This window comes from Enoplosus armatus, chromosome 18, assembly GCF_043641665.1.
Source record: "Enoplosus armatus isolate fEnoArm2 chromosome 18, fEnoArm2.hap1, whole genome shotgun sequence".
NCBI classification, from domain to species: Eukaryota; Metazoa; Chordata; class Actinopteri; order Centrarchiformes; family Enoplosidae; genus Enoplosus; species Enoplosus armatus.
This window is the reverse complement of record NC_092197.1, coordinates 3,140,056-3,428,413: the sequence shown is the minus strand read 5'-3', so window position 1 is coordinate 3,428,413 and position 288,358 is coordinate 3,140,056. Positions and strand designations below refer to the sequence as shown.

Genomic DNA, 288,358 nt, shown 5'->3' with positions numbered 1-288,358 from the left:
ACTGTTTGCACAGTCATTAAGCAGACTCATCTGGGTTTACATGCAAAGTAAATTTGACTGCGAGAGTAAAGAGAAGTTTCTGAGCTCATAAAATCAGATTCCAACTAACTGTCTGCAAAGATCCAACGAATTCTGCCTTCACATGACGGAACAGATTCGGACTGTCACTTGCAAATCTTTATAATTCTGAGAATATTTCATTGTTGAGAAAACACCTACATGTATGATGAACTTTCCCACATGTATTTTTGGCACTTTGGTAATGAACTTTTCACCCAGAGAGAAGCGAAGTGAAGTGAAGCTGCACCCTGAGCAGCTGTCCCATCTGGCAGACGAACACAAAAGCAGAGCTCATGGTTTGCGTTACCGAAACGACTTAAATCTTGAACGTGTTTTAACTTTTCGCCGCTCTCATGATCGTCCAAGGGCACAAATCTAAACCAGTGAGAAATCTGGAAGTTAAGAAATGATATCTACTAACTGTTGTGAATGTTTCTCTTTGCAGAGAAAACGTGGAGGATAACTGTTGCACGGACTAAATCTTCAGCTTCAGATCTCATGAAATCAACCATAGCAGACGCTGAAAAGGAAGATGAGATGAAGGGAGAGAGCTGACTAAATCATTAGGACAGCGCTGCACCGGGCAAACCCTTGAAGCATTGTGTGATGAGAGCGGAGCTCAACACCTGACAGAGAGAGAGACAGATGATTTACTTCAGATTAAAGAACAACACACACATTGTTCTCTCATCTTTCTCCCTCTTTTCTCTCACCCCATTTATCCCCCTCAGCGAATCATTGATGCCATTCATGGCCCTGAAATGCTACGCCGTTGTGATTTTCTTCTCTCTCCTTACTCCTTTGTTTCTGCGCTCCCTTTTTCTCTCCCAACCCCAAGCGTTCCCGGGGCAGCGGAGGCTCTCCTCTTAAGTTTTTCTTTTCCGCTCAGATTAAGTGTGACAGATTGGCAAAAGGAGCACATGACAGGAGTTCAGATGGCAGACAAGAATAAGATCAGACATGTGATGCGATATTAAGAGGTCACAAGAGATGACGCACACACATGCAGACAAACCGTAGGCCTTTCTTTCCACACACACAAACTGATTTTAACCATATGATCCACAGCCACATTATCAAACAGCACACCCTCCCTATACATGCTCTCGCTGAGATCTTATCTCTGGTTTATCACAACAACAAAAAAAGGGAGCAAGAAAGTGCACGAACCGTCAGCGGCGAGGGGCTGAAATCTAAAGTGAAGGTTTGACATCTGTTATATCAGCCGTAATTTGATTAGACTTGGGTGACATTCTTTCACACAACTCAGAAGGGAGGACGGCATCTGCTACTGCCAAACGCATTAACTTCTGTGAACTCGGAGACAGGAAGAGTGAAGTATTGTTTGAATCTGCTCTCTTTCCATTTGGTCAAACAACAGGCATTTTAATGCTTTCAAGACACTCATGACAGCTCCGGAGAAGATTTATAATGCTCAAGAATTGTGAACACATGTAACTGAGGAGGGTTAGATAATATTACCCAGAGGAGATGGATAACAAGAACCTTTAATAGTGAATATGCAGGGGGGTTTTTCAGCATGCTGGGCACTAGTTTATTACATGCATGTTGGTAACAATGAAACGCTGTTCTTAATGTGAAATGATGCTCTAATTTCCTATTTTATTGTCTTTAAATGGATGAAAAAGACAAATACAATAAAGAGAAAATGCAAAGAGAGAAAGCCTGGTGACAACAGTGAAGGCTGGGGGGGAAAAAAATGGCCCCGGCAGCAGGGTCCAGCAGGAAATTCAATAAAAAACTCTTCAAAAGGCCCGGCCCTGACATTGAAAAATAGCGAAATTATAACATACAGCAGGGTAACGAAAGAGAGGAGTTATTGTATTTGGCACAGAATCTGGAAGAGAGAGCCCAGGGCCGCCACGTCAAATGAGCCGTCACTGACGGAGGGAGTTAAGCCTTGTGGTGATTAAATATAGGCCTCAAACCTGGTGGCTGCCAGGCAGGCAGACAGCAGACATGTTTGTGCACAGGCAGCAAAATGAACAGAAAACAAAGACAGAGAGAAAGAAAGAAAGAAAGAAAGAAAGAGAGGCAGCGACAGACTCATTTAAACTCCAGCAGAGAACAGACGGCTGATATCTAGACTGATATGGACGAAACGCTGCTCGGTTTAGAAAACAATGTATTAGGAGGGTTAGTAGTCACTGATAAGAGGACGTCATGGGTGTAGATGGATGAATTCAGTCAGAGTGAGCAGCCTGAGGCGTTCTCCATTTTCAGTCATCATTAATGCAACAACCGACCAAAACAGACAATAGTTTTCTGCAACATGGAGTAGTCTCCAAACCGAGGCGACGACGCGATCGAATGTGTTTCAACTTGAGAGAAAACATCGTGCTCATGCCGGAGATGATGTCATGCGTCCGTTTCCAGCTAACTTACAGCTAACATCTGTTCAGACGCCTGCAGAACACACTGGACGCTCAAATAATCTGTAAAAACCTGTCAAAACATAGTCGTTACCTTCACATCTCCCCTTATGTCCTCCTGCACAGAACTGGGAGGAACAGCTGGATTCTGTATTCTTATTTATACATTTTCTATCCTAAATGAAAACCTGAAAAATGTGACGATCATCCGGGTTTTTGTTTTGGACACCAGTTGTTTCTGAGAAATCCTGTTTTGGAACGGCGGATGAGTCAAAATACCCATGAGCCTCGGCCGGCGTTGCCATGGAGAAGGAGCAGAAGCACGAAACAGGCAACTTTTGTACTGATGATTTAACATTTAACATTTACCTTAAGTGACTCAGGTAACATCGTCTATGGGGAAAAATGAATGTGACTTTTACTTCCCACTTAATAAACCTCAGCTTCCTGGATGTGGGACTGCTGCGGCACCTTCAGCGCCCCCACTTCCTGTGGCTGCACGCCATTACATGCATACTCATGCCTTTCCATTGACCTTTTATGCAAACACACGGCCTCTAAAATTCACCTCGCATTCAAACTCGGAGACAGAGACATAACTGGGATTTAAAGTGACGTATTTAAAGCGGTGTTATGCGCTGTTCATAGTGGACGACGTCCCAACCCAGACCCCGGTTTCTGTATTGTGAAAACATCGACGGAATAACTTTCAAATCTGGCCTCCTCGGCGGCGGCAGCAGCCGGTCACACGAGACAAAAACAGCTCCAGATTGTCACGATCAATCGCCTCTCGTCTTTCAGCTTGTCTTTCTCACCGTTTCTGTCTGTCTCTCTTGCTGTTTTTTCTCTTGGCTCACACTCACCCCGGCGAGGGGTTACTGGATACTGTGTCGGAGTCTCTAAACTCTACCTGACAGGGTGTCGCTCCGAGCAACACGGCTAATGTTACAGCAAGGAGCCAGACGAGGAGGAGGAAGGAGAGGAAGGGGGTTAATGAAAGCGCACATTTGGTGTTTGACATTAAAGATGACATCTTACTTATTTTCTTTCTCCTTTCATCACTTCTCACATCTCTCGATATTAAAAGGCGGGCGGGGTGTGTCTGCTTGCTGGAGCTGGTGTTGGTCCACAGCGGGCAGACAAGGAAAGACAGCCAGATAGAAAGAGACAAGCATGCAGCGTTGTACATGAAATCTGCTACAACACCAGTTTGGGTTCATAGCTCAAAGCGAAAGTATGACACTGGCACAGCGAAATCTCGGAGAGTGACAGCGGGGACAGAAAGCAAAAGAACGGGAGAGGAGGAGCCTTTTGTGCTATGAAAGCTTCTTTCATCGCAAGCCTCTCTCTCATCAAAGCCCCTCGAATCTATTTCACCCTCCTCGTCTCTCTGATTCCTGTCTTGGAATTTCGGTTGATAACCTTTGAAGAGGAGAGCTCCGTGGTGAGGACAACAAGGAGGAACATCTCTCTGTCAGCGCCGCCGCGATGCGAAAGGCATTAAGCTATCCGGCGTTTTTTTTTTTGTTTTTTTTTCTGAGAATCCTGTAGCGTTAATTAATTCAGAGTCTTCTTATCTGCTGGAATATAAAGGCGGATAACGCAGACAGGGACAGCCCTTGATGGCATTGTCAGCGTCTCTCTGCGGCATGTCTGGGCCGACTCGTCTATCCGCCTGTCTGAGGGCACTGAACCGTGATTGTTTGGCTGATTTGAGCCAGATGATCCTCATTGTCACACCCTAAACTGTCTCCTCACATGAACATGCCCGGAGGGTGAGGGAGCAGTTTAAAGACTGTGGCCTGTCTCTCAACTCAAGAGAGGCTTCACATGATGAGCCGAGGCCTCGCTCACACCCAAAGAAGAAGGGAGAGGAAAACGTCAAAGAGTGTGTTTTGAATTTCCTCACCTCGGAAAGCTTAGCGCTTGAAGAGGGCTCTATAAATAAAATTATTATTATTATTACGATGAGCCAACACAAGCACACACTATGGATGGATTATATCCTACTGTAATGTTTAAAACACTGCAAGATCTTTACGAACCAAAACAACATCTTATTGGTCTACATTCATTACATTTTGCGCTGACATTCAGGGTGTTTTCAAACCTAATTAGTCGATGAGTTATTAACTTGTTGCGTTCGTTGGTTCGCTTTCTTTTCACTCAGAAAAAGCAAAATGCATCACTGAAAGCGCCGCAAGAATGCTTACTCCGCTCATTGGTTAGATGTGTTTCAAGTGGGAGAGAGAAAGTAAACACCTCTGGGCACTACAACCAATCAGAGCAACGCAACGAGTGATGTAGCGGTAGGCTGCTAGGCTAGGTAGCTAGTTCCAACAGATGTTTGCCATGGCATCATTTAGAAGCCAACACTAGTATGTAACGTGAACCACGGACGCGATAGCGGATTCAGAACGTTCCACATCAGCGGCAGACGTCTCGCCTCAACGGCGCTTAAATCCGCATCGTATTAGATAAACGGAGTCATGCCGGATGGAAATCTGTCTGGAGGGGAGGGGGGCCAGACGTATCTCCACGAGCTCGCAGATTCGTCTGGTTCCCAGGCTAACCTTTATGTACTGTTTCTCCGTTTCTTTTTATTTAACACGGCACACGTTCAGCAAATCGGTCAAATCCCCCCTCCGGATCATTTTATGTGTTGTTTGTAGAAGCCAAATATCAAGAAGGCGATGTACTTCATTGCTAAACACTAACACACTAAACACAGGATTGAAAACGCCCTTACCTTACCTTACCTTACCTTAGCTGGTGCCTGCAACACACATAACTTTCTCCTTGATCGTATCAAGTGAGCACACGTTCAAAAGAGTGAGCAGAATCACACAGATTAAATCCTGAATAATGAAGTTTTCAAAAAGTCCGTTGGCCCCATTATTCGGGTCTTCAAACGAAGCACTGATCTAGATATAGCAGCGGAGCTATTGTGCTGCTCAACTTTAATCAGCTTATGCTTTTCAAGGAGATCGCAATAAATTCAGTTTATAAAAGCTGCGAGTTGTAAATCACTCACGAGCGCGCAGGACGCTTTGACAAAGGAGCAGTTAACACACTTTACTACGGTTCTTTGATTTGATCGAAGGTGGGACGAACTCCAACAGACCTCACAGCCCGTCAGCAGGTGTTGCCTTTGTTCAGATGAAGCAGATGTGGGACCTTTATCTCTCACCATGTCCACTCTGAGACAGACTGAAAATGTCTCCTTTGGCCTACTACACCCGAGTTTTGACCGCCAAAAATGATACGAAAATTCGACGATACGCTTCGGAGTAGATAGTAGAAAATTCCCGTTGTGTGATTTCGAGGGTTGACCCGATGTTTGAAGTCTTCCGCACACTTTGACTTCCTCTTACTTTGTGTCACCTCAAACAACACACTACCTGATTGTCACACAATACGGCCGTTCTCTGTTTCAGCTGCAGCTCAGAGATTAGCCTTAGCCTTGGTAACCTGCAATCAAAACACATGTTGCTACTTACGTTTTTGTTCACAAGAAATCAAGAGTTCGGAAAAATCGTGGTTTTGGTTGCCACGAAAGTCGTCCTGTCTCATGCTTCAAGTCAGTGTTGTCTTTTTTTAGCGTTAAACCAAAGACCACGATCTTTCCTCAACTTTAAACCTGCAGTAACTATTTTCTGGCCAGCTGAAACAAGTTGTGAGCAGCATTGTCATTCATTAGGAGTCGTGTTTGTGTCTACTTTCACCACCATTCTCTCTCTTTTAGCTCTGCTTTTGGTCTCTCCCAACTCTCTTTAGCTGCTAAATTCTCCACTATGTTCACCAGAAAGAGTGAACCAACACAGTAAAGCTAAACAATGAGCTGAAACTCACTATAAAGCCCCGTAAAGCAGAAGGGAGCTGCAGATTCAGGTAATAATTCTCTTGTAGGTTCATCACTACGAGCGACCCCTTTCACATTGCATTTGAGACGTTGTTATTATAAAATATATATATATTACAGCCTTTAATCAAGCACTCTGCATTGGCTGAACAAAACCACAAGTTTAATCACGCTTTAGTTGCGGATATTGCAGGGAAACCTAATGAAACAAGTTGTCTGTGAGCATCTGATACGTTAATTAACAACATATTTTATCTTGATTAAGAAAAAGCACAATCCATGCAGCGCTACGTGTTTGTAGTAGTATAAAAACGAGGTGACAGGGTCGTGCAGAGAGATTCTCAGGCAACAACAGCTGGCAAACTAAGGGAAGAAGTTTAAGGGTTTTAATATTCTGGCATTTCAGATCGGCTGTAATCTAATTACAAAGTGTGGAAGGAAAACTTTCGAGACATAAACAGCGAGTTAATTTGTATCTCTCTGATCTTACCGCCAGTCCGTCAATCGAAAGAGAGCGGCCCGCGAAACAACATAGGTTTAATTCAGCATGACAGCCTTCTGTTGGCAGCCGGGGTGAAGAGTTCACTGAGAGAAACAAACGCATGACAGAGACATACAACAGCAGTTAGAATTGCTATATATCACATGCATTTATGTATAGCGGTACAACTGTAAACTATAGTAAAAGAAGCATCTGAGAGTTTGAAAATTTGCAAAACACAGGAGCGATTGTTCAGAGACTTGGGCACAGAGAGGTCAAGTAACTGTAGCACAAGCACATCTATTCAAAGCCTTGAAAAATCAAGTGTGGCTACCCAACAAAACTTCTTTTATTTAGACCCCAACCCATTACATTGAACCTACTGTCTCTTATTCTGCATACTGACACTAAGAGAATGTCTTTTGACAACGGTGAACAGGACTAAAGCGGAGGATGACCCACGGCTGGGGCAGCACAGACTGGACAGGGTGCTGGGGGGGCCCCCAGGGGCATACACTGTGGATCCATGACAGTCGACGGGGCCCGAGAAAGAACAGAGTGAAGCCGCAAAAAGAGTATGGGTGTGATAATGGATTCCCACATTAGGTCCATGAAGGTCTGATGAGAAATGGGATATGGCAGCAGCTTGGCACTGGAAGTAGAAAATCTGTTTTGAAGCGAGGCGTTGAGCGGCCCGGTGACTCTATGCTTGGTGGCAGGCGCTTGGGGCTTGTGCTGGGGATTTTGGAGACTTCCCCAGGTCACAGTGTAGAGTGGAAACACATGGTTTCAATGTGTCTCTCATCTGCTACACTCAAGAGTGCGGCGGCGTCCACAGTTTTGCATTCGTAACTCTGGAATTACTTACGGTTAGTGAGGAAATAGTAACAAACAAGAAAAAGTTTCTGTGTGAGCGTCTGAGATGGAAATCCCAAGGTTTCACAATTTGCTCCTTTTACACACCGCTCAGCCCCCCCCCCCCCAGCATCCTCCTCATGTGTGTGCTGAATTCCTGCAGAGTTCATGGGCAATGCCGGCTGAGATGCTGCAGGTTTGACAACCATAAATTACCTGAGAGGGACACGAAGACACCGGCAACTTACAGAAGCTTTACTGGAGCAGCTTCATGGAGGGGTCAGTCTTCAGTCATTCAGACTGGAGGGGACAAAACAGCAAGTACAGGAAATAATGCAATTAATGACGATGTAATTTGCAGTTTGTACTTTTAATTTATTCAACAACTTTCAAAAAATATCAACTCTGTATCAGTAGTTGAACTATTCCTATGTTGGCGCACACCAACATAAACAGCATTTTGCTGCGAATTCAGTTCATTTCAAAGGAATCTGCACAATCAGTGATGTAAATCTGTGCAATTCTTCCCGCATTTTTGTGAAAATGTGCGCCATTGACTGCGCTGACCTTTGAGCACTAGAGAGTCAAAAATGGAGGAAGCTGTCGTAGCTTAGCTGTGTTGCAGCATCCACTTTGATTTAACCTCCTCTGTGGCAGTATACGACATGGTTTTTATAGTTGTTATGAGACAGGAGTTGTTGGTACAAATACATCTCCTGAATATACTGTGTGAACTTTATCTCCCAAGCTAACTGACAGTTAACGAGTTCACTAGCTCAAAGGGCTTTTGTTCCCCCTTTAACAACTCTTTACTCGCTGAAATGATGTATAATCCATAAAATAATCCAACAAAATGCCATGAAGGGAATAAACGTCCCAGTATAGGAAACAGAAAGACCTCCTGCTGCTTTCCAAAAAACTCCAACTCCAAAAAAACCAACTGAAGGTAAATCCATTAAGAAAAATGTATCATGACAAATAGTAATAATGTACAGAAAAATCTGACGAATATCAGAATTTTCCTTTAAAATATAAATTATAGCAATTTCAGTGATTCTCAGAAGTTGCAGCTTCTTCGCCTTCTTTTGCAGCCAGTTTGTGGGACCATTTACAACCAAGACCCAGAAACACACACCCATACAAACACAAACATACACACTTCCACACAACCACACATGAGCATACAGTACTGACGAGAGCACATGTTCACCCTCACAAAGTGGAATATTAAATCCAGGTGGATGCAGGAGATTTCATTTTCTTTTGCTCCCTGCAGCGTTTGGGGAGTTGAAAAGGTGAAAAGACGACTCTCCGACACACACACACACACACAGACCTTAAGACAAGAACAAAGAAAGGGCGACCTTTGTGTTTGTTGGTCTAGACCCAGGCGTGAACCTCAACCCCCAGGGCATGCTGGGAGTTTAACCAGGGGCCAGAGGTCACTGAGATGGTCAGCAGAGCCACAGAGGGGTTAAAGTGGGGTAACAGAGACGCACAGCTCTTTAATTTGCCCCATGACGCCATTATTATCCTCTTTAAAACCAATTATGAGTCACTGTTAGTTATTTACTATTTCAAAATTTAATTTTTTTTGGCAATGTCCAATCGTGTTTCCTACAAATGACGTTACTTCGCAACCCTTTTTAATAAAATTCTGTTACTGATCCCTGAAGTCAGTCTTCACTTTGAGAAACACAAACAGCATTTCCAGTTTCCTCCCTGCCTCTTTCTGTGTTCGTCTCTTTTCACCCTCCCGTTTAAAATGGGTGCGTTTGAACTGTAGTAAGTTATGGGTGAGGAGAGAGGAAGGGAAAACCTCTTCCGGGCAGATCCACCTTAAGAAAGCCAGAAGGCCCCTCTGACACGCTGACAGCTTGCCATGAGTGACGTGTGATCTGTACAAATTTCAGGACTAATAAATCTACCTGTCAGAGGAAGGAGACTTGAAAGGGCCGCTGCCCCACGGCGCAGCTTAAATGCAACTGCCGTTGATGAAATTCTGTAGGCTGGAGAATTACAGCTGTCAAGAAAAAACGCCTACAACAGATCTGACGGCTCGCCTGGCTCCTTCTCCTAACCTGTTCTCTGTCTCACACATCCACTCACCTCTCCTCCCTCCCTTTCCACATTATTATTTTTTTTCTCCCACTTATTTCCTCTCTCTCTCTCTTTTTTTTTTTTTTTAAATTTCCAATCCAAAAATATGTGTGATGTGAACTTTTTAAAAACCGGCGTGGGAAATATTATCTCTTCGACGTGCAGCAGGAAATATTCTCTAAATGTTCTTGTTTGTTCTTTCTCACAACAAAACACACCCTGTAAGGAACAAAGCTAAATCATATCGCACACAGCTGTTTTGCTTTTCCATTACAGAGCAGCTCTATTTTCTTATTGCTTTGAAGTTCGGCTGGACTATAGCCAGTAAGAGACATATTCACTGCTGGTCTGTGACAGCTATAAACATCAGCTCACCCATTCCATCGTCTCAGAGAGGCATAAACCAGCTGAGCGTGTTGCTGTATTTATGGGTAAACGAGTGGAAAAGCCATAGCTCTCTCTAATCTGTCATAAAGGGGATTTATGGGTGTGTGATGTGAGGACCTTGTTGGGCCTGTGTATTGACTCATCTCATGCAGACAGACTCCATGAGGCATGCAGCTAGCCAGATTCCACATCAATGGACAGGGTTCAATATAGAAATGCCCAGAAAAAAACCCACTTATTTTGAGTTTAAGAAAAGACTAAGCTATGCTAGCAGTTCTGTGAGACTATACTTAGGAACGGCTGTGCTTTGAGCTAAATGCTAACATGCTGACAATGACAGTGCTAACATGATGATGTTTAGCAGGTATAATGTTTGCCAAGTTCCCCTTCATTTAGCGTGCTAATATTAGCACGGTAACTCACAATCACAGTTCACAATAAGCCCTTTTCTCTGCAGACATCTTGACTTGACGACATTAACGATGGCTCCGTTTTATTCACGTAACAGCGTGACAGTGAGTCAGCGTACCAGGACCCTAAAACTGAAGCAGCTAAATGGAATTCAGCCGTTGTTCATTTTATTATTTACTGTGTTTTTCCTTCTGTGACAGTCAAAATGTTTCCGTGAAAAATGGCAGTGACAATGCTAACATGCTGATATGTTTAGCAGGTATAATAATGGCCATGTTAGTTTAGAGTGTTAGCATGCTAACATTTGCTAATAAGCACTGAACACAAAGTACGCTGAGGCTAATGGGAATGTTATTAGTTTTGCAGGTATTTGGTCATAAACCAAAATATTGGAAGCAGCTGTACAGACTGTTTTAAGTCGACTTACAGAAATACCAACTCCTAAATTGGCATATTTCTTCAATAGTTCTTGAAATAAAAATGGCAATTCAGCTGATTATCAGGCAACTACGATAAGTACGGTCGGTCAAAGCTGAACCTAGACGTTTTCTGCAAGCCCTCATTTGCACTCTTAACCACCACATAAGTGACAATAATGTACTGAAGTGAAACTGGGGATTTATTTAAAACCTGTGTGATTATTTGTGTGGTTGGCTGGTGTGCAGCTAACAAACCCTGGTTGTTCCTATAAGGTAAAGACATTTATTTAGCGACCAAATCAAAACCAACTGTTGTGTCGATTTGCTATTTCAGTCAGTACAACATTTACATTCACCTTAAACACCCTGTCATATTATCAGCAGAATTATAGCTGAATGTTGAGAAGGCACGAAGTGAAGAAGAAGAAAAATCATGAGCAACAGTTAGAAAAAGGAACGAGGAAGATCGAGAGGGAGAGAAAGCACTCTGGGGTCCGTCTTTCAGTTCCACATCTGGCCCTGATATTTCAGAGTTAATTAGTCATGCAGGGGTTGTGTGTAGATAAATCTATCATCCCGCAGTGCACAAACCATTTGAGAAATGAAAGGAAGTGAGGAGATATACACAGTCGGAGCTCCTTCATAAATCACTGGCCCAGATTAAAAACAGGCACTGCCGTGATGAGAGGGAGGGATCAGGACGAGGCTGGCCCTGGACTTTCTCACACAAAAGCACACTTTCATGCACGCACACTTATATATTTACTATATATATATATATAGTATATATATAAACTTACCTGCAGTGATTCTCAAGTTTATATTACGCCTACTTCTGCAGTTGTCAGGAAAGAAACTGTGGCGTAGTAGTCAATTAAATTGGAAACTAAACAAAAAAACAATGTGATTTTCAAAAAACTATTCCCACGTTAAACACCTGAACACCACCTGATGCAGCTGTTAAAACTAGTTAGCAAGCAAGCAAAGAAATAAATAGAAAAATAATGCTAAAAACTGCTCAAGAAAGTTGAAATTAGCTGAAACTAATAGATAAAGTAATGGTTGAAATAATTTGCTAAAAGTAAAGGATGGATGGTTGAAATATGTAAAGATAAATTTATTATTGAAATAAATCTATACCTATTTTAGCTGTGATAAATATATTGGATAAATGTAAGTAGATAGCTTAAAAACAGCTGTTATGGACAACTAAAAGTAGCCTATTGGATGAATGGTTGAAACAGTTAGCTAAGAAAATGGATAGATAGTTAAAATAGTTTAAAGTAGTTCATGTGACAGGTCTGTGGGGTCATATCAGACGAATACGTTTGGGAATCACTGCTTTAATACATGCAGACACACAGATCTGCCTATAACTTCTCATTATTGGGTCCTTTTTACAGGCATTCAGAAATATTAAGAAATACAATACCTCTCACAGCTATTCGTTAGTGGGGTTCTTACTCCACTGACACCGTCATTAGTTAGAGGAGCTGTTGAGTGTTTGCACAGTAAAACAAACTTACTCAGCAGCCTCATAAACGTATGGCGACCACAACATCTGCTCTGTATCCCTACAGTATCTCACTCAGCGGAGGAAGGGGTGGGAGGAGAGGAGTGACAAGAAGGAAGGACAAGGAGCTGAGAGAATGACAACAAGGACATGTGTGAGTGAAAAAAAGAGAGGGGTAGGTCAAGAGGAAAAGGAAGTGGATTTGGAGCGAGAAGAAAAGTCACTCTAACAGAGTCTGTTAGTCTTTGGTTGACAGAAGCCCGAGGGCTGATTCTGACGGGGCTTCATTCAGAGCTGTCCAAGTCTCAGTACAGATGTGTGCATCTTAGGCAGTGGTGGAATGTAACTTTGCACTTTTACTCAAGTATAAATTTGAGGTACTTGTACTTAACTTGGATATTTCCATTTTATGCACCTTTATACTTTGGTTCCACGACATCTCAGAGGCGAAACCCTCAAACCAAATTTGCTGCTTTGAATTTCAAATTTTCTGATAAACCAAGTGTTCCTTTATGGGTTCGGAAAATTCTCCTACTTCTTAAATAAAACTATTTGGAAAAAAAACCTTGGATAGTGTGATTTTTACAGTGTGGTATTAGTATTTTTACTGAATCTGAATACTTCTTCCACCACTGCAAATAGGGCTGGGCGATACAGATAGAAAATTTGATTTGTTTGACTTTTTCATAATTTTTAGGACTCAAGAATTATAAAATACCTGTACCACCTGCACGACTGTCAGTTATGCATATTTTAAAAAATACAGGTTATCCCAAACAGCTGTGTACTGTCAGTACCTGAAGTATACCATTGACATCCACCTTTATAATCAGTTTGCTGAGATAATGAGACATACTCCCCTTTATCTTCACAGTCACCTACTGCAGTAAAGATAAAGATCATTTAAACTTGTGGCAATGAGATAATCATGATTTTTTCATGTAATGATTTTTATCAAGAGACTATAGTTCAGAGTTACGATATTAATTAGAAATTACGGTTAGGTTGGAGTAAGAGTTAAAAGTTAATAGCAAAATATTTTGTGAGAAAAACTACTTTCATGGGCTTTTTATTTTTATAATTTCCTTGTTGTGCTTGAGTTCAGTGTTTACACACTGCTTACTGTCAATCAGCTGACAGACACAGAAAGAAATGGGAGTCTGTCTACTCCAGGAAATTACGGCTCAACAGCATGTTGCCTTACAGATGTTACTGTCACTTACTTTACGTCTTAATTAAGGCTTTTTTAGCTGTCAGTTCATTTAAAGACAAACACCAAGCATCTATAAAAAAAACAAAACTTAATGCAGTTTTAATTGGATTAAAAGTGCACTACAAAATGATATGGCAAAATTGGAACTGGGTGACAGCTGACAGTTGATGAGCTGAACTTTAAATCACCTCAACCTTTCATTTAAGGTTTAGGATTTATAGGTTTAGAGAATTTACGCTGAGGTTGGGGTTAGGGTTAGGGTGAAGGTTAGGAGAGGGGCAAGGTCAGAGGTTAAGGCAGGGAAAGTGCTGAGTATTAACAGGAACGTTTGTGTGTCGGGGAATGCGTGTTCGAGAGGGGGGTCAGGAGGCAGTGAAACGATGGTAAGATCTCCAGACAGTGTTGAAATATTGAGAAATGCAAATAAGAAACAAACGTGGTTTAAGAAAATGACGAGTGGAAAAGTCAAGATAGCTGAAGTGAAAGATTTCAGATGAGAGAACAAACAAGCATTTTCTCTTGGAAGTATCACACACCAATCTTTATTCATTTCTTTCAATATTTAAAGGAAAATTTTACAGATCAGTTTAGATTTATTAGTGAGAAACAAGAGAAGCAACACTTTTTTTTTTATCATCCTGATACACTTAACTGAAGTGACAGTGAGAAGGAAACTAAGTTTTTGGACACTGAAATCGTGCAGCGTGTTTTATGATTCATATCTGATGATTCAAATTATCTTAGAGAACAAAGACATTTTCCAAATTACATCATTAAGGCCTTTTACTGGCAGTCGAGCCTCTACTGTCTGGTTTTGCTTTGAGAAAAAGTTTGTAATATAAACATGTAACTTGATAGAGTAAATTTCCAGTGGTACGATAACAAAATACATTTGATCAAATATTGTGCTTAAGTAAAATACTGAGGCACTTGTATGGTACTTTATAAAGACAGTCATAAACATTATTAACCCAGATTTAAACTGCATAAATGGCAATTTTATAAAACATCAGGATTTGCATACAACTTGGAGCCCCTTGTCACATGGTTCAGGTGTCTATGAGTGGTTAGCAGTTACAGTTTGGAGACATTTTCCCTTTAAACATCATTGATTTCATTTTAATAATTGTTTAAGGACAAAATAAGTCAAAACAATGAATACAGAAAAGAAAAAAACTTGTGTAGCAGAAGTATGTATTTCATCTTTTGAATCATCTCATCACAACCCCTCGGATTTATCTTGTGACCCTTTGGAGGGGACCCCACCGCTAGGGTGGGAAACACTGGACTACACTAGCTAACTATATATACAGTAGTTAAAACTAGCTAACTGTATACAAAGTAGTTAAAACTAGCTAATTGTATGTAAAGTAGTTAAACTAGCTAACTGTATACAAAGTAGTTTAAACTAGCTAACCGTACTTAAAGTAGTTAAAACTAGCTAACTGTATAGAAAAAAGTAGTTAAACTAGCTAACTGTATATGAAGTAGTTAAAACTAGCTATATATAAAGTTATTAAAACTAGCTAAGTGTATATAAAGTAGTTAAACTAGCTATATGTAAAGTAGTTAAAACTAGCTAACTGTATATAAAGTAGTTAAAACTAGCTAACTGTATATGAAGTAGTTAAAAGTAGCTCCTCTTCGAGCAGCTTCAACAGTAAAATGCTGCTCCAACGTTGATGCATCAGTATATCAACAGTCAAATAATGTCATATATAAATATATATCAGTCTCAGGGGACATTTTTCTACAGAAGGAGTACTTTACTTTTAATACTTAAAGTATGTTTGCTGATAATATTTCTATACTTTTACTACAGTAGGATTTTTAAAAGCAGGACTTGTAATGGGAGTATTTTGTTGTATTCGTACTTTTACTCTGAATACTTCTTCCACCACTGATGATTACCCTATATGAATTATTTTACATTATTACCAGAAAATAGATCAGTGTTTTGTTACGCATCTTATTTGAAAAGTTCGCCCTTATCGTGGCCTAAAGCTCTCCGGTGTCACTTTTTTTCCACCACATACTGTCCTGCAGGAACAGAGCGGACATGTAAGGCAGCCGATAGCCATCTGACCGGGAAACACTAAATCACAGATGAAACAGCGGGGGTGGGGGGGGGGGGGCTGTAAATCACACATTACAAAGAGCCTGGTGAAAGCGCAGGAACATTGCTCCGCCATGACATCGTCCCTCGTAGGCCGCCTTCAAAGCCGGCTCAGACAGGAAGCAGTCATTCCTATTTCCTGTCTGCGTCACCCAGGGGACGACAGCACAACTGAGGTGTGAAGGAAAATCACTTTTTTTTTTTTCTCTCTCTTCATGTTTGGATATATTATTTCTCCCAAGGACGTGTGAATCCATTGTGATTGTGCTCACGACTCTTTCTCCGAGCTGATGAAAAGACATTACAATGGCACAGGAATCACATTTGTATGAATGTGAACTCTGACCATGATAAAGCTGTTGTCGTGGAAACACTGATGATGGGTTTGTTGGTGTCAGGGTTGGTTTGGTTGAAAGTTAAACAAAGGAAGACAAAGGACTTTTCCAAACTATAAACACCCCTATTATCATGACGGTGTGTACTTGCTTTTGTGCGTGCACACTTATATATTGTGCATACTCAGTATTTAAAGCGGCTGTAGTCAATATTTTTATAATATCAATGGATCAAATGTGGAAATAATGTGACAACGTTAACTGGGGGAGTTTGTAGTGATAAACGTACAGAGAATTATCACCTGAATCTGCAGCTCCAATCTACTTTACAGAGCTTTATAGTGAGTTTCAGCTCGGTTTTGGCTTCTCAGCCCGCGACTTTACTGTTTTAATTTACTGTCATCACACTCATAGAGTCATTTTCAGCCTCTGTAGCCAACTGTTTTTCGCTAAAAGCCCACTGTATGCTACATTTTCAGCAGCAAACAGCAGATAAAGCTACTCTTATGCACAGCGGTGAGGGGAGCTAAGTGCTAACACATAGTTTGTTTAGCATGTTAGCATGCTGATATTTGTAAATTAGCACTAAGCATGAAATGGACCACTTTGGTCCAGACTGAACTGATCTCAACAAATATGGATTGCCATGAAATTTCTCATTACACCTTCAGGATTCATTGAAATATCTTTGGTGATCCCTTAACCTTCCTCTAGCGCCATGCCAGGTCAAAAGTTCAGTTTTTCAATTCCTTGTTTTAAAACCAAATACCTACAAAACTGACAACATTTCAGTTGTACTTGTACTATGTTTGATGCTAACACTAACAAGATGAACATGGTAACACTGTACCTGCTAGACATCAGCACGTTAGCGTTGTCATTGTGAGCATGATAGCATTTAGCTCAAAGCAGAGCTGCTAGCATGGCTGCAGACTCCTGTTAACGTCTGATAGGCAGGTGGTGAGCGTGAAGCAGGTGGCGACAGAGAGGGTCTCTGTCTGTCACTCGGCAGTTGCCATGGCGAGCAAGTTCACCTGTCACCCAAAGGCCCACAGTGACTTGTCCTGTCAATCATTCACCTCTTCTTCCTCAGAAGGTCAAAAGAAGGTAACAGGTAACGTGGCCTCAGCAGAATACACGTTCATTTTAAGTGGTATTATTTTTACTTAATTCAATCAAGCTAGTAAGGATTACTGTAGATCTTGTGACCGCGGTGATGATGACGCTCATTTGGGTGCGTTTGATTTGTCACATTGCCGGGATGCAGTTAGTGAATGTGAACCCCATTAGCCCCGGATCACCAGACTTGTTAGCAGCAGCACCTTCTGCAATAATTTACAACCCTTTCATCTCAACAGAATGTGTTTCTTGTAGAGCGTAATGGAAGTAATCCATTCTCCCTGTCAGCGCTGGGAAACACTTTGTTTTCTGTACAAATTGTGTTTGGGTGGAAGACGCTGGTTGTGGTGGAGGCGGAGGGAGGGGGAGCAGGAGATTTTGTCTCATATATGCAGGTTTTGAGGACAGGAGTGTTTCTATTTTTGTGCACAGAGGAAGTATATACAGCACAGTAAGTCTGCTCTGTATACTGCACTGTGCTTATATGAACATGAATCTTACACTGTGACTTATTTGGAGAAAACACAGCAGTTGTGAGCGTGTGTGTTCGTATCACAGTGGATATTCAAAGAGCTACGAGTAGTTGTTTGCTTCTTCCCCACTACAACACATGACGTAGTTAAAATTAGCTTAATATTGACAAACCACAGCATCAAGATGTTGTTTATACATTAATAAATCAGTGTTAATAACCCAATAATGTAATATATATAATAAAATATGTGTAGTAAAACTACTGTAAAATGAGTAGTTTTACGTTGGATACTTACAGAGGAGCTCCAGCAATTGCTACTCACGGCCAGACACTGGCCACACAAAGTCGGTATACGAGCTTGTTTTGTAAGTATTTCCTTCCTCCAGCCTGTTAACACTGACAAACACCAGCAATCCAGTGAGCATCCACTGTGTTTCTGAGTTGGTTTAACACTGAATACTGAGGGGATGAATTAGCTTTCCTTGTTCTTTGTTGCGGGACCGTAAAACCAAAACAATGAGCTGAAGGACGCTAAAGCACTCCGTAAAGCTGAGATGAACTACAGATTCTGGTGATAATTCTCTGACAGCAGCTTTCTCGCTGTTAACACTTCTGTACTTTTACTTGAGTTAACTCTGTTAACTCCATTAAACTGCCCACAGACTGAGTATTACGGCTGTGTGTACTGATATTGTGATATTTGTGAGCATATTCATTTAGCTCAAGCAATAACTGTAATGATGTTAATGCCCACAGCAGCCAGTATCTTCCTCAATAGGTCTTTTCAAAAGCTTCACACCATTTCTTCCCTCCTTTGTGACCACATTAGAGCCGTGAGTGTGGAGACAAGCCTGGGTATGTACAGTAAAATGATGCATTACTTCTTGGAAATTAAAGTGTTAGCAAAGATTATATTTCTGCTTTGAATATGATTTATAATCTCACAATTAAACAATGTTTGTTTACAAGAAGAACATTTGATTTGCAGACTCTGTAGCTATTTCTTGTATTTAAAGCTTTTTTTATTTTCAGCTAACTTTATTTTTCCCCCCAACTTTCAAGCCAAAGCGCACCCCAAAAACAACAATCCATCTTTCATCCTCTCCCATATATCTCCTCCTCTTCCTCACATCTACCCACTCTCTCCCTCATTCCTCTCCTTCTGTATCTCCCACAGCCCCCACAGTCCCCTCCATAAATCCTGGGACAGCAGCGCTTTAATGGATAATTAATTGATGCCGCTGCAGCACTGTAATAAGACAATAAATTACGACACAGGCCGGTGTGCTGTGTCAGTGTGTGTTGCTAATGGCCCTTCAGGGCTGGGGCAGGAGGCTAATAAATTAGACAGGTATTAACTGTTGTGTGCTAAGTAGCCCTCCACTGCTGACTGCCATGAGAGGAGAGGAGGAAGGAGAAAGAAGACACTGGGAAGAAAGGGAATAAAGGAAGAGAGATGCGAGACGGGAGTTAGACGATCACATTATTTTGTTAAGCTGAAAGTAAAACTGAAATTAAAAATGTTTTTTGATAATGAATCAGCATAAACATCATTGGTGCTGTGCTTTGGTCAAAATTGTAATTAAAAAAAAGAAGAAATTTCAGTTTTATTTATTTTTATGCAGCGACAGGGCCCCCAGTTTGTAATCTGTGAAGCATCTGTGTGTATGTGTGTGTGTGTGTGGGGGGGGGGGGGGGGGGTAAACAAGACAAGAGTCTACAGCAATGCTAGCAGCTAACGTCAGCATGCTAACATGCTATGACAATGTGATAACATGTTGTGTAGTAGTAGGTATAATGTTTACCACTTTCACCGTCTTAGTTTAGTATGTTAACATGCTAATTTTTGCTAATTAGCATGAACACAAAGTAGAGATGAGGCTGATGGGAATGATGTTGATTATAAAACAAAGTACTGGACAAATAAAATATTTGAAAAGTTAGGGGATCAAACCAAAGTTATTACAATTCATCCTGAGAGCAAGATGAATGGCTGCACCAAATCTCACGCCAATCCATCCAGTGGTTGTTGAGATATTTCAGTCTGGACCAAAGTGGTGAAAACATCCACCCAGAGGCTTAAATCTTAAAAACAGTCTTGCCCTCTTTTGAAAAATGGAAAAAAATAGCCGCTGTATCATTATAGTGTATATTTCCTTTCACAAAAAGTGAGGCGAATTAAAATTTCTGTTCCACTTTAGGAAACATTGAGCTAATAAACTAAACAAGAGACACTGATTGTGTTTGTATAATAGGAAGCTTTACAGTACGGCACCAAACATCTCCAGATTTAGACACAGTTCAGTGGTAAAACACTGGAGTCCCGCATGTGGTCTCAATGATCCGAAGCTCTCGTCATGTTGATTGTTAAGGATTGAGTCGCTTTCCAAAGAGGAAAAATCACAGCTTAGTAAACAAGGACAACATCTCCCGCTTGGAAATATGGAATTTCAGCAGATAGTCTCTAATCCCATTTTAATGGTTGTCTGATTAAGAGGTGAGAAGGATTAGGATGCGAGCGCACACGTGTGGTGTGGTGCACGCATGTAAAACACACCACATAGTGTATGTGCCTATTAGGAAGTCTGCTGGTGTAAAAGAAATAATATTACTAACACGGGGGTAACAAAGAAAAAGCAAAAAAAATTGCAGAGATTATAAGTGAGGAGAAGAAGAAGAAAAATGGCTGCTCCGTTATGTCGTTCCAATTAAAAATGCCGCAAATCTCTCATCTCCTAATGTTAGCGCTAACGAGCGGTGGCTTAGTGGCAGTTATGTAGATAAAAACTCTTTCTGATTGATTCCAATGGCCCACTGAAATTTGTTTCACTCCACCTTATTGATCACACCCCGCTGGTTGAAAACTGCTAATTAATAATGATAATAAAAGTGCCACAGCTCATTAAAATCAACCACAGGAGGCTGAACTCTGGTCCCTTTTACCCTCTCCACTGCTTCCACTCTATCTGCCCTGGCCTCCCGTACGCCTTAGTGTTTCTGTTCTGTGTTTTCTAGCTAACTTATTTAAAAATAATCAGATCAGTTTTCAAGCTGACATCCGAAACATCAAATGCAATAATATTAATCTTGCACTTGCTATTATACTTGTTATTGTCTTTACTAATTCACTCTGATGCCGGCAGATAAGTGTCCTCCCACACACACTCCTTCATCCATAATAATAATAATGTGTTTGCTATTTTCTGCCCACAATAATTCCACTGATTGGCATATTCATCCTTTTATCTCATTACATGTTTGGTTTTTTTTTTATTTTTATGATTGGCATTCCCTGCTCTCTGCCATTACTTTGAAAGGCTGATTCACCAAAATCAGCCCGATACATTGGAGAGTTTTCATTGGAACTACTGTCTACAGAAGAAATACCTCCATTGTATTGAGGTGGTGGAAGAAATTGTTTCATACAACTAGATGTAAATGAGAATTTCACTTTTCTTTGTAATTTGGGTGGAAGCCATGTTGATGAGAGCGGTGAGAGTGAGCCAAAACAGTAAAGTTGTGGGCCGGAAGAACAAAATCAACGAGCTAAACGACACTAAAATGCACTGTAGATCTGAGTTAGGTGGTTCAATACTACAAGTGACTCCTTTCACATTACAGATAATCATTTGAGCCCCCTGTTGATATAGAAATTTTGATTAGTGCAACTTTTCGTACGATGTCGGAAGCAGCAGTAGCAGTAAAGCAGCGGTGACAGTAACTGTGAATGGTGATAAAGCTGTTTGACTGTGCCATAGGCAGCCCTGCTACCACTTCTGCTGCAGAGAAGTGGAGCGCTTAATATATTATCAGTGGACACGACTGACACCACCAAAGACAGAGTGCCCAGTGCAGAGCTCTCGCAGCCCGGGACCTGAAACATTCCACCATATTTTTTGCCGGCTGTCAGGTCGTCTAATAAAGCGGGGCAAAATGGAGGAACGGTGTAAGAGCTGAGGGTGGATGAAGTATCTAGCACTGATGTAATATGGCTTATAAATCTAATTTAATTACCCAGTGTGGGGACAGGCTGTAGAAGCCATGACTGGATTTATTGTGTCTTAACTTGGCATCTTAACGACTTTGTGCTTTTAATATCATTACCCTGTAATTTATTCTTTTTTCGTGCACACCACACACACTCGCAGTGTATAACCACAGCAGCCCAACACCCACAGTGCAGTCATAATCTATTTAAGCAGGGAGCTTTACAGATCGTAGGACTCCTGAGCTGCGACAGCTATTGATCCATAAACTCCCGCTTTGACTCATCCCATGCCGTCCCTACTGTATATCAACAAGGTGATATCACTGACACGGGCTTCATGCAGGACTTGTAGTTAAGTGGTAAGTTCAAGGAGCTTTATATGCAGAGGGCACGTTCAAATATATATGTTAGTTCGACATCCCTGTGACCAATCCATGTGATGACCAGCTCACTGGTGATCAACTTCATCCACCCAAAAAGCTTTCAGATATGCAAATATATCTTCCACTTGGAGCAGCAGGACGTGATATTGTCTGAGGATATTACTCTTGGTGATTCTAACTTCTAATTTATTTGGATGCTTTTTTGAAAATTCAAATACTTGTACGAGCACCTTAAAGGGGAACTCTGAAGGGTCTGAAGACAGCAAGTTTCAAAATGTGAAGTTAGTAAGAAGCGAGTTTACCAGACCTCTGCAGCCCGCTCCTCAAGTCTGTTTGAGGCTAGCAGCTAGAGGCTACATTAGCTGCTACTAGCATAACACACCCGTAACTCCGATTGAACTGTCGGCAGTCGAGTTGCATTGTGGGTAATGTAGGTGCCAGGTTTTAACAAGGAAGAAGAATGCGTGCAGTAAAAAAAGACGATATCTCTGGTTCTGCAGCATTGATTTTGGTCCTTTTTTTAAAAAAACTGTCCATCGGCAGTGCAATAATGTTATAGGACTGTCATGCCAATCTTTTAAAGGCCTCTGTGTGCTGAAAACAAAGTGCTTGTCTTGATCATCTAACAGCATAACTTTCCAAAACAGACATTTGGACAATTATGCCCACTTTGCCCAGCGGCTGACCAAGTGAGCCAAGCTCTCACGACTACATTCATGACTTTTTTTTCTGTGTACAAACAAAAGCAACACCATGAATGCCTTCGAGCGGAGACTGTGCTCCATTATATTTAGTTTGAGAATAAAAACCAAAAGTAAAAGACAAGAGTTCTTCGCAGACGAGGGCGATCAGGGAGGCAGAGAGATGCAGCCAGGTGGAGGCTACGAGGGTACTTTTAATTGGTTAATCAAAGAAAACGTCATTCACACGGTCATATTCACACTTCTATCGCTACAAATCGTAATGGCATCTTTGCCACAAAACAATATTTTCATACCATCCAGCCATAAAGTTCAGTATACATGAAAAAACAAGCACTCCAACATAACAAAGGCCACGTCTTCATCTCTCCAGGAACGCAAACTGATACCGACTCACCGAAGGGAACTCCATACCTCCGTTTTACACTGTACCACTCTTTGTTTTCTCTCCTCCTCCAACCATTCTACGTTCTCGTTTCTTTCATTGCAGCTCACCCTGCTGCTCGTCTTTATCTCATTTCATCTGTCTCCTCCCTTCGTACACTGTTCTCTCATCCTTATTCCCCCACTGGCCATCCCACGCCCTCCAGTTCAGCCTGTCGGCTTAAATAAAACAGACAAAAGGTGGAAAAATAGACAGAAAGAATTAAGAAGAGATAGAAAATGAGGGATGGGAGAATGAAGGCAGCTTCACTCCTCCACACCCTCCCCCTCCCACCATGGCAAATAGTTCCCAGAGGCCCCTGTTCCACATTAGCTTAGCTTGCAGCTGAGCCATCGACTTAATGCAATCCCCTAAATGCCTGCTGTATGGCCTCGCTGACAGTGACATATTTGTTTTGCAGGCTTCTGCAATCTGATGTCTGCCGACCAAACTAAAGATTTGATTAATGCCTCTCCTTCTGAGTCCTGTAATTGGCTGCGACTGCACTGGCAAACAGTCACAAAGTCTTTCCTGCCTGCCATTGGTTGGCGAGGAAACTAATGAACCAAAAGTTTAATTTAACTGTACTCACCGAAGGCGACATTTGATGACAAACAACCAGTTCAGTCAAAGACCATTTGTTGCACATTTCAGATTTCTGCCATGTGTCCGATCATCCAAAGACTGATGACAAGAGATCACAGCATCTGTCTTTGCCTTCGTCCTCATGGCTGACGGAGAGGAGGAGGACAGAGAAGGTGGGAAGCTGAAGTTGGGGAGAAACTTGACTCGAATGACATTTGACCTCACCGCCCCAGACGTGACCCCACTGGTTCACATATGGTTGAAGGCAATGGAAGAGAGGTCAAGAAGGGAATCATTGACCCATGTTAAAGAGAGACAGAGGAGGAAGGAGAGAGAAGAGAGACAAAGAGGAAGCAAGAAAAGGGGAAACTGAGTAGCTGAAAATGACAGTAACATGACATCTGGGTCAAAGTTATTTAATTTGTCCTAATTTATAGCTTTTTATGCACTGGATACGTTTCATCTCCACATAACGCATATTTCCTTTTAAAAAATACTCCCCTGATGCTCAAATGTAGATGAAGAGCAAAGATAGATCACATGCAGCACAATTTATGAGGCTCTATCTTAAGACCCTGAGGCCGTAATAGGATTTATACATTCTGCACTTTGTTCTTTGCTCTCATGAGATTTTGTTTGTTTATTTTTAATCATATTGAAATATATCTTCAGTTTTACAGCTTTTTCTAACTCTCTAGCTCTCCGTTTCTGCCTTTATTCCCGTATATACAAAACATGTGACACTTATACAAACACATGCAGTACAATAACGTCTACTGTTAGCTGCATCGCTAATGTGAGTCACATTCACTCTCCTCGCTGCCGCCTATAGAGCTGTTGTGTTGAGGCTAAATATGACCTGGGTCACGCTAATGATTTATATCCTGTGTTTGCTGTAAACACAATGAGTGAGAGCCGCACACACACACACACACACACAGGCTCTATCATATTTTACGCCATTAAAACACCAGCTGTTACAGCACTGTTTACATTCATTACACCTAATAGGACTACTCACGGGGGGGTGCATATAGGACACACTCACAGACACACAAGCAAAGCACACATGTAAGTGCATTAACGTAAAGTAGCCAGTAATTGGACAAACATCACTCACTCCGTATTTCCGTAGAGTTGCAGCCAGTGAGCCATACGAGATATTTATTTATGGTCTTGCATATATTTTCATGCCATTATTTTCTGTACAGCGCTGCAGAATAATGCAGTATATCAAGAATGGATCAGATGACTACTTATATCAGACAGACCAAAAGTAGATGACTGAAACAAAAATGATGAATCTCACATAGATGTTATTGTGGTAATTGCTGTTTCGGTGCCTTTTTGATCATTTTTATTTACTTTTTATTGCTGCGTATTTGTGATTATTTTGTTTTCATTGTAGGCTACTATTGTTTAGTGTTTCACATTATTAATAATTTCACTTATATTTGGCTTGTTTTATTGATACTGTTTGATTTTAAATTGTTTTAAAGCTCATGGGGATCCAACTAAAGAAACTCTACGGAGCGTTTTAGCGTCTTTCAGCTCATTGTTTTGTTTTTTCAGGCCGCAACTTTACTGTTTCGTTTCACTCTCGTCGACGTTGTTTTCAGACAAAGCCAGCAGCTGTTTTTGAGCGTCAAAAATCTCACTGTGCAGACAGAAAAAGTTTGCATTTAGCAGCTAAAGAGACAGATATTTCGCCTCAAGAGTGAGTGGAGACCAAAACAAAGCTAAAAGGAGAGTGAATATCGGACTAACACAATCATCAGGTGTCCAGAAGCATGAATCCAACTGCTAACAAGTCTGCTATATCAACTTCATACGGTGATAACAGGTTATAGGCATTTACATGATCATTGGTGTTCGTATTTAGATGTTTGTAATTATAATTATATGTTATTGTATGTTTTTGCAGGAGTTAAAAGCAGAGTGGATTGTGGGTAATATTCAACTTAATAAACGTCTGCTGTGTGACATAATGAGAGGAAAGAAGCAGTACGGAGAGTGACAGATGTGTTGTTGAGCTTCACTGTGTCAGAGTGAAGACAGACATCTTTACAGGCAACTGTTTCAATCCTCAGCCAATGAGTTAACTGCCTTTTAACGGTTGTTTGTGTATTACTTGAAAAACCCACTAAAAAGTTATTTGTTTTCCATTTGGACGGTTGGACGAGTGTACGTCTTTATAGCAAGAAGGAAATAGCTCATACAGTATTTTGTGCCTCTATTAGGTGAGGTTACGTTTGCCCACATCTCACAGGATTCACTGTTACTCCAACAATTTAATCATTGGCAGTGTTGAAAAGCCTGAACCAGCACTAAATGTCTCCCTTAATATCCATGACTGAAGTAATTTAAGGTGGATTAGCTCCTTTTAAAGACGAGGACAGGGCAGGTATCTTTTGTGCCACAGAAGAAGCTGTTGAATGAATCACACCACCCTGTTTAATTAATTGTTTCAGAAAGGTCCGACCGTAATAATCACTGAAATAACAACAGCAAAAAAAAAGGACGTCCTCCAGGGAAAACAGGAGGGCAGCCGCTCCCCCGACCCGCCCGGCTGCCGTGGTCAGCGCGTGGCCCGCTGTCAAAACACGCCGTGCATGTCAGCGCAGAGGTCAGGGCTGGGCGAAGAGGAACTGGCACTCCTCACCCTCTCTGGGCGGGGGAGGAAAGTGGGAGGTTTGTGACTGACAGAGCCCACAGAGAGAGAGCGTCGATCAGCCACAGAGCGGCCGGCCTTGGCCGCAGAGAGACAGAGGGGAAGGACGGCCCAACGCCAGATAGATATTACTGGACTGTGAGCGGAAAATCCAAAGGTTACGGGAATATTTGGTTCTTTTTTCTTTTTTTTCCTCCTTCGCCACACATTCTTCTTTGCAAACTGTCTTCTTACAGAACAGAACGAGAGTGACCCAAGAAGTGTCAAGATCCTTTAGTAATATCAAAAGTGGGGTTTGGTTTCATGAAAATCTTAATGGTTATAACTTTAAAGTAACAAGTGAAAATACACACTACTAATTCAGGTGAAAAATATAAAGAATATTACATGTTTGGTCATTAAAACTGATGCAACAATGCATGAGCAGCATTTTTACTGTTTCAGCTGGTTTGAGGTGAAGCTACTTTTAACTGCTTTACACACTGTGAGTTGACGGGGTTGTCAGAAAAGACAACCGACGCCACATCTGGGGACAAGCATGTCCGAATTTTCCCCGAGTAATTCCCTGACGTGTTTCGTGACGTTGACCAGTAGGAGTGTTGTTGGTGCTGCGAGGTCGAACTGTGAAACCGTCGTCTTTACTTTCTTTCTTTAGGCTTTAACACAAGACGGTATCATAAACACTGATTCAGACGCCGTTGTTTGTTTACGTTCTTGTTCGAGTGACATCATGCAGGTCATGAAGGGCGGCAAGCTGTGATTGGTTGGGGAACAACGTGTAGACTCTATATAATCGCCCCAGTCTGACACAGTGACCATCATGTGTTGTGGTTTTATCCAGTGTTTTTTGTTAAATAAATGCAATGGAGTAATAAATCTGATAAATAGTGAAAAGTAGTAAAGTACCTCCGAACTGTATGAGCAGAATGGGAAATAAGAGACTTTAAAAAAAAGATGTGTGTTTTCTGTTCACATGTGGATTTCTGTGCGTGTGTGTGTGGTCATGTGTGTGTGTGTGTGTGTGTGTGTGTGTGTGTGCTGTGCAGTGATTTATGGGGCCTGTCTTCCTCTGCCAGCAGTTTGTCTCTTCTAGCATGGAGGATGAATGGCCCACTGTCAGCCCTGCCTCAACCTCCTCTACTGGTCTCTCTCTCAAATTACCTTTCTTCTTCCTCGTCCTCCCCTCTCTTTACGTCTGCGCTATCTTATCTCCCCACATGCTCTTCGTCTGCATGCACCTTGTCATCCTCACTTCCCATCCCCTCCTCTGCTCACTTAGTTGATTTGATCCTTATTTCCCTCCTTTTCGTCCCCCCCCCCCCGCCTCTCCATCTGTCACAGCAAAGAGCGATCTCCTCTGTGGATCTGGGATGTGCTTTGACCAAATCCTGACCTCTAATCTGAGCTCTGAATCCAGGGACACTTCATTCGAATGCTGTGCATCCATTTCAGCGAGTCTGCGTCCGTATCGCCTCTTGATATACCGTCTGATGTTTCACTTGCTAGATGTTGAGTTTGCTTTTGCTGACAGAGCTGAGAGGAAAGTGACACCTGACTCATGAAGGAGGCTTCCTCTGAAATTCAGTATCGTAGACACATTCACAGGCTCGATGTAAACACAAGTAGTTGTCAGCTAGGCAGCTTGTTAGCTCTGTTGCTAACGGGACAATAAGTTCACAGTTTATTTAAAATAGATAATTGCACCATCAACTCCTCTCACAACAGTCTGTAAACCATGTCTCTGTTGTGGAACAGTTTGTACTCGAACAGAGGAGGTGAAATAAAACGAGTAATAAAGCTACGATAGCTTCCTCCATTATGAACTTTCAGGTTCTGTCTTCCCGGCTTGCTATTGGTCAATGGCTCACCTGTACGGCAATAACTCTGCAAGGATTTCACCGGGAAATGTAGCTTTTTGTGGTTGGTGTGACCAGGCTTTAAAGAGTAAATTCCCGTATATTTCAACCTGGCATATTTCCCATGAAAGTGGCTAACGTGACTCTATGGGTCATGCTAATTTTGCACTCGCCGCTTTCCTTGTACAGATTCGGGTAAATGAGGACTCCTACAGCGTTCAAAATAAACATAATTTGTACATGAATCATTTCAAACGTTTGTCTCTGAGCCTGACAGATGAGTCACGTAAAAATAATGTTTATTTGGAAAGCTTTAGGAGTCTCCAGCAGTTAGCAGTGCAGTTAGCATGACCCATAGAGCTACAATAGCCACATTTACGGGAAATGTGCCAGGTTGAAATGACCCCTTAACACTGCAAAAATCATAATGTGAAGTTTGAGAAAGAGGTCAGACCAGTATGAAATGGCTGCAAATGGCCAGGAGGCCTTTGTTATTTTTTTCTTAACCATTTTAGACCTAATATCCACATTTGTTCATGTGTTGTTGTGACTACCTGAGGCAGGTTACTATCTATAAGAGTGCACCTGTAACAGCATCAGCTCACTGTACACCTTCCAGCAGCTGTGATATGCCGAAAGGCTGAATAATAATGTCTCCCAGTGTCATTAATAGTGCTGTCATTATCATAATTTAACATCCTGCTCACCCCTCTCCATCTTTATCACTGCCTTTGCTGTTTGGTCATTAATCAGACTGAAAGAAGAGGAAGGGAGGCAGACAAATGAAATTTTAAAAATGACCTCTCTATCAATCCCATTTCCAACACATTAGAAAGGAAGCACTTTTACTTCCACTCCTCTCCCTCCCTTCACCTTTCCACACTCAGCCTTCCTGTGCTAATGGCAGATATACAGTGACATGGTAATGATCTGGCCACGGCTGCAGAGCACAGGCTGTATTGATCAGCGGCTGATTTATTGCAGGTTACGGCTGATTATTGGGCCATTAATCAGTCTAGGATTACCCTATCAATAAAACTGCTTGCGTTTGTTTGTAAAGTGCTTGCCAGGCCACAGAGAAGGGCAGCGCATGTCCAAGCTCCAGTGACACGCACACTACAAAGATTAGCTATTTAAAGAGAGTCATTCCTTACCATATTCTCTGAATGCTTATACTGGCTAGGGAAGCTATGCTGTGAAAGCAACGAGGTGAATCACTCAGATGCATCTTTCTGCTATTTGTAAAGATGTGAAAATAGTCTATTTTTTTAAAACTAGGGCATCGTGGTGACTCGGTGGATCTGGTGCTACATGGCTGTGTCAGGAATACTTGTACCTAAATGACTTAATAGGTCATTTGTCATGACTTTGCTTTTCAGTGCCTTCCAAAACGACCCATATTCCCATTACAAAATCAGCTCAATTGAGCGTATTTACATGTATTAATCACTTTTTATTGCCAGTGTGTGAACGGATTGTAACGTAACAGCCTGTGGCCTGATTTCTATGTAACGGATATGCGCATTGCCAAGTGGCTCTCTTCAGCTCCAACACAGTGCAACACGAGCTAACGTTAGCTTAGAAATGGAGTCCGCTAACGTCAACAAACGGCCGCCAACACACGGATGAATTGCTAGCTAGCTAACATAGCGAAATACTGTCTTGAGTGGATAACGTCCGCTAATTCATCCAGACCCCCGGGGCAAGAGTAAATCTCGGAGTGGCTAGTAGTTGTTGGCTAGCCTGGCATCGCAAGACCATTTCGCTGATATGTGAACTTGTTATTCATTTGGAAATCGCATAAATGTTTATAGGGTATGTAGATAAAAAAACGAATGGCTAATGCTTAATGTATCAGTTACAACCCATTAACAAGAACACGTTTTTCTAGAATTTATTCTTCCAATTTGGTGATAATGCTGTTATAAATGTTAGTAAGTAAGTTTTAGTCCAGTGGTCAGGGAAAGGGATTTTTCCCAACCTGGCGCCCCATAAATTCCTGTTAATGGCTTATAACTGAATTATAAAGCATTAGTAAATGGTTTATTGACTATTAATGAAGTACCTTGTTACAACTTAAAATTATTAATTACAAGTCGTATTAGAAAGTGGTACCAAATAATCCAAAATATATATAAAAGTACATTTGAATGATTATTCATGGCTATTTAACCTCAGATAAAATGTTGTTTGAAAGAAAACACAGCAAATATACAACAAGAACACTGAAAAACAAGGAAGAGTGGCTCTGTATGCAGCACATGCCTCAAACCAAACCCCTTCGTCACAATCAACAAACACGAAAAGTGCCATGGATGTAATTCACAACCTTAATCTCCTTCCTTAAATTAGCAGCCGGATAAAAAAGATACTGCCGCTGTCGCAGCTTTACGGCGTGCCATAAAGCAGGAGGGTGGGGGATTCTGTGGCATTGCTTAACCCCCACCAGAACCCACAACCACTACCTGGAACACAACTTTTATAACAGCTAGCAAATTGAGAATAGTGATTTTCCTATAAAAGCCTTCAAGAACAAGGGAGCCTGGATCCAGAGAGTTTAATGAGAAGGTTTGATGACTATCCCCGTCAAACAGGCCGACTTCGCTGCCAACCGCTGTTCTCTCTCTTTTTTATTTGTGAGGGTGTTCGAGTAACTGATTAAACATCCCAGAACCTCTTGGACGCGCTGCCAGCGGTCCCCTCGTCGCCTCCGCAGTGCCGCGGTTGTAAAACCTGACTTGACAGTGGCCTCGTAAAGCAGACATAATGCTGTCGTAAACGTGTCACGACACCTGCCATAAACATTAATGACTGTTTATGAATGAGGATGATAAATTGGGGCGCTCTGGCGTTTCTGGAGGCTGTTCAGCAGGTTGCGGCTGGAGAAACACAAAAGCAGTGTTATGATCCGAACTTTGGCAGGCAACTCAAAACAACTCTGCGCTTAGCAGGATGCAGTCCAACGAAAAGTCAAAGCAAAGTCATCAAGTTCAGAACTGCAGCAGTTGATCTGATTTATATTCCAATCCATAATTAATAACAATAAAGCTCATTCGCACTAATCTCTCCTGTCACTAAATATTGAAAAACACTCAATGGAGAACGCCAAACATTTCATCATCATCATCTTTTTCTTGTGCCGTCACGTGACCAGCTGTTTTGCTAGGTCAAACACCTTTGCATAACAAAGCGGCAGACAGCATGTGTGCTGCTGATGGAAACACGTAACTGCAAAATCACTGGCTTGGCGCTCAGCACGCCGCAGAGGAACAGATAGCTGTAATCCCACTTTCCCACCAGGCGGTCCGGCATGCCTGTCTGCGGTACTTAGAGATAAACATCACCGTGCACTCTGCGTGACCCGGCACACACCTGCTGAGACGGGCTCTATCACACACAAACACACATGCAGGTGCAAAGACACCTTTATGAGCTTTTGTCAAAGTATGAATTACCGTACATGCGGTGACAGTTTGTATTTAAGTGATGTCAGCAGATCCAATAAGGCTGTGTGGAACAGATGTATGTGAGCTTTATATACTTTGTGTGCTGTGCTGTCAGACATCCCTAAGGGGACAGTGCAAGACAAATGTGTTGGTAATTTACAAGTGTGCTTAAATACCCATTATTCTTTCCTCTGCGAGCTCTCTCAGGATCTGCTGCGCTCATTTATCATCAGCTGCACACACACACACACATAAACGCAGGGAAGAAAAATGAGTTGCAGTGCCGGAGTTGTCGGTGTCGGATTGCGTCACTGCGGAAGCTTTAAAGGATCGTTTCAATTTATTATGATGGGTTTTTTTTTTTGATAGTTTTAGCTATCATTGCTATCGGTAATGATAACATCGTACTCATCCGGACAGCAATCTGGGAACACGGCGACTTTGCTATAACAAAGTTTGAAACACAAGACAAAAAGAAGCAGGTTATCTAAATCACTTTATTTGAAGTTAAAATCAAAATGTAATAATCAGTGCTAGAAGAAGTATTCATACTTATTAGTAATACCACAGAAATACTGTGTGACTTTAACATCTTACTTAAGTAAAAGTCAGAATATAATGCTTTGCAATGAGTTAAACCTTCCTCAAACCAAACAAAGAGCAGGACAGAGCTGCTAACGTTAGCCTAAACAAAGTAGTAAACTATATTTAAAGTTTCGGTCCTGAACAGGGATTTTTCTAACCTAACTTGTCGCACAAAATGATGTTGTTAGCTAATGATATGCTCCTTGGCTTTGGAAGCAACGCTAGGTAGCTACTGGACTGTAGCAGGTAGTAAGCTAGTTAGCTGAACATGCTAACGTTTACTTGCACTTATGGTGCCTTTAAATGGGGTTGTGTTTAAGAGTCCATATGAATGCCCCCCTCTTATGTTATTCACGACCTCATAAATGGAAGTTTTCTGAAAAAATAACGTGTTTGTTGACGTTTTCAGAAATGTGTCAACAAACATAATGGTAGTTCATTTTTCGGGGGATGGTAAGTTAAGATATTGTAATTTTAGTCGTATAGTTTTTCTTTGTAATCTTTTCATTATGCCTTTGTATTCCCTGCTTTATGTTACCCGCTCGCTAGCTTGCTAAATTGTCAGCCTCAGTAGACGAGGAATCTTTTGGCGTCCATGTTGCCATTGTCTAGCAGCGGTGTTCTCACGACTTACCATGTCGTAACCACGAGCTCACGAGTACCATTTGAAGGCAGCGTTAGCTTGACAGGCCTACCGTGCCTAGCTATGGTTGCTAAGCTATGATTGGACAATCACTGTTTATGGGGGGGGTTAAACAGTTAACTGTCCTTCAAATGAGACATCGTGGCTTCATTCAGTCATCTTTTCTTGCCTCACTTCAATCCCTGAAAAGTTTTATGTCTCTCACCGCTGCCAAGCAAACAATCCTCCATTGTATTCAGTGCCGTTGTCATTCTTCAGTAAGCAAACTGAAATGTATGATGCCGTGACAACGAGGCAACACAAAACTCTTGCTGGGCACATCAATCAGCGCTGCATGGAGGGATGACGCTGTTTATAGCAAGGTTACAGTAAATCACGCGGTGACGGTTTAATCCTGGGGATGGTTTTACAGGAAGAGGGGGAATTCAATTTCCTTGCAAGCCTGAGCAAAGGTATGCTAATACAATACAGGCGAGGATGCACAGACCAGATGAGGGCCGGGGAAAGAGGGAGGGAGGGAGGGGAGGGGGAGGTGTTGTTTTCTCTTGAGTCTCACACCTTTCATGCTGTTCAGAGAGATTACATTTCAAAAATGCCACAGACAAGACAGACAGGATAATCAATCACGTGAGCGCAAAACACTCACGAAAGCGCGTGCACGCTCGCTCTGTGCAGTGAAGTCTGCTGGCTGTGTCTGTCTGCAGGAGTCATAAATCAATGCTGGGTTGTCAGAGGGTCTAACATGAGCTGGAGAGCTGGAAACGGAGCGGCGGTGCAGTCTGATCCACGCTCTGCTACACTCTCTCTTTGGCTCTGGCCAAGTGACAGAGGACAGATAATGCTAGGTGATCTAGTGTGTGTGTCCTTGTAGCTGGCCACAGTTGCAGACAGCAACCTCATTAATGTAACACAGTGGAGTTGGCTCATAGCTGACCTCGTTATTCTGCTCCCCAATCTCACTGATAACAAAGTGTTGCCTGCATTTGCCCTCTATTCAAGTCTTTGTGTGTGTGTGTGTGTGTGTGTGAGCATGTATTACTCCTACTGTTTGTTGTGGGGACTCACCTTCCTTTTGGGGACAGGATGTGTCCTCATAAAGTAAAAAGTCCCCATAACGTAAATCATTAAATTTTAGGGTGAAGACTTAGGTTAGTTTAGGGTCAAGTCTCCAGGAAATCAATGTAAGTCAATGTAATGTCCTCTGAAGTGATGGAAAAACAACTGTGTGTGTGTGTGTGTGTGTGTGTGTATACATGTATTACTCCTTATGTGGACATAAATCTGTTTACACAGTCACATTGTGGGGACTCATCTTCCTTTTCAGGAAATACAAGTCCCCATAATGTGAATCATAAAATATGAGGGTTAAGATAGAGAGGTAAGTCTCCAGGAAATTAATGTAAGTCAACGTAATGTCCTCTGAAGTGGTGGAAAAAACAACTGTGTGTGTGTGTGTGTGTGTGTGTGTGTGTGTTTGTGTGTCATGAATCAGCGCTACTAACCAAAGTCACACTGTTTTCATAGCAGCTCTCCTGCTTAGCTCAGTAATTATAGCACTCGGGCTCGTATTGCTCCAGTAAATCTCTCATAAAAATTCCAGCGAACGAGCGTCACAGCTCCAGGACAAACACAGCAGCAACAGGAAGAAGATTATTACATTAATTTGTCTCATTTTGAATTTCCGGCCAATACTTTCATACTACCATAAAAACAAAACGTGTCCTTTTCTTACTTACTGCTAGTAGTATGGGACATTACACTTACCTGTACTTGAGACTTTGATAATAAACACACATATATATATATATATATATATATATATATATATATATATATATATACAACTCACAAAGAATGATCCTTAACCTTTTTACATTTTTGGCATTGTGTATATTTTGGATTTGCACCTTACTGATATTTAATATTTGCACTCTTTCCTGGTTTGTACTGTATCAGGATAAATTAAGTTCTATCTTGTGTAACAAGTAGATTGTTTTTGGTTTTAGCAGGTGAAGTGAATTTCACAGACATTTTCTCATCAAGGTCAACTGTGACTGATAGCACGAGTTGGAGAGTCCAAAATAGAAGAAGCTGTCGTAGCTTATTAGCTGTTGTAGCACCATCCACTTTTATTTAACCCTGTAAACTGCTCCACAACACTTATTTTCCCGTTAGCGAGCGAGCTCTGGGAAGCTTTTATTCCCCTTAAATCAATGAAATCAGAACAAATACCACAGGGAGTAAATAAACCAGTTAAGTACATTCACTCAAGTAGAGAGTATTATAATCTCATGCCAGTTTATTTAAGTTTTGAAGTACATTTTGTTGATAATACTGTTGGTCTTACTACAGTGTGGTACCACGACTCTTACTTAAGTAAATGCTTTGAATACGTCTTCTGCCACTTGCAGTAAGTGAGAAAATCTGTTGTCATTTGGGTGGCCCGGCCCCTGTAAGAGGATGCAGTGAAACAGCCACATGTTTTTTAATGCAAGACATACAAGTGCAGAGCTCTCTGGGTAAGTACATGTTTGGGCTGTCAGGGTTGTGATGTGGACAGCTGAGAGCTGTTGTAAGAGGATCTGCTGCTGATGACGGTGATGATAGCGCAGCTTATTGGCCTGTAACTCCGCTGTCTGCTGTAATAGCAGCGCTGACAGAAACAGACCACCCACTCTCCTCTGGCCAGAACACATTCATCATACTCTCAACTTTTTTTTTTTTTCCCACCCCAACATCTCAGGCCTGAGGCTAGAAAAAATATATATTCAGAACATGCAATCCGCACTTTCCACTTTTGAAGAGAAGGGATGTTATAGATTTGCAGGCTGGCCAGAATAATAAAGTATCGTGATTTCAAGTGTCTGGTTCGTATTGAGGAGGCGACCGCAGCGCAGCAGGCCAGAGCTGTGGTATGAAATGTGGGCAAGAGAAAGGAGTTATCATCTCACTCGTTCCTCTGGATTCCCTTTCCTCCCTCTTTCTGAACTTCTTTATAACATAAAAGTCCAAAATAAATTAAAATTTTCTGCTACAGAATACATATCTGGCCTGTAAATCACTTCTTCTTCAACTTTGAGAAAGAAAATCTGAAACTAAAAGAGAGAAATGTATAATATAATATATGTCTTATATTTATCCTAATGAATAAACTTGAATCATCATGTTTTTGGGTTCCATGATGGAGAACTTGTTTCCATACAGCCACTCAAATAATTGAATTCGAGCCCATATTTGCATAAAGCTGTAACATCAGCATCATAGGCAGCAGTGTTGCAAAATTAGATAGGCAATTTAGGCAACCGAGCAGGAAGCATTGGATACTTTAAGATTTAATCATAAAACTCCACAATTCCTTGAATTGTAATCAGAAGAAATGCATCATTTAACAAATATGGGAAACATGATGCTGTAAAAGAGGGATTTCAGCCAGGAATTGCAGAAACAAGCTAGCAGATTGGTGGGACTGGTTGACTGGTTGGTCGTTTGTCAACACATAAGGATTTAATGATAATGGAGATTTAGGAAAGTAAAACTGTCTTGTGGCTTTTATTTCCCCGTTTTCCCAAAAATGTCATTGAGTTATGTAGATTATAAACGTTATTTTTATGGCGTTTGATGACGATATTTTCAAGATATAACTGGTTCTACAGGATCTGCTAAACAGTTTTCTTGGCTAAAGTGAAATCCTTTACGTACATTATGTTACCGATCTTTTACTTAAGTAAAAATAGCAATACCACAGTGTAGAAATATTGTGTGCATTAAATATTTTACTTAAGTAAATGTCCAAAAGTATTAGCATCAAAATATACTTGACGTACCAAAAGTAAAAGTACTTATTATGCGCAATGCATTAATGTGTACACTACTTTAATGATTAATGTCCCGGGTAGCTCGTGAATTTCACCAAGAGATCAATAAAGTCTCATCTTTATCTATAATAATACATCATAACTTATTTGTTGATTATATTTGTGTTATTAATCTGACTCTGCAAAGTCACTAGTGACTAAAGTTATGGTTTTGGAAAGTAACTAAGTACATTTACTCAAGTACTGTACTTGGTCCAATTTTGAGGTACTTTACTTGAGTATTTCCATTTTCTGCTACATTATACATCGACTCTACCTGATTTCAGAGGCAAATGTACTTTTTACTCCACTATATTTATCTGACAGCTGGAGTTACTTAACAAATTAGTACTTTACGAACAAAACGTGATTTATTTATAAAATATGATTCTGTGTTATAGATTAAAGTATCCAACAGTATATAAAGTAGTTAAAAGGTGCTCTATCTCCACCAGCATCAGTAATACTATTCCAATATTATGATATATATACTAATATAACTCTCTGAAAGGGACCATTCTTCCCAACAAGTGCTTTTACTTTGGTACATTTTGCTACTTGTAGTAAAAGTACTTCTTCTAGCACTGGTACATGTCAACGTTGGGTTTGATGAGCTGACTTTCCCTCTGGAGTCTGAACATTTTCATGATTCATAACTCAGTTGTCTTCATGAGATATTCGAGGGCCTCTGGGAGCTGCTAGACTGGCAGTAATTCAATGCAAAATCCACATGCGTTTTGTCGGTCAGAGCCGCGATGCATTCACTTCCCCCCCCTTTTGACCCGGGACACTCCCGCTTCAGCGGCTCGGAGCCCTTCGGAACTGGGTCCTGAGGAGGATGCGATGTCACAGCCTCACATCAACAACAAAGCGAAGGCCGCTGAAAAAGGTTGATTCATCTCGTCTCTGGAGAGAGATTGCTGCCATGTCTGCTGCGCTCCATCTCTCGCGTCTTTCATCCTCCGTCTCTCTCTCTCCACCACGACAGTGATTAATGACCCTCAGCTGCCGTGTGCTTCCTCGCTGACACTCCCATCTTTCTTTTTCCCCTCTTTGCACTCACAAGAAGAGGGATTAAAGTGGGAGAATCCAGCCAAAAAAAGAAAGAAAACGATTGATGCCACATGTTCTTAGTGGGGGGAAAAAAAAAAAGGTGGAAAAACTCTGATATTGGTCAACATGGAGAAAGAAAGAAGGTTATATTTCCAGGCGAATGAATGAGTGTTCATACCTCGCCAGGACAACTAGAGGAATGTTGAGCTGTGTTAAGACTGTGAGAGGATCAACAGGTCAGCCTGAGCACTGCATCACTCCTGTTACTGTATGTCGCACAGGATCAGGTCATCAGGAGGGATGACATGTCAATCACTCCACTCATAGTGCAAAACCATTAGAAAACATGAAATCCTCATATTTACAAGTGTGGAAACTACTTTGTAACTTCTACATGACTTAATGTTTTAATTAACGGTTAATTAACACGTTTTTTAGATCCGTACTAAGCTGCTAGTTTTTGGTTGTTTGTCCTCTTCCAGCATAAATTGCTTGGTGTTTTTTCTTGTTCTCTTTATTGAGGATAATTCAGGATTATCACAAAGTGATTTATAAAACTTTGGTGTTTCACAATGATGCTGTTTCCGTCAGTTGGAGAAAGTCTTGTGGGCAGAATTATGGATGCTGACTTCCTGCGCAGCTTGCTAGCAAACCGCTAAACGTCACAATACAGAGAAAACAAAAAGAAGCCAGAAATATCAGAGACGAAACTTGGGATGAAAACCCAAAATGATCCATTAGGTAAACACCCTAAATAGATCGATTCACCTACTAACTTCCTGGACAAACACCTGCAAAGCATTTGGACTAAAATAAATGTATTTATCTAACAACTTATTAACATTTAGCGTCTTCCTGATCAATTAAAGAGCTACATAAAAGTCAAAACAAGCTATACTGGAGGAGGATAAACATCAGCCAAACTAGCAACTTATTAATGCCTTATTACTCATTTATAAAGCAGTAATAAATTATGTACTAACTAGTTAGTGAAGCCATTAGTTACAACTCTATAAACCTTTTAAACCAGACCCAGTGTCGGGTCATAACATATCAAGAGGTGAGCTGTGCTAGCAGCCACTAGCATCCGGATGCTAACAGCACGTCGTTACACCTCATTCAACAGAGTGACAGTCTTCATTTGGATCGTTCCCACCCGCAGCTGGTGTCTAAACCTGTTCACTCTCAAACAAGAGGTTTTCTCACAGGATGTGCAGGTGATGCGAGGCAGAGACACGTCTCTCAGCCCTCCCGTGTCACTTCCTGTTTCTCTGTCACTTCCTGTGTCTGTATTCGTCCTGATGTGTCTCTACCTCCACCTGCTCCCCATGTGTCAGACCGGAGAGCCTCCTCCTCACTCAGCGTCCTGACAGGTGACAGACAGGATGGCTCACAGTGACACAACTCTGTTTATCTCCCTCTATCCGATCTGTCTTTCCTTTCTTTTTTAAGAGTAAATACGCCCTGAAATTCTGCGAGTGTCCTCCCTCCCAACTTATTTACTAAATGCAACAGAGGATTAGGAGGTAAACGAGGATTTTACTGAACATTAGAAGCAGGCAGGAACCAAAATCGAGAGAAAAACTCTCAGAAACAGAAACTCTGGCAGGAAGCTCAGCAGCATGCTCTTTACACTGAAGCAGTGACTGATGAAGGGAAGGGTCTGTATATACACCCACAGCCTGACGAGCTGATTGAGCAGGGCTGCTTGAATGCTGATTAAAGGCAGCTGAGATGACCCAGTTCACATCCATGGAGGCAGGTAGGAACCTACAAGACGGCATAGAGTTTAATACCAGCACAGTATTCACACAGCGAAGCATGGATAGCGACGCACATTCAGAGTTAAGCTGGAATGATGTTTCCGTGACAATACATGTAAATGTCTCCTCCATGTTGACCAAAGTCTTTGTGAACCTACGCAGAAAAGGGAGTTATGGGTAACCGTAGGTGGCAGAGGCTTGAAGAGGAGCTTAAAACACATTTTGTGTACCAGTACATAGTCTTAGCCTTGCTGTTTATCCTGGTTAACTTTACTTTTCCATCACGCTCTGAGAAAAAGGATTAAATCTCTCAACAGGCAACACTTTACAGTACTTTAAGTCCTCCTATTTATGGTTTATAACACACTATAATGTAGTTGTACAGGGTTACAAGTGTTTATTAAACAAATAATGAATAGCAATATAATCTAACGCAGATGCAATGATATCAAATATGTCTTTATAAGAGAAGTTATCATTGTTGACAAATAATGAACCTTAATAAACACAAAAATGTCAATATAGCTGCGTACAACTACATTATAGTGTGTTATAAACCATTTATTAACACATTTAAGCTCAGAGTCTTCACAGTTAGAGAAGGGACGCAGAATTCAGGCACATACAAGCTAGTTTTTAGCTTCTTTTTTTTTTGCACACAATATGGTGATTTTTGGAGAAATCACCTGTGTTAACATTATGTGCAAACAAGAATCTGTGTGCAGCGCAAAAGATCTGACTGTGGCTCCTCCATCGGTCATTTTCTGGGACGTCTTCCTCGTCAGATAGATAAGAGAGCAGAGGAAAAGAGGTTAAGACTGGGCGCTAATGTCAGCACCTGCCTGTTGTCCAACGTCCACAGATAAATCATGAATAAATCATTGAGGGAACCAGAGAGATAAGACAGCTGAAACAGCCTGCGACCTCGGGATTATTCCTGTTTAAAAGCTCCCAATCAGTGTGAACAAGCAGTTCTGGTTCGGAGGAGATTAACCCCTGGTCACCTCGGTGTGTCTACTGAGATAGTATCATCAGGTTTGGTGCCACTCATGAACTGTTTAGGCTTTATATCAAACCCAACCTCTCATTTCTGTCTACCACCCACTCTTCCTGGTGCTTCATTTTCTCTCAGCTGTTCAAACATAGCTCTTCTATTTATAAGCATTAGCCTGAGAACATATTTACTCAGGTCCAATGAAGCAGTCCAGTATGAAAGAGCACCAGTTTAGCTTGTCAAATTACCCTGCGCCTGTGCTGCGCTGCCTGCTAATGACAGATAATTGAGCCTCTGGTAGGTTCGCCTGCCTGGTTTTATGTCGAGATCTGAGTGACAAATAACCGATAACTGATGTACAAATTGAGCATATATGTCATGATAAAAGCTCTATTTACAGCTGGAAATTACATTTTTGCTCAATTTGTAGGACGTGAACCAAAATGTAAAAAGTTGGAAACTTGGAAAACCAGTCAAAAATCTTTCTTATTGTGCAGCTGACAAAATATGGTTTATCCAGATGGTTAGAAGAGTCTTTGAGGATTTTGGAAATCCCTTCAGTACAGCTGTAAGTGTTGATAAATGACCTTCTGGTCACCCAGATCACCAGGTATTTATTTCTCAGAGAAACTGATGCTCTCATGACTCTCATGTGATGATGATACACGAGAGGCTCAAACTGGAAACATGCAGGATTCTGTGTATCAGTGTTTTTTTTTTGTATTTTCTGTACCATTCAGCTTTGCTGTGCACCTGCAGTCAGTTAACAAGAGTGTTCTCAGCTTTCCACCTACACCAGCGAGGGCAGCAAAGGCCAATTTATGGTTAGTTTGCTCAATACATCCAGTGTAATTTAATTCATTGCCAAGAACCTGTGAAAAAGTTTAATGGCGGTATAGAACGAAAAGAATTAGCGATACCAAAGGAGATTAGAAAGGCATTAGGATCTGGGAGGCTCGGGCCGCGGTGCTTAACGACTCCTCTGTCCTGAACAAATCAGTTTTACTAAGCAAAGCTGCTCTCAGCAGAATTATAGCCGCTGTTACCCACTCTTATTGCCTGCCCCCATTAACTGGGTCCTACCTGAAGAGGGATCGCTGGAATAACACCATCAATTCAGACCGCTGCCTAACAAGTTGGTCTCTGGGAAAAGTTACCCTGCCATAAAAAAAAAAATGGCTTCATTTTTGGGCTCTAATTTAGAGAAAGATGACTTAGCAACGCTAGCAACATCCGGTCCACCACTTGGGTCCAGACTGAAACATCTCAACAAATATCCGATGGATTCCCAACATTCATGATCCCCTGAGGATGAACCTGGCTGCCTCTGGTGATTCCATTTTATCTTGTTACACATGAGAATAAAGTGTACAAATTATTATCTTGTGTGCGTACAATTAAAAAACAAAATATCACCTAAATATATCATCTGTCGGGACCTTGAAGGCTGCACAATTTAACACTCTGACAGGAGCCATTTTGCCTAGTGAGCGCTTTTACTTTTGATACTTTAAGTACATTTGAGTATTTTTAGATTGTGGTATTGTTGCTCTGAGTAATTCTTCCACTGCACTTTAGGTTAATATTACATGACATCTAACTGCAGTAACTATACCCTCTGGTAACGGCGGACAAGTTGTTTGAGGTGCAATTTGATATAAAGTGCATTTTCACCTGCAAACGCGTCCTTTGTACACGTTGAATTACATGTCCATCATCAAAGAGGACAATCTATTGCTGTCGACACATCATTCTGGTCTTGTTCCATGTTTCAGGTGCAGCTGCGGTACCTAAAAGGGCTGACAAGCTCAGTTTTCTCACATAAACCTGGGCTGCAGAGAGCCAGACGTGAAAGAAATACAGTGTAGAATAAAGGAGGAGGAGGAGGAGGGAGGAAGAGAGGGGGGGGGGGGGGTGTTGAGAGAAAGGAGCAGAGGGGTGAGGGAGGGGCAGAGGGGAAGGGCTCGTATTGATCATCTGCCAGGTGTGATGGATAGCGCAATAAGTGGCAGCGGCCAGCGGAGGAGAGAGGAGAGAGTGATTTCTGCTTTTCAAAGTCCTGATGAATGAGAGCGTCTGAGGGAGGCCGGTGTCCAGAGCCCAGCACATGATGGACTGTGGTGTCAGGCGGAGAGAAATTGAAGGAGAAAAGAGAGGTGAGGAGAAAGGAGGGAAGACAAGAGCGCAGGCCGGGAGGAAGAGGATGAGCTGAGGGATGGAGGGGTGGGAGATAAAGGACATCAAGGAAAATGTAAGGAGGAAGGTAAGTGAGACGGTGGAGGATTTTTAGGAAGAGGGTCAATAAAGTGCAGAGGGAAAGGAGACGACTGAGAGACAGAGAGGGAGAGATGAGGGCAGGAGGCGACAGCCAGAGTGAGTTCATCTTTATTAATGGCCAAAGAGCAGAGAGGGAGTTATTAAAGAGGAGAAAGATGAATGAAAGAATGAGTGTGAAGGAGGGGAGGGGTGACGAAGGGAGATGTGATATATGCCCCCTCCCGGCTTTCTGAAATCCAATAATAACACTGAGGAATGGGCCAGCTGGTGGACTGAGGGGAGGAGGAGGAAGGACAGGAGGGAACGAACATTTATAAGAAGCAGTGAAGACCAGGAAGGGGCAGCAGTGAGACTCACACACTGAGAAACACATGGAGCAAGATGGTACTCTTTATTAAACCTGATAATGTGCAGGAAAAGCCAAATTATGACCGATCAACAGCAATGAGGAATAACAAATGATCGGCTAACACCAGGATTTGGCACCATTTACACCTCTGCGTCTTATTCCATTCATACTATGGCCAGAGTCTACAGCCATGCTAGCAGCTCTGGGAGGCTGCTTTGTGCTAAATGCTAACGTCAGCACGCTAACATGCTCACAGTGACAATGCTAACATTCTGGTTAGCAGGTACAATGTTTACCAGTTTACCGTGTTAGCGTGCTTAAATGTGCTAATCAGCACTTAACACAACAACTGAGGCTAATGGGAATGTTACTAGTTTATTTTTTATGCTAAATGCTAACATGCTCACATTGCCAATATTAACATGCTGACGATTAGCAGGTATAATGTTTACCATGTTCCGTGATTACCATGTTTACTTTGTTACCAGTTTAGCATGTTAGCATTAAAAGTGTGCTAATCAGCACAACAACTGAGGCTGATAGGAATGTCATTAGTTTTGAGTTTTGCTCCACTATGTTCACCAGCTAGTTGCTAACTGTCTGCTGTTCGGTGCTGAGCAAGTAGTGTACAGTGGGTTTTTAGAGCTTTTTTGGTATCAACAGCTGCCTGCTGTGTCTGAAAACGACACTATGAGAGCAAAACAGTAAAGTTGTGCGCCGTAAAACCAAAACAATGACGTTAAAAGTTACAAGAGCTGCACTACAAACAACTTCTTTCACATTCACATAGTTGTGAAAACACTTTATTTGTATTAACAAAGCATGTCAGACGCACAATATAACTCAACATTTAACAGTGACATTTGTCTGTGTGGTTATCTGAATGTCAGACTGGGAAAGGTTAGTGACGTTTGCAGGCAAGGACACATACCAGCCAAACATTTACTACTATTTCTTTGCAAAACAAAAATAAGACACAGTAACGTTTGTGGTAAACTACCTGCTTTAAGCTGTATACGACAACAATAACAAAACTGTTGGGGATGAGACGACATTGAAATCAAAGTACAAATTTGGCAAGATTAACACCGACTCCTTTGGCATCCACAAATGTGTTGTTGAAAACAAAGACAATGTCATCTTGGAGAGTTAGTCCCTGCCTCTAATGGTGTAAAAGTGCAGCCAAGACAGCTTCAGCTATGACTGTGTGCATGCTCGGAGTGAGGATCCAGCCTTTAGAGAGGCTAACAAAAACTTACGAGAGCAGCAGAAATAACTAAATTCCTGCAACAAGCTCCCCTTGAAAAATGGCCTCACTCTTCTCGAGGAACCAGTGAAAGATGACAGCTTGTCCTCACATTGCCAAGTAGCAACAGACAGTCCTGAATCACCTCCAATGAGATGTGACCCATACTGGCAACAAAAGAACGCTTAGTTTGGCAAAAGAAAGGTTTTTTTTGCTCATGATTTATTGAAAGAGAGACAGAGCAGTACATCACCAAAAGATGTCTTTGCATTCAGAAAGAGATAGCTCAGGATTAAGGAACTCTGGGGAGCATTCATCAAAAAGTCATTCCTTGAACGTCTGTAATGTGCTGGTTTTACACATCAATGTCTGATTACAGGTCTTTGGGAGTAGTACCACTGCATATCTGAAAAAGTTAGAAAGAAGTGAGCTTACCAGACCTCTGTAGCCTGCTCCTCATCTCTGCTTGAGGCTAGTGGCTCAACGCTACATTAGCCGCTACTAGCATGACACACCTGAATCTCAATTATTAACCGCTACCAGCATAACACATCTGAAACTCAAACATTAGCTATGACTAGCATAACACACCCGAATCGCAACCATTAGCCGCTATAAGCATAATAAATCTGAAACTCAAACATTAGCCGCTACTAGCATAACACACTTGAATCTCAAACATTAGCCACTATTAGCATAACACATCTGAATCTTGAACATTAGCCGCTACTAGCATAACACATCTGAATCTCGAACATTAGCCGCTACTAGCATAACACACCTGAAACCCGAACTGTCGGCCGTTGTGTTGCATTGATTTTGATACTTTTATTTTGTCCTTTGTGAGTCCCACAATGTTATGTGCTTTACAAGGTATTTGATGGCAGCGAGCGACCATGCAAGGTGCTGGCCCAACCATCAGGAGCAATTTGGACAACTCTACGCTCTACCTCCTGAGCTAAAGCCGCCCCAGTGGAGTACTCCTTTAATAAATAAATATTGATTGGAGCAGCCAATAGCCAACATTCTTCTAAATAAGTCAAAAAGTGTTTATTGTTTCTACCGTTGTACGAACAGGTTGTCTGCTGTTTATTATTTGGCAGCATTGCCACATTTCAGTGACAAATCTTTCCGTTTCTGCTCTGACGGTCATTATTTGCATCTGGAAAACTTGTGTGCTGGAAAGAAACAGAAGAAACATCCCTTTGTGCCAGGAGTCAAATCTCTTAAAAGTGCATTGCTGACCTGATACTCTGCACACACTGCTGCTGTTAAATGCACATTGAAAATCTGTTTATTTTAATGGTAAATATGACATCCGTTAGAATTTACTCATAGTGCATCATCAAATGCTTGGGTCACAGTCATGCCTCTTATTGCCATATGGTCAATGAAGTCTGCTATCAGTGGACAAAACAGTACAAAACAGTAAAGAGAAGCCCTTTGATTCCCAGGAACTGACAGCTGTTGATGTGTTTGGTAGCTGGAAAATGTTACCAAACTGTGCCCGAAATATCTAAATGAGACATCACTTTAGCAAAGATAAATACACCAATAAATATCAAAATGGCTCCAGGAAAACAAGTGATATCACCAATAGTCGTTTTTTCAAGAGCGATTTAAATAGTGTCTTTGGATAAATGTTCCCCTTAAGCCTTACTCCTCTGCAGTGAGAGAATTTGGCATCCTGCTCTGCCGGTCTTTATGTATCTGTATCCACAGGACATCATCCATTATAGCTGTGATTTCCAGCCTTTGATTCTCTCATATGTCTCATAAATCGCTGTTTGGAACTCATTTTGGGCTGGAATGACACCAAAGCATAAATACAACAAGCTGCGACTACCCAGCACAGTCAACATGTTCGAATCCTCAGCTAGTTTGATTCACCAGTAGCCCAACTTTCCATGAAGGAACACTGAAGTGCTGCACTGTTGAGGGAGTTGAATGAGAGTTTCATATCATAGTCCTGCTGTCTGTCAACTGCACTGACCAGTTTGTGTCTGGTTTGTCTTTGCGGTGACGCCAACGTTCTCCATGTTGACTCCATCTTTACACAGCTGCAGAGTGCAAACACACAGTGTAAAAAACACAGTTGAATCTGCTATAATCAATATTTTTGAATCAACAATGAATCAAATGACTGTGTAGGGGTTGCATTGTTTTGCTTTTTTACCTTTTTGGTTCACTCTCAACACACTCTAATTGTCGGCTGCAGCGGGAAGCTAAAAACCCAGTCAGACACAGTTAGCGACTAGCTGGTGAACATATTGGAGCATTTAGCTGCTAAGAAGCCGGATATTTCCTTCATGAGTTGGAGGAGAGTAAGCAGAGCTAAAAGGAGAGTTATTATTAGACATTTATTCAGTGGCCAGAAACTCCAAATTAATGCTAATGTTGTGTCAACTTAAAGGTGCCCTTTGGAGTAAACAAACAAAAGTTATAATTCTGCTCTGTGCTACTCACCAAAATGGATTTTTAAACATTATTCACATCTATGACCTCCGAGTATATAATTACCCACAACTTTTAAGATTTTAATAATAATAAGGCCTATTAAAGTTTTCTTACTGAGAAGTTGATGCTGATTTACAGATGTCTCTTTCTCTATGTAAGTCTATGGGAAGTTGTAGTTACACGGTTTGGCCACTATGTCAAACTGGCTTCAAAGCCTGCCGCACTTCCTGTGTGTATGTCAACATCGTGTTTACAGATCATTTGTGGAAGTACACTTACTTAAGTACTACACTCAAGTACACATTTGAGGTACTTGTACTTTATTTGGGAATTATCTTCTCATGCCACTTCTACTCACTTTTCTCATTTTAGAGGGAAATATTGTACTTTATATGTCAGCTTTAGTTACTAGTTCATTTAAATAAATCAAGATTGAAATAAAATGATTTGGCAACTATTTTGACAATTGTCTTAAGTAATTTTCATGCACTCAATTCATAGTTCCAGCATCTAAAACGTGAGGATTTTCTGCTTTTTCATTGTGATGCTTTTATTTTATTTAAAACATCATAGAGGAATTCAAGCAATCTAAGTATTATTAAAATATCTAAGTTATAAGTTAGCTTTTATTCTATTTTACCACTTCAGAACTTATAAACATGAGTTCAACTGAAGTGTTTTGATATGAAATTATGAGTTCAGGTGATTTACTTAAGCAGCAAAACCACAGTGTACCAGAAAGTACAAAATTATTAGTAGCTTAATTATATAATATTTTCTATTAGTAATCTAATGTAGTGCAGTATAAAATACAATATCTCCCTCTGAGATGTAGTGAAGTAGAAGTATAAAGTAGCATAAAATGGAATTACTCAAGTAACATACAAGTACCTCAAAATTGTACTTAAGTACAGCACACTACTTGTATCATTACCTTAACAGAGAAGAAGTCAGAGGTGGCTGACGGTGGGAGAAGAAGTGTTTCTACATGCAGGCGAGTCGAGTTAAAAGATGGAGACAGTCAGCTGAACAAGGGATGAGAAGTGAGGAAGAAAAAGAGGAGGAGCTGAAGCCAGACAAGCTCATTAAAGAGAGGGCAGCGGTGTGACAAATGATGCATGGAGCTGGCGGCATTGACCCCCCCTCTCTCTCACAAGGGGAGGGGGTGTCTGGGCAGGGAGATGCATGGAAAGTGTGTGTATGTGTGTGTGTGTGGACTGAGAAATACTCAGGTGCCAATGCCCTAATGGAGAGGCCAGAGCCTCCAGCCTGTTGACAGATGACTTGTCAGTGGAGGGGAGGAGAAAAAAAAGAGCAGAGGTAGTGATTAGATAGTTGTGCTAATGCTTGACCTCCTCTACCCCAGTGCCTGTCTTTCATCTCGCCTGAAGAAGGGAGTGGAGAAGAGGGGGGAAAGAAAAGAGAGGATAGAGTGATAAAAAAAAAAAAGTGGGAGGAGAAATGCTGAGATGGATTTTTCTTTTGTGGGGGAAAAATCTTTCTTGGCACTACATCAGCACATTGTTCAGACGGTGAAAGCTAAAATAAATGAGTTTTTGTTAAAGTGACAGCATACGCAGCTTAAAGCTGGACCAAACTGTCCATTCAGACAGATTTCCATCCGACCTGGCCCCGGTCGGGCCAATCACAAGCGTTTAGCTGACATAAGGTGGGTTTAATCCGATGACTGACAGAGGAGCGCCATTTAGGCATTTTCGTAAACAACCAAGATGGCTGCCACTGATGAGGAATGTTCTGAATCCGCTATCGCGTCAGTCATGTTACGTACAATCTAAATGCCAAACGTCTGTGTATCACGTTAAACTAGAAGCCGTATGAATTGGATGTTGGAGCTAGCTACCTAGCCTAGCAGCCTACCGCTACGTCACATGTTTCGTTGCCCGTTGATCACGCCCCTGAGATGTTTCAGACTAATTTAGTTGTTTCAGACCCTCTAGTGGCCGTATTAATTATGTCGGGAGACGACAAAGTACGTTGAGTTGGAAGGATGGGTCAACAAAACATCAGGAGACAGCTGTTGTTGACCGACAGTCAATGTTGTTGTTTTTTAAGCATGACCACGATTGTCCCCTGACCTTAATCACCTGTTTATTATTGTAACCATGACAACAAACGCCACCTTAACGAAGTGTCATTTTAATGCAAACCTCAATGTTTCCCTAACTTTAACAAAGAACTTATCTTAACCCAAACTGTAATCTTTACTTAAACCTACCCAAGTAGTTTTTGTAAACCTTGACAAACTTTCACCACATTGTTTGTTTCTAACAGTTTTGGAAAGCACAGACAAAATGGCGATGTCCCGTCGGAAGGGCCGTCAGGTCAGAAAACACAAAACCATTTTGGTGTTTAATTTGGAGGAAATGAACACTTTGAGGTTCAGAATCAGCTTTATTGTCAAGTAGGTTTTCACATACAAGGAATTTGCCTTTGTATATTGGTGCATAACAATAAACACAGTAAGTAGAAAATATAAAGAAAGATTAATCAAGTACTGCAAGCCATATAAAAGCGACACCTGTACAATGAAATGTAATCCAATACAATTACAGCCCTGCAGCAAATACTTTGCTTAGCTTAGAGGTGTTGATTAAACTCTGCAGGCCGTACTCTGTGGAGTTAATGTGTCGGGTTGCATTATGTTGTAAGGTATACCTCAAACTACAGCCCTAAAAAAATGTGTGAAGAGATGTACCAGGCGCGGTGCCACTGTGGTTGGCCAAGAGAAAAGCGGAGAAGGTTGGCAGCATGAAGTAGGCAGCTGCTGTGAGTAACATCCAATTTCTGTAGAATATCTAAATGTTATCAAAAATCTGGTTAAATGTAGTACTATAACAACAGCGGAGCTCAGCGAACACTTTACTTTAACCCCTCTAATTTAGCGTTTAAAAGCAGTATATAAACACATAATACCTGGTTTGTAACACGCATGAATGTACTTGTAAGTGGATATAAGATAAGAACACTTTTCACATGTATTAATGTTTTTGTGAGTAACGTATATAACATAATTCCTCCTGTGAAGCATCTATAACTATAAACAATTACTGAATGACTGACAATATAATAAACACTGTTGTGTTCAAGTCCTGTCATCAGAAATTGAAAGTAAATAAAACAAAACTTTTGTTCTCTTCCTGAACTCCATTGATGATGTCCTTGATGATTTCCTGTATAAAACAAAGACATTTAAATAGCTTGACCAGCAGTAAATCATTCCCTCTTTGTTGACTGCTTGTCAACAATTAACGAATGCACCAAAGAGGCTCTAATTTACCTAAATTTACTGACAACTTGCCACGTAGAAAACACGTCTGCTTGAAAGGGTTTGTCAATTTCATTATAGGTTGCAGCCATGTCATTTTCCAGGAAGACAGTTTTATGTATTTGTGTGCGTATGTGCAACGATGCAAATGCCTGCGTGCATTATTGGGAGATGAGGCGAGACAACTTCAAGGACAAAGTAAAAAGAAAACAGTTTGCAAAGGAAAGGCAGTCATGAAGGGAAGGAGGGAGGAGAGAGGAGGAGGAAGAAGAAGAAGAAGAAGAAGAAAATAAATGAGTGGGTTTGTTGCGATTCAGGCAGCCACACCGGGACTATCATTACCATACATCAGGACAATGAATGAGGCTTTCAGCAAGCGGTAATAAGAATTTGATAAATCATGAGCCGAGAATTAACTAGACGTCAAAACAATGAGAGCACCCTGATAGATGAAGAGAGGATGATGGCATAGATTAGTCAGAGCAGAGCATGGGAGAGGAGAGAGGGGAGGGGGAGAGGAGGGGACAGGCAAAATAAAGGTCCACACAAGGTCAGGCAAGGTCTGAGAGAGGGTGAGGAAGGGTAAGAAAAGTAGTGAAAGAAGCTAATGGCAGACGGGGAAAGAGACGGAGAGTGGAACCAGAGAAAAGGCTGATTGAAGAGGCGATGGAGTGGAAAATGGGTCACTGAGTCAGGGTTGGTGATACAGAGTGATACAGCGGAACAAAACCTGAGCAGGTTTCCCTTTGGACACATGACTAGATGACACAATCACACCTGTGTAGATCTGCGCTGTCCTTAAAGACAAATTAAAATCTTGCTCTTTCAGATCACCTTGTAGTGGTTAACTGTCTTAACAACCTCTGACCTGTGTGTAACAAAACAAGGTGTCTTGGGCGATCTGATCACAAGTGGACAGGTGTGAATGCACCTAAGACCACATTCAGAAGTGGTCTGGGCCACATATGGCAACATTCCTTTAGCAGTGTGTATGCAAATGTGTCCTGGGCTCTGAGAGGCTGTACTTACAGCCATGCTTTGAGCTAAATCAGCATGCTAACATGCTCACAATGACAATGCTAACATGCTCATGTTAAGCAGATGCTGTGTTTACATGTTAACCCTGTCAGTTTAGCATGCTAGGATGGTAGCATTTGCTGATTAGCACTAAACACAAGGTACAGCTGAGACAGATGGGAATGTTAGATTATAATCAAAAACACATTTTGACCTGGTGATGGCGCTGAACAATTGTCAAAAATAAATTATCAGTCAATGCAGCAGAACAAGAGATATCGTCATTTTTATTTCACACATTCTTCTTCCTGATCAAAACCTGCCGCTTACATTGCCAACAATGCAACTGAAAACTCAAGGTTTGGGTTGTCTTATGCTAGTAGCGGCTAATGTATCCTCAAGCCGCTAGCCTCAAGCAGAGATGAGGAGCAGGCTACAGAAGTCTGGTGAGCTCACTTCTTTCTCACCCCACACCAACACATTTATTTTCACTTTTAAACTGCCTCAACCAACTCAAGTGATGTCACGACCGGTAAGGATCCTTTAAGGGATCACCAAAGTTATTACAATTGATCCTGGGGGGGACCATGAACGTCAGCACCAAATTTCACTGAAATCCAACAGTTGTTGAGATATTTCAATTAACAGAAATGTCACTTATGGTGGCACAAGATGTCAGGCAACCATGAATGTCTCTAAAGAATTTGGTGCCAATCCATCTAGTAGATGTTGAGATATTCATGAATATGTGAAAGGTTTGACCTGGTGGTGGCGCTAGAGGAAAGGTCAGAGGATCATCAAAGTCACTGGAATTTATCCTCAAGGGACCTCGAATATCGGTAGCAAATTTTTATGGCAATCCATCCAATAATTGTCAAGATATTTAGCTCTGAACCACAAATGTCAGCTTCATGGAGACACTATAGGAAAAGTCAGGGGATCACCAAAGTCATTAGGATTCATCCTCTGGTGAACATGAACTTCCATACCACATTTCATGGCAATCCGTCAAATAAGTTGTTGAGATGTTTCAGTCTGGATCAAAGCGCTGGACCATTCAACACGCTGCCCAAAAGACCACCGACATCGCCATCCCTAGAGCCAATGCCGCTCGTGTCAGACGAACAGCGCCGCAAGAACGTCAATGTAAATTTTGCAATTGATTCGACTTTGATTGACAACTTTTTCATTAACATTCCACTTTATTGTCTATCTTACTCATACCTCCTCTCTCCCTTCACCCCTCCTGCCACGGCTTCTCCTCCGCTCGCAGGGTGAGGGATGTGACAGGAGGATGTTTATTTAATGAGAGCAGTCTGGAGGGGGTAATGAAATCTACCCTAACACCATTAACAACCAGCCTTATCAGCTCCGGGGACACACGTCAGCATGCTGCAGCCTTTTGTTCTCTGGCTCGAGGCTGCCACCGACCTAAAAGGACAGATTAAGGAGTCCCTGAACGTCGTTGACACCTACCTTGATGAATTAAAAACTGACCACCAATCTCTGTTTTGAAGTAACTCTATCGTTTTTCACTTAGCTCATTATAAAATGATATGGAGGGCATTAAAGAGACAGGGCAAGTGGGCACGTGTCTGACAGGTACATGTAAGGTATCTGTAGAGTGTGTGTTCGAGTGTGGGAGGTGGCTGGTTTGTTACCTGACCACACAGACACAATCAATCTCCCTCCATGTCACGGTAATTGATGCTGATGGATGGACTTGGTCTTCTCTTTCTTTAACAAACATGCACAGACAAGCCAGCACATTGACGCATACAGGAAGCATGTATGGCAACACGCAGGGGGACAATAAACCTTCTATGCCTCTTTTTCCTCCCCGTTTCTGGCGATCAGTGCCGGCCTGGTGCTGCTGTTCCACCCTTGAATTGTACAATATTCTGTGAAAGGCTCATTTGCTGAGCATTACATTAGAGCGAAGCTGCTGATGGCCACACAAAAGCCATGTAAATGAGCTGTGAGAGAGGCCCATCAGTCATGATGCCAGATGCGCTCTCCCATTATTATTTATGGCCATAATTGGCCTGTGTTTCCTCAGGCAATGACTCTACACTGATGGATCTGATGATGACTCCCGCACAGCCCAACAATCAGGAAGCAGTCAGAAAGGAAGAGAGGATGAGAGAGGAGAGAAAGTTTTGCATGTGCAGTGGAGACGGATGGACGAGCAGGAGGGCCGTGTTTACATGATGCAAAATGGTTTCCAAGGCAAGCTAGAATAAGTGTTACATAGTGGTTGAGTTGCACAAAATGGGATCCATCCAAATCCACATGGAACTTGGTTAGAGTTGGATATTATGAATTACTTTGCTGATTAAAATTGCCTTTTGAGTTCAGTTCAAAGACTCATAGTCACTGGTCAAGTTTCTATTCAAATGTAGCACAGATTTTAAACCGAATTTCCAGAAAACCAGAAAAAGAAAATGCAAATCAATGCATGTTTTCCTCCGCGCCAGTTTGGCAAATATTAGGATGAAAACACTACAGATTAAAGATTGTGATTTGGGATATTGGGTGTGTAAATAATAGTTTTTTTATTGGGTGCATCGAGATATACAGTTAATTCTCCAGTAGGCTTTTCACACTGCATATTCTTAGCCCTGGGCTAATTTAGCCCTGTTTCACACTAGCACCTGTCTGTTTAGTCGATTCTCAGGGTATAACCAGCAAGCCCTAGGCTAAAGTCGGGGTTAGCCCACTTGAAATGTTCCAGGGTTGTGTGAAAGCTTTCTTAGCTTGGGGATAACAGCTCCCTTAGCCTGAGGCTAAGTGCAGTGAAATGATGGCTGGTGGATGGAAACGCACTAATTGACGATGTAGTTGTCTTTTTTTTTTCAAAGCTAAGCGATTGCATCAACCTTCAAATGCACTTCAGTACGTACATTAGTAAGTGAAAACATCACCGCTGTGATGTTCGGCGCCGATTCTGACATCTTCAGTTCAGAAGTAAGTCCAGTCGGTTGCTGATTCACATTCAATCCAGTACAAAACTAGGCCTACACAGTTACATAAGGTGAATAGATCAGCGGCCAATTATTTGCAGCAAAGTTATCACATCATGATTGTTTCTGAGGCTTTCAGCTTTGAGCAGACAGTACTAAAATCTACTGATTAAGTCATTGAATTTGGTGATCCAGTATAGTAAGTCCAGCTTGAAGATGCAGTGTTAAAGATTCCTTCTTACATGTACTAAACACCTCTACTTGGTTGAGGGTCTGAAGGCACTGACACAATGCGAGACAACTCACTCCGCAAATTCATCCATCATTCAGGGGTGATTTAACCCTCCTAATATGAGTCAATATGGGTTGTTGTGCAGTCAGTGGCAATCAGGAGAAACAGTTTGGGAATTGAGTTATGGATTGTCAGGGGATCCATGTTGGATTTGGTCGGTTGACTCGAGGATTGACAGGCAGGGCTCGGAGGTCGTTGGGTAAGTGGTCAATCGGCTCGCTGACCTCCTCTCCTGATCACTTTCTCCATCTACGAGTTTATGACTTTCAGTTGGGGCAGGCTGAGTGGAGTTCGTATCAAGGCTGTAGAAATGCTGCATGTCTCGGTTTTGTCGTCAGTCATCACGGATGTGTTGACAAGTCCTGTCAGTGTGCCTCTACCTCTTCCAGTTGGCAGGTAGTCTACTTGTTGGCAGGTCTATTTCCCCCTTGTCTTACACCGAAGGGCACCACGTTAGATTAGTGCGTGTGTTGTTGAGTTCAGGTGCACTGAGTATGCATATCTAATATGTGTGACTCTGCCAGGCGGGCTCAGATAATGTGTTTTGCCTTGTTCATTTGGCTCAGAAAAACGCTGACCTCTGTAACTGATGATCGGCGTTTCCTCGAGGTTTTTCCCCTTTGAATGTTTTAGTTTTTGCTCAGAAAGACACAAAGCAGAGTATCTACTTATTGCGTGCAGATTGTAGTGACCTTTCTGACCTTATTATTGCACAGTTGACTCAGGCGATGAAGGACTCTGACATTTGCAGTAACTCTATGTCCAAGGACGCTGCAACAACAAACTGCCAAAGTGAAAGTAAGAATGGATTTGTACCCTCTAGGGTTTAATAGTACTGTCCAATGCAAGATGCCATAGCTATCCAAATGGAATAAAAAGACATTGTTAAGATGTATGAGAGATCCCTCAAAGGAGGAATCCATCTTGGAGACACATACAGAGAATATTCTGTATTTTCATTTTAGGAACTTGTTGGTCCTACCTCACTTCAGACCACTGAAACAATAACAAAAATAAAAGTTGTGTTTATGCAATGTAAGATGTCCTGGAGCCTTTTTTGATTTGAGTATTTAGTGCAGTTACATGAGGGAAAATGACGGTGGAGTTTATTTGTGTATGGAAAACATTTCAAGGCTTTGTTGTTTTGCTTGAGAAAGTATTTAATTTGTAACACAGATGTGATTCAGGGAAGAGACTATGACCTAAACTGATTTTGTATGACAGAGAGAGACAGGCTACAACTGACATGTTTGCACTTTATTATTTATTTACCTCAATTGTACTTTGGTCTTCAATCCAAATTCAATACGCGTGAATGTTTTTAGCCATGCTAGCGGCATGGCTCTAGCTATAGCATCATCCCCAGAGGATAAACCCTAATGACTTTGGTGATCCCCTGATTTTTACTCTAGCGCCACCATGAAGTTCACATTTGGTATTTTGAGTCTCCACAACTACTGGATGGATTGTTTGGTACGGACATTCATGTTCCCCTGAGGACGAATTGAAATCCCTTTGGTGATCCTTTGACTTTCAATTTGAGCGGTTATTGGTTTATGTCCAAACGCCTGCAAAACTAATGACATTCCCATCAGCCTCAGCTGTAATTTGTGTTTAGTGTTAATTAGCAAATATTAGCATGCTAACACGTTAAACTAAGACGGTGAACATAGTCAGCATTATAGCCCTTAGACATCAGCATTGTTGACATTAGCACACTGACATTAGCATTTAGCTGTTGTGAACTCAACACTGATATATCATCACTTTGTAAGTTTATATAGCAAACTTGTTAGCAAACAGTTGCTTATTTACACATCCAGCAGTTATGGAGCAACATTATCATTCATCTGGAGTCATGTTTGTGTCCACCTCATGAATATAAGTCAGATAATCACTCTCCTTTAGTGATTATTTTTCTCCTTTTAGCTTTGTTTTTGGTTTATACCAACTCCTGAGAAAATACATATCTTTCTAGCAGCTAAGTGCTCCAATATTATCACCAGCTGGTTGCTAACTGTGTCTGTCTGTTGTTTGGTGCTGAGCAGGTAGTGTAACAGTGGGTTGAGCTTTTCCACTGAAAACGGCTGCGTGCTGCATCTGTTAACCACACTATGAGAGTGGTGAGCGTGAAGCAACACAGTAGGGCAATAAAACCAAAATAATGAGCTAAAAAAATGCCATAAAGTTCCCTGTAAGGCTCACTGTGCAAAATCTTTAAATGTTTACTCACTGACCAACCTGTGCGTTCATAAAAATAGATATTAGCCTACCTCAAGTATTTATTATAATGTGCATTATCCTAAAACCAATATGACATTAGAGGATGATGAAAGCAATGGGCAATGTAAGCGTACAGTAGATTAATGGACATAGGCTGATTAATGTGAGGTGGGAGGAAGCGTGTCATAACTGAAATAAAACATCTGGTGGTTTGCAAATGATGTAACCTGCTCTCAATCCCAAAATATGCTATTACAAAAGACAGCAATAGGTACAGTTAGAGCACAACCTCTGTTTCAGTGAAATGCACTTTATATGATCTTGGAGAGCATTTTGTGTGCAGATAATGAGGAATGACAGCGCTAGAGGAAAGCTGTCTGCTCAGTGCGTGTCTGCTGCCTGTTGTTGACAGACATGCAGTCATAGTCGGCTGTATCTTGGCTGCTTCCACTCACTCAATCATATAATAAGAGAGACAGACCGAGTTGACTTGGCCATGAACTTCACATTCCACTTGACATGTGGTTGTGAGAACTGCTCAAACCTAAATTTTGCCTTTCTGTCTTTATTTACAAAAACTCTTTTTAGCCGTGCTAAGCGGCATGGGTCAGTCTGCCGTTCCACCACTTTGGTTCAGACTGAAATATCTCAACAACTACTGCATGGATTGCTATGAAATTTGGTACAGACACTCGTGTTCCTCTCAGGATGAATTATAACAACTTTGGTTTGAGTCCTTAACTTTCATCTAGTGCCATCATTAGGGCAAACATTTAATTTGTCTAATACTTCACCTGCAAAAGTAAAGACCAGCCTCAACTGTACTTGTTGAGTAGTAATTTGCAAATGTTAGCATGCTAATTCGCTAAACTAAGATGATGAACATGGTACACATTATACTGGCTAAACAGCAGCATGTTTAGCCAATATAATGTTAGCATTTAGCTCAAAGCAAGACTGTGCCGAACAGCCTCACAGAGCCGCTAGCTTGCTTGGCTGCACACCCTGGACACACCAGCATTTAAACCGCAAATTTGTGCCATTTACCAATAGCAAGCAATCTTTGGTTCTCATCTTTGAGGAGACTTATTAGCTTGTTAGCTGTATTGTACCATCCACTTTCATTTAATCTCCTCTGTTGAGGTATGAACTGTGAAAACTGCAGACACAGGAGTTGACAGTACAAATAAACTGTGTGAACTTTATTGACCCGTTAGCAACTGAGCTAAGCTAACGAGCGTAACGCGTTTGCTAACTAACTGTTAGCAAGCTATCTAGCTTGAAGAGGTTTTTATTGAACGAACTTGTGTACAATGGTGAACAAAATGCCACGGGGGAGTCAACAAAACAGTAGAAAGACAATAGAGAGAAGCTTGGGGAGTTATTGGGACTGATTAGTGCTAGCCCGGTTGGTTAGCGTGTTAGCTCACCGGCTACAGCAGTTCACCCTCGTCACCAACCTTCTGGAGGCAAATTTTGCGACATCGTGTAGAATAATTTCACTGTACCACTTTCTAATGTGACAAGGCCTCTAGACTTTTTAAAAAAGATTTGAATAAACATCCAACTTTTCTGCTTTCTGAACATTTTTTCCTCCCCTCTTAGGCCTTTTGCTGTCTCTGCCTGTCAGGCGATGGAGGAAGCCTCTCTTGTCACAATGTGCTCGCTATTCCTTCCAGGAGAGGATTGATGCGTCTCCCATCTCTGTGACTGACAGACTACATAAACAGCTAAATGCGTGGCTCAGAGCTGTCTGGCAGCCGGGCCCCCTGTGCAGGCAGAGGCTGTACTCACACTGATGTCCTGGGGGCCTGTGAGGGTGGAACGAGGCCGGGGGCTGGCACTGTTCTCATACGCCTACACCCCTGATGTAGATACACAGTGTGCAAGCTGCTATTCTGAGGAGTGCATATCATTTGGCGCGATGTTCTCATGGTATTAACTTGTAATCTTAATTAATTCATGAAACATTTGGACACATTTCGGAAGCATGTGTGATGTTTCCAGCGATACATCTCAACAGCAAGTGTGTAATTCCTGCTTTGTGATGCCCAGAAGGGGGGAAAGACAGATCCAGCCAAATTATGAAATGCAGTTAAATACAGAATTTTCTCCTATATCAGTTCATTTTCTACACTGATTTTCTCAAAATAAGGCAGCTTCAATAGTCCTTTCATATATTCAACCTTCTCTACTTGTGTTTGCTTGAAGAGCTTTAAAGTCCCCTGTTTGTAAAAGAGCAGGCGCGTGCCTCCATCTGCTGGTGACAATGTGTACATGCATTAACTCTTAAAAGTAGGGGAAGTAATACAACAACTGCTTTCCACAAAGTGAAGCACAAGAGGCAGATTGTGCCACCGACATTCAGCACTAACAATAACACACATCTCTTCCAAACAGCTGAATTTGACTTCTTATACAACCATTTTATGTCATTTACACCTTTTGTTTGAAGTATATAATATCAAACTTATCATTCTGCATTTTATATATTTATTGTTTCTACTGATGAACAGCCTACAGCAGCTCGGTGAGGCACAACTAACACAACTAACATGCTGATCTTTAGTAGGATCTTAACTTTTAATCTAGCACCACCATCAGGTCCAGTACTTTATGACCAAAAACCCTCAAAATGAATGACATTCCCATCAGCCTCAGCTGTACTTAAGCAAATATTAGCATGCTAACATGCTAAACTAATGGTTTGATGGTTGATGGTGAACATAATAAATATTAAACGATCACCAAACTCATCCTGAGGGAGACATGACCATCTGTGTTAAACTTCATGGTAATACATTTTCAAAATAATCCCTCGAGTCGCTAGCGTGGCTAAAAATGTAGAAGAAAAAAAAAGAGGTTTATTCATCTTTGCCAATAAAGAGACATTTTATCCACAGAATGTGTTTTATTTTATTTCTGCTTACGGAGCAAAACAAACAGGACAAAATCTGTCTTTGAAAGTTTTAACACACAAACATTTTCAGGAAAAGTTACAGGATAAAGTGAATTCCAACACATTCACCTGTTGTGAGGCAACACTGACCAATTTACATGTTTTTATTTATTTTTTTATTCTTACTGGTTGTACGAGCTGTCTCGAGTAAAAATGTTTAGGTCACCCGTTTTAAAAACCTGCAATTTTTCTAAAAATATACCTTTTATTTACACCTTTTTTCGTTGTTTCTGTGAGTCTGATATTATGAATATTTAAGGAATTAAGGAACATTAAGGAAAAGGCATCATGATGAGTGCTTCACTGCAGACTAGACTGTTTATCAACATTATACTGTGTAATTCATGTGGTCAACTGATTATCCAAACCTTGCATAATATAACATGGATACATGAGTAAGTCACATGCTGTCAATGGGTCATATTATTCAGATACGTGTCATGAAACAGTCCGAGGGTTTGCAGGTGTGAACACTGGTTACTGCATACTAACGAGGAGACTGGAGGGCCATCAGACAACCACCTGAAGGATTTCAACAGCCTTTGTGGGTTTGGATTGGCTCGAGTCCGACTTGTTACGACCTCCTTTCTCTGCCACGCTCATTTTCTCACAGTGCTCCAGCTGACCGCTCTGCTGGTGGCCGAATTCAAAGCTAATCCTGAGCTCTCCCATCTGACAGCGAGGGAGGACGTCCGGGATCCACTCTATCACAAACGGACTGGCCTCCTTCTGATCTGCTGGTCCTGCAGATATATATGTATATATATGACATGTATACAAATGCAGCCGTGTAGACTTCTTGGTGCTGTCGCGGCTGAAAATAAAACCCAACTCACCGGCTTTGAGGAAGGTGCGGAGCTCCATCGGTCGTATAGCCTGCGGCCGGTCTGTCCTGTATCCCTCTGGTAACTCTGGTTCAGGCGGAGGCTCTGGGCAGCGGAAACGTGAATAAGAGCCATCGACGTTCTTTACAAAACTCTGAGAGAGCTCCAGAGGCAACTGGTGGACAGACAGGGAGGTGGAGGGAGGTCAACAGTGTAAGTTTGGGTGTAGCTTTACACATTCTGACAAATCAAGCTTTCCATAATGATGGTACTAGAGCAAAAAAAAAAGGTACAAATTAGAAATTAACTCGACTTAAAATCATGTTTGATTTCCTTGAAAGAGACCTGATATTAGTTAATATTTCATTTGCATCTTTACTACAAAGAACATTGTCCTTTATTGCCTTATATTTCACTGATGTTCAAGTCTAGTGTGTTTTTAGAACTGTGAATAAAAATAGATTGAATGAGAGAATGGCAGTTATTAGTTTTGAGTTGTGTCTACAGTCCGTCGTGGTTTTAATGTCCACTGCAAACAGTTCAGCTCTTCAGCAGCCGCATATATAATATAGTTTATAGTTGTTTTGCCGTCATTTTTCCTGTCTTGTAAGCATAAATACAGCAGCACATCACAGCTGCTGTCGATAACCTGTGATTATGTTTATATCTTCATCATTAAATAAAGATTTTATCTGCAGCCCGGCAGCTTGGTTACGACTGCTGGTCAACGTTTTATATTTACGAGCTGCAATCAAATTTCTTACTCGTTCGGCTGTCTGACAACAGAAACAGAAAAAGGTGTAAATGAGAGTAATTATAATGTGAATTAAGCCGGACAAACAAACACCAGCTAGAATGGCAGCCGGATGCTGTGTGCATCGTCCATTACTCTCCAGTTCGGCTCCAACAACCTCCACAAATGAGGCAGGGCAGCCTGTGTGTAGCCTGAGAGGCAAAACCCAGGGATACAAAAAGCCATAAATTGCTATATCTCATTAAGCTTATTACTCTGAGCAAAAAGGAGAGAAGATGTTCAGAGAGGTTTTACTACGAAAAACTATAAATGCAAGGGTATAACTACCCTCCCCCTGAGAGAGAGAGAGAGGGAGGGAGAGAGGGAGGGAGGGGGTGTTTACCTCTGGGGTGTCAAAGATGCGTTTGACCTGCATGAGGTTGGTGATGTGCCAGGTGTATTTGGAGAAAGAGCCGAGAGGAAGTCCATCGTTTCTCACAAACGCTGACGTCCACACAAAGGAAGAGAAAGAGAGAGCGTCTATATTTGTTCATGTTTGTTTAGACAGTGCTGGAAGAAGTACTCCTTTATACTCCTTTATGCTAATATAACAATTTAAAAGTACTCTATTACAAGTAAAAGTACATTTACTTACCTGAAATTACAAAAGTATCGTCAACAAAATGTACTTAAAGTATCTAAATGAAAAGTACTGGTTGTGCAGAAATATTGTCCCTGATGCTGATATATTATTATACATGACATTATTGGATTATTAATACTGATGCAACAAAGCCTAAACAAGGTAAATCTGAGGGGTCACAAGCCAAAAAAGTTTGGGAGCCATTGGTTTAATCTTCAATGATTCATTGCACTTTATAAGAGTAAAAAATTTAATATTTCCCTCTGAATTGTAGTGGATTGGAAGTATAAAGTAGCATAAAATGGAAATGAAGTCATTAAGCAGTTAGTAGTAAGTAAATGTACTGAAGTTTATGTATCCTCTGATGTCTAATTTAAAATCCTGTTAAATTATGTTTTTTCCACCTGTTGTGAAGTTAGGCAGTCTCTTCTTCTTGGAGCCCAGCGACAGACGGTGCTGCAGAGCGTTGAAGAACTCCTGGGGAACGTGGTACACCAGAGGTTGTGGTTTCCCTGATGGAAAAAAAAAAAACAACCACAATTTATTTTTACTGTTTGCAACAAGCAACCAAAGCAGAGATTAACACGTCTCAGCTTTATAAGGTGCAACTAATGGCTTTATTAATGGTAAATGAATCATTTAATGATGTTTTCATGATCAGTATTGAGTTTATTGGTTGCCAGATTGAGAGACTAATCCAAAACCAACTTCTTAAAGGAGTAGTTCTTGCTTGCTTTCTTGCTGAGAGTTAGATGAGAAGATCAATACCACCCTTTTATCTACCCATGCAACAGAAGCTTTCAGCTAGCAGCAGGTTAGCAGCAGGTTAGCGTAGCTCCAACAGATGAAATATGACATGTTGATTAGCGAGCTTTAAATGTGCTGGTAGGTGGATTTTGTTATCATTGGACAGAGCCAGGCTAGCTGGTCCCAGTCTTTATGCTAAGCTAAGCTAACCAGCTGCTGGCTGTAGCTTCCCATTTAACCTGCAGTCCTGAGAGTGGTATCGATCTTCTCATCTAACTCTCGGCAAGAAAGCAAATAAGCGTAATTCCCAAAATGTCACTGAACAAGCTTCAGCTTTACCATCAAACTGGTAGTGCATTGTCTGGTGGATCCTCTCTGTGACGCTGGCCAGCCACTGGTGGAAGCCCATCGCCACTGTGCGCTCATCTACAACCTGGGTACTCCCTGAGACGACATGCACACACAGATTAGAGGATCAAGTAACACAACAAACACTCATTCATTCATTCATTCATTCATTCATTACACATTATCTGCTTTGTTTCTAGGTGGACCATTTAAGTCTGCAAACTTAATTGAAAATCCTGGAAATGGTTTACCAGTCACAAATTAAATGTTAAAATATGCTCCACTACAGTGCGACCCTGTTCTTTTCAATAGTGGATCAGGATTAGTGCTGCAGGATTAGACAGAGGGATGATGAAGATAGAGACAGATGTCTAAGACGATGTAAGGCTCTTTAACATAGATAGATTTAGGCAGCAGAAAGATGAAAAGGCAGAGAGGAGAGAGGCAGGGAGGCAGGCAGCACCTGGAGCCTTCAGACCACCAGCACCAGGGGCTTTCCTCTGACCGGCTTTCCTCAGGCCGGAGGCTGGCACTCCCTCTTTCCCCACCCCAGAGGGAGAGGCCACTGAGGGGGCTCCACAGAGGCAGGAAATTAAAGAACGACAGGTTGGGAAAGATACAGATAGAAAGAGAAGGGAGGACAATGGAAGATTCAGACAAACATGCTTTGGAGAATCATCCTGCATTAACGAGTGATAAATGCTTGTAATAAATCTGTCAGGAAGTGTTACGATGAAAGCACCAGAGAGAGATTCATCCAGGCGAAGTTTCTTTGTTCTGTGGTGAGAGTTGACGGGTTCGGCCTGTTGCAGAGGCTTCTCGCTGGGACTAATTACTCGACCGGAAGCGTTTTGCTGCGCACCTGACAGGAAAAACACGGAGAAAATACATGTTTACAGGAATATTTATTAAAGGAATAGTTTGACATTAGGGAATTTGCTTTCTTGCTGAAAGTAGGGGCCACGAGACAATTAGCTTAGCTTAAAGACTGGAAACAGGGGGAAACAGTTAGCCTGGCTGTGTTTTCCCTCCAACTGGAGCCTGTGGATTATTTGAATTATAGTCACTGATGTTATTAATGTTTGCTTTGGTTGTTTTTCTTTTTCATGTTTGTTAATTAATATTTGGGACCTTAATGTAAAGATAAGGACTAGGACTCTATGAGGGTGAGGTAGGTATAAATACACTCAGTATATATTATTATACATCATATGACTGTTAAAGTTGACCTATTTAATATAATTAAATTGATGCTATATTATAAACCCATTTATATCAATGAGGGTAGAAACACCTCTCTAAAACTATTTAAACAAAAATTAAACATCCCATCATGAAGGGCGGATTTACTGCAGGACTGTTGTATTAGACTGCATTAGCTCTAGCTAGGTGCATCTAATAAAGTGGTAACTGAATGTATGTGCCAACTTCATGTTTTGTCTGAAAGTGGCCTGAGTGGGGAAAAAATGAGAAAGACTGAAGAAAAATTATGGTTTTCAGGGATTATATTCTGGATAATTTCTTAGCGGGGAAATCCTGAAGGTTGTCAGGAAACCAGTGGAAACTCGAATCTCCGTGTGTGCATTTTCCAAAATGTCAAACTATTCCTTTTAAACAGGGTGAAACTGACATAAAAACCAGGCTCGGTTACTGTACCACTGGGGGTGTAGTTGATAAAAGCAGCAAACTCTGAAGCCAGTTTCTCATCGCTTGCAAAGGCACACACACAGGCGTAGAAGTGAAGGCAGGGCTGCGATGCGTCCGAGGCGGCCGGAGGATGAGAGTTAGCGGATCCTCCTGCTCCATCGACCCCCGGTTTGTTTCTCCTGCTGCTGCTGACCTGACAGGCACAGTGGAAAACGGCATGCTGCTGCTCTCTGCTCCGTCTCTCGCTCTTTAAAACCTCAGACAGTCCACCTGCACTTACAGTGAGATGCAGCAGCCCCAGAGGATGCTGGGAGTCTGTGTGGCACTTCACCACCAGGGTGTCTTTTGCAACGCGCTGCACCAGGGGCCCTGGAGACTCTGTGGCCAGCCTCCACAGCTCCTCCCTGGCTTGAATGGAGGCCTGCAAACCCTCCAAGACGGAGCTCTTCAAGGTGAGCGGCGTCGCGCGGCTCCGACACTCTATGGCTTGCTTGATGTGGATGCAGAGGCTGTCAGATGACTGTTTGGAACTGGCAACTGCTGATTCTGACTCGCTCTGATTTGACCTTTGACCCTGCCTGCAAGAAGGCAAAAAGCAGCGGCCCAGGTTGATGCGGGTGAGCAGGGTGGCCCCGTCGCCCGTTGCTATTGCAGTATCAGTGGGAACTAGTTCAACGAAGCCCAGCTGCGTAGCTGTGGCTCCTCTTCCTCTATGACACACTGAAAACACCTGCACTCCTCCACCTCCTCCTCCTCCTCCCTCACGCTCTTTCCCCCCTCTCTCCTCGCTGTCTATTATCACTTTCACCACCTCCACTGCACATTTCTTGCTGTTCCTGCCCGCTGCCGAAGCGTTCCTGAGGGAGATCCCACAGGCCTTGTTCTTGCAGCTGAGCCCGCGGGTGCCGTTGTAGACGCCACACTGTGGACACTTGCGAATGCCCCGTAAGGTGGCCCTGCCCAGGTTGGAGAGGAAGGCGGGAGTTGTGGTTGTGGTCTTTCTGCTGTCTCTCTGTTTTGAAGCCAGGTTGGCCTGGGCGGGCGAAATCTGCGGGGCGGAGGATGAGACCACGCTCGATGAGGAGGACACCGTTACTTCAGTTTCCATTTTGGGACTCTCTATCGCTAAGACTTTAGCTGGAGGTGAGGGGAGTCAAACCTTAACAAAAGAGGGGAAAAGAAACATAAATATCTGAGGTGATTACAGGAAAAGGTGTTAATTTATTGGTTTATTTAACAGTGCACATTAATAAACACTGATGTAAATGCACCACAGGAGAGCACATCTATGATGCCCAGCTCCATATATACTCTTAATATGACACAAAGAGGAGACTTCTCAAAGGGTTTTATGTTCTCAGAAAGGTTTTGTCCTTAGGCCAAATGTTCATTGTTTCCCTGGGTCAATATGTTGATTGATTTGTAAGCAAGACAGTTTTCTTCTGCATCTCCACAGTGGCAGAATGGATTTTTACCATTCAAACTGCATTGGAAAGGTCCGTTTCCCTTCGTTCTTTTGCAAATTGAACCGCAAAGATAGCCCTCTATTAATCTCTTACTGTGTTAGTGTATATCAAGAGACACAGGACCCTGAGGAACATGAGGGATGAGCCCCGCCAGAGTTAGCCAAAAGGCTATTTTTCATCTGTAGTCCCTGGACAGATGTTACAAAGTCACTCTAAAAACAGAATATAAGATTAAAATTACAAAGTTATTGAGAGTTATAAGCATGCAGAACAATAATAAAAAATAATATTGATGTTAGTAAAAAAAAACATTAATGCAACTATTCAAAAACATGCAACAGAGACACATAATACAAGACATATAAAACAATGCAATGCATCATGAATAAAAAAATATTTTTTTCTTACAAAATCAAAATAACAATATTAAACTTTATTTAATGCCTTCTGAAGTTTTGCTAACAATTTGACAACACTGTACCAGTTAAAATGCTTTGTAACTGCATCCTGCTTCAGATGTATGATGTTCTGTGTTAAACTGCGGCTCCACCTCGCTGTAGAAAACACCACCTGAGTCCCACATGATCGATCCGTGTGTGTGTGTGTGTGTTTCCTAAAGCGATTGTTTAAACTACCTGAGATCCGCTTCTGTTTGGTCACGTTCGGCTCTGCTCTGGCCTCCCAAACCGTCTCGACCGTCGCCATTCCTCCTTACATCCCGACAACCGCATTGCGCCTGTAACGACACTCCCAATTGGTCGGAGGCGATCACGTGGGTAAAAAAAGTAGGGGCGGGCTCTCTGGGCGCGCTGAATCACGGGAAGTGTAGTTCATGTATATTGGCGGGCGGATGCTTGAGTCGAGATTAGTTTTTACGCGGTTTTTCTTGTCGATTTTCGCCTTTTAAAAGAAGTAATGTAAATTTTTTTATTGGATCACACAGGAGTGGAATATAAGTACATTTACTCAGTACTGTAGGCTACTTGATTATTAATAATTTGATTATTTCCATTTTGTGCTACTTTATACTAATCCAATACCTTTTGGAAGCCAATGTGGTGCTTTTTAATCCACTACATTAATTTGCCAACATTAGTTACTAGTTATATTTAACATTAATAATTTATATTCTAATTTCTGTTATGCTGGTTTTGCACATTACCATACCACTTCCATCATTCTCACTACAACAAAGTCTTTCTATTTGCACTGCCATTTTAAATACTCTTATTACACTGAGATTAGACTACACATATTGTATATTATGTTTTTGTATGTTTTTTCATTTCTTCTTTTTATAGTTTGTTCTATTGTATTGCCTGTTTTGTTTATATTCTATTCTTATTTAAATTTCTGTGCATAGCGGATATATTTTAATGCCAATACTTTTACTTAAGATTTTGAATGCAGGACCTTTACTTATATATATACAAAAATCAATCTCAGATAATTACTAAAAATATTCACAATATTCACATATTCAGACTAAAGAAGTACTATTTAAAAGTATTAATAGCTACTATCCAGCGGCAGAAACTTTTAAAAAGATTTTGGGTTTTGAGGCTGACCTCAGTTGTTTACTAGGCAACTTTTAGAGACCTAAGAGAAAATAACAGAACAATTAAATCCGCACACTTCCGAGTGCATTACATGGTCAAGACTGTTGTGCCTCTACAGCAGCGTGCTGTAAATAAAAGTCAACCACAATAAGGGACGTTTAGACAAACCCTCCGTTCTCTACGCTACACGGTCAGCCTGGTTTTAAAGATACGATTCAAACAGTGTAAATGGGAGCTGTTTTAAGCATCAGCATTTTAATGGGACAAAGCAAAAACTCAAACCATGTTACTGAAGCATCAACAGAACTTCTCTTGCCAAAACATAGGTTGAAAACATTCTTAGGCACCGCCTACTCTTGGATGATTTTTGGTTAAATTAAAAGTAACTCACTGATAATAAGGCAACACAATGGATTTTCCCAACTATATTAAAAACGATGGTGGCCACAGTGCAAAAATCTGATCCTCATAAGGTTGTTTCTTAATCTATAAAAACAATCGTTATTTAGGTTTACAACAGAATAACTTAAATTATCTTTTACTTGTCAATCGAAAGGCTTTTGCATTGCATGGCAATGCTGCTCGTCCTCCAAGCCTCTGGAAGAATCAAATGTTGCACTGCCTCTACTGTACACGGACCAGCACTGGACAGGGATGCTACGGTCAAACAGCTGTTTCTGGAAGCCATTACCCCCCAACCAGAAGCTAGCAGGCTTCCTTAATGAACATGTTGTCTTTATACAGATTCAGTACATTTGAACAGACTGTTACATAAAACGGACTTCTAAAAGGAAATTACAAAAAAAGTGGAATGCAAAAAACATAAAAAAAAAAAAAACCCCTAGTATTTCAAATTGTGTGAAAAGATAACCTTAAGTATTTGTGCAATATTTGTCTGCCTATAAGTAAGATAAGAGTGGCAGTAATCCCTGCAATTGGTTTATTTGAGATATTGAAAATCTAATTTAAAAAATAAAGTTGACAGTTGACAGCCACTTAATGCTTTATAAACAAACATAAAAAGGTCTCACGTGTCACATGATTCGATGGTGTCACTGCAACATTTCTTTATAAGACAGTCCCGAAATTAAACACAAAAGAAAAAGGCAAAAAGCTCTTTATACAATGTCAGCATTTTAAAGTTGCTCAAAGAAAAAAAAAAAAAAAAGAAAGAAAAAGAGAGAGATGGGCGCAGTCCTTTCTGTTTCAGGGGGACGATGAACTGGACGTTGTCTTGTGTGTAAAAGCATCAGTTCATGCACACACACGCGAGCGCACACACACGTTTGTTATCCACAGACTGGATTCAGTTCGTTCCGGGAGATGACGTGAAGGAGCGCTGAAATTTGTTTTTACTTGATTTGTGGTGTCCACTTTCCCTCAACCTGCCTACTTCTTCTACTCAGTGATTTCCTACGTTTCACAGAATGACTCGACAACACCCTGAGAACTCGCTTGGACTCGTATTTCACTTCAGTAACAAGGTGGACAGAGCAGAACAGTGAGAGCAGGAGGTTTCCAACTGAGAAGAAATAAAAACCCTTTACTCAATACATTGGATTACGAGGGACTATTGAGCTGGCAGCTTCTTCTCCCTGTATGATTGTTGAACATTGGTATAAAATTCTGCCCTTGCTCTTTGGCTCTGAGGGGCTGAAAACAAACAAAACCTGGTGTTTTACTAGATATTTAATTAGCTGAACAAATCTACCTTTTAAACTAAAATGTGGCTGTGCTAGAAATATCTTGACACGGTCATATAATTTACATTTGGCCAGTTGTCTGCAGGCATTACAAAAATATACGCCAAACAATAAAATGGGCCCAGGAATGCAAGGTGCATTAGCAGTAGCTGTTTTTTTTGTTTTTGTTTTTGTTTTTTTAAGTGTTCTGGAGTGGGTTGTTTTCTTTACACTTGCAGATTTGGGCAGTGGGTGAGGTTATGGGCTGGTAAGGTTGATAAAATGGCGTTCCAGCCTCACTAACAGAATAACTTTGTGTGGTAACAGAGAGAGCACATCTAATGTGCTCCTTTCCCCCCAGCAGAGTATCATCCTTGTGGCCTCAGAGACTTAAGAGAGGGCTACTGTGGTCAGTGATCAGTGGGTGTGGTAGCCAGCAGTGCTCATGCCAGCCTGGTTGGTCAGCACCGTCCCGTTGACTCCCTGCCCAGGCTCCACCATGCCCCCGTTGCTCACAGCGCCCACACCAGTCCATCCGGCACCAGCATGTAAATGACTGAAACGGCAGACAGAAACAATGTTAGTTAGAAAAATTCAAATTAAAAGACGAAGAGACAAAGCAGAGAGGACACAAGCTAGGTTCCCATCCAAATGTAGCGCAAATGTTAACCAAAATTGAGAAAATATATATCCAGTAACGAAAAAAAGGCCAACCTTCCAACTGTTGCTGGTACTCACTTGTAGCCCTGCTGATCCCAGGTCTGTCCATAGACTCCATAGCTCGGCACCTGCCATCCATTGGGCACATACTGACCAATCTGCTGCGTGTTGCTGTACCACTGACCCCACTGACTGTAGGGCTGCGCTGCGAAGCTCACCGTGTTCTGCTGACATACAGAAGAATATTTTAGGAGGCAGAGTGTCACATTGCACCGACACCATACAGTCGAAAGACCAAGAACTGCAGCGGTCCACCACCAGGGACACCAGGTGATGATCGTAAACAAACTATATTTTGTAATGGGGATAATCCTGGAGCATACCTGTGGCATCTGTACCTGCTGAATGGGGCTAACTATGTCTGTTGTTTCTTTGCCCCAGTAACACTTAACAACATAGCCCTCTATGGATGTGCCATTGACAGAAACAATGGCATGAGCTGCTGCTTCATGGGAGTTGAACCTGCATACAGAAAAGAGCTGTTCAATATCAAGTCATCCTCCACATAACAGAGGCTCACGTGTGACAGCGAAGCCTTCGTTGCATCAAATAAATGGCCGACGGGTCGATCAGACGGTCAACTTACCTCACAAATGAGTAGCCTTTGTCTGGGAAAACACGTATTTCCATTATTTGGCCGAAAGGTGAGAAGGTCTGTCTCATAGTTTGCTCTACATAGAAATAAAAAAATAAAAAAATAAAACTGTTAATATATTCCATGTGCAAGTAGTGCTTCTAAAGCTGCACCTTCATCTTAAAGACAAGCAACGACTCACCTGTGAGACCTGTTGTGACTCCGCCGCAGTAGACGGTGCAGTTGCTGGGGCTGGACTGGTTGACCACCTCATCAAAAGATAGCTGCTTGGTGTTGGTTGCTAAAGGAAAAAGTTACAACAGTTATTGTGTGATTTGTCATATTTTCTCAGAATATTTCTCTATTAAGATTACTGTATGTGGATGTGTGGATTTTCCATGCTAGCGGGTCTGTGAGGCTGTACTTTGTGTCCAATGCTAACATGTTACATTCTTACAATGACCATGTTAGCATGCTGATGTTTACCATGTTCACCATCTTTGTTTAGTATGTTAGCATGCCAACATTTGCTAATTATCACTAAACACACAGTACAGCTGAGGCTGATGGGAGTGTCAATCCATCCGATAGATGTTGAGGTATTTCAGTCTGGACCGACGCGATGGAGCGACCAACCGACACCGCCATCATAAAAATGCAAAGATATAACTAGAAGAGACAACAGTGTGTAATAGAATTACTGTGATCTTACTTTCGTTTGTAGTTTTAGGAGCAGGCTTCCTTGTGGCCCAGTTGGTTCGGATCTGCCTGCCTCCCAACCACTGTCCCCCCATCTGCTGTATGGCGTTCTCTGCATCCTGATTACACAGAGGAAACATGCAAACTCAAAAACATCTGACTGTAAACCCTGGCTTCAAAAACAAGTCAACAATCAGGACCTACTAATGTTTTCTCAGTCCTCTAACACATGGGCGTTACTGGCACACTTACCCATTTGTTGAAGAAGGAGACAAAGCCATAGCCTTTAGATTTACCTGTGGCCATGTCTTTCACCACTCGACAATCCCTGAGGACGAATACAACAAACTGTTAGTCCAGAAATCAATTTTATTATTCATGACCATGACCGAATGCAGGGATCAGACTTTTAAGACTTTAAAGGATAATGCAACTGCCGGAAATACTCACTAGAGCACCGAATGTGGATTCATCCGCCACAAACAGCAGCCCCCAAAAAATTACTATTATTTGAGTAGTGCTTGATAAAACCTACAGTGTCCACTGTTTTAGGAAATTACAGAGTCATTTTTTTACTATGCATCTGTAAACAGTTTTTTAACATTTACGCCTTCACAGCCTTAACGCATCGCTTGTTTTGGGCGTTTTCATGGGATTTGTTGACATTTAGAAAAATGTAGAGTTACACAGACTAATAACGAGAATACACTTACGATATTTTCCCAAATGGAGCAAAAGCTGCTTTTATGTCATCTGTGGTAATTTCAGGACTTAGATCTCCAACAAAGACGTGGAAGTGACCTAAAAAAAAAATATACATACATTCACATTGTAGTTCATACAAACAATAATTCAACACAGCAAAAACAGAGATAGTATGATATAAGGGTTTCTGTTAGTAACAATTAAATGATTAAAACATTCAATACCTGACTAAGAACTTCCAACGAAGAATTCCTGTTGCCATTTTTTATGTCTTCTATTTTATTGTTGCAGTTATTCATGTTATATTTTTACTTATATTAATGAATTAATGAAATGAGGCACACCCTTACATGTGTGATGGCACTTTTCATTCATTGCACTTTACTTTTTTGTACTTTGTAGGTTTCCATCCAAATGTAGCAAAACATTGTAACCGAATTTTCAGAAAATCTGGGAAATAAATGCTAATTTATGCGCGTTTCCATCCACTGCTGTTATCCGAATATCAGGAATTAGTTCATCAAGATAAACAGTAGGTGGCGCTAATGCTCCAGTCGGGTCCCATCATACCATTGTAGAAGAGGGTGTAACGAGATGACGTGATTAAAAGAGCTCCAATCAAACCTCAAATTGTGGGGGAAATAAAGTAGAAACCATGATGAAATAAGGCATTTCTGTTTGTTTCATGTATTAATGTGAGGAAGGTTACAGCCTCCTCATCGCGCCACGCAGATCTGATGTTTTTTTTCTTTTCATGATTTATTCACGGAATCTGTTTCTATTGCACTTTTCCACTCAGGATATTTTATGCACAACATGAAAACACGCACAGGTGGATGGAAACCCACACATTTCATTCCCCTGTACACCGAGTATAACCACGTAACCTTGAGAAACTCACTGCTCGTGTCTTTCTTTTGGCTGGTTGGCGTCGTGGCCCAGTTGACCTTGACCTCCTGCAAGAGAGACAGAAGTCGAGAGCGAGGAAGAGGAGAAAGGTGAGAAGTGACGTATGCTCGCAGAAGAGAGGAAGGTGCTTTTTCTTTTATTAGAGGTTTTTGTCACACACCAGTTTTACTTTGTGATTGAGAACTTGTTTTAATAAGGTGGTCTCTGTACGCCACACTTTGGTTCTTAAACCACCACTACAAATTGATTTATCCATTGTTATTATCTAATTTTACATACCTTTGCATTAATTAATAAAAAACAGTAAAATACAGTGGAGAATATAAAGGGATATTAAGATTTCACCTTCATTAATCAGGAACATTTCAGTCTCAGTCTAGTAAAAATTTGGAGCAAAACTGTAGGAAGTAAGGTCCAAATAACAAGGGACTTACAAACAAGTGATTTTTACGAACTTGTTATACTCCTCAAATGGTCCTTCAATACCTGTTGAGGATAAAATATTTTCAACTGAATGTATTTCTCTTGAAGTTGCTCTTATGTGGATTCTATGTGGAAATAACTTTGCAAAAAGAACACATAAGCAGTAAAGACGTAGGGGCACAGAAGAGCATCAGTTAAAGATGTTACAGGTAGCATGATTACACAGCAGGGCCATGTTAAATCAATTCATACACACTTAACGAAAACCTTGATCAAAAACAGAGACAGCAATGGTGCATGAAGTGACAATAAAAAAACTCAACAGCACTTTGGTCCTTTTTTTAAGTAAAAATGGCAACAACAAAAAAAATCCAGCTTCTCCAATGTGGATATTTGCTGGTTCTATATAAAACACATTTTAATATTAAACTAAATATTCTTTGGCGTTGGTCAGACAAAACAAAACACCGGAGTATGTCAACTTGAGCTTTTTCACTATTTGACATTTTATAGACCAAACAATCAATTAATCGAGAAAATAATCAACAGATTAACTGATAATGAAAACAATCAGTTGTTGCAGCCCACTAAACGATGGCGTGAGTTGATTAAAAAACAGAAAACTATTTTGTGTGTGCACAAACTTATATTGTTGCACAGATCAGATATTATGGGATGATGCCAATATTGCCAAAATAAATACTTATGAAGTATTAATATCTTCAGTGCCTGTACATGGGTCTAAGTTAAATCATAAACAGTGTCAATATTTAATAAGCCGCATCAGTCTGAATGTTGTAAAAAAAGTCCTACACTGAATTGAAAAGGCAAAAATATACATAAATACAATCTTTTAGCCTCCTAAACCTACTACTGTGAGGTACAAAAACACATAAAAGCTAAATACTATCCACCCTGGCTTTCATGTTTTGAATCCTTGGCAATCACTTGATGGATCTACTAACTTGTGTTAATACCACGAGAAAACAAGAAACCAGGAAACAATTACAAACAAAAGCAAACGCTTTTTTTAAGATTCTGATACTTTACAGCAGTAAGGTTACAGAGATCAGTGTCTGGTGTTCCCACCCCGGTCATTGGTCAGATTGTGCACAGAAGAATAATGTGCACGTGGGAATAAAACAAATTAAGTGGAGCAGGAACAGGAACAGGGCAGGGAGATAAGATTCATCAAGATAAGAACAAGAAGAAGCTTTTCCCAGCCGCTTCACTTCGACCCTGCCCACCCAGCCTTGCCTCAGTCGACTCACCCAGGAGATATGATAGCTTACCTTACCCAGTATTTTCCGACCATTCATGGCTGCAATTGTGGCAGTGGCATGTCTATGCTCATAGAACTCCACAAAGCAGTACGGATCGTGACCTGCTGTCTGGAGTGGACAGGAAACACAAATATTAAAGTACAGCTGAAATCACATTTAGTCATTAGTTTTTTTATAATTAACAATTAAAAAACTTTTTTTTGAGGGGAAATGTCAGAAATACTCCTTTTCGTCTCAGCCGGCTGGACGGGCATGTCGGTGTTTGATTGACAGCAGCTGGCCGGCTGAACCACGGCAGGGGAACGAGAGTTAAAGTAAACAAACTTGCGCTGTAGGGTACATGTTATTGGTACCATGTAGTTAGTGGTATTGAAGAGTGAGGACCACACCAGCATCTAACCGAACTGAAATGACATTTGCTGGTAAGTTTACATACTGTTTTTAATGAGCTGCAGCTGAGCAGCTAACTAGCTAACGAGCTACAGTGTCCGGTTCAGTGTGACCATCCGTGCCGTCTATGATAGAAAAGCTGAAGTTACTGCTTTACGCAAGATTTGATTGGCTCTATCGAGTAATGTCACCATCTACGTAGACGGATAGAGGAACTGTATTCTGTCAAATTAATGCAAAACTAAAAACTTTCTGATTTTTTCTTCAAAAGGAGAAACACAGGACAAGTAATTTAAAGAGCAGATGTAGTGGACACAAATGTTATTTAATTTCAGTTGGACTTCACTGACTCCATGCCACTGTGGCTATTACACAGGTCTTAGTATATATAATGACATCATCATTTAGCATTAAAATGGGAAGCTGCAATACTACTTGACAAAGTAAAAATAGTTCAACAAGATGAATTATTGGAGGTGATGACGTCTAAATCATATCACGAGGGTGGGAAGCAACGTGTTTATGTATGAATTCTCAGTTCTCAACAGTTGTCCTTGGATATTACTGCCGAAGGGACATGTTCTCAAAGTATTTTCTCAGGAAAGAGGGAAACAACAACATAAGAAAAAGGAAGATGGCAAACGAACTCACATCTACTATCATTTTACAGCTCTTGCAGGGTCCAATCTGGCCAAACAACTCCAAGATGAGGGCCTCTGTCACGTCCCTGGACAGATTTCCCACATACCTAGATACAAATGCACAAAAGAAACAATGGACAGAAGACAGAGACAGTGCTAATTAAGATTTGACAACCTCCGTGGGTGCTGAAGCAGGGGCAAGCTTTTCCTCCATCTATTACTATGGTGACTATATGAAAATCCAGCCTGGGAGATAAACATCATCCAAAGTCTGTGACTTGTTAACACTCGATCAGTGGCTCTGGGACCGGACAGGATTTATAGATCGGTCTACATCACTAGGTATAGGGCTGGTTGCCTCCCTAGATTTATTTGGAAAGATAATAGTAGCTTGCCTCATTTTTCTTAATTGTGCTTGAATCTGTTTGCCACAACAGTGTTAAGTTGCTTCATTTTTCAGTAGTGTTTTTGGGTTGTAACATTCATCTACAATAGCATTTTAAAAATCCATATTTACACAACTGACAATTCAGCCCAGCTTTGTATTAAGCCTCCCTATAATATAACCGGATGCTGTTATAATCAAAAAAACTGATACAAGCACTCAGTAATATGTGGATTTCAAGTCAACCTTCAACATTCAAATAAATGCAAATATCTCAAGATAATTAAGTCTCAAGGCCGTTCATGGCACATGATTATGTAGCATTAAATAATCAGCTCCTCAGCCAAACCGAGTACAGCTAGGGACAACTAACATTACTGAAATCTCAGCTACTGACCTTGTCCTTACATCGCTGCTGGCTTTAAATAGAATTAAGTCAATCTTACCCTGGTAACAAAAATAACCCAAATTAACATCAGCATTAGCCTATGTCAACATTTAACAAGCTTACTGGTAACAAAACCCATACAAATATGTTCCTAGGCCTATGTAATGGTGATTCTATCGCCCGAGTAACGTTATGGAGCTGATAGCACACCAAACTCCATAGAAAAAGCTGGCAGTGTAGTGTTCTCCTGCATATCGTCAGACTAACTTGCAGTGTAACGTTAGAGCAGTCTCTAATGCATTTGACTAACATCTGCACGTCATATTCGGCACACACTAAACACACCAAACAGCTTATGTTTTCATAATAATTCAACTTTTACACCGGGTTTTCCTTGAGCAGTTTGAACCGAAGCGTCAACTGAAGATGTTTCTGGAATTAGCTAGCTAGCATTAGGGAATGTGTGCGAATGTACGGACGGTTAGCTACATCATTACGATGTGTTTAGTTTTTATTACTTCGCGTTAGGTTGTGTTATCGAAAGCCTACGCAAAAACCACATGCAATTGTCGTATTTCTAAATAAGTCTTAAGTCCAATCTCTCCATGCCAGAGAAAGGGACGTTTTGGGGCTGGAGAGCGCCCTGGATAATAAGCTGCCACTGAATGTTAGCTACGTGACGAACACAAGTGGTAAGCTAACGTTAACGCAGACACACACACTTACAGGGTTTTGGGCAGGTCATCGTCCATTCTGTTTAACTTGCTGGCCGAGAACAAGTCGCAACCCTGAGAGCAAATCCACGACTGTCGCGGGCAGCTGCCTGTGACACCGTCAAGTTATTTTATTGCGCAGTATGTACTGATTTACCAACGCTGTTAGCTCCAGAGTGAACAATGGGTAGCCGAAAAAGATGGCGGAGCGACCGGGGCCGACGCGAAACTCGCATGCGCAATAGTTCAGCCAAAGGGAACTTCGAGGCATTACAAAATACTGTTGACAGGAAATTACAATATATGACATAAGATTCATAAATGTAAATACACCAATACAATTTTTTTAAATGTTTTCTTTAAATAATGTGAGAAGTATTTGTAGGCCATTAAATTTAAAGCTTTAAATGCCTTTATTTAATTATCTCCTGTTGTTTTTGTTTTCATTTTGTGTACTTTTAACATTACTTTTTATGTATGTTACTCACTCCTGGCATTTTGTTCTCAGGATGGCAAATCATTTCATTTCGATTAAGAATTATATTGAAAATTAATAAATATATGGTCTTATATGTGTAAGACTGTTTCCACCCGTGTTTAATGGTCCCGAGGAACTGTGAACTTTCTTTTACCCCTAAAATCCATTTAATCAGCTGCCAGACAACCTGCAAAAACATAACAACTGTAACTGGTATCTGTACAGCGGGTAGAAGTATTCTATATTTATTATAATACGGACAAACAGGGCTCACTGCTGCATACAGTTGACCACATTTTTTATACACTGAAAAACAATCGGTGGTAGTAAATCAACACTTCTAAAAATATTTTATGGAAGAAAAATATTACCAGATTTCCTTAGGAGGAACCTCAAAACAGCATAGTCGGCTGAAACGTGTTTAATTATTCTTTATAGGAGATAACTTGTGTAAATCTCGTTAATTCAACCTGTAATTTGATCGTTAAACACATGACCAAGTTGAAAGTGGCACTAAATGGCTGGAGAGACCCTGTTAATCCATCATGTCTAAATATAAATTTCCCTTTACATGCCTGGTTGATACTGGTTGAGTTACAACATTAAATTTTGTGCAGATATAAATCATTGAATTCTGTTCTCAGCATATGAAATGGCAGATTGGATACTCACTAGACACCTAAAACGAAAATAAGATTATCACGTATATTTAAATGAGACGTTATGTACAGCATAGAAGACCTTATATAGTCAGCTTTCCATTAATTGCTTCATGTAATGGCTAATACAAATTCCTTGTAGGCCTCCAACTACAATAAAAAAAAACTACAGCTCACATAATCAACAATGCTGACCTCGTGTCTAGTAGTTTCATGGAATATGGGTTTTAGAGGTATTTTTATTTTGTAACATATCTGAATTAATATTCTTCTTATTGAAAAACATCAGCCCTTCCATTAGCAGCCAATCACAACAGAACCACCACAGTGTTTATAAAGTGCAGGGAGGAACAACTTAAACTGTTTTTAAAACAATGAAACCTGATTTATTGTCACACCATGACACTTAAACTACAACTTTAACTTTAACTTATTTAAAATGAATGACAAATATATAAATTACATTTACCAGCATACAGCAATTATCTATAAAAAAAAGAAAAGGAAAACTCCAAATAAGTCCAGTGGTTTCCATGTCTGAACCCTGATGCTGCCACAAGCTGCCCTGATGATACAGTCCTGTGCAGCGTAGACAGCTGTGCATAGTGAGATGAGTCGAGCTCTGTTCGTCTCCCCAGTCTCTCCCTCATCTCGGACAGATGTTGTGGTCAGTGACGAGTTTCTCCATCCTCTTTATCTTGCGTTTGTTCTTGGGCATGGGTTTGTCATACATGCCGTTCTTCAGTAGATGCTCCTTGCTGTGATGAATCTGAGCACCGTGTTGCAGCTGGAAGGAGCACAGGGCTTTCAGGGGCCTCAGCAGAACCTGGACAAATAGATGAAGAAGGGAGGAGTGATGAACAACTCAAGAAATATATTTAATTTCCATTGGAACCTCTGTTTGTTCTTGTCCGTGTGTAATTGCTAGAATTAACAATGGATCAAGTTACTACATGAATGTGAAAGGGATCGTTTGTAGTAATGAACCTACAGAGATTTACCCAAATCTGCAGTTCCTCTCAGCTCTGGGGCGCATTTTAGGGTCTTTTGGCTTATTTTTTTTCTTTTTACGGCCTGCGACTTAACTGTTTTGGTTCAGTCTAACAGCTCTCATCAGCCTCAACAGCAGACAGACTAAGTTAGTGATAAACTGGTGAACATAGCGGAGCATTTAGCAGCTAAAGAGCCCTTCAGGAGTTGGTAGAGCCCCCCCAAAAAAAGAGGCAATAGGAGATTGAATATTGGACTTCATCAGGAGGACGGACACACAACTCCAAATGAATGATAATGTTTCTCTGTAAATAGGCAACTGTTTGCCATATAAACTTAAAAGATCATAACACAGTATGTCAGTGTTGCTTCTGCTGCTCCCAAGTGGCCAAAAAGTCAGTTAATGCAAGCTTAACCGTTCATGTCTGAGGAACAAAACAGCACAGAAGACGGACACTCTCACATACAATAATCAGAATTATTTCATCACCTCTTGGATGTTGTCGTTCTGCTCCAGGGTGGACAGAGCGACAGCAGCACATTCCAGCGTGGACAGGCAGATGTTGGAGGGTTGTGTGCGGATCACATACTGACTGGACAGAGTCCTGTTGAGCTGGACCTGGTAAACCAAAGCAGAGGTGATCGGTAGTGTGGCATTATCTCTCTGTTGACATGTAAATGGATTAAAGTTATAATCCTAAAACTAAAATATTCTAATATCATTCAAATAGATGCATGAGAACAACATTAAAGCCGCCAAAGAGAAATCTGCATTGGCAGTTGCCAATAAATTGAGAGGATCTTTTCCAAAATACTCCAAAATACTTCCAAACCAAGCTGGTCTATGATTGCATTTAGCCAAAACACTAAATGCTACAAGGAAAATGAGGGGGGAGAGAAGAAATGCTGATAAGTGCACACTGTTCACTTGCCCACATTTAAGAAACATTTTTTGATTTTGCTTTGAGTTTCAATTAGTCATTTCATGTGGGCGAAGCAGCTTTCCCTCCAGTGGGCGTAAAGGGAGGATTTATACTGTCTCAGGTGGACAGGGCACTTGTGATTTAAGCTAATAAAAAAAAAAACACCTCCCTTTTCTCTTTGCATCTAACCTCATCCTCTTTTAATGTGATAACACAGGTATACACACCTGTTTAGGCAGGTGGAACAGGCTGTTTTTGAGGAACATGTTTTTGGCCTGGCTCCAGGTGCCGTCTATGATGATCACATTGTGTTTCACAGTGCCTATTTCCTGGTATTGCACTAACTCCTCCAGGTTCTGGGAGTTGGGGCCTGGGTACAGGATCAGCGTTCTGCTGTCCCGACATACTGCAGCCAGCTCTGGGTGCCTGAGGGAAGAAAAGATGGGAAACAAAACTAAATACATCTGAGATTTCAGTGACAATGGTGCTGCGATATTGGGTAATCGGTGTGTTAACAAGAAATACTGCTTACTTTTCCTCATTGAATCTTCTTCCAACTATGACATTGCATTTTCCTTGAGGCAAACAGGCAGCAAGTAGAGGCACTGTGCGAAGTACTCTGCTCTCCTGAAGAAAGAAAATACAATTGCTATATAATAATATCACATATATCACCTTTTAATCAAATTTAATGGGCCCTGAGTAGTGTCTGTAGGTTTAGGGCAACCTGTATGTGGCCTGAGAGGTGAAACCCAGGGCAAAAACAGTCCTCAACAAACTGCTCATGGAGCTTAATATTTGTGTGTACTCAAAGGAGAGTCAGATGAGTGTATTAACTATTAATCTGAGTTTTGTTTTGAGTGTTTGTATTGAGCACATGAAACTGAGACTGTGAAAGTGGGGGAACAAAAACTGTCCATGTGTACATTTACATTGCTTGCTGTAATCCTTCCTCCTGTTCATACCGGACACTACAAGATCCCACCTGGACAATGTAAGTGATGAGGGACAAAATCCATGGTCGTCTTTTTGTGCACAAAACAGTAACAAAAAGAGGAGATTTAGTGCTAAAAAGAATGCAACTTCAGAAGATATCCACTTGATTTGTCTAATTCAGACTGCTGAAACCTCATATTAACTTCATGTACACTTTTGAATGCATTGCTGCAGAGACTGTGGATTATATCCCCCATCACTTTTACATTGGAAGCTGATGGCCAGTATGAACAGTTACAATGGACATATGAGCACCTGACTACTGTTTTAAAGACCAATCCCATTGTGGAGGTAGACATCCATAATGTGACAGTCTCTGTGTCGTGTTTGGCATTTAATAACTCACCTCTGCAGGATGCTGCACTACGTACAGGCATGTGGAGACCTCCAGGGGTTGTGGTGGAAGAAAAGGACAGAGACACACCTTCTGAGGGCGACTACATGGGAGGAAAGTTGAAGACGTGAAGCTGTGATTGCCCAGTTACTTCCCAGCCTAGCCCCATGATCTCTCTCAGTTTCAGCTGGTCTTGAGCTTTTCTGTCACGACATAAATCTGTTCCCTTATAAAAGCATGCCAGTTACTCGAGGAGTAGGAGGAGGAGAGGGGGGAGGCGAAGGGTTTCTTTCCTGCCTGGTCCAACCACTCTAACTTGGCTAGCTAGCATTAGCTTCACTTTAATTCAGCTCACCGGCACCGTAAACACGTCGGTCTTCTCTCGCCAACCTCGACCGGAAGGGCAGCCAGGTCGCCAAAAGCGTCGACTAATCCATCTTCCATCGAGGAGCTGTCGGAGGTTTCTGGTCCGTTTTCTTCAGAAGTCACTGACGAGCAAAAACCGGGGACATTGTCCATCGCGTTAGCAAAAAGCTAATTTAGCCAAGTAGTCAAACACAGCGCCGACGAGCGACGTCGGGCATAGAAATAGACCAACTAGAAAGCCTGAGAAGCGGTTTACTTAGTCCAGGGGTATGTAGCTAATTAATTTAATAGAAAGTGATTTCCTTTACTAAATTTGGTTAAGTTGTTTTCTTTCTTGTTTTATAATTATCCCCAGTCATTTTGTGCTAAAGTAGCAGCTACATTCACAGCTAACGCTACAAAGATGTAGGATAGAGCTAGCTAAATGCCACTTAGCTTTAAAATCAGGCAGGCAATCTTGGAGTTATCTTAATTTGTCAAGTACTTGCATCTTAATTGTAATAGTCGTTTCCATAGCAGCAGTTTTGGGGAAATATACATGCTTATTAGCCATGTGAATTGGCATATCCGCTCTATCTGCTGTGCTTCTATGACCTGAGACTGGTTTTAGTAAGTTAATAGAAAGCTATTAACTCACAGCTGCCACCTGTCGATGTGGAGGGAAAGAAATGTGATTGTAAAACTTAGTAAATAGGAAAATCCTCATATGTGACACTACGTGTCGCCAAAGCCCATGTAACCTAATGATAACAGGTCCATAACAGGATGCACTGAATCCTGCGCCTTTACTTTGTACCACATTTATGCATGTATGAATGCATATCTGGGTTTTTTCAGTCTCCTTTTCAAGGTCATCGTGGGATCACTGCTGAGCTCCAGATCTGACCACTGGATTCAGGCCTAAAGGCAGCAGTATCTGCAAATAATGCTTGCCATAAAGCTGCTTTAATGACCACATGTGCAGGTTAAATACTGCCTGTTCCCTTTTTGACTGGCTAAAGAGCATCTCTCCACGGTCATGATCCAGTGTTTAGCCTGATATTTGGTGTGGAAAATGTAAGAACAGGTGCACACAGTTAAAATGTTTTAATTAAACAAAGGATTATAAGGTATAGGTAATCTGTCAAAAATAAAAGTGAGTGCATGAATGATATGCACATTTTCATTGCACATATTACACAATTTCTTTGACTGTTTACAAGAAAGTGCATGGTACACAGACTCCTCGTTGAGACGAGGTGTCAGGTTAGCAGCCGGGGAGGCTTATTTATAGCTGACGATCCACCCTAACATCACACAGACACCGACACATGCACTCTCACTCTAAACCTTTTTATTCACACTCGTGACCCAAACCTCTCCCTTCAAACGCGCTATGATTCATGTACTATTGCCACCTGTCTGCACCGGAGAGACTTGATTGACCTGTAGAAACAAAGGAAAATATCCTCCTCTGGATATTTGATCAATGTGAAAGTGTTTCAGACAAGATTTGGATTCGATTTTTGCATGCAGTACGAGTACAGCCAGGTATACATGGTTACAAATTATAAAAACTAGACTGAATATATATATATATATGTATATTTTGCACTCTTTATATATGAAGTTTTAAGAATTTATCTCAGTTGATTGTAGGCTAATTCTACTGTGATTTTAAGACTTTGAGTAAGGACACATCAGCAAGGCTCTGTACTGTAGCTCAGTTAAAGTATTATACACTGTGCTTTCTCTTTAGCTGGTTCAGTTGGTACAGTTGAACTATCTCCATCTTTCTCTGGATAAACCTCTGTTTTAGCCAATTCTGATGACTTAGTATCTGCCTCTTGTGGTTCAGTTTGTTTTGTAGCTGCTTCAGTCTCACTTGTTTCCTTTTCTTCTACTGTTTTAGTGTCTTTCTCCTCAGCTGCAGCTGGTTTTGCATTTCTAACAGTTATTTTGTTGTTATCTTTTAGACTTTCAGTTTGAGGGGATTCCACTGCAGCCAACACGTTCTCGGATAGAACAACATTGCAGGAGGGCTGCATTGTTTCCTCTCCATCTTCCTCGTCTGCAGTCTCTACTGGTGATGCCGTCTCTTTCTCCTCCTCCCTCTGTTCCTTTCCACAAGCCTCTTCTTTTTCCTGTATAATAGCATCTACTGGAGTCAGAGGTGTTAGATCCAGACATGATTTAGGAGAGGATGTTGCCTTTCTCCTGGGAGGGGCAACTGGATTTTGCATTTCCGAATCTTGTTTCCACAAATTCTGATCTGTATGCACACTGACATCTTTCTCGTCCAGGGCTGCAGGATGATCATCTGTACTTCCCCAGTCAGGTTCCTCTGAGGGAAACTCGAAGCTTGAGATGCTAAGTGGAGCTACAGCCACTTTTTCTACCTCGATGGAGACATTTTTGTTTGTCTTGTCTTTACTCTTTGTAGGTGACTGGGTTTCATCCTCTTCAAGTGATCGAGTGAACGGCTCTATATCACATGGAGAAGAATTAGCACTGGACCTGAAGAAGTCTGTGACTTCCTCCTCTGAATTTGGCATCTCACCCTTTTCAGGTTCAGACAGCAAATCGCCAAAATCATACAAATCTTGGGACAATACCCGAGGACCTTCCTCTGGGCATTTTCCTGTATCAGTTAATTCCACTTCCACTGCAGGAGTCTCATCTATGAGGACATATTTCTCTAAATATCCCCTGGCCTCCCGGTCTGAATGCCTGCTGTGGAAGGACTTCTCAGAGGTCAAACTTTCTGTATCCTCTTCTTTTTTCCGACTGCCGATAGCTTCCTCGTACAGGTCCGTGTAAAGGAAAGCCATGGCTTTGGGCTCCTCCAGCAAAATGGGGTCGATAATTTTGGGAGGTCCATCTGGTAGAAAGATGGGAGTCAGAATGTCCTCTTGGCTTCCAAACAAAGTCGAACCACTCGGTTTTGAAGGGAGCCTTTGAAGAAGCGCACCTTGAGCCACTCCGCCCTCTCTGTCTAGATTTTTCATGTAGTTGTCTGTGCTACCGTAGAAGACTTCATCTAGAAGCTCGCTGGTGATTTCCTCCAGACTGATTGTGTCTGACTTGTCATTGTCCACAGTTGTTGTTCTGGTGGTGATGGTTTTGTCGTCTTTAGACTGCACAGGTTTCTCTGCTTCCTGGCTCTCAGTGGCATCCTCCGCCTCTTGTTCCACCTGTCCCTGTGCGATCACAGCAGGACTTCCTGGAGCCTGGGCATCAACCAAGGTGAACGCCTCAAAGTAGTCCACGTCGCCAGCGGCTCCTCTGACCGTATGTCTTGCCACTGGAGCCCCTGGTGGATCCATTACACTTATGGAACCTATGGAAGGCGAGGGCTTGACCTTGTCACCTCCTGCTGCACCCGATCCTGCTGTTGAGAACCCCAGCTCGTAATCATGGGTATCTTCACTGGCTTTAAGAACAAGGCTCTCCTCCAGATAAGAAAGGTTGTCCACCATTTCTTTGCTCTCCTCTTCATCCACAGTAGCCAATTTTGGAGGAACAACAATGTTGAGGATTTCAGAGCCCTCAGACACTAAGCTGAAAAGCCGTTGCTCTTTATCTACCAGAGGATCATTGGGTTCCTCTTCGCCTCCTTCCCCTTCGGTTTTCACATTTGGCTGTGAGACTCCTACTAACTCCGGCCTTCCTGAGATGTTCTCAGAGCTTCCTACAAGGACTTCTCGTTGTCTGTCTGCTTTACTCTTCTGACTCCTCTCTTTAGTTTTCTTCCGTCTTGACATCAGCTCCTCATCCATGACAAATATAATCTTTCCTGCTGGAACAGACCCAGGGGTTGCAGGACGAACTGCAACCAGAGGGCTGAGATCCACAGTGGGGTTTCCAGCTTCGGATGCCCATGGCGTGGTGCAGCGACTAGGGGTCGTCTCCCATGCGATCCCGCTGTCCTCGCCTTGCATAGTCACCATGGAGAAGGAAGAGTCCATCATCAGGCACTGCATCTTGGGCCGGACGCTGTCATCGTGGACGGCCTCACGTAAACTGAGGACACAGTAACAGAGAAACAATATGGCAGTGAGAAATAAAGTCCTCAGAAGCTCATTTAAGCCATGGTTTTTCATGTGCTCTAAAATTTAACCTTTTGGCTTCATGCAAGAACATTTTTGTATTCTTATCCTCTATCCCTTTTTTTCTGTGAGGTTTTTGCTTGTACAACTTTTCCAAGTCACATTGACCAAACCCTCTTAACTGCACAAACTTGTCCTAAATTGCTCGTTTCAGCCAGATGAATGTCACCTGTTCATGAGTAAGCTAACATAATTAACATAATTGATGCCCCCAAATTCCTAGATAAGGCTGCCTGTTCTGCTCCGTTTGTGGGCAAGTTTCATCCACAAAAATGTTACCCAAGTGTAAATAAAAATTCACACAAAGTCCCCGCTGTCGTAAATTAGCAGACAAAAACATAACAAACAGTGTCGGTAGTGGTGTAAAGGGCCCCGAAACAATTAGAAAATATTATTAAGCTGCATTAAGTGTCACCATAGAGCCGAACTCTGACAGAAATTAAGAAACAATGGTTTAATATGAAGTTAGATTCTCAATATTGCCTCACTAGTTGTGCAGCTTTTGAAATGTGGCTTTAACAAATAAACTCTCACTTTGACAGAATTTGTAATTAGAAGACAATTTACAGTAATATTTCACACTATTGTATAAACATAAGTGAAAGCTACAGAGGGAATTTGGGTGAGTAATGGTGATTATCAATCTTTGTTGCCTTTTTGCTAAATTTAATTCTTTATATCCGTATGTGAAGCGAAGTGCTCATGAAAATATGTTTGAGAACAATGAGGAGTAACAATCTGGTCAAGCAAAGCAAGTCAAGTCTGCCAAAGGGGAGTAGCATCGGATAACAGCTTCAAATTACTTTAAATTATATTTTAAGATAGATTAACTGGATTGAAAAATATACTGACATTAGATTATTTAGATGTTGAGATAGCTTTGTTTTTAGTTTGTTTTCCGCGTCAAACAAAATATATATGTAAAAACAATAACTGATAGTTTACCAGTATTTCACTGATTACGTTTACCCTGTTCTTCTCTCACATTAACACACTTACACTCAGTTGCCAGTTTATTAGGTACACCTAGCTAAAACTAATGTAGTCTAACACAACAGTCCTGCAGTAAATCCTCCTGTCATGAAAGTCATAATGTTCAGTCTGTGTTGAAAGAGAGGTGTAGAGTCAACCTTATGGTCATTTTGGAGGCTGTTTGCGGTGCTGTTGGACTGAACTGAGGTGTTTCTGTTATTTAGTCTACCCTCACTGATATACTGTCAATATTAAATATGAAAATGTGGATCCGATTTATTACTGTGAAATAAACGGTTGCCTCTGAGCTATGTGGGATTTGTTGAAAATGGAAAAACTTCATCACACAGAAAACTTTGACTCTGAGCTGCAGGAATACGTCCAGAATACAATATCAAGAGTTACAGTTACTGATTTGTACCTGTTTCGAAGGTTCTCCACATCATCGCCGGCATCGAGGTTTTGTTCAGCAACATCTTCAGGTGTCAACGCCGTCATCTCGGCGTCCATATCTGACCGTGCCAAATCAAAAGAATCCATTGTTGTAATATCTTGATGAGTTTGCTTCTAGCCTCTCGCCACAACTCAGCGCTGCTCTGTTGATCACATTCTAAGCAGGCGTGCTGGAGTTGAGTTTTCATGCTCAGCGTAATCTTGAAATAGAAAACTGGTCTTCCAGTGTTTCATGTGAAGCATTTGCAACATGTAGGGAGGTTCATTTGTCATCTGTTCACACGGGCTGAACCCTTGCATTTGGCAGATACAATGAATAGGTTAGTCTGGGTTAATTAGTTGTAGCCTGTGTTGAACTTGAACTGTGAAAAAATGCATGAAGTAAATACCTCTGCTTTATTTTACTTGCCAGGTCTAAATATGTTTTGTGGGTGGCCTGTATCCGATGTCATGAGTCTCTCTGTAAGTCTGTCAAAGGCAGATATTGATGTTGTTGACTTTGGTTTTTAGTTGTGCACAACTGATAAGAGATCAAACAAATCCCATATTAAGCTTTGACAGCTAACAGTGAACTGCTGAGGAAAACAACACAGATAATCATAAAAACAACATATTTATGGGCTAATGTGCTACAAAAATTCAGCATGTTGTATTTAAAAAAAATCAGCTTTTCTTGACTATTCATCCACACTGTCAACCTCGCACCTGTTAATGTCTGTCTGGCAGTGTGACAGGGATACTACGTGGGAAGTGAAAGACTGGAGGAGTTGGGGAGGGTTTTGCTTTTAGTCAACAGGTTGTATCTGGGCAAAAGTTGTCCTCATGTGCGAACTAGTCTCCTGTAAATCATAAACTTGACAACTGTAGGGTGAAGGTGTACTGATGTTTAACACTTTCTTCTTAATGGACCTTGGTGTTACTACAAATAACATTATATATAACAGTAATTACAATAATTTACTAATACAAGGTTTTTTTTCACCAGTGATGGAATACAGTAGTACATCTACTTCACTGTACTTAAGTGCAAATTTGTAGTATTCAGATTCTTAACTGAAGTCAAAGTACTAATACCACACTGTGGAAATACTACGCTATAAATAAAAGTCCTGCATTCAAAATAAAAGTATTATCAGTGAAATTTACTTAAAGTATCAAAAGTAAAAGTGCTCATTATGGTGTTTTTCTCTTATTTGCTGTACTTTTACTGAAGTACAATTTTGAATGCAGGGCTTTTACTTACATAGTATTTTTACTCCTTGGATTGCTGCTTTAACATAAGTAAAGTATCTGTATGCTTCAGTACTGGCTATACCAATAACTGTCCACAAGATGGCAATCATCAGAAGCATATAATGTGTACCTGTATGTTCACTGTTGTTATAAACTTACTCCTTTTGCTGCTGTGATTTAGAATATTAACCCTTTTTTATGTAGCTAAATGAACTATTTATTTTTCCTGGAACTCGTGAAAACTTTACTTTTTAGAGATACGTGGTTCTCACATAAACATCTGCAGCCCATTACTACCCATTAATCCATTAATGCAGCACAAACATCATACCTAAAAGTAAAACACTGAAAGTGATCATTTTACTGCAGAATGAGTACTTTTACTGTTGATACTTTAGAATTTTCAAAGCAAGACTCTTACTTGTAGTGGAGTATTTTCACAGTGTGTATTAGTATTAGTACTTTTACTGAAGTAAAGGATCTGAATACAGAAAGACCACTACTCCTGTCTTTACCATATTTCTGTGTCTTATACTACGAAATATACAACTTTTAATACAGCCACACCGGATGTGAGGAAACACTTTATTGCCAATTACGTCAAAGGTGACGTGATGACGTCGTCAGTTTAATGCTCCCCACAGAGCAGCCGCGGAGGATGGAGCCGAGCAAATGAATGAGATGCGGGCTGAGAGAGAGAGAGGATGAACCGGCCGACGGAGCATCAGCATCATATTTTGACATGATTTGAATCCCGGTTTAACGCTTCGGCTAAATTACAAGTGAGCCGTAAGACAGGAAATCAAAGTTTAGCAGTGACTGAACATACATTATTAGCCTGTACATTTTTTTTTTGTTGTGGGTTAACATCGCTGTTGTAGTCTTGAAGGAGGATGTCAAAGCCTGGAGTATGCACCAAGTGTTTTTTGTCTTTGCTCCAAAAACAGCAGAGATGAAGCTCTCTCTTGAAAGATGTCCACCATCACCAAGCGGCGTTAAAGGTCTTATTTGCGGCATTAAAACACTTGGTTGAAGGAATTTCATGGCACATCGGACGGCGAGAAAAAGCCAGCGACTGAAACTGGGGATTTATGAACAGTCGGCTTATTGAGATTGAGGGTTTGAGTGTTGAGGGGGGGTTTTTTTTTTCGGCTGAGGATAAATTTCTCTAAAAGTACCAGTCAGTCCACCGCTGCTCATATTTCAGTGTTGTCCTCTCTCACACACCAGCCAGCAGCAGCCAACGGAGTAATCACAGCAAGCTAGCAACGGATGGATAAAGCTAGCTTATTTAGGGACTGCGCGCTAACATTATTTTACCGGTGAGACTACATTTTTGTTTGTGTCTTTCGACATTTTTCACATTGTATTTAAACAGGCAACATCCCAAGCTTAATTTGGTTTAAAGTGACACTGCTTCTCCTGTCAGTCTCGCCCCGAGTTTAACTCGATAATCCCCCCCCCCGCTTGTGTTTAAGTGAGGAGTTTTATTTAAGCTAGCTAACGGTAGCGACCAACTACTAGCGCCCGTGTTGCTGTCAGTTCTCGCTCATCATGCATGCACAGACTTGCTTAGGTGAAACCAACACCCCCACCAAAATGCACTCAAGGGCATGGCAACAACACCACGAAGCCATGTCGGACTGAACACAGCACCGTGGCTCCGCCGGCCGTCAAGTCACAACAACCAGAGCGGCTTTAGTTGGGGAGAGAGCGAGAGAGAGAGAGCGGATCAAAAGCTGAAGCTAGCCTCCAAGCCTGTTCACACCGCCCTCAAGAGACCACAGAGAGGAGGATCATTTTCTACTCAACTCAAGCCACCAAATCCAGCAAAAATGGGGTATGTAGCTAGTTAACTTGAAATGTCAAGCTCCAGCTCTCACTCGACATGTCCAGGGTATCACTGACTTTGTTATTTGTGGGTTTGAAACAGGGTACCACAAGTCTCAGCTGCCAAACACTGCTAGCTAACAACCCCATGGCTAACTGTATGAAGAACTCCTGTCATCTCTTATCACCTTGGCAGTACTTTAAAATACTAAAAAAAAAAAAGAAAGCTTGGCCCTTGCAAACTGCCCCAGAGATACAACACTAATCCATACACTGCTGATGGAAGTAGCTGTCCATCATTATATCCACTCCCAGCCTCCATACACTGACCTTTTAGATTACTGAAGCCAACAGATTAGGATGTAATGAAGCAGGCTACTGTTTCTGAACTGATGACAGGTCAAGTATCAGAGCTCAGACAGTTGCATATTTTAGTACAATGTGATTTTAAAAGGGATGAAAGTAAGATGTGCATTATTGTTTTTTTTTTCCTGTCTGTTCCATTCGAAAATGTGGATTAAAAGAGTATTTATTTTGCTGCCAAATGGAAAGCAAACCTACTTAAATCCCCACCAGACAATAATGATCTCTCCTGCACTTGGCTCTTGTAATGCATGTAGCTGAACCTGCAGATGTATGGTGATTCTCCTGATCAAGAGCGACCTAGTTCTTACTCCAGATGAAAGCAGATGATGTAGCATGGGATTGGTTTGTTGTCATATTGTGGTTGAGAGGGGGGGGGGGGGGCAGGAGGGGGGGGTGAACTGCTTACCACCTCATGCAAAGCACATCCTCTGTAATTCTCAAGGCCAATGGTTATAATCCAGTCAACAATCCAATTCCTCAGACACAGAAAGAGAGCATGTCCTGTGTGTGCACTTACCCTTTAATTAGCAAGTCAGACTTCACTGTTCCAACAAGTACTGGAGCTTCAGTTCTTGTATAATAGATGGTTGTAAACAAGCTGTCCTCCTGAAACTTGGCACTTCTGAATAAAACAATGTCCCGGCAATATTTTCCACTTTACTGGCGAGGCCGATAGGTCAGAGTTCAGATACATGTTTTGGTAGCACAGTGACTAGGGGTGGGATTCAGGCCCACCATTCAGGATTTTATTACCTTTTTTCAACTGCAAATTGGTTTTATCTAATAAGATTTCAGTCTGTTCATCTCACTTCAGTCATTTTTATTGTCAAGCAGACAGACTGACCAACATTGTCATACATGCCGCATGCACAACTATGCATTTGCAATATTAATAATTTGTAAGATCGATATTTGTCGTCCATGTAATTATACAATATTGCTTTGCAAAATATCACAAAACTATGCTGTTTTTTTCCCCACCCCTAACAGTGACTGACTTCTGTCACAGGAATGTAAATATGACGAGGTAGGAGATATTATTATGAGCACATTACATGCGATAACTTAGTCTTATTTTGACACCTGTTATGACTAGACTGCATAAGGCGACAGATAATTTCTACCAATTTATTTTTTACTTTTACTTGCTGACAGGACTAAATATAGCTGGGTAATTTACTTAACTGACATTCTATGGACCAAATGACTAATAGATTAAAAGATAAAATAAAACAGATAAATCGATAATGAAGAAATTGTTAGTTGCAGCCCTAATTTCAAATATGACACACGGTTGTCAGTTGGGTTTTCTTAGCACTATGTTTGTCTTTTCATAACGTCTTACCGTTTCTCTTTCACTTCTCTTTTTGGCCTTTATTATATTTTCCCTGGAGGTCAAGGAGAAGAGATTTGAAAAGAGAAACGAGGACAGAGTGTAACTTTTTTTTTGTTTGTTTTTACTTATTACACCCAATGTGAAGCCAGTGAAAAAGACGCAGGGCTTCAGCTGTCAGAGCATCGCTGTGTCCTGAGAAACTGCGAGGAAGTGTCAGCCAAAATCATCTTTGCACATGAACATAAACACAGTGTTTTCTGTCTGCTGCTGAAAGCTCTGAACCCGGTGGTGAACGGCATATGGGTGTTTTTAAACTGGAGGTTGTGCCTTGCCAAGCCCCTGACGCCTCCCTCTGCGAGTGGGTTAACCGACAGGGACACGGGGATCGGATTGGGCGAGGGAGCATGTGGGAAGGAGAGGGACAGTTTGGAGGATGTTCACGGCTCATGACCGGGCCCTGAGTCACATGGCTGTTGCCATGACGACGCAGCAGCTAAGTTAGTAATGCAGGGTTATTTTTCCTGCGTCTAGCGAGCACAGACTGCAGCTGTCCGTGCTCTGACACAGTGGAGTTTTCTCTTGTTTTAGTTTTCGATTATTTTGTTTGTTCCTGGTGTATTCCTTCATATACAGCATGAGCGATGAGTGTTTACTATTTTATAATGGTAACATGAATTAATATGGCTTTTAATTGTGTGAAGAGTAGTTTATAGGAAGGCACTGAAATGAGAATAAAATGAAATAAGGAGGGAATTGATTTGTCAGTTGACAGAAGATTAAACTGCAACTATTTTGATAATTGATTTAAATATTTTTTTAAAACAAAAATGTCAAAAATTAACTTGTTCCAGCTTCTCAAATGTGAATATTTGCTGGTTTCCTTTGTCTTTTATGATACTAAACTAAATATTGTTTATATTTTGGACTCTCTTACTTTTATGATATATCACTTAATCGAGAAAATGAACCGATTAAGCGATAATGAAAATAATTGTTAGTTGCAGCTGTAATTTTCAGAGCGTCATAATTTCAAAGTGACATATGTCATTGAAAATTGGGACTGAAGCATCCTAAACAAGTGTGAGGATTTACTCCTTTTATTTGTTTTATTAAATTATAAATTTAATATATTTGCCTGCTGGACTGTTGGTCAGACAAAACAAGACATTTCATGACGTCTCCTTGAGCTCTGGGAAATTGTCGTGGGCATTCTTCCCTATTTTTGGATGTTTAATACACCAAACAATTTAATCTATGAATCAGGAAGGTTATAAAAAGAAATACTAAGACAGACAGAGGACAAACTTCATAATAAATTGGGAACATTTGACTGTCACAAATAACGATATCCAGAAATCCCCTGAATCCAAGTTGGTGTGAGGATGAATGTGGCATCAATGGCCCAATGTCCTTATAAAGAACACACTGTACATAGTTAGAAGATAATCTGAACACATTACCCTTTTAGTCACAGACAGCGCACGTCTTTGTTTCCCAGTACGCAAACACTGGTGTCTGTGTGTGTCTTCTGCTGGTTGTTAAGTGGAGAATTGCTGATTTGATAACATCTGCGGCCAGATTCCTCTGTCAAAGCACTTGTCATTGAGACTCGAATGCCACAGTACGCTTCATTGTGAAAAGGGATTATGGGCTAACAATCGCCACACACTCTCATAGAGACGCACACCACAGGGCCAGATTTTGATCTAGGCCACGCTGTCAGACTAATGACACCCTGAAATATAAAATAACTGGCTAAAACTCAGTCAGTGCACCCACTTCAACACCCTTAAAAATGACAGTGTAATTGAGACTCTGACATTGTTTTGAAGAAATGAACAGTCAAATGAAAGTAGTGACTTAATTTAGTCTAGCCTCCATTTAAAATGATACAAAAACAGTATTTTGTTTTACTAAAACCATCAAAAAATACAAAGTAATTTCCAGATTGAATTACTTAGTTTCCAAGTTCATTTGCAGTTGGCTGAATTCAGTTTCTTCTTTTTCCCTTTTCAGTGTCTTCTACATACATAGGAAATATCATTTACTCATCAAATCATTTGTTTTTTGAATTTCAACCTAACAGGATCCTGTATGTGCCGCTCTGCATACAACTGGGCATCTTAATTCCTGTTTCTTGTTTCCTGAAAAGAACAGTTGGATATCTGTGAATTGATTTCCAATTCTGTGCTGTTTACTGTGCAATTTACCGAAGTCTTTAAATGTGACAAATACCTCTCGATCTCTGGATAATTGTTTTTCCTGGATGCTATCAAGAGTTTTTGGAGTAACGTACGCAGCTCTGTTCTGCTCTTTCTTGGATTTGGGGAAGTTAAGTTCCAGCAACCTGAGCCAAACTTGTTATCCAAGACAGCGTTACATTCTCCAAACACACCAGTTAGTGCTCATCCTAAAAGCCTTTTCTCTTGTAGCATTAAAAGGGAAAACACAATTGAACAACGTCTTGCTTGTCCTCGTATGCTAAGTAGCCAAACAGGGTTATGTTAGAATGAAACAAGACTCTGATCTTAAGAGTTTTCTTCAACATACTTTACTACTATAATGCTAGGACTAACTATGTCTACGCTGCAATACAAAAACTTTATTTCCATGTCTTCTACATGGATCATCAACTGGTGAGGATGCTAACTTTTTGCCTGGAACTTGCAGCTTTAGCCTCAGGCTTTTAGCACAATATCTTGTATGTAGTCATCATGTGCACGCTTGATTTAACACAAGTCAGCTGGAAACATTAGAAAGTCAGCGATTCAACCAATTGACGACGCTAACGTTAGCTTAATTACTTAGCAAGCTACGGTTGATAATAGCCGGCAAAATCAGCAGAGATGAGAAACGAATTACTCTGAATTTGAATTAAAAGTCTGCCACTGTTATCATTGTAATCTTGCCTGGCATAGCAACAGTAACTAAGGGGACGGGGCAGTTTACCAGCCTCTCCTGTCTTATTTTACATAATAGCCTGTCTCGAACATGTCCTGATAAATAACATCTGTAAGCAAATCATGTCAGAGGAAGTACAATGTCTTCATGATGATCACACGAAACCTCCACAGCAAAGGCAAATGTATTTAGTGCACTGCAAGTAAAATAAGAAGAGATAAATAGAGAAAAGTATGTAAACTAAGAATGGAAATAAAAACAGGAACTATGCAAGAGCAATTAAACTCAGCAGTATACATACACACAGTACCCACGACCTGTGTTGTAAAATAGAAATATGATGTAGTACACTATGTAATAAAACAGTATAACAAATTAACATATATATAAAATATGATACAATTTGAAATGTAGTACTATAGAATAACTTAATAGATAGTATAGTATTTGTATAGTATAATTATATATTAAAATATAAATATTTTATGTGAAACAGTCCAACAGAGAGACAGTTATGTGTCAGACACCTCATCTCCTTTCTTGGTATCAATCTACTCACCACTCTACTGTACTACATAAATACACTACATATTTAACATACATATACTATATTCTCCACCGTTGAGCCGCCAGCCTGTTGGAGCTGGTGTGAATCCCGTGCACACACCCTCCCATTACCACCACCAGCACCACCACCTCTCTGATTAACCGTGTCTATCCTTAAATAACATCTGCCGCTCTGCTGACTTAATTAACGCAGCGAGACATGACGAGAGGTTCCCGGAGAGGGGAACAATCACTGTGTCCCAGAGGAGACCTGGGACACTCGGCAGCTCCCAGCCAAGCAATCAAATCTGCTTTTCCTGGAAGACTGGCAGACAAGACATCTTACATTAAATAAGCCCAGTGTCGAGATAAAGAGACAGTTTTTTGTTACTAATGTTGAAGAGAAAGGGCGGCTGTGTGTCCTTTTTTGTTGTTGTTCATACAACCAGGAGATTGTATGGCTAGCTACACACAGATTTAAGATTTAAAATAAAATGTTTTTGTCTTACTTTAGTGGCTGATAGACTGCCTAAATGTTGCATTACAGAAGCTCTCGATTTAAGGATCAAGAGCACTCTGTTTGTTTTTGTCCGGTTGTCCAGAGTGACAGAGGTGCCTGAAAGAGGATCTCAGTTATCCGTGACTCGGTGCAGCAGATGCTTTGCATTTTAGATACCTGTTTTACATTTTGATGGCTGTTTCAGATATGTTTTTTTCAGATAAGGTAACCAAGACCTTTTATAGACGTCACTATCTGCATGACTTTTTTTAGTAATGCTATCAGCTCTAGGGATGGCACTTTGGTCCAAACTGAAGTATCTCAACATTTGTTGGTTGGATTTGCATGAAATTTAATGGCATTTCATGGTCCTCAGAAGACGAATCCTACTGACTTTACTGATCCTCTGACTTTTCCTCTTACGCCACCATGAGGTTGACGTTTGTGGAATGAAGTATAATAACTTTGGTGGTCCTCTGGCTTTTCGTCTAGACTACCATCAGGTCAAAGTGTCCAATACTTTGGTGTATGATCAAATACCTGCAAAACTAATTCCCATCATCCTCAGCTGTACTTTGTGTTTCATGCTAATCAGCGAATATTACCGTGCTAACATGCTAAATTAAGATGCTGAACATGGTAAACATTATACATTACATTACATACATTATATATTCCATTTAGCTTAAATGTGTGTTTACATGTGCAGAATCTTTGTTATTGTTATATATTGAAATTTGATTACAATTTGTTCAGTTTTTAAAGGAGCATTTAGATGAGAAAGTTGAAGCATAGTCTGTGTATATTCTTGTTTTTAAGGTAGTAACACAAATGTAATTGTCCATTTTCATAATAAACATTTTTTACAATCTGTTCCAAACAGAGTCTGTACATGTCCAGATCTGTTTCTAGTTTCTTGTGGATTTCCATGAGCGTTCAGATCAGGTACACCCAGACAGTTATGTCTTGTTTTGCTTTTAATCCAAGACCCTGGGAGCTTTAAATCCATAGCAATGTTTGGAAGCCGCCCAGAGCCTGCTGATCTCTGTATGTTGGCACAGGTGCTTCCAGGTCACCTTTTGGCGTTGTTGCCTCACTTCACTGTCTCTACATCAGTGTTCGTTCTGCTGCTCGGGTCCGGCCTGCACACACTCAAATATAACATCCTGCTGCTTTCTTCCAGCTAAATCATTCGCACATGTCACTTTGAGCTGCCTCTGTGACAGGTGAAAGTGCTGTTCAAAATTAAACGAGTGACAGCAAAACACTGGCAGTGTTTCCACAGCTGCAGCTGCCAAACAAATATGGAACCGTACCAATTCTCTCCACAGCATCGACCTGAACCCCCATGATCTTGTCAGCTGATCGACCTGCTGTGTTTTTAATGAGTCTAACCTCTGCTTTGTCATGCAAGTTGCTCTGGAGCTGGCGCAGCATTGAAGAGAGGCATGTAGAGCCTTTACTTTTACACCTTTGCCGCCAACATACAGCGTCTTGGGTCCCTCATCATCTCTGAAACTGTACAGTTGCTGTACTCACAGGGCGATGATGGTTGCCCATGTCTGTGTGGGCTCTGCGGCATTGTTCAGCTCTGTTATATTAAAAGTAGAAGCAAATTAGCATATCTGCCCTCTCTTTTGCTGCTTTAAAAAAAAAAAAAAAAGCATCATTCCTGCTTGATTTTAATCTTAACTGCCCACACAAGGCATTAGGTTTCAAGAAAGATGCTCTCTCCGTCTCATTCCTCTCCTGCATCCAGGTTATATTCTGAGTTTCTCATTCAGTGTTTCTTTTCCTTAACTTTTTACTGTTATTCTTTTCTGTTTTCCCCCATCAACTCCAGTGGTAATTATTAAAAGCCGCAGAGTCTTTCAACATACATTATATTGCGTGATGATGTCCGAAGCTTCAAACGTCACTGGTGCTTCAGACGGAGCTTCATGTAGTTTGACAGTTTTAAAAGTTTTGTAGTTAAACTATGTGATACGTCCATAAGTGGGATAAAAAGAGATGAGAATAATCGAGAAATATGGTGATGATTCACTATAGAAAGACAATATCATAAGAGCATTTCCACCCGATATCAATATATTATATATTATATAAGATATTGAATTGAATTGAATTGAAATTGAATAACATGTTTCACAATAGCATCTATATTTAATGCAGCACCTCTGAACCAAAGAATAACAGATTTAATAATAACATGCAGGCTTCTTTGACCTTTCTTTCGTCTCACACATATGAGACGAAAACCATTAAAATCAGAGCGGTGTAGTAATGCTGTGGCCACAGTCTTGAAGGGAATAGAAAGAAAGCTTCATGAGGCTTCATCACTAATTTTGTTAACACAGAAGAAACTTCAAACTTAGTGTCAGTGAGGTTTTAAACATACTGATACAACTTGAAATATCTCAGTCTTTATACAAAAGTTTTAGTAGTGACTTTGTGAGGGGGTTTTAAAGCAGAGTCTTTCCATATCGTATATATCTCTTCAACAATGTCCAGCCACTGCCTGAGAATTCCTGAACATCACTATCACTAATATCACTTTCAGCTCTACCCATACATTCCCATCTTTACATTATAAAACAGAGATATTTCCATATTTCTATTTTATATTTATGATTCTTGACTTTTGCAGTACTTTTTTTTTTCTTTTCTCATGTTTTATTGGATGTTTTGCATCACAATACCAAAGCGAATTCCTTGTATGTGAAAACCCACTTGGCAATAAACCTGTTTCTTCTTCTGATACTGATTTTCCGTCACCCCCAAAATACATGAGTGTGAAGCCACATTGTTCTAGCAGAGTAAATAGCCTTTAGGTCGCCTAAGTCTTAGCATTATGATTGTTTGTATGGCATTATTATATCAAGCTTCCATGAGGCTTTATTTTGAACATAAATCACTTTTAATGACTCTGCCTTCATCGCCCCTTCATCATGACTGCAGAGGTTCATTAACTCAAAGTAATGAAGCGATCGGGTTTATTTGTGCTTTGGCTGAAAGTCTATATTATGAAGCACGTTTTAATATTTGATTTTGCGAATATAAAGAGAATTTAAAATGTTTGATGCCTGCCCTCGTGTGCCACTTTGCCAACATGTGAAGAGGGAGACTTGTGTACACGTGTGTAACACTTGTACATTTGTACATAAACACACTTGTTCTGAGTGTGAAGTGCCTTGTGGGTGTTTTTTTTTTTCGTCCTCGTCCGGTCACTGGTAGTGCAGCAACACAGCAGACCCGTTAATTATGGATGTGCTGGGAAGCTGTTTCTCTCACCTTCCACTGATTCATCACGTTCCTCGATACTTCCACTTCCTTTCTTTGGCAGGACAGTGTTTGATATTTGATGTGGAGCTTTTTTCACACACGTGTCTTTTAGCCATGCTAGCAGCGTGGCGCTAGGAATGGCAATGTCGGTCCACCATTTTGGTCCCCACAACTATTGGATGACATTCATGTTCCTCTCAGGTTGAAGCCCACTAATTTAGGTGATCTCCCAATGTTTCCTCTAGCGCCACCATGAGGATGACATTTCTGTTTTTTAGTGAAATATCTTGGTACAGATATTCATGTTCCCCTTAGGATGAATTCTAGGTTAGCGCCATCATCAGGTCAAAATTTTAATTTGTTCAGTACAGATGGACATTTGTGTTTAATGCTAATTAGTGCATGTTAGCATGCTAACACACTGAACTAAGGTGATGAACATGGTAAACATTATCTGCTAACGTTAGCATTTAGCTCAAAGCACCACTGTGTCCAAGTACAGCCGCACTGTGTTAGCATGTTAGCATGGCTCTAAGTCTTGTTTTTTTTGTCTTTTAGTATCAGTCTATGTCTCCTTGATGTGGCAGCAGTGGTGACCAAAGCTAAAGTGTTTGTCACACACACATAAACTGTTTTATCTATTTTGGTGAAACCAAATCCTGTTTTTCGTGTTCAGTTACACACACCACATATTATAGCTTAACCTCAGAGTTGAGGCCTTTCACCAGATACTGATTATTCCATCTGTTTTTTTCCTTTCTCTGCACAGAGAGCAGCCCATCTTCAGTACACGGGCCCACGTCTTCCAGATCGACCCAAGCACCAAGAAGAATTGGGTTCCCACCAGTAAACATGCTGTCACAGTCTCCTACTTCTTCGACAATACCAGGAATGTATATCGAATCATCAGTCTGGATGGATCTAAGGTGTGTGTCGTGTATAAAGCATTCAGAGCAGTGTTTGTTTATTTATGTCTGCGTGATGTTTCTTCCCCTTAACGTAACTTTTCCGGACAGAACTAAGATTTGTTTTTGTGGTAAAATGTCACTTGCTAACCACTAGGATTTGTAGATACATTCCTAACATATAACATCATCACAACATTGTTTTTAAATATTGTATGAATACACAAATTATCACCCCCAAAATAATAATTTGCTTGAACTTCTCCTGTCTGACTTGTTTGCCTCGGCCTGGCCTCTCTGTGCTGAAGCGGTGAAGGGGCGGTCGGGCCTGTCATATCTATGTGGCAGTGATTATTTTCGTCTTGAGAGAGGTGCAGGGGTGGAGTTAGCATAGTTATGTAAGAGCCTGCTGTTGTTGAACCAGCAGGTTTTGCTGTGTTCTGCTGGAAATAGCAGAGATTGGGTGGGCTGGTGCTGGAGGACGTTATTATTCAGACAACAATAAGTTGAAGAAAAAGTAAACAAACAGAGACAGATGTCACACAAAGACAAATCTGTCTGGTTGGGTTTCTCTCCAAATTCCAGAAGTGAGAAAAAAAGTTTTTTAAAATGTGTTTTGAAATACAAAAGATGGCAGTGGATTTTCTAAACCAGTTTAAAGTTGTGAACCCCTAGACCCTCCCTTAAATATATTATGTATTTGTTTAACATAAATATGTTTTTCTTCTGTCAATTGTCTCGCAACACCTCAAATTCATCTTGTGGTGGTCCTGACCCACAGTACCCACTGTACTACACTACTGTAAATACTCAAACACCTCCATGAGAAACAAGGGTTTTTTAACTAAATGTGAATTTATTTTTGGAGGTTTACGTCTAGTTCTGGGTCCCAGAGTTGACTTCTATACAATATTACATTTACAACCTGACTTACTGTCATGAAAGTCACGTTTTTTATCTTTATGACTGCACATTAACACTTTTGCCAGTTTTCAGTTGATCCACAGTTTCGACTGCATTTTCAAGCTTTTTGTACTTTAAATTTTTTATGAAGCCTATTTCTCCCCATTTTGGTATTTGCAAATCCCTCTCTTCACTGCGAACTTCTTGTAAACAACAACATGTCTTCTCTGACACACATGGAGTCCCCACTTGCTTTGTTTCACAATAACTTTGTTAATTTGTGAGGAAATTTAGTCCAGAATTGTGATTTCCTGTCAGCTTTTTTATGACAGTTTATATATGTAATAACTGACAGAGTTGAGCTACTCACATGTTAACATAAACACCAGGCTGAAAAGCAGTGTTTCGCTGTCCATCAATCTCAACTAAAGGTCCACTTACTCGCTTGTTCTGGAGCTTTCGACCACGCTTTCAGCTGCTGTTTCCTCAAGAGTGGATGAGAAGTCCTGGAGGTGCTCACAAACATGGGAAGCTTGAACATCTACAGTTTCATGGCAAATAAGCAAAGTAAATCTGCTGATGAGAACTGTGTGATGTGGTCGAAAGCGTCAGAAAAGTGGACCTTGAGTTGAGATTTCTTTTGAACTGCTCAAGAATAAACAGTGAATATTAAAGGCTTCATGACAGTAAATTTGAATTTTTTTCTCCTAACCATCTGTGCTCGCCTCTCTCTTTCAGCCCTGCCTGCCAGGCCTCCCACACTGATCAATAACATTACAGTCAGTTGGACTCACTCCAGAACTCCTCATTGACTGCTTCCTGTTTACCAAACAGTGGGAATACAAACCCACGTCCATAGAAGACACACACACACACACACACACACACGCACGCACGCACGCACGCACGCACGCACGCACGCACGCACTCACACACATGCACTCACATCACAGAGTCCCAGTAGATATCAGGCATCCAAAGGCAGCCGTTCCCACTTACAGCTATAACTGTAACAAACAATATATATTTTCACCTCTTGAACGTTCAGTCACGTGTGTTTTGTCCTCCAGGCCATTATCAACAGCACCATCACCCCCAACATGACCTTCACCAAGACATCGCAGAAGTTTGGGCAGTGGGCCGACAGCCGGGCGAACACTGTGTACGGCCTCGGCTTCTCGTCTGAGAGCAACCTGGCCAAGGTGAGAACACCAGACTCAGGCCCACAAGAGACAAGATTTATGTTCTCTCAAAAACGGGAACTTGTTGTTGTTGTTGTTTCTGTAGTATTACTTGCTCCTGTTGTTTTTAGTTTGCAGAGAAATTTGCTGAGTTCAAGGAGGCGGCGCGGTTAGCCAAGGAGAAGTCTCAGGAGAAGATGGAGCTCACCAGCACTCCCTCTCAGGTAACGAACACTATCACCACCTTTCCAGCAGTGCACGCTTTGTACACGGTACTTTTTAGGGGTAAATTTGTACGTGGCACTCATCCCCGCACCTGTCAGCTCTAAGCCAGCTAACATGACAAATGGATTTCTAGTCAGAAATGGCAGCTAGTAGCGTTGATAATGCTAACCGAGGCTTTGCAAAGTAGTAAAAAATTACCTGTGTTTGTGTCCCAAAACATCATCAGGCAACAGGAGTTAAAAGCAAAGAACCCCCGTTAGCATACATTCCTGCTGTTTTCCTGCTTTATTAAAATCCAAGGCTCTGACCAGATCCCTAGATGCTAATAGCTAATTCTGCCTGAGCTAACAGGGAGGGTTCCTTCTTGAGATTTTCCACGTGTTACTTTCTGCACAGTTTAAGGCACAAAAACTCTTCATCTTGAGCTCCTCATAAACTCTGGTTTACTTCTGGTTTAATTTGTTTTACAGTGGAGTACGTTTTCCATTCAGAATCCATGTTAATTCAATGTTAATATGTCATTAACAAGCCCCATGCGACACCAAAGCCAACTTGTATGAATCACCGCTCATTATATATTGATGTTATCATGTACCACGTGGCAAATCTTGATGTAGCACGTTTATGTTTTATTATTAGCCGCTAAGCTAACACCTGGTGGCTTGTTTTACCTCCTCTGCTCTCCCCTGAATGATTCCTCCTCAGGGTGGCGCTGTAAAAAGGAATGTGTTGTCAGTCAAGAAACCTGTTAAAAAGAAGGTAAAAAGAAGTGGAAAGAATCATTTTCATGACTCTGATGGCCCTTTTTTTCCCCCATTTTCTCCCCCAGTTAATGATTCAAACTCCCTTCAGTAAAAAAACAGTGTGAGCGACATGATGTATTTGACCAATTTTTGCCCAGACATTGTTGTCATTGTTTTGGTTTGATAAGCCAGTCTTTCTTTTTCGGGAGAACCCTGTCATCAGTCTTTAACAACCTCGCCTATCGTCATAATGTCAGACTAACAACCAGAGGAACCCCGTCTCTCCCTCATAAACCTCCCACAGACGACCCTCCAGTGCTCTCAAAAAGTGACAGTCAGCTATAATTAGGGATGTTTGAGCGGCTGCCAATCACAAATGACAACGATTATATGTGGATAAATTAAAAGGGGACGTGGTGTATTCAGAAAAATGGAGTCAGAGTTCTGAAATCACTGAAATGTGAAATGTTTCTGAGCTCCAGAGCTTTTAAATCTGCACTGTAATGTTAAAACCCTGCAGCTCGGGCACAAGGACGTAAAAGAAATAAATAAATGGATTGATACAGAGAGACAACACCTGTGTCTGGTGTTTACTTCAGAGTAATGATCAAAAGGCTCATAATTCAGAGATTTTAGCAGAAAATCCTGTTAATTTTTGAGAGCATTGAAATCATAAACACATTTGTTGTGTCTCATAATCCAAATTTAAAGGAATAGTTCAGCCTTTTGGGAAATACGCTTGTTTGCCTTCTTGCTGAGAGTAAAATGAGAAGATCGATCGCATATCTGTACATTAAATATGTAGCTCCAGCCAGTTAGCCTAGCTTAGCATAAAGACTGGAAGCAGCTAGCCTGGCTCTGTCCAAAGATAACAGAAAGCTCACCGATTACCATGTATTGATCAGTGAGCTGGTACAGAAGGTGGATTTTGTTACCTTTTTGGAGAGAGTCAGGCTAGCTGTTTCCCCCTGTTTCCAGTTTTTATGCTAAGCTAAGCTAGCCCTATCTCGGCATGAAAGTAAATAAACTTTTATCCCCGAAATGTTGAGCTGTTGCTTTAAACAAAAACCTTTTCTGACGATATGTTTCTGTTTCTGTCCATGCAGGAGTCAGCCCCAGGTGACCTGCAGTCATCTTTGACCTCAGAGAGCATCAACGGTACAGACGACGAGAGAGTCACACCAGACCCACCTCAGCACACCGAAGCCAGAGCAGAGCTTTCCCACAATGCACTGTCCCTCTCGCACAGGTAAACCAGAGGCAGGTGACGCCTGAGGTCAGAGCGACGACTTGCTCAAATATCATTTAACACACAAACAAAAGGAGCAAAGTGTCAAATATCACCGAATATCGTCTTCCTCTAATTACTACTTTCATTCTATTTTCTTTCTATTTCTACTTGTACTTGAGTTAACGATGTGAGTACTTCCTTCAGTTCAGGGCAGTGTGAGTATTCATTACAGTAAACAGCCTCAGAGCGTGAGGGGGATTATGGGTAGACGACGACAACGACAGATCTGACGCCTGAGAGGCAGCGGCTCCTCAGGAAGCCTTTCGTTCAGTTTTAAGTTTCAGGGACTCACATCAAGACCGTTTACTAAAACTGGTTTTCTGCTGGTTCGCTTGTTGTTGGTCAACGTGAACTCGTAGTTACATGAATTCATTTGGGAGATGCTTTTGTCCAAAGTGACGTACAGATGAGGTGAAGCCACACGAGATAAAAACAAACCAATAACTTTTCCACTTAGTGTTTTTAATACTTTTTATCGATTCATACTGATAGTTTACAGAGTTCTAATAAATTAAGCTTAAATTAAGGGATAAAAGGGGTCATAGTAAACAATAAATAATACATCAAAGTATAGTGTGTTTATATAATCAATTAGAAAAGAAAAGGGAAAATGATTTCACACATTTGAATCTATATTCATGCACGTGCACACGCGCATGTACAGATACGTACATTAACACCTAAACATATACATGTATTCACACATGTGCACACTTAAATATTTATATATATAAAATGTATCTATTCTTCTATTTACCAGTAAATCTTCATTGTACATAAAGAAATTCTTCCTTACTTTAAATTTACATTTACTCAAGTACAATACTTAATTACAGTTTTGACATACTTCTACTTTATCTTGAGTATTTCTATATTTTTACTGCTACTTTATACTTCTATTCCACTGCAATACAGAAGCAAACATTGTACTTTTTACTTCATTACATTGACCTGACGGCTATAGTTACTGAAGTATCTTTAGATGATGGTATTTCTACTGGATGTGAATACTTCTTCCACCACTGTCTCTTTGTCACATCCCAGTTCAACCAGCATCAATAAGCACTGGGAGGCGGAGCTGGCGGCTCTGAAGGGGAACAACGCCAAGCTGACAGCGGCTCTGCTCGAGTCCACGGCCAACGTGAAACAGTGGAAACAGCAGCTGGCGGCCTATCAGGAGGAGGCGGAGAGGCTACACAAACGGGTACCAGCTCACAAATACAACGACCTGATTTGTTGGACGTGTTTTTTTACCACGTTGTGATGAAGTTTTTGAAGGTTTGCGGCTGTTTGTGCTCCAGGTGACGGAGCTGGAGTGTGTGAGCGGCCAAACGACGGTGATCAAATCCCAAAAGACTGAACTCAACCAAACGATAGAAGAGCTGGAGTCGGCTCTGAGGTCCAAGGAGGAGGTACGAGGAGTTCCGCTCGTCTGTGTACTGAGAAGTACTACATGTACGCAGTCTTATTTGATCTTAATATTTACACCCTCTGTGATCACCTGCAGGAGTTAGAGAGACTTAAAGCAGAGGTGGAGAGTGCCAACGAGTTCCAGTCTCAGAAAGAGTCCCTGACACAGAAACTACAGGTGAGTGACGTGTTCAGATCCTTTACTCGTGTAAAAGTACTAATACCACACTGGAAAAATACTCCTGTACAAGTCCTGCATTAAAAATGTTACTTAAAAGTATGTAAGTAGAATCAGGATAACGTACTAAAAGTATTAAAAGTACTCGTGTTTAATGTCAAAGCAGGATTTTACTGTTGTAGTTGGTTGAGGTGGAGCTCATTTTTGAACTATCAACTAATGATTATTAATCTTCCGATTATTTTCTCCATTAATCGATCGATTGTTTGGTTTATAACAATTCTGAACCCAGAGCCCAAAGTGACAAACAGTCCAAACCTCAGCATTATTAACAATTAATTAAATCAAATATATTAAAATCATTTAAAGGAAAAGCAGCAAATCGCCACGCTTGAGAAGCTGGAACGTCGTGACGTCGACTAATCGTTTCAGCGGTACTTAATTTAGGTTATTAAGGTTAGAGGCTCCAGACTACGTTAGCCGCTACTAGCATAACACACCCGAGTCTCTGACAGAACTGTCAGCTGTGGAGTTGCATTGTGGGTAATGTAGGCGCTGGGTTTTGACACGTGTGGAGTAAATTAATAAGTAATTTCAACTGCTAAATCGGTCCTTTCAGTGATCTTCATTTCAAGATGTTTGAAGAGTTTGAGAGCCGCAGTTTAAAACTAGTTTGATGCCCCAAAGTCTAGTGATTTTTTAATTTATTTCCATTTGTTTCAGGACTCGGAGTCGAGGAACCAGACGCTGGAGGCCCAGCTGAGCGACCTGGAGCAGCGTCTGGAGAGCAACCAGCAGGAGAGGGAAGCCTTCCGCAAGAGCCTGCGCTCCCTGCTGGAGCTGCTGGACGGCAAGATCTTCGAGCTGACCGAACTGAGGGACACGCTGGCCAAACTCATCGAGAGCAGCTAGAGAGACCAGGACCACCACCACCACCACCAAAACCACCGCTGACCCCAACACCGCCACCATAGCCAGCGCTCAGAGGAGAAACCACCTGCATGTCGTCGCAGACGCGTCAAACAACTTGAATTCTCGTCTTTCGTTTTTTCCACATGTATACGATACTTGTCAAAGAGTATGTTTACACACAACTTTATGCATTTAACGGTACACACACACACACACACACACACACACGTTTTGCTACGGTACACGTTTACAAACAAGCCAAGTTCACGAGGCTTTGCTTGGACCATGCCTTCCCTCCGCTCCACTCTGGAATATTCTTGACTCTCGTTTAAAAACTGAATGAATCTGTTTTTGTTTCGTCTCTTGAATGTCATTCTGTTTGAGGAGACGTTGAATTTAGTTCCTTCAATCATCAAGACTTTAATTAATTAGTTAATTAAAGACGACGTGCGCTTTTTATTTTTTTTAGCTTCGCTTTGGTGCGTCCGGCGCCGGTGATCCTTCTTTTTTTTTTTTTTTCCTCTTCCTCACGTCATCGTCAGCCAAACGAACAGAAGGACTCAGTTTGGCTTCTCCTGCGCTCTGAGGTCCATTTAAAGTTTTGTTATTTGAACTTTTGAAGGGTGACAAGAGAGACCGTCAAAACAAAATGGCCGGCGAGGACGACGTCTTATATTCTTCTACAATATATGAGCAATACAAAAAAGGGAGCACCAGAGGGTAAAACAACACTTTCCACTCTCACTTTCAGGTAACTTTACTCTCTCGGAGATGTTTAGACGACGAGCGAGGCGGGATTTTATTCTTTCTTTCTATACACTTTTTTTAAAAGAATAATTAACAAATTCATAGTGCACTTGTAAAAATGGAGTTTGTGTGTGTGAGTGAATCAGATGTTTTCTTTCTCCTTTTCTTGTTTCTGTTTCTGCGACTTGAAGTGCAATGATTGAATCCTTTTTGTTAATTTATTACTAACGTAACTCTTACTGAAGATGATTATTAAGATGAAAGTTGTACAAAAGCAAAGATCTTTTATTTACTTTCTTGTTTTCACTTAATCTTTTTTTTTTTATTATTATTGTCATTGTCTGGTTCGTGGGTGTCGAGGTGGTTTTTGTTTTTTTTTTGGAAAAACTGGCAATATTTTTGAACTATTTATCAAGAGGAAAGGAAACTCTAGCAGCCGGTCGCAGGTTGGATTTGCAGAGAATCTTTTTTTTTTTCTTTTGCCAAATGACGTTTTTTCCTGTACAGATTTGAATTTTTGCTGACGTTGCCTTTGGTACAGAGATGCATCAATGGTAGCTAACAAGCGGTACTTTTTCTTTTTGTGGGATTTACTATTGCCAAAAATTCAGCGATGTTGAGAGGGAGACACCTGAAGAACACTTTTTAAGGGCTTGTCGTTGGTTCGGGTACATTTTGGGAGACTTGAATGACTTTATCACGTTGAAAATGACGAATATTACAGCTTGAAAGGGAAAAGAAAAACATTTGAATAAGACTTTTAAATGTTGATTATACCACATGCTTAAAAACACAAATTGTAATTGTGAGTTTATAGTAAAACAAAACCAAATGAAAATCACGCCGTCGTGTTGTTCTTTCACAGTCTGGTTTCGTCAGACAGGCTCATCATGTTATGTTCTATATTTTACAGCTTATTAACATTTAATAAATGGTTTATAAAACTCTGTAGTTTTAAGCACATATAAAGACATTTTAAAGTGTTTATTAATTATAACGTCGTCCTAAAAAGACATATTTCATATTACTACAACTGTTATAGTTGTTGACAAATACATTAATAAACACTTAATGTTCTTATATTACAACTGCATTATAGTGTGTTATAATCCATTTATCATGTTTATATACTGCTTATAAATGTTAAATAGCTGCGGTTAAAGTAAAGTGTTGCGCATGTACTGCAAACAGAGGTGGAAGGAAGTATTCAGATCTTTTACTTAAGTAAAAGTACAAATACAACAATGTAAAAATACTGTTAACAAGTAAAAATCATGCACTCTAAATCATACTTAAGTATTTTACAGCCACTTGCGTATTTTTTACTTAAGTTTTTTTTTAATCCAACTAAACTGCAGTTAAACAAATGTAATTTCACTGTGATGTGTTGTGGATTAGAAGTATAAAGTATCATACACAGTAAATGCTCAAGTACCTCAATTGTACATAAGTGCAGTATTTGAGTAAATGTACTTAGTTACTTTCCACCACTGACTTGATTCAGCCTGACTGGTCTGATTTGATGAATAATGTCTTCATACACCAAGGAGCGTTCAAAGACCACATGTTGGTGCTTAATTTTATTTTGAAAGGAAAAAAAATATATATTTATAATATATAACTGGGATATAGAAAGCAGAGAGGAATGTCATGATAGGAAACAAAAAAAAAGCAACAAAAAAGAAAAACCTTATAAAGTACATTTACATTTGTACGCTTTAAAAATCATTTAAAATATGAAGTTTCAATAAATACTTCAATACATTTAGGCATGCGGATATATTTTTTTTCATGATTTACATTTCATTACAGTATTAATTCATAAAATGACTTTTTCATCTTAATTATTGCACTTACGTTGTGATGGGTTCGTCCTGAAAACCAGTCACATGCATAAGGTCGTAAAAGGTTAAAGGTCAAACTCATGTCGTGTTCAGGGTGCGAAGGAAATCTAAACATTAATTTGGATTCTACACGTTTAACAAAAAAAAAGGGCGTTTTCTTTTTTTTAAAAAAAAGCACAATGGTATCATGAGAGTTTCTGTCACTGAGCAAATATCTGCTGCCGGGATTTACACTTGACCTAAAGCAGGTTTAATATCTGTAAAGTTATCTGAGGATCAAAGAGAAGTTACAATCACACAGTCTGACGTCGTCGTGCTGCGAGCAAAATGTTCAGAGTGACAATGATTTTTGTTTTAACACTTTAGCAACAGTCTGTTTGAATGGCAGCTGTAACTCCACGTTTTCAGGAGGAGTTGGACACTTTTCGAAAATACACATATTTGCTTTCTTGCCGAGAGTTAGATGAGAAGATTGATACCACTCATGTCTGTTTGGTAAATATGAAGCTACAGCTAGCAGCTGCTTAGCTTAGCATAAAGACTACAAAGGAGAGGAGGGGACTGCCACCTCTAAAGCTAAAGTACTAATTAATGTTTTTTCTTGTTGGTCACTAAACCCATATCAGTTGTTGTAACTGTGAACACAAGACTCAGCTTTCTATGTTAGCGAACAGTTAGCTACTTACACACCCGGCAGTTACAGCGAAACATTAGCATTCATGTCTGAGGGAAATATCTGTCCCTTTAGCTGCTGAATGCTCCACTATGTTCACTAGAAAAGGGAAGCAGCCGTTCGCTGCTCTTTAGTAGAGTGGCGGTTAACCACATGTACATTTACACGTACAGTTAAGTCTTCATCCTCGAAAGTCTTTTCTCTTGTAAAACCGAAAATCAACGTTTGAAAACACTTCCAATTAAGCATAAATCTCCCCTTTGTCTTGCTTGCTCTGGTGAGTTTTCTTGTGCTTCACTGTTTTCAAACAGTATTTTCATTTTTTACTAAATCAAAGGCTGAAGAAAGGTTGTTTAGGTAAATGTAAGTGTGGTTAGCAGCACACAGTCGCTTTTCTGAGCCTTTCCACAGGACCTTCTGGGACTCTTTTACGGGACTATATGCTCACCAGCTAGCCGCTAACGTCATCTGTACAGTGAGTTTTTGGTCCTTTTTATATTCAACATCATGAGAGCGGAGAGAGTGAACCACGGGCCGGACAGCTAAACAATGACTAGACAGATAGTACAGCTAAAAATATTCAAACTAAACCTGAACCACAGACGGCAACAGTGTGGGAAAAACTATATGAAGGAAAAACAGACTTTGACACAAGACCGGCTGAGAAATAGTCCGGCAACGAGATACAACGTGTTAATTTCTAAGATTTAGAGGTCCTAGTAGCGTCTGGCTAGCTGTTCCCCCTGTTTCCAGTCTTTAAGCTAAGCTACGCTAATCGTCTGCTGGCTATAGCTTCATATTTACCGTAAAGACATGAGAGTGGGATCAATCTTCTCGTCTCAACTCTTCACAAGAAAGCAAATAAATGTATTTCCGTAAATGTAAACTGTTATGGTACTCGGTGCATGACTTGTTAAATACAGGAAAAGTAAGAGTGAGTTTTTACAGTTAAAGACAGGTTTGACACAGTTAACACGTAAGAAGAGACCGGTATAAAAATCACACTCACACACACACACAACAAATTCAAACGACGACGACTCCAGTAGGTAAATACGTTTGGAAAACAAATCTTTGAGAAGAAAAAGGCAGTGGAAAGAGAGGAGAGTCTCTCAGGTTACTAAAATGACAGTAAAAACAACAAAATAAATATAAACATATGATCCAAATGTTGTCAGATCAGCTGAACGAATCAAACAGGTTTCGACATGCTGCGTCATGTCCAAACGTTTGACATACGTGTGTGTTTAAAGCATCTTAAACACTCCCTCAGTATTTATTTTAAAAGACCCCATGGAACAATTTTCATTATCAGTTAATCTGCAGGTTATTTTATCGATTAATCGTTTAGCTGTTTGGTTTAGAAAATAGTGAAAAATGCCCAAAAGTGACGTCTTCAAATGTCTTGTTTTGTCCGTTCAGTTTACGGTGACATAAAACTGAGAAAAGCCCGAGAATAATTTGAGTTTTCGCTTTAAAATAAAAAAAATGACAAACGAAAATAGTTGCCGATTAATTTTCTGCTGAATGGTTCCAGCTCTAATTATAATGTTTTAAGACTAAAGCTCCACAAAATGTATTTTCATCATCTGTCTGAAACTGTTTCTTTCTTGTTTACTTTCCTTTTTGGTTTATTGGGTCTTAATTTAACGGTAATGTTTCACAACAGAGGTCATTATTCATCAGGGGGGGGGGATCCTCTACAGATACTAAAATATAATATCCATCCATTTCTCCATCTCACAGCGACAGCACAATCAGCCGATCACAGAAAACCACCAAAGCTAGATTCAAGTAAACCTTTATACTTCACTTGGTGCTGAAATATAAATGGTGTTTTGACGCACAAGTCAGCAGATGTCTGTTATGAATAATGATCTGAAACACGACAGTTTGTTGTGCTAATATTTCCAGTGTTGGTTCGTAACACTAAATACCAGTTCCGTTAGCGGTGGCATAGTCAATGTTTTGTGAGCAAAAGCTACGAGCCCCCTTCAAATCTTTAAAAGCTCTCAGCTCAGAGAGTAAACAGCTGTGATTGAGAAGAACACAGAATGTATGAGTTTACTTTTATATCTCGTCCTGTGTTGGCTGCAGGTAAACAGTTTATTTGGATCACATCCGAACATGAACTCTGTCACGTGTATACTGCAGATCTATCGTTGAACTAGATCAGCGTTTTTCAAAGTCTGACAGTTGATAGTGCAACACGAATACAGTACATATTAATGGATCGTGTCACTCCTATATTTAGAATCATGCTCTACGTTTTGGAAATACATTTCCCATAATGCTCTGAGTGATGTACACAGGAAGTATAATGACAGAGTCGGTGAGTTAGCGCCAGGTTACAACTTGAGCCCTGTTTTTGTTTACATTTTGGTAAACTAGCATCATTAAAAGTGTGCCGAATTAGCGATTAGCAGCTCCTGTTTGCAGTGTACTCGTGGATGTGCAGACAACTGTCGCTCGATTACTTTGATTCTGAGGAAAACTTAAAAATGTGATGATTCTCAAGCAAGTTCTGAAGTTATAAGAAGCGTCTTTCTTTCTGTGATTTCTAAGAAGTTTTATGGATGTTTATTCGCGGCGGATATTGAAGTAAGTAATAAGTATATCCTCGTGAAATGTAACTCACACTGATTTTAAAAATATGTCTATCATGTCTGCGTGTTCAGATTTGACCAAGTTATGGTTCAGAGAAGGAGTGCGATTTCTGCAAATTGTGCACCTTAACTGCCTTCATGAGCTGTGTGTGGAGGAAGGACATCAAACTCAATTTCAGTCTCCCTCTTGTTATATATCATATTTTACTTTTTATGTATATATTTCTATTTATCATTTGAAAAGTGAAAATGCCAGAACAGACATAGTTGATTTGCTAAATACACAAATCAATGCCAATTCTGACATTCTTTTCTTCCCACCAGGATGATGAAAATGACCCTAATTAGCAAATTAAAGTAAGAATTGGACATTTTGGGAGAAAGTTACATGAGAAGATCGATACCACTCTCATTCTGTATGCTAAACATGAAGCTACTTCCATCAGCTGCATTTCCCAAAATGTCAAACTATTCCTTTAAAAAGGAAGTGGGAATTGTATCCTGCATACATGTTTAGACGTTTGTATGTACAGTTACAAATGGTTGTCGTGTAGTTGAATGTAAAAGTGTACAGCACACGTATTCAGTGAAGAGTTGAGTCATTGTAAGTGAGAGAAACGTCAAAACAAAACACTCACTTCTAAAACAAACCCATCACAGCAAGCTACAGTACGACTCCGACATAATGAGAGGTTAGAGGTTGTATCCTCGCCAAGAGTGCCACAGCAATAACAACAACAAGAACAACAAGAACATTAAAAAAAAGAAAAGATTAGTGGTCCATCTTTACAAACAACACGCAGAAGTATGAAAAAACAAAAACACTTCTGAGCTGGTATAAAAAAAAATCAAGGGTTTTTGTTCAAATCGCACCGAGGCGTCTCCAGGTGATTTAACCCCGGCTTGTCCGCTTGATTCGAGCCGTTGTTTCTCTTCGTTTCGGCTCCACAAATCCATAAAAGATGAGTTTTAAAAATATTCTTCCAATAAGCCGAACTAGTTCTCCCAGTCAGTGCACGGGAGGCCTTCGTCCTCGGACTCGGACTCGGACTCGGGCGAGGCCTCTTTGATTCTCCTCAGAGCCTCGTGGATGCTGCGGGTCAGAGCGTCAGCAGAGTGCGGGAAGCTCTTGGCGTGACGCTGCTGCTCCGGCCGGGTCCGTACCTTCTTCAGCCGGACGCCCTGCCTGATCTGAGCCAGGATGTTGTTGCTGTCGTCGTCCGGGTCGGGGGCCAGGACTCGCAGCTCGGCCTTCCTCAGGTGGAAACTGCCCCGTTTGAGGGAGGCCAGCACCTCGTCCATGGGGGAGCTCGCTGCAGACACACCGACACCACAGTTAGTTTTACTTTTTAAGAACTTTTGAATACACATAGAATCTAATTTAATAAAGTGGATAAAAAGAAAGATGGATTAACCAATGAAACAGATACCTTTCATACAAATGAGTTAAAGTTATAATCCTTATTAGTTTGTAAGGATGGTTTGGCGCCTTAAGACTTACTCGTGGCCGCTGTCTTAGGTCAACGAACACAACATTAAATGTACCAACAACACAGAGAGGCAGACGTCTCTTATTAGGAGCCAAAACTGTGGAACAACCTGCACATAAACATCCACCTCAACTTTTTAATCTTGCTTCCGAGTAGTCTGCATCCTTACTGTAGACACTTACATTTTCATTTAATTTCATCGACTTTATTCTTATTATTCGACCCTGGCAGAGCTTTAAGTTACTGCTAACGCAAACGGGGTGGCTTTTATTGTGAAGCCGTCACAGGAAACGCACTTTATTTGTCACAGAGGTCAGCGCTGACCACGATCGATCATCAAAAAGGCATCTACAAAACAAGACATGGACATTTTTGTCATGTTTTTTCACTGTTAACAGTGGAATGGATCGAGAAGGAGCAGCTGGAGTGAGCTCTCGACAGGCTGCAGACCCGCACAACTCCTCAGCAAGGCGGCTAACTTCTTTTACTGAGTCCTGCTGCATCGTGGCATGACGGAGAAAGGCCAATGATTGACTGACGTCTTTATTAAAACACGACTTTGTTCTGGGACCTGTAGTATTTCCACCAGTAACCACAGGTGTCGCCAAGTAAACCAGGACTGAAATCTTAAGGACTGTAACTTTAACCAAAGACTTTTTATATTTGTTATGATGTGCGTTTCTTCCTCACCTCTCCGCCACTGTGACGAGTCCAGCGAGGCGGTCTTCCTCAGCTTCGTCCTTGCTGTCATCAGCTGACTGCTGTCGAAGAATCGAGGGGAAAACGGCGCCAGCGGCATAGAGGGAGATTCAGATTCGCATGTATGGTGCCGCACTGGGCTGTCTGTGGCATTCTTCTCCCTCCCCTCACCCTGCTGCTGCTCCTCTGAGGGAGGAGGTGGTGGAGGGGGCGGGGGAGGAGGAGGAGGTGGCGGAGGAGGCGGGGGAGGAGGACCCAGTGAAAGAATAGACGGGGAGGCTGAGAGGGGAGGCAGTGAGAGGAAAGGAGGTGAAGAGTCGAGAGTTTCGAGTTCAACTGTCGGTAAAGAGACGCTGTCGCAGCCGCAGGAGTCAGGAGGAGGAGGAGCAGAGAGTTCTGGGAGGTCTGAGATGCAGTCGGTCTGAACGCCGGCCGCCTGAGTGCTGGGCTGCTGTCCGGCTCTCCTCCGGACGTGAGTCTGGCTCAGACGCAGCCGGCTGGACTTCACAGTGACCTGGCCTGGATAACGCTGGATGGGGAGTCAACAAAAGGAGGTTAGCAAAGGGAGGGAGACGAGCATCAGTCAGAGGTCAAAGATTAGGAGTCCGTGGACATCTGAGACCTCACCTGTTTGAGGCTGCGAAGTCTGTCCAGAGTCCTCTGCCTCTCCTGCCTCACTCTGGCATTACTCTTGACTTCATCTTCTTCCTCAGCGGCTCCTCCCTTTACAGGAAACAACAAAGTAGATCAGATGTAGTGACACGTCTGATTGTTTTTAATCAACTCTTTTACTTAAAGTAGTTGATTGATTGATTGATTGGTTTATCCTAACCTGTTGGTTCAGTGCAAACAAACTCTTCAAACTTTATTTAAAACTCATGAACGTGATACTGAGCAACACTGACAATGCTCATTAACGGTGTGTGCATCCTTTCGGAAGCAGCCACAGACTGATAAATATTCCAGTCCTACCTGTTGCAGTGTCTGCAGGCAGTCGCCGTCAGCATGGCTACCTTGTCGCTGTTGTATCTTCTGGTTGTGACTGACAATACAGATTTCCTATTCAAGACAAAAAGCACATAAATGATGCACTAAACTAACCAGTGCTGCCGTTATAGAGATGTCTTCTTCAGCCTGTTGATCATCTTTATCATTTACCTTCTTGTTTTTGAGGTAGACTTTCTTGGCAGTGATGCGGCCCCTGCGGGCCTCGAGCTGACGCGTCCTCTGCTGTAGGACGCTGAGGTCTTCGTCTCTGAGGGGGGACGGCGGGGTTGCAGGATCTTCGTCACCCTTCATGGCATCAGGACTCTCAAAGGCATCGTAGTACACCACCTCATCCTGTCGCTCTGATGCAACACCAAAACAGATTCATCAAAATGCATCAAAACGTTTTGAACGCTGCCTGTGCAGGCCTTTAGTTTATACAGTTGGTATTAAACACCAGAAAAGGAACGAGCTGTGACCAAACTATTGTTCATTTAACTGTTAAGGAGCTTCAAATCTGAATTAAAGTTACTATTTATATCTTCAGTTTTTAATAAAATGTTTTGTTTTTCCTTTTTTAAGAAGGAGCGTAGTTACACTGCAAAGAAACGCCTGGTTTCAGCTGGTAGCTAAATGTGGTGCAGTATATGTCTTCTCTTTGTATGAGATTAATGTTTTTTGTACAAGGTACCTCATGAATAAATGTAATAAACTAAACTAAATAAAGACTAGACTGGGATCAAAACATTTACTGTCTTTGTATAAAAATAATTGAAAGTACGGCCTCTTGAGACTCAAAAAAGATCTCGTTCATTTAATTCAGTTTTCCAGAACTCAGCTATGACTAGATTTATTGAAGACAATGAAAAATCAATATATCGGACAATCTGTCTGTCAATCATCACAGTCTGTCACAAAAACCTTAAACAGATGTTCACCTGTCATTTGCCTCCGCAGACTCTGCAGCTGTGCAGTGAGCAGCAGCTCTTCACAGCGCAGCACCTCTGCCTGAATATCATACAGCTGCAGCTGCAACTCGTAGTACAGCGCCTCCAGCTGGTCCAGACGCAGCATGGCATCCTCCCCACCTTGCAGACTCTGCATCTAGAACCACAGCCACACAATTGTATCACTCTACCGCAGACCAAAGGGCTCATGATGCCTCCTGACCGAGCATGTGTTTTTAACATAAGTGGAAACTGAACCCGAGGCAGTGTTCCTGTTCTCTCCAAATACTTTGCAGTTTTTATGTATTTACACATGTAAGTATTTGACCCCAACAGTCACTCCAAATGAGTCATTTCCACTGTTGTACACCAGGATGTTATTCACTCCATAGCAGGATGTCTGAGCCATGAGGTCATCTTTCCGACGACCATTATCTTGCTTTTTTCCCTTCTCTCTCAACTTGTCCATAGCCAAGTGTTTATGTCTCTCACTGAGTATCATGAGATTCTTAAGACACCGGCACACACAATGATGGCTGACATCAGTTTACCTCCTCCTTCAAGCCATGTTTCCTCTGTTCCATGCAGATTTCCTTGGCCCTCATCAGCTGCAGAGTTTCTTTGGAGAAGGCGTACTGCAGCCGCTCCATGCGCTCAACTGCTGCTGCCCACGCCGACTTGCCAAACTTCCTCTGGTCAGCACGCATCCGCTCATACAAAGCTGCAACACATACAATATACAATATATAATTGTCAGAAATGGACTCAGTTCATTATGCCTGTTGTCAGCTTCTCCAATGTGATAATCTTATTTTCTCTGTTTTATATCATTCTAAACTGAATATATTTGGGTTCAGACAAAACAAGACACCTGAAGATGCCATCTGGGACTATTTTCTGATGTTTTATCGATTTAATAACTAAACCGACTAAATCAACAAATGAATCGATAAGTTGCTGCCTTAAAATTGACCCTAAAGAAGTGCAATAGTGCATGCGTGCTTTCTGCTTAAAACGGAAATCGTGTTTCCTAGCAGGTCATAGCTGAGATGATTTGGGGATTAAAATACTTTTGGAGGAAGGGGAGACTTATAGAAAACATTTATATGTGAGAGGTTGGAGATGAGGATCTGAGACGGGGAATGTTGGTTTTAAATCATCCCTACGTGGAGTGTTAACTGCACTTTGTTATTAAGTAAACATACAACACAAAAGGTTCAAAAGGTCACAGCAAAGACAAAGCCCCACAGTAAAGACAGGAAATGCCTCCTTGGTGTGTTTACCTTTCTGTGCCCGAGTCGTGGTTTCAAAGAACTTGACCGTCAGGTCCTGTATGGAAAGTACGGCGGCGTGAGCCTTCTTCTGCCACTCCTCATCCTCTCTCCTCAGGCTCTCCACGCGACGAGGACCCAGGCGCTCCGTCTCTAGTGAGATCTGATGGGGGTCAAAGCAGGTCGTTAAAACAAATGAAACATACAATATTAGCATCAGCACAGATAACAAAGTACAGAGAGTACAGAAAGGGGGTTTCAAAGTCTGACACCTTTCCCACCAACACCACATTACCACATATTATATATGTATAGAGCAACATGACACGTTTTTATGAACAGTTTTTGTCATTCTTCTATTTGGTAAATAGTCACAGCCAAAGTTTGGGGGGATGTAAACAGGAAGTATAATGTCGGATTAAGTGAGTTAGCTGTGAGCTCCAACTTTTTTAGCCTATATTTGTTTATATTTTGGCAAACTGGCACCATTAAAAGTTAGCCGAATTAGCTATTAGCAAATCCTGTTTGCAATGTACCTATGGATGTACAGAAAACTGTCACTGGATTACTTTGATACTGAACAAAACTTAAAGACGTGATGATTCTTAGGCAAGTTCTGAAGTTATAAGAAGTGTCTTGTTTTCTATAATTTCTAACCGGATTGACGGACATTAATATCAGATATCGGATATCACACTGGATCAAAGAATATGTGTATCATGTCTTTAGTGAGGGTTTTAAAGTACCTTAAATGCCTCAGTTTCAAAACCCCTAGTATAGACACTCACTACAGTGCACTGTAATACCAGCAAGCTACAGCAGGTGGTGGTAATCATGAGTGGTGACCAAAGGCATGCCTGTGCATGTTTATGTTTAGAGTGACACTAACCCAGTGTCCTACTGGGCTGGAGGAACAATAAATAAAAGACTAGATTAAAAAAGAAAACAAGAAAAATCAGAATACAGTCTGGAGGGAGTTTATATTACGTGGCACAACATCACATGTCAACCAGAGTTCACCAGCTCGTGTCAGGCCATGTGAAAAAAAAAAAAGTGAGAAACGTGAAAGAAAAAAAAAAAAAAAAAAGCAGTGCCACGTGGAGTCCTGTACTGGGTCTTCACTGAGAACTGAACCCCCCCCCCTCCAAGAAGAGACCACATGGAACAAAATGTACACAGACACATTAACTCCCTATGAGGGCCTCATGCACATACAGTCATATGTTAATATCTCAATGTAAAACAGATGTGTGTAGGTGCTCAAAAATAAACAAGAGCATAGTAATCAAACCTCAAAGGCCTTGATTTATGTTAGCCAGCATACTCAGTGCTTTGTATTGTGTGTGTGTGTGTGTGTGTGTGTGTGTGTGTGTGTGTTTGTCTGCACGTGAGGCACAAGAACAGGGAGTGGTTTTGGGGTGAAACCGGGAGCATGCAGGGGAGGAGAGATTATGTCAGAGACCAGAGAGAAAAAGTCTCAGTCTCTTCAGGAATGAGAGAAAGAAAATATTAACTGGGATCACTTAAAGCTGTGATCTCATTGTTTAAGTATCTTTAACAGAGAGGATGCAGAACCAAAGAGCTGCGCCTACATGTGAACACATCTGAAGACCAAAGCCAAAATTTAACACCCGCAGAGGAACAAATGGCAGAGAGATTTCAGACCTGGTGACATGTCACACTGCCTTTGACACTTGTGACATTCAAAAGCATCTGTGGTTTAACTTCTTTGTTGTTGTTAACTTTGTCCCTGCTGACCTGTGTGACACGTCAAACTAAAGACTAACATCTTTCCATCCAGTTGGCCCTTGATTGTCAGTCTGTTCAACTGGTTTCATGCAAAGCAGAAAGCATCCATTTGTGTTTGTTCTTGTTTTTCCAGTGAATGTTCGGTCGCCTTATCGCAACATCACATATTGGAATTAAGGATTTCTTGAAACTTGTTGTTGTTCACTTCAGACCTGCACCCCTTTATGTTATTCAGACCACAATCTTACTAGGTCGGACCTGGTAAAAATTTCTGTATCGCTTTCAACATTGAACGCAGTCAGATTAACATAAAGAGAGCAGCAGCAGCAGAATGTGATACATGCAGAGAGAAATTAAATGCAAATCTTGTACCGCCCTATAAATACACGTGTGCAAAACCAATTTAATAAACTAAAAAACACTGAAAGAGACAATTTTAAAGCGTTGAGATCAATCTTCTCATATCAGGTCAGTCTATAAAAACCTTGCCGTGCGATAAAAATCTCACCAACAGTTTTTCCATGTACTTCCTGTGTTCATTCATGCAAACTGTGAGGATGAATACATGCCAATCCACGAAAACCCTTTACATACAGCATGTAAGCAAATAGGAATTAAATGAGTGCCTACTTAACGTCCTGAAGCCTGCAATGTGACGTACTCTATGTCTGAAAAGGAGCTCTTATACCTTTATATATAATGTGGAAGTATAGGGAAATACATGTACAAAATAAAGACAAATCCAAGTTTTAGACTTCAAAAGAGAGACATAAGAAAAATGAACTACTTTAAGAACCAACAAACCCACTGTTTATTAAATCAAAGGCTGCAAATTCCAGAGACTTGGTCTTAAAACCATCCAAATTATGTATGAAGTCAAAAACAAATTATTCATCTACCTGGAAGTATCCAAAAGTTGTTTAGAATGACAGGTGGACAATATGACTTACAATTTACAGTTTAGTATTACACTACTGTAACACTGTCGGACAAAAAGTGATGAAAATCAATGCAGCAGAATCAGAGATATTGTCTTATACCATACATTCTTCTTCCTGGTCAAAACCTGCCGCCTACATTACCCACGCTGCAACTCGTCTGCCAACAGTTTTGTGAATGTGTCTTTTTTGAGTGTTTGTTTTTATATTCTTTTTACATCCCAAATTGTTTGTTGTTTTGACTTCAACATGAGGCCACCAAAACGCAGGAGAAAAAAAAGAAGAAAACAAGATCTCTTGTGCAAAAGAGTGAGCAGGTTTAACATAAACCTGAAAAGCTGCTCTGCAAACAGGCAGGGTGACATATTTGTATGGAAAAATGTACAGTACATTTGGCTGGGTGAGTAAAAACATCACACCAGACTGAATAATACAGACTTCTTCTATCAGCTCGCTTTCCCCCTCATCTGTCACCTACTGGTGTCACTCAAATCCTGACCTGACCCCTGCCTCGTGAGTAACTCCTCCATTCATTCACCACGACTCACAATCACACAGTGTGAGACAGAGAGCTCACTGCGAACTCTACTATACACCTACATGTTGATTTGGAGTCAAATATAAATCACAATTCTTTCATATGTAAGTCGTAGCTTTGAGGCACATCTGAGTGTTGTTACCTAAAATCTTGATGTTTTGTTAGTGTCGGGATGTGTGAAAGTACCAGTTTTACACCTGTATGGCATGTCTTTTTGAAGACTGTATGAATAAAAAAACAGGCAGGAAGAGGCGGGGGAGATGTAACTGTGAATGACTTCCCTTCACACCTCTGTTCAACAGCTGTCGGTGACAAAACACAGACTCGCTGGAAATAGAAGTGACGCCAGTTCTCGTGGTAAACTGCAGGGATTACAGCGTGGATGCCGTCACGGTGGTCCTTATCTCATCTGGTTAAAATAGCAAGTGAAATGCCTGTTTGTGAGTGACTCAGTTTCAGATAACTAGCCAAGTCTCTATCAGGGTGGATGTTCTCCATTTTCCTTATAACAGATCCAGCCTGATATATCTTCTTCCTCTGGGCCATAGAGCTCCGTTGTTGTCCAGTAACTATTAAAAACACATCAATGAGCCACACTTTATCACCATGAACACACACACTGTAGTTTATTTTGACTCAGTCCCACATACACTGGCCTGCTGTCCCAAATACTCACTGGAACACTAAATGTGGATTAATCCGCCACTGAAAATAGTCCACAACAAATGCACAGTTTCCTCCTGTTTGAGTGATATTTGTTAAAAACTAGTGTCCAGCTGTTTTAGGGAATTAGTTTAGCCTTTTTAAGAAATGAAACTATATATGTTCGAGAGCTGTTTTTAATCCATGAAACCTGATCAAGACTACAGCCCCTTTGTAGCAGTCCAAATTATTATTTGGTTAATCTAGAGCTGAAACATTTAATCGATTAGCCAAATTTGCTGCTTTTCTCTCATGGACTGAATACCTTTTGCTTTTGGACTGTTGGTCAGACAAAAAAAGACATTTTAAAGACATCATCTTTGGAAAATTGTGACAGAAAATGTGTAAAAGTATTTGATTAGAAAACGCTGTTGTGGTCATGTCTGTATGCGTACATCCTAATAATAATCTAGCCCAATGCAGATCAACTCTCAGGTAGACTATTTACTTCAATTCAGGTCATAGAACTAATTAATGTGCATATTATACTATGTGATATTTTAAACTCTTTAACTTTAACTTTAACTTTGGTCGACAGCTGGAGGTAAACAGAGCAGGTGTTTAAGGGACCAGGATGACAACTGTTGCCACGTAATAGTGCAGTCGATGTGAAACAGTAACTGGAGCTCACTGTGGTACAAAAGTATCTCAGACACGTTACAGAGAAACCACATTTTTAATTCATGGCTGCCCTATGACCTTCCAGTCAACAGGACACCGACACTGCACCGCTCCAACATGCAACAGGGCCATCCAACAATGCACCATTCACCAAAATACCTGACACTCTTTGTTGGTGATTCATTCATTCATTCATTCATTCATTCATTCACTGCTCCATCTGCTCCTCCTTTCACTCATTCAGCTGAGCTTAGATGTGATGAGTAGAAAGACTTCACCTCAACATCAACAGTCATCTATCAACATAAAGATGATGATTTTTTAAATAAAACTGAATATCTTTGGATTCTGGGCTGTTGGTCGGACAAATCAAGCAATTTGAAGATGTCATTTTGACATTTAGTGCCATTTTGTACACCAAACGATAACTCAGAGAGACAGTAATCGGCAGATAAGTCAATAGTTATAGCCCTAATTCACTGTAAAACTTTGTGTAGTAATACAACAACTTTGAAATATCACAGCTAAAAACTGTATATTAACTCCTCCTGACCCAACAAATCATCTAGATCAACACTCCTTCTACTGTCTCCGGTCGACAAGCTGAATCTTAATTCCAGTTCATTTCATCTTAAAGCGCTGTGGTGGCTTTACAACAACCTCACACGTGTCGTTTTCACACTTGCAGATGAAATCAGGATAGCCTGCTATTATCGCAAACTACTGATACTCAGGTGCTCGAGTCTTTTTCACCTCAACTTTGCGACATTTAGTAGGATGCAAACTGTATGTAAATGAAAGGCATCCTGTTTCCCGACTCCTTCTCCCTCCCTTTCCTCACAAAAAGGAGAGCGTCGCCATGATCCCCCTGACTCATCAGTTCAGGAGAAGCCAAGCGCCTATACCAGCATCAAGGATTCATTTGCATACAGCTTTGTTTTCAGCCGTTGGATCGCCCTGAGGGTAGCAGGTGGTAGAGCTGGAAACTTTGGCATTATACAGAGTTCAGACTCTCGGGAAGCTCCACAAAGCATGTCAGAAACAAGCAGAACGGTTAGAGGGTTGCACACCTCCAGTCGTCAGGTGAGACTCGTACCATCCAAACATTTCTTCTCCAAATGAGACACTCGTTACATTTAATCTTTAACTTTCTGTTAAAGGTTTTCTGTGTAAAGTCTCAAGCTCGAGCTAAGAAAACCCTGATAACTATATAGAAAGCTGCACAGGAAGGAGCCAGATCTCCGGGAAGGTTTTACATTTTCAACAAATTATGATCTTTTTTTAAGATATCAGCAAGATTTAATATTAATCCAAAGATCTTTGGCTTTTGGGCTGCATTTTTCTGAAGCTCTATAGCGCGAAAGATTAATTGAGAAAATAATCTGGAGATTTATTGATTTACATCAATATTTACATTTACATTTTCATCATTAGTTAAAGTCAGTTAGTGATATTCTATTTTTTTTTTATTATTATCAGCAAATCCCATGAAACACCAACAATGAATGAATCTGTCACCTTTAAAAACACAAATACAGTTAAATTCTTAAAAAAGGCTAAATGATGTCATAAAACAGCTGGGCACTGTGGTTTTTAGCAAATATATCTCAAACAGGAGTAAATAGTGTTGTTGGGGACTATTTTAAGCAGCGGATTAATCCACATTTGATGCTCTAGTGAGTATTTGGGGCAGCAGGACAGTATTTGTGGGCTTGAGTCAAAATAAACTACAGTGCGGTTTTTAATTAGTGTTTGGACAACAATGGAGCTCTATGGCACAGGGGACTAAGCTACTGTATATCAGCCTTTATATACAAGAAACAATACCAATCAATCAATTGATTGCTGTTTTTTTGTCTTTTCATGGGATCTGTTGACAATAACAAAAATATCACCAGACCAGTCCTTTAAGAAAAATGTGCTACATAAATTTTGGCGAGTCAGTGAAATTTCTTAATTTAGATCAGCACCCACCCAAAAACCCAAATACCATCGTGATACACACTCGTAAAAAAACGCACCCACACAGCCAGTCACTTGTGTTGCGTGCTGCGTGAGGAATGTAGTTCAGAGACGGGAAAGTACTCACAACACAACAGAGGGTGACTGACTGAGAGCGTCTATGAGAGAGAAGTCAGATACAGAGATGAGGAGAGAGCACGAGTCCAGTTAAACAGCACTCAGTACTGTGTAACATGATATCAAAGCCGCCACAGGTTGCACAACCCAGTCTAACACAAGCTTGATAAGGAGTCGCTGACCACTCTGGCTAAAGAGAGACAGACTTTGTTCTGCTCATGCCGTTTCTCACTGTGGGATAAGCCGGTTATTTTTGCCTCTCTTCTCTCACCACCACTGGCACACTTTTTCTCCATGAGTTACCAGATTCCTGTCTGACTGTGAGGTGAAGTTATGTGGAATGGACACACCTGTATGCGGCGGTTTCTCAGGTACAAAGGCTGCATCCGAAATCACTCCCTGTTAATTACACAGTGAATTACATTCACTGTCATCATTTTATTTGAGTGTGTAGGGCCTGTGCACTGCTTTCTGCTAACAATACCACAAAGGAAAGAGGTTTTAAAACAGTCAGGGGCAGGATGGGGGAGCTGAACAGCATGGTCATCATTAAGAGCAGCACACACAGACATGATGCACATATTTTTTTGATTCAGTGTGACTTGCACTTTGATGATTTGATACGCTGCAAATAAAAGGTCCATAAATCTGTTTCGAAATTGTAGACAAACGACACGCCGTGAAACTCCAGAACTTGCCTGAGAATCATCATGTTTTTAGGTTTTCTTCAGTATCAAAGTAATCCAGTGACAGCTGTCTGTACATCCATGGATACATTGCAAACAGGAACTACTAATAGTTAATTTGGCATACTTTTAATGGCCTATTTGCCAAAATGTAAAGAAATATTGGCTAAAAAACCCACACTGTAACTCGCTGAGTCCTTCTAGCTATCCTTTTAGCTGACATTCCTTTATCAGGACCGGGTAACATGGTGATATCGATAAATGTGGCCAAGTTAATGCATTTCCAGTATTCTGCTGTTGTATTTCAATATTAACAAATATAACGTCTTCCTGAACAAGTGCACTTGGAATGTGAAGAACCCTGACCTACTGGCTCCACCAGGCATGTGCTAAGACTCTATGAAGGCCATGAGACAGTAGAGATTAGTCTGCGGATTTAGTTCCCTTTTCAAGCCTCTAATGAAGAAAAACAACAAAGATGGAGTGGAAAACGAGTGTGGAAAACAGAAGACTGTGCTGAGGCTGCAGAATTACTGAGTGCTTTAGTGGCTGCTGTAATAATACTTATGCTGGTTGTTAAGCCGCTCTGGGCGGGGGGGAAAAAGCCTCTCTGGCTGATCCTCTGCCCTCCACAGCCCCCAGATGCAAAGCTACAGGGTACAGAGCGGCTACTACACCATCATCATCACCACACGTACCCTCAGCAACTAATGCTAATGTCATTACAGTGGGTTTAGGAGGCTAGGCTCAGTGGAGGACATTACCATGCAGTGGTTCAGGGCTCGTTTCCCAGCGCTAACCTTGGCTTTCAAAACCGCCAAACCACAAAAATAGCATTGTAACTTGTGAAGCACACTGTAGTAGAGAGGCAATCTGATACAAGTCAAAGTGTGTTCCAGGACACACCAGTTAGCCGGCTACAGTGAGGTCTAAACCTACTTATATCAAGCCCTAAAACAGATGGTATCTGTGTGTGTGTATTACCTTAATCTGCTGTCTGCGCAACATTGCCAGTTCCCTCATGTCCCTGAAAGGCTGCAGCAGGTAGTGGTAGAGCTGAGTTGTTGCCTCCAGCAGCTCTCCATACGCCTCATCCTCCTCGGGGTACACCTGCAGCAGCTCCACCATGCTGTCCATGGCTTTGTGTTTGTCCAACACCTGGGACAAAACATGAAGAGAGGAGATGTAACTGGGAAACTGGTGCATGCAGAGATGTAGGACTTTTTCTTTTTGCCAAAAAAGGACCAAAACCAACAATATGTCCAGCCGTCTCTTAATTCTGTCCAACTTCCCCAGCCAGACTGTGGCACTCAAGTCTATTGATTCCTACTGAATACATAATAAATCTTTAAACATTTGTCACAAATATATACATTTTTTTAAAGGCGAAACTCAATCAGCAACAACTTTGAAAATCGATTAATTGTTTGTCTTTGTTTCAAGCAAAAATGTCAAACATTTACTGGCACCTGCTTCTCAAATGTGACTATTCACTGGTTTTCTGAGTATTATATGATAGTAAAACAATTTTTAAGGGTTTTGGACTGTTGGTCAGACAAGACAAGACATCTGAAAACATCAACTCTGGCTTTAAGAGATTATAACAGTATTTTTCACAATTTATAAACCAAACGATTAATCGAGAAAGTAATTGACTAGGGCTGCAACTAACAATTATTTTCTAATTTTTTCATTGATTAAACATCAAAGGAAGTAAATAGTTTATTTGTTGGAGACTATTTTCAGCTTTAGTGAGTATCACCAGCAGCAGGTATGTGGGATGGAGTAAAAATAAACTAACTGTGTGTTCATGGTAAGTTGATGGAGGTCAATGGCCACACAGACAACACTTGTTAGTAGGATACATTTATTGTTGGTTGTGATCTTTTCATGGGATTTGTTGACAAAAAAAATAAAGAATGTAATCAGAACTACCTTTAAAAAACACATCCAATATAGTAAAAAACTCCATGAAAAAATGACACACTTTTGATATATTACCAGAAAATATTGTCAGGTGTACAACAAAACAGCCAATTTAATAGCATTAGTTATAAACAAACAAAAAGGACCAAGGAAGTCATGCTAGCTTTGCTAAATTCGATGGAAAAACTGGATTTTAGTGTGTAGTAAGTCTAATTCTGACTAATTCATGATTACAATGAGTCCTAAACAAAAAGCTCTTTCAAAGCTCAAGGAAACAATCCAGGCCTCATCTATAAAAGCGAGAGTAAAGAGTGTGAGAGAGTGCACGTACGAGTGCAGGCACTCGGGGGTGTGTGTGTGTGTGGTCAGGAATGATACCATAAAATACATTGTTTGAGTGTAGTACAATGAGAATAAATTGGCCCCAACTGTTGCTGATTCATACCATATGTCCTGCTATCCACAGACTGTTCATTGTTCCTGAGATAAACGCTATCAAAACAGCTATTGTACACACAAATACAATTCATCTCCCAGCTCTCAGAAACCAGTAGCTCCAATTCACACAGGGACAATACTTCTCCTTCACTTCTGCCTCAGATAATATTGAAATGTGCCACCACCCAATCTTCGTCAAAAGCAGTGAATAAAGTGCTCTTCTCTCTGCAAGGAGCCATAGATATGAATAGAGACTCTTATATTAACTCCAGGCTGCTTTTCCAAAGCCCTCCACGTTGGGGACTGGGGCAGACACTGCACGATTCAGCTCGAACACTGCTCCTACTGTTTACCTTGGGTCTGTGTCTCCCTGGTAACCACTGGCCAACCGTACAACGACTCCCTGCCCCTGCAGTCGCTGCTAGCCAGGAAAACCCCTGGGCTAAATGAGCTGACTCCTGCCTGGGCACCAGCTAGGCAAAGTATTCATGTGCTATTTAAACTTCAATAAATAAATCACTGACACTGGACTGACATTTACTACTTCCTTTGAAGACAGAGCTTCTTCTTTATACTGTAACATTCTCATTTCCTGCTGTAATTGTATTTACATGGTCAAATCTCTTTGTTGATGACGAAATGCAAGAAGCCAGAGGGCCTGCGGCTGCTTGGTGTCACTTCAAAAAGGCAGCAGGATTACCCGTCTTAATTAGAGCCCAAACAATCAGCTGACCAACAGGAAATGAATAAAGACATGCAGCTATTTTGTATTTTGTATTATGTAAGTCAACCAAAAGTGCCAAACATTCACAACTTAAATCCCAAGCTTCCCAATTGTGAGGATTTGCCGCTTTTCTTTGTTGTAAGTGAACACTGAATATCTTTGGGGTTTTGGGACTGTTGGTCAGACAAAATAAGCTATTTCAATTAGTCACTTTCGATTGATTCTGCCCCAGGTGATATTGAGTGTGTGCAGGGCCAGTGTACTGGAAACAAAGGCGATATTTTCCGATGAAAGTCATGCTATCGTTTTTACTAAATTCTGTCATTAAAATAAATGTTTCCAAGCAAAAGTGAACTAAATTAACACCTAGTTTAGTTGAGTGGAGCTCTCATGGCCGTCCACAATTCTGGTCTAGAGTCACAAGAACCATCTAGGCCCCTAAACATAGCTTCATCTTTTCACATAGCTCTTGTATCACTTGTTTAGACACCTTCATGTTTTATCCCCTTTATCATGTTGGTAACTCTCGATTTTCATTGCTGTCTGGTGACTTCATGACAATGTCTTTTATTACTGTTTCATTGAGTTGAAAGCAGCCTATGTGGTCTCATACCTCACCTTGAATTTGAATATTTTACACTTTTGTCGTGGACAACATTGCTTTGCGTTTTTTCCCCAAACAAAACTACTCACTAAACATAAGAAAAATGGCATAACATTAAAACTTATTTCTCACTGTTGAGTCTACAGAAAGCCCTTCAATGTGCCAAGAGTACACAATTACAGGACGCTCTGAGTGATATGAGCTCTAGCATAGCTGCTGCAGCCCTATCATCAGGACTAACTCTTCCAGTTTGTTGGTGCTAAATCTGCTCCGTCTTGCTGGAGTACTTTTCTCTCTGCCTTTTAATTGAAATATCTCACAGGAGGAACACGCCTTGATCTGAGCAGACACTGTGTTTAATAGCTCTTTGAATGGACTGAATGCCATTTACAGGCTATAAAATTCTAAATGAGTCTAAAAGGAAATACCAGTTATCTTTCCCACAAATAGCACTCAATGTTTTATGCAGAGCTGCCACCACGACACAACAAGTTGGCAACACGTGCATTAGTTGTAGTGCAAATAAATGTGTGTTAGTGGGTAACAAGATAAAAACTACCTGCATACCCCAATGTGAACCGTGTAATGTAAACAAACTAAAATGTCCCACAAAGCTGCAGTAATGCAGACTAATCCCACAGCGGCATCTGCGGCTAACGTGCACACTCACCATGACAAACAAAGACTGTGGGCACATACACACCAACTTCATTTATGAAGGACTCGCTATCATCTGTGACTCAGATCTTTGCATTTCTCCTGAGACGCCACACTTGGCAGAAACACACAATTCAATTTTCTACATCAGGGAAAAAGGACACGATAGATAATAATAATCTAATATTAATGTGGTGTAATGCAGGTGTTTTACATTCTCAGTGTATTCTGTGGATGGAAAAATGCAGCCACTGTTTATTTCTCATGACTGACAGGATTGATATTACACACATATTAATCAGCAACTATTTCGATAATCGATTAACTGTGATTGTTAGGGTAACATATTTGTTGGTATCAGCTTCTTAACTGTGTGTATTCTCTGCTTTCGAAGTTGAATATCTTTGGGATTTGGATTTGGAGACGTCACCTTGGGCTCTGGTGATAAGCGGTTCTCAGTTTGACATTTTATAGACAAAAAAATGAATCAATCATGAAAATAATTGTTAGCTGCAGCTCTGACGATACGTGTCCGGCCCAGGTCCAACCGGTGTTGTTTGACGTTTTCTCAGATTCATATTCTTCTATATTGTCATTCTCTTTCTTCATTTAATGTAATTTTACTTTGTTTTTTTCCGTCTACTCTGGAGATACAACATCTATTGCAAGTCTGTCCCTCCTCTGTTCCTCTACGCGACTTTCCACCCCATTAAAAAAGTTTTTTGGGGAGTTTTTTTTCTTACTCCTGCTGAGGGTCTAAGGATAGAGGGTGTCGTAACTTGTACAGATTGTAAAGGTTTGCATTACACTCTCATCTTTATGTTCGATACCAAACACTGTAATGTAAAGCATCAAGCTTCTTTAGTCACCCCTCATTACAAGTTTGGTTAATGTTTCATCGGTTTTCACTTGCTTTACATGATCATCACCCATGAACACCTGCAAAGAGCCCAGCAAAGCCATTCAAATGTAAATATTAGCTTGAAACGTGTCAGGCTTACTGTAGGAGAGCTGTTAGCCTAATTCTGTTTAACAACTGGCCACAGATAAGGAAAAACTATACGTTTCTGGTCAATGATTGACAGTGCATGCCCTACATCTGTGGAGCGTTTTCCACTAGTCAATCATTCTGCATCTTCGGCCCAGTTACCATCACAAATGGGGTTGAGATTGGGGCTGTATTTTGTAATAAACTGATTCTCCATACACACCAACAAAAACACCATCAGTAGTAGTAGAGTGCTAGACTGAGCTCCGGGCTACTACTCACAGAGCCAGTAAGCATCTTCAAGTAATGCTCTCTCCTTATACTTTCTAATCCCATAATATTTTAATCCAAGTCTGTAGTCTCTTCTTCATAGTAATTAGTGTTAGAAGAGCTGTATGAGGTACACAGCACACTGGTGCTTTCATTATCATTTTCTCAATTAATCATTTTGTCTAAACAATTAATGCAAAATGTCTGTTATATTTTCCCACAGCCCAACGTAATGTATTTAGACAACTAGTTGTATTCGATTAATAGTCCAAAAACACAAAGACATTCAGTTAACTCTCATATATGAAAGAGAAAAGCATCAAATCCTCATATTTGAGAAGCTGTAACCAGGAAATTCTGGACAGTTCTGCTTGAAAAATTAAGAAATCGACTAAATTGTTGATTAATTGCCTCTAGATTGACTAATTGAATAATAAACTAAATGCTGCAGCTCTACAGTACATTATTAAGTGAATATATTACTGTAGTCAGTCACTGTACTCATTTTACTTTAACAGAAGTAAAACGTGTGTCCTCTTTCTTCCTCTGTCATTAAGTCTAGACTACAGCCTCTTTAAGAGCTGGGACCAGGTCAGCTCTCTGCTTACTTATTATATTACCTGTAGTCAAGGCTTATCAAGAATGGACTTACTGGCTAGAAGATGGAAACACGTGCAATCCAATAAAACTGTAATAAATAAAACCTCTGTTGTTGTTGACACCATCTCAGAGTGATGATTTCTGAGGCTGCAGTTTCTGGTGTGGCTCTGGATTGCATTATATCATGGTGTGTTTCTAATTTTGTGGTCTTCCATGTATGTAAATGAGTTGGACAAAAAGATTCAAAACATTTAACAAACAACTGCATGTCACAACATATGAAGACACTGATGTCTCTGTTGTTTTCTGGGGATTATTTTCATTATCGTTTAATCTGCCCATTGTTTTCTTGATTCATCGATTTATCTTTTAGTCCAAAAAATGACAGAAAATAGTGAAAATTGTCCCATCCCCATTTTCCCAGATCCCAAGGTGACGTCTTCAAGTTGCTTTTTTTGTCTGAGCAAAAGTCCAAAACCAAAAAGATATTGAATTTACAATTATATATAAAACGTCTCTGTGCAGTTGTGTCTTGACGTCTCACCATCTCAGCCAATATGTTCTGTACCTACAGAGAATCTGGATCAGGTGTTTACATGCAACAGTATCCTGGTTTCTATCGGAGTACTCCAGGTAGCATATCCAGGTTCCTCAAAACCGGGAAAAGGACTTATCCAGGATTCTGACACCAGGATATGATGTTTACATGCACAACACTTCCCCATCAAAACCAAGATACTTGTGCACATGTAAACACACTCATTTTACCAAAATAATACAGATTAATTTCCTGTATATCTACTAATCATTTAAGCGGCAAATCATTTGACCTCCCTTATCATCCTTGTTTTGGCAAAGTTTTCCAGAAACACAGAATCAGTCATCCCTCACTTGCAGCAGAGAATCAACAACATAACAAGCCACAACGATTAGTCGATTAATCGATCGACAGGAAATTAATTGACAAGTATTTTGAGACATGATAGTAAACTTTGAGGAAATTATAGCCACCATTTTTCCCTATTTTCTGACATCTTATATATAGAATGAATAAATCGATTAGCTGCAGCCCAACTAGATTTTATACACTAAAGCAGATCATATCTATGTGATGACTTGTCATATTAATAAAATCAGGTGCAACAAAGTGATCACTATCGCCTTCAAAGAATCAAGTGAGGCGTCATTAAATAATTTCTTCCTGGTTGGGCCAAGCCCTTCACCAGCTGTTTGTGTTCTTTGTGTGTCAATCAGTTGAACAAGAACAACAGAGGAGATGAGAGACTTTGCCTCGGGCTCTGTCTCCTCTCAAAAACACAGATAGTGACTCAGTTCAGGACCATGATTTTATTTAGACACCACAGTAGAATCTAATAGTGAACAGTTGTCACTCTAACAGCTAGGTGATATTTGGCACATTTCCTACAGGCATGAATGAAAATATACGTTAGCCTCTTACATGCTCGTTGAGCTAAATACATGTCCTCAGCTGTCTGGACTTACACTGAAACAATCTCAACAGCTGTGGGGTAACTCCACCTCTAATTGTTCTCCTGTTTCTATGTAACTCCCTTTAAAAACAGTCCAGCCAACTGTGAGTGTGATGTCTGGCCGGACCAGATCATATTTCAGGCCTGTGAACGTGCAGCAACAGATGGTAGATCACAAGGGGGGGGACAAAGGAAGAGGAGGAGAATAAGCAGACCGTGAGGCACAATTATGCTCCGAAAACTACATGCTCTTTGGGATCTCATCAGTCTGCGGTTGTCCTGACCCTCCTAGAAAAGTGCCTTTCCATATAATATAGGGCTGACGTTAAATACTTCTATGAACTCACTACATCAAGTGCCAATAGTCATATCCCACGTGCATTTACAAAACATAACTTAAACTACATGAAAAGCAAATACATGTGAATTCACCTCTTGCATGCGTCGTTTGGCCCTCTCCAGAGCATCTTCATAGCCTTTCTGCCTCAGCTCACTCAGGCTCTCGTAGTACTCCTCCGTGTCGTCGCCCTCGGAGAAAAGCACCTGTGAGAGGATCTTCCAGCCGCAGGTATCCAGGGCATGACCCAGGTACACCTGCAGCTGGTAGCACAGGGCGTCCGTCTCCCGCTGCGACACCCCGGAGGCACCGAAAAGCACAGTCCACACGCCAGACTGCTCCTCGGGAAACGAGGGTAAACACGGCTCTAGGTCCGAGTTGACGGCGCACAGCTGGAGGTGGGCCGCCCTCAGGTCCTGGAAGGAGAACAGCCCGGCCCAGCTGAAGTCCTCACGCCCGCTGCCCTCACTGTCCTCTGGGTCTGCATCATCCGGAGAGAGCGGGACATCCACAGGGTCTAGGATCTCCATATCTATTACCTTCGGTGTCACAATATCCCAGGAGCCTAATGTGTGACTGACACACTCGGATGATTTTGAGCTACCGGCTTTTAAAGCCTTCTTGTCTCCAACAACTGTCTTTGTTGTGGGTTTTCCTTTGGGGACAGAGTGTGGTCTAACTTTAACCGCTTGGCAGACTTCATCTTTCTTCGTCGTGACAGGACTTTTTGTGCGTTTTTCTGCCACGGAGGCACCGGGGGCAGGAAGCAAAACGGCGGCGGCGCCGTCGAGGAGCGGGTCCAGAAAAGTGCTACGTCTCTGTACGGTTCTGTTGTGGCAGGTTATGGCGAACTTTCCCTCGATGTCGTTCCAGGCCACGATGAAGACAAATTTATGCCTTTCTTTTTCGTCGAAGACTCGGGGTCGGACGGACACCCATCCGGACTCCAAGTTATCCTCCATCGTGAATGACATCTCATCCAGCCAGTAAAAAAAGACAAGTAGATTAACGCTAGCCAGTAAAAAAAAAAAAAAAAAAAAATCTCTTCTGATGTCGAGGCTAAAGGCTACTGCTAGCTAAGGATAGCTAACGTTAGACGCCAGCTGGAAAAGTAAAATTTGGCGTAGCTGAAGCGAACAAACCGACTAGCTAAACTAGGAGGTGAAACAAAGGCTCTCCAGCTTTGTTTACCCGCTGCCAGCTGCGCGCGAGCTGGAGAAAACGCAGTTAACGTCGTTGTCCCTCCTAACGGTCGGATTTGGGGCTCAGACATGAAGAAGTTCAGCGGACGCAGCGGTGGAAACGAAGTGGGGACGTCGGCTTCATTTTGGGGCAGATAACGTCGGTTGTCATGACACCTGCCCCCGCGTACCTGCCCGATGCTCGCGCTCAGCAAACGCTGACTGTGTCGCTCTTTGTCCGCTCGGAGACAATGCGGTCGCGCGGCTCGGCTTGGCTCTCGGTGTCACGTGTGAGCTTCTGTTTACAAGCAGTCAGGTGCGTGCGTGTTGTCAAATCCGGGGAGGGATTTAACTGGTGCACCCCCTCCCCCGCTCCACCGTGTGGCGTTCGGGTTCCATGGTGGGAGTAGGAAATACGAAGCTTCTTGAAAATGTCGCGTTTTAGTCTCTTCTTCATAAATGTCAAAATGTTAGCTTGTTAATATCAGAGCCTCTGTATAAAGTGACTGTTAACATTCCTTGTTGGAGACAGTCAATCAAACTAAAACTAAAAGATATAAAAACCACTACAAAGAGACGCAAAATGGCCATCAAATGACACAAAACAGCCTCAAAGAGACACAAAACGGCCTCAAAGGGACATAAAACCATCACAAACTGACACAAAACCATCACAAAGTGAGGCGTATGTATTTATAGTGAGAAGGGGATCCATCTTTTATGGAATGCCCGTTACAAAACAGCAATGTCTTCATGCTGTGAGTCATTCCATCAAGTTATTATTTACACAGATATTTCTTTAAGATGGACGGGAGTTTGCGGCTAGTAAGAAAACGATCACGACGACCACCTTTCAAACATGAAGCGTGTGCTATATTTTTTCCTACTTCACTTGAAGGCAGCATAATAGTCCCTTTATCAGGCAGGCAGAGAAAATAAAGGAAATAAATCCACATTAATTCGTTTTCTCATTAAATAATTGAATGTTTACAATTAAATTATCTGTTGATTTTCCTCCATTCGCTCGTTGCTTTCTGTAAATCGCTCTCATTGACTGTCTCTGTCTCTGGCAAACGTGCACGAGGAGCATAAACATCTGCACGTGGGCAAATCCATGACGTAAACACGCACAGAACGTGCCGACGGCTGGGCGCTGTACGGCAAAGCGACTGGGTCAAAAAGGTTAATTTTACAAACAAATCAAGAGATGTTCGTCTTAAACTACTCAATCGATGATATCCAGCGGAAGATCATTTAAGAAGATCGTAAGAAATATATTTATACTCAAACAACCCCACACAAGTTGTTTTATATTTATTCCTTCGTCATATTTGCGAAACATTTCTGTTCGTTATTCACTAAAGGCTATGAATATTAGCTATTTGTTCTTTATGATGTCTGCGGTTCAAAACAAATATATTAGCATTTCATAAATTTTTTTTATCCACAAAAGTACATTTTGTAACATAAAACGTTCGTAAATGAAATGTAACATTACATTTAAACCACTGAGCACTGAGACTTTTAAAATATGTACATTTTTTATTAATCAATTAAATTTTCTTCTTATTCTTTGGTCTTATATTTGTGGTCTGATATCCTGATATATCTATATGTATCTATTTAGAGCTGTTTCGTTTGTTTGTTATCATATATATCATATAATTTAAAATGTTTCCAGTGGCCCCTCTTCACACCTGGATATTAGATATTATTATTATATATTGTGTGACCTTTTTTTCCCACATTTTTCCCAAAACAGGACAAATCAGAAAACTTCAAAAGACAATGTATGTTTTTCTTGTAGATAGTTTGTTAACACGCTCATCAGTCAATACATGTAATGTTAGTTCAAAAGTGTAAAACAAGATATGTGATATGTGAGGTGACATTATTTTCACTAATGTTTATGCCTGATTTCTGTCTGCCTGATAGTAGGATAGAGTAGTATTATGGCTGGTAAGTGCACTCATGGGTTTGGGTGTATTTCAATTTTGGAAAAGAAAAAAAAAAAAAGTCCTGAAACATAAACGCTAAAAAAATGCAATCATAAACATGTTTCCTGCCTTTGTATCGTGACTTCTGGTGGTCAAAAAGCATGTTGAAATGTGACTTGGAAAGATGATTAAATGTGCCAGCAGCGTAACACCACATCCTAATATTTCTTTGTCATTGTGGAGGCACTAGACCTCAACTGAATAAGCACAGGAAGTCACAATTCCCTTTGGACATCCAGTATAAAACACACACACACACACACACAATCAAAACAACTGTTGTCTGGATATAATTTGTTGACTGTAAACCATGTAATAAAATCCTTCACACTCTGACTTGATTAAACAAAAAGCCACTATAGATTCTACCTAAAGTATCAAAGGTAAAAGTACTCATTGTGTCAGTGTTTCTGGATTAATATTACTGCTGCATTAATGTGTATGTTGCATTTTACTGCTGCAGATGTTTCAGGTTGAGCTCATTTGAACTACAATGCATCATATTCTCTAGGATCATCACGTTTGTAGCGTCGCTGTCCTGTGAGACCACAAATCTCTAAAAGGCTAAAGAGCTCAGAAAAACAGCCCTGCTTTCAGCTTAGTCATGATGAATTTTCCATCTGATCCAAGGTTAATAGTTAATTTAGTTAGAAGGAGGAGGATGTTCAACACAAAGGAACACTTCATCCTTCAGTTTCTCAAACATTCAAAAAAAGTACACTACAAGTACCTCAAATTTGTACAGTAGTTGAGTAAATGTACTTAGTTACATTCCAACACTGCAAACTATCGGATTCAGTTGAAATTTAATTATATATTTTTGCACTTTTAAGTCAGTTTTAAGCCAGTTTATTTAAAAAAAAAAAAAAAAAAAAAAAAAAAAAAAAAAAAAAAAGTAGTCTGCATCTTTGGCCATTTAGTTATGTGCTTTGAACTACGACCTCCCAGCTCCTCCAAAAGGACAAAACACACACACACGTGCTGATTTTTAGAAGTTTTATTGCTACACATCATTCAACTCTTTTGTAAAGACATCAGGCAGTTTTTGGAGTGTTTATTTATTCAAAAAGGCATTACTTGTGTGCTTTCACAGCTGCCTTTGACTTTTGTAGTAACAGTAACTTTACAAGGCGCATGGTTGTGATAAACAGGCACTCGTTGGTTAAGGCCAATTTAAAGTGTCAGCATACGATACCGCACAGTAAAAGTGGTCGTGAAAAGACAGAAAAGAACTTCAGCATTTCGATCTTTTTTGGTATGTAAACTTAAAGGGACCGAGTACGTCTCGGCTTCTTCTTACGCCTCGGAGGGGAGCTCACAGGCCTTTGTTGGCCTTGTCAAAGAGAGCCTTCAGCTGCTCCTGGGAGGTGGCCTCCTTCTGCTGCATCAGGTCGGCGTGGCCTTTGGTGACACCCCAGCCATCGGGTGCAGCCATCGAGGGGCAGAAGGGACGGCCAGAGGCAGGCTTCAGCTTCTCCCAGTAGTCACGACGGGCCCTACAGAGAGGAATCAGTTCAGATTTTTTTAACTGGAGGTATTTTGAGAGAAAAAGATAAAAAATAAAAAAAGGAAAAAGAAAGAAATGTCTACCTAGCTCTGACCCAAGGCTTTGTGTGCATCTCCAGGCCACTGCCCCAGTTGCCATGCTTCTCTGAGCCGGCAGGCAGGAAACCCCTCTCAGGTGCCAGCTCCTCAGCCAGGGCCCGGACATGATAGGGTTCGAATCCGCAGCAGCCCCCGATGTAACGAATGCCAGCGTTGTACGCTTCCCGGGCGTATTTCTGCATGTCCCACCTGGTCAGGATCCTGGGCTCCAGACCTGTCAGACACGTGGTCGTACGTGAGTGTTTTACGTCAACATGTGGATTGAGGAATTAACATGTGGAGGAGCATCAGTTTGGAGCGCGTATACATACTGAAGGGGAACTCTGGCAGATCAATGAAGCCCTGACAATTGCAGTCAGGAGTGTGGTAAGCCAGCGGCTGGCTCATGTAGTGAGCCTTCAGCCCGGCTTTCTCCACTCCCTCCTTCATCAACTTCACAGTCTTCACACAGGTCTCTGGGTCAAAGTGGCAGTTAATGCCCACAATCTGAGCTCCTGCGAAGGGGAAACATGCAGACGTCACCAGAGCTAAAATAAGACAATGTTAAGGTGGAGAATTTCTTTAAGAGATAACATCTTTTAAAATTATCCTGAAGTTTGTGGTGCAGTTTTTGTTCACACTGTATTCCCAGGTCAGCCATAACTTCTTCATACTTCCACTGGATGGCGCCAAAGTCAGACATTTTGAAATCTGACACACAGACTTCAAAAAGGGGAACAGATTCAACCCTCCCCAATCACCAGTGGGGGATCTCAACTTTGACACTAGAAACTTATTGCACACAGAGCACAAAGATTTGGGCTTATCAGGCAGTGAGATTCACAAGAAAGGATATTTTATTGAAGTGCATTATGGAAAACGTAGAATCCAGCATTTCTGAAGCTTTATCCACACATGGGAATAAATGTCCGGATCTCTCTGCCTCTGCTGTTAAAATCCGTTTGTTGTCATTTCGACGCAATTTTAATATTGCCCACATTGTATGTGCATGAAGGGTGTTGCCGATATGGACATTATTTCAGTTTCTACAGTGACAGACACTCAGTTCCTGCAGTAAATCCTCCCTTCACGAAGGTTAAAAAGTTCAGATTTTGTTGAAACACTTTTAAAAAACAGGCGTCATTTCAACTGTATAATCATTTTGGATGATGTAGTTTATGGTGCTGTTGAATTCCACTGCATTATACAGACATTTAACCGACCCTAGGTTAGGGTTAAATACGGTGGACAAAGTAGAAACACCCTTCAGTATAATGCACTACAGTTCAACAGCACCATAAGCTACATCAAAATGTTCTCCACCCCCCCCCCCCCCCCCCCACCCTGATGTGACACCCATTGTGGGACAGGACGTATTGAATGAGATATTGTCCTACCAGCTTTGACGAGTCTGACAGCACAGTCTCCAGGGCTGACTCCGTTCAGATCTCCTTCAGGTCCAATACACAGAGTTGCAGCCACAGGTTTTCCGGTGGTCTTCAAAACCTGGACCGCCCACTCAGCCTCCTCCACATGCTCGAAGTACTGCAAGAAAGAAGAAGGCGATTATATGCGAATGCTGCTTTAAGCTTGTATTTGCTGCCCCCAAGTGGCCAAACTGCAGCTTTAAAGTCAATTCCACCATAATGAGCAGGTGCTGTCAATCAGGACTGAGCAGGATCGGTTCACTCATGTAGAGTATTTGAGTTTTTTAAAATGCCACACACCCTGTTCCAACATGCTGGTGCCAGTTGGCATTATGGCAGTGAATGCATGGAGTTGTTCATCAAGATTAAAAATGTGTTTAATTTCGCAGGATGCACGTTTGTTCCCACCAAATAGGAACAAACATTTGATTGTACCTCAGTCAGCAGTGGGGTTTGTGCTGGGGGGGGGGGGGGGGGGTCATTATTTGGCTTTAACAAAGAAAGATCTGTCAGTTTACTAGTCATGGGAGAAAACAGCTGTAGAATAATAATGTCTTCAGTGGCTCTGGAGGGAGTTTTCCCCAAAAACCTGAATTACAGATTGTGTTTGATACAGATAGTTGATCTTATGCTTTAATATAAAAGGGGGGGAGGGGGGCAGATGATTAGTGTTCACCACACACACACCTCTGCAATCAAGAAGTCAACATCTTTCTGGACGAAGACGTCGATCTGTTTCTTGAAGATGGCCTTGACATCGTCCTCGCTCTTGCAGCTGAGGTAAGAGGGGGTCTGAGAGACTCCCCCTGCCACCAGAGCATCCCCCTCGTTGGCCACCTCCCTGGCCAGATCACAAGCTGCTTCGTTTATCTGCTGCCCCTGAAGATCAAAGACAAAAACACAAAAAACAAACACTCAATGCAAGTTAACATTAAGCAAACATAAAGCCTCCGTTTCCTGCAGGCAGTTGGTGCCAACTCTGCTGCCAAGCTGCCACCCTGTCTCCATGACTCAACATGAGGCTTCAGAGCAGCTGCAGTCACACACACACACACACACACTAACACACACACACACACTCACAGTGAAGCGCTGCGTGTTGCCTCTGTTCTCCAGTTTATCATCGCTTGCGTAGAAAGTGAATGTCTGCATGACGTTGGAGCCAGCTCTCAGGAACTCCCGGTGCAGCTGCCGCACTGCAACGACAAGGCGGCTGGTTGAGCAGCTCATCCTCCACAGAGCTGGACTAACAGGTTGTTAAATGTTCCGAGCGAGAGGAAGGAGGGAGACGTACCTGCTTCAGGGTGCTCGGCCGCGGCCTCAGGTGTCCACGGCCCCGCTTTGACGTAGCCTCTCTTCTCAAGGGCGAAGACAAAGCCACCGTCCCCGATCACGACCTCTCCCGCATCCAGACGCTCCAAAATGCTCTGCGTGACATTAGAGCGTGCAAGAAGCAAAGAATAATAAAACAATCACCGCACAGAAACGCATGGAGTGTGTTCCATTTGACCACCTGGTGGCTGGGAGCAAAACATCTTCCTGTTTTTTGCGCACACGCAGTCGAAATTCCAACACTGGCTGCAAAAGTTGAAGCACGCAACAAGTGAAGCTCCGCGTGCTTACCTTCTTTGCTCCGGCTGGTGCCATGATGATGATGATGATGATGATGAGTATTGCAGCAGTGACCGGCCCACTCCTCTCAGCTACAGCGCGGAAAGGGCTTTGTGCACGCACCCATGCTGCATTTATAATCCAAGAGGGGTGCGGTGCTCCTGATGTCACTCCAAGATCCGCCTGCTTCTCCTACATCTCATCTTTCTTTTCTTTTCTTTTCTTTTTTTTAATCTTGGCAAGTTTGCCAAAGTCAACCTGTTGTTCACCGCAGAAACGCGAGACTCCTGCCCGCTCGGTGTTTTGTTTTAGTGCTTTGATGATTGAATAAATCGATGTGTCGATGGTGTGTTTCAGTAGCTGAGAACAGGATGATTATTAGTAGAAAAGTTCAGAGAATTTGAAGCATGCAGACCAAAGTGTGATCAGGTTTAACTGCCTTTTCTTATGCAGAACACAGGAGTTGTAGAAATGCAGATGTTTGAGAGATGAGTACATTTCATATACAATCCAATCAATCAAACTTTATTTATATAACTCAAGTCACACATCAGACGCAACTCCACGTGCTGAACATAGGCAGGGTTAAAAAGAAGAAGGATAAGATAAAGTAGAATATGATAAAACTAATAATAATAAAGGCTAAAAAGGTGTGTTGAAGTTTTGTTATGCTGGTGTGGAAACTTTAGAGGGTAGCAGCCTTAAAGCTGTGAGTAATAATGAAACTTCTGTAGATACAAATCAGCATTTTTCTTTTCTAGAAAGATTCCAAACCCAGAAAGCAGAAAGGTGGTGAGTTTTATGAGCTGGGGTCCTATAGGCCTACAGTTAGAGAACCTGATTGGTTTGGCATCATTTTAATCCTTTAACTTAAAGTCCACCTCCTTTCAAAAAATGTGTTTTGTTTATTGTTAACTTCAGCTGGACGTTTGAGCTTCACTGTGCAGAATGAAGGGAGAAAGTTTCTGCTCACCATGAATCTGGATTTACGACGTGCACGAACTGCATGAGCAGGTTTGTGGGACGTTACAGTGTCTAGTGAGAAACTTACACGAGTGTGATGTGGAAACCTGAAGCCTCCAGTGCAGCAAACACTGAGACTTTAATGGATATTCATAGATTCTGGACTTTTCAAGGAGGGACAGTAGATGTTATTAATGTTTGTGAGTTTTTAAAAAAAAAAACATAATAATTATTCCAAGCAGTGTATTTTTTAAGTGTTTTAAAACATGTCTGGAGGGGATCTTTAACCCTCTGTGGTGCCATGTGACCCTGAATGCAACGTGTCCAAAAAACACCATCAAGAGTTAATGGAGGAAGAAATGAGCCATTGATCATGTATTCATCAGCACCAGTTTAAATTCTTCTACCATCTGTCATGTAATTAAACGTGGATTTACAATTTTTTTAAAATTTTTATATGGATTAATCTTATTTATACATATTTGGAGGGAATTTCTAATGTGTTCATTTTTTAGATGCAACAAATGAATCAAAGGGATCGCTTAAGGCTGCAACTAACGATTATTTTCATTATCTATTAATCCACCAATCATTTGTTTGATCTAAAAAAAAAAATGCCTTTAATTATTTCCTACAGCCTTCAGTTAGCTTGTTTCTTCCAACCGACAGTCCAAACCCCCAAAAATATCAATTTACTGTCACATCAGACAAAGAAAAGCAGCAAATCATCACAAGTGAGAAGATGGATGCTTTAAAAATAACTTGAACGATTTATCGCTTATGAATAGCTGCCGATTCTTTTTCTGTTGGCTGACTAATCAACACTAAACCTCCTTGGTTGCACCTGACCTTTAGTTTTTCTCCTTAATAGTTGGTTTAGTTTGGAATAATAATACTTTAAACAACACATCAGAACATTTTTCAAATTCAGATATTTTTTATAAGAATGAAACCCTGTTCAGAAACATGTTCTGACCCTGCACACCCACACAGGTCTTCTTTATTCTGGCTAATTAGACTTATACACTCAGTTGCCTGTTTATTAAGTACACGTAGAGCTAATACGGTCTGATACAGCCATCCTGTTGTAAATCCTCCCTTCATGAAGGTTATGATGTCCAGTTTTTGTTGTTAGAGAAATGTTGATTCAACATAGAAACACCTGTCGATATAACGTAATACAATTAGGAAGAAGAAATTATTAAGTATGTGCTAAATTTGTAGCCTAAAAGGTACAACAAAGCTAACTGGAGCGTCATGGAGACAGTCAATTTGTACAGATACACACCAACGAGGCCAATTAAGAAAATATATTGCTTTACTTACAAAAGATACTTACATGGTGAAGAGGCGACGGGATTACAGAAGATTTCAGCCAACGCACTTCTTAATTAACAATATTAATCTTACTCACTAGATAAATTATCACTCAGCTCATTAATCAGTCTGGTATTTGGCCTAATATCTTCTACCAAAAGATCTGACCACAACAATTAATGAAAAGTAGAGAAAGTCCAGGTTGCCGTGGTGATGGCACCGTCTGGCAATCAGAGTCAAGATCAACACGACAGACTTGAGTCCAGGCAACCAGTGGTATGTTAGACCGAGGGGGGGGGGGGGGGGGGGGCAGAGGCCGTCTGTAGGGCTGCATGAAAAAGCCCACATATATATATATATATATAGATATATATATATAATGTTCATAATGTTCATAGTAAACTGTACAGATTGATTGATTACACTGACAAAGCACAGCTGAGTTTGGAACGTCACTAATATTGGATCCTCTGGAGAACATGAATGTTTTTACTAAATTTAAAGGCAACTTCAATAGACACCACAAATGTAATCCTCATCACGGTACTAGTAGAAAAGTGAGGGGCTCACCAAAGTAATTACAATTCATCCTTCATGATATTTCACCCCATATGTGAAATGTTTGACCTTGTTGGTGATGGTAGAGGTAAGTCAGGGGGTCACCAAAGTCATTAGGATTCATCCTCTGGGGATCATGAATATTTGTACCAAATTTCATGCCAATCCAGCCAATAGTTGTTGAGATATTTCAGTCTGGACCAAAGTGGCGGACCATCCAACAAACAGAGCGCCATTTCCATCCCTAGAGTCGAGCTGCTAGTGTGGCTAAACATGCTACACCAAATGTAACCTGAAAATAAAGCCATACAGTAAATTGGTCTGAACTCTCCCAGTGTAAGTACTGGAGCCAGGTATTGAAAAAGAGACTTTCTTGCCCTGGGACATGCTTAAAGCAAACAGTCCAGCATGTTGCAGTCCCACCAGAGATAGTGGCAGCCTAAATCCTCCACATGTTGTTGTGTAACCAAAGTCTAGCGCATGTTTGCAGAAACACTTACTAACTAGCTTAACTAACTTAACCTCAATTTAAAATAAAGATATTCAGAGGACAGTGTATTCATGGTGCACACTTGCCTTCCCGTTATATCTGAAGAAATTGTCAAATTCATTTTTTTTCGATGACCATCTAATCTCAATTTCATGCCACCTCTTCAGTTGAGCCTTAGATTGATCAATAGAATTTGGTCAAATGATCTGTGAAATGTGCTCAATCAAACACAAATCAGCTTAGAAATACATTTGTTTCTCCATTTCAGTGTTTGCATAAAGCAGCTATGAAGATAGGCGGCCAGTTCAAACCTGTTGCGTCTGTTCCGGGTGGGTTAGAGGCTGCGTTGCATAAAAGGCTCAAGGACCACTCAGAGATAAATGTTTCTGTGTGGACTGCCCAGACTGGATCTAACAGGTCAATTCTTTTGACTGTTTACATTTTACACAAGTTACACGATCCAGACTTTTATAACAAGTTCGAACCTTTCTTGAAAGCAATGCACTGTTGCATTAATTTGTTTCTTGCAAGCATATTAATACATGCTGCCTATTTAACAACAACAGGGTATGTGTATTTTGGCTGATTATTAGCCATGCTAACTTAACGGAGGGTAATCTTGGACTGAAATAGAACTGAAACAGCTTTTGGCTGTATTGCCATGAGACTTGGTACAGATATTCGTGATCCCTAGAGGTTGAACCCTACTGACTTTGGTGATCCCCTGACATTTCCTCTAGCGCCACCATGAGGGTGAAGTTTTGGGATTTTACCGAAATATCTCAACAACTATTGGATGGATTGGTATGACATTTGGTACACACATTTCTGTTCCCCTCAGGATGAACTGTGATAACTTTGATTATCCCTTTTCATCAAGCACCACCATCTGGTCAAAGTGTACCTGACATTCCCATCAGCCTCAGCTGTACTTTGTGTAGTGGTGATTAGCAAATGTTAGCATGCTAACACTCTCAACTACGATGGTTAAATGTGGTAAACATTATACCTACATAGCAGAAAGAAACCATTACACCTGTTAGCATGGTCACTGTGCGCATGTTAGCATGCTAATGTTAGCATTCAGCTTAACGCTCCGCCGTGCCTCACAGAGCTGCTAGCATGGCTGTAGACTCTCAGTCTTGTGTTTTTTCTGTAGTAACGAGATAATTTCATATCATCAAAATGAAAACATGTCTAATACTTTTGTCTATGACCAAATAACTGTGACTGCAAACACTGTGGATAGCGGTGATTAGCAAATGTTAGCATGTTAACACACTAAACTACTATGTAAGTGAGCGTGTTAGCACGCTAATGTTAGCATTTAGCTAAGCGCTTACAGAGCTGCTAGCATGGCTGTAGACCGTTAGTCTTGTTAATGTGGGTTTTTCATATTAATGACATATTTTATTCTATTTGTTTTGTTTTTTCGGGTGCTACGTGACCTATATTTGGAGTTATGGCACACAAAGTGTTAACTTGGCTGAGGGTTGATGTGGCTACAGCTTCTTCCCGACTTGATCCTCGACCTGTGGGCGTGTCGACGCGTCTGTCAGAGCAAAAGTGGGATATTTGTAACTACACACGGCAGTGCGGGGGTCCAGTGAGAGGGGGGCTGGTCGTGCGTTGAGCGGCACATGTAGTTAGTTTATAGTTTTTAAATATTACCTCAGTTATGTCGCGGATATTAAACCTAATCACCATTCAGCTGCGGAGAGATTTAGCCGCATGTCGAGGGATTGCTCGGCTTCCTTTGAGGACCATCTGCTGCACTTCAAGAAAACAAGCCGAACAGAGGTGAGATAGTTCAGTCTTGTTCAGAGGCAACACTCATGTCGGCCGGACGTGTCTTTAAACACGCTTCGGCCGGGCAGTTTGTTATAAATGAGGCTATAAAGTAACGTTTGGTGCGTCTCAAGTGTGCGTAAAGTTGCACAGCTGATTGATTCATGCAACAAGACTTTGATGTGACATGCAGGCTCGATGCAGAAATGTTACACTTAAAGTCAAAGTAGTTATGGTGGTTCTGCAACATGTCACACATGGTCAACATGCTGACTTCAGTATGTCCTCTCTGGTTGCTTGTATGACTACATCTTGAAGTTGTGGCACTTTGTAAACAGGCTATAGAAGTTCACTTATTCACCTGTAATCCCTTCTCTTCCCTTCTCTTTCCTTCTCTTTCCTTTCTGCAGCGATGCATCCTCAGTTTTGGGGAAGAGGTGGAAGGACACGGCGGAGACTGTCATCATCGGTGGTGGATGTGTGGGGGTCAGCTTGGCCTATCACCTGGCCAAAGGTGGCATGAAGGATGTGGTGCTGCTGGAGAAGTCTGAGCTGACGGCTGGATCCACCTGGCACGCTGTAGGTCCACCAAAGTGTACATTAATTTTATTTTTTTTAACGGTAGAAGGACCCTGCAGGTCTGTAGGGTCCCAACAAGGTTCATGTACTGTGAATGTGAAGGGGGACAAGGTTTGTGAATGGCAAAGGAAGCCTTTATTGTAGACCCAGGTGGTCTGTGTCACGTCGTATCTTCACTTCTTGCTTTTAACAACATTTTTTTTAACACATTTACATTTTCATTCAGGTTGATTAAGCGTCATTTATTTTCTGGATTCATCGTTTGCCTATAAAATGTCAGAAAATAGTGAAGTTATGTAGTCAAATTGTTTGTTTTGTCTGAGCAAGAGCCCAAAACTGATTAAAAATGAAGTGACTAATTGCTGCAGCTGAGGCTGTAATAATAGAGGTAATATTTGGCAAATTTACAAATCATCTCAGCCCTATTTCCTTTAAAATTTCACTTCTTTGTTTGACAGTTGTGAAACGCTCAGGATGTCTTTTAATAATGGGGCATTTTCTTCCTAATGAAAAAGAAAATGATTGTGTCAATCAGACATTCCCTCTGAATAATATTCCAACTGACCACTAAGCCTCTAATGCTACTCCCAATGCTAATTTAAAGCACACGTATGGAGAGCTTCTTCCTCGACAGCCTCCTTTAGCGAAGGTGTTTACTGTTCGTGCCGTTCAGTCGTAGCGTCGTGTTCATGGAGGGCAGCTGTTATAAGTTTTCACGGGATTTGAGGTCTTGACCCACTTACCCCTCACTCATTCTCTCACCAGCACTTCACTGTAATGCTATTAATACATGTTTGACATGTCAGAGGGGGGTACTTACTCTTATTCAGTTACTCCCTTCATCTGAGGGGGGGGGGGGCTATCCCAGCATGCATTGGGTGAGAGGTAGGGAACACTCTGGACAGGTTGCCATTCACATAAATAAGAATTAGAGATGATGATGTAATGTGTTTTTGACCTCTTTATGAGTTATAGTCAGTTTAAAGGGGAGTGATTGTGATGGATTTCACAGTATTGTGTTATAGAATAGTTTAGAGTTGTATTAAAGGGATTGGACATGATATTAAAGCTGCTATAATCAATATTTTTATGTTAACAATGGATCAAATGACTGTGCTCACAGAATTATCACTCTGCAGCTCTTCTGAGCAGTTTTTAGCATCTTTCAGCTCATTGTTTTGATGACTTGCCGACCATTTAACGGCAGACAGACAGACAAAGTTAGCGACGAGCTAAGTATTTAACAGCTAAAGATATTTGTCTGAGGAGTTGGTAGAGACCAAAACAGAGTTAAAAGAAGAGTAAATATTGGACTCAGGTGGACACAAACACGATTCCCAATGAAAGATAACATTGCTCTGTGTCTGCTGGATGTGTAAATAAGCATCTGCAATATGTTAATGCTTGTTTAAGTTGGAGTCTGTGAATTATTTCTTTTTGTATTTCAGGCTGGTTTGACGACATATTACCATCCAGGAATCAACCTCAAGAAAGTCCACTACGACAGCATTAAATTATACGAGAGCCTGGAGGCTGAGACTGGACAGGTGAGGTGCCTCGCTCATCTCTCGTGACTTTGAATGTGTGGAGGTGTGTTAGAGTGGTTTCTGTGTCATCCATATTGTCTTTCTCTGTAGGCCGTGGGCTTTCATCAGCCCGGCAGTGTCCGTATTGCTGCAACGGCGGCTCGGGTGGATGAGATGAAGTACCAGATGACCCGCACACACTGGCATGTGACGGAACAGTACTTGATCGGACCAGAGAAAATCCTGGAGCTTTTCCCTCTGATCAACATAGACAAGGTCTTTATGAACCATGGCAACATTACACAAACCACTACAGGGCTTTTATTCTTATATGTGCTTCTAGTGGATGAACGTTGGATTTGATTGTTGGTAAAAAGTCCCTGATTGAACAGTCAATAGTCTCTGAGATAGTGTTTCCTTTATCTTTGTCTGTTCCCACTCTCGTCTCTTCTGATCTTCTATTCTATCAACAGTGAGTAGACATGTTTGCTGCTAAAAAGTATTCTTGACAGATTTTAAGTCCGTCCATTAGTGTGTTGGTCGCTTGGCCAATCCATTTGGTCCAGAGCTGATATCTCAATAACCACGGACCAGGTTGTCAAGAAGTCTACTATGAATATTCATGATCCCCAGAAGATTATTCCACTGATGTTAGTGAGACCCTGTCCTGTAGTCTAGCACCAAAATTGTGCACAAAAAAATGTCCAAATCTAATTCCATTCTAAAAGATTTCCATCAAATTTACTAGCACATTCTCAGGTCATTCATGCTCCTCAGAGGAAGAGCCCTGTCCCTGTTGCATCAACCCCAGGCCTCAGGCTTTTCACACCCAAAAACCTCTTCAAATTCCACTTCAACTTGTGAGGCAGATTGGCATTAAAATCTATTTAGCAAAATGCTCACAAGTGGATAAACCCCTTTAGTTAAAGGTCAGTGCTGGTATTTTTAAACCTGGGACATATTTGTATATATTTTTACACATTTTGAGGAGACTTTCCACGATGTTGTCAAACACTTCTCTGAATAACAATCTGAGCCTGTCGCTGGCATAAATGAGCACTTTTAGTGGACGTACTTTTGACGGGCGCGATTGCATCCAAGATTACGTTGCAGCCTTTGCAGCCTGTTGGCGGCTGCCGACTGAGGCCATCTAATGGACCAATTCCAAAACTTTTGGTACCTGTCAGTCATTTAAATTTGTTAAAATAGGGCCCACCTTTAAAAAAAATATCCTAAATGACCCCAAGGATAGGAAATGTGTCTATGTTGTCGGTATCACCGGTATTGGTATTAATGACATTTTTTGGCTACTGACATGTTTGATCAGTTGACTAGAACCACTCGCTCATTATTAATAATGAATGAATATTAATATATATTATGATGAATATTTGTTGTTACATGAAGGTTTCTCTATACTTTCAGGTGTTGGCAGGTCTGTACACCCCAGGAGACGGCCACATTGACCCTTACTCCTTGACTATGGCTCTGGCTGCTGGTGCTCGTATGTACGGTGCCCAAATCTACAACCCAGCCCCGGTCGCCGCCCTCAACCCAACCGCTGATGGCAAGTGGGACGTCCAGACTCCTCATGGAACCATCCGCGCGAATCGCATCGTCAATGCAACAGGTTTGCGCTTCATATTCCAAATGCACATAGACCAGAGATGTTGGGAAAATGTGTCATTTGTCTGAAATATGTTGATGTTTCTGATTTGATCTTTGGCGCAGTTTTCAGATGAGAACAGGGTTTAAAAGTTCAGTTTGTGCATCAGAGTCTGCTTTAGTTTACAGTATGTTCTTCAGACATGCAACGACTAGAGTGTGTGTTCACACTGTAGCCCATACACTTTGTTTTGGGCTTGGTGGTGTTTCTCAAAGCATTTAAAAGTTAGGATACATTATCTTATCGCTCTGAATTTAACTTGGATGTCCTGTCATATTTCCTGCTAACACATAGAAAAGTGGAAAAGTGCTCAAAAGGTAACTCAGGTGCAACATTTCTCATAATTACTGCTGATTAAGACACATTCTGCTCTGTAAACCAGGTTATCTGTGGCCACTCTGCAGAAGGAGACCTTTGCCCACACAGACCACTGCTCGCAGAGTTCAGGGAAATTAGGTTTTGGCTTGAACTGGGTCATACCAGTTCTGGGGGGATTTTGTTGGCAAAGACTCCTTTCATCCCCGCTGCTGTTGCTTGTTTATGTGGCAATGTTTCAGGAATTTGCTTTGGTCTCTACCCTCAGTCTGTCCTATTCTGTAGAGGATATTGTGTAATATTATGGCAATATGTAGGGCATGCATACTTTTTCATTCGTCACCTTTTTCTCTGCAGTCACAGTCAGTTTAAACTGAACTAACAAATAAATCGCAAATTAAGTAGCAATTACAGTAAAATTCATGCATCAGAAATATGTGTGCATGTTTTAAAAAGGTGCTTTGACAGTCGCTGCAGTGCAAAAACCTGTGTGCAGAATGTGCACATTCTGTACTCCGGTTGAAGCCAGTTATGTTGTGGGCCCTGCTGGCCTTTTGCCTTCACTGTGTCTCGACAGCCAATCCAAACAGGCCAACAGTTCACATTTCATCCAATCTTGAAGCAGCAGCGCATGCACACCTCCTGACATACAGCTTTTCTTTAAAGCATTTTGCTGCCTTTTGGTATCCAGGGACTGAAATGTCAAACTGATAGATATCACACCTGTGTGTTGGTTTGCATTACTTGCTGTCTCACAGTAAGCTAAGCTAACAGTCTTCGGTCAGATCTACCTGTTTACATTATTGATAGTGCAAACTTGTACAGACTCCCTGCGGTTCATCTTTTGTTTGTGGAGTTTTTGTGATTTAAAGATTGACAACAGATGCCGCAGAAATAACCCACATGGGAAAGCAGCCACACTTGAAAACAACAGCAACCTCAGTCTTTTTTTAAACGCATTGTGCTCACGTGATTGTTTAAACCCAATCACCCTAAGTGGCTGTTTTCTTGAGCTTGCATAACACCAACCATCGTTTAAACTTTCTCTCTTCTGTCTCTAGACCTTTTTTTTCTCTTTACATATTTTATCTCTCTCGTCTGGACTGCCGCCCCCACAGAGCCTCATCCAGAACCACTTCTCTTTTCCAGCCAGTATCTTATTTTTTACAGATTCTGTTCACTGTTGACACTCAAACTATGACGCAAGCTGTACCCCCTCTTCTCAATAACCCCTCCTAAATTAAGGTCAAAGGTGGTATTCGCTGGAATGTCACCCCATAGGATCAGTTTCCAAATATCAGCCTTGTGACCTGAAGGAAGACGGCAATGTTTTGATCGTTGTGTCAACAGCAAACAACACTTTTTCAAACCTTAAAACCTATAAATGTTATTGGTTAATAGCATAATAATGGAATAGCAGAAGCTGGATGTTTCAACCATTTATCATTACTTTTAGCTGACTATTTGGGCTGTTTGTCCTGTTTTTAAGCTAACTTTTTCATCCAGATATGTCCAATATATATCCATTATTGTTAGCTAACTATTTCAGATTATGTGCCGTTTAACTAGCAAAAGCCTGTGACCTTTAAAGTCATAAATAGAGAAACAAATAGAGTTTAACAGTGTGGACGGCTGATGTGGACACGGCAGGGCTTGTTTCGAAAGGTTGTTTTATTACGGTGAGCTCCACCACTATTCCTGGGTAACCCAGTGAATCGGCCCTGTGTCCAGGCGTCTGGTAAACATGCTCCACTGCAGCCCAGCTCCTGCCTAAACTGCCTGGGACCTTATCTGGGTGTTATGTGTATGCACCCCCACCCCATCCATCACCATGGGATAAAGTTCACATATGGAGCTCATAGAGAATATAAATAGATGTTGCAATGTTAATAAGCTGCAGAATTGCATGCAATTACACAAATTTACAACATTTTAAATATGTGTTATTTGAATTTAAGTTGAATCTGTAGAACAGTGTTTGTAAGAGTCACTCTTGCAACATGCAGCTGAAGATAGCAGCAGGGATCAACAGTCCTCGGTGCTGCAGCAGGCTCTGGCCTCACACTCCAGGTCACAGCAGCTGAGTTGGCACGAGGCCCACAGTGATCTTTGTTCACATGTCCTACTTACAGACTCAAAACACAGCATATTTGTTTTGTGGCTCTCACTGTTGTCAGTGTGTTGTTTTTGTCTAAAAACCCAACGTATGCTACCTTCTCAGTACCAAACGGTGCACAGACAGGTTAGCAGCTAGCTGGTGGAGCATGTAGCAGCTAAAGAGCCAGATATTTCCCTCATGTTAGGGATTCCCTCGGGTGTCGGCATATTTCTGTCATCTGACTTCCAGTTCAGTCTGATGTCGTTTGATCTGTGTTTGCCTTGAGTCAAGACTTGAGGAAAACCAGCAGAATGTGCTGTAACTGTTTGATCAGATATACACACTGAACATGCACTCATTTAACCTTTCATTTAAACTTATCAATTATCTGATCTTTATAGGCTCCTGTTTTCTTTTTTGTTCTATATTGTAAAGGATGTTAAAACATGAGATCCTTGTGGTGGTGGAAAAAACTCCCCTCTTCAAATCATTTCTCTGGGGTTGACACCAAATCATCGCTGCACTATTTTCTTGTTCACACATGTTCTTCCATTTGTCTGAGCGCTGGGTGTCTATTTTTGAAGCTGGTTTCGTTCCTGCTTATTTCTGAATGTTTGCATGAGTTTAATCTGGGAAATGACATACATCTCAACCATAAAATCACAGGATGGTGCATGTGCCCTTCACTGTATATTTCTTAATCTACCGCTAAAGACCTTCTCATTAAATGTTCAGTTCATCCAAATTACAAAAGAAAACATATTTTCTCATTTACCCCTGGTGGTATTTAACCCTGCAGATAGTTTCAGTTGAATTTGTCCAGGTATTGAGTTATCACTCTGTTTGTGGTGCTCACAGTGTTGAACAATTACATTTTGTTTGATTTGCTTTTCTGTAATGTGGGACAACCCTTCTATTACTTAACAGTAGATAATATTCTTAGTTGCAACCAGCATAAAACTTAAATCACTGGCGAATAAATCGCTTGCTTTTCTTGGACAATAAAGTCTTGGTCAAATCAAAAAACTCACAGTCCTGCACACTGTGGATCACATGTACTCACTTTATGGGTTTTTTCTTTTCTTCTCAAATAAATTCTTAATGTAATCAACTTTCCTGTGTTTTTGTATCTCAAAAGATAACGAAAGTAATTAAAAACCTGTTGGAAAGTCTGGTCATGGTCTGGTAGGTAATGGCTGTGGCTCAGGTGGTGCAGCAGGTCCTCCGTTAATCATCAGGTTGGAAGACGCAACATTAGGTGCTGTAACAGTTCACAGGGAAAAAAATATTAACTTTTCCTACCAAATGGTGAAAGAGGGGCGTCGCAGGGGGGCGTAACTTCTTACTTACAAACAGATTCATTCATCAAACTTTGTGTGTCCACCAGGAGACATAAACTCTGTATAATAGGCCCAATAAAACATGAAGGCAATGGAGAACATACCGTAACAGCTGTGTCAGTTTTCCAAAGGACTGTCACAGTGGAAGCATGACAGTCTTAAGGAATAGTTCAACATTTTGGGAAATTAGCTTCTTTGCTTTCTTGCCAAGAGAAGATCGACACCCAGCTTGACAGACTGGAAATGGGGGAAACCGCTAGCGTGGCTCTGGTGCCTATGTCTTGTGTTTTAATCTATAAATTGTTTGCCAGCGCAGTCACATGTCATCATTGTGAGGTTGTCAGGAAACCAGTGGAGACTCCAGGAAGTCAATAATCCGGCACGTAACCGCCTGTAAAACTGGAACTTGTCGTTTTTGGGTACATTTAGTTGAAATCCATCTACTGGGAATGCTGACTTTATCTTATTAGTTGATTTAATGCCATCTCTGTTGGTTTTCAGGTTTCTGGGCCCGGGAGGTGGGCAAGATGATCGGGTTTGAACACCCCACCATCCCAGTGCATCACCAGTACGTAGTGACAGCAACGGTACCAGAAGTTAAGGCTCTGAAGAAGGAGCTGGCTGTCATCAGGGACCTGGAGGGATCTTACTACCTGCGTCAGGAAAGAGACGGCCTGCTGTTTGGACCGTATGAAAAGATGGAGAAGATGGTGCTACAGGACTCCTGGGTCAGAGATAGAGTTCCTCCAGGTCTGTTGATTCACTAAAAACATTCATCTTTTAACTGATGTATCGTTGACGAGCAGCTTTCTGCATGGTTTCACTCTTCTTGTAAGTTTACACATTATGATTCTGTCCATCTTACCGTCTGTTTGGCCGCTGCAGGTTTCGGTAAGGAGTTGTTTGAGTCGGACCTTGACAGGATCATGGAGCATATTGAGATGGCCATGGAGATGATCCCTGTGCTAAAGAAAGCGGACATCATCAACGTCGTGTCTGGACCAATCACATACACCCCGGACCTGCTGCCTATGGTCGGACCACACCAAGGAGCCCGCAACTACTGGAATGCCATTGGCTTTGGGTATGTGCGTGGGGGGGTTGGTTGGTTACCTTCGATCAGAGACGAGAGGGTTGATTCATAACGTTCAAAGCTTGGACTATTTTCAGGTATGGAGTCATCCATGCTGGTGGTATAGGTAAGTTCCTGAGCGACTGGATCAGGAATGGAGAACCTCCTTACGACCTGATTGAATGCGACCCCAACCGCTATGGCAGATGGACAGATGTGCCTTTCATGTGTGCCAAAGCTCGAGAATCCTATGGCTTCAACAATGTGGGTAAGAACATTACAAGACGATTGCACGTTCACTGGACAAAGCTTTGTCTTTTTTTTTTTTACTGTCACTAAACTCTTTGCTGTCTCTTCCTCATGCTGTCGGTCGCTCCAGTCGGTTACCCCAAGGAAGAACGTTTCGCTGGTCGACCAACCTGCCGGACGAGCGGTGTTTACGAGCTGCTGAAGGACAAAGCATCCATGGGCTTTCACGCTGGCTGGGAACAACCTCACTGGTTCTACAAACCTGGAGATGACATTGGATACAAGTAAGGCATCCAGTTAGCAGAGCCGGACTGGCTTAGTCTTTATAATTCTCTAATAATGTCTTCGCTGTTTGATTAGCAAGATGCCTGCCTTAGACCTTAGATCTTAGACCTGAGCAATAACAGGCATTTTCGAAAAGTAAACATCTGAACAAACTCTTCCCTAACTGTTGTTCTAGCTTTTGTTTCGTAATTTAATTGCTAACTGCTGTTGCAGCCCTCTAATTAGCTACACCACATCCACTTTCCTATTTTCCCTCTCATCACTGTGGAGAAAGAAGGAGAATATAGTGATGGCTCTTGAGTATTCAGCGAGTACGTACCAATGCCTAAAGAAAGAAGCTCCTGGGTGAAGATGGGAGCTATGCAGAACACTAACACATGTTCTCATACAGAGCTCCCTGCCAACCCTGTCAGTTGGTGCAGAGACGAACCCGCCACACATCCTTTAACAGTCCCTCTAACTCTAAGCAGCAGCATAAGAGAACCATTGAGATACCACACTGATGGAACAGAACAGTTGCTAACGTTCAACAACACATGCAGATAACTGTCGATCTCTAAATACGTATCACGACATTATTTAAAAACCCACACAGTCACAGATTTCTAGTGATGATCCGGCGAGTGTTTGGGAGTCTTGCCAAGACCGCGAGTGTTGAATCCAGCTGGCCCTCTCAAGAGCTGCATACTTGGCTCATATCTGTGACATGGAGGTTTCTCATTGTACAAATATAAAAGCTGCAGTCATGATCTCCTTATGCAACTTTCTCTCCACAACTTTTAGCTATATATAAGTATTTTTAGGCACACTATTGGCATGGATCTGGGGATGGCAAAGTCGGGTGGTTGGTCCACCACTTTGGTCCAGACTTGCATTGATATTTTGAACAGACATTCATGGTTTCCAGAGGATGAATTCTACTGACTTCGGTGATCCTTTAATTTGTCCAATATTTTGGTTTGTAACTAAATACCTGTAAAACTAATGACATTAGCCTTAGCCGTTTATGTTTGGTTCTAATTATCAAATGTTAGCATGCTAACATTAACATGCTAAACTAAGATGGTGGACATTATACCAAAACATTAGCATGCTAGCGCTTTTGGACCAAACAGTTCTGGCCAGTCCCTGAGAGGAACTGCCCACAGGGGAGCTCCCCCGAGAACTACATACCTTTTTAAGGGCTTTTTTTTCAGTTTACATTCGCACCGCCAATAGGAACACTGAAGTGATGTAAGCCAGGCTGGCGGTTGGCATAGCAACATCACTCTACACACAAGATTTTTGTATTTCGCTCAGTCGAAATCGCATAAAGTCGCATATATGCTCATTAAAGTCTGGACTTCACTGTCGGTCCATTTGTGCGGTTTCCGCTGCTGCATTGGCTTGTGTTCGACCAATCAATGTACAGTCAAGGTTCCTCTTGTGCTGGCAGAGTACCTAAACTGACGTAGGTCCCTCAAAACGGCGTTCTAAGAACTACGATGGTTCCCAGTTCTTGCAGTAGGAACACAATAAAACGAGGCGGGGCTTAGAACTATGAAAAGGTTCCTCCTTCGTCTGAAAATGCCTATATGTTAGCATGCTGACATTAGCATTTAGCTCAGGCCTTACAGAGGCCGCCACACATTACTGTCATGGCTGTAGACTCTTAGTCTTGTTAATAATTCTGTCCCTCTGTTAGAACAATGTTCATTATATGTTCACATCAGTTGTTCATTATGCAGTAAAGCCAGTAAAAAAGAAAACAGTCTTCATTAATAAACAACAGACCCAGATATAAAGCGATCATTGATTTTTGTGCTGTGCTCAGGCCCAGTTTCCGACGCACCAACTGGTTCGGACCGGTCGGCAGAGAGTGCAAGCTGGTGATGGAGAAGGTGGGAGTGATCGACCTGACGCCTTTTGGCAAGTTCATAGTGAAGGGGAAGGACTCGCACAAGCTGCTGGACCGCCTGTTTGCCAACACCATGCCCAAGGTAGAGCACACGTACGCTTCATTAACGTCAGTGTGAGTCGTTTGCCTGCTGGAGCTGTAAATGTGGAGTGAAAAGTGAATAGATTTGGCGTGTAGTGTTCACACTCTGACCACACGTCATCTAACAGTTCCTCTTCTTTCTTTTAAAAGTGGTTTAAGGCTTTGAACATGTCTCTCTCCAACTCTGTGTCCTTTGACCTGTGCGTCTTCAGGTGGGCCTGACGAATATCAGCCACATGTTGACGCCCACTGGGAGAGTCTTTGCCGAGGTCACCATCACCCAGCTGGCACCAGGAGAGTTCCTGCTCATCACGGGCTCGGGGTCGGAGGGACATGACCTCAGGTGAAGCTGTTTGCACATGCTTAATGAAGTTAATCAGGCTAGCAGCAGCTAATGTAGTGAAAGATGTTTTGCATGAAGGTAATTGATAATAACGGGTTGTTTTCATAACATGCGGCTATAATCTATTTTTATAATAATGTATCAACTGACAAGTCAAAGGTGTCGCTTGTAGTGATCCTACAGAGGATTATTACCTGAATCTGCAGCTCCCCTCAGCCTTACAGAGCTTTATAGTGAGTTTCGGCTTAATGTTTAGCTGTCTGGCCCAGTGTTGTGCTCACAACTTGTTTACGCTGCTCCAAAGTGGCCAAAAAAAACTTTTTATTGTAGCTTTAAGTTCTTCTGAAACTGTGGTTTCTTTGTCCACTTTTAGTTGATACCGACCAAAAAGAGTTTTCTCCACTCTGGATTCCCATTTAAGCTTCTCGATGTTGTTTAACATGGAAACACAGGAGTCTCCTGGTTGATGTAATAATCTTATGGGTTTATTATGTTTCTTTTAACTTCCTTCCTGAGAAGGAAGTGAGTCATTTTGGGATGGCGGCCGGCTGAATACTACAATACCCATGAGCCTCAGCCACCGTTGTCGTAAAGATGCTGTTCATTCTGAAAAATTGACCCAGAATCCAAAACAGGGAATATGTTTAAGCAGCAGATTGTGTTTCTTAACGGCATAATCTCCATGGGAGTCGTAGTTATCCAAACCAGATATTTATTAACACAGTAGTTCATCTTTTGTACTGATGATTCAACTGGGAGAGTTTCATGTTCATCCAACCTGTCGAAGTGCTCCAGCTGTCAGTCATGTAATATTGTCTTTGGAGAAAATGAGGGAAACTTTTACTTTACTGGTATGCAGTGTTTTCATACATCTTGCACAAAACTGCACGCACACATATATACACAACTAGACGAACATTAATATTCATTTAGCAGAGAACACATGATGTTAACAGAGAAGTCACACACACACACACACACACACACACCCAGGCCAGAGTCGAGTCTCAAGCTGTGCTGATTAAAACTCTCACAATCTGTTTTATACGGCAGAAACCTAAAACCTCTCAGCAGCTGTTAACACAACGCCCCTCCGTTTGCGCCAATCGGGACGCAGCACATTAAATCTCCCTCACAGTAACCGACTCTCTGCTCACAGGCTGAGGGAGGCGAGGACAGTTTCATGCTACGTAGCGCCCTCAAGTGGTGACAGATGAAGAATTCAAGCAGGTCATGTCGGCCTGTGATGTGGCGCTACGTGAAATATTTAGAATGATGAGTAAAAAGTATTTAAAATCCTGTTTTGTTTACATCCATGTTTACAAGCTTGCAGTCTTCTTCTTCCTCGTCTTTGTCGGTGCATCGCTGTCTATCCTGAAGTGTTACGGCCGCCAGGAGACGCCAGGAGACGCCATAATGACGCGATATTCTTGAGTCTCTGTTTTGAGACTTTTTTGTTTTTTGTTTGCTGAAAGTTTTCTCTGTGGATTTGAACTCAGGTGGATAGAGGCAGAAGCCGCGGATGGTGGATACGACGTAGACATCAGCAACGTGACAGAAGATATAGGCGTGCTGGGCATCGCGGGACCAAACTCCCGCAAAGTTCTTCAGAAACTGACTGATGAGGATTTGAGTGATGCCGGATTCAAATTTCTCCACTGCAAGTCCATCCAGTTGGCCGGCGTTCCCGTCCGGGCCATCAGAATCTCCTACACAGGTACTGCACACTTTGCGAAGTTACAACCTGTTTACTTGAACTACTTATCTGACTGAGTTTGTCAGTCATAATGAAAATGTTCACTTAAGTAGAATTGATGGGACAAAGAGTCTGTAGAAACGCTGAATAAAAGGTGTCACACTTGACTGAGACTTCTTTAATAGTTGTATTAGATGAACATATTCTTAAAGTTCACCTTTGATTGCGATTGTGTTTCTATGGTCGACCTATAGAAACATACTGTGAGGTGACACTATATATGCATGTGTGTTTAGGCGAGCTCGGCTGGGAGCTGTACATCGACCAGAAGAACATGGCAGCTGTGTACAAGGCCATGATGGAAGCAGGAAAAGACGAAGGCATCGACAACTTCGGCACCTACGCCATGTCCTCCCTCAGACTGGAAAAGGGCTTTAGAGGCTGGGGAGCTGAGGTACACACACACACACACACACACACACACACACACACACACACACACACACACACAGAAGGGATTTAAAGGAATAGTTCATCAATTTGGGAAATATGAAATTTATTTCTTACTGAGAGTTAGATGAGAAGATTGATACCACTCTCATTTCTGTCCATTAAATATAAGGCTACAGCCAGCAGTCGGTTAGCTTAGCTTAGCATAAAGACTGAAGGCAGAGGGAAATGGCTAGCCTGCTCCTGTCAGGGGCAGAGGTTGAGATGTGCTGGTAGGGGGATTTTCTTAACTTTTGACAGAGGCAGGCTAGCTGTTTCCCCCTATTTCCAGTCTTTATGCTAAGCTAAGCTAACCGAGCCATTAAAGAAAGAAAATAATGTTGAACTCTTCCTTTAAGTAGCACATTTTATAACTTTTTTGCTGATCAGCTTTTCGATCTGTGCAGATGAACTGTGACACAAATCCTCTGGAGGCTGGATTGGATTATTTCATCAAACTCAACAAGGTAACCTTCCATGTCATTAACTGTTTCTGTCAAAGTTTCCATGATTTATTCCCTCTATAACTATGAATAAGTTCTGAATAAACCCTGGTTGTTTCTGTGTTTGTCCAGCCTGCTGACTTTATTGGCAAAGCAGCCCTTCAGGAGATCAAAGCCAAGGGTTTGAAGAGGAAGCTTTCCTACATCACTCTGGATACGGATGATATCGACCCCGAAGGCAACGAGACCGTCTGGCACAACGGCAAGGTTAGCAACAGTGAAAAGCCGTACTGAAGCTGTCCAGTCATCATATCCAGTTTTATTTGGTTCTTTTGTGGTTATTCTCACTCCCTCGTGTTTCTCATCAGGTGGTCGGCAACACGACGTCCGGAGCTTACAGCTACAGCACCCAGCAGAGCCTGGCCTTCGCCTACCTGCCTCTGGACCTGTGCTCTGTGGGCCAGAAGGTGGAGGTAGAGCTGCTGGGGAGGAAATACCCCGCCATGGTCATCCAGGAGCCCTTAGTCCTCACCGAGCCCACGCGGACCCGGCTGCAGAAGAAAGCGAAGGGCAAAGCATAAGCAAGACTGTCCTCGGATCAGTTTTTCGCCAGATAATGAAGAAAGATTTTATTGTGACATATGAATGAGAGTCTTATGTGGGGGGAAAAAAAAGAAAAAGAGAAAAAGAGCCACATTCAGGAAGTTGAAAACAGATCCATCATGTGAGAGTCCTTAGTGCGTCTTATGAAGGTGTTTTTGCACCACAATGTCTTACAGTGTTTGAAGAGTAATTGAGTAATTCCATGAATGGATGATAATGTTTACTGGGTCAACAGCTGAACCTTTTCTGGTGAAGCTTGATTCTTGAAATTTCAACAAGGTGTGAAATGGAAAATGTCTTTTTTTTGCGCGTTTATTTTAAATTAAAAAAAATGATGCAGCTGTATTTTTCACAGTCATAAGAGCTTTGAGACTGTGATAAATGTAACAGAACATATAAACACCAATAACCAAAAGAAACAGAAAGCTCGCAAACTTGTACAAAGATTGTTTTATAAATCTGTTCTTTTTTTTTTTTTTACTAATATGTAATTACATTGGTGCACATTAATAACTTGGTAATTAAAGCAATACATTCAGTGTCTTGTATTAGGTGTTTGTGTGTCTCCTCATCTACTCTTCCTCAGAGCCACAGTCTTCTTCATTTTCCTTTAACTGACTCGTTTAAGCCTCAAGGACCAAATATTACACCACAAAAACATCACATGAGAATGATGATGGATGAATATACATATAAAATATAATATACACAGTAAACTGTAGGTAATATACATACACTATACAGTAATAATACAATACTATGAAGTAGATATATTAGAAGGGAACACCATGATTTAGCATATAATATATATAAAAGCACAATAATACAGTAATATTTTATAGTGTTATAATAAATATAATGCGATGTAAAGTAAAATAGTGGTAGATGTGTTAATATTTCATCATTACATCCAAATTAGGGCCACAGCGAACAATTATTTTTAATATCGATTAATCTGCTTATTATTTTCTCGATTAATCGATTGATCACTTTGTCTATAAAAGGTCAGAAAATAGTAATATATAGTAGTACATTAGTATATAATAGTCCCAGAGGCCAAGGTGATATATTCAAAATCCTCCTTTTCTTTGATCAACAGTCCAAAATACAAAGTTAATCAACTTAAAGTGATTAAAAAAAAACAGAGAAAAGCAGCAAATCCTGCATTTGAGAAGCAGATGTTTGACATTTTCGCTTGAAAAGTGGCTGAAAATAATTAATCAATCATCAAAATAGTTGCCGATTCATTTTCTCTGGATCAACTAATCGATTAACCGACTAATAGTTCACTGACGGCAACGGCATGTTTATTTATAGCATTACATTTATCACACATAGTTACTGGGCTTCCGTACATTCACGTGATTGGCTGTTTTTCCAGACATCTGATTGGCTGCTGCACCAGAGGCAGTGTTTTCAATCTGCGGAACACGGAAGTGACAGCCAGACTTCGGCTAGAACTTTATAGATAATTGAACTAATTAAATGGTGTGTTGTTGATATTATTACAGTGAGGACATGTAGTTAGGACAACCAGTTAGCTAAACTTTATATCAGCCATGTTGAACACAACCTGACGGACTTCCTTGTTTACTTTGTGAGAAACTGTAACGTTACTTGGACTAACGGGTCTCTGCTGAGTTCAGAACTAATAACTGACGATGGATAAAACACTGTCGGTTTATTCGCTCATCATAGCTGCGATCCTCCGAAGCTTTCCGGCGGTTTTAGCGGCTCAGCAGCCTCACATCGTGTTCGTCCTGGCAGATGACTTTGGTTGGTATGATGTCGGCTATCACAGCTCCGAGATCAGCACCCCGAACCTGGACAAGCTGTCGGCCGGAGGAGTCCGCCTGGAGAACTACTATGTTCAGCCTCTGTGTACCCCCTCCAGGAACCAGCTCATGACTGGGAGATACCAGGTGAGATCCACCTCCTGCTGCCATTTTCAGGGCTGTTCACAGGTACTCAAGTACTGTACTTAAATACAATTTTGAGGTACTTTACTTGAGTATTTCCATTTTCTGCTACTTTATGTTTCTACTCCTCTACAGTTCAGAGACAAATATTGTACTTTTTACTCCACTACAGTTAGTTGATAACTTAAGTTACTTTGCAGATTCAGATTAATCAATAAATAAATAAATACCCAGCAGTATGTAAAGTATAACATAAGCCCCACTTTTACCAGCTGCAACATTCAAGTAATATATTAATGCATCAGTAATTACAATTTGATAATATAATATGCATTATTCTAAAATGTGCCATCCTGCATAATTAGTACTTTTACTTTTTGTACTTGAAGGGTATTTTGCTAATACTTTTGGACTTTTACTTAAGTAGATTTTGAATGCAGGACTTTTTACACGCGCACAACAATTGCATGTACTGTGACAGAAAAGGAGCTGTGTGATCATAATTTTCATTTGATGATCGTGATTAGATTTACTTTGAATGTGAAGTTAATCAGGAACTTCATAAAGTGCATCGTGATGACAAGTAAACTCCAGGGCATGTTGTATATTTATAAGAACTTTCCAGGGGACGCTGGTGGAAAGTAGAACAAGAGGACAAAGTCGCCTCGTTTCCGGACGTTTATTTTGAACCGTTTGTTTGCGTCACCGTCACCACAGAAGCTGTTGGTTCCCCCTTTTATTCTTACATCTTTCTGCTTTGTGCCATTTCCAACGCAATGCGTTTGTTTTTTAACCTCCTCAGATCCACACAGGCATGCAGCACCAGATCATCTGGCCCTGTCAGCCGTACTGTGTTCCTCTGGAGGAGAAGCTGCTGCCCCAGCTGATGAAGGAGGCGGGCTACGCCACGCACATGGTGGGCAAGTGGCACCTGGGCATGTACAAGAAGGACTGTCTGCCCACACGGCGGGGCTTCGACACGTACTTTGGTATATTTCATCAAGAATAAAGCCTTGGATGTAACTATGTTATACTCCAGGAAAGGGTTGCAAAATTATTCAAGGTGGAAAACTTTCCCTGGGAATAAATGGGAAATAACGGGAATACAATTTTAATTTAAATGTTATTTGCTGAGGCTGTATTTACCATATCATACGCAGACACCATGGTGAATGATTTATAAAATAAATGTTTTAAAGAGTGAATGGAAATAGATGAATTAAAACCCCACATGGTAGCAGCTAGCTAGCAAAAACTAGCAGAAGCTGTGTACTTTGCTTTAGGCTACTATCTGCGGGTTAACTAAAATATAATAAACATATAAAATATATTTACTGCAGTAATATAATCAAAAGTTACCTGAAAGCGTCAGACAGTGCAGTAGTGTGGGTTGTCATTTTTAATGTGTATTTTCGCCTCAAGTAAGTTCACTAAAGGGTAAGATATTTATATTGAAGTTGTGATTAACTTCCCTGGGAAAATTTCCGAAATGTACCGACTCTTTGCATCTCTGCTCCAGGATGCAGCCTTATTCCAAACATTACACATGTATGTTTGGATTAATGTCTTTCCTCTGCCCGCTGTGGGCTCCAGGCTACCTGACAGGCAGCGAGGATTACTTCACTCATACCCGCTGTAGTCCCATCCCCGCTCTGAACCTGACTCGCTGTGCGTTGGACCTGCGGGACGGAGAGGAGGTCGCCAGCGGATACAAAGGAGTCTATTCCACCGAGCTGCTCAGCCAGAGGGCCACCAGCATCATTGAAAAACATGACTCTACCAAGGTGACGCGCACACACACTCACAGAGTTATCTCTCCTCATTGATATGCTACACACTGGTAGTATAAAGTATGTATTATTGCTCTCTTTATCTTTCAGCCGCTCTTTCTCTATGCGGCGTTGCAAGCCGTCCATTCACCCCTGCAGGTGCCAGAGCGCTACGTGGCCCCCTACAGTTTTATCAAAGACCACCAGCGCAGGCTGTATGCCGGCATGGTGTCGGCCATGGACGAGGCAGTGGGCAACATCACTCTGGCTCTGCAGCAGGGAGGACTTTGGAACAACACCATCCTGGTGTTCTCCACAGGTGTGTTTTTGTACTGAGCCGCTGGATAAACCTCATTATTTCACAAACTAACAAAAAGATGCTGCTGAAAGTAGTGATGAAGCGTTATAATCTTCTGCATTTCTATCTTATGGAGTAGAAAATAAATGTGAGATGTCTTGTGTACAAAGCAAAGAGGACATTCTGACCACAGGGTGGCACTAGAGGAAAGGTCTTAATTAATAATTCATTAATATCCATCCTCTAATGACTATTCTGAAATCAAACTGTTGTGGTTCAGAATGTCTGTACACCAAACTATAAACTCACAGTATTATTAAAATGATAAGACATCATCCTCAGGGAACACGTGTGTGCAAGTTATCACGCTAATAATCTTTTAAAGAGAAAGGACAGGTGATGTGCTGCTACTCTGGAATAACCCTTCAAAGTTATACTCTTTTACACTGCACATGAACAAAACACACACAGAATCTTAACAATGACCACCGTATCAAACACACAGGGTAAAAAGAAAAACAAAGCGACAGCAGCAACCTTGTTGTCTTGACGTTTCATATTCAGGAAACCAGAAACAGATGAGGCACCTTTCTAAATCAGCGAAGGGAAGACAGCGGAAAACGTCTGCTGAATAATGTACGAGTTGCATGAGGAGTTTTGATTTGAGTGTGCGCCTCGCTGTGTGTCAGGTCAGAACGTCTGCACAAAATCTCACGGCAGTCCATCAAACAGTTGTGGAGATCGTTCAGCCTCGTTACAGGTCAGTAGGTTAAAGCATGTTCAGTATAATATTATACCGCCTACGTGATGCAGTAATATTAATACAGTAATTAACAATTTACCATCTTACTTCAGTAGAGTTAACCTCTACCATTACATTACACACAGATAGGATAATCAGGTGAACGCCTCTGGGATAATGCTTATATATTTCCCACAGCTTTTATCTATTTTTTTTTTTTCCTGTCTGAGCTCTTTGATAGTGTGCCAGGCTGGAAACCAAATCGGTGAGTGCTAAGAAAAGAGCGATTACATTTTGCGTCCGTGGACTGCGCATCAAAGCCAGTTTTCCTGGGTTGAGAGGAGTTCAGGTGACAGTCTGGTGACGGGTTTATTGAATTAAAGCATCAGAGGGTTAGATAACACATTTTTATTACAAGGTCAAGAGCGAGGCACATGAAACCTCTGTGAAAATAGCTTTTGTAATACTCTGGATGTCCACTAGAGAGCAGTGTTTTGTTTTGTTGTGTTTGTTCTAATAGGGGGGTTTTTGGTTCTTGTCAGAATGTGGAGATTTACAGTAAGAAGTGACACTGAAGGAACACTTTCGTTGGCTCATCTCTTCATATTCACCACTGGAGTCTAAGTACTGTAGAAAAATATCCATTATATAGACGTTTGATGAGGGCGAGCAGCATCATCCAAACATGAGCCTGCTCTCGGGTTTCCACATGTGGAACTTCTAATGAATTACAGGTAGGTAACTGCTTTGAGGGTTATTTTTAGTTGTTTTTTTTAAAGGGTAATTAGAAGACAGGAACAATGCTGTGAAAGTAAAGTGCAAGGCTGTTTTATGCCCGTGGTGGTCTGCGGTAGGTGGCCCGTTTCATTGTTCTTCCACACATTTGTTTGGCTCTGACTCGAAGGACTCAGCCAGCCATATGCCGGGCAGACACTGACTCTGCTGAGTCCAAATACTTCCTGCTTCTGTGTCAATGTGATGCACCGGCGTTATGTAACAGTTGACTTTGGCTCTCTGTGATGCGACCGGGATGTAGATAACAAACGCATAAACATCACTTGGCGAAAACAGTCCGAGTAAGGTCTGTCAGGGGCTTCATTAGTCACATCTTAAAGTTTTGTCATGTTCGAGCTGTTGGCATTGACCCACGTGTGTCAGGCCTAACAGGAAAGAAATGAGCCATAACCTGGAAATTCCTTTTTGATGAAATTTTCTTCAAACTGACGGCCTCACCGGGAACTTTACTGTAAGCAAAATGAGCGGGAGAGCTTTAGGGAAACTGGGGGGGGGCTGGGAAAGAGAGAACTGGGCCTGTAGAGAGCCAAAGCAGCTTGAAAAGGCATTAAGGACCAGACGGTCTTTTCCAGAGCAGTTCGGACTACTTCCTGGACTTGCATGACACTCGCTGCTGCTGAAAGGGGAGCCCTGCCTGGATGTGATTGGTCAGGTGTGTTTATACTGGACAGACTCATTGGGATGATGACAGTCAGTCTAACTGCCTGTGTGTGCACTTGTGTAATGGTTGGATGTGATGCAGGAGCATTTGGCTAACAGGGCAGACAAATGGATGAGCTTTGGTGTATTGTTTTAATGTCTTAGATAACTTGTTTTTAGCCGCGCTCGCGGTGTGGCTCCATGGATGGCCATGTTGGTTGATCCACCGCTTTCGTCCAGACTGAAATATCTCTACATCCACCGGATGGATCGCCATGAAATTTCACGCAGACATTCATGATCCCCAGACGATGAATCTTAATGACTTTGGTGATTCTCTGACTTTTCCTCTAGCGTCACCAGAAGGTCAAAGTTTTCCCTTATCCAGTAAAATATCTTGACATCTCTCAGAAGGACTTTGTACATGTTCTCCTGCTGACTTTGGTTTTCCTCTAGCGCCACCATGAGGTTCACATTTGTGGTTTCAAGTGAAGTGAATATTTCAACAGCTATACACATTCATGTTCCCCTCAGGATGAATTGTAATAACTTTGGTGATACGCTTTCCAGGTAGCAACATGATTAAAATGAAAATTTTTTCAATACTTTGGTTTATGTCCAAATACCTGAAAGAATTTGTAGCTTCGGTTGTACTTATGTTAGCATGCTAACATATTCAGCTAAGATGGTGGAAATGGTAAATGTTATTTATGTCTTCAAATGTATTTTCATGATCTCACAGATGTCACCTTTCATCCTGGAAAGTTAAAATGTTTGCACGGGAAAAAAACAACATTAAAAACAATAGTTCCACCAACTGTGCCACTCCTCTTCTTCAGTGGAAGTACGCGACATCCACAGTCTGTGGAAATATTGCATTTAAATGTTGGTTTGGTTTCTATGTTCACTGATACCTCCCCAGATCTCACTTTTATATTTACTGATTTGAAATCTTTGTCTTTGTTGGACAGATAACGGAGGTCAGACGCTCTGCGGTGGTAGCAACTGGCCGCTGCGAGGGAGGAAGTGGTCACTGTGGGAAGGAGGGATCCGGGCAGTCGGATTTGTCGCCAGCCCGCTACTGAAGCAACCCGGGACCATCAGCCACGAACTAATCCACATCTCTGATTGGCTGCCAACACTCGTTGGCCTGGCAGGAGGGAGCACCAACGCTACAAATCCACTGGACGGATTCAACGTGTGGAACACAATCAGGTGAGCGGTTGTTCTGTCTCCGCTGATCTGGGACTTCCCAGCTGAGTGTTTCTTGGGTGGCAGGTCAGCCTTTACAGCGTGAGCACTACCAGCTCTTGAGTTTGACAGCCTGCCCTCTCTTTGTGCCTCTTTCCGATCCTTCCCCCATGCGCTCTCGCTCCAACTCCCTCTGCCTGTCTCCCTGACCCAGCGTCTTTTTCTTGTAGGAGCCCCCGCTCCTTCAATAAGCCCTTTGTTACTGTGGCAATGGGAGCTCAAAGAGAAGGAAATTCCATCAGTCATTCTCACACAAATCTGTAGTCCTTCCATCCCTGTCTTTTTCCCCCTTATCCCCACCTATGAAAGGCTGCTATTGGAGAAGCCAATTAGTTTAGCTGCAAATCCTTTTATGTGGCAACATACCTGAGATGTTGTAATTCCTTTATTTGTAATATATTGAATTATTTGTCGTTGAATGTTTGCAGCTTTGCAAAGTAAGTGTTAATGATTTAATAAGTCACATGCAGCTGTTGGCTGACCACGGATTCCCTTTGCGTGTTAGTCTGCGGGTCGTCACACACGCTGTCACTGAGTCCTGTTTGACTGACACATTATATTTGTAAACTAAATGTGGACACAGTGAAGAAGGTGAAATTGAGGGCTACAGCAGAGCCCCAGCAGAAAATCAAGGCTTAGCCTGAACCGCAAACTACTACTCACTGCCTCCACTTGACTCGATTGGCTGACGCACGTCAGCTGACCGCCGGGGCGCCGGCGTTGCCGTGTGAGCAACACAACAACGCAGCGCACAAACTGCCGTTTGTTTTCGCTGCCCTGCAGTTTCGTTTTGTTTTTAATTGGCTCGCCTGTTACAGAAAACAGCAGCCTGACAGCTCGGCCGGTGAAATTAAAACCAAATGAAGGCCCAGAACAGTAGGCAGGCAGGAGAGAGCGCGAGTTATTTTAGTTGTGTTATCAGACACTGTGGTCAGTGAGAGCAGTGTGTTTTCTCTGTGGTGGAGTGCGGTCAGAGCATATGACTGCCTGGTGAACAACGGCCAGCTGGTTTACATTTACAGATCCCAGTGGATTTTACAGTGCATGAGTCAGACGTCGTGGTGTGTGTGTGTGTGTGTGTGTGTGTGTTGGTTGTGTGTCCATATGTTTAAGAGTTGCACTGCTTTTTATCTTACAGCAAAGGGTTCGCCTCACCCAGACTGGAGCTGCTGCACAACATTGACCCTCTGTATAACGACATCGCTCCATGTAAGTTCACACTCTTCACTGTCACATAGTGTGTGTGTGTGTGTGTGTGTGTGTGTGTGTGTGTGTGTGTGTGTGTGTGTGTGTGTGTGTGTGAACTGTCGTCAGGACACATAAGATTAAGACCTGATACCTCCAGCAGGGTTCATTTGTGGGAAAAGTCAAGTTCCCACACTGTGTATGTACGTAAACTCCCAACCAGACCCGGCAAAGAGAGAATTTTGAAATACAAGCTGCAGACATCCCATCACTTTAATATTGATAGCAGCAGATCCTGCCAACAGGCTGAGATCATTTCACTCAGTCATGCTAACTTAGCGTTCAGTTCCCATCCAGTGTATTTTATACAAATGCAGCTGCATGCCTTGTGCTTCTGTGTTTGTTCGAGAAACATCCTCATCAGCCGCTTACTGAGATAAAAACTCCGATTTTAAGGTTCATATGAGATCATGGAACATTTTTGAGTATATGCTATATAATACATAAAGTAAAAAAAAAGGTTAGTAGCTGTGGGAAATGTGTTCACCGGTAGAGATTTGGCAATACCGCCCCCCCCCCCCCCCCCCCCCCCCCCCACACACTTGTGGTGACCTCTCACCAGGTCGGGAACCACTGGTTTAAACTCATGCATCGATCCTTCATCTATAAATCCTGTGCAGGGCCGTAGGGGGTGGGGGGTGGAGACTATCCCAGCTCACACTGGATTTAATCTAGAGTCACCAGTTAACCAAGCATGCTCGTCTTGGACTGGGGGAGGAAACCCGTACAGATAAGTGAAGCACATGCAAACTCTTGGCCAGTTCAGACCATTTGAACCATTATTGATCTGCCAGAGATAACAATATGATGAAGCATTCATGATACTGTTTCCTCTCTCTTCCCAGCATCACCACGAGTATCAAGGGCTCATTGCTTGAGCCGCTATTCCCAAACACCAGACGACGTGAATCCAATTAAGTCAAGTCAAAGCAGACTGGGGCCTAAGAATAGCATTGTTACGTAACATTTGACTAAACTCACGTTAGCGTATTAGGAGTCCACGTTATGTTTATTATGAGTGTTTGAAATTTGTTTGAGTGGATTAAGAGTTTATGAGGAATCTGGTCTCACATGGTGTCGGGATTATCACCGTTTTATGAACTGTGTACACGTGTTGCTTTAAATTTCATGATTCGTTATTTCTAAATGAAATGAAAATTAGATTTCTTCCACTTGAGTACGAAGGTTATCTGAGTTGTTAAAGAACATTTTATGAATTAGCTTTTATTTTCTCTCACAGTTTACTTGTGTTTTTTTGTGATTACTGTACCTCCGTAAAATGGTGTTTGTTATCCTGTTTTCATCTGAGGAATGCTGATAACACAAGGTTGGAACTGTAATCAGTGTTGAAATGTGAGATAGTTGACGTTCCAGGGTCAGGGTGTGTGTGTGCTTACAGTTTAAACTGAGATTGTAGGTTTCCAGGAAATAGGTCTTGTGACTGCTTTTTTCCCCCCTGCTGTCGGACACAGTGGAGAGATCTCATTCTTGTCTAAACCACTTAATATTAGGTGGTCCTGGTCCTGGTCTGAGGCCACTATTTCTGACTTTGTGGAGGATTCTGCTCCTCAGTTACACATTCAAAAATAGTAGAGGTGTAGGAGGAGTACATTTTTGTACTGAAATGATTCACAGATGTACCATAATGGGCACATAATGGGTCGTCGTGAGAATAGATGCGCACCATTTGATTTACCATAAAGATATAACATTTATCTCCTTGAAGTTCAGTGGTTTTCTTCTCTTCTAGCATGTAGCAGCGTTGGTAGAAGACTAATTATTACTGATCGGTACCATATGTGGCACTGTAGTATAATTTCTAAAGCTTTAAACTATTATTGGGGGTTTGCTGGAGTCTATCACCTGTACTGATTGAGCACAACAGGACCCTTAGTTAGAAGAAGGACTACCGTGGATGGGGAATTGGTCATTCCACATCGAGAGAGAAGGGGTATATTACGTAATTAACATAATGTAAAGTTACAAATGGTCAGGTTACAGAAACATAGCGACAAGCTTGTCCTACACCAGAGGGGTCGATTCTTCTTGACCTTTTTTAAGGTTTAAAGCAGCATTAATTGATTTCTTTCGTCCCGTTGCGTGCAGCGGAACGAGCCGTATAACAAAAGGCCGATGTATTATCTCCTTGTAAAGTTGATATGGTGACCATGTTAGCCAACGGTTGCCTGTATACAGTACACATGCAGCAGATAGAGTCTTTCTGGCCACCCGGTGAATTTAAGTTAAATAGCCACTCCCCTCTTAGCTCTGTTTTTACTGAGATTACTGAGAGAAATATCTGGATCTTTAGCTGCTAAAAGCTCCATTATGTTCTTTAGCTAGTTGCTAAATTTGTTGTAGCATGCGTTTTGGTCGTTCACATTCAAATTGCGGGATGTAAAAGCAAAACAATGAGCTGAAAGACGCTGAAAAGCTCCACGGAGACTGAAAACTGCAGAAGCTGCAGATAATTCTCTGTGGATTTGTCACTACGAGCGGCCTCTTTTACATCACACCCATTACACAAGTGACAATGACAAGAAATGAATGAAATGATCGCCTACTCTCTCATCTAAAAAAGTAAACAAAGAAACCAAGAACCACTTCTGTCACCGATTTATCACATTTTAGAGACATGACTGTTTATACAGCCTCAGCCAGTTTCCTATTGGTCCTTACCATCTAAATCATTTGGATGTTAAGTTGAGAACAACACTGCTTCTTTACAAGCTTTCACGTTTTTATGTTTGAGTCTTTATTGTCAGCCACCGCAGTGACAGCCGGCTCCTCCTGATGCATTCCAGCCTGAGATTCCTGCTTCCTCTCTCCTTTCTTCCCCTCTTTCCTATTAACCCAGCCTCTCTTTGAGACCCGGCTCTTTCTCCCGGTCTCTCTTCATGCTTCTTTCGGTTTCTCTATTTAGCTCATGAAAAGCCCTCGTCCCTTTTACATACTTTCTCCTTTCAAGATGCTTTTTCAAAATCCCCCGTCTTTGCTTTCACTGTGTGAGAAGAGGGATCCCGACTAAATGGGTCACAGAGAGTCCCTGAACTCCTCGCCTGTCGAGAGAGAGAGAAACCATGGACGTGGCCCAACCCTTAAATCACCCCCAAATTTCCCCTCCATACTCTTCTGCTCTCTGAGGGTCTCGTCCCACTGTTCCTCCCCCTCCTCCTCCTCCCCTCCCTCCCTTCTCTTGAGCCCGTTTGTGGATTCTCCTGCTGTGGATCCAGATGACAAAGGCCGGCTTCGAGAGCTCTTGTGTTCATGCAAAGATTAAATATAAGAAATGGACAGTGTGTGTTGGGCTTTTAGGCACTTTTTCTTAAAAAAGCACGAGCGGAAGAAGTAAATAAATCTAACCCTGATGTTCACGAAGCCCAAAAAGTCATTTATCATCCCACCTGCTTACATAACGGCGTTAACACCTGAGTCTGGTATAATGTCAAGGCCTCAGTTTGCAAGTCTGTTGTTTACTCAAATCGGTGATAAGGGATCCCTCTGCAGTGAGCAGCCCAGCTTAATGCATGTGAGAACAATTAAGATGCCCACATGTCCTTTGCGCAATGATCAGTGAAGAACTCAATGTCAAAGCTTTTATCATGTGGTTGCGGAAAACGCTGAGATCGGAAATGTTTTAATTCTCCAGTCATGTCGCTGTGGTTGAATCGACTCTATAAAAACGAGCTGCGATGGGAACGTGGGATCTGTGTGGGTGGGGATTTGTCTATATGCAAAGAATGTGAGGAAATACTTGTTTTTGACAGCGTCAGGACGATGAAATTACTTGCAAATCTGTCTAATCAGGACCATATTGTCGGGGTCAACCACGGCATGAACCTGAGAATACCCTCAAGGCCAGATCTCCTCAGAAAAGCGTGCTCACTTCTGGGAGATATTTTCCGTAAGAACTGAAATAGCCCATGGCAGGAGGCTGCAGAAATGTCTGGACACCCTCAGAACAAGGATAAATTATTTACTTTTGCCTCATGAAACTGGTAAAATGATGCCAGTCGGTAACTGTGACCCTTGTTCCTCATTTGCTTACAGTTTTTCAAATCTGCCCAACTGCAGTAATGGCAAATTATTCATTGTGCTTGGCAGAAATGAAAGAGTGGTGCTGAGTTGACCACATTACCACCATATTTGTCAAATTCCTCCAGCCCGAAAAAATTTCCATGTGTTTGAGGAAATTCATACATACAACAATTTCTGTTCTTAAAGGGGAGGATTGTTTTGAAGCACTCAATTCCTGCTGTGTCGCTGTTTTTGTGATTTTTACAGCACAAAAAGAGGTCTCTGTTATTGGTATATTTATTTTCACACCTTCACTTGATACTGTGATTTCTAGGTATGCACCGAAATTTGGTGCCAGTCTACCTACTCGTATGGTTTACATAGACATCCACAGAGGGCGTTTTGTATCCAGAGGTAGTCTAATATTATCTTAATCAGCAGTTTCTGCTTTAAAAAATAAAAAATGGATGACCTCCATGATCAGCTCTGTCCTCTGCTCTCTGCAGGTCCTGGCATGGAGCGTCGGTTAAGTTTGGCTCAGGTGGTCAGCAGAGGCTCCTGGGCCAAGTCCGGCTTCAATGTGTCCATTCACGCCGCCATTCGATCCTCGAACTGGAAGCTGCTGACTGGCTACCCAGGTCAGTATCTTCTGCCACCCGTAATGACATGTTTAGTCTAAGTGGGTCAAAATCAAGCACACTTATGCACAGTCACTTCTTATCTCTGCTAATCAGTGGTGGCACAAGATCCTTTTTACTTAAGTAAAAGCCCTGCATTCAAAATCCTATTTAAGTGAAAGTATGTATTATCAGCAAAATGTACTTTAAGTATCAAAAGTAAAAGCTACATAGAAAAATGTCATGATATTTTATTATATCTGAGCTTGTGATGGAGACAGTTTTAAGTACTTTATATACAGGTAGCCAGTTTTAACTACTTTATATACAGTTATCTAGTTTTAACTACTTTAAATACAGCTAGCTAGTTTTAACTACTTTCAATACAGCTAGCTAGTTTTAACTACTTTTTATACAGTCATCAAGTTTTAACTACTTTATATATATTTAACTAGTTTTAACTACTTCATATGCAGTTAGCCAGTTTTAACTACTTTATATACAGGTAGCCAGTTTTAACTACTTTATATACAGTTAGCCAGTTTTAACTACTTTATATACAGTTAGCCAGTTTTAACTACTTCATATACAGGTAGCCAGTTTTAACTACTTTATATACAGTTAGCCAGTTTTAACTACTTCATATACAGGTAGCCAGTTTTAACTACTTTATATACAGGTAGCCAGTTTTAACTACTTTATATACAGTTAGCCAGTTTTAACTACTTCATATACAGGTAGCCAGTTTTAACTACTTTATATACAGGTAGCCAGTTTTAACTACTTTATACAGTTAGCCAGTTTTAACTACTTTATATACAGGTAGCCAGTTTTAACTACTTTATACAGGTAGCCAGTTTTAACTACTTTATATACAGTTAGCCAGTTTTAACTACTTTATACAGTTAGCCAGTTTTAACTACTTTATACAGTTAGCCAGTTTTAACTACTTCATATACAGTTAGCCAGTTTTAACTACTTTATATACAGGTAGCACGTTTAGTCTAGTGGTTCCCAACCAAAGGGCCACAAGAGAAAACTGACAGGTCGAGAGATGATTAAGGAGGAAAGAAAGAACAACAAACAAACAAAGTTTAGAGGGGAGATGTCACTTTGGTGGAACTGTTAACAACTCGTAGACCTCTGAAACATGACAAGGAGACACAACTGGACTCAAATTCTTTTATAAGACTTCACAAGCCAAAAATGTTGAGAGCCACTGATTTAATCTTTAACAAGGCATTCTGTTTTAGAGGCTTATTATATATATTTTTAAATGTTAATCGCTGCTGTAGCTGAAATGTAGTGCCGTAGAAGCACAAAGTAGCATTAACTGGAAATACTCAAGTACAGTACAAGTACCTCAGAAGCGTACTCAAATGCAGTACTTTGTTACCTTCCACCACTACTGCTAATGTCCTTCATCTTATTTCCTCCAGGTTGTGACATTTGGTTCCCCCGGCCCGGCGACAACAGCTCTGAGTCGAGCCCCTACGAGGTGGATCCACTGAAGTCCGTAATGCTGTTCGACATAGAAAAAGATCCAGAGGAGAGGAATGAAGTATCCAATCAGTTCCCCACAGTAGTGGAGTATCTCCTCAGTAGGCTCCACCAACACCAGAAAAGTGCTTTGCCGATAAACTTCCCAGCTGATGACCCCAGATGTGACCCGGGCCCCACAGGAGCCTGGGGGCCCTGGGCTTAGATGGCAATGACATTGACGACGGTTGCAGCATTTTGTTTACTATGAATTACAAACAGCAAGAATCTCTTCTGTGGAGAAGAATTAATTTTTTAAAAATGTAATGTCTGTCAACTAAAAGACAGCTCAATCCACCACACAATCATTTCAAACACTGCCGTTATTATTGATGTCTGTGTCCCAGCTCTGAAATGCTGTCAGAGGTTTAGTTAAAGCGATAGCGTAAAGCTACACATGCTGCTGATTTGTAAAGACTATGTCCCTGCTGTTTCAGGCATTTGCACTTAATTTATCTACTGATGAGAAGCTGCAGGCTCCTTGTACGTGTCAAACACAAAGCCACACAGAAATAACGGGCTGATTTTAAACCCAAAAGAAATAATTCACTATATTCATATTCCACCAAACTGTGGTGTCTTTTTTTTGAAGGTATTTTGAGCTTTTGAAGCATTGTACTTTTACGTTTTTTGGTTTTTATCAGTTGTGCACACCACATATTCGTACGTGCCTACTGGTTGAAGCTTAAGAAGTGTCCAAAAAATTCCCAATAAAGAGGTTAAAATGTTGTGTTTTTAAAATCTTAATATTCAGCTAATTACAAGTCCTTCTTTTAGGCTACTTGTTTCCCTCCCAGTTGCCTTAAAGTTAGCGATTAGGTGCTAAATAGGTTCGCAGTGTATTTCTGTTTAGAGGTTGAAAATGTGAGGAATTTCTTGCGCACCTCAGGTATCCCTCATGTTATGGCTCCGGCAATAACTCCCACGTGCCAGTCATTCGTGAATGTACAGTTCTCACAGAGGTGATTTAGATAGAGTTGTGGTGAAATATCTTCTGGCGTGCTGTGTTGTCTCACCCGTTAATCTCCACATGAAAGAAAACAAATACACTAAAAGGTATCAGGTATTTCCAAAGGGATAATTTGCATATTGGGAATCAAAGCGGGAGAAACTAATTTCCTTAATACATACACCCTCTTTGACCTTTGCCCCCTTGGTGATTGACCTCCCGCTGGCAGCAGCATGCAGACTACCACAGGAAATGCTCCCTGCAGAGAGTGGGCGGCCCGGTCCTAATGTCGGCTGTGACCCTTAACCTGCCATGTGAAGTGATTGGCGGCTGAGCGAGGCCAACAACAATGCTGGTTACTGTGGAAAACAGTGGAGCCGTAAAGCCATTTGACATTAGCAGGTTAGTTATGTCTTATGAAATAATAAGCTCTAACTGAGGTAGTCTAGCAGCATAGGAAGAGTTGGACATTTGGGAAAACACACTTACTTGCTTTCTTGTTGAGAGTTAGATGAGAAGATTGATACCACTCTCATGTCTGTACGCTAAGTATGAAGCTACAACTAGGAGACTGCTTAGCTTAGCATAAAGACTGGAAACAGGGGGAAACAGCTAGCTTGGTTCTGTCCAAAGGTAAAAAAATGCCTGCAACCACCTCTAATGCTCACTGTTTAACACGGTGTATCTTGTTTATTTAATCTGTACAAGAAAGCCATAACTAACTCTTTTTTTTTGTCTGGATTAAACAAAAACAAGATGTAACATGTTAATTAGTGAGCTTTAGAGGTGCTGGTAGGCGAGTTTTGTTTCGTTTAGACAGATCCAGGCCAGCTGTTTCCCCCTGTTTCCACTCTTTATGCTAAGCTAAGCTAACATAGCTTCATATTTATTGTCAGATAGGAGAGTGGTAACTATATCTTCTCAAAAAGCGAATAATATTTCCCAAAATGTTGAACTATTCCTTTAAGGAAGGTTTGGAAGCTATGTTAAAAAGTCTACTCCCTATCTTTTTCTAGAGCTTTCGACTGTGTCACGTGGTCTTCATCAATGGATGGAGTTTGCCCGGTTGTCTTTGAGCTCAGTAGCTGCTAGTTTTCAGTAGCTGGGATTGTTTTTGTCAAGCTACTGTCTCCAAGGCCCAGAATGAACTTAAGCTTTCGTATTTCACTGAATTATTTATTTAGAAGCAGTCCGTCCATATGGCCTGCTCAAGGCAATGGTGCGAGGCCACTCACATGCTTAAATTTTAATTTTTGTGTGTGAAATATTTGTATATTTTCTTGATTTTTAAGGTTTCTAATTTTGAGAAAGTGTATATGTTTTAAAAAAAACCAAAAAAAAAACCAACCTTTTTCTACCAAAGTGGCTGTTAAATGGAATTTAAACTGGGATTTTTGGTGAAGGACGACTACCAGGATACCACATGATTATTTAATGTTTCTGAGAAAGCGCTCCTTTCATTGCTGAGGCTATAAATTTGTCACTCGCTTGTTCTGTTAGTTTACTCTGCAATCAAAACTCATGCATTTGGGGATGATGGGATAGTTCATTTAATTAGACGTTGCCCGTGCTTGCCATTCATCTAAAACCGAGGCCTGCGAGTTTCTCAGCTCGGCTGCAGACCGCTTTTGCACTTCTCATACCCCCTTTGTGGTGAACCACCCCTCCTGACAAGATATCAGTCCCCTCCTTGTCATTATGAACAGCCTCGGCGGTGTCACAACTCATCTCCTCCTCATACTTTTCAAAGTGGTTTCTGGTGTGTCTTTCACACTTAATCCTGCGCTTCGACTCGGCCCTGTGAAGTCTGCCTCACAGAGTGGCAAACACACTCCTGCTCTGATTTGCCTCCGCTGAATCAACACCGCGATTCGCCGGCTGTGACGTCGCCCAGATCCCTTTTACGTTTTGTTTTTTCAGCTGCGACAAAGCTGTGTGTGTGTGTGTGTGTGTCATCAGCGCGATGCCCCTGAGAGATATGACAGTATAAAGATGTGATAGCCGGCGTGAGGCTCCGATGTTTTCATGGCGAGCACATGTGGGACACAAAAGACGGCTGCCACCCTTGATGCCCCCTCTGGTATGTCCACAAGGAGACACCGAAGGCCTCATAGTGAAGTGGGGCTGGAATTCCAAACAAGTTTGTGTCTGTCTGTGCTGCCTGCCTGTGAAAACAGATTAAAATCATACTGACCGGTGCAGCCCCAGGAATGTGTTGAACCTTGAGCCTCGAAGGGGGGAAATCCGACAGCTCATCACACCTAACAAAAAAACAAAACAAAACAAAAAAAAAAGTCCCCAGCAGTCCCTCTCAGTGTCGGGAGACCACCACAGAGCAGGGGCCTGATTGAAGAATGAAGACCACATTCAGGGAGGCATTATTAGACTGGACGCTTTAAATTGTTAACAATGAAATAACGATGCTCGTCTTCTTTTGTTTCTGCTCATCTGGCAGAAGGTGCAACTTATCTCACTTGTTCCTACAATCACTTTTAAGAGTGATTACAGACAGAAAGGCTTCAGAGGATAAGATTCCTCTGTGGTTTCTAGTTATGATAAAAGGTCTTTGGCAGAGCAGTTCCTCACTATACTTTTCTTATCTTATCCTCAAACGGACTGAAAGAAATCTTCAGTAACACGCAAACATTACATATGGAACACCAACTGAATGGGAAGAAATACAAGGGATAAGTGTTTGGGTGGGACCAAGAAATAAATTACACTTTAGATACTTTTTTAATTTCCCAGTACATATTAATTACTGGGTACAAACAGGGACAGGCTTTATGTCCTTTCACAATAGCTATGCCAAATAACATGTGGCACTTTCACTCAGTAAAAAAAAAAACTGAACAGCCATGCTGGCGTCTTTGTGAGGCTGTACTTGCTAACACATCTTAGCATAGCGTGTTAGCATGCAGACATTTGCTAATTAGCACTAAACACAAGCTGAGGATGGTGGGAATGTCATTAGCTTTATTGGACAAATTAAAAGTTTGACCTAACGACGATGATAGATGAAGAGTCACAGAGGGGGGGAACATGAATATCTCCACCAAACCTCATTCAATAGTTGAGACATTTAAGTCTGGACCAACGTGGTGGACGGACGGACTGACCGACAGACTTTACCATCAAACTTTAATGTAAAATATTTCACTTTGGCTTTAGTTGTGCCCTCGCCTGAGAAGAGGAAGAGCTCGCCACACTTTTCTTTATACTGTATGTTTTCTGTTCTTGTTAATGATCTAATGATATAACAGAACATAATAGATGGTCTTTTACTACTACTACTACTATCATTGCAACAGTGTTCCCTCATTTTATCTCGTCTTTTTACCCAGTAACAATATTACGGTACCCTTTAATTATCAAGTAAGTTTAATCCCTTTAGTACTTTATTAATACCCCATATGGAGTAAACAATTACACACTCAGTTTATTTAGTGCAAAATCTAAAATCTAAATCAAAAAATCATGCAGGATTTTGGTTTAGGGTGTAAAGTCCAATCAGAGCTCAGATAGGGAAGCCGATCTTGTAGCTCAGGAATCGGTCGTGTATTACAGAAGCGTTTCTATTGTGCTTTCACTCTGACTGTCAAACCGGAGGTCAGTCAGAGTTACGGTGATCCCAGGAACTGAACTGGATGGATAACATCAGGGCTGTTATTATTGACACTAACTGCACAGTTGTTTAGCCAGAAACTCCCAGACCGAGTCATGAGACTTCCCCTGTGTTTTCACTCCATTCAAGGCTCATTCGACTGACCGAGGAGCACAAATAAGAGGGCACCGAGGTCCTGGCACCAGTTGTTCCCCTCCTAGTCACAACAGTCTCAAAATAGTCCATTCACACTCGTTCGCTGTCGTGCAAAGCAGACATGAATATACAAAAGTTGTTGTTTGGCCCCATTCCTGTTCTTCAAATGAGGCGACATATATTTCCACTGAATTAGCAGGAGACTCGGAATGGGTGTTCATGCACGGACACAAGCAAAGCGTGGCTTTCTGCCGTGCAGCATATAGACGGACATGTTGGGCCTGAATAGAATCAGAATGTGAGCAATCTGCATGGACTGGTGTTCAGCTGGGAGTCTGCGGCTCAGCTGTTAGCCTCCCAGTAAAGGTTAAGATGTGGATTTAGAGAGAATGTGACATGTAGACTACCCAAAGGTCCATGTAATACTGTGTGAGCAGAAGTAATCAGAGACGCTGAGACAACAACTGCCTCACACAGACGATCAATTATAATCCATGAGTCACTTAATACATTTAAGGAGGAAATTAGATTTTGACTGTTTTGTTGTGGAAGACGAAAACACGGGAATCAATAATGTAGTTGGTTGATTATTCGGTTCATCGTAATCTCCTAAAACCCAAAGATAGTTAGTTTATCATCACAGCTGAGAAGCTGAAACCAGAGAAGGGTTTGACATTTTTGGTTGAAAAATTACTGATATGATTAATTGATCATGAAAATAGTTGCAGATTAATTTCCTGTCGATTTCAGTCCCTCTGAGCTCATTAGCTGTAAACCTAAAGGTTGTCCAGTCCTGTCTACTGGTTGTTATCAAACATTACGTGTGAAATCTAAAATTGGGACAATTTGCAGTTTACTTAAAGCTGCAATAATCAATATTTTTATATCAACCGTGGATCAGTGAACCCACGGAGAATCATCACCTGACTCTGCAGCTCTATGGAGCCATTTAGCCTCTTTCGGCTCATTGTTTTGGACTTTACGGCCCTCTACTTTACTGTTTGAGTTCACTCTCGCTGCTCCCGTCAGCGCTGTTTCAGAGAGAAAGCTCTAGAAACTAGCCGGTGAACGTGGTGGAGCTTTTTAGCAGCTGAGATATTTCCCTCAGGGGTTCAGTGGAGGCCACAAACAGAAAGAGGAGACTGAACATTGGACTCAGATTGATCAGGTGGACAGAAACATGGCTGTGTTTGCTAACATGTTTGCCATCAGCTGTTTAAGGTGATAATATATCAGCGTTGTGTGTTTACAGCTCGTTACAAAGAACATCAGTTGATACTGAAGTACCAGCTGCTGAGTTGAGTAGCTTCGGCATCATATACTAAAACTTGTAAGGGCAAAGCAATGTCAAGTAGTCTACAAGTACCTCAAAGTAGTACTTAAGTGCAGTACTTGAGTAAATGTACTTTCCACTGCTGCATGTGGGATACTGAAGAGGTTCCTCTGCAGTCTTCTTTCTATCTCTTTCTGTTTGGTAGTAAAGGATAGGGAATCTGTCCCTGTTCTCTCCTTCCAGAGCTTTGAAATGAAAGTGTTTCCCATGAAGCCCGCATGGGAACCAGTCCCACACTTTCATTTGAGAAATACTGGTTTTATGCAGCTTTTGATTTCACACATTTCACAGCCTCCAGCGCCACAGGAGTGGCCATTCACATAGTATTTGATCACATGTAGTGACATTAAATAAATAATTCATTCTCATGAGTCCGGTGTGAGCAGCGGCGGTGATTGGTGGGCGGGGGGAGGGCGGGGGGAGGGAGGGGGCTAACGGGGCAGTCACTCCCATCCCAACAGTAGTCCGCCTGGGCGGAGGAGGACGGAGCCATTCATTCTTCAGTCTGTGGTCCCGGAGAAAACGTGGAGGATGAAGAGGAGACAGTGAGGAAAGAAAACGAAACAACCTGAAACTGCACAAACCGCAGAGAGAACACGCAAGAAGATCCTGCAGCTTGCGGGACATCAGAGGCGCCGCTTCAAACCCGCACAGCCGGCAGCTTCACACGTAAGTCGCTGCGAAAACCCTCCTTTACTTTTTCTTCCTTTTTGAAAACTTCTAGCATCACAGAGACCAGTCCTCTGTCAAACAAGTCTTCGTTGGTGAATCTCAGCTACAGATGTTTCAGGTGACTTTCAGCCCAGTTTTCTCTCGGAGCTGGGGGGGGGGGGGGGGGGACTCGTGGCAGCGAAGCCGAGCAGACTGATGCTGTGCCAGGCGATATGAGATCCAGTGTGACGCCTCAGGGAGCGTAGTTGCCATTTAAGTCCATTATTACTCATTTAATAATAATGGGTGACTGAGTGGATAAATATAAGGACGAAAACGTGCTTTTAAGTCGGACTCGTGTCATCCAGAGTTGTCAGAAACCCCCAAATATTCAATTTACTGTCATGTTAAGACAAAGAAACTGTGTCACTTAAAAAGTGACTTTAATCTATTAAGTTAGTTGCTGATTAAGTATCTGTCTATCATCCAATTAATCGGTGTTAATAGATTATTTCATTACTTGCAGCAGTTGCATGCTCGCCAACTTCAAACCATGTTTCCTTTCTTGTATTCGTCTATTTTGTCACTCCAGGTGCATTGTTGCCCAGTAAAAAGTTTTATTTAAGATGGAAAAGACACATTTATGAAACATTAAAACTCTTGTTTGGTCTATAAACTGTCAGAAAGCGGTAAACAAAGCTTAAGACAATGGGCCAAAACCCAAATATATTTAGTTTACTGTCATATAAGTCAAAGAAAAGCAACAAATCCTCACAACTGAGGAGCTGTAACTCGATATTGTTTTGTATTTTCTTGTGAGATAACTCAAATTCATCTCCTGTCATGTGTCTCAGGTCTACATACAGCCACAGTCGTGTTTCCCATGAAAGCCCTTTCAGAAGCATCATTAACCCCAAACACCTGATCCTCTTTGTGTGTGTGTGTGTGTGTGTGTGTGTGTGTGTGTGTGTGTGTGTGTCAGTATTGTTGGTCTAAGGTTGCCCTGCTATTGTAACTTCAAGAGAAAGTCTTGTCAGCAGTCTTGACAAAGTGCGACACAGATTCTTGTCTTGTTTTTCGCGTTGTGTTTCAACAGTAAACCTGAGACCGGGTCCCACCTGTAAACCAGTGTTTGTGCGTGAAAGATAAAGGACTCCTGGGGGTGCCGACCGTTTTATATAGATCTGAAGTCTCTGGACCACGTTGTAACCAAAGTCAGGAACACTTTGCCTTTTTCTGCCCTTGTCTTTCCCAACAACAAGAGATTTTTCCACGTGTGATGCTCTTTATTGCAGCGTTTTAATGGACGCAGTGTTCATGAGAGACGTAGTATTTTTCTTCCAAACCTCAGTCACTGATTCATTGTGGTAGGAAAGATCAGAACCATATGAACTGTCTTTTTCCACGTGGAGTTTGCTCTCTCTGCTAGTAGATGAACACTATAGATGTCAGCTGTACATTGAATGTGCTGTATTGTTCTTCGCTGTATTGTTGTCACTTCACGACCAGCCGTGAGGTTACAGCCGCTGCGTGGTCTCGGTCACGAGTCTATATTCTGTAATTAGCTTGAGCCATTTCTTTGTAATTTATTTATTTATTTATTTTTTTTTTACAGACATGCAACTGAGCTTCAGATGTTTAATGATGCTTAGGTCATCACCGACTGGCATTAAAGATGGCGGTTGGTTGGATTGGTCGGGGACTGCCGGTGGTTTTGAGCTCATGTGCCAGTGCACGTGGTCCCTCAGGGCTCCGTGTTTGGCCCATTAAAGAAAGCCTGGGGTTCATTCATTACGACCCTGCAGGACGCTCCTTTCCCTCCGTTAAGGCCACAAGAAAAGCAAAGTACATGCGTGTCTCTCTCTCTCTCTTTGGCAGCCTGGCAGCACAGATGCTTTGGTAAACGTCTTTTTATGTTTGTTTTTTCTTTTCCTTTCTTAAACAGAATGGTAAACTTTCAAAGCATGGAAAAGAAATATCACCAGCCTCGGTGCAGATGATACTTTCAATGCATGTTACCAAAAAAAATAAATAAAATAAAACAAAAGTTTAACTGCTAACCCATTCGTGCAGACCACAGCATCTGCCTTTCGTGCTGTCTGTCTCCAGCTTTGATGGCAGCGCTTTTGTCATTAATCCAGGATGCTGGCTGCAGTTTATGGGATTGGTCAGTACATTTCTCCTGGAATGAGGGCTACTTTTGGTGGAGGATTTGATCTACATCTTCTCCACGCATTTTGGATCCTGAACAAACTTACTTACTTTACTGCGTCTATGAGTGTAAATACCGCTGAGTGGTCTGCTGATGGAGATCGGACACTATCGGTGTGTGCTTGAAACCAAAGGCGGCACCGTAGTGTCACCGTGACCACAGTGTGAAATCCACTAATTGAACGGCTGCTCTTGTGTCAGAGGTTAAACCAGATGACTCCGGCCGGCTGGGACTAACATCTGGAATACAGTTTTTTACAGCAAAGCCCTGCTGTGGATATCCTCCAGTGTAGATGGCCCTGATAACAAGGCTGGTTTATTTGCATCGTATTTCCTCAGACTACTGTAACTGTTACACATGGACGTAGAATATTCACTTTCCCAGCAACATCTGTTTTTGACAATCAGCGTCTTTCTTTTCTTTTTTTTTTTTCTGGTCATGATTTCATCCCACGGTGTCCTTTTGTTTCTCAACGAGTGCGGCCAATAAAACGTTCAACAGGAGCATCCAGGAAGTGCTCTAATGAAACCAACACATCACAGAGTAACTTTTTAATACGCGTCTTGTTACCCCGAAGATTGTTTATTTGGCTGTAAAATTGACGTAATGCGAGGAAGACTCTTAAAATTCAGACAAATCTTAACTGGGTCACATTACGTTATAAGGTTTTCCATTCCAAGCTTCTTAAAGGAGTATTTTCTGAGTGAATTAAAAGCAGCCGTGTGTCCGAGTTTGTTTCTTTTTTTTTTTTTATGGAAAAGTCTGTGTCACAGTCTGCAAATACAGAGGAGGAGAAAGGCATCCGAGAGGCTTTGTTCTCGGACATTTTACACTGTTGTCTGTCTTGAGGTTTGTCACAAAATTAAGTTTGAACTAATTCGAACTAATGTAAATCGCTTGAATTACATTGAACGTAACCTACAAAGCCAGCCATAACCTTAACCGCATTGCAGAATTTATGTTGTTTGGTTTATTTACGGTGCCTCGGCTGCCCTGCCTTTATCCACTTATACACCTTATATCCAGTTGTGCTTGTGCATTGTTAATTTTGAATTTGAACAGATCATTAATATCAAAATAAGTCATATAACAGTTAGATTTCAATAATAGTGGTACATTTAGGGCTTGTGTTATGAAGTATATGAAGTGATCCCACACAGCGGACTCCAACTCGTTGTCTACTTTGGCCCACGCAGTTAGATGACTGAAATAAGGTCAGTTAGTGTAACTTTCCCATTAATTACCCAGCCCCGAGCCCTAGCTAGTGTCCCTCCGCTCTTCATGTGGGTGCATCTGCTTGTTGGATCGACCGTTTTCACTTTTCGTGGCACCTGCAGTGAGTTACCGTCGTTTTACAGCCCGTCGGAGCTCAGAACAAGAGCTGAAACCGTGTCGCGTCCATGTGAAATGTGACGGTGTCCAGCAGCCTTTATGTGATGACCTTTTCCCATGTGGCCTCCTGTTCTGTTAGCCCTCTGAATGGTACTTGACGAAACTTTCTACGTGCCCCCCCCCTCACCCTCCATGCTACGCTGTGGGGCAGTCATGCACACTGATTAGATTAGGCAGCGCTGGAGCTAATCACACTTCCCCCCCCCCCTGTGGGATGAGCCGCTCTTGGGTGCATCTACCTCCAGCAGCTCTAAAGCCTGCTGTTTACTGGAATACCAGCAGGGTGGGGTCCTCACAATAACAAAGCCCTCACCCTACACTTGTCTACTCTGTCAGGCTAGACTTGTGTGGAACTTAACCTCCCCTACAAAGAAAGAGACATCCAAAGACGTGAATGACTCTTTGAGGGGCAGAGATAGGGGGTAGGACCCTCCTGTCGGGTGAAATGAGGAGAAAGAATCTGCAGTGGGTTTTGTTCCTTTGTGGCGAGCTGGGGGTCAGTCTCAGGGGAATTCAGGGCAGACGGACGGTGGGTTTTGCAGCTGCATGGCCTCCAGCACTTCATATAGTCCCTGAGCAACTGCAGGCTCATTAAACTCTGCCGGTTGTGTCCAACATTCACTTCAGTTTATGTCTCTTAGACAGCATTGCATCCTGTCTTTTTTTTTTTTTTTTTTTTTACCATATCAGACATGTTTAAATATTAATTAAGCTGGAACTGGAGTCACTCACAGCTGTATGCTAATGTTGAAAGGTTATGACCGACCACAATAGGCAGTTTGTGTGTGTAATGTGCGATAAGGCAGCGTCATATGTCCAGTTTGCCTTAGGTCATGGAAAAGGCTTTAAGCTGTGTGAAGGAGATTACACTAGATTGCACATTGTGTTTGTGTCGCTGCTGAAAGTCATAATTTGCTTTCATGTTTCAGTTGGTTCATGTAAGAGAAAGAAAACAATGACTACAAAGAGATGGAGTCTATGAATGTATTTCCTGTTCAAACAAGGGTCGCAACTTATTTTCTTTATCAAACTGATGATTTTCTTTTCAGTTATATTAACAGTTCATAGTTTTATAGACATTGATAAATGATAATTATGACGCTAAAGCCAACAGGCGGTTAGCTTAGCAGCTAGCCAGGTAAAAAAAAAAAAAAGGGTACCAGCACAGCTATAGCTCACTAATTAAGACGTTTTATATTGTTTGTTAAATCTGTACACAATGTAAAAACAGCAAGGACTGGAAATCTTCGCTGTTTCCTCCAGCTTACATCTTTATGCTAAGCTAAGCTAACCGCCTGCTTGCTCTTGCTTCATATTCAGCGCACAGTAGTAGTATGTAGTAGTAGCGTTAGAGCATTAGAGTAGGTGTCAATCTTGTCATCTAACTCTCGGCAAGAAACCAAATAAGCGTGTTACCCAAAATATTGAACTATTCCGTAAATAAAAAGCCAGAATTTAGCGTAAATTGTTAGCAGGGCACAAGGTGACGTCTTTAGATCGCTCGTTTTTGTTCAGAAAGCAGTCCAAAACAATGTTTGATGAATTACTTAAATGATTAGCCTAATCCATTATCAAAAATTGATTAATCGGCTTAATGATTCTGAAAGCTGGAGCGGGCTGATAACTTTTTTTGTAATGTCTGTTGTAGTATCTGCTAGTCTAAAATCAACTGACCAACTCCATCGGCATTCTGTGGGAAATTTCCATCAAGTTTCATTTTGAGTGTAGCTCCATTAAGAAATTCCCTGACCAGCCTTGTCATACTGGTCAAGCTTTCCGACTGCGTCCTTTCACTTTTACTCTACTACTTTTAGTTTAGTAAGAAATCCTCCAGCCGATCTGAGCCCACGTCGTTCACAACTAGACTTCCCTGTGTTTGGGTCCAGGTTTCACCAGCACCATGGAAACCCTATTTTGGTTTGGACTGGCAGGAAGTCACCGGTCATTATAACCACTGGACCCTGGTAGCCAGAGCGCAGCAGCAGGACCAGCGGCTATAACACTCTCTCTGTCTTTCTCAGCGCCCTGCCTTGGCAGACCTAGTTTTAATAGAGGTGACTCATGCTAAATGTATAAGGCAGGTCACTGGTTCGGCCTAGTCCTGCTCACATTACTAACTGTATTCACAGTAGTTGACCGTTTGCCCCCGTTAGTAACTGTTTCTATGCATGTGAGGCTTCCCCTTCTCGCATGGTGTGCAGTTTACAATGATAATGTTGATTTACTTCATGAACTTCTTAGTCATTTTTGAGAAAATGGGTCCTTGATTTCAGACAGAGGTAGACAAAGGCAGGTTTCTCATTTCTAGCTGGCAACCATTGATTTTTTTCATTGAAATGGCTACTGTCTTCTGCAGGTATTAGCAGCTGTTAGTTAGCTGGCTAATTAAGCTAACGTTAGTTCCATGAGTTGGTTGAAAACACCCGCCTCTAGCTGACTTTTCCAGCTATGAAAATCTAGTAAAATGTGTTTGAAAATATGCACTTTATGGCTACATAAAGATATATATATATATATTGTGCTAAAAAGATTGAGGCTAAAGCTGCATGTCCCAGACAAAAAGTTAGCATCCTTAGCGGTTGGTGATCCACGTAGAAGACATGTTAAATAAAGAAACAGCATTGCTGCAGTGTAGAGCTTATTAGTATTATAATGTATTATAAAGCAAAAATTAATATCAGACTCATTTCCTGAATATAACCCTGTTTGGCTGCTTATTAGCTTACAAAGTGAATCTTTCATTTTATGTTTTTGGTTTTGGAAAAGCTTAAAAAGTCGCTGTTTTGGGGTTTAATGAACAACTAACATTAAACTTCTTTGCAAACTTCTGACTGATGAATGTCTTCGTTAATCTTCACTCCGTGACCGAGAGGCCGAGGTCACCGAGCAGAGGTCTGCCTAATGGTCTGTGCAGCTGTGAATTGATTTGTAGGGCGAAGGCTCTCCAGGTGAGGGTGACTACTCCACTAGACTGGGATGGGATAATGTTACAGCACCTGTGGGACCACACACACACACACACACACACACACACACACACACACACAGTACAAGCTTCAGTACAAAAATTAGCCTGTTGCAAGATCTTTTCCCATTGTTTCATGGGTAAATTAAGAGGTTTTATACCACAGTCAGGCTCGATTCTCAGCTGTGGCTTTCAAGACGAGATCAAACAATACGCCCCAAAGCTCCAGCCATTATACCAAACCGATATATGAACAGGCTTGAATTAATTTAACCGGAATTTGCCGGTTTAGCTGGTTTCCCCAGCCACAGACTTGCCAACAGATGCATCTTGTTTGATTCAGTCTCAGGTATGATCAGCACCGCCGCCGCTAAACAAACACAGCAGACAACAGTTTCAGGTTTAGCTCAACTCACCTCCAGAGTTTTTATATTTTAAAGCAAAAGTGAGTGCTACCGTTTCATATTCCTTTTCCCAGCTGTCTCCGTTTGATTGGCCTTTGCTTTCACTTCGTCCAAAGCCTGTCTCATAAGACATGCATACTTGCTTTGGAAGGAAAACAAAGAATGCAGGGAATGAGGCACTTCTTTGCTTGCTGTTGTCATTTGGGGCGGCCCTCGGCGGAGAGGGAGAGCAAACACAGGCGCAAGAAAAGTGAATCACAGAGGGAAGTAATGATAGTGTAAGCGGGCGTAAAAGGAAAACAACTTTCAGAGAGAAAAAAAGTGAAATTGAGATTAAAAGGAAGAGGGAGAAAGAAAAGGTGAGGCTTTTGTTTCACAATTAACTGGAGCGCCCCTGGGTCAGACATCTGCGATCCATCTCCCGGAGGGGGAGGCGTCTGGAGCTGCCTTTGTAGCCTCTTTTTCTCCCCCTCCTCCTCCTCCTCCTCCTTCTTCTTCGTCCATCCCTCCCTCCACCAGCAGTGACTTCCCTCTGACAACCCGGCTGCCCCAGAGATCCATCACTCTGAGGGGTACCACTTTTTTTTTTAATAGCTGCCTCTGACCTCCATCCATTATTCTGTCCAAAACCGAACGCCGGAGAGGTTCAGTCAACGTGACAACATATCCACACTTGAAAGCACCGTGTATTCCTCTGATTTGCCCTTCTTTCCACATTAACCTGACATTTTAATGTAGTTGGAGAAAATTGAGCAGACGTATGATAGACATGTGATTTGACCTGTTTTGTGTATTGGTTTAGTTAACTAGAGATCCAATGGTCCAACATTTTCCTTCCAGACACCAATTTCAGTACCTCAAGTCAGGGTATCTGTTGACACGGAGCACCAATCCAATACCAGTGCTCTCTTTCTCCCAAATTTAAAATCTGTACATCTCACATGCCCACCGTGACTGCTGAATGGTTTTCAATGGAACTACTTTCCACCAAAGAAATAGTCCCTATGAAGAAAGAGCTGTCACTTTCCATGATACATATTAATTTCACCTCTGTTATATTGGGCTGGAGGCAGAAATCTCAGGGATGGATACCACAAGAAATAAATGAGAAAATATGTTGTGTGTTTTGGGTGAGGTGACCCTTTTTAAAAAGAAAAGTGTGGACTGAAAACGTTCAACGCCTTAACGGCATGTTAAGTGTGTCTCCTTTAGCGTTGACCTCGCTCAGTTCAGGCGGTTTTATTGCAGGCAGTAACGTAAACACTTACATGATCTTATCCTTTTTTCAGGACGGTTAGGCACATTAAAGAAGCCGTTGTGACCTTGTCACTGCAGAGTCCATTAGATTCCTGGAGGCCAGTGGCCCGTGACTCTTTATCACTGGTTCAGAGCCTAGACAGGAAAGATGATGCCTCTCCGTCTTTTAGACGCGATAAACACAATTTGGCGAACATTAGCGAGGCTGCAGCACATACACAGTCCTGAAAAGGAGGTGTGTGTGTGTGTGTGTGTGTGTGTGTGTGTGAACTCACGTGAAACCCCTTTGCCCATTATGTCTGTCATCATGTCTGGGAGAGACTTGGCTCGCATCCAGTCCAGAGAAATTACCCTCCTATCCACATTAAAGAGCACTTTATACACCTGTCTTTTATCATATGGAGAGGCCTCAGTGATGACTTCACCACATCTGAACAGAGACGACTAAAAGTCACTTAAAAGTCATTATTTTTTAATCTCTTCTTCCTCTTTGGTTCAATATCTGGTCTTAAAAGCACTTTATCTTTAATAAGAGTCATAAACCAGAGTCGCTGGATGACGCAGCTGCAGCCATCTGTTGTGTTTAACGTTGAGCTAACAGACTAATCACTGCGAGGTGATGTCATGTGTGTGTGCTGCGTGGGGTCTCTGTGGTTTACAGGCAGGACTCACACACACACACACATACACATATATGCATGCATGCATGTAGACACACACACATACACGCACACACAGAGGAGGAAATTGGATAGAGTGTGGATAATCATTGCATTAGTGCAGAGTGTGCAATCAGCATGCGCCTGAGGGAGTAAAACACACCTTGTGTTTTTACTTTACAGACCGAGTCCTTTTGGAATGGCTTGTGTTTGTGTTTTTTGTGGAGGTGGAAAGGAGTGTGTGTTTGTGTCGAAGGGAATTAGGAACAAACTGAGGAGATAGAGCGGTGTGGTGACATCGAAACAGGGACATGATGTCACAGAGGATTGATTTGTACAGATAATCATTTTAAAATGAGACTCTGGAACATTGTTAGCGTTAGCGTGTCCGGCTAACTAGCTTACTACCTACAGTAACTAACGGGTGTGGGGCTCGGAGACAGAGTTGCTCTGTCACATTGGTTTTTCTCATGGACGGTATTACGTGGCTCATAGTTGGAGCACTTTTATGGCTTGGGTGGGCATGCACCTCTCCGGCTTAAATCAATACAAAAGATTAAGAACTGCGAGAGCTTAAATTTCTGTTATCTGCCGTAAAGATTACACTTGAAACACAACCTGCAGCTTGAATACATTCACTGTTAAATTCAGGGTGCATTAGGCAGCTGTGGTGCCGTGTTTTGTTCTCAACTACTCTGACTGTCTCTGACTGACTTCTCAGTAAATAAGAAAGTACATAAAGTTTATTTAGCATAGCACCTTTCACAGAGCAAGGTCACAAAGTGCTTCACAATAATAAAAAGAAGACAAAATAAAGACATAAAAACAGTAAAAAGGAAACAAAACAAAACATAAGCATCATAATTACAAACACTAGAGACCACCAGGGGAGACAAAGGCCAGTTTGAATAAGTGAGTCTTTAGCTGCTTTGGCCTCTTCTCCATGGCGACATCAGCAGAGGCTCATGGGTATTGTAGTCTTTAGACCCGTCCGCCATCCCAAAATGACGGACAGAACATGATTTCTCAGAAACAAAGTGGAAATAATGAAAGCCGGTGACCATAACGTAAACCTAGATGAGTCCTGTGTTCCCATGTTGAGTAACATTGAGGATATCATTCACGTAAACTATATCGTGGCTGTGAAACAGCATTGTTTCGGTCTCTCAGCTGCCGTCAACGGGCCGAGCTCGCACCCAAACCCAAAGCGGAAGCTGCACAGGCACCAGAAACCCGACGGTTATCCCTCTTCCCCTTTGAAGAGCTCCTGGCAAGGCTTTCAAAGCCCCTCTGTCTCAGCGCTGGCTCCTAAAATAATGTGTGGTAAATGTAATACAGCTGCCCAGCTGAGCGGGAACAGACAATGCTTATTATTCTCAAGAACAATAATTGCTTTTGTTTATGCTTTTTTTTAAAAAGATTTTTTATGTCTCACCATTTTTTTTTGCACATTCCACACATTTTATCACGATCAACTGCCACTTGTTTTTAATTTAACAGTACTGAATAATATTAGTCCTCTTGTCCCACATGTATGATACTGAATCCACTGCGCTGCCACCGAGCGGTTTCTGTGGTGCTGATGCAGCAACAGTTTGCTAGTCCTATAAAAATGTTCCAGTGACACACACACACACACACACACACACACTGGCTGCTGAGCACAATGATGAGGTCATTGTTGGTCAAGTCTGTTTTGTGTTGTATGAATAGACAGCAGCTGCAATGCTCATTCGGTTCCAGTCTTAAGATAGGGGCCTTATATAACCCAGTTTACACTTGCAATATGTATTGTGTTCCTGTAAACTCCAGAAACGGTCGTTCCCGCATGGTTAACGGCTGTAAATCCAGTGTCTTCCTGTCCAACATGTTGTATTTGACCTTTCGGATCAGCCAGGTGAGGTGCACCTCCCAGTTCTGTTCGCGATATCTTGTCTGCATTTGCTCTCGGCTTCTTCAGCGATTGCTCCAAATCGCTTGTTGAACGCTTTGCAGGAGCAGTGCATTACAGTGATTAGTGTTTGAGAGTGACTGGAGCTGCGTACCGGCTGCTTCCTAACACCTGTGTTGTGTATGGTAGCCTGAGGGATGGGGGCTCCTGAGCCGGTTATTTTAGTGGGAATGTTCTCTGCTCAGCCTCACATGCCTCTCGTTACTGCCCAGAGAGTGAAGAGATGATTGGAGGGATGAATGTTAAACAGATGCAGGCGTCTGATTCGTCTTCTTCTTCTTCTCTCTCCTCGCTGCAGGATACATGTGGCATTCACAATTTGCCAAGCTACCAAAACACTTAGCACACTCAACATGTTGGGAGAGTAGTTTAAATTAGTTTCTAGTTAAGAGTTAGATTAGAAGCCCCGATACCGCCCTTATATCTGTCTATATATGTCAAATATCAAGCTACAGCTAAGCAGTAGGTTAGCTTAGCTTAGCTTAAAGACTGGAAACAGGGGGAAACAGCTAGCTAGCCTTGCTCTGGCAGAAGCAGGGCTGCAACTGTGCCCATCACAATGTCCTAGAGCTCAAGATGACGTCTTTAAATGTCTCGTTTTGTCCGACCGACAGTCACCAAACCACCAAATATTCAATTTTCTATAATGTAAAGCCAAGAAATAGTCTGGCTAAGCTAACCCTCTGCTGGCTCTAGTGTCATATTTAACCAGATGGGTGGTATCGATCTTCTCGTCTAACTCTCAGAATAAAACGTATTTCCCAAATGTTAAACAGTTCCTTTAAGTGTTGACAACCCTCAGACTTCACTTCCATCCAGCTCCCCTGTTCCCAAAGCCCTAAAATACTATAAGAAAGACCCTTTTGTGGTGTGGGCCTGGCTGCAGTGAACATGCCTACAGACACCCCCACCGCCCAGCCCCCACATAATAGCCTGCCCCCGGCTGTGGAAGGGTTCAGCAGCTCAGCTCCAAACACCAGCATCTAACACCGCCTTAAGTAAGAGGTATTCCCGAGTTTAATGCATGTTGGGGCATTTTTGGCAGAACTTTAAAGGGCCAGAAAAGCAGCTGGATCGTAACACTTGAAGGAAATCCCTTCAATTTGTGTTTGCACTTCGCACTTTGCAATCGGGGAAAACAAGAATTTGCACTGCTGAGGTTCTCCTGAGGACAAAACTCCACTCCAGAGCATCAATCTGCTGATGGTGAGCAGGAGAACATACCGCGATGTTACTGTATTACTCTTCATTTACGAGTCACAGCTTCGTCTTCCCTGCTCACATCTCTGTCGTTACGATTTTCATGGGCCTTATCTGTAAAATTGAGGTTCCTGTTTGCGTCGTCAGATCGGATCACAGCGTGAGGGGAAAAAGGTGAGAGTCAGGTGTGTGAACTGGTTGTGTGATGAGTCACTTGTCACCTGTTTCGCCCTCATTTGAACGTCGTATACAAATGACAAACAATCAAACCAAATAACAGCAAGTGTGCCGTCAGTTTCAGGTTTTTATCTTCCCACAAAAGTATGAGAATTTAATTCAATGAAAGCATTGATTCAGAGGCCTGCTGTGTGTTTGGTATGCTGTTTATTAGTGCAGTGATCCCAGCGAAGCTTCTGTGGGAATTGTGTATTGTTTCAAGCTTATTCCAGAGTTGTTGTTGCAGAATACTGCTTGTTTTTCCACTGTTCATAAACCTGATGCCAGTGTTGATTATACCTTATTTGATTGTGTTATATTTCCTTATCAGAGTATCACTTTACGTAAAAACAAAGCGCACAGTTGGTGTCAGGCACACAGAGTGCCTCGCTGCTGTTATTGTTGGGATGTTTTATAGCATTTTATCCAATTTGAATCCCTTATCTAATCTGTTCAGATCGTTCGTTTGGTGGGGAACGAAGACATCTTAGTTTCAAAAATATGTGCCGCTGAGATTCTACTGTGCTGAGCGCTCAACTAGATATGTTGTCATTTTTCCTTTTGCTGCGAAGGAAAACGCCGTTTATCTCTTCACTGCGGCGCTGAGCTTCAGCTGCAACATAAGGGGAATAAAAACAGCATAGTGGAAATAATCTACTGTACGATTCAACAAATATCAGCTAAATTAATTGCTTGATTTTTCTGTTACCTGAAGTCGAAAATCTGACGGGTCACAGATTATGGCGTAACACCGGTGTCTTACTTAAACACTTTGGAACGTTTAACGCCATTTAACGTCAGTCTTGCTAGTCAGTCAAACGTTGCCTCCTTCACTGTCACGTGTCCTTCATCCATCTGCACAAAACTCCCTCCACCCTCCACTTCCTTTCGACTTCCATCTATATTTGATGAACAGCCACCAGTTATCATCTCATCTGCTCCATTTATCCCACTCTATCTGTTTTGTTCAGTGTAAGTGGAAAGCTCTGCAGTCCTGTTAACGTTGTGACTATTGAAGTCGGACTATTGATCTGACTGTTCACCGAGCTGAGTGCAGCTCTCTCGCTCTCTCTCTCTCTCTCAATGAGAGGGTGGGCCATTAGTTAATTATCTGCAGCCTGACGTAATGTGTGCCGTTTGATGAGTGTCAGCGGTCCTATTGCGTTTTCCTTGGTTAGTTCAAAAGAAAGGACTGCTGTGTCGCGTCATGGATATGTTGATACTGTGATGATTTAGTGGTAGTATCTGTAGTACCGGATGTTATCAGTGTTTAAAAAGTAGGGTGTGGTATTTTAACACCTTTCACACAGGACTTGTGACTTATCCCGCTTAGCGACCGGGTTGGATTATATAATACACGCACAATGTGTTTTGTTGTGCTAAACATTATGCAACGTTGCCACAGGGACTCTCCTCACGTCAAACGAGGGATGCAGACATCAGCGTCTCTCCTTTTTCTTTTCTTTTTTCTTTTTTTTTTTTTTTTAACGAACATGTGAAACAGTTTAAAAGTTTTCTCCAGGTGCAGTTGCTCGTCTCGTCTCAGGTTTTAGATGGAAAATACCGACGAGCGAAGAGAAAAAGAGGCTCATTCAGCCGCGAGGCCAGCTATGACCGAACTGCTGCTCTCTGGAGATGGTGTGGTTTTGTGATTTGGACTCATCGTCTGCGTCGTTCCTGCCGTCTCTACAGGTTGTGAAGAGTTGAGAGAGGACTCTTGCATCATTTGGATTTCTCTCTCTCTCTCTCTGCGTCTGTATTTTTAAGATCTGCATCTCGTTTCATTTCATGCGACCCCAGTGCAGAGCTTTTCCTCCGGAGATGTGAGACCATAGACGAACAAAACAAACAAGACACATGGTTTCCTGCTTTTCTTGTTATGATATTATTGGGGTTCCTGGCACCTGTTGTCTGTTGCTAGTGGGAATACAAGCTGTTCCCATGGCCCCTATTGTCCCGGCAGGTGTTATCTCACATCACAGTCGGCTTCATACAGTGAGCAAAGTCATCTGAGAAGGTTTGGGCCTACATCTATACACTGTCAACCAAATCTGATCAACCCACATCCACACAGTCCTGATGATTAGCTGGTGATTAGCTGAGTTTTTCAGTGTTAATGAATAATAGCTAAGTGTGTTTTTCTTTCTGAATTTTAAACTCTGATTGTTCCTTATTTAGTCGAGGATGTTTAACGTTAAAGAGAACACTTTGAAACCAGGTTTTCAGGGGCTTTAAACCGAGATTTAAACGCTTAAACTGATCCAGTAGTTTAGAGTCTAGTAAAGTCTAGTGTATATTTCCCGCTTCACTACCCTCTGCATCACCTTGCTGCCTGCTTTAAATGATTTGTCCTGCTGCCACTGTGTCAGCGCTCTGTTAACTGAAGGTCGTCTTCAACAGCTCCAAGTTCATGCTGTATTTTCATTGTCTGCCACGCTGACTATTGAAATCTGTCCGGTATATTTATCTGAAGTAGGAAGTTGGGGGTGTTTGGGTGGGGGGTGGGCATGTTTTTCCAATATAGAGGAAAACAGCAGAGTGAGAGATAATGAGCTGGGACCACCTGTGAAGGTCATTTCAAAGTGGAAAACCCCCTCTTAAGATAATAAACAGAATAATCATTTACCACTTCCTGTTATCTCATACTTGTTTTTGACTGGACGTCCTTTGTCTTCGTAGCTCTATACTGGGCACATTAATGGGAACATGCTGCCACACACACTCTTATTTCTTATCAGGAAGTTTGATTAAAAAACAAACCCTCATATATGTGTGTTTCTAAATACTCTCAGGATGTCTTGGCTCATTTATTCTGGAAATATGAAGCGTGACAGTCTTTATATATCCCGCCATGTCAGCTCTAATTCAGGCAGATTGTTTCTGTTGTGACTGCAGGATGGCCACGGTGGTGTCCAGTGTTTTGTTTTAATGTGACGTGGACAGGTTGTGTGACTCTTCAACACTCATCTCTTTGTCCTCGGGGTGAAAGCACTCGCACGTCTCACTTTACTCCCCCGAAACCAGTCTGACAGCAGCAACACGCGTCTTCATTTCTCAGCTTCCCACCTCTTTATTTTGTCCTCAGCGTCTCCTTTTCTCTCCCCTCGTTTGTCTCCGTCCCTCGCCTCCTCGCCTCCTACGCATGCCGTTAACGGGATTTGCCAGGAGCCTGAGAGCAGGGGCCGATATCACTTGATACTTTTATTATCCGAAACTCGAGAGGGTCCGGTGCCAACGTTCCTCAGTGGTGCTTACTTTTGATTTTGAGCAGGGTATCAGGTTTTAGCTTGAAGTGCCCACAACAGCTATGGCTCTGCTCCCCCCCCCCCCCCCCGGGGCCGTTTGGATAAAGCAGCCAGCGAGGGCTCAGTTTGCAGGGGAGTTTGTGTCAGAGCCACAGGGAAGTTGGGATTAAACTGCACTCATCCCAAGCACAAAACACAGGGAGAACAATGCCTTTAACCCCCCAGAGAAGAGGGCCAAATACCATCCATCCAGCTCAGCAGAGTGACTGATTTCCTGAGTCTGGCCTGGAAAACAGAAGGATTTGAAGTGGAAGGACTTTTCTCCTGCGACCTCCTGTGTTTATGGTCCCTGGGGCTGTTTTGCGGGGCTAAGGTGGGGCTGGAAATGGTTAAGCATAATGGAGACAGTGTTAGGCCTGAGGGCCCCAAACTCTGCAGCTCTCTAACAGAGGGAAACTGAGTGCTGTGGCTCCTCGGGGCTCCGCAGTCCAGATAGGTGTGAAGAATGTAGCCCCTAATTTCTTAAAGTGATATTTCACCTGGATGAATATTTTCAATTTTTTAGCACTTATTGATTAAGTTTATGTAGAAAGACAGCAAAGCTTTCTCAAACTATTCCCTATACATATCTGGAAGTTGATATTTATACTTTATTAAAGTTAACGTAAGGGCTGCGTGAAAAGATGTTAAATAGATTATCAACAGTATTATGAGATTTGAAGTTAGTGGGCTACTTAAACAGGTAAATATGTCTTTTTTGCTCATAGGAAGGCTCCTAACTGAGCTGGTTGAATTCTCTAAATGCTAAGGAAAGGTGCTTCAGTAGCATAGAGTACATTGAACCATCCTTTTACGAAAGCAAAGGAGATTAGTGCAGTTGGATTGTCTTAGCACCGCGTTTGTCTTTTCCTAAATCCTGAAGAATTCTCGTTTTCCATCAAGGTCAAGGAAAAGTGTTTAGGAAGACAGACAGAGGACGTAACTTGTTTGACTATTCGACAGCTAAGAGTCTACAACTCTTTGAGACCGTACACAGCGATGCTTTGAGCTTAATGCTAACATGCTTACAGTGACGATGCTAGCATGCTGACGTTTAGCAGGTAATATCCACCACCATTTCAGTTTCGAGTGTTAGCATGCTAACATTTGCTAACTGGCAAAGTTAAGATTTTTGGTCTGATGATGATGATGGCACTAGATGAAAAGGGAACGTGAATGTTTGCACCAAAGTTCACATTGATCAGTCTTGTAGTCGGTGAGATATTTCAGTCTGGTCCAAAGGAAAAAGAGAACTGTTCGACCGAAGTTAAAACCTCCTGGAGGACTGTTTGTCAGGTCGCACAGCAACTGTTTTTGTTCTGTTTTGGTTTTAACACAACAAACAGTGGTGATTGTTGCCCTGTTGTTATCGCTGTGCCATTGTGATGGATGTTATCTCTGTTTTGTTGCTGCTCCTCTGACTCTTTAATCCTCAGCTCAAACAGCAGGAGTTGATGTTTAACTGCTCAGAGATGCCTTACAGACGGAGAGCAGGGACAAACAGCAAAGACCAATCTTTTCACAAGATGCCTATCCAGTGAAACCCTCCCCGTCTGCGGCGGTCCGGTCGGCCACCCACTTTGAGGCCAGACTGCGATGTGTCAGATGGTCTTTGTTTTCCATCACCCTCTTAACCCTCGTGGCGTGAGCTCGCCATGCGAGGGCTGTTATGGTCAATATGAGTAGATGAGGGCTTGTTGACCTCCGCCTTCCTCCTCAGGGGCTCTGCTGAAGAGTTACCCCGTCCCTCCTACTGGAGTGACTCCTGCTCCACCTCACCGCTCAAACCAGACTGACACACAGTCAGTCAGATTGTATAAACAGATGTTTCCAGGGGGAAACAGTTGACCACTCACACTGAGATCAAATAGAGGTGTGCATGTTTTGTGTTCCCAGGTCCACATGTGTTCATGTGTTTTTATTATGTTCTATGTATGTATTTGGACTAAAAAAGACTCTTGGGATATGTGAAATTGTTTTCTTTTTCCCCTCATGCTGCTCGTTTCTCCAACTTTTCCCCTCAGTCGGAGGTGTTTTAAGTCCTCGGTGCCTCTGCGGCCGACATGTTAGCTCCACACCTCTCGCAGGTGAACTCCCTGCTGACCACAAGCTGTGGGATCTGTTCAGCACTCACGTCTCTGCACCATTATTCCTTTTCCCTCTTTCTCTATTTTCCCACGCTCCCGTCTTGCTTCCCCCGGAGCTCAGTGTTGGGATTTCCTCACCTTCAACACATCCCTGTGTTTATGCTCCGGAGTTACTCCCCAGTAAGTTCATAAATTAGCAAATATGCCTCGGAGATAACTCTCCCACACCGAGGGATACGCTGCAACTACAACCACCGATGACAAGAGCATAATGGATAAAAATGATGTGGCGTGACCTTGCTGGGGAAATGTATCTGTGTCTCGACCTCAGCTGTCGTATTAAATAAATGGATCGGTGTCAAATATGTGAATAAGATGTCGAGGTTGTCAGTGAAGATACGCTACAGCACAAAACATTTTATGCAGCTTAACAATGAAATGTGTTCCTGTCAGCAAGATACTTTTAACACCTTCAACGTTTATGTTAAAAAATGAGAGGGTACAGGGTTTAAGAAGGGCTGGGTATCCAACCTTAATACATGTTTGGCACAGACCTAAATATGTCTGTAGCACACAGTATTGAAAACTAGACTAGAGTACTAAAAGCTGGCGTTGAGTTTTTGGTCAGATCTGCTCTTCTAGACTTATTCTTTGTTCAGAAAGTTCCTGATTTAATTCAAAATCTCGCCGATTTTAGTTTTATGTAGGCAAAGTTCTTGTTTGGCTGCTTGTGTTCAGACAACTTTTGGCTTCTTTTGATAAATAAAACCGGTTTCTATAGAAAAACATGTTAATATTTCTGAAAGTAAAGTAGTATTTTGGTCCGGAGACCCAATCAAAAACCACCCAGCCCAACCCAGGCTGCGAATACACAGAACATCTGTCTCCATGTGCCTGTTGATGGGCCTTTACGCAGCCTTGAAGTGGCCAGATGGTCGTAGCTTGCTCCCTCTGTGGGATTCAAACTGAGCTCTGGCTTCTCTGTTTGCAGTGAAAACTCCCCAACATCCATTTGTCGCTCCAGATCTGCTTTCAGGCTGCATTGATACTGAGCTTTTTTTTTTTTTTTTTTTTGTGGGGTGATGAGGAATTCCTGTCATATTTGAAAGTTAAAACGGCAAGGGTATCCCGTTTACACCCACATGCCACCATCAGGCATGCTGTCAGATCCTCTCCTTGTCGAGTTCGCCAACTTATCTACATTTGATTCCACCACAACGTCAGCTGTCATTATTATTTGCTTCAACTTGAAACTCCATAAGCTCTCGTCAGAGCCAAATATTCCATCTGTCCGTCCGTCGCTTCCGTCTCTTTCCACGGCGGCTTTTAAAAGCGAAGCCTCTTCAGGGTGGCTGGATGGTGGAGTGACGCAACATGTGCAGGCGCAGCTCAGATTGAAAACACGTGGAGATAAAAACCTCATTGAGATATCTGAGGCACGTCCGGGGAATCGCGACACGAGCCAGAAACAAGCATTTGGTTTCTGTAGTATGAAATCACTTCCTTTCTTTATCAAACTCGGGCTTTGATACAGCTGAATATCCAGGTCACAGGTGGTTAGACACAAACTTTACTGTTGTCTTCATAACTTTTACATAATCAAGAAAAGTTTGGAAACTTTGGAGATACTTTCCCCACTGTTCAACCTCTCTCCAGTTTAATTTTGCAACCTGAAACCTTAAATTGGCAATAATGTAAATGATCTTTGGTGTAAAGCACCTGGCAACTTTAAATCTGAACGCTGCTTTTTAACATTAAAGCAGCGTCAATTGAGTTTTTGGCCACTTGGGGGCAGTAGAACAAGCTGTAAACAAAACACTGATTTATTATAACATTATACAGCTGTTATGTGGTCATTTGATCCATTGTTCATACAGAAATGTCTATTAGTGCAGCTTTAATTATTTATAATAAAAAAACAACAACAACCAAAGTTGAAATTAAAATCTGTTTAGTTTAACGATGAGATCTGCCTCTTCGGGTCTGTGTCGATGTGGTTTGATCCGATTTGATTACAGTCTCCTTGACAACCAAAACCGAAATCTCTCATGTGAGATAGAGCTGCAACGATTAGCTTGCTGTTTTGTATAATTAGAAATTAGAGATATTTTGGTTTTTGACATTTCCTAGACTAAATGATTAATCTATTAATCAAGAAAATAACGGACAGATTAATTGAATAATGAAAATTATTGTTAGTTGCAGCCTTAATGTGAAGTAAACAAATAAAAGTGTCTTCATGTAGGACGCCATCGCTTATAGTAAAAGGATTAAGAAAATAAGTTTTCAGGTCATTTAATTGAAAATATATATTATTGTATGTTATTGAAATGAGGAGATTGAAACCAAAGTAAGAAAACAACAGCCTCTCAAACCACTTGAATTACAATACACTGAAAGCTTATTATGTCTTTTTTTGCCCAATGAAGCCAAAATAAAACTGCCTTTAAGCTTTAAGACGCTCCATAAAATACCTTCATCCACAGCTTCGTTAAACTGTCAAGTAGATTTCTTTTGTCCAACCTGTTATCGGCCTGTTATCAGTTTTCCCTCTGCTTCGCTTCACACTCGTCCACTTTCTTTAGATCTACAAGATACTATTGATCGTTCTGACAAGGAAAGATGAATCACCAGCCAGACTCCACCGAGTGCTCTGTCGAATCTGCATGAAAGATGATTTCTCCTGACATGTGTGTGCGGCAATTACAGCCGCTGAGGACCGCTGTCTCGTCTGATCCTCTGGTCTTTTGATGTGAGGGTCTGCGCCGTGTCCGAGCTCCGGAGGCTACCAAGAGGAACCTGCCGGAGCATCTTTGCGCAGCGCCGCCGGCTTTCCATTAGCCTGTAAGACGATACGCAGTCAGTCTCCGTCTGATCTGTATCCCGAATCCAAAACATGACATGTGAGAACTACGTCCGCTCACAGTCAGGTTGGCTACTCATAGGGCTGAGAATATAAACGGGAAGTGTAGTTCACCGAGGCAATTTACTGTTCGCTAAACCCCTCCCTCAAAAAGCGATTGTCCAATTGTAGCGTAGCAACCGTAACTAGGCACAGCAGGTGTGTCCAGGTGTGGATTTCTGACTTTTATATCGCTTTTCCGAAACCAAAACGACAAAAGAACGGATTAAACATCTGATCTAATGTAATAACATAACAACAAGCTGTCAACGTTAGCACGCCCGGCTAACTAGCTTAGTAGTTACAGTTGTAACTGAGCATAGTCTGTTTATAGTCCTGGATGCTACTATCAGAGTTTAAGTTAACGTCCGCAGCTCTGTCCTGCTCTTTATCGGATTAATGGAAGTTTATGGCGTTACATTAGCCAAACACGTTGTTTAGTCCTCATCCTCTTATAACGTTAAAGGTGAAGTATGTAAGCTAATAGCAGCCAAACAGGCTTATGTTTAATTTAAATCACGACAGTCTCATCTTAAATTTTGCCTGATCAAACAGGGCTAACTTGTTCTACACTGCAATAGAAGAATAATGCTGTTTCTTTATTTATCTTCTACGTGAATCATCAACTGGTGAGGATGCTGACTGGAAATATTAAAAAGTCAACCAGCTTATGCAGCTAACAGCCGGCCAAATCGACAGTTGCTGGCTAGAAATGGGAAGTCTACTTTTGTCTAACTCTATCTGAAATAAGAACCCATTCTTTTTAAAATTACTCTGAATTTTGACACTAAACTGTATATGTGCTGTTGGAAATATTTAAAAGTCAACCAGCTCATGCGGCTAACGTTAGCTCAATTAGCCACCTAGCAGTTGTCAATTCAGCCAGAAATAAGAACCTATTTTTATTAACATGACTCTGAATTTCGAGCTATAAACTGTGTATGTGCTGTGTGAGAAAGGGGAACTTGACATAATAACAGTATCTGAGGGGGGAAGGGGTTTAGCGAATAGTCACTTGTTGTTTTGCTGAGAAAAGCCATGTTTGTGATATTCCGGACATTTTAGGGAGACTTTGTGTGGCTTTAAAATGGCCCGTGAGGTTAAGTCACCAGTATTTATTGGAAATGGGTCAAAGGAGAGGTTTAATTAGGTTCAGGATATATGTATCTGGGTTGAAAGGAACTATTTTTGAACTGTTATGGCCTAACTTCCATTCAAACTGATAAGAAAGGCCTCTTCCGCTGGCCTTTCCACGCTGCCTTCAAGTGCCCGGCCTATCAGCTTCTCTTCCTGTGTGAGTCGGCCCCTTTTTCCGTCTTCATATGGAACTCATTTGTTTTCTCCTGTGCGAGTGAACACAAAAGTCAGATGAACGCTGCAGCTGAATGCAGTGTTGGCTGAAAGCACTCAGTGCTGCTGTAAGCAATCCTGGGACGCTTTGCTCCCATCAGCCAGAGAGGTAATCCATTAGTCAGACAGTGAACCATCTGCTCCATCAGCCAGTTAACTGGGCATCCAGGCAGATATATCTAATCTGGCAATCAGATATCTGCCGTCGACTGAGGAAGGATGTAAAATGATCTGTGCGTGATGTGGTTCATGTATTGGTTATTAGTGGGAGCGACTAGACGAGCTTTGTGTCTGTGTGTGCGAGTTGTGTTGAGCTTTTATTAAATAAAGTTTAGATACAAACAGAATAATAACAGGAACTTGTAGTGTTCAGAAGTACAGTAGAAGTAACCTGGTAGTGCACTAGATGCATTTACACTAGCCATGTACTTTTGTGTTTTCTACAACAAAATGATACTATGATTTTAAGCTAGCAGTGTACTCTCAAATTTACTTTAAGTGTACTTCATGTTCAAAATAACATGATACCCAGTGTACAGGGTCCTGCATTCAAGTTAAAGTACAAAAGTATTAGCATCAAAATATACTCTAGGAGAAAAAGTAAAAGTACTCATTATGCAGAATGGCCCATTTCAGAATAATGTATATTATATTATTGAATTATAATCATTTATTGATTGAATACATCATAATGCATTTGTTGATTATATGTTGTAGAATTAACTAGTAACTAAGGGTATCAAATTCATTAAGTCGAGTAAAAAGTAGAATATTTACCTCTGAAATGAGTAGAAGCGTAAAATAGCATAAAATTGAAATACTAAAAAAGTAAAGTAAGTACCTCACACTTGTACCTTCTACCACTGCTTAAAACACAAACTTACACTTAAACATCACACTATGTGTATACTTGTCTATAAATCATTTCTAACACTTTTACTGTTTTACAAGGTCGCTTTAACTTTTAAGAACAAAATGACAAAGTAGCTCTGTAGCATTAAGTACACTTAAAGTACCTGTACACTTTGAAGTACACTTATAAATGAATTAAGGCTGAATAAGTATTAAACTAGTCCACTTCCATGTATACTGATAGTTTATCCAACATTAACACAAGTGTACTTATTCACAGAAGTATACTTAATAGTGTATACTCGAGGATCACTTGTTTTTTGTAAAGGAAGTGAAAATGCAATTCTCATTGAGGCTGATAATAAGATGTTGGCCTTGGCTGATTGAAAGGGTGCAGAGAGCAACGAAAACAGAGCGAGGAGGTGAGAGAAACTGAGACCGAGAGAGAGAGAGAGACCCTCTGCAGCTCCAGCTCTTGTTATTTTAACCCAGATTCAGCACTGAAATATGGCCACCATGTGGACTCTCTCAAGAAGTGTGGCTCCAGTGTCGGCCCAGCCAATCAGAGGAGACGTGGCGGTACCAGGGAGGAGGGACGTGGGGAGGGTCTGGGAGTCTCAGAGAGAGAGAGAGGCATTAAAGTGTGTGAGCAGAGGAGAGTCAGGGCAGAGAAGCCACATCTCCAGGAGAGCTGCACTATCCACAGACCAATGGAGACAGGTTGGACTTTTGTCTTATTTTTCTTAATCATCCTGCAGTCATTTCCCGTTTGACCCTCCGAGGTGACTCCCCGGGTGAACACTTACTCACACAAACGCTCAGCTGGGCTCCTGGCTGATGTAATAGGATGTAAATATTATGTTTTAGGTCTGAATCACAAGCTCGCCGTAGCGTCACGGGGCTCCAGGATGCTGAGCAGATGTGCAGAAGTGTTGGGAAAGACTGGCTCCTTCGCTGTGGAAAACCTGACTATGAACTCCTTTGTTATTGATTGCTATTATTACTATCAGAGTCTGCAATTTTCCTTAAATAATAACAAGGCCAAAGCTTATTCTGTCCTATAAAACAGAACAAAATTAGATGGATGCCCAGAGTAAGAAGAGCCTTACTCTGTGCTTTTGTTGTATTTGACGTTTCACCATGTGGTTTATCTTAAACAGAGACGTTACTCAACAAGAAACTGTGACTGGACCAGTATTCGAGGTCCTCCGTGACCAATCATCTCCTGCATTCCCTTTCAGTAGCTGCAGGGGCTTTTCATTCAAACAGATCCTCACAGATTATAAGCGCTCCCTTTGTCTTTTAAAATTGCTTTGCTGTTGGGTCACATAAGGCGAGAGAGTTGTGGGCTGGAAATGCAGGACGTGTATATATATATATATATCTTGAGTTAGATAATATTTAACAGAACGATGCCGCTGTGTTGCCTCATAGCTTCATGATGGTAACAGGTTGCAGAAGCTTATCTGGTGTCTGTAGCGCTCTCTCCTCTCAGCAGTGTCGACCCTCCATAAACTCTCCCCAAACCCTTCATCCAGCTCTAAACAAACACTCTCCATGGTGACGCGTTACTCTCGTCGTGGCATGTCCATAGATGTGTAGATTGTTTCCTGTCAGCGGCAGCGTGGAAAGGCGTTCCCTGCTGTTTTGTTGCTGAGATAAGAGAAAGGCTGAGTGGGCACTTTGAACAGGAGTTGTGGGCTAACTTTTGAGCCGCAGTAGTAGAAAGTGGCTAAAGGGATGACAGTGTTAGTCGATGGGAATCCTACTGAATACTGTTTGAATTGTCGCCACAACAGTTGAATGGATTGCCATTAAATTTGGATTTTCACGTCGCCCTCAGCATGAATTGGAACAACCCGTCAGCCTCAGCTGTACTTTGTGTCTAGTGCTAATTAGCAAATGTTAGCATGCTAACATGCCAAACAAAGATGTTGAACATGGTAAACATTATACCTGGTAAACATCAGCATGTTAGCGTTGGCTTTGTGAGCACATTAGCATGCTGACATTAGCACAGCTTCACAGAGCTGCTAGCATGGCTGTAGACCTGCTCATGTTTATTTTAGTTTGTAAATGAGTGTAACATTTAATGACGTTCCTCTGTGACCGATTAAGCATCTTTAACAGGATCACCAGTTCATCCTTAATTTCTTTATTGATTTATTAGTAGAGGCTGAAGGCAAACTGAGGTTCAGCTGTGGAGGAGTTCCCTTCTTTTCAAGCTCCTGTCTCACACTTTTGGGGGGGACCATATGTCAGATGGCAGGGAGTCTTGTAAGTGTGTGCGCTCATGGGGATTAGTGTTGGGGGTCAACGGGGTGGTGGGATGCAGTCTGAGGGCCGTAAACTTTTCTGTGTATGTAAACCGAGCCTCAAATAATCCTGGGTCCCCCCCCCCGGTTACTCAGGGAGCATAAAGGACATCATAAATCCACCTCGAGCCTCACATATACAGGCTACCATGCTCCACTCTATCTTGGGAAACTCCTGTTCATGATAACTGCTCAAATCTGTCCGTCTGGGAACAGTGAGCAGACGTCTGGGCACAAATACCAGGTACATTAATAGAACCAGACTTGCCCAGACTTGTTTTTTAGATCTACTAACCCACATTCAAGACAGCTTTAGATAAATTGAGTACTAGTAGGTACTGTGTAACCAACAGGCACGTGACGCAAACATACTGCAGCCATGCAAGGTCAAAGGTTAAGTGTTCAGGCCTTCAAAGCTCCGTATCTCCCCAGCTGGTTCGAATTGTTTCAACTCCAAAGTGTTTTCCAACAATATTCCTGTCAGTGAGGAATTAGTCTTCGCAACTGGCCGGCAAATGTTTGACCCTAAAACGTCAGACTGCCCGTTTGTCTTAAATCCTAACGTCAAACATCAGTCTCGTCAAAGGACCTCTGGGACTCGGCCCTTTTTCTTTGTGAGAGTGGGTGGGAAGAGGTTTCTGTTAGCGAATGTGCGTCTGCATCTGTTTCTGCATCTGTTCATGGTGAGGCAATGAGAACACTTGTGATTCATAAAATTAATTTTGGTCCAAATCCACAGAGGCGGCTGTCTGTGCCTGTTCCTTATGATCTCATCTGTTTTAGATGGTCCAAACATACTCTACGTTAGCGCGCACCGCCCTGAAAGAGACCGCAGATCTGGGTCATTTTCTCCGCTGGAAAAGAAGAAAAAAAAAAAAAAAGAGAACTGTTGTTGATATCTCTACAGGATGACGAAGATCAAAGTTTGTGTAACGCTCTCGCTCACTCACTCGCACACTGGCCGGGGATGGGACCACAAGGGGGGCGGCCGTGGCTCCCTCGACCCTCGCCGTTAAGGGCACGACGGGGGCCGAGTGATGGAAACCTCGCAGTGCGGGCGGCACACGTGTCAACAGCGGCCCCCGGCTCCCTCCGCTGCCCTGCCAAACGCTGGTCGGAGAATGACTAACAGACTCCCAGGAGGCAGCAGGGAAACCAGGGCAGAAGAAAAAAAAAAAGACTCAAAGAAAAGAAACAAACTGTCAGCTTTGGCCCAGAGCGGTATTTATAACAAGAGCACAAAGGCCTGTACAGTATAAGCATCTTTTAATCGTCTCTGGCAGTTCAACTTCTGTATGTTCGGCTCAGATTCGTTAATGTCTCTCATAGGCTGCATCTCAAACTTTTCCTAACTTGAATAGAATTAGTGTTTGGCCGTTTAATCTCTCGAGATCTTCCAGGGGGGATCCTGAGGGCTTTAAAATAGGGACGCCTTGTTGAAAAGGGTCTTTATGTGTTGTCCTTTTATTGGAATCTAGTGGTTGTTGTTATCAGAATATACTTAAAACGAGTCACGTCATACAAGGTGTGAAAATGAGGCCCATAATTCAGATGTAATTTGAATTAGTGAAATAGGCCAGTTTATAATTCAGTCAGGGACACTTACGTCAAGGACTACACCTTTTTATAGCAAACGGTTATACGGTTTGATTCAGTGGAAATAGAGGGAGCATTCAAGACGATTCTGCTTGGAGAACTAACTTCTCATTCGCTGAGAGTTAGCCTAGCTTAGTATAAAGAAGGGAAGCCTAGCTCTCTCCAAAGTTTAAAAAATAGCACACAACTCCACGTAAGTGTTGGCAGGAGCTAAGCTAATCGCCTCCCGGCTCCATGTGGAGACAGACGTGAATGTCGGTTGCTCATAATTATTAAACTAAGACGGTGAACGTGTTTACACAACATTATAACTGCTAAACATCAGCATGTTAGCATTTAGCTCAACTTCCCATTCAAACTTTGTATCCAGCATTTATATTATTTTCCTTACGTTTCTTGTTGAAGACGTTTGAGTCTCTTTAAGTGGCAAACCTCTGTTACTGCTGCCTGAGACACAAACTCATCATCATCATCATCATCACTGTCTGTGCATAGAGGATTGGACTTTAGTGTGTAAAAGCTTTTATGAACGGGTTATAGCTTTAATCAGCACTAAACAGGAGCAAAGTACACATTTATTAAAGAATATTGTCGTAATCCAGTTATGCGCTGTGGCAGATGTGGCAGATGTGACAGATGTGGCTGTATCGTGTGTTTGTGTGTCGGTTGTGTAGTGCTTGAATGAATGAACGAACACCATTTGCAGCTTCCTCGTTGTAGTGTCACTGACTCAGCAGTGCAGCAGGGTTGAAGTCACTGAGGTTATCGGCGGTCATGTGACAGCCGGACGGCCGTTGTGTTATCAGCCGTCGGCTGACCCCAGGTCAGCTGTGTGGGCTGCTTGATGAGAGGCCTCGGGCTTGTTTTTCTCTCTGTCTGCATCCGCTTCTCATTCCGCTGTTTCCACGTCTATTTTAACCCTCCCATCTCCACCTCCACAGCACACACACACACACACACACACACACACACACACACACACACACACACACACACACACACACACAAAGCATAATGTTTTTCTAGCTTTCATCTTTCTACAACCTCAGTCATGAAGATCCACTGGGAGTAGAGGACACGACGAGTGCCCTGATCACAAATCCTGAAACATAAACACTGAGAAGAAACAGAAGAGGCCCACTTCAAATGAACACATCGCTACACAACTCATTAAACCCTCTCCTGAAGATCTACACCAGAAGCCTCCCTTCCTCCTCTCCCTGCTCCTCCTCCACACTTCTGCTTTTCCAAATATGACAGGAGAGAAACAGGAGAGCTGCACTTCCTCAAATAAAACAAAAAAAATGACTGATCATCTTAGAGCTTCTTTTATACATGCAATTACATTTTATACATGCAATTAAAGCACTCACCCTGTTGTTCTGTCTCTCTGTTTTATGTCTTAGGTGTGTCTGATGTGACGCCAGCGGGCTGGCTCAGGGAACACAACTTCAATACAATGTAGACACCAAAAACCAGACAGAATAAGAGTCTGAAGACCGAGCCGACAGAAGGAGGGTGAGTCCAAGGAGGAGGAACGACAGCTGTGCCGACGCGACACCAGCAGAAGATAAGAAGTGAAAGAGGGAAGAAGAGGGAAGCAGCAGACTGTGAATCATTGACGTGAACCTTTTGTGCGCAGCAGCGTCGCCTCTCCTTCCTGTGAAGTGTTCACTCGCTTTCACATCCGCGGCGGAGAAGGATCACAACCTCGCCTCTCTGTCTTCTGAGGGCCTCCGACCCAGAGTTGAAATCTGAACAGAGGGAGACTCCAGCCACCGTCAGCATGTGCCATGTCATTGTCACCTGCCGCTCCATGCTGTGGACTCTGCTGAGCATTGTGGCCGCGTTCGGAGAGCTCATCGCCTTCATGAGCACTGACTGGCTGGTGGGATTCCCCCGCACCCCCGATGCCGTCTTCGGCCCCCATGGGGCCACCACAGCCGGAGAGGCCTACAGGCCCACTTTAGGCATCTACGGCCGCTGTATAAAACTGCCCCACCTGCAGCGTGGAATACTGTGCGGGCCGTACGCCATACACTTTGGGGAGATTGCCAGCGGGTTCTGGCAGGCTACTTCCATCTTCCTGGCGGCAGGGATCCTGCTGCTGTGCGCCGTGGCGTTCATCTCGGTCTTCACCATGTGCTTCCAAAGCATCATGAAGAAGAGCATCTTCAACGTGTGTGGACTGCTGCAAGGGATCGCAGGTGAGATATCTACTGACATGCTTTGGTGCATATCACCGATCTAAAGAGTGATGACTGCAAAACTGTTGAATGCTCCCTTTAAAATATTTTGTTTCATTAGGAAACGTATGTTTTGAGGCCAGTGTGGCTCTTATTAGGTAGCAAACAGACTCAGGTTTGTGTCATTGAACAAATGGGTTTTTAGGCGCCGGTATACTTCATCAAGACTGCTGGTCTGATTGATAAACAGCTTCGGAACCTGAATACTCCACCCCTCCACCTTTACGTCTGAATTGGGGGGGCTGCGTCTGATGATTTCTGTAACTTTTCAGTGATTCGCCAGGTGTGTGGAGGTGAGGAAGTGGGCAGGGCTTCTCTCTCTAGCTCTCCGTTTTGTCACTTGTGTCCAACAGAACCGAAACGGCCTAAAAATGTAAACGATCATTGCGTCTCTAAACACTTTTTGATTTCTGGCACGGTTGAAGAACATACCTCCAAACCAGACTCAAAACAATATCAACACTACATTGCAAACTAACTACTTGTGTGTCCTGTGTACGTGTTTTGCACGCTGACTGTACTGAACTAAAGAGAACAGAGGAATCTCAAAGCTAACTCAAGTCCGTCTGACCTTTTTTTTTATTGTTTCTCTTCATTCCTGTGGCGTCCACTTCACGTTCATCAAGGTAAATGAAAAGTTTCAGCTCAACACATTCATTACGAGCGCCACAACTCCCACTGCAGGAATGATGTGTTTGATTCTGAGCCTTCAAAGCCAGTCAGACGTTTGAAACTCACCACCCTCGGAGCTGTCACTCGGAGCAACTGCCACCCAAATATTTACTTTCTACCCACTCAGCTGGAGCCTTTCTGACACCTGATTGGCCTACAAAAAAAAAACAAAAAAACGAGTCACGAACACGCATGCGTATCTCCGTTTGTGTGTGTGAAGGGTGTGTATCCTGTCTATGGTTGTGTTTGAGGCCAAATCTCAGGCCGCTTTGACTCACTGTGGTGAATTGTGGAAGGGAGGAGGCCATGAGATCACGCTCGCTGAACCTCCTCTATTTTAACATGCTGTAGCTCTCTGGGCTCTCTGGGTGATTATGGCTGTCCTCCCCCACAGTTGTTTATTTGGTGCAGGCCCAAACAGAAAACGGTGGGCGTGTTGGTGAAGGACGTGCCGAGCTGTAAACTCAGCTCTGTGCAGGCCCGCTGACCTGAGAGAGCGTTTAAATCCTGTGAATCATGAATGACTGCTTGAAGGCTCGCTCTACTCAATAAGCCTGAAATAGCTTAATGTGAATGTTAGTGTTGGACACCACAGATGTTATTGTCTATACTCTGTTACGACTATAGCTGTAGGGTTGAGCGATATAACAGCCCCTTTAATGCTGTATTAAAGCAATGAGCACTTGTATTCTTTTTACGTATGTTTATTTAAAGTACCGTTTATATGAAGCACCATTATTTGTCAGAAGTTAACTACATTCCTTGTTGGTTATTTTATACATTTCTCAACTGATTTTCCAGAAAATGTACTATATCACAGTACTGTATGTCAATATCGCAATATAAAGTTACATGTACTGTGACAGAATATCACATCACAAATCAGCCACTCCCAGTTAGTGTTGTTCGTATGTGTTTGAATTTTAAAATATATCAAATCCTGCAGGCTTGAATGGCTCCTGCACAGAAGACAGCATCTGTATCCAGCTGTTACAATGCTACGAACAATTGCTGTTTTGCCAAAACACCACTAAATATGCTACTTTTTTTTTTTTTTTTTAGCTTCTGAGCTATGAGGAGGTGATAGTGTGACACAAACGTGTTGCATTTAGCTAGTCGTGGAGAAACGGAGTTATGTGAACATATTGAACAGTCGAGAAGTGATTTATGCTGCAGGAGGACGTTTCTGAGGGTGGTTTGATTGGTTTTGACACTTTGCTGTGACTCTGGGTTGCTAATGTTAGCTTAAACTCTGGTGTGGTAGCGTCTTGGCTCCCACACAGCGGATGTTCCGGTCCTGACGGGGCCTTTTAGTAACCTGTATTGATGTAGTTAGATAATGATTTGCTCGCTGGCCTTCGATCATTTACTACAGTAGGTTGTAAAGCTAGTTAGCTGGGCAAGCTAATGTCGGCAGCCCGTCATTACAGCGTATCTCTTGTGTTTCAAGTACAGTTAGTATAGTTCTTACTGGAGAGAAATACCTACTTATGATTGCTAAGCTATCACTGTTTAGCTAACGGTCAGTTGTCAAGTTGCAAGTGTAGAAATGGATTCTGCTCAACACAGCCTCCAGAGATGGTGTTACATAACCCAAAAGCCCTCAATTTACCTTATCTATATAAAGGACTGGGGGTCCGGGACACATGGCTAAGGTAATGAAAGTGGGGAAGTGCACTGCTGAGTCTCCTCATTGTGGAGAGGATGAGGATGGGGAAGAGGAAAGGGGGCGAGAGGAGCTTCAAACAGCTGAGGAGGCGGGAGGGTTTCCTTCGTTCCTGGCGATAACCCTTTACTCATTTCAACCGCAGGAAGAGATAAGAGCCAGCACACCGCCTGTCTGACATCTAACAGTGTCTCTGCCGAAGCTCCTTTGTCCTTTTTCCAACATCAATCAATCCGTCAGAGTGCATGAGGGTCTTTTCACGAGGCCTGTGAGTGATACCGCTCTCACTGACATCCACCACACCGACCTGACTCTTACTAATCACTATTTCCACTACTCGTGCCGACCCTCCGGTAATGAGAAAACTGGAGCCAGGCGGCAGATGTTTGGGGAAGTGATTGACCTCAGATGGGAAGATTGCGATGCCGTTGCCAGAGATGGTCACGTCATTGCGCTGGAGTGACTCCAAAGCCCATTAACCTAATCTTCACATACTGATGTCACTTGTACTTTTAACTTTACTGACTCTTTTGTCCCCTATGACACACTTTCTGATGTCTCGGGTGGTTTAAAGATTTCAGCTGAAGGTAAACCCATTCCCTTTACTTTACGTAATCGAATGGCTAAAACAGACAGCCTTCTGTTAAGGGTCCGTCGGGTACACTTTGTATCCTGCAGGCGCCCTTACAGACTACCTGTAAGTGAATTCTCTGTACATTTATTGAAACGCCTTCCTCACTCATCGTCACTCATGTCGAACTCCAGCAGAAAAGGATTAGAGACAAGACGGCAAACAAACCGGCCCGTAAAGCTGTCTCCAATTCCTGCGCGTTCGGTTTTGAATGCTTTTATGGCCGACCATAAACTTTCCCTCCAGCCGTGAGTCACAGAGCCTCGTCGCAGGTTTAACCGTTGACCATGACTCAGCTCCAGGCTGGAAGTGAGGGAAACAAAGCAACGACTCAAAAAGGAATTTAAGCGTCATGACTGAGTGATGATGATTCTGAGATATCAGAGTAAAGAAGATTCCCGTGCATTTAATAGCTTTTACTGGATATCTGTGTTTACACTGGAGCGGTGGCTGTTATTTTTACACCGCAGCATTTACATTCATATATCAGTAATTTTACAATGGTTAGCTTTTTACAACCAATAAAGCATTATTATTATTATAATTATCATGAATTATCATGAAGGAACGCAGAGATACAGTATTACTTTATATGTTTCCTTATATGGTCGACCTGACATAGTTACTGTACAAGTTGTGGTCCGCTTGGAGGTCTGACGTTTAGGAGTCCAACTGTTTCCTGCATTAAAGCTGCTATAATCAATATTTTTTACAGTAACAATGCATCAAATGACGATGTTTGATGTGAACGGTGTGTGTGAAAGGAACATTTTAGCGTCTTTCAGGTCATGAAACATGTTAATCTAACACCAATAAGCTCTGATGAACGTGGTGGAGCATTTAGGATTTAGCCAGCTAAAGTGGCTTTGTATATTTTGGATGTGTTAATAGGTAACTTTGCTAACATGTTTGCCAGAACAACATAAGGTGACGGCGTGTCAGTGCTGTGTTTACCCCCAAGTGGCCAAAAAGTCAGTAAACGCAGCATTAAGAACAAATAATACATTGCATATGAGTAGAAATGCGACTCTGTGAGGCTACATGCTAACCATGCTAACAGGCGCACACTGACTGACTGATTTCAACATTACATGCTCTCAGTTGCCAGTTTATTAGGTACACTTAGCTAATACTGATACTGGACTTCCAGAATTATCTATTAACTATCAGAAACACCTGCTAGTATAATGCAAAACAATACAACAGCACCACAAACTGACCATAAAGTGGAATCCACGCCTCTCTAATAAAACAATTTCATTTGTACGACCGCTCTACCCTCAAAGGTGCTAAAGTCAAATTTAAGAAAAACATTTAAGTAAAATTAGAGCGGCAAAAAGTAATTTTTCATGCAAAAATGCCAAACATTTGCTGCTTTTCCTTCTTTTAACATCATAGTCGATGCACTACTTATTTTTTCCTGGAAAGAAGAAGGGTGGCCAGATTTCTTGGAGCAGAGTGCCGTCCTGCTGTGCTGTATTACAGGGTGGGGGCTGTGGGAGAAGAGGTTGGGGGGGGAGTTGGTGGCAGGGAGGCGGTTATCAGAAATGGATTGATGGTGGAGAATTGACAGTTTGGAAGTTAACAGAGACGAGATCCAGCTCAGAGGGAATAGCGGGGCTGGAAGGGTGGAGTGCCGTGGGATATTAGGTTAGAAGGTCCAGCTTGTAGAGAGGGGGGGGGGGGGTGGGAATGAGCGTGTGTGGAGGGGGGGTCTTAGGGAGGGGTGGGGTTGGGAATTAAAACCATACCTTCAATCCATCACTGGAGCCGGTCTGGACGTCAGGGCAGTGCAGCAACATGTGGAAAGAATTTATGACCTAGTTTTCATTTCCTTGTTTAATACGATATTGGGCTCTTTAAGAGCGAGAGAGCAGGAGGAGAAAGAGAGGAAGCAGAGAGAGAGAGACAGTTTCACCTCCACAGAGCAGTGAGACAGGTGAAAACACACACTGAAATTCTCATTCCCTGTTTGGTTCATTTATTATCTGTAATTGTGTTATTTGTAAATGTTTCCTCTGGAGCTTTTTTAATTGGTGGCAGGCCCCCCTTGTCCGGCCAGCTGATTGATCCGCTCCCACCGCAGGTTTAGGGTTAGTGCATAATATAGACTGCGTCAGGGTCAGTGTTGAGGTGTTGAAGTCGGCGGTGGGAGTAGAAGTGGGTCACGCTAAGACAGGAAGTGACCCCATCCTTCCACTGAGACGCAGGACGCCGGAGGGTCAGCGAGTGACTGGGGCAGGCGGGAAAGCCCTTCAGCTACCTTTTCCTGTTGTTCTCGTCTCTCTGTTGTGACCTGACCTGACAGACATGTGTGTGTCAAAGATTCGGGTTTAGGTTTCTCTTTCCTGCCTCGGCAGTCCCCGTACTGGAGGTCTCACTGTGATTGTCTTCGGTCACGTTTCAGACAGACGTCAGGAAATCGTTTCTGCCTGGTGTCAACATTTTATTTTTTTTTCTCCGGTCCTGATGGGATGCTTTGAATGCAGCGATGGCACTTTTATTTTGGCAGGAAATGTTTTCGTACCAGAGAATGATGGCGGTAGCAAAGATCGTTTGCTGCAGTCATCATTAACAGTTGTTGGTTGGGTTTTTGCCTAAAGATGGGGTTAGTCGGTTCACTCTGACACTTTGGTTCAGAGCAAGATCTCCCTTAAATTACTGGCAAGATTGCAGTACAATGAGGTGTGAATATTCACGGTCTCCAGAGGATTGCTCCTACTGAATTTGGCTTACCTTCGAGCTTACAATCAAAACGCTGTGATTCCTTATAATCAGAAGAAATGCATTGTTTAATAGAATAGATTTAGGAGAAGTAAAGTTGATTTCATGGAGTTCGCTGTTGGAGCAGCTGACAACAGGACAACCCAGAAAAGACATCTAGCCGTCAGTTAAAACTAGACTGAATTTCATTGAGAAGTTCAGCAGGTTATAGATTATAACCTTTTTATTTTAACGGCACGTTTTCAGCGTATAACCAGTTGTACAGCTGCTGCAGTGAGGCGGCTTCTCGACTGATGATTTGAATCATTGACATTTAGAGGGCAGCGCTACAAATTAGTGGTGAAAAACTCCCCATGGTACCTTTTTAAAATCACCAGTATGTTTGACAAAAACTTGTAACTCAAGGTCCATGATTGGAAAAAGTCAGCAAGTGGATATTAAGTAATGTTTTCTTTGTCTAACTACTGTTTCCAGGGTCATATTTTTGGGTGTAATAACCACAACAGTCCCGAGAGGCTGCCGTGTATTTTATATTTCAATAAACCTCCATCAGCTAAAGCTCCTTCTCTCTATGTTTCCCTCCTCGCAGGTTTGTTTCTGATCCTGGGTCTGATGTTGTACCCCGCTGGCTGGGGTTCAGACAAGGTCCAGCTGTACTGCGGCCCCGACGCGGCTCCATACCGGGCCGGGCTCTGCTCCATGGGCTGGGCCTTCTACACGGCCATGGGCGGCACCGTGCTCACCTTCATCTGCGCCGTCTTCTCCGCGCAGGCCGAGATCGCCACCTCCAGCGACAAGGTTCAGGAGGAGATCGAGGAGGGGAAAAGCCTGATCTGCCTCCTCTGAGGCCCGGAGACTTTAGTCCTGTGGGGAAAAGAGAAGAAGAAGAAGAAGGAGGAGGCAGAGACGGGCCAATAACAATCAGCGCCTGTCCTTCTGCCGGTTCCCGTGAGGCTGGCCTGTGAAATGGAGGCCCCTGCATTGTTTACCACTAAAACTGTGTCTCTGTTTTGTGTTTATGTGGGAGAAATCTACAAGTGCCAAGTTTTTTTCTCAGTGTGTGTCTCTGTCTTTCTGCCACTAGAGGTGCTGTGTCTGTTATTGTATTCATGTCAAACATGTGGACGCCCAGAGAGGCCTCGTCTGTCGCCGCATGTTCTGTAAATACGTGTGATTATATATATTTTGTACATAGTTTTGATGGTCAGCTTGATCCAGGCTGGGTTTGATGATGTCTCTCTTGCCTTAAAACACTGGTGCTTTTGCCACCAGACCACGACCAGCGAACCTGGATCTGTTAACTATTTGCCACGTGTGAGTTTTAACTCAACAAGGGAACCACTACTCAGTCAGAATAAACTACTCCCAGGATCAGAGTGGGTGTCCTCTAAAGCTTACAGAATGTACTGTTATTTGAATGATTAATGTGTTTGCAGACCCTTGAAATGTATCGGTGGAAATGATTAATCACACAGACTGCACGAGGACAAGCAAAGGAAGCGCCGTGGTGCATTTTGTTTGTCCTCTGTTAAGCAAAAATCCTGACATGAAGTGAGCTTTAATCCTAGCCGGAGCTGAAAGACGACCTGTGAAGGGTCCGTGTCTGGTCCTCGCTCAGCAGACATCCTGTAGTCTGTGCACAAAGACCTGGACTGAACGGCGAGGACGCACAAATGAAGTATTGCTGTTATTAGTCTGGTTTCAGGGAGGCTGTCGAGTCGTAGATAGTGTCCTATCGATTCCCATTTGTTTCTGCCAAACGAATAAAGAGAAGGGGGGGAAAACAAAAAAAAGTTTGGTTTTAGTTTTTTTATCTAGTGAAAGTCTCACTGTGGGGAAGAGGAGGAGGAGGAGGAGGAGGAGGAGGGAGGAAGGAGGAGGGAGGAGGGAGGTGGAGCAGCCAGCTTGGTGCTGAGACCTCGGTTTGGCCCCTGAGGTGGGGGTGGGTACGTTTTCTAGCCAGCGGGTGATCAGTTTTTCCACTGATGCAGAACTGAACTCTCTGTGTGTGTGTGTGTGTGTGTGTGTGTGTGTGTGTGTGTGTGTGTGTGTGTGTGTGTGTGTGTGTGTGTGTGTGTGTGTGTGTGTGTGTGTGTGTGTGTGTGTGTGTGTGTGTGTGTGTGTGTGTGATATTCAGCCAAAGTACATTTACTCAAGTACTGTACTTGTACCAAGGTATGTGTACTTTACTTGAGTATTTCCACTTTCTGAGTTTATACTTCTACTGCACCACATTTCAGAGGGAAATGTACTTTTCACTGCACATTTATTTGACAGCTTTAGTTACTTTACAAGTTAAGATTCGTGAGCCGATGAAATGCAGCACACTGTTAGAAATTAAACCAGTCTGTTTGGTTTCTGTCTCCTTGTCCTTGATAAGATCAATAAGATGAACAAAATAAAAAGGTATATAAAACTACAATAAGAGTAGAAGTAAAACTAGAAACTATACAAGAGACAAACGTACGAGGTGAAGTAACAGTGGTGTGTTTTCTTCCTCCCTCTCCCATTAATCATCTCAGGACCCCTCACATTTATCTTGTGAGTCTTTGGAGGGGCCCGACCCCTAGGTTGGGAACCAGTGGACCAAACCACCTAGCTGTATGTAAAGTAGTTAAAACTAGCTCCACTTACTTTTGATACTTTAAGTACTTTTTGCTGACTCTTGAATGCAGGACTTCTACTTCTACTAGTCATTTTTCTGTCCACCTGATGAGTGTGAGTCCAGTATTCTCTCCCTGTTAGCTCTGTTTTTGGTCTCCACCGACTCCTGAGGGAAATATCTGGCTCTGTAGCTGCGAAATGCTTAACTGCGTCTGTCGCTACTACGACAGTGTCACATTGTTATTATTAAAGAAATATCAATTATAGCCGCGTTCAAATGAACAACCATCAGCTACAAAATGCTTCTACTTGTGCCTTCTACCTGCTTGTGTTTGTGAGTCCCTCCCCAGATGTTCCTCCCCTCCATGTGGACTACAGAGAAACCTCTGGCTCAGAACCTCGTGGCTCCCTTCCTCCACCAGTGCACTCAAACTAAACACAGCAGCTTGATGACTTCCAGATTAGGCACATGACAAGTCCTGCAATCTGAAGAGTGCAGCAGAAACTGAGGCCTGTTTCAGAGCCAGAGGCGTTTAGTCTCTTTCATTTTCCTTTTTCTTAGAAAAGAGTCAAAGAGGACGAGGAGACGAGCCTTTTACACCTGGTAGAGGACGGATGCATTTATTCTCTCATGGTGAACAGTGGCAACTAAGTGCTTTTACTCAAATACTGTACTTAAGTTCCAATTTGAGGTACTTCACTTGAGCACTTCAATCTTATGCTTCTTTATACTTCTACTCCACTACGTTTTGGAGGGAAGTACTGTAGTTTTTTACTCAGCTACTTATATCTGACAGCTGTAGTTAGATCAAACATGTGATCAGTTTATAAAATATTCACTGATACTTATTTTATTATTAGCTCTACATTTACAACATTCAGAACAACACTTTGAATGGAGCCATTTTGAACGAATACTTTCTGTTTTTGATGCTTTAAGTACAATTTGCTGCTAATACTTGTGTAGTTTCAGACTTTCAAGGCAGGACTTTTACTTATAACAGTATTTTTTCTTTGTTGTATTTCTACTTTTACTCAAGTAAAAGATCTGAGTACTTCTTCCACCAGTGTAAACTAACAGTAACACATGGTGTACGGTGAAACATTATTATCTAAAAATAAGACAAAAGTCTGAGCTGATCAGAGGTCAGTGTAGCAGTAGTTTATATACAAGATTGTTAAATGTGACCTTTAAAATTCAACGTTAAAGCTGCACTAATCAATATTTTCATATTAACAATGGACCAAATGACTATTTGCAATGTGAAGGGTGTCGCTCGTAGTGACAGACAGAAAATTATCACCTGCTTCAGTTCAGCATTTTAGTGACTTTCAGCTCATTGTTTTGGTTTTACAACCCACTTTCTTTACTGTGTTGGTTCAGTCTGACCTCATCAAGCAGCTGTTTACAGCAGAAATGCTCTGATCAACCCCGCTGTACGCTAACTGCCCAGCTAACAAAACAGCACACAAAGTTAGCGGCTAGCTGGTGAACATTTAGCCGAGCATTCAGCAGCTAAAGAGCCAGATATTTTTTCTAAAATAGAGTTGAAAGAAGAGTGAATATTGGACTTAAATTCATCAGGAGACCAGAAACACAACTCCACGTTAATGATAATGTTGCTCTGTGCAACAATCAGCCATAAATCTCAGAGTTAAAGACGTCTAAACTTTCTACAACTGAAAAAATGTCCCCAACTAGGAACTTTCTGTCCCCTTTGAATCAGTTAATCGTGTTCGGAGGTTATTTTATATCGCTTCTTGAACGGGTCCGTTATTGACACTGCTGCGACAAATAGTCCTGAAAAACAATATCTAAACCTTGACGAGACCTTTTGTCTGTTACTGAGCCATAAAAGTCTTAGAATGAAAAGTGAAAAGGTTTGCCGGTGCCCCTTTTCCTTTTCTTAACTTTATTTTAAACACGATCCTTTAAACGGAGATGCAAAGTGACGAAAACGTAAGTGAACACATGAACGAGACAAAGAAGACAAGTCAAGAGAAAGAGTTATTTATTAGTTATGTATTAGTAAATTATCAGGAGGCACTGGGCGAAGGTTGGTTAGTTATTTATTTGCTAAGATGATTTCCAGTTCCCACTACGAAATCAATTTGTTTTAAACATTTTTAAATAAGACAGAATACTGTACCACTTAATGCTACATTATTCTAATTATTTTAATAAGGATTTTATAGGACTCCATTATATAGACAAAAAAAGACTTGTACTATTATTGATATTATTACTACTTTTAGTAATAACAGCAATACCGCTGGTACTGCTCCAACCAATCAGTGTGAGTTTTTCATGGTTATTGCATCATATTGAGTTTATGTGCGAGTCTAGAAGCAAGTTAGTGAAAGTAGAACAGTCATCATAGCAGCGAGCAACGACGCCTATAGTCCTTCAAGGTTGTTCTGTTGTTGTGTTAAAATCACCTGAAATAATAATAATAAGTATACATAATAAGTATACTGTTAGTGTGACAATGAAAGGATGTTGTGTGCATGATGTTACACCATGTGAGTTACACTTCAACATGCAGGAATTGCTTTTACGGTTGATCCTTCACAGTTGATCTCATGTTCTTCGATGACTACTGACCTCATCTGGTTATCAGCTGCCGGTGCAAGCTCACTTTTACTACACAGTGAGCACACAGCCTCGTCTTGTGCAGTACAAATATACGCACATGAAACACATACAGAAGAAGAATTTTATTCAGTGTTAATACAATAAATATACAAAACTCAAACTACTCAACATGCGACTGAAGGTGAAACCAGAGTGCATTTAAAATTACAGCGAAATTAGCCGACCGTTTGTAAATCGTACAAAATATACAAACATCCCTTCCTACGTTTTTTTTTTTCTCCTTAATAATTTCATTAAAACTTTATTGTTAGAGATTCTCAGTGTTTTCTACCACAAACCATGTTGATTATGAAGCACAGCGTAAAGCCACAGTCCATCTACAGTACATCACACAGTTCACGTTGCATTGCAGTCTAACGCCTTTCTCACATTTATCATGTTTGGGTTGTTTTTTTTTGTTTTTTTTTTAAGCAAGTCAAAAATAACAGAAAAAAATTGCCACTCAGTCTGATTCTTTTTAAGGAATAATCTCATGTTGCTTTGTACATAAATGTACTTAGAAATACACATGAACTGGTCCAGATTAAGCCAGTGTGAAATTAAAAATTTAAAAAAGGAGAAGAGAGCGGAGAGCAAAACAAGGCATGTTGCAGGAAGCTTGAACAGATTTAAAAAGGAAAAAAAAAATCCAGGAAGTCAAGAGGGATCCCAGACTCACAGACAGACTCTGCCCTGCACACAGATTAAGACTTAAAGGCCCAATTCCCTCTATTTACACTCCTACGCGACACACATATACAAAAGGCTTAACTGGCTTAAACATGAGACACAACAGACGGAGATATCAGACACATTCGAAAACCGAGGAAAACCTCTTGGCAGCTCCCACCGAAGCAACACGAGGTCACACAGTATTTAGAAAAAGACACAAGCAGGTTCAGATTTGATGCATTTGATTGTGGTTCTTGCTGGAGTTCAGTGATCGTCAATCCACAATTGTCAAATTATGAATTCGTGAGCAATTATCAGAACATTACTGGCCATTTTTCTCATCTTTTTTTTTTTTTAAAGTCATTTTTATTGCAATATATTGATTTACAGCACATATATTTAAAAACAAAAGGGGGCGGCCAGTCGGTGTCTTAATTTCCTACAATCTCATATAATTTTTTAACCTCGTCATGCAAGCGAAGAGTACATCCTGAGTAAAACTGAGGTAAGTCTCCGGTACACAAGAAAAGCTGGAGACGAGTTACACTTTCCTCTTCAAACACCTGTATAAACATGCAGCTGTATATACAGAATAGTGGATCTCATGAATTAATTTCTTTCTGAGGAAATGAGACGAAAAAGGTAGACTTCATGTGAAAACTACGCTGAACTCAGCTGGTGTTATGTAACATGTATGAATTCTGTATGAGCAGGAAGGCGTGAGGCCGTTATCATAAATATCCTTCCAGACAAAGAATCTAATGACGAGATTTAAAGTGCAACTTGGCATAATTTCATGGATATGTTGATCATTATAGGCAAAAGACTTCAAGCAAATAAACACCTGAAAGCAAACTTTAAAGAGTTCACCCAAAATCAAAACACTGATATCAAACACTGCTTGTAGGCGAGCGACTGTTAAGAATTTGAATTTACAGATTTAACAGATTCCAACAGCGATACGAAGAAGACGAAGAACAAAAAGAAACTTGTCATACAACTTTTGCAGCATCGTCTGCTTCTCCAAGGAGGTTTCAATGAGGACGACGGTCCGCAGAACTAGAGCTTAAACGATTGGTCGACCGGCTAAGACTCCACAGTGATGCTAGCTGCTCTGTGAGGCTGCACCATGCTAATGTTACAGTGACAATGCTAACAATGCTATTCCTAAGCAGCTTTAATGTCTACCATGTTCACCACTTCAGTTTAGCTGAGGCTGATGGGCTGATTAGCTTTGCAGATATTTGGTCATAAACCAAAGTATCGGACAAATTGAAATTAGGACCTGATGATGGCGCTACATGAAAAGTCAGAAAATCCACAAAGTCTGTACTAAATTTCATGGCAATCAATCCAATATTTGTTGATATTTCAGTCTGGATCAAAGCGGTGGACCGACACACCTTGCCATCCCTAGAGCAATACAACACTGTAAATTAAATATCTTTGCTCCTCTTTTCCAGTCAATTTGAATATATTATTATACATCACTAGTCCTGCAGTCTACAGGGGCGAGTGTTTGATACTTAAATAAGATTTTGGGTGATGCACCACTTTAAGGAACTACACATTTTCTAAAACCAAATTCAAATGAAAGCAGAAAGCAGAAGGCAAGGCAGTGAACTGGAATGCACAGCATTCATCTTCAACAATACAAAGTCCCTCCACCGGGGGGCAGCAGTGTTAAGTTATGTACTCGTGGAAAACAGCAAAACAAAGCAGAGAATGCTGCAGCATGTGCATTAACCAACGACTAGAGAGTACTAGATGACTTCCATTTGTCCAATAATACATTAATTTAAAAACAGGAAGTAGTGATTAGGTCGATAAATCAAAGAAAGGCCCAGACACACACGAGGCTGATGACGCTGCGGCGCACGGTCGATGGTGGGAAACGCCCAGGTAACTTTAGAAAGCCAGACTTGGTTGAGCTACATTAGAATCTGTCTACAGAGGACAGACGGGCCATTTAAAGAGGCACACAAACATTCATTTAGCTGGCCACCCACACACACACACACACACACACAAACTCACACAGGGAAAATACAGTAGAGCACGCTGGTTGAGTGGTACAGTAGGAGTGCAGCGCAGGTGAGGGGTCTCAGAGTCTGTGATGAGAGTGCACAATGTTGCCGGGGCAGGTGGAGCCGTGGCCCTGTTTGAATCCTGTTTGAATCCTGGTTGAATCCTGGTTGAATCCTGGTTGAATCCTGGTTGAATCCTGGTTGAATGTTCCCCGTGGTTGTTTCCAGATCATGGGTGACTGGGATGGCCGACCGCGGTGCCCTCACATATTGTCAGAAGGCTGTGGGGGGGGGGGGGGGGGGGGGGGGGCCCTCCGTGTGTTCAAACAGGGCTGCTGGCTCGAGTGGAAGCTGGGTGTTGAGCAGAGGAGGAGAAGAAGCGGGTTGAGGGTTGGACGGAGAGATGAGATCTAGGCCGATCAGATCTGCTCCTTGAAGGTTCCCTGTGCAGCCCTGGAGGCGGCATTAGCAGCGGCCGTCTGGACCGTCTTGTTGGACATGACGCCCGTGGCAAACTCCTGCTGGGCCCTCTCGAAGCTGGCACCGGTGGTACGGTACATCGCATGGACCTGATGAGGGTGAAAGGGGAGAGGAAATGAATTACAACCGAGCAGACTTTAATGGCGGCTACTAAAACTACAAAAAGGTTTGTCGTGTGTCTACCTTTTTGAACATGATGAGGGACATGACAGCCAGTGAGGTAAAGAGAGCAGCGATGAGGATCATTATGATGCCCACTGGGATGCTCCGATTCAGGCCGGTCAAAGCTGAGATCCACCCGCTACCGACGAGAAAGTCATTAAAAGAATCATATTTTTCTTTTTGTCAACAATGAACATGAGCGCGGTAGTTTGTTTTACTAAATACTCAATAGTGCATCAAATGTGTATTCCACTCACTGCTGAAAATAGTCCCTTACAAATGCATAATTAACTCCTGTTTGAGTAACGTTTGCTAAAAACTACAGTTCCCAAAAAATAAATTAAAAGAAGATTTAAAAGTATAAATATTTGTGGCCCTTTTTCAGGGTAGGAAAGAGAGAAAATACTAAGAGGCGGACTAACACATTGTTGGTTTTGGAGCATTATCAGTTTACATTTTGTGTGAGTAACTCCTGCTTTGTGTCTGACTGAGTCAACCACAGTACTGAAGGTGCTCACATCACTTTTTTAAACTCCACATTTTTGTCATAAACACATCAGAGCCGCAGCTACCAATCTGCCAATATCATTTTCTCGATTTATCGTTTGGCACATAAAACATAAAAAGCTAATCTTTACGATTTCTTACAGCCCACAATGTCTTCAAATGTCTTGTTTTGTCCAACTAACAGTCAAAACCCAAAGATAGATCATGTTTAGACAAGGAAAAGCAGCAAATATTCACATTTAAGAAGCAGGATTCATTTTCTGTCAAACAACTAAATCGTTGCAGCTCTTAAAACACACATCGCTATAATCCGTGACACTGAGTTCTTCTCTAGGGGTAGCAGGGGTTTTCTCACCTGGCGCCCCAACCAGTGAGGCCGATACACTGGACTACGTAGATGCCGAACTGACAGATGTACACGAAGAAGAAAACGAAGAAGCGGAACGAGCTGTCACTCCTGCAGAAAGAGACAAAAAAAAAAAACAAGGATATGAACAACACAGAGTGTTTTATTCTACACATCCAAGGTAAATACGTTTGTGTTGTTCACCTGAACGCTCCGTAAAGTGGTCTGTACCAGCAGACGAAAGAACACGGCGTGAAGAGCAAGAACCAGAGGATGGACAAGCCAAAGTCCACCCCGCGTAGTGTGTCCACACAGAACCAGGCCAGGCAGCCCACCATGTTAGCAAGCAGCGTCCCACTATGAACTGAAGAGCAGAAAGAGGGACAAAAGACGTACAGTGAGTGTCTGGATGGAGCTTTTAGTGAAAGTGGGACAGCGTGGCAGCCTTGGGGTGTCACCGTATATGTCCGAGCCTGGAAAGAAGGCTGGCTGGTGCAGCAGTGTCCAGTGTCCTGCCTAATCCAGTTCAGGACGGAAGCAGAGGAAACACAGACGCTTAATATTTCAACATGTAACGCAGTGCAGGACATTTAATAATTCATTATTACCATTTGTTCTCTGGGTCCTAACAGGGACTGCATGGTTAAAGGTACATATACAGCAACAAGAGGCTGTAGTGCTGAGGGGGCTTTTACATCCCAGTGTGAAATATGACATTCGCCTGCTGGTTGACACACCAGAACTGAGCGGGGGTGGTGCTGATGTGTGCTCACAATCCTTTCTGCTTGAGCTGGGAAAGAAAAATCCAGGTTGTTGGGAGTTTATACTTCAACAGGAAGTATGAAATGATTTGCTTTTACCGTTTCAAACTCCAAAGAGAAGGAGGGAGGGGCTTCTGAAGTCTGCATCTAAACCGACCTTCCAGCAATCATCTGACCGAGTCACTTCATCGGGCCACATGACTGCACCACGTGCCCTCAGCATGTGGCCACTGAATGCCACTTTAGGACCATTAGGACTGAGCTACTGATCTTATTCAGGGCGGTCGGGTGGGGATTCATTGGTAAAACAAATCCAGTATCTCTTTGAAGAGAACACGTGAGAACACAGTTTGGTGCCAAAATCTGACTGCATTAACGCGTCTTGTTTCAGATTCTTAATTAAAAATCAAGATATACGTCTTCAGACCACGAGCAGCTTTATTTCTACACTTTAAACTGTGACACTATAATATCATCTTGAACAAGGCCATTATTGCATTAAGTCCAATTAAAGACACATCTTTTCATTCCCTATGAGTCTATGAGTTTTATTTTGGCAGCAAAGGCCCATAACGTTTGGATGGATGCAGCGCGTATGAACATGCCGACTGGTCGGTGTGTACACCCAAGAAAAACACTCAGAATGATCAATTATATAAACTACCAGTCATTAAAAACAAGCTTGCCTTGGAGTCGTAACACAGAGTTTGGCATCAGTTCCCAACAACCTCGAGGGCCGAGAGGCCGAGTACACAGCAGAAAACTTTTAGGTGGTTTCCCTCCTTCTGGTCTACTTGATTTGAACGGCACAAGCAAAATAACGTCCATATATTGTTACTTTACAATTGAAAAGTAGTATTTTACGCAGTAATATAAAAGCACCTCAAACTGATTTGAAGGATAAATGTGAGATTCTGTTTAAGCAAACACAATTTGCTTTTCCAATTTTGTGAGTATGAAATCCTCTAGTATGTTTTTAACCAATATGCAAGACTTGACATCGTAATCCTTCAGATTATTTTGGGTAAATCTTTGTTCTGTTTGACTCTTCAGTCACTTCATCTGAGGGCTAATTCACTGCCCTTGGACTAACAGCAGACATGCTAAATATTAGCGGTCAACATAAGAAACATAAAACAAAGCGACGATAAAAAGCAACTCACACATCCAGAGGTAATACATAATCTTGACTGTCTTCTGAAACTCTACAGGGATGTCCACCGTAATGTCGTGGTAGAAACAGGGACCCACAGGGAGGTTCTCTGGGAGGGGAGGCCAGTTGTTTTTCCTGCCTGAAACACAAGACAATATTGTGAGTTACTGTGAAGATTTTAAAGAAATGTGACTGCAGTCTCTGATTTCCTGGACTCTTGTGATGAGTAGTAGTAATAACGTAGTCACTGAAAAACACCTTTAAATAAACTCTACACTACATATGAAGCTAGAGCCTAGAGGCAATTAGCTTAGCTTAGCATTAAGACTGGGAGTAGAGGGAAACAGCTAGCCTGGCTCTGTACGCCTCTAAATTTCACATTTTTACATTTCTGTATCATGTGTCAATTAGTAACATTTACATGCTGCTACAGAGCCAGGCTAGCTGTTTCCCACTGCTTCCAGTCTTTATGCTAAGCTAAGCTACTACACGGTGAGAGTGGTGTTGATCTTCTCATCTAACTCTCGACAGGTCGAATTATTCCTTTAAATTAAAGTGATAAAGTCGTTTGCGTCAAGTGCGCGAAGTCAGAGGAAAACGTGACGCTCTGTTTCCAACAGCAGAAAAAGCAGCGCTGGACCTGCTGTTGGAAAAGGTGATTTTGAGCCTGTCTGGATTTAGAAACAGCATCATTTTCAGTTGTGATGTTACTGATGTGATGATCTGATGTTGTATGTTGGCGTCTGACCTCCTGAAGCACTGAGCGACTGCATCTCTCTCTCCCGGCGGTCCAGCTCTGCAGCCTTCCTCTCCAGCTCCTCCTGCCTCCTCAACAGCTCAGCAGCTCCTCGCGGCTGCTCCTACACACACACACACACACACACACACACACACACATATATAACAGATGCCAGCATACTGGTGAAAGTACAGGAGTGTGTTTGTTTCAGCTCAATAGGAATTCTCCGTGTCTACTTTTGGAAGAAATCCAATTCTCTACAGGGGCAGCACCAGCAGGAGGCGAGACATCACAACAACATGTTCCCAGGAGCCTGCCTACAAATGAGAAGCACCATCACAAGTTATTTCCTGTGGCTGCCTGGATTTCTCTCTGACTCTGTGTCTCCCTCAGCTAGAAAGCCCAGCCTCAGATAGAAACAACCCCCCGCGGCGCCACTTTTCTGTCCACAAATTCAGCATTTTCATGTATTTTCTGCCTTCAGTGCGCTGTGAGAATCTCTGCCACCTACACCTACGCGCGGTAACATCAGCATGGTGACGGTGTTAAGACGTGTCTGCTAAACCTGCCATTCTTTCATGGAACCAAAGAGCATAAAGCTACAGGACATAAGAGAGTGTTTGCGGCTGTATGAGGTCCAGCTGTGGTCAGTAATACCTGTGCCTGAGGCTGCGAGTAGGCCGGAGGCTCCTCTGTGGGTTTCATGATGGCGGGCTGTGTGTTGAAGGTGGGCGCCGCAGTCTTGGGTGCCATACCTGCAGGCGTCTACGGAGGAAACATATGTGCATTTATAGCCTGAAATCATTATAGTACACAAACAGTCTGGTTTAATGTCAGAAAAGCTACAAAATGAGGAAGTTTAGTCGTAACTGCGCAGTTTGCTTCTTCTTCTTACATTAAAATCAAACAGTTAAGGTTAGTTGAGGATTTTTATTCAAGTCCAAGCATGAAAGCAATTGATTAAAGCTGCATGGTATAAAAAAGGAAAGCCACGTACGTGTTAAAAGAGTGTTTCTATATATGAACAATACTACCTTTAATCAAAACGTATGGAACTGAGAAAAAAAATGAAAAGGCCTGTTAATGTTCATTAATGTCTGGACAGAGAATAGCCTTCGTAACCTGTGACAAAACTCGCTGAAAGCTCTGAGAAGCTAGTAAGTACACGTACTGTTTTCGCCAATAAACCTCTCAGATCAATTCATTTGAATGACTTTTTAAAGGCCTGAGGAAGTCAAACTAAACAATACTTTACATGAATAAAAGTTTAAATTGAAATGTCGTAGCAGACCATTATTTTTCTTCTTTCCTGTCCCCTGACTCGAATCAATGCTGTTATATTTTTATCTTATGGAACTGCGCGATTGCTTCCGTTGAGATCTGTGCAGCTAGAATATAAAGTTTGAATCATGTAGTCTTAATAATTATGAGATAAGTGAATCTTCATTTACGAGAGAGTTAAATAATAAACTGTTTGTTTTAATAACCTGGGACACGATATTCAATTAAAAGTGACGATTATATTCTCATGGCTATCGCGTCTGGTGAAAGTCAGAGATAACTAGAACTAAAATCCTGTAATGTAATGAATTAACTGTAAAAGTACTCACTGGTTTGGCATCTGTGAAGGGATTGTACTCCTCTAACCCCGGAGGAGCCGCCTGTCTTACTTGTGTCACTGATGGATCCTGAGAAACACGAGAGCACTTTCAACAAGCCAAACAGAAACTGTAGAAGAGAAGCTTATCATAAAAAGGTGTGGTATGACTAGTTGTGTGTGTGAGAATACCACAGTCTTTTTTTTTTTTTTTACCAGCAGCGGAAATCTCTACAGTGAGAGTAAAGCGGCTCATGTGAGCGCAAAAAACCCTCCATTATTCTGTCAGATCAACGCCAAACAGCCCTCTTTATTCAAAATGCAACAGGCCTATAATACAATACTGGCAAAGACGGGATGATTCCGATAATTTTCACGGGAAGACGTCTATAAATAGCCAATCCATGCGTTTCAGGAGGGGGGTGGGGGGTGGGGATACTTCTGGCTGCTGAAGACAGAAATAAAAAAGAGAGACTTTGTGTTTTTCTAGTGTGCTGCTGTAGGCACAAGAACTGTTAAAGCACTTTCTGATCCTTTTAAGCACATTCTTGATTTGCAAGACAAGCAAATCCAAACAACCTTGTTCACAACGGGTTTGTGAATGACACACAGAGTGACAACTAAAGCATTCAGAAAAAGCACATTGTTAAGACACTGTATGTTAACAACTTACGGCGTTTACTCAACTATAGCTACCACAAACTTTAAAAGCACATAGTTTAGTATCTTCTGCTTCTATTTTCACGTAAAAGTCCTGCTCCTGCAGACATCAAGTTTACGTTAAGCTACATTTAGGGCTGCAACTAACGATTATTTTCATTATCGATTAATCTTTTAGTCTATAAAATGTGAAAAATGCTCATCACAATTCCCAGAACCCAAAGTGATGCCTTAAAATTGCTTCTTTTGTCCAAACAAAACCCCAAGACTCTTCATTTACTGTCATAAACAACAAAGAAAAGCAACAAATCCTCACATTCAAGACGCTGGAACCACCAAACATTGACCGAAACGGTCAACGGAAAATGATCAAAACAGTTGGCAACTAATTTTCTTTCGATCGAACAATAACGGATTAATCGAGTAATCGTTGCAGCTCTAGATACGTTATCACACGTTACTTTTTAAAATGAGCTTACCATCAGCTGCTGTCAGTCACACACTCTCATTCAAACTGCTGCTCAAGATTAACATCCAATCTGCGTATTCCTGCAGTGCTATCCTCATCCAGTCTCAGTGCAGTCCTCTCCGCTGTCTCTCTGACTCTTAAATTTCTGTGAGCATCTCTTCCACTAACACACACACACACACACACACACACACACACACACACACACTTGTCATCAGACCAGGGTCATAAATATTTCAGGGTATGTGGCGTTTAAAGATTAATGTTGCCCTATTGCACAGCCAAACAAACACATGCATATTCACCAAGCGTTAAGTTGTACATGTTAAAATCTATAGTTCACAAGAAAAGCTAAAACATCTCAAATGATCGCCATGCATGGTCCACCTGTTGTGTGAAAACTAATTTCATGGTTATGGATTTTCCTGTCACCTAACGAGGCACGAGCGTGCATGAGTGTGTGCCGTGGTCCTGATGTAGCTTAAAATAAAACAGACATTGTGCTGCATGGGCAGCTGGTGACACTTTATCCAAGACTTCAACATTTTGCCTACTGTACTGGATTTAAAGGTGAAGCTGCAATATGTAACACACTGCTGGGTCAGCAGCAAAATGAAAACCAGTTTCGCATTTTACTAAATGACTAAGAGGATACACTGTGATGTGTATGCTTCCTTATAGAGGGTTTTATTAACTGACATGGGAGCCTAATTAGCCTACATCCGAGAGAAATAGGCCAAAACAGAATAATCAATCTGATGCATGACTGGGAGTGATGAAATTTAGCCGGAAAGGCGCCAGAGGGGATCCAAGCACCACATGTCGCCATGACGGCACCATATGATTTCATGAACTATTGAAGATAGCTCAGAGAAGGGAACAAGGCTCCATTTCTCCTCAGGCGAAAAGAAAAAAAAAATGACAGAAAGGTGGCAGGACAGCAGGGGTTCACTAGTCATGTCTGTATGTTAATGTGGCTCCATGAATAATTCACTTTTCATGCGTCTGTATGGTCAAACTGTGCCTTCAGCATCTTTCACCGTCACACACCGAGTGAGCAAGAAGGTGGAATGACTTTTTAAGTTCCTGCGATACATTACAGCCTCTAAAATGGGTGCAATCATTTTGGTCAGGTTTGCTTTTCCTTGTATAACTTTCTAAAATGAATGCTTTGTTCTGTTTGGTGATCTAGACAATCTTTATCAAACATTTGATCTCGTAAGATCAAAAAAACCCATCAAAATTGTTGTCAACTAACTTTCTTTCGATTGATTAATTGATTCATCATAAAAGCTGCACTATTATTTTCGACACGTTACAGACCATGCGGTTTTTCCTGATATATAATCAATATGTTAATCCATAATGAAAATAAGGCCGACAAATCATCAACCCATAACATAAATAAAAAACATTAGATAAGTCTCCCTTAAATGTGTCTTTTTTGACAGTGCCCAAAGAAATGTACCGGGCCGGACATTTTACAAAAATAAACTTGTCACTACTTTCTAGTGGACAAACTATAGAATGATGACACTGTGTGAAAACACATCTGTGACATTTATGAACTTCAATTTCTAGTCATTTATTGGCTGACTTATACACTGATACTCATATATCTCCAATATATCAGCCTGGCCTCTTGTGGAAAATGCATAATAATTTCCCAGATCCCAAGATGAAAAATGTTAATTGCTTATTTTGTTGGACCAACTGTGCAAAATTAAAAGATATTAATTTAGGCTGAATATCATGGACGTAGAATAAAACCAGCAAATATTCCCATTTGAGTAGCTGGAAGCAGGAAATTTATGGCATTTTATTATTTAGCCAATAAATAATTACCAAAATATTTGCAGATTAATTTTCTGTTGCTTGACTAATCAATGAATCGCCTAATCTTTTCAGCGCTTATGAAAATGCTAATTAGTTGCTGCCCTAGTGCCCATTTTTAACACACCTGATATGAAGAGATAGAGAGGGAAACTACATTGCGGAGGGAGGCAGACACTGAAGGGCTGAAGAGCACATGATCAAATGCATGCTCTCACCATGACATGACATTGTTAGCACAAGGCCAACAGCATAATGAAGGCATGACAATGAATTCATATTCAACCACAACCACGCTGTATGTTCTGCTCTCACTCACTTCTCTGTTTTGGAGAGTTCTTAGGAGTCACTCACTGTTTTAATAGCCCATTCAAAATATACCTATGTCCTCAAGTTGAGTTACTATTATCATCTGTGGTTTGCTATATAGAGTTCATTGAGTACACTGAAAACCCCATTTAATGACCAATCTATTACAGAACTTAGTCAGGCAGGGAAATCAAACATTAAAACAGGAACAACATTAGAAGAACCGTAATTTAGTTATTCTACCTAAAAAAACAAACAAATATGGACATGTTCCCCTTACAGGTGAATAAAGGGAAGAGGGTGAGACAGGTGGAAAGCTAAAACTGAGAGGTGAAAAACAGGGTATCAATAAAACACCACACACCCAACCTGCTGCTGTGTGAATCACAGCTCACACCTGCTGTACCACCAGGAAGGCTAACACAAGACATCAAGCCAGCTGACACACACACACACACACACACACACACACACACACACACACTGCCTGGTACCTTCACGTTATGTCAAACCAGTTGGGCAAAGTGTACCACTATTAAGTGACAGACTCTGACTAAAGCCTACCAACAAGCGAATTAACGTCTTTTACAAGCTGCCATTATTATTACTAAACTCAAATAGCTTTATCACAGCTGCTTAACACTGAACAACCAGTGCGTGAGTAGTTATTAATGCGTCAGCCTGTTATTAATGCGGAATAATGCAGAAGCTAACGCTAATGTGGCTAACGTAGCTAGCTAACGGTACCTGAAACGGGTTGCTGAGCTCCGGGTCCGCGAACGGGTTGCTGTCGAAATCTGACATTCTCCTAAGAGGATGACTTAAGTCGTTTCCGTTAAATGTGTCTCACAAAACTAATAATTATAATCAAAGTTAGAGGCTAGCTACTTCGAAACAAACGACTCGCTGTGGGGTAGACGCAGGAGATGACACGGTCGGAGAAGTCAAGTGTTGACTGTGTCCAGAGATACTATCGATGTGGCGGATTGGTCGCCAACAGCGGGTCACGTGCGATACAACGAGACGGAAGTAAAGAAACGTCACTTCCTAGATATGGAAAAAGAGGAAAAGTGACATGTATGTCATAAGAAATCTCTTACAATTACACTCAAGTGTCAAAGTTATATTATTGTTCCAGTACCACAACCCAGTGGTGGGATGTAACTAAATACATTTAGTCAAGTATTGTACTTTGAGGTACTTTTGTAAGTTTACTTTACAAATTAAGATACAAGCATACAAAACATACTAAATCATGATGCTTTGTTACGAATTTAAGTACCCAACAGTATGCACAAGTTACAAGTACAACTGAAACGATTTTCATGTTTAAAAAAAAAAGTGAGGATTTGCTGCTTTTCCTTCTTATAATTTTAATAATTTAAAATTTTGGCGTTTGGACTGTTGGTTGGACAAAACAAACAAAACATTGTGAAGGTGTCAGTTTGGGCTCTGGGTAATTGTGACGGCATTTTTCCACTATTTTCATAATTTTTACAAACCAAACAATCAATCAATCGATTAAATAGAAAAATAATCAGCATTAATCCAAAATATATAATAATCACACGTTGCTTTCCTATACAAAATAGTCAAAAATATGCTCCACCTCAACAACTCCAACAGGGAAATCCTGCTTTTGCATTGATAAATGAGTAATGTTAATCTAATGATAAAATATATAATAGGTTGCCATATTTCTGCCATTAGTACTTTTACTTGTAAAAGGGTAAATTAGTACTTTTACTTAAGTAAAGGACTTGAGTGGGCTACTGAGTACCACCACTGACATTTGGTCTTTTAATCGACCTAACAATTTACGTTGATTAATTTTATTTTCCGTAAAATAAAACGTTTCACGTTTACGATTTTTTTTCTTCCTCTCCGATTGGCACTATGGTGCTGTTGTTACCATGGCAACACAAGGGCTCGGGGCGTTTCCACCATAGACCTGGACATTCTAAACGTGACGTCATTAAGAATTCACAAACAGTTTTTTTCTAACTATTCCAGATCTATGTGCCGTGTGCAGCTGAAGCCCTGTCATGTGACACCAACTTGTCCAGCTCACACTTCCGCTACTGCGTGTAAAAAAAAAGTTGGGTGAAATCTCGGAGAAGTTTGGCTCTGCCGGAACTTTACACGGTGCGCTACAATAACATATCCTTAAGTTTATGAGCAGTTTGTAAGTCTGGAGGAGGAGCGCAAAATAAATTCACTTTTCGGGCACTTGTTTAAACGCTGAGCCATGTCGACAATCGCCTTGTACAATGACCAAGGAGGAGCGGAGGCTGCCGTGGAAGCGGGTCAGGAGAGCACCCCGACCTCCGCCAGCACCGGAGCTGCCTTCGGACTTTTCAGCACCGACTTCAAAAAGTAAGCTAGCTTAGCATGTGTCTCGTCTGCTATCAACGCTGCCCTTTTGTGGTGAAGTTAGACGGTTATGGTGAACTTTATGTGGCTAACTTCCAGTGTAGCTGACTGGAAAAGATTCTGCACTATCAACAAGCTAGGCAGTGATGGCGACAGGGTGTTAGCCGTTTGTCATGCCACTGTTAACTACCAAAATAGTCCTTGATTAGATGACACTTTGGGGCGTTTTTGATACCTATAGCTTTGCTTTATTTAATCATTGTGTATCGTCGTTTGCCCGTTGAGGTAAAGCCGCTATTTACAAAGGAGAGCAGGTTTAGACAGCTGCAGCAGAGAGTATAAAGTTACAGACAGAAGCATACATGTTTATCTTGTTGTCATGAAGCTGAAGACCTGTAGCTTCATTGACGTTGGCAGGTTAAAACAGGATGTGTGAACTGTGTGATTTGGGTGAATTGGACAGTGAAAAAAAGTTCAGAGTCAATTCTCCAAGAAATGACTTGACAAAAGTCTGAAATATTATATGGTGTGCAGCTGATCAAAAACTGGAATATTGATTAGTATTTACGCTGATTTCCTCAGTATTACAGTGAATGTTTCTGCCAGTGATTCATGAATTCTGTTGGAGACAATGAAGGTGTGAAGATTTGATTGTGGAAGTTGACTTTTTTCATAGTATTGTTTGAAGATGTGTACACTTTGGATCTGGCTTATATGAATTTATGGTGTTTCGTAAACTCATGTGAGCTGCTCATAGCTGCATGCATGACACAATAACATAAAACTTCATGCATTCATACATTCATATAGAATTTGCAGTGAGTCTTCAGTCATGGCAGAGAGTGCTTCATAAAATGTTTACAGTCTGGATTTTCTGCAGAGAGTTAGCAGAAATGACACGTAGGCTTCAGACTGAATGGCCTCCACATTTCTCAACAGTATAAGCAGACAGAAAGTGTCTCTACGGCCCTGTTCAGACTTGGTATCAACATGTGTCCTGGGTGATTTTGGAAAATAAAGGTGTTGAGCAGATGCTGCCAACTACTTGCTCCTCTTACTACTTAAAGAAGGTGTAGCATGCTCTTTCTTCTAAATTACATTTGGACGCTAAACATATTGAAAACAGCCTATTACTAAAACCCTTCTCCACCTTATTTCATCATCTCATTATGCTTGTATGTATTAAACCAGCATAGAATCAGCCAACATGCACATACCATATGGAAATGATTATATAGAGCTCAGCCTGCAGGTGGATGGTCTGTCCACTGCATGCCTTATCATACTGTAGTCAAATACAAAGAATGAGAGAACTGCAGCTTGTCTTTACAGCTGTCTTTTATCTAGCTTCTACCCCGTAAGCAAAGACCTGGTAACAATCTTTCAATCTGTGCTTATTAATACACAACTTCTGATGAGTGTACCTTAAACAAGTTCCTTTTAAAGCAGTAACTTTAGTATATGTTTAATCTTCAGCATACAGTTAATACTGTATTGACTACTGCAGTGAAATGCACAGACTATTGTCGTGGATCTGGATCTCAACCAGGTGGTTTATTTACATGTGTCATATGTTTCATCATAGAGATTTGTCTTACAGGCTTTTATATTGAAAAGCAATTTGACTTTGAATACATAGAACTTGAAACGTGTGGCAGGTTTGAATATAATGAGTAAACCACCTGTTTTATGCTGGGCCAATGTGATTCACTGTGTTTTATTATCATACACAGGTGTGAATAGATAGATGATATAGCCATGTGGGTGTCCACGGCTGTCTGTCTAACGTCCCATCACGGTTAGCTTCTACATTAGCACGTCATCTCTATTTTTAATCAACCTTTCACCTGTATACAACTGAAACTGGAGCAGCATGTATTTGGTCATGTTCTGAGTTTCATCACAGAAACCTGCCACTAGAGGGCAGCCAATCATCACTATAATCATCCTTTACATTTTGTAATTTCTTGTAAAATCAGTGTTTATGCTGCTTAGCTACTCTGGTTCAATGCTACACATCACATTAGCTCCACAGGTGCAGATTTGAGCTGCTCAGTCAGTTTTTAGGACTCAGTATAGGCTTTTATGTGTTCATCCCAACAAGAAATGCTGTTAATACATTTCCTGAGATCTGGCAAATGTTTGTGTGAGGTTACACTGAGCAGAGTATTCTGGATCAGTAGGATTTTGCCTCTCATAAATGTAATTTTGATGACTTTCTTTTACCAAAGTGTTAAATGTTGCTTATCATGCTAAAGTGAACCTCTAAGCTGTCTCACATGACCGCCGTCTACCCAGTTAGGCAAGGCGAGGTCAGATGTTTCCCTACCTCTAGGCTAAGCTGGAAGACCAGAAAGAAAACACAAGAGCATGAATGATGCTTCTGTCTGACACAATTCACAATGTCCAAGCCTGTAAGCTGTGCCAGCACAAGTAGCTGTATCTCATATTAGTGTAGCACACAAGCTTTGTCTTCCTCAGCATGTATGTGTGTTATGCATATTTGTTCATTAAAGTTAGCCCCAGCTTGTTTCAGTAGTTGAGGACGAGTGGCGAAGCTGCTCTGCTAAAGTTGAATCAAGTTGTGTTTTTGTTATTTGAAACTGCTGAATGTTTGTCACATGTGAAGGACACGAAAACATTCCTGCAATGTTCAGTAGTCTTATGGGCCTCTTCCCACTGACTGAAAGCTCCATGCAAACATGTGACTAATTTATTATCTGTGACTAAAGGGATATTTCACTGTGGCTGAGTAGTTTGGTTGTATGGATTTGTTGTGTGAACAGTTTTATCAAAGTTGGGATTTTGATCTTAAGCTGGTTAAGAGACTCTTTCATTCTCCACGTAGAAAGCAGTCGTACTTCAACCAAGAAGCACTGCAAAAGACTGAATGATGAGGAAATGATGCTGAAAGATTTCATTGGAATGATGCTGCTTTCAATGTCTCAAACACTGGAAAGGTTTGCACTCTTGGCTCACCAGAAAGTGGTATCAGGTGCGCGTGGTGTGTTTGACGTAGAAAAACACTGACTGAAACACTGCAGATTCACTTGATAGAACATCATTATTCCCTCGCTGCCTTTATGTTTTTGGATGTTGTATTGTTTTCAGGCCGTTTGTTATGATGTAATTAGCTAAAACCTTTTTGCAATACCACAGGTCCGTGAAAATCCTATTTCTTTACTTTATCTTATTTGAAATCCTGTCTCTGACTGCTCTCCAGTACTGCAGACCTTTTCAGCTGGTCTCAAACCTTCCCTTTGGAGAAGTGGATCCAAATATTTTACCTAGAACTTGCATTTATATATATATATATGGACCTTGTGTTGAGATTGTTTGGTCAGTACAGAGAGGGACTCTGGAAAGGTGATCAAATTGGGACGGGGGTATTTATTTTTGTTTCAGTATGATACATTGATGTAAAACGTGTTAGCTCTGCTTTTTCTTTAAATGAATTTAGGAAAAATGTGACTGCAAATCTGGGCTATAAAATATCACATTAGAAAGTTAGTTAACCATATTAACCAGGATTTCATGGAGTTATTGTTGGCTAATATAGCTTACAGCTACATGGAGGCACTAATCTCTGCAGTCCATCTGTCCTTCATTCTTCACTCGAATTAAAGAGTTGTGTTTGATTGCCATTGACTCGGACTATGTGTGTTAATGGACACCTTTTGGTTGCATAAACAAAATACAGCTCTTGTAAGATCTTCAAGACCTGTGAAGTCCTCTCATAAGATTTGACTCGTTTGTTCAAATCCCTGAAATAATGATAATCAAATCAAATTTGCTTTATATAACAACATGGCATTAAATGAGATGGATACACACGTGGCACATGTGCGATAAATATTCATTTGGAAACTGCCATGGGTGAATTATATTATAATAAATCTCAGGAGGGGTGGAAAAAAGATTTTGAAAAGCTCATAATCAGCTCATAAATGTTATGCAGACATTTTGCTTTTTGATGTGGGGAGAGGTTAGAGCGATGCAGTAGTGTTTGTTATGGCTAACTTGATGCCTCTTTCCATTTTGTTTTGCACTCTTTTGTTCCTCTCTCACAACTCTCATAGCGTTGTTTTCAGCCTCTGCAGACAGCTGCTTTCCACCGTATGCTACCCGTCAAGCAAGCAAACAGCAACTAGCTGGTTAACATAGTGGAACATTTAGCAGCTAAAGAGCCAGATATTTCCCCCAGGAGTTTAGTGGGGACCAAAAGCAGACTGAATATTGGACATACATTTGTCAGATGGCCAGAAACGGGTCTCCAAATGAATGCTAATGTTGCTTTGTATCTGCTGGATATGTAAATAGACAACTGTTTGCTAAGTTTACCATATTAGCTTAAATGCTAATATATCACTGTTGCGTTTGCTTGTGTCTGCTGCCTCCAAGTGGCCAAAAAAAAAATCAGTTTGTGCAGGTTGAAAACAATAATATTGAGTTGTCTACTTTGTCATTAGGGCTGCATGCATGAAAAGAAACAAAGAGAATATTCCAACTCTGCTTTATTAATGTTTCATTACAATTTTGTTTAATTACAGAATAACTCAAGGTTTGAGATCTTGACTTATTCAAGACCCAAAAATCTTACAGAATTAAACATTGCTGCTAAAAATAGCATCCTGTGTTATGTGCTGTACTGTAGAAACCTCCTTCCTCCTACATGCACTGACGACACATTTAAGACACATCAGGATTTTGTCATTATATATTGTTTAGCTTGTGACTGGAGTCAATTTTATCGTCATTTTCAGAAAGGGGAGGAAGCAAATTTAGCACCCTCCAAAATCCTTCTGTTACATTCACATCTTAAAGGGTATTTCCTGACATTCAACTTGGCCCTGTTATCTTTGATGTGGGCCTGTCCTGTTGGCCCCGTCAGCCAGACTTGGCCAAACATTGGCAGGGTAGGGTGTCAAGCTGAAGTGGATTATTGTGCGGTGGAGGTGATGAAAAGTAGCGCAGTGTTTACCCACCAGTGTAGATAAGGCCCTCCTTTTTCCCCTAGAGGGAAGTGACCACAGTCACACACAGACAGAGTCACATATACAGCCAGAAAGCAGGTCAGATAGCAGAGTTTCCAGAGGAAAATCTACATGTATGAGAAGATAGGAGTAACAGCAAGAGGTGACCACAGCTGAGCGGCAGGTAGTTTCAGAAGGAATGTGGACTACAGCATTAAGAGAGAGGCCTTACCCGAGTGAGATGGCATAAGTATGACTTGCCATTAGCGAGCTGACGGGGCATCTTGTGACTTTCTTTTTGCCCAAGAGAAGAGGAAGGGAGTAGTGACTGACAGCCACAAAGCCAGTGGAGCCTGTGCTGTTTTTCCACTCTTCCCAGCTTTGACAGTTATGAACAAGAAGGAGACGAGAAGACAACCGTAAATAAAGCCAAGAGAACAGGGCACACAGCCTGAAGGAAAGTAATTACCACAGCTCCGTTTCACTCTTGAGTTACTTGAAATACAGTCGGTGCGGTTTGTGAACTCTATTCTTTAGACGGCTAACACACACACACACACACACACACACACACACAACAAGTGCTGGTTGTTGAGTGGACTCAAGTGTTTTTGGACTGCTGTGGGAGAACGCCGGTATGGATGTTGGTTTATCTTCTTTGCGCTCGGAGGCAGTGGGAGCCATGAGGACGGCGCTGGTGTCTGCTGAGAACTTACAGCTCACCCTGAAGGCTGAGCTCAGTCAGGAAGAACAGGCCCTCACACACATCAAAAGTAGCCCCAAGGAGACACACAAAGCCGGGTACTGTAGTAAGATCACCCACAGCAGTCGTGAACTTTGTTTTTGACTTCTTTAGGTTTTAGCTCAGGTTATTGTTTCCTCGTAATGTTGGTCAGTGTCTTTCAAAACAAAACCTGGAAAAGAAATTATGTAAAATGTGACTATTGTTTAAAATATGGAATTTTAGATATTTAGAAATTTAGATAAAACAAACTTTAAAATCATGTTTTGAAATAATACATTTTCTCTAAAGGTTTGGTGTACTGCCGTTTGTTAAGATTGTTGTATCTCAAAAAGTATAATTACAATCCCGGAAAAATGCAATACATCTATTATTTTATTATGATGGCCTTTTAACTTTTAACTCTTTACCTTTTAATAGATTTTGAATGAAATGCACATATACTGGAATTAAGACATAAGTGATGAAGTAAGAGTCTACGGCTACGCTAACGGCTCTGTGAAGCTATACTTTACACGCAGCTGTGTTTTGAGTAAAACGCTAATGTCAGCATGCTAACATGCTCACCATGACAATGTTAACATGCTGGTGTTTAGCGGGTATGATGTTTACCATTGTCACCAATCTCAGTTTAGAGTGTTAGCATGCTAACATTTGCTAATTAGCACTGAATACAAACTACAGCTGAGGCTGATGGGGATGTAGTCACTTCTGCAGGTATTTTGTCATAAACCAAAGTGTTGGACAAATTAAACATTTTGACCTGATGATGGCGCTAGATGCAAAGTCAATCATCACCAAAATAATTAGGATTCATCATCTGAAGACTATGAATGTCTGTACAGAACTTCACCACAATTCATTAAATAGTTGTCGAGATATTCCAGTCGGGAACAAAGTGGTCAAAAGACCGATATTGCCTTTCTTAGAGCCTCACGGCTAGCATGGCTAAAACACGTTTGTCCATTTAATTCCCAGAAAGGTGCACGTCTGCATTTTTGCTTTGGCATTTCTGTCTCACATTTTGACATTACGTCTCTCAATGTTTAGCCTGTGTGTGGAACAAACAACCTGTGTAGTAACATCAGCCCATGAATGAGCATTGTCATATCATGCGAGTGCAGCGGCAGGAATTGGTGAGATGCTGCTGTTGCTTTGGTAAAGAAAACATTCTTGCTGTTGTCGCTTTGGCCCCTATGCTGTTTGTCCTGTAGGAGCCGATGTGACCGTTGCATCTCCACCCTGTAATCTGTGACGCTGCCACAGGTGGAGCTTTCACAGTACCTTTGGTCAAGCTCTAACATCTCAGCAGTGCTTCCTGTGCCTTCTCCAATGTTGAAGTGTAAGTAACCGTGTTTTCTGTCCTCAGGAATGAAGACCTTAAAGAGATGCTGGAGAGCAACAAGGAGTCGCTCAAACTGGAGGCCATGAAAAGGATTGTAGGGGTGAGTGCATCGTGGGAATTCATAAACATGAGTTGACTTTAATATTACTGATCGTATCGGTGGATAAAACTGTCTTATTGGTCGATTTGTTTCCAGCTGATCTCCAAAGGGAAGAATTCATCCGAGCTGTTTCCTGCTGTCGTAAAAAACGTTGCCAGTAAGAACATCGAGGTGAGAAATATATCACAGAAAAAAACCATCATCAGCGCTGTTGTCATCTTTACTACAGACTTGTTGTTATGATTCATTCAGTTCTCGTGTGACAAAGCACGTGAGCGCTCATGACGTTACAGAGGAAACGTCCTCTCACAGAACAAAAGGCTCATGTGGATTGGCTTCATTTGAAAGTTTTTCCTTAATTTAGTCTGTATTTATTGTTTTTGTACAAACATAAAAGAAATGGTCACATGAGAGTAAAGACATTAAATAGATAAATCCATCCATCTATTATCTATAACCGCTTATCCTTCGAGGGTAGCGGGGGGGCTGGAGCCGATCCCAGCTGACATGTAAACCATTTTTAATTCTTCAATAAAAAAATAGAAATAAACATGAGGTAAGAACAAAGTCTCAAATGAATAATCATGAATAATCGCTAATCACATGATCCACTGTCTGCACCAGTCATATGAATAAAGAGACACCCATGTATTGTACACCCTCTGTATGTGTATTCAAATGCGTATTTTCACACTTTCGTGAACGTTTTATTCAAGAAAATTGGCTGAATTCATTAATCTTAATTAATATATTACAAAAAGAGAAAAAGAAAAAAAAAAAGGCGTCATTACAATACAAAACAAAAATGAGAGTATTACTGGAACTTGATCCAAGCCTGCCACACCTGTAGAAATATCTCAGGAGTCCCTCTCCGCTTGTTTGTTTTCCTAATGACATACATGCAGTTGAGTTTGTTTACCCATTGTGAATATTCACTAACGCTGTCTTAGGTCGATCAAGTCATATGTAGGAAGTTTCCAGCCTCGCTTCTGTCACAGTTTGGGGAAGCATTACCATTAAAACTCCTCTCTGGCGTCTTGTACACTCTGTGGAGGGTTTTAAAATCACACACGTTAAGTTTTGTATTTAAAACAAGTGGGTTAGACCAGTGTTTCCTTTTGAAATCCAAGATCTGTCTTCCGGTTTTCTTTCTTTAAAGAGAAAACATTTTTAAAAAAAAGTATATTGTCTTATCAATCAGCAGTAGCACAACTAGTTTTATTTCTTCATGTCATGAATTGGTGCAGCAGCATAAAGATACTATGGGTCTGTGTAAATACTACTAAATCGTGTAATGTGTGAGCCATGACAGACTGAATGACCACTAAGCTACTGCTCAAGAGGGGTTCCCATGCCCAGAGCCTGTGAATATTGATTAGCAGCAGCAGAATAATCAGGTAGCATGAGGGGCAGCATGTGAGCGGGGGGCCTGAAGCCGGGCGCTGTGTGCAAGGCATGCAGCCGAAGCAGCTCGTGGCAGGGTAGGGGAGCAGGTGGGTGGACGTAATTGGCAGTAGAGTGCCCACAGTCACGTCTCCTCTCTCCCACCTCATATACACCAGCTGCTAAGGTAGTGCAAGCTTCTCTCTTTTCCTAGCTCCACACTTTACTCACCTACATTACATCTCACTAAAATATGGCCTCTTCTCTTTCTCATCCCTCGTCTCCTCGTCACTGTGAGCTGCCATTGATCCCCACTAATTAGAAAACAGCACAAGAGCATGCAGGTTATTGACAGTGTTGCGTGATTTCATATCGGTGCGCTTTATTTTCCTCAATTATTGCTTCTCTTCATTTTAACACCACGTATCGTACGCTAATGTGTGTGTTTTGACGTACTTGTGTATGCGTTTGAGTGCATATTCAAGTGAGAAGAAGAGAAATGACAAAGAAACAAGAATCTAATTTGATGCTGAGCAAGTTGTAGAGGCCTTAATCGCCTCCATAGCGGTTCAAAATGAAACCAGTTGTGTGCTTTGTGGTCGTAGAAACCAGATCCTTGAGAGCAGATGGGTTGTGTCTCCTTTTATAGTGAGTAATGCCATTAATTCCAGCAGTAATGACCAGAACGATGATTGAGAACTGTGGTGCACTGCTGCAGGTCGATACTCACTGCATTAGAAAGCATGGTGCTGATTACTAATTAAGCTCTCGGTGATTGCACCTAAAATGTACCCCTGACCTCGACCTTAAATCAGTTCTTAAAGGGAAATTATAAATAGATCCTGAAGTAAATCATCATTTTTCATAACCACTTTTATTCCAGTTCCATTATTTATGAATCCGCAGCCTCGTAGGCAGAAATCAGCTCTGTTAATTCCTCTTTATTTTGTCTGAATAACTGATGTGAATCAGCAGAGGCGCAACCTTTGGCCTCCAGTTAAACTTGTCAGAAAGCAGGACAAATATTATCTCAGGCTTTCCTGCGAGAAGTAGTGTTGAAGCCAAAACACAAGACTGGAGGGGGGGCGCAAATAATTCAATGGCAATTTCTGAAAGGAACAAAAATACATAACCCCCGTTCTCCGCCTGAAACAACACTGGAGCGTTTCTGCAGCTTGTGATATCAAGACAGGAAAGCTTCCTATACCAACTTTTTTAATTTTACACCCCTTGAAATAATAAATTTTCCCCGCAGAAAAAAATGAGCTAAGAGGAGACAATCCCTGTTGTTTCATTCATTATTGTTCATTTTATTCCTTTTTATAGCTGCAGTCTTTTATCTTTTATTGCATGGAAAAACACGCAGCACGTCCTCACACATACATTGTTACAGAACGCAGCTGGTTTCCTGCATTGTTTCCCCCATTAATTTCCATTTACAGCTGTTTTTAATTTATTGCTGTTTGATTTAATTGTCCTTTGCAGCTTAAGAAGCTTGTATATGTGTACCTGGTGAGGTATGCAGAAGAGCAGCAGGACCTGGCTTTGCTTTCCATCAGCACCTTCCAGCGGGCCCTCAAGGTAACATTTCTACTTCTTCGTTATTACTAACGTGGTAAAAAGCTGGAATGTTTTAGTGTTGATACAGCTGAACAATACTGATATTAATTAGAAGACGATGTATATATATTTTTCCGTGTGCGAGTGTCTTCTTAGGCACATTTCTAGAGACTCTGTCTTTTCTTGCCTTTCCTCCTCGTTGCTGAGATGTTGCCTGTGTTCTTCTTGTTGTATATGACATTAGTGTTGTCGCGGTACATAATCTCCACTGGGAAAGTTGCATATAATCTCTAAAATACAGTAATCATTATTAGTAGAGAACACACAGGGCTTTTTTTTTCTTCTGTATCTCTGTGGCAGGACCCAAACCAGTTCATCCGGGCCAGCGCACTGAGGGTTTTGTCCAGTATCCGGGTCCCCATAATTGTCCCCATCATGATGCTGGCGATCAAGGAGGCGGCATCTGACCTGTCGCCATATGTCAGGAAGACATCGGCCCATGCCATCCAGAAGCTCTACAGGTACAGTTCTCTGCATCTGAGCCGCAGTATCACTGGGTAAAGCCCGTAGCTGGTAGCTAGCTGACTGGCTCTCCTTACCACCTCTTTCCTGAGCAGTTAACACAGTAAATGGTGGGTAAATGTTGATGTAAGGGGTTTTGCCCTCCGGTTATCTTGCTCTTATCAGCTGAGTCTTTCTAAGTCTGGCATGACTCAAAGAATGAATGAGATCAAAGTAGTAAAACTTAACCAGCTTTTTACTGTACAACGCACTATATGTACTTATTTTGCGCCATTTTTTGTGAGTGTGAAATCTACGCTCAATATGTTGCCCTTAAAAATTCCCACAATGGAAAGAAAAAAAAGCTGTGTGAACGATTATTTTCGTTATGGATCAATCGTTTTGTTTATAAAATGTCAGAAAACAGTGAAAGGTGCCTACTATAATTTCCCAAAGCCCATGAAGATTTATTCAGATTGCTTGCTTTATTCAACCAACGGTCCGAAACCCCTCCAAAATATTCAGGTTCACATTCAGATATGACAAAGAAAGAAGGAAGTCATCATTTGAGAAGCGTTAACCTGGATCCGAACGATTAATCGATTATCAAAATTTAATTTTCTGCCCATCGACTAATCGATTAGTGGACTTGTTGTGCAGCTCTAGTCCATGGCATGCACACTCCTTTCTGCTGACACTGCTGCAATGCAATGCAATGCGTCGCATTTTAATGATGAGTCACAAGTGTCCGAAATCTCATTTGTATCGCTCGCTGTAGATCAAAATACTGAGTGTATGTTTTATAGGGGTCGCAGTCTAGATCAGAACATAAAACCTGCTCAGAGACAGCTGACCCGAGCCACTGTAAACACACGGGCTCCTGCGTATTCTGAGCACACAGAGCCGACATAATTCAATTTGTAAGTCCATCAAGTTTTCATGCTATCTGAATAATTGCCATTCCTTAGTTGACAATTTGTCTCTCTCCCTCTCTCCCTCTCTCTCCCTCTCTCTCTCTGTTGTCTTCAGCCTGGATCCAGAGCAGAAAGAGCAGCTGGTCGAAGTGATTGAGAAACTGTTGAAAGACAAAAGCACAGTAAGTACAGACTGAGCAGACGGAGTGCTGTACAGTGTATATATTTCTCATGTTGGAGAATGCAGACCACTGGAGGGCGCCCCAGTCAAGCGATTCCCCTCTCAGCTCTCCATCCCACAGCTCATTCGGCAATGCCATGGTTTGTTAACACCTACTTAAACCCACACATCTTCAGATGCTCCTTGTTAAGTGTCCATTTGGAAGGAATTTTCGCACTGATGCTAGTGTCAGCTTAATTTGCTCAAAGGCTAACTTCTTCTCTCTGTGTCTTTTTTTTTTTTCTTCTACCCCAAAATGGACCGTAAATGAGTTGGAGTCTCAGATTTTGCGTTTAGGCCAGTCACAGACACAATGCAGGCAGCCCATTAGAAGTCAGTAGGCGGCACATTAATTTGAGGAGGTCACAGTGAATACTAAGGGTGTTTAAATGCCAATTTCAAACATGTGGACGTTGGCTACAGAATGCAGAGTATGTTGTGTTTGTACGTGCAAGTCATGCACAGTTTGTTGTAATTATGCATTCATAGTGTATACCTATCGTTATACAAACAAAACAAAGCAGCTTAGGCCAAGGGGGGGGATGGAAAGCCCAGGACCAGATGCATAGCATATTTAGCCCCAGACGCTAACGAAGACAGATGACTTCTCCGACACTGTGGGGCTGGGGACAGAGAGAGGGCACTATCATCACACAGACGCACCAGCACTATCAGTCTGTGATGAATGGTGAAAAACCCAAACATAGCGGATGCTTAATAGCTTATCGCGCGATGCATTTTTTTTTATGGTCAGTCTTCTCGCCATTTTTATTTCTGTTTCTGTATTCTGGGAGTAATACCACGCGAGGATGTTCTGGAGTTGAGTCTGAGCTGTCAGAGGCTCACTGAGGGTGAACACGTAGCTCAACGTTCACATTAGTTTTGCACATAAAAGGTCAGCGTACTGCACTGCCTGTGAAAGTACTTTTATAATGTCCTGCAGGAGTTTTGTCAAGTCTGAGAAAATGACCCCTGATGATGTCATGAGGGTTATATCCGAGCTTGGGCAGAAAGCCGCGTGGAGAGAGAAAAATTTACCAGGCATTGGATGAAAACATGCAATTTGTTGCATTATTGGAAATGTAAAATATTCACATTTGAGAAGCTGAAACCATTTTTGAGTTAAAACGACAAAGGAATCAATCATTGCAAAATTGCTCCCTATTAATTGGATAATCCTCCCAGCTCTATTGAAGTGCTATTAGTGTTACAATTATATATTATTTAAGTTATTTTCAGAAGTTACGAATTAACATTGTGAGCAAGTAAGGACTTTTATTTGTCTATTAAGCCTAGGGCTGCAACGACTAATCGATTGATCGATTATTCGATCGAAAGAAAATGAGCTGCCAACTATTTTGATGCCAGATAAATCACATCAGTCATTTTTCAAGCAAAAATGTTGAGGATTTGCTGCTTTTCTTTGTCGTTTATGATAGTAAATGAAGAGTCTTTGGGTTTTGGTCGAACAGAAGAAGCAATTTGAAGGCGTAAAATAAATTGTGATGAAAAATTTTCACAATTATTTGACATTTTATAGACTAAATTATTAATCGTGACAATAATTGGCAGATTAATTAATCATGAAAATACCTGTTAGTTGCAGCCCAAATTAAGCCATTCATTTTGCGTACCGCTTGTTATCTTGAGGTTCACGAGGGGGGGGGGCTAGATCCCAGCATACATTGAGCAGGAGGCCATTTATCACTTCAAAACATACAGACAAACATATGGTCTCTCATGTTCACACCTACTAGTAATCTGTCCCTGTATCTGTAGACCATTTTCCCAGCAGGCATTTTGACTTGTCATAGCAGGAAATACACAGGTGAAACTGATTCTGTTATTAATCACACCTGTGCTTGTGTCAAAATGTCTGCCTACTTTAGCCTTTTCAGGCTTAAGCCAGCTCAGGTCTGTGTTTAGGTTTGGAACACAGTTTTTGTCGTTTCGGATGTTAATGAATCAATTTAAGAGTGAATAAGTGATTTAATTTAGGTAAATGCTCTTTAGCTGATGTCACTGTGCTGCCTGTAGAAGAAGGAAACATTTGGTTATTGTTCCAGCCTGTGGCATCGTCCAGGCCTCCTCCTCCTGACATTTACCTTTACAGATGTGCCCGTTTGGTTAAATGGCTGTGACACATGGGGGCCTGTTTATAGGCAAGATGGTTTAAAGAGAAAATGGGAAGGCCTGATGACAGAGACAACATAGGAGTTTGTGCAGCTGTTTTACCGTGATGGATCTATTATCCAGCCATTACAAGATAAATGATCGATCCCTCCCACCCCCACCCCCCGTGCACCTTCTGCAAAATTGAAATGAGAACAGAAAGGAGAGGCAGGAGGAGGAGGAGGAGGAGGAGGGGGGGTGTACTATGATTAGGGGCTAGGTGAGATGCCCATTAATTTAAGAGAAAAAGGGAGGGAGGAGGAAGAGAGCTGGAGAAGAGCGAGCGAAGGGAGGATAGGCCGACCCCGCACCGGGCCATCAATCAAAAAGGCGCACGTCGTCTCTGGCGTGATGACCCAGCACTCTCTGCCTCTCTGGCATCCTAATTAGAATTCATAGCAAAATAGATGCAAGGAAACGGTTTGGGCCCTTCATAATTTTATAGGAAATTTATTGTTATTAGAAGAACCATTTGCTTAGTGTGATTTTTCCATTACCGGCTTGTCACGCAGGGTAGATAATATGGTCGAGGTGGAGGAGGAGGAGGTGTATGAACTCCATAGATTGGGGTGTCAGTTTTGTTGATGGTGCATGTAGTTTACCTTGGAGCTGTGTCTAATGGGGGAAGTTGGTAGAGAATGCAGAAAGCCTCGTGGCAGGATCCACATGCTCGGAGACAGTGCTGCCTGTAATAGCCTAAGAGACAGGAAGAGACCTGGGGAGAACGTCATGATACCTGGGGGGAGAGCATGCTACATGCTGAAAGTGTATATTCTAATTGACTGCTTTTGAGCATATTTATCCAGAGTTGAATATGTTGGCTGAGATGTTAACTGAAAAGCTACTTTAACATAGACATGTACAAACCTGTATTGCTCAAATTTCACTGTGAACAGTTCTCATACCGATACTTCCTGTTAGTCCCTTTTTAAAAAACAGTTCACGTCGTGTTTTGTGGATTATCCACTCCAGTGTTTCTGGAAAGAGAAGCTGCTGTTGACATTTGTCTCCTTTTTATTGGTTTGGTGGCAGAAATCTCACAGACAGATGTCTTTAAAACCAAAACCACCTGAAAGGGTCTGAAAGGTGAAGTGCTTTAAACCTGCATTCTTCCTAATGGCCAGCAGGGGGCGAGTCCACTGGTTCCAAAAAGAGGTGCGATTGTATAGAAGTCTATGAGAAAATGACCCGACTTCTCACTTGATTTATTACCTCAGTAAACATTGTCCTGATGAGTTTATGGTCTCAATCGTTCTTCAGTACAGCATTATGTTCATTTTGTAAATAGACGATAAAGCAGGGTATGCTTTAAGGCGGGGCTACTTTGTGATTGACAAGTCGCTACCACGCCAGATGCAGTCAGGTTGCAGGTATAGGTGGGTGTGCATGGTGTCCTCAGGTTCTGAGATCCACAGCTCCACCCTCTCGTCCAAATATGGTCTCTTCTGGTTTCAAAAAAACCCCCCAAAAACTAAATGGTGATGCCCAAAATGCCAAACACGAGGCTGTAGTCCACAAACCAATGGGTGACATCACGGTGGCTACGCCCACTTTTTTTTACACAGTCTGTGGTACCAAAAGACCATCACAGCATTTTGACTTGTCACAGCAAGGAAAGCACAGGTGTAATTAATAATAATTAATTAATGGTGGCTCTGTTCCATTTGGATGTTCCAGTAAGCTCGTATGCACAACACCAGGGCCCTTAAGGTCAAAATGTCTGCTATCAAGCTCAAATCAGGTAAACTTTCTCAGTAAATTGATCATATCTGAATGTAAATGGAAGAAAATCTCACTTCCTTTTCTCTCAGATGAAGCCACATATTTACAGAAACAGGATACAGTTTATTTTACAAAGATGGATTGCACCATTATCGGTCCTGCTGAGGCTAAATCAAAAAGATGACTCATTACATACAACGTGTGATGTTTGTGCTCATCGAGACATATATGTCACGATGAGTTGAGGTGATGTAAATTGTGAAACCAAATATAAATGCTTATTTTATATTCTTAATAGCTGTGGAGATGTCTTGGCTGTCAATAGAAATGCACTCAGTTTCCAGTTTATTAGGTTCACCTAGCTAAAACTAGTGCAGTCTAATACAGCAGTCTTGCAGTACATCCTCCCTCCATGAAGTGTTTATATTTTTGCATTATACAGAGAGTAATTACCTTCATTGATATAAATGGAGTGGACAAAATAACAGAAACACCTGTAGCAGTACAATTCAACAGCCTCCAAAATGACCACAAGTGAATCAACACGTCTCTAAAATAAAGTTTCAACAAAATCTGAATGTTGTAACCTTCATGAAGGGAAGATTTACTGCAGGACTGTTGTATTAGACTGCATTCATTTTAGCGAGGCGTACCTAATAAACTGGCAAGTGTAAATTACGTATGATAACATGCAAGACTGTTGACACTGAGCTAGTTTTATCATGTAATTACCCTCGCTGGATCTACCTGCAAGAGTCATTGTCTGAATGTACATAGAATATCTGTGGGTCGTTCAATGAACATCGCTTCAAACATCAGCGTGAACCCATAAAATGTAGTTTTTTTTCATCCCTCTAGTAATCCAGTCATCAATGTTAGTGTGTGAATGTCAGAAAGGCTAATTGTCACTGGGATTTAAGGTCCAGATTTCTCAGAATCTATAGACAGCAGCCGTGCACATACACATTTCATACACAAACGCATGCACGATCAATGCAGACTCATGGCAATGCTGATGGGTAAATGCGCTGGGTTCCCACAGGGCCACCGGAGGCCAGAAGGCTTTAATTGGGAAGACCAGATTCTGCTCCCTTTCTCTTCTTCTTCCTCACCATGATAATGCTGTTTGCATATTAATACACCACCATGTCACTCACTCAGTCTCACAGTCAGTCAGCGAGCCAGCAGGCAGTTGGGTGGGTGGGTGGGTGGGGGGGCATGCAACAGCCAAATGGGTTTTTTCCTCCTAGCAATAAAACACAGTTGATTATTGGCTCTCTCAGCGGCTGCTTCCTCCTTGTCCTCTTTCCTCCGTGAATTGAACATAAAATGAGTTTTGTACCCGAGAAAAAAAAAAAATATAATTTACGGAAAAAATATGAGAAACACTCTCGTTGATGGATTTCTTTCACAGGGTCGTATACATTTAGTCAGGTTAAACTTTAAGCGCAGACATTTTCCTTCTAATTGTCAACTAACTACTTAGAGGCTGAACTGTGTGTATTGTAATCAAAGTGGTAAATTGGTATTGTCTTTTTTTAAGTGCTATAATACTACTTTTTTTGACACTGGTCACATCCGTTAACCAGTCTTTTATTTCTCTAGAGTTTGTATATTACGGCTTTTTTAAGAGATAAAGTGTTTGTTAAACTTGTTCCATTAACTCGAATGTTAATAAAGCAGAGAAACAAAACATTTCCCCTCACGAGTTGGTTCCTCTCTGTCCTTCGACTTCCCTTCGTTCTTCTCTGCAGCTGGTGGCCGGCAGTGTGGTCATGGCTTTTGAGGAAGTGTGTCCGGATCGCATTGACCTGATCCACAAGAACTACAGAAAGCTGTGCAATCTGTTGGTGGATGTGGAGGAGTGGGGCCAGGTGGTCATCATCTCCATGCTGACGCGCTACGCCAGGACGCAGTTCACCAGTCCCTGGAAGGAGGTGAGGCACTCCTGACCCATTTTTGAAGTTTACATCTTCAGCAGGATCCAGTAAGCTCCACAAACAGGCTGGGGATGCAGAGAGGTGTTGACTGAGGCATGGTTGGCTTTGTTGACAATAGCAAAAATATTGAATAACGCCAGCCTTATCCTTTTAAACATATAATTCTAGAAATGTACAACAGGAGAGAGTTAAACTCCTGTATTTAAATTTTCAGTGTGTTTTATTTATTTGGCATTAGAGCCATTTAACAATATTGGATTTCTGTACAAAATGTGTTTCTGGGGAAATGTGTAATGGCTCCTCTTTACGATTCTTGAGGCATTAAAAACAATATAATTAAAATACTGCCAATATAAAATATTTAATAAGTCAATTTGCTCAATCCACGGGGGCCAATAATCCTTCAGCTCAAGTAAAAATGTAAATACCACAAACAAATTGAAGTTTGGGCAACTTTAGATCACAATAATCGAATGAAAAACATTGTGGATGTCTGAGGGAGATAGGTTAACGCATTAGTGTGATGTTTTGTGTTGTTTGTGTTTCAGGGTGCCATGTTTGACGAGAATAATGAGAAAACGTTCTATGACTCCGACTCTGAGGAGAAACGAGACCAGACGGAGACCAAGCCCTACATCATGGACCCTGATCACAGGCTGCTGCTCAGGAACACCAAACCTCTGCTGCAGAGCAGGAACACGGCCGTGAGTTACATCTGAGAGGAAGACGATTGAAATTCATTGTGTGAGAAAGTGTAAACGTGTGCGCTGCTTTTTTAATGTGGAGAGATGTAAACACTGATCAGGGTTCCTGAGTGCAGCCTCTTCTTGTAGCCCTGTATGGACGTACACACACCTCCCCAGCAGTAATGCACAAATACAAAACGCACACCTGGACACACGACACAAAAACACAAGAATACACACATATATACCTGCCATAGTGCACCCCCCTCCCACCCCCCAAGACTGGGAAAAAAAAAAAAGATAAAAAACACAGTGAGTGCAGATCTCCATCACCCAGGAGTCTCAAGGTCTCTGTCGCTGTGTAGCAGCGGGAGGAAAAATGTTCCCAAATGAAAGTGTTGATTAAAATGTGACATGCTGTGTCTTTACTCGCGACAACACAGTGACATCCTCCATCTTCATAGACGCCTGAACCCTTTCATTCTGCCTGCAACGATGGACACACGTCCGCCTGCTATTTAAAGCTCCGCTGAAAAATTACCTTTATGCCGTCGATAGAGCCCCAAGAGATGCACGTGAAGGAATTGTATTTTTAGCTCGGGTAGACAGATGGTGAAATGCAGTAGGTGGTGTAATAATTAGAATAACAATAAAGCACTTAAAAGTTACTAAGTGCTTTTCTGAGTGTTAAAAAAAAACACGAAATTCGAGTTGGAGATGTAAAAAGTGGGTTGAACATTAAAACAAACAACGAGAAGTTTAAAAAGCAAGAAAAAAAACAGACATTTAAAATGTGTTAAGATATTTAAATCCATTTAATGTCTGACTGTGTTGTAGGTGGTGATGTCTGTCGCTCAGCTCTATTGGCATTTGGCCCCAAAGCATGAAGTCAGCGTTGTCACCAAGTCGCTGGTTCGACTGCTGAGAAGCCACAGGTAATGTAAAGATGCTGCCTCTCCCTAGTTGGCCTCCTCCTGAGTCCCCATCTTCACTTTATCTCTGCATCCATGTCGTTGAAGTCTGAATATGTTACGTCTTTCTCTTCTGCGCAGAGAGGTGCAGTACATCGTGCTTCAGAACATAGCCACAATGTCCATTCAGAGGAAGGTAAGTTGGTCTGCTGGCTGAATGGACAGCAGAACAATAATTGCGTTGACGCAGGCCGTCTAATAACAAGAGTTGTCTCCAAACAGGGGATGTTTGAGCCCTTCATGAAGAGTTTCTATGTGAGATCTACAGATGCGACACATATCAAAACACTGAAGGTAACTACCGGTTTATTTTGTGCGTTATGAGCATACTGTGCCACAATATGGCCTCCAATCAGGGTCAGTAAGATTTTGAGCTTGTGAAATGATGTAAAACTTTTAAACATGTGTCTGCAGGAGAAATTCAAGTTTGTAAATGTAGAAACAATTGTTTTATTTGAATTTGACTCAGAGGGAAAAGAACTGCTTTTATGAACTGCAAGAAACTCAGCACCCAAAGTTCCCACACTGATTTCTGAACACTGAACACTCTCCCTTTTATGTTTTTTTTTTTGTAGTTGGAGATCCTGACCAACCTGGCCAATGAAGCCAACATCTCCACTATTCTGAGGGAATTTCAGGTGTGTGTTTTGTTTCTTTTCGGTTTTCCACTTCCTGGTGACTTTTAAACAGTTTCTTCCCTTCGCCGTCCCCGTCCTCGATCTTGTTTTTCAGACCTATGTGAAGAGCCAGGACAAGGCGTTTGCGGCGGCCACCATTCAGGCCATCGGCAGGTGTGCCACCAACATCTCTGAGGTGACGGACACCTGCCTCAACGGTCTGGTGCTGCTGCTTTCCAACAGAGACGGTAAAATTCGTTGATTACAGATATCTGCGGCGCCCTTTTGTCGCACAGTGTTTTCCTTCCTCGGTGTGTTAAGGTGCTCGTGTCTCTTGTGAGAACTTCCTGTTCGTTGTCTTTGCAGAGACGGTGGTGGCTGAGAGCGTGGTGGTGATCAAGAAGCTGCTTCAGACTCAGCCCACCCAGCACAGCGAGATCATCAAACACATGGCCAAGCTCTTCGACAACATCACGGTACGATTCACCGTTGTTCGTGCCGTTGATCCAATTGTATTTGTGCCGGTACACTGAGTATCCGCTGCTCTTTCTCTTTAATTTGTCACCCGAACTTGTAGGTCCCCATGGCCCGAGCCAGCATCCTGTGGCTGATGGGAGAGTACTGTGAGAGGGTGCCAAAAATTGCACCTGATGTGCTTCGTAAGATGGCAAAGACTTTCACGGCAGAGGAGGACATTGTGAAGCTGCAGATAGTCAACCTGGCAGCCAAACTCTACCTGACCAACTCCAAGCAGGTACAAAATAAAAGGGCAGTGCCAAGACACGTGTTTTGTTGACGTTGATGGAGCTGGATTAACGCTACTGATTTCTTTTTGAAAAGTAGCACATGTATGTATCAGATCCCTGTTATCTAAATGTGAAGTTTTTTTTATTACACAAGAAACATCTTTATGTTGCTGTAACTGAACACTTCTGCCACTCAGAGCTAAATGCTGCAGTTTAAATATAGAGCTGTGAATGAGACAGCTTTAATGTAATGGAGCATCTCCTAGCACAGCTTGGTGTCTACAGGCCCATTCAGTTAGATGGGGTGATTTTGGCCTCTGAGCTGGGTTTATGAGCCCAGACGCTGCCCCTCCAAACGACCACATCATTACACCTCTTGCTCCTCGTAATGTGTCGGGGAGGATGGAGAAGAAGAGAGGGAGAGACAAAGACGATGCAGAAAAGGGTTCGGGTTATTATAATCAGCAGTAAGTTTTGTTTTTATGCCTTCCTAAATAATATACATCAGTGAAAGTGCTGTTTCTCCATGTTTTGGGTCAGAGGAAGGGCTCTTTTTACTTATCCAGGATGAAATAAGAACCAAGCCTGTTTAAAGAAGAAGAAAATGTGGGAACGACCTGGAGACAAAAGGGGGTGAAGGAGATGTCAGATGTCATTAAGGGGCAGTCGTTAATGGCAATCCTTGCTCAATTTAATTGGTTGCACATGAAGTTCATGGCTATATTCCTGTTTTTATCTATGTTTAACGGACTAGTTCAACAATTTAGGAAAATACGTTCATTCTCTTTGTGGCCAATATTTAGATGAGAAGATCACTGTCGTGCATGTGCCCTAAGTACATAGTTAGCCTAGCTTAGCATAAAGACTGAAAACAGATGGAAACAGGCTCTATCCAAAGTTTAAAAATACACCTACAAACAAGCTCTATAATTATCACATTATATCTTGTTCGTTTAATCCAAACGAAAACAGTCATTTCAAAATGACACGTCGTGGTTTTACGCGCTGTAGCTGCTGTATTTCTTGGCAAACAGCGACTGAAGTCATTGTTTTCAGCTCTATACTTGTTGCACAGACGTGAGAGTTTTAATGATCGTCTCTCAGCGAGAAAACAAAAAGGTGTTTTTCCTAAAATGTCGACGTATTCCTTTCTCTGCTAAATCAGTCTCGTAAACATCATTCACATCAGTCTTTACTCACAGATCCTTGTCTGCCGTCTCGCACGTTATCCTACTTTTCTCCTTCCATCTCTTCACCCAACCCCCACGCCTTCTCTGGCCTCAGACCAAGCTGCTGACCCAGTACATCCTGAATCTCGGCAAGTACGACCAGAACTACGATATCAGAGACCGAACGCGCTTCATAAGACAGCTGATAGTGCCCAGCGAGAAGAGCGGCGCCCTCAACAAGTACGCTCGACGCATCCTACTGGCCCCCAAACCAGCCCCAGTGCTTGAGTCTGCCTTCAAAGGTACTTCATACGTTTCTAATACAAACCTCTTATTCTTATTTTGAAACGTATTAAATCCTCTAAATAGCTCGAACGTTTAAGACTAAATACCATTCATCTCTGGTAATTCTTCTATTTATCATCCGGTGGCTCTATTTCAAGTGTTATGCAAAGTTGATTCAGGCAGTGGTTTTATTATTCTGGTGTGTCTATCTCTCTGAAGGGCAGTTAGGTCAGACCCCTTTACCTTGGACTAATGAGATGGATAAATAATTGAGCTAATGCTAACCTTTTTCAGACACTCAGAGGGAAGTAAATCTCCCTCATTTAGCTGTCTCTTCTCTCTCTCTCTCTCCTTTCTTGACAAAAGGGACAGAAACTGCCTCCTGCAGCATTAAAATTCAGCGGCAGTTTGCACCTACTGGATGTTTATGGAAAGCGTTAACCACCCCTGTCATTCTTAATATTCACAATTTAAGTCTTGTTTTTGTTTTTTGTTTTCAAGGCACAGTTTTTAGAGCATACCTCCCAAGGCACAGACATTGATTACCTGATGTGTGCACACAGAAACAGAGAGCTGATATCAAAAGCATGAGCCTGGATCTTATATTAAAGCTCTATATATGTATACAGTGACATGCAGCCAGTGGCCGCCTCATTAAGGACAGCCTGAGGTGACTTTGAACCTTCCTCTATCTGCCATACTGCCTTTGTTTTTGGCCTGATCTTTGATTTTATTTGCCAATACTTTAAAAGGACCTCTCTCATCTTTTCACTCGTTTCATTTTCTGTCATTTTGTTTCCCATTTTTAAAACAAATCCTTTCTCTTTTCCCTTACTTTCAGATCGAGACCGTTTCCAACTGGGCACTCTCTCCCACAGCCTCAATACTAAAGCTACTGGATACCAGGAGCTCTCAGACTGGCCAGAGGTTGCTCCCGACCAATCAGTGAGGAACGTGGAGGTCATTGAGCCTGTAAGGAATCCACCTTCCTGACAAACTCCTTATCATAGATATATTTCATACGTGCCTAATTCTTACAATTTGAACCAAACAATGAATCGATTCATAGATAAAATGATCTAATCGATAATGAAAATAATCATTAGTTGCAGCGGTAGTGGTTCATCAATTCATTATAGGTCATGTTAAAGTGCCTCTCATTAGGCTGCTATTTCTATTAGATGTTGTTTACATTACAGAGGATAACGTCACTGAGAGATTAGCATATTTTTAATGATTTAAAGTGCTAGAAGTTGAAAATGAAATATTAGCCTTCAAAAGGCTCATTAATAGTTGTGCATCAACATAACATTGTGGGTCACGACCATCACCACTCACCAGCACTTCACTAACCAAATGAAGTGCCAGGTTGAATTGAAGTTGGACTCAATAATGATGAGCAGTATTTCCACTGGCTTTTTATTATCCGTCTTTGATCTAGGGCGTTGACTTGAGTCTTCATATAATGTCCAACAGACCAGCGATTGAAAAGCCAATTTACAATTTCTTCAGAAAAATGCAGAATGGCCTAAAGAAATTGCACCGTAGTTAAAACACTTCTGATGTACGAGGGATGAAAAGCAAAACAAGTTTATTCGTAAAGTATCATTCAACAAGAAAGCAACATAAAAAGGCATTAAAGGATAAGGCTGGCAGTAGTCTATATTTTTCTCGTTGTGAGGAGACCAAAACCACCAATCAATCAATCAAAACATGTATTTTCAGTTATTCCATTGTTTGCTAAAAAATGTCAGTGCCCAGCTGTTTTAGGAAATTACTGAGCCTTTTTAAGAATTAAACTACATGTTTGTGACCCATTTTAGTTAAAGTTTAAAGTTAGAAGGCGATTATGAAAAGATACATATAAACTGGATTTTAAACATGAAATGAAATAGAGGATAGAAATAAACATAAATGGAATAAAGCAGAATAAAGAGAAAAATAGGATTCCAGTAGAGTGTAAGATGTGAATAATTAACCTGAAGTTAAAGAGGCAGAGGTGATGTTTCAACGAGAAGCTTGATGAATCATTACTTTGTTGTTTGCTACCTGATCATTTAACAATCTTGTTTTGTTGGACGTATCGGTTTCTGTTCCATTCAGCTCACAGACGAGAACTTTTTGAGCCTCGTTATAAGTTAAAGGACAGAAATTACAAAAATTAAAGGGCTTTGTTTTTCCACTTAGGAATGTTATTGATTCTAGTTTTAATTTTTTTTTTTTGTCTGAGCACCAGCTGAAGCTTTATCATTGTTCCTTTGTGGCAGCTAATGGGCATCCTAACAAAACAATATACAACAATAAAGCAGAACACAAACTTTACTCCTAGTTTTGAATATGATGTCTAGTAACTTGGAAAATCTGGGCAAGAATTGGAGAATGTTGGGTGAATTAATTTTGGTTTATTGATTAATTTCATTGCATTTTATTAAAGTGATTGAGAGGTATACAATGTGTCTATACCACTATATCAGCTCCTCACATACTACCAACGGCTAGATGCTCTTTACTTCGTGTGAATAGTTGGGTCTGTAAGTATATTTTTGATGACTGTGCAGTTGCGGAATAATTAGTTCTTCCAATTGAGCACCTGAAAAGCAAAAAACGATTTGATAATAATAAAAAATCTGGCAGTACGCTCATCCCTAAATTAAGAATCTCAAATTTGATTGACACTCACTTTCCTCCACCATATCTGTTTAGGTGAAAGAGTGGGCACCGTCAGTTGGGAAATCCAAGCAACCCAAATCTGATAAGTTCTACTCGGACGATGAGGAGGAGAAAGAAGAGGAAGGATCTGAGAGCAGTGGCAGTGAAGACAGCAGCAGCAGCAGTGGTGAAGGTTAGTTTCTGTCTGTGTGTTTTGAGGGTGTATGTTTTTAACTAACCTAACTCAGTCGTGGTTGATTTGGAAACACCTCTGGTTACTGGCAGCTGACAGCTAGTGCAGGGTTAACACTACGGGTCCCTGAACTCTGGAGGCAGCAAACACTGTTTGAGCAGCTGCTTTTATCAGAAATACAACAGTTTCCTGTGACTGCTTCACAGTAAAAGCCATCCTGTGTTTCGCCATTTGAATGCTTTTAATGTGACGCAGCAGCAGTAGGAAATGTTGGTTTCGCATTAGCAGTCAATGCTAGCAAACGGAGAGTGAACAGTAAACGGTGAAGTTGCTATCAAAATTACAAAAACCGTAATGCTGGATTATGTGCATGCTGTGTGTGTGTGAAGACAATTTGAAACCTGGGCGGGAACGGCGGACTCCGCCACATACAGTGAAAACTACTATACAGAGACAGGGATTGATTTAATGAAAGTATCAGGATTATAACTTTTAATTCACCAAGCATATGTTTGATATGCATAATGTATGTGTGTCTGCACAGAGTCGGGCAGTGAGAGTGAGGAGGAAAGCAGTGAAGAGTCAGAAAAGACCTCCAGTGACTCTGGAAAGAGTTCCAGTGGATCTGAAAGGAGCTCCAGTGAATCTGAATCTGAACAAAAAAAGAAGAAAAAGACCAAGAAGGCACCACAGAAGAAGAGCAAGCCAACAGCTGCTGACAGGTACAGAGAACTCCCTCCCGCCTGTGAGACTCTGAAAGCATAATTTTTCTTCCCTGCGAATTTAGTGTGTCCAGATGTTACCTGTTTCTCTTTTTCTCTTTCTCGCTTAGCTAATTAGACAGGTGTGTGTTTGTGAGAGGCTCCGGAGTTGTAGTCAACAACAAATGTGATCAGTGCTTTGCTGCATCAATAAGCTCGAACCCCCATCTGTTCACAACTTCAGCCATTTCTATCATCTATATGACAACCCACCTGCTGGCACGATACTTCCTTCTGTTCAGTTTGAGCTTCTCGTCCCAAAACCCACAAACGTTTGCAGTATATTTGCCCGGAAAATATTTAGATTCTTATACTCGCTGGATTTTTATATCTTTGCAGAGACGTTTTTGAGTCACATGTGATACATTGAAAAAGATGAAACGCACCCCAAAACAAACTGTGTGCCAGAATCAGAAACTTGAGTGAAAAAGAATTGGATGGACACTCCCCTGAATGGAGAAAAAGATTAGGTATTTATTCCAACATGTTTTGGCTTATGCCTTCATTATACCTGAGTAGAGTCTGAACAATCCGAGCTGCAGCATCTGCGGCAATTTATGTTCGTGTTTCATTTATTTTCCGGCAAATGATGCGGTAGTGAATGCAGCGCTGCACCGCTGCATGGACGCAGTGCAACGGTTCCTAAACTAAGAGGAAATGATAAATAAATAATAAAATAATGATACTAACACACATGTGGACACACGAGTAGTGGATTTACTCAAGTACTGAACTTAAATACAATCTTGACATACTTCTACTCCACTGTTTTTCTGAGGGAATTGTTGTATTTCTTTTATTCCACTACATTTATTAGACTCTTATGATATTACATATGATATGCTGTATGATATGATACAGTTCTATACTACTAATCTACCCAGCAGTATATAAAGTATCTGAAATTGGCTGTAACTACATCATCAAAAAGCTCTTACATGTATCTGTTATTGATAAAAAGATAATAACATAATATAATATTCTGTAATAATATCACTTTGAAAAGAGCTTTCTGCATAATGAGTACTTTTACTTAAGGAACATTTTGAATTCAGGACTTTCACTTTAAATGGAGTATTTTCAGACCGTGGTATTTGTACTTATTTTACTTATGTAAAGGATCTGAGTACTTCGTCCACCACTGCTCATAGGTGTGTTTGTAGCCAACTGGCCAAACACTATTGAACTTGTAACAAATACATTGGGAATTTGGGAATAAAATCAAATCAAGTAAATCTTAGCCAACACAGGATAGGATACCTTTCGAAAATAGATGCTGTCTAGTGTTTGAGTGAGAATTCTACATTTAGTCCCTGGACTTAATAACATTGTTGTGAGTCCTTTGGAAGATGGAAAACACCAAACAACCAAACCTCAGTCAAATTTTACCAGATTTTACTTGAGGGAGGTAACCGTATAGTCTGACAGACCTATCGTACTGTGTATACACCTTCTCTTTCCCTTCTCTCTCTACATCTCACACACACACACACACACACACCCCAGGCTGGCAGAGCTGCTAGAATATCGTTAGTGTGAATTCCATTAACAAGCTAATCAAGGAGAATTTTCCTCCAGTAGCGTAACCCACATTTACATGGCTAATGGATAATGACTTTTGATTGGTCATTTAGCAGCCTGGTGTTACCAATGAATGAGATTTGAGTCATTACTACTGAATATGCCCACGTACACTCTCTTACACACTGGCAAATTTAGTTTCTTATGCACTCTACTTCATTTGCTCACGGACACACAAACTCACACAGAATGTACCTGATTTCGCTGTGTGACAGGCCGCCGACTGACCCTGTTCTCTCCATTAGAGAGTATAATTAGAGCAACTCACCCCGGTGCTCAAACACACACAAACGCACACACACACACATACACACAGTAATTAGAGCAGCTCACCCCAGTGCTTCCACAACAAACACAGCATAATGCCCTCATTATGGCCCAGTCATTTCAGGCAGGGCCTAATCAGGCCCACAGTGATTTATATCACTTTTTCCTGTTCGCAGCAAATGAAATCTGTAGGCCAAATTAATACTGGCTTTTCATCATCGCCCAAGTTAAAAAGCCAGTTACCGTCACAATTCCCCTCATTAATTTAACGGCTGAAAATCCCAGGCAGGCGGAGTAAACACTCATTATCGGGACAAATTGAAGAGGGACAGAGCGAAGTGAAAGAGAGAGGAGAAAGATGGAGAAAATCTTTTTTGAGTGAATGCAACATTGAATTAACTTCGCAAACAAAAACAGATTGATCGCTGTTGTTCTGACCGGGGGCCAAGCTTAAGCTTTCAGTTTGGGTGGAAATAAAAACATGTTGCCAAGTTTTCTCTGCCTGCTGGTTTCAAAAGTATTTGTTCAAATGATATACGTGGAAGTGTTTTATGTAAATGGACATATATATATGTATTCTATTACTTGTATTGATGCCATATCTGAGGTACGTTTTGCTGTGTTTCAGTGACTCCGATGAAAACGGCAACGGACCTGCAGCCCAGGCCAGCAGCTCGTCCCCCGAAAGCTCCTCCGGCTCAGAAACCGACTCCGAGGACGACTCTGATTCGGACGCCCTCGCAGCACAGAGGAAGAAGAGTGATGCAAAGTCCAAACCCAAGGTGAGGTCCAGGAAGTGAATTTGGATCTAGGATGAACAAATGGTTTAACTGAGTAACAGAACAATCTATAACTTTGAGGTGCAGACCAGTGTGAGCTCCATCAAAGATAAGGACACCGTGCTTCATTCACTTGATGTTTTTAGCTGATCTTGCCTTCATTAGGATGGTGTCTGAGATTGTTTCCAGTCTATTGATCGGTCATGTGACATTTTCACACTTACACATACTTAAGTTAAACAAATCCAGCAGATGTGTCACATGATGATTTATCATTGTGTGCATTTTGACTTATCCAGATGAGGAGCACTCTAATGCTAAAATACACACAATCATAAATGTTAGACAAGTTAAGTATATTCTTATATATTAGATAGGAAGCAGGAGAACTTAAGTATAGCACAGATTTTATTCCCTCTTCATAGTTTTTATTTTATGCTTCTGGGTCATACGGATGTCCAACATTATCCAAATAGTATGCTAAAAATATACATTTATGTAAGCAAAATACACAATAAGCTCAAATCTATCTTAATATAACACTCCCATGCCATGGCAAGAGTTACTGGTCTCCATAATGGCCTTGAAGCGATACTACACTGTAAGAAATGTTGGGGTGAATTTCAACTTCTATACAAAAAGCTAGACATTAAAAATAGATACCTGACAGTTTATATGGATCTTTGTAGCCGTGACAACACACTGCAGGCAGTTGTGGCTAAATACAACAGATGTTGACTTGGAGCTGTTATCAAACATCTAATAACTAAAGAATTCACAGGAGAAACACGCATTTGTCATACTGTAATGTTCAGCTCAGGTTCAGTCAGAATCAAATATTCATCCCCTGATCTGATCTATTCTACAATGCATCATGTTTAAACCGGTGTTATTGTAAACAAGATCAAGGAGATTAAACCCCGTGTTCTCCCAGAGAGTTGTTGTTCCCCAGGTACACATGTGGCGAAAGTCAATTTATATCGTGGGATATAATTTCGCTCCTCTGACATCAGCTTTCTGTTTTCTCTTCAAGTCTTTCATTCGTCCCCTTCTCAGCCCTCACCGTCTTTTTCCTTACCTGTCATGCACATCACATTGTCTCACCCTCTCTTTCCTTTTCTGCACTATGAAACTCTCATTTCATACAGTTTGTCATTTGGACATGGCCTATGAATTATGCATCTCTCTCTCTCTCGCTCCTCCAGGCCTCTTATTTGCTAACAAGGTTTCCGTCTCTATTACCACCACCGAGCGACAGTCAGAGAAGATCTGATAAGATACGGCCTCTAACTTTATTGTTTGTTTTCGCTCTCATTCCTCACTCCCCCTCCTCTGTCCTGTTGTTCTGTCCCCCCCCCCCCCCCTCCCGTCTTCCAGCCGGGAGTATGCAGAGTGGAATTTTATGGTTCTTTATGTGACGTGAATGGAGCCGTGGTCGGTTAGGAGGGTGTGGAGAACGGGTGATAAAAGCTGCTCGTACGCTTTAAATGCGTTTTTATTGGGCCTGTTGTGGTGCGAGCTAAAGGAGTGTGTTGTAATTCCCACAAGTCAACACCTGACAAGCTCGCCTCAGTCGCACGGGGGTGGCGTGTATCGGTTGTGACACGACACTGTGCATGACTGGCCATCGGAGATTCCAGGCGCGTTACGCATAAACGCGTCTGTTTTTTGGGATGAATGTGTCACGTCTTGAGAGACACTGTCAGCAAAATTGAAGCGTTTCATCCTCTGAATAGCAGAAGACACAATTTCAGTTCTCTTGTTTTGAGTTGTCATTTTTTTTCTTCCTGGTCCTCTCCTTCTGTGGCGCTCATCGTCGTGTTGCTGTGTTTGTGTTTTTTTTTCAGGTGGAAGTGAAGTCCAAGAGGGAAGTGTCCTTACTGGATCTAGATGACTGTGAGTTTATCTGAACATGTATTTATCACCCAGCTCTCTTAGCCTGCTTTAGCTCGGTGTATAAACCCTTATTTCCAACAGCAGCTGGCTCCAAAAAAAGCTCTAATAAACCAAATCTATTCTACCTGGCTAAGACCAAATGGCAGACGGAGAAAGTTAGCAAACTCTCAGAGAGGAAAGTCGAGCATCTCCGTCTGATGACCCAGATGTTATTCTCCCAGAAGAGAGCTAACAGGAGAGTGAGTATTGGGCTTACATTTGTCAGGTGGCCAGAAACACGGATCCAAATGAATGGAGCCAGTGTTGCTCCACAACAACAAAAATAGTGACCTCCAACAACAACGTTTGGCATCTTGATGAAAAGTAAAATGCGTTAAAACTTTAACAGGATTTTTCTTGAAATCTTACAAACAAGATTAATACAAGACTCATGTAAATCCTAAAAAGCTTGTTTCCTTTAATAATAATCAATCCCCCCCCCCACGTGAAGAGAGGCATGTAAGCGGGGGCTACTGTGCCTCATTCTGTGCCAGCCTATCCCAGTCATTCAGTGCATGGTGCTGGCATGAAGTCTAATAAAGATAAATAATATATATATATATAACAAAGATAAATAATATAATACACTTCATTTAAATGAAAAAAAACCCTTGTGATTACATATTGTACATACAACACCCTTAGACCCTTGATTTGAAGGATCCACCCCCCCCCCCACCCCCCAAAAAAACATTTTAACATTTTAAATCTCCGCCCTCAGATAAAATCCTGAAACAGTTTTATAAACCTCTTTTATTTTGACATGAATTAAAATAAACTAAAAATATTGGAAGGCCCGCGTCTTCCACTCTTGTAAAACTACACTGCCCCCCCCCCCCCCAATTGAACACGTGCCGATTGCCGACACGTGTTATAAGGTGATGACGTGTCAGTTGATGTGTTTTTCCTACAGCCCCCCCCCCCCAAGTGGCCAGAGAAGCAGTTATTAAAACGTTTTAAAGAATTTGAAAATTTGAGTGTTTGGCGCCCCCCTAGTGGCAGCAACGTGCCTCTTCTCAGTTTCTGTTTTCTTTGCGTCGTCCTTTAGTTTCTCCTGCGCCCACAAACGCACCAAAGTCTTCGGTCCTCTCCTCGAGCCTGCTGTCCGACCTCGAGGGCCTGTCTCTCTCCAACGTCTCCTCCACCATGCAGGTTAGTGTACTTGTGTGTGTGTGTGTGTGTGTGGATGACATTTCCTCTATCAACGAGTGTTGAGAGTCAATCGTCGCTTTGACGCTGACAGAACAGCAGAGCAGCATACGAGATGGTGAAATGAGCCTCTCTCTCCCTGGTGGAACATTTCTGCCTCGGACGCCAACTATTGACCTTTTCTGCCGTCTTATATTTATAGCCAGTCAGGACAGAACAACTGCTCTGCCTGTTTCCTGTATCTCTTATAGTCTGTCTCTCTCACCCTCGCTGTCTTTTGCTCTTCCACACCCTTGAACTCTATTTCTGTGTCTCATCTATAAGTCCACCCGCTCTGTCTCTCTCTCTCTCTCTCTCTCTCTCTCTCTCTCTCATCTCCCTCCTCCTCTCTGTCACCTTCCATCTCTCTCTGTCAGATGTTGTGTCCCTCGTGTCTCGGCGATGCGTATATCTGATGGTTGACCTTTCCTCGTGTGACGGCTCCTTTCTCTCCTCAGTATGTGAGCAGCTCGGCACGTCTGTGTGTTTTGTATCTCGCCCCCCTCCCTGGGGGGGGAGGAAAATGTCCAGACCATTCTTCCTGCTGTTGCTGTGTCTATTTTGTGTCTCCTGGCCGGGTTTGTGGTAACTCTGCTGTTTGAAGATTTTAAATCAGAGAATATTTGAATACGTTCAGCATTCACACAGGTGTTTGTCATGTGCTTTTATTTTGGAATTTACTTATATTTGATTTATCGCTGTAAATAACTTACACATAATTATAAACAGGGCTGCAAGTGATCTTTAGTTTGCTTAATGATTAAAATGTCAGAAAACAGTCAACAAGTTCCCATATTGCAAAGGTTTTGTCTTAAAATGTTTGTTTTTCCAAACAACAGTCCAAAATTTAATTTAATTGATAAACTGCTGTCCATTCAGACGATTGTCTGTTAATCAGAACTGAATCTAAGTTCAGTCGTACTTCTACAATATTTAGCAGGAGGAAAAGTTGCAATGAGAGTGGAGTTGTTTTTATTTCAAGTTAAGTTTGTACCACTTAGTGTTTGTATTATTGCCAAACTCTCGATATTTGTTTTAAGAATATCCTGCTAAATGCTAAATGATTTGGGTACATGACACCCTCTGTAACTGAGGGATCCCTCCTCTAGGACGCACAGACAATAGGTGCCATATCTACAGAGTAAACAGAAGAAGCAGTAGTAGAGTTTAAATATCAGAGCAATAGTTTGACATTTTGGGAAATATGCTTGTTTGTTTCCTTGCCGAGAGTTAGATGAGAAGATCAATACCACTCTTACAAATGTAGGGTAAATATAAGGGTACGGCCCGATTAGCTTAGCTTAGCTTAGCCTGGAAGAAGACAGCTAAAATCTGTCCTCTAAAGTTTAAGAGTTTCAGGCAAAGTGTAAAAGCATGAAGAAGTTGATGAAAAAGAAAAATCAGTTTATTTTAGATAAATTTACAGTCTAAATGAAGTTAAATACATGCTTTACATAGATGCTTTAAAAGTGACTGATTTCTCTATGAAGTCTGGTAAACGATTTGTTTGCACGTAGACAAATGTGTTCCCGCCGCAGCTGAATGTCTTTCCCCCGGCTGTCTGAGCGGCCTCTCCACTGTCCCAGCTCTGGCGTTGCGCTAAGCTTTGTGGTGAGTTACTCTATATTCTGGTGTCTGCCCGCCTGTCAGTCAGTGTGATTGACAGCTGCTCTCAGGCCAGCGTTTATGCGGCGCGAGTCTTGTTCGTCTCTCTCTCCTCCTCAGGTGAAGGCCATGGAGTAATAGAGAATAGAAATGCAGATTAGAACAGGGAACTTTTTGCACATCAACATCTGATTTAGAGTCAATTCTATGCATAAATACATGATGGGCATCGGGATTCATAGACAAGGGTAAATAACCTCACCTTTATTCACACACGCCCCTCCCTGTGCATACACAGCTCTCTCACACACACACACACACACACGCTGGCCTCAGTGTCATTTCTATTTCTCAGCAATCTGCCCACAGAGGCAGCGAGTCTGTCTCAGCTGAGCGCTCGGGCCCTTTTAGAGAATTACTGCATGGTTATCAAAGGCATTTAGATTAACCCTGGTCACTGTCTTTGACCCACCTCCTCTTCTGTCTCCTCCTGCTCTCCCCAGTTTCTGCATGCTACCGCTCTCTCTAATAACATTTTGACATTAGGATCTCTCGCAAATGCCTCTTAAACCCCCCCCCCCCCCCCACCTCACCCCAAACCTCTTCCGACTGCTGTCCGTGTGTGCGGCGGGGTGGCTGAGGCTGATAACTTTTCATTCATAATTAGCAGTCAGCGAATGGGGCTGCGTTGGGGGGAAATTGAACTGTCAGCGGCGGGGCGCAGGGCGTTTGACCCCATCACGCCCAGAGGGGGCCATCATAATTTGTTCATTTGGTGTCCATCAGGCGGGCGCCAGCTCACCCCCTCCTCCTCCCCCGTCTCCCTCCTCACCCCTCTGACCTCCCCGTAGTGGGCGCTCTGGGTTCACGTCTAATTATGAATCAGCAGAAGGACCCCGAGCGCCACGAATATAGCAGCCCCTGCCCTCCAAACCTCCTGCTGCCACTCAAACTGCGGAGATTGCCTCTTAAATAGGAATAAATGCCCACACAGAAATAGCCAGTCGGTGCAGCAGCCTGTGCAGCAAGTGGGCAGTTTGGGAAATGTGTTTTAATGCAGCTGTTGTTGCAGCATTTCTCTTCTCATTAGTTCCTTTCAGTAACTGTGTGAGGACACGCATGTATGTGTGTGCAGGCATTTTATCTTTTCTGTCCACTTCCTTTTGTCACTGCTGTTTTTCATCGTCTGCTGCAACAACTGAGACTTCCACTTGTCTCAACTAACCACTTAGCTATTTAATTACACCAAATGAGCTAATCTTTTATTTTGAAATTGATCAGTGTGATGCCTATAGGAACAGATTGTTGTGATATTTTGCAGATTGTTTCTTCCAGTGATGGAGAGTAAAGAGTAAAGTCCTACATTCAAGTAAAAAGACAGATGTATTATCAGCAAAATGTACTTAAAGTATCAAAAGTACTCATGGCCCCTTTGCATTAACCTTTTGCATTAACGTTAGCTGGTCAAGGTGGAGCTCTGTGATTCATATGCAAAAAAAAAAACTACTTTATTTAAATGTTAAATGTTTTAGAAAGATACACACGTTGTATACATCCTCTACGACAGTAAGTTGAATATCTTTGGTAGGAAGTTTAGACAGGCTTTTTTCACTATTTCTAACATTTTATAGACCCAAACGATTTCATTGATTAATCCAGAATAATCAGCACATTGTTCACTAATGAAAATAATCATCAGTTGCATTAAATGTCATGCTAACGCAGAGAAACTGTTGCCAGTTTGTGAACAATACTTGCAAAACTAGATGAAGGACAATACAGTTTCTGAATAACAGTCCTCTATTGTTGCTAATGTTCTTTAATGGAAAATTTCAAAATTAATCATTTTAGAATAGCTAATTTACTGACAAATTGGCATAAATGAAGTAACCTCTGTCTATATGCGCCGGAGAGACTTCTTGTTACATTAAAGTAGTTTTAGATGGCTGTAGTAACATTTATTTAATTAAATTTGCAGTCAAGGTCTTTGTGACGCCCCCTCAATTAATTGTCATCTCTTGACTGAGGGGAACAATTAGGCCCTAAAGTCAAACACATGTCCCTTACCTTAATCCTCACAACTCCTGTAGAGCATAATGAAATCCTGTCCCTGCTGTTGGAGGCAGACGGCGTCTGAAAAAAACAGAAATGGATTTTCAATATACGCCCATACATCTCTGTACTCGCCACACCACTTTCTGTTAAATTGGCCTTCTTATGCACACGGCACAAGGCTACCCGGCTCCGGTTAGCCCCCTTTTTTTTTTTTTTTTTTTTTGAATATGTCAGCGGGATTTTCAGGTCATTTGCCAGAGAGGATGCTGGGAGCGTGGCGTCCGGGCTCTGAAGGTGACTGGTGTCTGTGTCATCCATCACGGGAGCTTCCTTTAAGTTGATACATAATAGAGCCTCTCAATCAACTTCCTCCCTCATTGTCACCTCCCTCCTTCCTGTCCAGGGTGGAGAATGAGAGCCAAAGAATATAAAAAAAAACAAAAAAACAACCAGAGACTGACAGAGAAGTCAAGGTTACGTCCCTCCTCTTCTCTTATTTACACTTGAGGTGTTATGGGCTTGTGCTGCCTAACAGGACAACAATGGATGGAAGAGTGAAGGGGCTTGTGTGGGCACTTTAACTGTCCACTGTGTCAAATTGGTGATAATAAGCAGTTTGAAGCCCTGTCCTGTCTCCGTTCCTTCCTCCTGCCGCCGCCGTTGTTGCCGCCTGCTCGGGGCGAGGCGACAGACAGGACCTTGAAGCAGGATGTGTCTGTCAGGGAGGTAAATCTCTGTTGTGATGGGGTGGCAAACATTATGGCCAGCTTTATCGACACCGACTGCTCTGACACATCCAAAAGTGGCCCAATAAATTTGCGGGCTGGCGGTGGCGTGACGGGCGCTTGTGAGGGCGCAGCAGCGTTACGACACGGCGACAAATGTTTGTTTGACCTCCTTTTTTACAGGCGCTTGGGCTACTCTGTCAAGGGGACTGGGAGATAGTGTTGTGACTGGGAGGCAGTTTATTCTGTATCTAATGTGACTGTTTTATATTGGTGCCAATATGATACCCGAACTGTGGCGCTCACCCCCGAGTCTATCCGCCCCTACAGAACACTTCCATCTCTGGAAACAGGTCACAAATACACTCTTTTCCTTCTTTGTTGACATAAAGGAACAGACATCATGTTCTTGTGTCATAAATTGACCACAAACAGAGGACGTGTCATACTGTTTACAAAGAGGGGATCAAGTGACGATTAATTGAATGGCAGATCGAGTGAATGTACAGTTTGACCTCCTTTATGGAAATCCAGAAGTTATTCCAAGAATTCTCACAAAAGTGCAGTAACAAAATAAATGATGTATAAAAATGTGATATATATCATTATCCTTTGTGAATTCTCAGCTGGGACACCGAGCTGAAATTTAAAGTAAATATATGAAATTAATAGTGATTTAACTATCGAACCTGTTGCCGTGTTCCTGTCTTGCTGCTTCAGTACAGTGATAGTGAGCGTTCTCACCCTCTGAAGTGAGCACTTTGAAACTCATCTCCACAGCTCTTGTTTGTATGTCAAACCGATTCTTCATCCTCGCGCAGCTCATGACAAGTCAGAGAGAGGACGCCTCGTACATTTCTCACCCGAGTCAGAACACACTGCCAGTACGTCCGGCTTCAATAAAACAACGTACGCTGACACTGTGAGCGGTGCCGTCATGTTTCCACTGTGTCATATTCAATTAGCTTAATTTAAGTCTGTTATTTACTGGATTTTTCTGCCACTGGTTGTTGTTTTTTTTCCCACACATAATGCTACGTTATATTTATTGTTTTTGCCCTTTTTGTCACTCTTCTTTGAGAGTTTTGATTTGGTAATTTCTTATCTCTTTGAGGCGGTAAATAGCATTTTATCTCTGAACTCAACAGGATGACATACATGTAAGTGTTGCCTGGGTGTCAGTGTACGAATACATTCAGGTGCTAAGTATTTCAGAGGGTGTGAAAAGACTTCATCCTTCCTGTTGTTTTGAACTAATTAATGCCGTCGCTCAAGACAGACGGACCTCTTTGGCAGAAGTTTATGCGCGTTGTGTGAATGTTCTTGCGTTTGACAGCGCAGTACGTTCAGTGGGTTGTGTTGCTTTGTGTGGGCCGAGCCCCTAATCGCTCTAATGAGAACTGACGGTTGCCACCATCAAGTGGAAAAACTGAAAGCTACCAAGTGTGAACAATGTTCATTCAAGTAACAAGATATTAATTTTTAGGAGAAGAAAAATACACCAGCGCCACATCCACCTCCTTTCTTTTCCCTATCTCTCAAAGGTAATGCAATTTCCTGCCTCTGAAAAGGTAAAAGCCCCTTTTAAAAAGGCCTGCGAACAGCAGGTTTGGCCCATGCAGGCACTTGTGTTTCTATTCATTAGAGGTTGTTTTTATTCAGCGTGGTTTGACCGAGCATCCAGCCCATTTCCATCTAACTGGGCTGATTGAGCACATTTCTTAAATGGGCTCCTCTTTACCCTACAGAGTTAATGAAGGGAGGGTTGGTGGGGAGTTATCAGCCAACCTTCGGTCCCACTCCACTCAGAAGTGCTGCATTCTGCCTGCTGATTGGACACGGTGAATTGCATGAACATAGGTGATGGAAAGACCGGAGATGCTTGTATTAATCTGTCCTCTTGTGTGGATGCATTTGTGCTGTAATGCACAAGGCGTCCCTGGATATCGTGTTGATGTGGAGAGCTTTATGCTTCAGGACAGTGTTCTGCATGTACTGCTTTTCTGTTGTTTCCAGCGGTGCTTAGTTGTAAATAGATCCAATCCAGTCCTCTGAAGTTTATATCTCTGACAATCAAGACATTTGATTTGTCAGCAATGTTTGTTCGCACAAAACTACTGTAAAAAAACTCACACTTTTATCTTTGTCTTTCATCTCTTTCTAGGTCTCCACTCCATCTTTCGGCCCCGTGAAAACCTACGAGCTGCTTCACCATATGACAGGAAAAGGTCTGTCGGCCAAGTACCATTTCCCCAGGCAACCCTGTCTGTACCAGCCCAGTATGGTGGCTGTACAGGTCATACTGACCAACAGCTCAGACCACAGCCTGGAGGAGATCCACATAGGAGACCGAAGCCCAGCGAGCCTTAACATCCACTGCTTTAACACCATCGGTGAGTATCAGTGCCACACGTGTAAAATACTCCCCTGCAGACTCATCAGAAAGCCACTATGTAGTAAGAATGCTAATTGATTTGTAACATTGGCAGCAGATGTGATATTGAAATTGAATGCTGGCGATATTCTATATTTGTCTTATTGTCAACAAATCCCATGGAATAATTAATTGGTTGATTTCTATCGTCTCACGATGTTTATTGTCTTCAGTGTGCTGTTAGATATTATATATTTTCCTTATTTATTCAATCTCTGTGCCAGTAACTTCCTATATAAATACTATTTATTTACTTTGTTCCATTTTTCCCATGTCCATGTCCCCAAGAAGGCCTGTCAGATTTAGACATCAGACTTATGTGGCTTTAGAGCTTCTACGTGATCCCATTTTCTCTTTTATTATATATAATTCTTCTGGCCTAAACCTGCTCGTCTTCACACATGTTGGGTGACAAGTGGGTCAAACTCCACCTTGAACTCAGTTGTTGTATTTGCAGATTTGGGATGTCCTACACACCCAGTTGTTTCCCCCTCCCCCCTCTAACGTAAACAATCACATTTATTACAATCCGTTCAATATTTGTAGTCATTCACAATGACTTTCTGCTGCTCTTCCTATATACTAGTATATATACTATGATTGTTTTTCTCAGACAGATATTAAATGATCATTATGTTATCAAAAACCTTTAAGCCTGTTTGCTATCAGCTCAGCAAATAGCCCTGTCCTGCTGAAAACAGCCAATATTGCTGCAGCTAATCCCTGTTCATTAGTATCGATCAGGACGAACAAACATGCAACCATCTCCATATTTCTTGTCGCTCTGTTGTGTGATCTCTGCACTCGGTATGATAAGACTGAGAACAGTGCTCCCTCAAGGTTTTCACACACAAACAAACACACACACACACACAGAACTGGTGTGCGGTGGAGCACGTTAAAACTGTCAATTGCAGGGGATTGATTGGGCATTGAAGGAACTCAAGCAGCCAAACAGTGGGTAATTTGGATCGATTGAGCCGGGCTACTGTGAGCGGGTGGCTGGAGTTGGTTTGGATAAGTTGCAGAGGATGAATACAGACAAAGCTTTATGTACTGCTGTTTTGTTTGTGTCCTGTTAAGAGATAACACATGACCGTTTGTGCTTAAGAAGAAATATTGTATGTTGCCTCTACAAGGTGCATTTGTTTCTGATGCAGCTCACGAGAAACTTGTAATTTAATGGTTTATGATTAAATAGTATTTGTGACTTTCTAACTGTTTATGTCCACCAACATTAACATCTTTCTTGTTAACTAATTGGTAACAACTAGCATGTCCTCTGCCTTTTAATACTTCATACGCCAAAATAAAAAGTAGCTTTGTTTTTAGTTTTTATGTGGTTTAAAAGACAACAGGGATGTGGTACCTTTGGAGCCAGGCTAGCTGTTTCCACCTGTTTCCAGTCTTTATGCTAAGCTAAGCAGACCGTCTCCTGGCTGAAGCTTCATATTTAGAGTACAAACATGAGAGTGGTATTGCTCCTCATCTAATTCTCGGCAAGAAAGCGAATAGGCGTATTTCCCAAAGTGTTGAATAATCCTTTTAGATTAGAGGTTTTGGACAGACCTTCATGAATGAACTACAAGGCCCCTCATCGAATCCTCACACCTTGATCGATTTTGTTGTTATTTATTCATAAAATGAGCATCTTCAGGTGGTATTCTAAATAGTTAATCTGATGGTTTATACTAACACAGAAGACTAGGGAGAAGGATACTGAGCCCAAAGTAAAGCTAAAAGCAGAACATGGCTGTTATCTGAGCCGTGAAGGCTGGATTGGAAGTGAGTCCATGATGGCTCTGTTTTCAGAGGGTTTCCTCTGGAGTCTCTCGTCCTCTCCGTCTGTGGAAAGAGTTATACAGTAAAATAGCCCTGCTCCACGGAGAGAGAAACTCAGGCCGACTGGGGAAGCGTGGAGGATGTTTCTGTCTGTCTGTGTTCTTCTCATCCTTAACCTCCCTCCTCCTCCTCCTCCTCCTCCTCCTCCTCCCTCCTCTCCCATTCAGCTGTCCAGACTCTCTCTTCAGCATTTTTTTGGCTTTACTTAACTCTCTGTCTTCGCCTGCTCTGTCTGTCTCCCTCACCCCGTCTCTCTTGATGCTGATGCTCTCTTTGACAAGCCTGTTGTTTTGGAAATATGCTAGTCCTTCATGTGTTTTTTTTTTTTTTCTTTCCCCGAGGCTAGAGGTGTGGGGGAATGAGATTGAAGGATAGATTTCTCACACACGGTGGCCTTGCTTTGTGAAGTAGAAAACACAAGTGCTGTGGATGCCTGTCTGTTCCACTCTGCTGCTGCCCCCCTCCCCCTCCTCCTCTTCCTCGTCCTCCTCTTCTCTCCCTTTGCTTCATCCTTCCCCACGTTGCGCACTGTGCCCTTGTCACTCACTCTTCCTTTTTCCTCCCCTCTTTCCCATCCTCAGAGCGGCTGGAGCCAGAGGCCTCGCTGACGGTTTCCATGGGTATTGACTTCAGCGACTCGACACAAGCAGCCAACTTCCAGTTGTGGTAAGACAACCTGACAACCACTCATATCAAGTCAGGCTTGTTTTATTCCCTCAGACCTTCAGTTGTACATCTCTTTCACTCCCCTTTTACTGCTACTGCTCTCGTTCTGTGTCTCCAGATTCATCATCACATCTCCCTCACGAGTCTCTTTCTCTTCCCTTACGTTTGCATCTTCTCTTTACCTTTTTCCTCTCTCATTTGTTCCTTGTTAATTCTCCTTTTCCTACCCGCTCTGTGCCGGCACTCCCAGGTGAGACATCAGCCGCAATTGATCCGGGTTCACTGGGATAACAATTATTCCTCCAGTAATCAGCCCCAGCCCAAATCAACCTGCTGAATGCCATTGGCACCGCTGCTCAGCCGATCAATAACCTTATCAGAAAATCTGTTCACGATGGGGGAATCAATCTGGTACAAAATGCCATTCACAGAGCGCGGTTTGCAAGGCCATCATGAGAGAAACGTTTAATACACGAACAAAGCATAAATACACACAAGTGCACAAAACACGTCATTCAGATTAAGATGAATTTGAGGTTGTTTGTATTTTGAGCTACAAGTTTCCTGCTTAACTCTTCATGTTAGATTTACTGTTGTTTCCCTCCCTCAGCACCAAGGAGGACCAGTTCAGTGTGTCCATCCAGCCTGCAGTGGGAGAGCTGTTAATGCCCAGCACCATGACACAACAGGACTTCTGCAAGGAGCAAGGTGAGTTAGATTAAACAAAATGCTCCTGTTGTAAGCTAAATACAAACTTTAATTGATGTTCTACTAATTCAAAGTCTTTGATGCACATGACCTGTTCTAAATAAGTGCTTTAACCATATATATATATATATGGGTGCTAGAAAATGACAGAAATATCAAGGTAGTAATTCCAGAGTTGCTGCGATGCTTGTTATTGTTAAAAGTTAAGTATGTTGTTGCTTTTTTTTATTTAGCGTTAAATCAAATCGGTGACGGTGGAACTCTGTTGCTTTTCTCTAAATACAGTTTCTGTGAACGTTTAAAGAAAAGTGACCTTAATCTTTTCACAAATTAACATTAAAGAAGGAGCCCCAAGCGCATTCACTCCAACTGAAGACATCAATCTTTAGAAATGGATGACAAATACTAGTTTTTAGCTAACATCACTCAAACCGTAGTAAAAAAGTGCATTTCTTGGGGACTATTTTCAGCTGTGGATGAATACACATTAGGTGCTTTAGCGAGTATTGATTTTATGGGATTTGTTGACAATAAAAAAAAAAAAATATATAGACCTTTTCTTTAAAGGTGATTAAATTGTTACGGATGAAGATTCGGCCAAAATACATTTACAGACCTAATAACAGTTGCATTGTAGGTCTTAGTAATAAAGGTGGGGCTTTAAATGTTAACATTGTTTTTCTCCTCTACTGAATGCAGTATTCATAATTTATATTTATAAAGTGAAATAAAATCCGAGCAGCCTGCCTCTAATAAACCTCACCTTTGTCATTAAGGCAGAATGCTTCCCTCTTATGAAGCGCTTAATGTTGTTTCCTACACAAACACACAAAGCGCACACGCACATTACACCTGTAGAGCTACGCTGAGAGCTGAGAGCGTGCTCATATCTAAGCCATCAGTGTGCCCTTAAGTGCCTGCTAAATGCTGCTTCTGCCTTAATTAATCTTCATTCGTTGCGTTTTGAGCTCTGCTGAATGCACCTTGCACTCAGACAAAAAAAAAAGGGGGGGGGGGGGTTGAACAGAGTCGAACAACTTGCTTTGCTGGACCTTTTTCTCTCCAACAAATCGCAGCTTTACACCAATTGAGTGAAGCTGATTCATTCTTTCAGTTAACAGGTTTTTGTTATATTTGCCTTTAAGACCTCTTTTTATTTCTGCCTAACTTGTGCATATTTATCTCCATTCTTTCTTTCAAATCCTTGCTCATTACGTGGTGCACATCAACTGGCCCTTTGCCTTCAATTGACTCTTTTTTTCCTTTATTTCTACTCTATTTGCATTATTAAAAAGGCGCCCTTTTATTGTTTAGCCTCATCAAAACCTATTTTATCTATCTTATCTATCAAAATCTATTTTATCTTGTCGTTCCATAGCTGTCAGTCCTGACACCAGGTCCCAAAATACTCTGTATGTACATGTACATGTATGGCGCTTGACTGTGGAACTGCAATTAAGAGCGTAGTAGTATAAATACTGCCGTTCAAACTGCACAAACACATTGAAGACTACATCGTGTGGGGCCTTGTTTGATTGCTGCAGCATTTTGCATCCTCTCAGGTAAGCTCCTGGGCATGAACGAGACCTCGGCAACCATCGCCATGGCAACAGCAAACACCTCCAGCCAGGCCATCAGCAAGCAGGTCCTGTCTGTGGCCAACGTAGGGGTGGTTTCATCCAGCCAGAACGACTTCCACAGGTGAAATGTCCCGAAATGCACGCACGCCTCATTCACCCTCCACACGCTGGACCTGCAGACTAAATGTATTACAGAAGCTCTGTGATGTTCTTCTTTTCGTTTGTCAAGATTTTATTCATGGAATTTACCAATACTTAGCTGCTGAACAGCCTGGTGGTACATGGATAAGTGCACGTCTTTAGAGACCGTTGTACTACATCTAACTGTGATCACCAGTGGAGGTCTTTCATGTTAAATCTTAAACCAGCCAAAGACTTTTGCCTAAATGACAGATGTTTACAGTTTCTTGTCAGCTGTTGGAAAGTGACACCCACGAGGCAATAAGGAACGGAGAGATTCATTCACAGTAGATGACGAATTCATCAGGATTTATGATGCAGGTTTCAAACACAAGCGTTTCTATTATCGTGTGAAAATGAGAAACGGACGAGGACCTGCAGAGTCCCTTTAGGTTGATACCAAATCCACTTAAATTGCATTAAATTTGTTTGGACCTTTTGTTTTAATGTCCTGAATGGTTGGATGTTTGATGCATAAAATAACTGTTATCGTCCCTCAGTTTGAGAAGGTGGTAATAGATGGTGTGACATTAGCATGAGGCTACAACAAAGCAGTGCTCCTTGTTGCAAAGGACACATATAGACATATAGCTATCCATGGAATATAAACTTTATTTCATCAGTTAAGTCCCATCATCATTTTCAAGGGAGACGTGAGGACATGAGGAACAATAATATACATGAGGACATAAAAAACATGATGCGAAATACAAATTAAATAAATTATTTTTAAAAAAAAATCACTAAATTACAACGAGTACATTTATTAACAGCATGTTCCCAAAATGCCTGAAGGAAACTTGAGGTTTTGACTGCATGGCGAGAAGAAACGTTTTGCTCATATCAGTAACTAATCAAAGCACCGGCCCCAAAATCTCCCTCTGCCACAAATTCATAACCTGAGTTTGTTTGTTTTCCGTCTGAGAGTGAGAACATGAATGTGCCCGCGTACATGTCCCCGCTGTAATCGTGTTTTACGTGGACATTAGTTGAACAGCGCGTACAGTCAACAACGGTGTCACAGAGAAGACAGTGTCTCTGTGTGTGTCCCCACCAGCCTCACACAGACATGCCAGGGGAATGCCCTGAGAAGCCTGGCTGTGTAATTGGTGTACACAGAGTGTGCTAATGAGCTTCCTCCTCTGTCACGCACACCCGAACACCTGATAGATAATTACACCTCCCTCTCTCCCTCTGTTTCCTGCTCTGTCTCTCTTTCACTTCATCTCTGCGCCCCCATCTGTCTCTCCCTCCACAGCGCTGTCTCTCTTTCACTTCCTCTTTGTCTTTCACTCCATCCCTCTGCGCCACGCTCCGTCCTCCTCCTGCTCCGTCTTTCGTTGCCTCGCTCTGTGTCTTTTCCGTCCTTTGAATGATCCTGTGTTGGTGATAATTTCTTTGTAGATTTCTGGCTGGAACAGAGGAAACGTGTAGCAGACAGCGGATAAGTAAGGGACAGGGAGGAAGTCGGAGTGAAAAAATAAGAGGGAGACGGTAGCACAAGGGCACAGAGAGCTGAAAGAGTGAGTGGAAATCAATGTTAGCCAGTGGGAGAGGCCTGCATCCAATAAGCCCATACTTCATTCAGAATAACCAATAGCTCAAATGACTCCATGCTATCAATCTCTCTCCTGCTCCTGTGACGGCTGAAGAGGAAGGCAGCCTCCCAATGTTGCCCCCATAGTCTCATAATAATGAAGACACTCTCCTCCATATATTCCGCCGGTGTCTTTGCGATGACCGGCGCTCCCTCGCCGTCCTCAGGAGGTCGGTTTATTGGAGATGATGGAGTTTCCTTTGCTGACAAAATCCTCAGTCCTCGTCTCCTCAGACGTTGGCGGGCAGGTTTGACAGCCTCGTCTTTGAGAAGTTGTCGCAAAGGCTTTTGTTTGATAGTTTTATTTTCAAGTTCCTTTTTGATGTGGTGCCAGTGACTGCACAGGGTCTGGATGTTTCATCTGGTGCGTTCAAACAATTAACTGATTAAATCATTGTTTTGTTACGATTAGAGCTGAGTTAATCTGCAACAATGCTAATGCTAATCGATTAATCCATTATAAAAAAAATTACTGGTTTCAGCTTCTCAGATGTGAATATTTTCTGGTTTTCTTGCTTTAAGCTGAATATATTTGGGTTTGCGACTGTTGGTCGGACAAAACAAAACGTGAAAATGTCAAATCTTGCAAATCTAGCTCTTAATTGCTGATATTTCTCACAATTATTCAATAAATCCAGAAGATAATTGTTGGTGCAATAAATAATGAATATAAATATTAGTTGCAGCCTGAGTTGTGATTCCTCTTTAAGTTGCTGGAGCGGTTCGTTAATTCTATCATCCAGTTTTTGTTGGTTTTGTTTATTTGTTTCAGACCAATTAAAGAAAATTCACCACTCATCAACTCCAATGCTTTATTTACACTTTTATATTTGCCTCCCCCCACATCCCAACGTTGGATCCCAACCAGGTCTTTGAGAACGAGAGTGGCTGCAGCTAGCTTATTTTCATTATTTATTAATCTGTTGATTCATTTCATGAATTAACAGTGAAAAATGCTCATCACAGGATCCCAGAGTCAAAGATGACGCCCTTTAAACGTTCGAACAAACGTCCAAAACCCCCCCAAACATTCAATTTACAATCGTACCAAACGGAGAAGAGGAGCTGGAGACTGTTTTTGCCTTTTTGTTTGACTGAAACGATCGCTTGATTTCAAAATGTTGTTTGATTAAATTTCTGCCAGTTGACTGATGGTTTTAGCGCTGGTCATTTCAGTCATGGTGTTTTTGTGTGTTGCTGCTGTACATGCTTTGAATAACACACACACACACACACACGCAGAGCAGAGCGATCGATCCGATCGGATACACCCACTGAGAGCTTATTGTGGAGGTCACTTGGCATTAAATGTGATGTGCGAGGTGACCTCCATCCAGGACCCCTCTTTCTCTCCTCTGATCTCCCCAGAGAAAGGGCTCTGTAATCCGGGTAAGATCACACCAAGTGTCTGCCCCCGGAGGAGTGAGAGTTTGGGTTTAATGCAGAAATAATGGATGGGATTTCAATATGAAGCCTAAGAATGATTCAGTTCACAACACAGACTGCCTGTGCTTTAAACTGACCTCAGGCACTCAGGAGTTATAGATTGGAGTTAACACAGGTTTCTGTTTAACAAAGCAACAGCCTGCCTCCCCCCCCTCTGCACTCCCCTTGTTTATCAGCAGGGTGCAGCACTGCTTTTCCCAAACAGGCGTCGAGGCCCAGCGGAGGGGTGGGGGTGCGGGTGGGGGTCGGGGGGGGTGGTGCTGCCACTGAAACACAGAAATTGATTGCTGGAAGGGAGGATGGCAATAAATCAAGCAGGAAAGCAAATGTAGAAAACGCTGTTCTTGTTTATGTCTAAACAGGCGGAATAGAATAAATGTGCTCTATTTTTCAGTCCGTTTGAAAGCAAATTTGATCGAATTTTGCATGCATTGCCAATCCCTCTGGTTAGAGCCTAATTTTCAAAAAAAAAAAAGGAAAAAACTGAACCCGTTGATTTATAAGCTATGCTTTCTCTTTACTTTACACTTTGATATAATTAAATCATGTTTCTCTGAACACTGTGAATTTTCCTTTTTTTCAGTGAAGTTGAATTCTTGTTCCTGTTTAAATTTGATTGAGTATCATTTATAACCTGACTAATTAAACGTCTGCTCTCTCCGTTATGGATTGCTTCAGCAGACTTCTGTGACTTATGATCTGTCGTCGGATGATGCAAAGAGTGCATTGTAACTGTTGTAATGTCGTTAATAGACGGCGATGAAGATGTAACATGCAGACACATTCAGATGTTCAGAGGAAACGTTTTCCTTGAATCCTCCTTGAATGAGTCCTCTCCTTCCCTTCACGTCCGTCCGCCCTTCGTGTGCAGTTTGTCCGTATGGCCGAGCTCTGGAGATGCGTGGAGGGTTTCTGCTTCTAATTGGGGCTAATAGCTCTGGCCATCTGCCTGGTCCGAGCCTGCTCGCGTGTGCTCGGCTCTGGTCCGTCCTCGCTGACCACTCAGCTGAAGGACACTCCTCCGCTCGTCCACCTGGCCGAGAACCAGGATGGAACAATAATATCCAGCAGCGCGTTTGGCCTCAGCTTTTCAGAGAGTCTGATTTTGGTGAAAACATCGTGCTCTGTCGTCTTGTTTTGGACCAGCTCATTTCCAGAGAGTCAAAGTTAAGTCCTGCGTTCTTGGTTTGCAGAATCGTCGCCGGGCTGTGTGTCTTGTCTGCGTGGGGGTGAATGTAAAGGTGAAGCCCACTTTGTGTTTGCAGTGGCAGGGTGGAGGGGAGGCAGATGGCACACACAGGCTCTCTGCACTGAGGAGAATCACAGATAATTGGAGAGTGATGCTTAGCCGCAGCCCTGCCGATCGATGCCAATCCGCCTGCTCTAAGTCCAGGGGTTATGCTTTGCTTTTCTTTCCATACACCGCAATTAATCCAGTGTTTAGCCCAGTATGTGAAGAGTGCAGGAGAATACCAATGACCCGTTTAAGGCCCCTCTTGTCCTTAATCTTTCCCTTCTAGTACCTAAAAATGCACTGATGTTTTAGATCTTAGACGTGATGCAGATCTGGTCTTCGCACCTGAACACGCACTCACAACACCACAAACTGCAAAGTGGGAATATTCAAAGCAAGTAGGCGACTTGGAAATCAAACACAATCAAAACACGCTCTTATCACCACACGTGAACAAAGGCCCACAGCAGCGTCTCCTGAGGCGGCATGAAAGCAGCCTCGGGTTAGTGTTAACTGGCTGAGTAAATGATAGATTTATATCCTAAATCCATTAGCAAAGCCACAGGGACCACATGGACACCTTAGGCTGCAGACAGAGGGGGCAAGAGAAGGGCCGAGGGAGCCGGACAAGGGACAAACGTTTATGTTTACATGTTTTCATGACTGTTTTTTTTTTTTTTTTGCATAAATAAGGTTTGGTTGTGTGAACGAAGTATGAATTCCCACAATTAGTAATTTGGTTTAATATACAGCCCCTGAATTATTTAAAGAAGTGAGAGTGGAGCAAAGAGGTTGGTGTTTTTGAGAGAAATTAATCCTCTTCTTGAATGGCTTGTGTTTCCTGCTGAAGTGGCTAATATTTTAATTAAGCCTGAGGAGGACTCTCTCTCTCCTCCCTGAGCGCTCCCTGATAAACTCCCTCTCCTCTGTTGATGGTAATTTAGCAGCTCCCCAGAGACGCACCCAGACACACTGGGTTTGTGAGCCAGCGCCGTTTCATTGTGTATGCATGTCCCCTCAGTGCCCCCCCTTCCCCTCCCCGTCTTTAACGTGTGCGTGCTAATTGGTGGACGTGCTAGTCGCTCCTGCAGTGCCGCACGGCGTCGAGGGGCTCCGTGACGGCGCCTGTCCACAGGCCGTCCTGCGGGGGCTCTTCACAGGCTTTAGTCAGGCCTAAGTGGGGCTCTTTGTGGGCTGTTTGTCAGGCCTAAGCGGGCTGCCACGGGGGGTCTTTGTTGCGGGGATGTAGTGCTAAATGGAGGCAGATGGCTGGGAGTTAGCCACGTGAGGCTCAGAGATGCAGAGGGCCAGAGGGGAGCTGGAGAGGCGGCTCAACTCGGCTCTGTCGCCCCTCAAAGAGGGTCACACTGGGTCATAGCCCCTGTCTGCCTCTTGTTAGCGCTCTCAATGGGGACCATGTGTGCCCAGATTTGGCCCCAGTCTGCAGGGACGGTATCCAAGGAAACGGTGGGCTAAGAATTTTCCCGATGGCCCAGAGGGAGCGGGTGGGATGGGGCATCCCCCATACCGGTCCCAAGGCTCCCACACACTCATAGACACCCAGAGTCCATAAAAACAGGCTAAATTCAGTTTGACTGGCATGAAGGGCGTGTCGCACCCCTAATGGCTCTTTAGTCAGCTGGGATAATAGACTGTCTGTTGCTCTGCTCTCTATATTTCCTGTCACATCATTTTCCTTCTTTGGCTCACTCACTAATTTAGAGTAATTACAAGGTGCGAGGTGCTGGAGAGTTTTCTAACGGGAGGATTTATGGGTTTGTGTGCAGGCCTGCGGTCGGGCAACACGTTTATCTCTTTTTCTTTTTTTTTAAGGTGCCTGATGTTTGTTATATGTTAGCTGTTCATTAATGCAGGCGTCAACTATTGGCTTCACATCCTGGTGTTTTATGTGAGTTATGATTTAAGGAAAAGGTGAAGTTCATTGAAACGACGAATCGTTTACGCTTTCTTTAAACGGGAAAAGTCTTTCATCGATAGCGAGGTTGCGGCATTTCCAACTGAAAACACTTCACATCTCATATTCTGTAAAACAAGAATATGAATTGAAATCACATCTAATAGAAATAACGACTTGTGATTGGTTCAGTGTACAGACAAAAAGTGGGCGTGTCATGACCGAAGTACCACGCTGTTGCTAGCTAGCTAACTAATGAATGTTAGCTCTGTGATGCTAAAAGTTGAAGATTGATTGATGGGTGTCACGATATTATTTATTTTTTGGGGGGGCACATATTGTTGATATGTTCACAAAATGAACAGGGATGTGATCGTAAAGGGTTAAAAGGAAATGTTTCATTTCATCTCGACTTTAAAGCTTCAAAGTGTTTTATTCCTGCTAGATAAATGCGAACCTATCTCAGTTTTTATTTTCAAATTCAGTATGAAATATGTGACACCATCATCCTGCCCAGTAATGATTAATTGTTGAAATATGTTTATTACATTTTTATGAAAACCTGTTTGCTCACTTCAACCAGGGTGATGGAAACGCTCCTTTCTCATATTTTTATTTTTGCGGATGTTTAAAAAAAGATCCCCGTTACTGCGGACAAACCACAGAACATGCTGTCAACAGTGTCTCAGAAAGTAACGCCGTGAAAACCTGTTGGGTGAACTCAGTTTGTCTGTGTGGTTTTGTGAAGACGCGTTCTCTTTACTCACCTGCAGGTTTGCCGGGCGGACCGTCAGCAGTGGAGCCCTGGTCTTGGTCTCTCTGGAGCTGAAGGAGTCCTCCTCTGCCCTGCTCACCATCAACACAGAGAAGAGCGTCATGGCGTCCATGTTGCTCCGAGACCTCAAACAAGCCCTCGCCCAGGCATAGAGCCCCCACCCCTCCATCCTCCCTACGTCCTTTTAGTAAAGGTAAAGGGGAACAGAACTTCGTTAAAGATTTCATGGATTTTATTTCTGCGGTTTAGGACAACTCAGGCAGTACATGCAAACCTGAAGAGCTTGAACTTGTGCGCTCGCAGAGAACGAACTGGAAACAATGGAAGTTTCTTGTCTTTATGGTCTGTGGTTTTCTGAAAGTGGTTGTCCTGAATCGCAGGAATAACTTTGTGAAAGTCTTGAATAAAGTGAGGTTCCCCTTTTTAAAACACGCACACAGAAGGCCTCGTAGAAGTGATAATACATTTTAAAATGTGACCCTTAGCTTCTCCTGTAGAAGTCGACACTACTCCGTCAGTAAAATGTCAAACCGAGCGGTCCTTTACCTCAGTGGAGACTCTTTAAACGTTGTGCCTTTTATGGTTTTGACCAAGTGTTATTGTAGGGAGAAAGAGTACATCACAGTGCTACAGGCCAATTTGTCTTCAGTGTGTATACAAATAGAAATACTCCACTAAAGCGCTGATGTCCGACTGTATCTCAGTGGCGTTTGTGCCCGAGCCAAGCGACCCCGTGTTCGCATTGATGGACTTTGTTCTTTAGTGCCAAGAAAATAAGAAAAGGAGGATTTCTCTGCGCCGTTTCGACCTGAACACTGTCATTACATTATAAACCTTTTGGAAGCTGTTGCAACACCAAACTAGTCTCTGATGCCCCTGATGTAGTTTTACATTCCAACCTTTACACTCCCCCTAAAATCACACGTGTTAAAGTGCCTTCTACGTGAGAATAATGTTATTTAGAAAAACAAACATACACGTTAGACTTAAATCGACATGGTCTTTTTATCTGTATCGCTTTTGCTGAACAATAAAAAGTGAATCTATTCAAACGGTGAACATTTTATTTGTTTGTGTCTCGAGACGCTCCTCAGTTTGACTTGGCCGCATCACCTGACTGTGTCTCTGCTGTGATTTATGGTCATTTAGCTGAGCGTGGCTGAAACACAAAATCGTTAATGATGAGCTCTGCTAATTGGCAGGCTGAGACGCGCACCATGTACTCATGACATCATGATTTTGATGAACCGGCCCACATATGTTCTTCCCCCTCTTCTCCCATGTTTCCATCCACCATCGACTGTGTTGTGTCCGATGAACCAG

General features: G+C 41.8%; 11 protein-coding genes across 14 annotated transcripts; 5 read left to right on the top strand and 6 right to left on the bottom strand.

Annotated features, from left to right (window-relative positions):
* Nucleotides 1–59,699: 59,699 nt before the first annotated feature.
* c18h2orf42 (chromosome 18 C2orf42 homolog) lies at nt 59,700–65,804 on the bottom strand. The gene is made up of 8 exons (XM_070925002.1): nt 64,706–65,804; nt 63,792–63,911; nt 63,513–63,623; nt 63,041–63,145; nt 62,359–62,466; nt 61,715–61,815; nt 60,591–60,753; nt 59,700–60,497 (listed from the first exon to the last, which is right to left on the bottom strand). The coding sequence occupies exons 1-8, from the start codon at nt 65,802–65,804 to the stop codon at nt 60,265–60,267; spliced, it is 2,040 nt and encodes a 679-aa protein (XP_070781103.1). The 3' UTR covers nt 59,700–60,264.
* Nucleotides 65,805–67,946: 2,142 nt separating this feature from the next.
* On the bottom strand, nt 67,947–77,433 carry LOC139300915 (cytotoxic granule associated RNA binding protein TIA1-like). Of its 2 annotated transcripts, none has more exons than XM_070924119.1 (12): nt 77,247–77,433; nt 75,758–75,854; nt 74,726–74,824; nt 73,003–73,057; nt 72,110–72,197; nt 71,649–71,724; nt 71,410–71,515; nt 70,900–70,998; nt 70,710–70,794; nt 70,447–70,585; nt 70,142–70,290; nt 67,947–69,959 (listed from the first exon to the last, which is right to left on the bottom strand). In XM_070924119.1, exons 1-12 carry the CDS (start codon nt 77,270–77,272, stop codon nt 69,821–69,823), a joined length of 1,158 nt encoding a protein of 385 aa, XP_070780220.1. In that variant the 5' UTR covers nt 77,273–77,433; the 3' UTR covers nt 67,947–69,820. The 2 variants fall into 2 exon arrangements, with proteins under 2 accessions (XP_070780220.1, XP_070780221.1); XM_070924120.1 differs by having other exon boundaries at nt 70,142–70,287.
* Nucleotides 77,434–78,788: 1,355 nt separating this feature from the next.
* dtwd2 (DTW domain containing 2) lies at nt 78,789–82,132 on the bottom strand. The gene is made up of 6 exons (XM_070925040.1): nt 81,969–82,132; nt 81,626–81,716; nt 80,816–80,910; nt 80,511–80,709; nt 79,851–79,979; nt 78,789–79,196 (listed from the first exon to the last, which is right to left on the bottom strand). The coding sequence occupies exons 1-6, from the start codon at nt 82,130–82,132 to the stop codon at nt 79,017–79,019; spliced, it is 858 nt and encodes a 285-aa protein (XP_070781141.1). The 3' UTR covers nt 78,789–79,016.
* An 8,385-nt stretch (nt 82,133–90,517) lies between these two features.
* LOC139301154 (homer protein homolog 1-like) lies at nt 90,518–107,233 on the top strand. Its single transcript, XM_070924466.1, has 10 exons — nt 90,518–90,565; nt 100,255–100,411; nt 102,364–102,495; nt 102,606–102,698; nt 103,405–103,458; nt 104,549–104,691; nt 105,778–105,937; nt 106,035–106,145; nt 106,241–106,321; nt 107,045–107,233. The coding sequence occupies exons 1-10, from the start codon at nt 90,561–90,563 to the stop codon at nt 107,231–107,233; spliced, it is 1,125 nt and encodes a 374-aa protein (XP_070780567.1). The 5' UTR covers nt 90,518–90,560.
* A 6,866-nt stretch (nt 107,234–114,099) lies between these two features.
* jmy (junction mediating and regulatory protein, p53 cofactor) lies at nt 114,100–134,818 on the bottom strand. The gene is made up of 10 exons (XM_070925004.1): nt 133,940–134,818; nt 126,795–126,968; nt 118,510–118,660; nt 117,778–117,947; nt 117,218–117,383; nt 116,451–116,641; nt 116,265–116,351; nt 115,920–116,015; nt 115,284–115,821; nt 114,100–114,416 (listed from the first exon to the last, which is right to left on the bottom strand). Exons 1-10 carry the CDS (start codon nt 134,816–134,818, stop codon nt 114,100–114,102), a joined length of 2,769 nt encoding a protein of 922 aa, XP_070781105.1.
* Nucleotides 134,819–138,004: 3,186 nt separating this feature from the next.
* On the bottom strand, nt 138,005–141,733 carry bhmt (betaine-homocysteine methyltransferase). Of its 3 annotated transcripts, none has more exons than XM_070924332.1 (8): nt 141,657–141,733; nt 141,328–141,460; nt 141,117–141,229; nt 140,721–140,912; nt 140,004–140,151; nt 138,939–139,121; nt 138,613–138,841; nt 138,005–138,518 (listed from the first exon to the last, which is right to left on the bottom strand). In XM_070924332.1, the coding sequence occupies exons 1-8, from the start codon at nt 141,678–141,680 to the stop codon at nt 138,338–138,340; spliced, it is 1,203 nt and encodes a 400-aa protein (XP_070780433.1). In that variant the 5' UTR covers nt 141,681–141,733; the 3' UTR covers nt 138,005–138,337. The 3 variants fall into 3 exon arrangements, with proteins under 3 accessions (XP_070780433.1, XP_070780434.1, XP_070780435.1); XM_070924333.1 differs by having other exon boundaries at nt 140,721–140,906; XM_070924334.1 differs by lacking the exon at nt 140,721–140,912 and having other exon boundaries at nt 140,004–140,153; nt 141,140–141,229.
* Nucleotides 141,734–146,650: 4,917 nt separating this feature from the next.
* On the top strand, nt 146,651–161,486 carry dmgdh (dimethylglycine dehydrogenase). Its single transcript, XM_070924308.1, has 16 exons — nt 146,651–146,772; nt 147,171–147,339; nt 148,788–148,886; nt 148,977–149,141; nt 150,291–150,495; nt 154,786–155,034; nt 155,170–155,368; nt 155,455–155,624; nt 155,736–155,889; nt 157,704–157,869; nt 158,081–158,211; nt 159,711–159,928; nt 160,204–160,361; nt 160,804–160,863; nt 160,972–161,106; nt 161,208–161,486. Exons 1-16 carry the CDS (start codon nt 146,651–146,653, stop codon nt 161,418–161,420), a joined length of 2,613 nt encoding a protein of 870 aa, XP_070780409.1. The 3' UTR covers nt 161,421–161,486.
* Nucleotides 161,487–163,103: 1,617 nt separating this feature from the next.
* LOC139301047 (arylsulfatase B-like) lies at nt 163,104–176,985 on the top strand. The gene is made up of 8 exons (XM_070924309.1): nt 163,104–163,364; nt 164,164–164,350; nt 164,955–165,145; nt 165,242–165,449; nt 168,576–168,819; nt 169,994–170,064; nt 174,624–174,755; nt 176,174–176,985. The coding sequence occupies exons 1-8, from the start codon at nt 163,104–163,106 to the stop codon at nt 176,437–176,439; spliced, it is 1,560 nt and encodes a 519-aa protein (XP_070780410.1). The 3' UTR covers nt 176,440–176,985.
* A 5,917-nt stretch (nt 176,986–182,902) lies between these two features.
* On the top strand, nt 182,903–219,330 carry lhfpl2a (LHFPL tetraspan subfamily member 2a). Its single transcript, XM_070924892.1, has 3 exons — nt 182,903–182,984; nt 211,015–211,815; nt 218,137–219,330. Exons 2-3 carry the CDS (start codon nt 211,395–211,397, stop codon nt 218,391–218,393), a joined length of 678 nt encoding a protein of 225 aa, XP_070780993.1. The 5' UTR covers nt 182,903–182,984; nt 211,015–211,394; the 3' UTR covers nt 218,394–219,330.
* A 6,574-nt stretch (nt 219,331–225,904) lies between these two features.
* On the bottom strand, nt 225,905–235,305 carry LOC139301241 (secretory carrier-associated membrane protein 1-like). The gene is made up of 9 exons (XM_070924580.1): nt 235,249–235,305; nt 231,244–231,321; nt 230,291–230,398; nt 229,643–229,754; nt 228,905–229,033; nt 227,185–227,344; nt 226,990–227,091; nt 226,149–226,266; nt 225,905–226,054 (listed from the first exon to the last, which is right to left on the bottom strand). The coding sequence occupies exons 1-9, from the start codon at nt 235,303–235,305 to the stop codon at nt 225,905–225,907; spliced, it is 1,014 nt and encodes a 337-aa protein (XP_070780681.1).
* Nucleotides 235,306–242,484: 7,179 nt separating this feature from the next.
* ap3b1a (adaptor related protein complex 3 subunit beta 1a) lies at nt 242,485–288,081 on the top strand. The gene is made up of 27 exons (XM_070924103.1): nt 242,485–242,648; nt 243,959–244,034; nt 244,131–244,205; nt 246,903–246,998; nt 247,338–247,498; nt 248,508–248,574; nt 254,261–254,443; nt 254,995–255,150; nt 255,970–256,067; nt 256,185–256,239; nt 256,326–256,397; nt 256,679–256,741; nt 256,836–256,968; nt 257,087–257,196; nt 257,298–257,474; nt 258,751–258,937; nt 259,762–259,892; nt 261,624–261,762; nt 262,307–262,484; nt 265,000–265,153; nt 266,998–267,046; nt 268,134–268,237; nt 274,823–275,051; nt 277,516–277,600; nt 278,211–278,308; nt 279,871–280,009; nt 287,034–288,081. Exons 1-27 carry the CDS (start codon nt 242,485–242,487, stop codon nt 287,185–287,187), a joined length of 3,333 nt encoding a protein of 1,110 aa, XP_070780204.1. The 3' UTR covers nt 287,188–288,081.
* The last annotated feature ends 277 nt before the right edge of the window (nt 288,082–288,358 follow it).

What these genes read in the sequence shown, in the direction of transcription:
- LOC139301047 (XM_070924309.1), top strand. Translation starts at nt 163,104, where the DNA reads ATGGATAAAACACTGTCGGTTTATTCGCTCATCATAGCTGCGATCCTC. An exon ending in TCATGACTGGGAGATACCAG is followed by an intron (nt 163,365 to 164,163) that starts GTGAGATCCACC and finishes TAACCTCCTCAG; the next exon opens with ATCCACACAGGCATGCAGCA. An exon ending in GCTGCTGACTGGCTACCCAG is followed by an intron (nt 174,756 to 176,173) that starts GTCAGTATCTTC and finishes TATTTCCTCCAG; the next exon opens with GTTGTGACATTTGGTTCCCC.
- lhfpl2a (XM_070924892.1), top strand. Translation starts at nt 211,395, where the DNA reads ATGTGCCATGTCATTGTCACCTGCCGCTCCATGCTGTGGACTCTGCTG. An exon ending in ACTGCTGCAAGGGATCGCAG is followed by an intron (nt 211,816 to 218,136) that starts GTGAGATATCTA and finishes CCCTCCTCGCAG; the next exon opens with GTTTGTTTCTGATCCTGGGT.
- LOC139301154 (XM_070924466.1), top strand. An exon ending in CGGAGAGGCTACACAAACGG is followed by an intron (nt 105,938 to 106,034) that starts GTACCAGCTCAC and finishes TTTGTGCTCCAG; the next exon opens with GTGACGGAGCTGGAGTGTGT. An exon ending in CTCTGAGGTCCAAGGAGGAG is followed by an intron (nt 106,146 to 106,240) that starts GTACGAGGAGTT and finishes GATCACCTGCAG; the next exon opens with GAGTTAGAGAGACTTAAAGC.
- dtwd2 (XM_070925040.1), bottom strand. Translation starts at nt 82,132, where the DNA reads ATGGACAATGTCCCCGGTTTTTGCTCGTCAGTGACTTCTGAAGAAAAC. An exon ending in TAGTGCAGCATCCTGCAGAG is followed by an intron (nt 80,911 to 81,625) that starts GTGAGTTATTAA and finishes TTCTTTCTTCAG; the next exon opens with GAGAGCAGAGTACTTCGCAC. An exon ending in AGAAGATTCAATGAGGAAAA is followed by an intron (nt 80,710 to 80,815) that starts GTAAGCAGTATT and finishes TTCTTCCCTCAG; the next exon opens with GCACCCAGAGCTGGCTGCAG.
- LOC139300915 (XM_070924119.1), bottom strand. Translation starts at nt 77,272, where the DNA reads ATGGACGATGACCTGCCCAAAACCCT. An exon ending in GTCGGAAAATACTGGGTAAG is followed by an intron (nt 73,058 to 74,725) that starts GTAAGCTATCAT and finishes TCTCTCTTGCAG; the next exon opens with GAGGTCAAGGTCAACTGGGC. An exon ending in TCTCCTTCTTCAACAAATGG is followed by an intron (nt 71,516 to 71,648) that starts GTAAGTGTGCCA and finishes CTGTGTAATCAG; the next exon opens with GATGCAGAGAACGCCATACA.
- bhmt (XM_070924332.1), bottom strand. Translation starts at nt 141,680, where the DNA reads ATGGCACCAGCCGGAGCAAAGAAG. An exon ending in GCAACACGCAGCGCTTCACT is followed by an intron (nt 140,913 to 141,116) that starts GTGAGTGTGTGT and finishes TTTGATCTTCAG; the next exon opens with GGGCAGCAGATAAACGAAGC. An exon ending in TGTCAGACTCGTCAAAGCTG is followed by an intron (nt 139,122 to 140,003) that starts GTAGGACAATAT and finishes TCCCCTTCGCAG; the next exon opens with GAGCTCAGATTGTGGGCATT.
- jmy (XM_070925004.1), bottom strand. Translation starts at nt 134,818, where the DNA reads ATGTCATTCACGATGGAGGATAACTTGGAGTCCGGATGGGTGTCCGTC. An exon ending in AACATGGCTTGAAGGAGGAG is followed by an intron (nt 117,384 to 117,777) that starts GTAAACTGATGT and finishes CTGTGGTTCTAG; the next exon opens with ATGCAGAGTCTGCAAGGTGG. An exon ending in TCTACCTCAAAAACAAGAAG is followed by an intron (nt 116,352 to 116,450) that starts GTAAATGATAAA and finishes TGTCTTGAATAG; the next exon opens with GAAATCTGTATTGTCAGTCA.
- LOC139301241 (XM_070924580.1), bottom strand. Translation starts at nt 235,305, where the DNA reads ATGTCAGATTTCGACAGCAACCCGTTCGCGGACCCGGAGCTCAGCAAC. An exon ending in GTCGCTCAGTGCTTCAGGAG is followed by an intron (nt 229,034 to 229,642) that starts GTCAGACGCCAA and finishes CTTGTGTTTCAG; the next exon opens with GCAGGAAAAACAACTGGCCT. An exon ending in CCACTTTACGGAGCGTTCAG is followed by an intron (nt 227,092 to 227,184) that starts GTGAACAACACA and finishes CTCTTTCTGCAG; the next exon opens with GAGTGACAGCTCGTTCCGCT.
- c18h2orf42 (XM_070925002.1), bottom strand. Translation starts at nt 65,804, where the DNA reads ATGGAAACTGAAGTAACGGTGTCCTCCTCATCGAGCGTGGTCTCATCC. An exon ending in TGGTGGTCTGAAGGCTCCAG is followed by an intron (nt 63,146 to 63,512) that starts GTGCTGCCTGCC and finishes ATGTCGTCTCAG; the next exon opens with GGAGTACCCAGGTTGTAGAT. An exon ending in GCATCTTTGACACCCCAGAG is followed by an intron (nt 60,754 to 61,714) that starts GTAAACACCCCC and finishes TCTGTCCACCAG; the next exon opens with TTGCCTCTGGAGCTCTCTCA.
- ap3b1a (XM_070924103.1), top strand. Translation starts at nt 242,485, where the DNA reads ATGGATGTTGGTTTATCTTCTTTGCGCTCGGAGGCAGTGGGAGCCATG. An exon ending in CAATGTCCATTCAGAGGAAG is followed by an intron (nt 256,240 to 256,325) that starts GTAAGTTGGTCT and finishes GTCTCCAAACAG; the next exon opens with GGGATGTTTGAGCCCTTCAT. An exon ending in ATGCAAAGTCCAAACCCAAG is followed by an intron (nt 265,154 to 266,997) that starts GTGAGGTCCAGG and finishes TTTTTTTTTCAG; the next exon opens with GTGGAAGTGAAGTCCAAGAG.
- dmgdh (XM_070924308.1), top strand. Translation starts at nt 146,651, where the DNA reads ATGTCGCGGATATTAAACCTAATCACCATTCAGCTGCGGAGAGATTTA. An exon ending in AGAAAACAAGCCGAACAGAG is followed by an intron (nt 146,773 to 147,170) that starts GTGAGATAGTTC and finishes TCCTTTCTGCAG; the next exon opens with CGATGCATCCTCAGTTTTGG. An exon ending in ATTTCATCAAACTCAACAAG is followed by an intron (nt 160,864 to 160,971) that starts GTAACCTTCCAT and finishes GTGTTTGTCCAG; the next exon opens with CCTGCTGACTTTATTGGCAA.